The sequence below is a fragment of the Protopterus annectens genome, chromosome 16.part0, assembly GCF_019279795.1.
Source record: "Protopterus annectens isolate FY-2018-M chromosome 16.part0, PAN1.0, whole genome shotgun sequence".
NCBI lineage: Eukaryota > Metazoa > Chordata > Ceratodontiformes > Protopteridae > Protopterus > Protopterus annectens.
Window position 1 is genome coordinate 599353117 of NC_056750.1, and position 277214 is coordinate 599630330.

The 277214-nt window shown below is 39.0% G+C and overlaps 1 protein-coding gene across 1 annotated transcript; it reads left to right on the forward strand.

Moving 5' to 3' along the window:
* The first annotated feature begins 111836 nt into the window (after positions 1-111836).
* On the forward strand, positions 111837-237602 carry LOC122790626 (neuritin-A-like). The gene is made up of 3 exons (XM_044058152.1): positions 111837-111852; positions 113182-113338; positions 235890-237602. The coding sequence occupies exons 1-3, from the start codon at positions 111837-111839 to the stop codon at positions 236131-236133; spliced, it is 417 nt and encodes a 138-aa protein (XP_043914087.1). The 3' UTR covers positions 236134-237602.
* The last annotated feature ends 39612 nt before the right edge of the window (positions 237603-277214 follow it).

Consider the following 277214-nt stretch of genomic DNA (forward strand, 5'->3'; position numbering starts at 1 on the left):
TTGGCCAATGCCAGCTGCACCATCAGGAGGGAGGGAGATGGACTGATCACCGCCGCATCCAGTGAAGAGCAAGCACAAGCTTGCAGCACTGTTTGGGTTTTGAGCTTGGATCTGCTAAATCAGTAACTGCAGCCTCCACAGCATACGTATAGAATCACTCATATGTGGGAGGAGGTAGTAGAAGACCTCATGGCAATGTAGGTATACAGGTCAGCTGTCCGTGAAGGGATAGAGTTTAATTGAAACTATACAATGCAAGTTAATATTAAAAAGCATGTACACTGATTGGACAGAACAATCAGTATGCCCATTGCATACCTAGCATTACCCCTAGGAATAAATCTGGCTGCTACACTCTTATTATGCACAGAAATGTAGACAGCAGAAATGGTCCACGACCCACAGGAACGTCTTACAACTGAAAGCATTTTTAGATTGTTTGTGTGTGTCAGGGAGCATTTCTCTGTTGCTTTTGTTTCTTTTGCTATGTATATGACTGTGCAATTAGAATAATACAGTGGGCAATTGTTAGCACATACATGTCTGATATGCAGTGCATTAGGAAGCCACCCCTAGCTTTAGGTGTTAGTGAAACCTGCATTCACTGGGGGACCCATGGTCCTGAGGAAGCCCCCAACCATATCGAGTTATCTAAAGTTAAAATCATGGTTTCAATGAAGCCTGACAATATACCAAGTTGCCCCATAAACATCTTAAATAAGGACTTATCAGGCCCCTTAGGATCCCTATTTAACCACAGCTTCTGGACTGGCTTTGTACCAGTACAGTGGAGAACAACAGTCATCCCCTACATAAAGGGGGGCCATCTACTGACCCAGGAAATTACAGACCATAAGCTTAACTTGTCTTATATGTAAGGCCATGGAAAGAATAATCATGGACCTGATAAATAATGACATAGGAAACCTCCAAACACTGGACTTAACCCACTTTGGCTTTAAGGGCAGGTAATGCCTTCTGAATCTGGTGGATTTCTTTGAGACAGCCACTAAGGCCATGGATGACAGTAAAATAGTACATACTGCCTACTTCAATCTGGCCAACTCATTTTTACAAAATGTCACACTCGGGTATTTTAAATAAACTCACAGAACTGGGCATAAATCCCTACATCACCAGATGGATTAGCCATTTGGCTCAAGGATAGGACACATGGTTAAAGTGGGTTAATCCAAATCTATCAAGAGACTAGTTACTAGTGGTGTACCACAGGGCTCAGTGCTGAGACCACTCCTCTTCAGAATACTTCTCTGAAGTCAAGGATAATGTAGAAGGCTTCGGGATGACAAAGTTTGCTGACAAATGTAAGCTGGGGCAATAAACACAAAACAAGCTGTTGACTCCAATAAAGGCTGTCCCTCCAAATGTTCCTCTTTTCAGAAGAACAAAATGATCACAAAACACCTCCACAAGTAAGCACAGGTTGTAGTTCCCAAAGAATTAAATTTTATTGACAAAACATAAATAAAATACTAAAAATGAATGGATTAAGCGCTTTCATCTCCCCTCAGGAGACTTCATCAGAATCAACATCCAAGAGGCTTTGCTCATTTTATATCACCCAGAAATTCATTTAATTGGCCATTCAGTTAGGTACATTACATATTAACTATTAAAGTGCATAGTGCATGTAAGGAAACAAGAAAGAAAACCTCTGTTTGCTAGACAACAAAGCAACATTCCATTTCATAATGAATAAGAAATAATCATGTGTTTATATGTGTGTATATATATATATATATATATATAAGTGCAGTTTGTAGTTAATAAATACAATTTATAAAAAGCAGTTTGTGAAACAGTTTATAAAAACAATATATAGCAGTATGTAACAATGCTCAAATTACTAGGGGTGAAAAACTAACTATTGCAAGAGCACTAACATCTATTATAGCAGCAAGTATTGGAGCTTATCAAAAATATAAAAACTAGTCAAATAAAACTGTATTATAAAAAGTGCATATAACTATATTGTTGAGTTAATAAATAAGTAATAAATAATAAATAAGTACTGTGAAAACAGTATTAAAAACATTAATATAAATATATAAAAATATATAAAAAATATATGAATAAATATATATAGACTGACTGCCTTACAGATTATCTGCAATTATACAGAGCTGAGTATATATTTTTTGGTTATAGAGTTTGTTAATTGTTGCTTAGATCTGTGTTGAAACTGTTGTCTCACTGTTCTGAGAGACTGATCGGCAAATATACAAAGCTGAGAATATTTTTTTGGTTTTAAAATTTGTACTGTTAGTTGTTGCTTAGATCTCTGTTGTAGTTTAAATTTGGTGGCTTTTGCAGTTGCCCGCCTCAATGTAGATTTGATCTGGGACACTCCCCCAGTCCCATCTCTTTACCACATTCTACCTAATAAACTCTTTCTACACTTGCTTTTAGTCCTTTTTAATTTAATTGCATTTTTTAAACTGTGTTTGGTCTAATATTGCTGCATACTCAAGTGTGCTAGCTTGCACTGCATGTGAATTGTTTTCTACTACTGTTTTTGCTACTTTTCTGTAAAAAAAAAAAAAAACTGTAAGCCTGTTTTCTACCTTTCCTGTAACTAGTGTTCCAGATACAGATTTGCTGTATCCAGGACTGAATGTAAGCTTCTGAGCCCCCTAAGCCTTCCTGTGTTGGAGGGAAGCCTTCTAGCTTATCAACGGGAGTGGTAAGCACTAGGTAACCTGTCTACTACATAAAGAGTGGTTCTGGCCCAGAAATTGTAGTTATTGGCCATTTGGGCAATCTCTTCCATCTCTCTCAACTTTCTGATTTGAAAGCCTGCATTTGCACTTGTTTCTGTCCTTTAACTCGTCTAGTGCAGATACAGATTCTTAGTTTTAGCACTTAAATTTGCTTGTTCATGCTCAGCACTTGTTCAGAACTTGTAAGCACTAAATAAACTACTAATTACTATAGCACTCTATCTTCCTCATTACCTAGAGGAAAACAGTTTTTGTACTTACTTTTCTCACTTGCTTAGAGAAAAACTGCTCTTGTACTCACTTTCCTTACTTATCTAGAGGAAATAGTTTTTTATTCAGGCATGTCCAAGGGTCAGCTCCCAGTGTTTTCTCCTGTCTATCTGATGAATCTGGGCATCCTGAGGCAATGTAGAAATTGCCTCATGTACACTGACAACCCTCTCCCCTACCACCCAACACTACAACCTGAGAGAGATGCACTTATCTAGCCAAACTGAAGGTAAAGCGTTCTCTAACCAAGACTGAACTTGACAGTCATGAGGAGAAGGTAAACATTTGCACCACACCACACTCATCACATAGTCTCACTTAATCTACACCACCAAAATCCACACACAGTAACACAAAAACATCTGCGGAGGCTCTCAATAATAATCCGTCTAAGCAACAGAGACCTCCAAAGCAGAAACGCAAGCAACCTCTATCCCCCAACACAACCCAAATGACACATAGCCCACAGACTCAGTGTGCCACTCAACCACAGACAATAAGGCAAAACAACGTACCCAACACACTAGTCATAGGTGACTCTATAGTCAGGCACACTGATGTCCCACTCACCAGGCTAGACAAGGAGAAGGTTACTGTCAGCTGCCTGTCAGGTGCCAGGATCCGCCACATAACCCATGCACTCAGGTCACTCCACACCAAGTACAAATATGACTCTGTCATTGTCCATGTTGGTGTGAATGACCTGAGATGTACCTCCCTGGACTACATGAAAAGAGACATGGAAGAGCTCTCCGATCTTGTAGCCCAGGCAGGTATGACCCTAGCCCTGAGTAGCATTCTGCCATCGCCCAGAATGATACCACAGTACAAGGACAAAATGATTGACTTCAACAATTGGTTAAGCTTCTGGTGTCATTCTAAGGGGATACAGTATCTGTCTGCTTGGGATGACATGGTTGACAGACCACAATGCTTTGTCACAGATGGCCTGCACCTGTTGCCCCTGGGATTCCGGATACTGGCTAAGGCTCTTGCTGCCCCTGTAGTGCCTTTTTTAGGCAGGGTTCAAATAACAAATTCACCACCATAACAGGAACAGGCAAACAAAAACTGAAGGTAATGCTACTCAATGCTAGAAGTCTAAATCTCAAAATGCACTCACTCGAGGCACTCCTTAAAATGGAGAACATCGATATCTGTGCAGTGACTGAGACCTGGTTCAAGGCTCCAGAGAGCACCCCTGCACTACCAGGCTATAACTCACACCACACTTTTCGGCCATGTAACCTGGACCGAAACACCAAAGGCGGAGGTGTGTCCATATTCATTAAGGATATCCACACCTCCAGGCTAGCTGTGCAGCATAATGCATCCGAGGTTATCCAAGTGCAACTAACTCTGGGCAAAACTGCAATCCAAATTGTAGCTTGCTACAGATCCCCCACCATGCCCCAGGATTCCCACTCCTCTTTTCTTGATGTACTGGAAAATATTAGGGTTCAACCAAACACCCTAATAATGGGCGACTTCAACTACCCCACCATTAACTGGGAAAACTACTCGTGTACCAACTCCTTAGCTCAACACTTTCTGGAATTCATAAACTCCAGTGCCCTAGATCAACTTATCCACACCCCACCAGGGGCAACAATATCCTAGACCTAGTCATTACCAACATGAGTGACCAGTGTTCCACACCTGAAGTCAACTCCTCGTTGGTCCGATCCGACCATAAGCTTATCACCCTTGATATCCACATCCCGCCCCCCCCCATTAAGGAAACCACAGTAAAAAATTTCTCCAAAGCCAACTTCATGCTTCTTAAGACAGAAGTGGTGAATTTCATGACACCCATGCAGATGGACAATACAGTTACAACTGCTGAATCCTACACAAATGCACTCTATAAGCACTTACACAAGTGCATGGATCGTGCTATCCCAAACAGAACCAAGATGCTATCCTCCAAAAAAAGAAAGCCAATCTGGTGGTCCCCTGCCATAAACAAACTGTACAACAGAAGGAAGAAACTGTTGCAAAAGAGAGTAAAATCCCATGAGTGGAGGAGCTCCCTGGTCAGCCTCAGTAAGAAGCTGAGATCCCTTAAAAGATCCTCCAAAGCTAGCCACGAAAACAAAATCACCACTAAATCCAAGGACAACCACAAAGCATTCTATAGCTATGTCAAGAATCTAGATGGCAACACCCAGATCTGCTCTGAGTTACAGCACAAAGGCATGAAAATTACAGAACCAACTGATATTGCCAACATCCTGGCAGATCGGTTCAGTGCTAACTTTACCCCACTCTCACCCCCTAAAGGGCCCATATCTATACAGGAAGAATGCAGAGTCCCTGTAATCACAACTACACAGGTAAAAGCTGCACTCTCTAAAGCCAAAACCACAGCATCCATGGGACCGGACAACATCCCAGGCTGCGTTTTACACGAACTTCAGAACAAAGTGGCTCCCCACTTAAGCACCATGTTCAATAATAGCCTCGCATCAGGCTTTGTGCCCACTGAATGGCACACAGCAACAGTTATCCCACTCCACAAAGGGGGAGCCACCACTGATCCCGGGAACTATCAACCTATTAGCCTGACGAGCCTGGTCTGCAAGGCCATGGAACGTATCATCATGGAACTCATAAACAAAGACATTGGTAACCTCCAAACTCTGGATCCCACCCAGTTCAGGTTTGTGAAAGGCAGATCATGCCTCCTGAACCTGATCGACTTCTTTGAGGCAGTCACCAAAGCCTTGGATGAGGGTAAGGTGGTTCACACAGCCTATCTTGACCTCACCAAGGCTTTCAACACCATCCCCCATTCTGGAATTATAGCTAAACTCACTAAACTAGGTATAAATCCCTACATCACAAGATGGATTGCCAACTGGCTCACTGACAGAACCCACACTGTAAAAGTTGCAGACTCCAAATCTGACCTCAAGGCAGTGACAAGTGGAGTGCCACAGGGTTCCATCCTGGGACGTCTTCTGTTTGGTATCTTCTGTGAAGTACAGGCTAACACAGAAGGCCTCTGGCTGATGAAGTTCACAGATGACTGCAAACTAGGAGCCATAGTCAAGTCCCCAAATGATGTGGACATCCTACAGAAGGACCTCACTGAGACAGATGCCTGGTGTCAGAGCCATGGCCTCAAGCTCAATGCCAAAAAGTGCAGTGTCATCCCCTTTGGTAAAAACTCTGTACCCATGAACTACCACATAGGCAGCAATCTACTTAACACCGAATGCGTGATAAGAGACCTTGGGACCCAGGTGGACAATAGTCTCTCCTTTGATAGTCACATCGCCACAGTATTCAGGAAGTCCTTCTACGTGGCACACCTCATCATAAAAGGGTTCTCATCCAGGAAAAAAGAGGTCATTGTTCCCCTCTACTCGTCACTCTTTAGACCCATTATAGAGTACAACGCTCCTTTTGGAATGTACCTCACAAGACATCTGTAGTAGCTGGAAAGGCCACAGAATTACCTCACAAAGAGGATTACTGCCCTCAAACAAATGCCCTACACTGACCGCCTCAAAAAACTCCAGCTTTACTCCATAGCATATCGCCTACTCCGAGGTGATCTCTGCCTAACATATAAAGCTATGTCAAACCCAGAGCTGTTGGACATGCTACACCTAAAGTAATCCCAATCCCTCCAAGCTCTAGGGACCTAAACTTTGTGACCACAATAAACAGGACACACTGGAGGGATAGATTCCTGTCCCAGAGACTTCCTATACTCTGGAACAAGCTACCCATCTATGTCAAGCAATGTTCTTCATTAGCACTCTTCAAGAAAAATCTTGATGAGTGGATGGGAAATAGGAAATACACCCCGGGGATCACTTCTGTGTCTCTGCTGGACAGTGGCACAGAAAAATAACTTTCTTGGGTGGCGTAAGCTATGGTACCTTGCTGGCTAGGCTTACATAGGCCCTTGGGCCGATAGCCTAGTACCTACCTATGAACCTATAAAAAAATATGAAATGTGGATATAAACATATGGGTATAAAAAATGTGGATATAAAAACATATATATATTGTGTATATTGTTATAGGTCTGATCTTTTGGGGTTGGATGCTAGTATTTTTAGGGCTGGGGTGATAGATATGTGATCGTTGAACCCTTGGCTATTACATGCATCCAACCTCAACTGCCAAACCATTTCCCGAAATTCTAATTTAGTCTCCCAATCTCCCCCCCTCTCATTTTGCTTCACTTCTTCCAATACCTAGAATTTGTAATCAGCTTTTTTGCAGGTTAACAAATGTCTATATAGAGCATTGTTTTCATTTTTCCTGTTAATATCGTACATATGCTCGTATATACGTTGCCTCAAGTTGCGCTCTGTCTTCCCTATGTAGTATGCCCAGCATACAGTACAATAAGCAAAATACACCACTCTTTTTGTGTAGCAACTGGAGTATGTCCTACCCTTAAGCTTACAAAAAATACTGGGTATGTCTAGATCTTTCATTCCCACTATAAAGGGACATTGGGAGCACCTACCACATTTAAAGGTACCACGTTTAGGACATGCCCCTTCTCTATTGTCTCCCTTTTTCTTTTCTAATATATTCTTTCAATTGTGGTTCCTTTTAAAACTGTATCTAAGGGGTTTCTGAAAAAAATCCACCTTAGTGGGCATCCTTCTAAATATATCCCAGGTGTTGTTAATACATCTCTTCACCCACCCAATATTAGCATAGTGTGTTAGTATCAAGTATGGTAGTTGTGGTGCTATTTGTTCTGTCCCCACCAAACTCTTTTTGACACCAACTCTTTCTCCACTAGTCAGTAGTGGTAGGTAAATAGATCCCCACCCCTGTACAACACTACTTTTAATGGGATTAATTAAATTATCAGGTACCCTCATTCCCCAAACAGTGTGTGGACATAATTAATTTCATTCGCAAAATCTGTTTTGTCCGATTTCATCCTTGCTATTCTAACCATTTGTCCTTTTACAATATTACGTTTGAGAATATATGGGTGGTCACTATCATAGTGCAGGTACGAGTTGGAGAAACACTCTTTTCTACAGACACTGGGGCAATCACTGAATTCCCCAATGATGTAGATATCCTTCAGGAGGATCTAGATTAGACAAATGATTGGTGCCAGGACCATGGTCTAAAACTAAATGTGAAAAAGGCATTATCATCACCTTTGGGAAGTCAAATACCCTTGCAACTTGCAACAGCAATAGCACACCCCTAAGAGCAGGCTGAGAGGTGAGAGATCTAGGTACATGGCTAGATAGTAGCCTAAACCTTGACTGCAATGTGTCCACAGTGGTGAGGAAGACCTCCTATGTGGCATCACTTATAAGTAAAGGTTTAGTGTCCAGATCCAAGGAAGTTATAGTTCCACTGTACTCAGCCCTCATTAAACCTATAATTAAGTACAATCAATGCACCATTTGGCATGTACTTGACTAGGCACTTACATCAGCTGGAGTGACCTCAGAAGCTCCTCACAAAGAAAATATTCTCCTACCAACTATTAAGGGGTGACCTACAAGGCAATCATAAATCCAGCCTTGATGGAGCTGCAACATATCCACAAGTCAAACAGTATGAGGGTCATCTAATTTAGGGCTCTAAACTTAGTCAGCAGCTCAAACAAAACATGCTGGAGAGACAGATATGTGTCTCAGAGATTGCGCCTTCTTTGAAATAGGCTTCCTATTAACATTAAGCGGAGCTCTTCCCTGACTCTGCTCAAGAGAAATTTGGACCAATGGATAGAGAATCACAAATTCACACCTGGGGTAGCACTTATGTTCCCTATGGACAGGGGAAATCTGTAAGATACTCAAGACATAGGCACAAATCTATGCCATGCTCTTGCCCTTAGAAACAATATATTGAGTAAAATGGGTTATATTGACTATACTTGTATGGGCTCTTAAGGTGTTATCCCAGTAATGTCCCATGAATCTATAAACCTATGAGCAGGACTTATTTTGATATTTTGTTATGTTTATCAAACAAACAAAAAAAAAATACCATAGAATTTTTTTATAGCTAAAAAGTCAGGAGGATAACAGCAACTCTGATGGGATGAAAAACCCAAGTATTGGCATTACTACATCTCTTTTACCATTCTGATGTTTGGAAAGAAACTGTAACTGACCTGTCAAATGACCTCTTACACTGTGAAACTGTCAGCATGAAGCCCTTGCATAAATGAGTATTACACACATGTCGGCGGTAGTGTTGTTACCTCACAGCAAGAGGTTCTCCCGTTTGATTCTCGGCTGGGCTTGGGAGTGCCTTCTGTGTGGACTCTGCATGTCCTCCCCGTGGTTGGGTAGCATTCGAAAGACATGCATGCGTAAATGGGCATGCCTTCGTTGAAGGTTGAGCGTCGAGCTGGCACCTCGGCGTTTTGTAAAAATCTACTGCCAATCATTAGCAGACCGGAGTTCCGCTGTGGCGACAAAGACAAACAACAACAACAACACACATGTCTGATTTTGACAGGCGGCCTCTATTGAGGGTTCTGGTAGTAATAGCCCAGGTAACTGCTTGGTCCTTGTGAGCATATGTATCATATGTATGTCCTCATCTTCTCATGAGCTTCTGAGGTTCTCAGCTAATGCCCCATGGATACAGCAGGTAATGTAGCAGTCATGGGTGTTACACTTTGACAACTATCCCTTGTAAAGTGCCTCTATTTCACCTGTTAAGGAATCTGGATTGATTGCTGGTATTAGTTGTCCCTGGCAACAGAGTTTGGTAGTACTGAAATGTTTTAGGGTACCATCAGAAAGAGAAACACAGTGAGAGAGACACTACTGAACCACCTGATTTAAAGAGAAGAAGCACTCATTATTTAATGCCAGTTGATTTTGTTTCATTGTCATGAGCAGGAAGGTCTTTTGAGACTTGAGGGCCCTTTTTCAGGGGAAGCCTTGTGGTAAAATATATTAAGCAGCTTGTTAAGGTCAGTGAAAGTGCAGTTGGTGACGAATTAAGTTAGCAATGCCTCTCCATTTTTGCAGTGTATTTGCACTGATAATTACCATATGTTTCACTATAGTGTATTAGAAGTCTGAGTCAACAAATGTGCTGCAGAACAAAAGAAAGTTGTGAATAAATAAAAGTCCCGCTCAGCCAAGATGCTGCAAGTCTGAATATTGCAGATGTCTGAGAAGTCTATGTCAGGATCTTATGTCCATTCTTGATGTTTTCACAGGGGTTAGTTAAATGTATGGGTTCTCTAGTGTTTGCCAGAACCAGTGCAAATCTGTAAATGTGGCATGCCTTTCTGCACAGTCTGTGCAGCAGTAAAACAGCTTAAAGCCTCTGCCTAGTTCTTGCATTTTTGCATTTATAGGTTGTGCCGATACAACTTTGACCTAGCAAAATAGAATCTGTTTCCCTCTCAAGCCTGCCTAAATATAATCTTTATCACTTCCTAGAGTGGCTGTAAAAGCATTTTAATTTTCATTAAACCATTTGATACAGTTGTATCTATTTCAGTTCCAGTGCCATTCCATTTAACCAAGCCTTGAGATAACAGGAGTAGAACTCTGAGAAGAATTTAACGTTAGGTAAATATTCCATCTTCAGCTGATTATCCTGGGAAGTTTGTATTGACTGTAAAGTGTCAGGGCTTCCTTTTGTAAATAGGCAAATTTCTGCATACTGCTAGAGATTTTTTTTATTTGTTTGTTTTTGCATTCATAGACAATTGAACACTAACACCCGCTTTTGCATTTCTGCTGTGAAGAACATACCAGAGACTTAAACAGAGAAACACAACTACAATACAAATCTGGTGACAAATTGCCATCTGAAGGTGAATACTAAAGAAGTACAATTTATTTGAAAATACAGCAAGGAAAAACCTGATTTCTTGATATAAAAGGGGGAAATAATTCAGTTTCCTGTCTTGTTTAGTGCATTTTAAGAGGGCAAGTCTTCCAACCAAGTGAATTTCAAACTGCGCCTCAGAGCCAACATGGATCACATGATTAAGGCTAGTTCCACCGCAGTACTATGGAGAAGAGTGTTCAGAATGTCACATGACAGAGGAATGAAGGAATGAAAAGTTAACTGCATAAGAACAATGAGTTGGACAGGATGCTGCTAGTCTGGTGAGGTGTGGAAATGGAAGAAATTCGGACGTTTTAGGGGAGCATAGTGACCAAGGAAAGTCTTGTCTGCAAAGCAGTTATCAAAGAGAATCGAGCTGTGATTGGGGGGGGGGATCACATGATACAGTGCCCCATGGGGAGCTGCTGTAGTCCTGCAAGGTAGGAACTTTACATTAAGGAGGGAGTGAGTCAAAGGGAAATAAATGAAAGCCAGATGTATTATGGGTTCTGTATGCACAACTTTAAAGTTAGGCATGAGGGAGAGATGGAAAAGGGGTCGGGGACTGAAAGCCAGCTGTATGAAAGGCTGCAGTAAAAACAGGGTTGGTGTTGCACATGTGGGAGGGAGAGGAGAGGGAAGAACTGAAACTCAACTGTATGCAGGGTTGTAATAAGACCAGGGTTGTTGGTGTGCATGGGGGAGGGACAGTAGCTCCTGAGCGCTGGAGAAATAGGACAATTGATTCATTCATAGAAGGTTAAAAGAGGTCAGTAACCATGTGGCATGAACAGCTAAAAGCTGATGTACATTACAAGACTCAGTGGATTGCTGTGCGAAGGTTAGGTTCATAGTTGTTATGTAATGGGGTATAAGAGTGCCTGTTTTTAAATTGAGGGTATACTTCATCAAAGACTAATTTCTTGAAGATTGTTTGGTTGGATCCAGATAATGAAGTGGAACTTTTTTTTTTCTTTGTGGAACTCTGCCCCACCTATATACTCTTGTAGAGAGACCCTCTACACCACCCTCTCTATTATAAATAACTCCAGGTCCTCCAAACCTTAGGGCTACGTTGTATATGGCTGTCTGGTCACAATCAAAGTGACTAGTTACCATTTTTTAAGATGAAAGGAGTAAGAGACCAGTTATGTAACTTAAAAGGAGCCTGCTTTCTGATAGTGAAAATGTGCAACATTTGTATAGAATCTGAAACAGTGGAGTTTTGAGTATAATGCAAAGGGAAAAAAACAGTATAGCTCTATGTACAAAGGAAAGAGAAACACAGTAGCCACAACAAGGTCATAAGAAAGGGGCAGTAAGTCAGTATTGAGTAGGAATCATAAGGAAACAGATCTGTGGTGGAGCAGCATATGAAAGCGGCTCTGTAGTAATAATCAGGGACGCAGAGCTCTGTGGTTGGTGTTTGAACTGCAAAATGTAAGTGCAAGAACAGTCCTAACTAAAGTTTGTTCACAAGGCATGCTTAACAATGGTATGCAAGAGACATTAGGTCTTTCTTTTTATTTATTTATTTTGAACTCTAATCCTCTGGGAAACAATGTGTTAGAGCACACAAAGCATGGCAATTTATAAGAATATTCTTGCCCACTCTCCGCTTAGTAACATCCAGGGAAACCTGGAGCATATGAAAAGGTGAAATACTGAGAGGGGATGAGGCCATGTGTCCTGGTTCATTTAGACTTGTAAACTGCTGGTAGATTTGCTTTTTTTCTAAGCCCTGAGCAGTACGAATGTTCCTGCTGCTGTTATCATTACCCTACAACTTCAGCTGACATCTGCCGCTGTATCACCTTTTCGTGCCCATCTGTTCCTTCTTGTCTATTACATTTCAGGCATTCCTGGCATCCTGCCAAACCTCCTGTCCATATCGATTTCCCTGTCAGAATTGCCAGCACAGAGGAAAGATGACCCAATAAACTCATTAGGGATATTCATTGATTTCCTATCCTTTCTTTCCGAAGACTTCTAGCTGGTGTTTTTAACTCTTTAGTCTACAAGTTAATCCCAAATCAGATGTTTCATGCTGTGCTGCTGGAGTGGACAGATAGGTTCCATGGGGAAAACATTTAGAATCCAATGCTTCTTCAAAAAATTTGTGAACCCACCATCCACTGGAGAGAGTGCAGATTGTTCCATGAAAGGCTATTGTACTGAGAAAAAAAAAAGGTTTTGTTTGTGACATCATTTAGCATTCTACTTTTTACAAACGCATGGTATTGTATCTGTTCACACAGGAATCTACCTCATTGGGAAAACTCTGATTCTCTTCATCTTTATAGCTGGGTTTCCCTGACATTTGGATTGTGTTTCTATGAAAAAATATTTAAATAATACAATGCAGCACAACAGAGAGTATACTATGGCAAGTTAATTGCCTACAACATGTGAGTTGGGGTTTAAGATGTAGCCATGGGCTTCAATCAGTTGAAAATCACCACTGTCCCCATAATAATATGCGTCTAGGAGTGCAGTTAGGAAATTTACCCTGTATAATGCATTTCATCTAGTCTGTTGTACAGGTTTAATTGCCCTGTAGAAAACGTCATTTGACTACACAAACTGCAGAATTGTTTCATTGACTTTGTGTGGATATGGGCAGCCTGCTATTGTGGTAACTGGTTCTTCTGCAGTACTATTCATTAGAATCTAAGTTCTAACACACACAAGCATGAATGCATCTTTCTTGCTTAGCCCCGTAAACACATGTGTCATTGGCTTAGTGTGTGTGTACCCTTGTAGCAATTTAACTCCATTTCTGAATGTTCCTTTTCCTGTTATGTTTTATTTTTTTTGATACTATACAAGGCCACACATACTGTTGCTCATTTCATAACACAGATAACAATATATCGTAAGGCTGCACATATCCGCAGTGAATACTATGCTGACAGTACCTCTTCCTTACAGACAGGCTACCCCTGTCACTTATTAAATGTGTTACAAGTCAAAAGTTGTAGCATATTGCATTTGTACGATGTATATAGACCTAGAATTAAATGAATGCACTTGTGGTTATCCAATTTCTGCTTTATATAATGTTTTTGTACTATATACAGTGCTTTAGGTGTTGATTTTCAGTGACATCAGTTTTTATGATCATAGAATCAGCTCAATGTTATCTTAGGTTTTCTTATACGTCACTCTGTATAGCGCGTCTAGTGATACCAGAAAAGTGTATTATATATTGACTTTGAAGATTTGCTTATTATCTCTTTATTCATTATTTCTTCCTGTATCCTATATTGTTCATTTTTTGCCCCTGGCCTCCATTTTGGCTGAGAGAGGTCATTTTGGATTGTGTCAGTATTACAGTTAAAATGAATAAATAAATTAAGGTTCCTAGTACTACTCCATCTTTACACTTGTACTTAAATTGCTAACATCCAAGTTGGCTACTAGTAGATTCTGCGCTCTCTTAAAGATGCCAATAAGAAGCAGTCAAAAGCGCCTTCCGAATTCCAGTTGCAGACTTATTCAAAATAACATTTTGTGCTCCATACTTCTCAGCTGCTGCGATTGTTGCCCTCTGATTTATCCTTGTTCAGTGAAGATTTACTGGACTTTAGTTTTGTTTCTGGGTATAAAAACTATTGAGTCACTGTATCGAATCTGTACAAATATTTATTGTCATTATCTCTATGGTTTAGAATTTATAATCCGACTAAAAACTAAAAACACAAGCAAAGGTTGTGTGAGCAAACAATCTGAAATAATTAGCTTCTTTGCAAGCAGCAGGGTTCATGGTTTTTATTCATAAACATAATATAAAAAGAAATAAGGACATTTTCCTTTTTATGGCTGTTTTTTTTTTTTTTGCAATACAGTGACACAGTACTTAGTATTGCTGTTTCACAATTCTAAGTTCTCCAGTTCCACTTCTCAATTAGGGTGCATTTTCTGTAGTCTGTATGCCCTCCCTGTGTCTTTGTGGGCTTTAAGTGGGTCCTCCGAGTTCCTCCCACACACCAAAGGCTACCTTTAACTGTTGGTCCTTCAGTTATTCATAGGTATGTGTGTCATGTAACTGTGTGTGTGACTTCTGTGATGGGTTGGCACACTATTCAGAATGAGTCTCTTTACTTTACAGCCACTGATTGTTGAAATTAGGTCTATTTTCTCCAGGGTAACTCTAAACACACACGTTCAGCTCCAGAAAAAAACATGGAAGACACAAAACATCAGGATAAAAGATTTTACTGATGTATCTGGTACCTCAGCTTGTGCCTTCAGAGAATAAATTATTACATTAAGCAGCTTTCTGTATATACATTTTACTTGATACATTCAATTAACTGTCCTTCAGTAACTAATCAGCACAAAGTACAAAGGGAAGTTTTCCATGTAGGAACTGTATAGTTTGTGGGAAAATCAGAAATCTGGATGGGGCCAATATTAATGGTAAGGTTTACAAAGCCAGTGAAACATACACTTGTGAATCTAGGGGAATTGTTTACATTATAGATTGTGGGTGCTCGCAGGTAAAATGGTACATCGGACAGACAAAAAGAGCTGTCAAGAAAAGAATCATGGAACATCTGGGTGACATAAGAAGGAGTAGGATGGAGAACCCAGTAGCAACACATTTTATTCAGGTACATGGTGGTTCAGTAGATTTATTTCTTTTTTAGTGTGCTGGCCAAACCCAAATCCTGTAATAGGGAGATGGATAATAGCAAGTTATTAATATTGGAGTCAAAATGTATCATAAATTTCAGGACATTGTATCCCAAAGGTTTAAACATGGAATTAGATACCAATGTTCATGACCTGTAAACTGATATCTCTCGTTGCATGGCTGAAAATTTTCACATTTTATTAATGGGAATGGAATGATGTTTCATTTTTATGTTAGTGATTAGTTGGGATCCATCTTTGAAATTTTGTATAAAATATGCTGTGAATAGTCAAATATGGGCAATGTGTGATGGGCACTTTAATTACTGATTTGTTACTGAAGGATAGTTAATTGAATGTATTAAGTAAGATGTATATAAAGAAAGATGCTTGATGTAATAATTTATTCTCTGAAGGCGCAAGCCGAGGTACCAGATACATCAGTAAAGTTTTTTATCCTGATGTTTTGTGTGTTTCATGTTTTTTTCTGGAGCTGAATGTGTGTTTAGAGTTAATGTGGAGGATAATGGCAGCTGAAGGAGCCTGTTCCACGTGTGAGGATATTTGGAAGGAAAGGGAATCTAGAATGATGGAAATTGATCCCTTGATCGCAGATGAAGTAAGTCCATGTGAGTTGGATTTCATAAAACTGGAAAGACTTCTTACTAAAGAGGTAAGACTACATTATGACATAAGACTGTTAGAGAAATATTTGTCACTGGATATTACACCCAGAGGCCTCAGAATCAACAAATTGCCAGTCTATGAGTTCACGGAAGATGAAAATGATCTTCTGAGCGAATGGAATGAGGCGTCGTTGGCATGCACTAAGGTTTGGCTGAGAGTTCTGGTGAAGCGAACTCTATGGCAGCAAGAAAAATTAAGAGCGGAGTTTCTACGGGTGCAAACAGATTTAGCTGAAAAGGTGCCTGCTATGGTTTTCGATAACAAAGTGAAGGAGGTAAAAGAAAATATGGTGAAGGTGGAAGAAGCAGTTATGGCCCATAAGAAGGGCAAGCTACAAAAGGACTTAAAAGAATATAACAACAACGGCATCTTCTCATGGCAGTGTAAAGAACTCAGGGGTAGGCAAAACAACAGAAGGCTTAACAACAAATGTCAGGAATTTTGTGATTCCTTGGTATCTTCTGGGGAATTGGCATCCAACAGCAGTAAGAAAAGTGTGTCATTTGGGGAGCTCTACGAGGAACCGGGAGCCACTGGTTCAGTGAAGGAGAATCCAGATTTTAGCAGGGGTCGAGGTCAAAAATGGCAACAGAATACCAGCGATGAGGATGGCAAGCAGAAAGAAGGTTTCCAGCAGAAACAAAACAACAGGAGCCGAAGGAAGAGATATTGAAGAAAATAATGATGTCGACCATATCAATGACAACGCGAGGAATATATCAGTGAACTTTGGGACTAATACATGTATGGACAATTTATAGTGGTGAATTTATTTGATTTAATTTTAGACTCCAATGCTTTATCCATCTTGGACAAGGGCGGTAAGTATGTTCCTACATATTGCCCTAGTTTAGCTGATGTGATTTTTGAAATAAACAGATTCTGCTATAAGTTAAATTTAAAAATATTTTTTGAGAGTAAATGAAGGCAGGGAATTAGAGGTCAGAGTAATATATTTGATGTTAATGGAAACACATCGGAAGGGGAGCTACATGTAAATGATTTTTTTGACAGCCTTTTGTTAAACTTATCCATATATGAGTATGATGAATCAGATTCATATGATGAAACCAGGGAAGTGGAGGTCAACAAGATGGAGAAAATTCCTAGGTTTTTTTACTGGCTATGGCAAAATGACAATGCAGTCTGTACATTATAATAGTACTTTTATGCCACCCAAGATGTCTAACAACATTATAATGTTTGAGAATATGCTAAGTAAACATGTAGAAAAAGAATATGATGTATTTAACAGGAAATTCAAGGCCTTTAATTTAACCAAAGTCCAGTGGGAAACTCTTCAACAACTAAGGGGTTGTAGAGAGGAATATGTGTTCACACAAGCCGATAAGGGCGGCAATTGGGTAGTTATGAGTGAGGCTCAATACAAAGACATGACATATGCTTTATTGAATGAAAATGCTGTGTATAGGAAGCTATTGGGGAACCCAGTTTCAGAATATAATGAGGAATTATTGGAGATTCTGGAAAGAGCAGAAAGACTGGGTTTCTTAAACACTTCAGATGTTAATAAGCTTCACATAAAACATCCCAGGGACACCATGTTTAAAACTATTCCTAAGCTACACAAAAACATTCAAAATCTAGCTGGGAGACCAATAGTCTCAGGGAAAGGAGCCTTTCTTGAAAATGTAGGAATATTTTTGAATTTTCATCTAAAGAACAACTTAAATAAAGTGAATTCTTACATTAAAAAATGGAAAGATGTTGGCAGAGTTGTTGAAGGGTAGGGAGTGGTCCGAAGAGTTGTACTGGGCCACAGTAGACGTGAAGTCCCTATATATGAGCATAAAACATGAATGGGGTTTAAGAGCCATTAGCAACATGTTAGGAGAGGGTCCGAGAACAGATTTTTTGATCCGTCTCTTAGAGTTTTCATTAATGCACAGTTGTTTAACATTTGATGGAAATTATTATCTGCAGTTGGAAGGGACTGCAATGGGGGCTGCGTATGCCCCCCGTGTATGCAGTATTATTTATGGATTATTTTGAGAGAACAAAATTGTATAATATGACATTTTATAAGAACAAGGTGGTATTTTTTGAAAGATACATTGATGATCTCATGTTTATCTGCAGTGGAAATATGGAAGAGTTTGAAAACTTTATTAATATGTTGCAGGACAATCAATTTGGCTTAGAATTCACATATAAGACTAATAAAGAGTTTATACAATATTTGGACTTGGCGTTCTTTGTGGATGACAATTTTAGGGTGGCTTATAGACCTTACAATAAGGACACAACTGTGAATAATTTTTGACAACAGATAGTATGCATCCCCCCATTTACTGGCATCTTTGCCATATGGAGAGTTCTTAAGGATAGCCAACAATACTTCAGACAAAAATGAATAGTTGAGTGAGTTCAACACGGTAAGGAATAAGTTGTATACAAGAGGCTATCAGAAAGCTGTCTTAATGGATGCGGAAAGCAAGGCCAGGAGGAAGCTAGACCTATTGTTGAGCACCAGGGAGGGGGTGGAAGGTCCTAGATGGCACTATGTTAACTTGAGTAAGGAGGTTGATGGGCAGAATTCCCTCTTTTTTGTTACCAAATATTCCCCTTTTTGGAAATGTTAAAGTAGTTATTGTGTAGGTACTGGCCAATAGTACTGAATGATGAAAAATATGGGGATATTTTTCCAGAAAAAATATTTTTTTCCTATGGGAGATCAAGTAATCTAAAAGAGCTCTATCATATGGTAAACTGCATAAAGCACAAAGTACAGAGGGAAGTTTTGCATGTAGGAACTGTATAGTTTGTGGGAAAATCAGAAATCTGGATGGGGCCAATAATAATGGCAAGGTTTACAAAGCCAGTGAAACATACACTTGTGAATCTAGGGGAATAGTTTACATTATAGGTTGTGGGTGCTCACAGGTAAAATGGTACATCGGACAATCAAAAAGAGCTGTCAAGAAAAGAATCATGGAACATCTGGGTGACATAAGAAGGAGTAGGATGGAGAACCCAGTAGCAACACATTTTATTCAGGTACATGGTGGTTCAGTAGATTTATTTCTTTTTTAGTGTGCTGGCCAAACCCAAATCCTGTAATAGGGAGATGGATAATAGCAAGTTATTAATATTGGAGTCAAAATGTATCATAAATTTCAGGACATTGTATCCCAAAGGTTTAAACATGGAATTAGATACCAATGTTCATGACCTGTAAACTGATATCTCTCGTTGCATGGCTGAAAATTTTCACATTTTATTAATGGGAATGGAATGATGTTGTTTCATTTTTATGTTAGTGATTAGTTGGGATCCATCTTTGAAATGTTGTATAAAATATGCTGTGAATAGTCAAATATGGGCAATGTGTGGTGGGCACTTTAAATTACTGATTAGTTACTGAAGTATAGTTAATTGAATGTATTAAGTAAGATGTATATAAAGAAAGCTGCTTGATGTAATAATTTATTCTCTGAAGGTGCAAGCCGAGGTACCAGATACATTAGTAAAATCTTTTATCCTGATGTTTTATGTGTTTCATGCTATTTTCTCCAGGACCCTGCACTGGATTAAGGAGATAAGAGGAGACTTAATGAATTAGTTATTGTTATGTTTTTTTTTTTTAACTCCACTGCTATGCTATGGAGAAGCACATATATGAGAGCTTGCCATGAGGGAAAATAGAATTCATGACAGGGCAGTGATGTAGGCCATGGTTGATCAGTTAATCTGGTGGAGGCTGCACCCCCAAATGTGATACTTCAAAACTGTGGTTCCTGGACATGAATCCTTATGCATCTAAATGGAATGTAAATAAGGGTTGGGTTCCTATAACAGCTCACCAGAGCTATCAATGACAGATATACTGAACTGGGTAAACAGTTTGTTGATACATGTGGTAGGCCATAAGAGTATCCCACCAGCTGAGGCTGGATATTGATTATTGGCACGAACAGGCGAAGAAAACTTAATAAATGCTATTGTAACACGTTGACTGTTGTGTGCCGGGAAATACAAGTTGCCGATGGGCATGGAGAGGTAAGTGTTTACAGGCTGATTCCATGGTGCTAGTTGTGGTGTGGGCTGAGCAGCCCTCACATGTTTGTAAGAATTACCGTGAAACCTAAATAACTGCCATGATGGATAAAGAAACTAAGCAGGAAACTCCAGTCACTGTCGGCTTGTGTGAAGTTACTTCAGTCTCTGGCAATGGTAGTATGGGGGAGGGGTACATTTTAGGGTCTTCTACAGTGTCTTGTTTAAGCGAGGTGAGGAGCATTGCTGCAGGGACAAACTCCAATTTGAGTATTAGCATTACTACATGTAAATTTTGTGCTTGTCATGTCAGGATGTTTAATAAATTACACACAGTCAAGAAGTATGGTCTGACCTCCATATGGTCTATCTTGAAAATAGCTTCTGTAGAGCATCTGTGTACCATATGACATGAAAATCACTCAGCCTAACTTATTGGCTTTAATTTCATACATCCTATATCCAGTGTATGCACACACGCACCTCTCTCTCTCTCTCTCTCTGTTGCTCTGTCTATAAGGTAGGTTACATTCAGTTACACTGATCACTGCAAGTGAACCTTGACACACTACAATTTTATGTTTTTACTTATTTAAAAGCACATTTCAAAACTAGAACTATCTTTATCTCAGGAATACTCCACATATTTTCTGGGTTCTTCAACAGGTTACCATCTCTGGAGAATTTAATGGGACTGCTTACAGTGGACATCATATTCGTTTTGAAAAAGTTTTGTTGTACTGCAACTTCACTTGAAGACACAATTTCAGGAGTTTTTTGTCTGCTACTTTTTAATACTTACTTACTTTATTTATTTACTTACTTTGTTAACAGGGTAGGTGGACTAGTCCAAAGACTGTTTTCAACTATGACCCAAGCCACTTAGTTGAATACAAGCAATACAATACATCATAGTAGTTGCAGGAAATAATATAAGGCAATAAAATGGGAGAGTCAACATATCTGTCTGACAATATTTACAGAACAGTAAAGGCATGCTACATGCAGAACAGTCAAGGCAGTGCGCATAATGTAAGCTTTAACATACAATTAGAATATTTGCAGAACAATAATTTATTTTATTTTGCATTTGTTAACTGTGATAGGCTGACAGAGTAGAAGGCCGTTTTCAGTTGTGGCTCAGGAAGAAAATCTCCGAGATGAGATTACAAAATGTATTCCAGTCAAATACAAACAGTTTGACAATCAAAATACAGGTATATAATACAATTTCAAAAGTAACAGAGGTGACAGAGGGTAAGGAAGAAGGACTACAAAAATTGGTAACTTACGTAATATTAACCTTGGGTGGCTGAGTAGTACAGCAGTTAGCATTGTCACCTCACAGCAAGAGGCTCTCCGGTTCGATACTCTGCTGAGTTGCCTTCTGTGCTGAGGATGCATGTACTCCCTGCATTCATGTGGGTTTCCTCCCACATTCCAAAGACATATGTCTGGAGCATTTCACCCCGGGCCTCCACTGAAAATGGGCTCTGTCCTAGTTGGACTTTCCGGTAAACAAAAATGTTAATTAAATAAAATAAAAATAAAATGTGATAGACAAAGACATTGAAAAGATTTATAACAATTTGGATGCAGAATAGTTATAACAGTGTACATAATGTAATCTTACAGTGTGAAATATAACGTTTATTTTGACCTAGCTAATATTAGATCCAAAACCAGTGTAGATGGCAGTCATGAAAGATGTATTAAAATAAACAACAAAAGCAGAAAAAATCTCTCTCTCTCTCTCTCTCTATATATATATATATATATATATATATATGGGTTTATGTTAAATTGCCAACTGCACACATCATCAGCAGTCAGAAAACTGATTGCAAAACACTGAAATTGCAAAACTTGGCAGTAGCTGGTTGTCCAAGATCATGGAATAGCATGGAATGGGGTTTTGGCCTTTCCCACCTGTTATGTAATCTAGGAGTTGACATGAGTAGCATGGAGTGTGGGGGTACAGAGCCCCATATAAGGTTATGGGGGACTTACCCCATGCAAAAAATATGTTTCACAAGTTGCTTCCTTTCTATGTTTTTCAATTTTGGTATTCTGAATTTAGTGTTCTCAGTGTTGACAATGTGTGCAGTTGACAATGTAACCTAAACCTATAGATATATAGATGTAGATGTAGATGTCTGTGTATTTATTTATAAACACACACACACACACACATACACATACAATATGTATATATATATATATATATATATATATATATATATATATATATATATATATGTATATATATATATATATATATATATATATATATATATATATATATATATATATATATATAGATATATATGTGTGTGTGTGTGTGTATATATACATACACACACACATATATCTATATCTATATTCACTACACCCCATTCATCCCACATTAGTAAGCATCTGGAACCATGGATTTATATTTTCCAACCATCTCTGGTGCCATCTTGGTTGAAACAGGCATTCTGAGACAAAGTAGCAGTTGTTTCCTGTTTACTGACAACCACCTATTACATAAACAAAGTGACATAATGTGTGAGAGATGTAGTAATATAATGTTATTGGAGGCAAAGTTCTCCCACACAGCAACAACAAATAACATGCAGGTTGTCAGTATCTTACAACATCACACTAAACCAATCACATACAGCTCAAGCCAAACGCATACCCATCATGACACATACATTACACTGGCTCAGTTCAAAAGCCTGTAAAGCAAACCTCCACACAGTCCAGTATCCTAGTCATAAGTGACTCCATAGTGAGACACACCAATGCATCACTCACCAGGCTATGCAAGGAGAAGGTCAAAGTCCGTTACTTATCCGGTGCCATGATCCATCACATCGTACATCCTCTCAGGGCCTTGCACCACAAGTACACATATGATAAGCCATAGTACAAATGGGTGTAAATGACTTGAGACCTACCTCCCTGGACTATATGAGGACAAACATAAAGAGGACTTGGAAAATGTGTCTGAGGCAGCTATGAAATTTGCTTTGAGCACTGGAGACTAAATAGTGAGACACACTGATGTCCCACACACTAGGCTGGACAAGGAGAAAGTCACGGTCAGCTGCCTGTCTGGTGTCAGGATTCGTCAGATCATGCATGCACTCAGGTCTCTCAGAAACAAGTACTGTTATGATTCTGTCATAGTTCATGTTGGTGTGAATAACCTGAGATGTACCTCTCTGGACTATATGAAGAAAGACATGGTTGAGCTCTCTGAGTATGTGTCCCAGGCAGGTATGTCCCTAGCCTAAAGCAGTATACTACCCTCACCTAGAATGATGCCACAGTATAAAAGAAATGATTGATTTCAATAAATGGCTTAGCTTTTGTGTCATTCAATGGGGATCTAGTTCCTGTCAGCCTGGGAAGCCATGGTCAACAAACCTTGCTGCTTTGCCAGAGACTATTTGTGCCTGGCTCCTCTAGGCTTTCGGCTGTTGGTAACGGCTCTTGTCTCCCCCATAGTGCCTTTTTTAGGCAAGGTCTTGAAACATTACCAACATGAAATTAACCAATTAGAACAAAATAAGGGTCATGCTGCTAAATGCTAGGAGCTTAAACCAGAAATTGTACTCCCTGGAAGCATGTCTAGTGCTAGAAGATGTAGACGCCTGTGAAGTAACAGAAACCTGCTTCAAGGCCTCAGAAAATACCCCGGCATTGCAAGGCTACAATGTCTTCCATACCTTTAGACCATACCTCTCAACTGTACAGATTTTCACAGAGTGTCCAGATTTTTGCCCCATATTTTTGGTCTGTTTTTCATAAAATTGTGGTTTTCTGGCAAATTAGTGACAAATCATTAAAGACCAAAGTTATAAAATAATAACAGACATTCGAGATACAGGCTTCATACCCTTCAAAAAATTCATGCTAATGCAAAAGCTGCTATTCTATCAATATTCTAAGTTTGTAAAAACAATATTTAAAAATTGTCCTTATTTTGGGGCCTTTGTCCCACATTTATTTATGGCTTTGTCCAGATTTCTTGCTCTTTAAGGTTGAGAGGTATGCTTTAGACCACAGAAGGAACAAGTGAAAACCAAAGGAGGAGGTGTTTCAGTCTATAGTAGAAATAAATTCATCTCCCTGCCTAGTTAGACTGGACAACTCCATGGAGCTACTCCAGCTTCCAGGATATGGTGGGTAAGACCCCCATCCTAGTCATAGCCAGTTATAGATACCCTTCCATGGGTCACAATGCCCATGAAACTTGCTTGACCAAACTAGAGACAGTTCAAATTTTACCAAACACACTGGTTATGGGGGATTTCAGTTAGCCCACCATCAACTAGGAAACCTGCGGTAGCTCTAACTTGTTAGCCCAAACGTTCCTTGACTTTAATTCAAATGCCCTGGAACAAATTGTCTATACCCAACAAAGGGAACAAACATTCTGGATCAGGTCCTCACCTACATGTCGAACAGATGCGTTGCCACAACTGTCAAATCCTCATTAAGTAAAACTGACCACAAATCAGTCATCTTTGAGTTGGCACTAACACCAGAACCCACAAAGGGTGAAATCAGAGTAAAAAATTTCACCAAGGGAAACTATACCCTCCTAGGTGAGGATATAAATGTATTCCAAGCTCCACCCCAAGCTGGAAGTGGTAAATATGCCAGAGCTTACACTGAAGCCCTCCCTGTATAATCACTTGCATAAGTGTGTAAATGTGGCCATACCAGAAAGAATCAAAGCCAGAGCCCCAAGTAAAAACAAACTGCCATGGTGGACATCCAGCATCAACAAACTTTACAATAAACTCAAAAAAAATTGCTGCCCAAGAAAACAAAGGCAAGGCTCCAACAATGGAAAAGCTGCCTCCTCAGCCGGCAAAAAAGACAACTTATCAAATCCTCCAAGGGCTCCTTTGAGAGAAACTTAGCACATACAGCCAAGGATAGCCATAAGGCCTTTTACAGCTACATACATAACTTAAAGGGTAGAACCCAAGCATGTGCAGAACTAGTGGCCAATGGTATCACACACACTGACCCACAGAGATAGCAAACCTGCTTGTGGATAGGTTTGGTGAAAATTTCACTTCCTTTTCTCCCCCACCCTACATATCTGAAGAGCAGGTCCTCACAGACTTGTCCAAAGTAAAATACACAGCCTTGATGGGACCAGACAACATCCCAGGCTGTCTTCTAAACAGGCTAAAACATGAACTAACATTACCACTAAGTACCCTCTTCAATCACAGCCTAACCATAGGTTTTATTCCTGCAGAATGCAGAACAGAAACAGTTATTCCCCTCCACGAAGGTGACCTAGCAACAGACCCAGGGAATTACAGAACCATAAGCCTGACCAGCCTCATCTGTAAGGCCATGGAATGTATCATCATGGACCTCATAAATAAAAACATAGGTGACCTTCAAACCCTGGATCCTACCCAGTTTGGCTTTGTGAAGGGCAGAATCCTGCCTGTTAAATCTGGTGGATTTCTTTGAAAATGTGACCAAGGCAATTGACAAATGCAAATGTGTGCACACAGCATATCTCGACCTGACAAAGGCTTTTGACACAATCCTATTTTCAAGCATTGCTGATAAACTTAGCAAACTGAATGTAAACCCCTTCATTGTAAGATGGGTTGCCAAATGGCTCACAAACCGGACACATACACTATTAAAGTGGGTGACTCCACATCAACCAGCAGACCTGTTACCAGTGGGGTGCCACAGGGGTCAATGTTGGGCCTCCTACTGTTTGGTATATACTTCTCAGAAGTTCAAGTCAAAACTAAGGGGTTATGGCTGACCAAGTTTGCAGACGACTGCAAACTAGGTGCAATCATTGAATCCCCAAACTATGCCAATATACTCCAGGAGGGTCTCAAGCAGACCAATGACTGGTGTATTAGTCACAATCTCAAACTGAATGTAAAGAAATGCATCATCATTCTCTTCAGCACAAAGAATCTCCCCTCATACTATCAAATCAACAACAATACCCTAAGTACCCATAAAGTGGTAAGAGACCTAGGATCACAAGTTGACTATGACTTTAACTTTGACCACCATGTGTCTACTGTAGTAAGGAAAGCTTTCTATGTAGCAAGCTTGATTAGTAAAGGCATCACTTTGAGAGCAAAAGAAGTTATAACCCCCTATACTTGGCACTTATCCGGGCCTCAGTTGAGTATAACGTCCCATTTGGCATGTACCATACTAAGCACATGCAGCAATTAGAGAGACCTTAGAGGTTTCTAAAAAAGAAGATCAAGGTCCTCCAACATGTGCTTTATGCAGACCAACTGAAGTCCCTGTCACTATACTCTATATTGTATAGACGACTTAGGGGAGACTTGTGCCTGGCCTACAGAGCAATCCAAGACCCAAACCTAATGATCTTGCTGCATATCCGTAAATCAAACTGGACTAGGGCTACCCATTCCATGGACCTAAATATGGCCTGCAACTTAAATAGGACATGCTGGAGGGACAAATTTATCTCCTAGCAATTGCTTTGTCTTTGGAACAGGCTACCAATTCATGTAAAACAAAGCACCTCTATGACACTGTTCAAGAGAAACCTGTACGAGAGGATGAGGAACCATAAATTATTACCAGGGATAGAGTCCACAACCCTTCTGGACATGTGCAGTCATCACTAAATGCAATATTGGGTATTGACTAGCACTCTATGGTGTTACATTGGGATGAAAAGGTTAGGCTTAAAATTAACTCCGGGTTGATAGCCTAGTAGTTTTCTATGATCATTCTAACATCGCCAAGAATGATAACATAAAGCAAACAAAAGATTATTGATTTTGGCAACTGGTTTAGCTACTGGTGCCATTTTATGGGGGTAAAATACATATCAGCCTGGAAGGAGATGATAGACAGTGCTAGCTGCTTTGAGAGGTATAGCCTGCACCTATCCCACCAAGGTTTTTGTATTTTGGCTAAGAACTTGTTCACCTCTAAAATGCCTTTTTTTAAGGTAATGTCAGTCTTCCAAAGCTTACAACATAACAAAACAGATGCTGGATAATATAAAGGTATTCCTGCTGAATGTTAGGAGCTTTAACAAAAAACTCCACTGTCTACAACCACTCCTTATCATGGAAAACACTGATATGTGCTTTGCCACATTGACCTGGTCTAAGACCAATGACAGCACCTCATCAGTGCAGGATTTCAATGCCTATCATGTGTTCAGGCCCATTGCAATAAATGAAGGCACTAAAAGCAGCAGTTTGTCCATATTCTTGAAAAAAATCACTTCTGACTAGTTAGACAACATAATAACCTGGAACTCTTCGACACACTACTCACTATGAACAAAGCCCCTTATCATATCATAGCTAACTACAGTCCCCATCAGTCCATACCACCTACCTAACCATTAGGAAGTCCCTGTACTTTAAGCCAGTCACCATTCTCATAGGAGACTTCACCTATTACTCCATTAACTGGGAAACTTACACATCATCAAACATGTATGCCTTGAAATTTCTAGACTTCATCAGTACAAACATTCAGGGTCTGCACACTAGCCAGGGGCAATACAAAATCTTGGACTTGGTCTTACTAGTGTGAGGCAGGTTTGCTCCCCAACAATGGTAACTTCCTCTCTGGTCATATTGGACCACCAGTCTGTCACATTAACCTTAAGACTGAAGTGGAAGGCATATGCCAGTGGGATCCGTACTGATCCCCGATGGCACTTTCTGCCAAAGCAGAAATCAATGAGCCTACTTAACCGAAAGTGCTGTTCACCGAAGCAGCACTTTCGGATATGTATGCTCATTATGCCGGTCACACTATGGTGCAGATAGGGGAAAATTCCCTTTTCCCCACTGTAGCACGGCCTCGGAGTGAGAATATTAAAGTAGGGAAGTGTGGGGGGTGCAGGGGGGCTTGCCCCCCTGCATAAAAGTAGATTTATTGTTTTTTTTTTTTTTTTTGTTGTAACACACTTTAACGAAAGTGCTTTTTTGGTGAAAGCGCTTTCGTTAAAGTGTGTTTGGTTATTGTGGATTCGGGATGTTGAAGTTTCGTTCAACAGTCCTAGATCCATGCCAGTACCTCTGTATTCAGAAATTATGCCAGTCTACTAAGACTGAGTAGTTACTTGGTTAAATTCATAAGGACTGCCCAATTGGCGACCTTAATGCTTATGTGGAATCCTTTGCTGACACTTTCTATGCACATAAAAATAGCTGCATAGACACATTTGTTCCCCTGAGAAGTAAATGCAATGCCAAATTTAAAAGTGAACCTCTGTGATGGAATCTTAATATAAACAGGCTGTATAATAAAAGAAAAAAAATCACTGCATGCAAAAAATAAATTTTACTGTCAAGATGTCAATAACAGTCTTGCTGCTCTTAATAAGGAACTCCAGAACCTGATCAACTCAACTAAAGCCAGATGTCAGGTAAAAATAGCCACCCAGGTGAAGAATAACCACAAAGCCTTCTCAAACTATGTTAGAAATCTCAGAAACAATGCCTAGTACTGCGCAGAGCTAATAGTGAAGGATATTGCATACTTGAACCAAGAGGACATAGTCAATATACTGGCACACAAATTTAATTTAAATTTCATGCCCCCTCCTATATACCCAGCTCACATATCTGAATCTAACCCCCCCCTCAAGTCTCCTAACAAAAAGTCGCTAAGGCACTATCCAAGGCCAAGACACCACTTCTGTGAAGATGGATAACATACCTGTCTGCCTATTAGCTAGCCTGAAACATGACTGAAATAAACTCGGGGGGGGGGGGTCTGAAAATATCAGCCTGCAAAAGAAGGCTTTGGTCTGAAGGAATAGAGGACAGCATCAGTCATCAGTCTTCCTTGAACAAAGGTGGGGTTTCAGTGGACCCAGGTAATTGCAGACCTATAAGCTTGACTAATCTCATCACTAAGGTATGGAAAGGAATATTATGAAATTAATAAATGAGGATATTGGTAATCTACAAACTCTTGGTCTAAACCAGTCCAAATTTGTCAAGGGCAGATCCTGCCTACTTAACCTGGTAGACTTTTTTGAGAAGGTTACTGAAGCATTAGATGAGAGCAAATCCATACACACAGCATACCTAGACCTCGGAAAGGTATTCAACACCATGTCACACTCCAGTATTGTAGGTAAACTCTTACAGCTAATCTAAATACCTATGTAGCTCATTGGATGTCAAACTGTCTAACAAACAGAACCCAGGAAATTAGGGTGTTAGGCTGTACCGTCTCCAAAAGACCTGTCACTAATGGTGTGCCCCAAGGTTGGATCCTTGGGCCACTCCTTTTTACCATTTATTGCTTGGAAGTCAAAGTAAATATTAAGAGTTTAGAACTGATCAAGTTCACAGGTGACTGTAAATCTTGTGTCATCATAAACTTCCCAAAGAACACCAACATCCTCCAAGATGGCCTTTCCCAAAGCAATATCTGGTGTAAAAAACATGGACTAAAACTAAGTGCCAAGAAATGTACTATCATATCCTTCAGTAAGCATGACTTCCCTTGTAACTAGTACATTGACTACTTGCTCATGACAGCTGATCTCACAGTAAGAGATCTGGGAATTTGTTGACCATGAGCCATGAGCTGTCTTTTAATCACAATATAGTCATGATTGTAAGGAAGTCCTTTTTCATCACACAACGTATATCTAAAGGTATGGCTTCTAGGTCTAGGGATGTAATTGTTCCACTGTACTCAGCTCTCATCATGCTAATGATTGAATATAATGCCTCATTCTGTATGTACCTATGCAAACACTTGAAACAACTGACACAACCACAACTCTTTCTCGCTAAAAAAATCGAGAGCCTAAATTACAAAAGCTATGCAGACCATCTCAAAGCCTTGTTCCTCTGCTGGTTATCTTACAGGCTACCAAGTGGTAACCTCTTTGCCTCATGTATAGCACCTAAACAGATCCTATCCTTTCATACCTTTTAACATTTTTGTCCTGCTCAAGGGATCTCAATGTCTTTTGCAGAATAAATAGAACATGGATGGATAGGTATGTATCACAAAAAATATCATATTCCACTCCACATCAAGCAAAGTATTTCTCTTACTCTATTCAAACATAAGTTTGATGAATGGATGGGAAACTGCAAATTTACCCCTGGTTTAGCACCCATGTCACTCATGGATAGGGGCAGCAAATAAATGTCCCAACATTTCTTTCTTTTACCCTTCTTTGGGTTATTCATATGCAAAACAGAAGGGTTAGCTAAGGAAATGTAAGACCAGAACAGCACTTAACCAAAAGAACCAATGATGCACTGTGAAGTAAAAGCAATTTAATATGCACAACTCATACGAAGTACAAAATTAAAAAAACAAAGTGAAAAGCAGAGTTAAGCCCTTTTGTTCCTGTCATTAGGAACTTTATCTGAACTAAACACTTGTAAATCATTCATAGTTTTACAACCACATAAAACGTCTAGTTTCCTTTAAAATGCATAGTTGCACCAGTCTAATTAATCCATTTACTCACCAAAATGTTTCAACTTTAATATCAGGTTAATAGACATGGAATCGTTCAACCCAGAATGTGTAGCATTGAACCTTAACTGCCATCCACGTTCACATTTGTGTAGATGTTCTTCAGTATATTAGGATCGTTGAAGGCCTCTTCTGCTATTAAGAATTCAAACCTGTGGTTATGATCTGTCTGAATATGTCTGTAAACAGCATTTGTAGTCTTTTTACTTTTATATCTTGAAAATGTTCATATAATCTATTCTTTAGTTTCCTGCTGGTCTTGCCTATATAAAATGGGGGACACTCAACAAAGCCAGCTAAATACACAATTGTTTTACTATTACATCTATTTTTGAACTGTTGGTAATGGGTAATCTAATGTGATATAAATTTCATTCTCTATAATGCTTTGTGGCTTATGTTTCCAATGCTTCTCAGCTACTTCAACATTGTAATGTTTGCATAATCCTCAATGCAACAGTCTCGCCACATTATCATGCCTTTCAGTATACAGACTCTCTGCCACTAATGTATCACACCTAGCAAACAAGATGTGTGACTGTTTCCTTTTCTGTTTTACAGAGCCTGCATTTGTCTGTTTCTCCTACATGTTCAATGGAATTTGTAAACCAATATGTACTCAGTGCACTATCCTGGTCAACTAATATTAATTTTTCATGTTTTGGTATAAATTCACCTCTCCTTAACCATTCCCGCATCAGATCCTGATCAACAAGAGGTTTTTCCAGGAGTTTTCTGTACTTGCAAGTATATTTATGCCTTTTTCCATATTTCTTGGCTTCTCATCTGATCCGCTTCTTATATTCTTTCCTTTGTTTTTTTGGCAGATTCAGTTGCTGCCTGATTTTTATCTACTTCTGGTTTGGTTTCCATTCCCGCTTGACACCGATATGCTTCTGCTAAACTAAGCAGGGAAGTCAGCTTATATTTGTTCTGTTTTTATGTTGCAAAATTGTTGCTATGCTTGGATCTGATGAAGTCAGCAAATAGGTATGCAGTCCTACGACTGCAGATCTATACATGTAATCAATTTCAAGGAGGCCCATACCTCCTTCAGAAGGGAGGAATGTATAATACTGGTATAAACTGATTATTTATATTATCATTTGATAAGAGTGATGCATTTTTCTTCTTTTCCTGTTCAACTGATCCAGTACCTCTTAGGGCCAAGAACAAACTGGTTTATAGCCGGGACTGTGTTCTTGCGTGTCAGAGCTGTTTTCAGTATTACTTTTAGTCTTACAAAATATTCTTTACTGAGTTTGGTTCATATTTGTTCATGTTTTATTGTCGATCCTTCATCAATTCCCAAATATTTATACACTCACTCCTGCTCAAGTTGTTTTATATCATATTCCTGTCCCAGGCAGATATTTTCCTTGTGCTGCAGTTTTTCTGCTTTTAATGTTGCTTTTGCACATTTATCAAGACCAAATGACATTCTTTTATCATATCAGAAAGTTTTGACCACTTCAAGTTGTGTTTTTAGCTTCTCATTTAATGAACTATACAGTTCTAAATCATTTACAAAATAGTCTTTACACTCTGTTGGCGTTTGGGAGCCAAATTATAACCATGACTTAATCTGTTAAGTAGACAAGTTAAAGGGTTAACGGCAAGACAAAAGAGCAAGGGTGAGAAAAAGTCACTCTGGAATATCCCCTCTTTGAATTTTTATCCCTGGAATAATAATTTGTCAATTATCATAACTTGGCTATAAAGTAGTTTGCCACTGTTTCATGGTCACTGTAATGTAATTCATCAATGTAGGCTATATCTTATACATCTGTAAGCACTCCTTTATCTGTGAATGTGGGATGCTGTCCGATGCTTTTTTGTATTTATCGACCCCATACTTAGATTCTTGTGTGTGGTGACTATAAAGTGTACAATTATTCCAAAAAAGAATTTGGGGTTGAATATGCTGAATTACTGTCTAAGGGATTTACGTCTGTACCAGGTAGGAGGGGTATGTTGACTGAAATGTTGGTGAATTTAAAAATGTTAGTTCGGAAAATGAATATTAGGATGAGGTTTACTGATTATACTAACCAACCTGTTAATATTTTGAAAAAACCTAGTAAATTTAATCCACCTGCCAACTATATGGTAACTTTGTTTGAAAGGGCATGCGAAATTGACATAAGGGAACATATGAAAAAAAAGTAGGAACGATGATTATTGTAATAACGTGACCAAGAATGAGGAGAGTTTATTAATGGATCTGGAGAAAGATAAAGAGATATGTTTAATGAACCCAGACAAAGGTAATGGGGTTGTTGTCATGGATAAAAATGATTATATTGATCACATGCTGGATATGTTGGCAGAGGATACATATGAGGAAAGTAGTTTAAATTAAATCCATGTTGCTTATTCAAAAATAGATTTGTTGATTGATGATTTATTATTTCAGGGGCAAATTAATGAAATTGATTATAATTACATGAAAAATGATCATCCTATGGTTAGTAACATTTTTGGTATACCCAAACTGCATAAAGGTTTAAATAATATTAGGTTCAGGCCAATCGTGGATGGTAAACGTAGTAAGACATGTTTTATAAGTAAATATCTGGAACACCAGTTGCAGAGAGGGTTGACCAAATCTGACTATATTACAAAAGATTCTTGGCATTTTTTACACAAGTTAAATAAGATTAAAATTACAGAGGATACCATCCTGCTCACTATAGATGTTTGCAACCTGTTTTCAGTTATTCCAAATGTGGTGGGATTGGAATGGTTGGAAACTCAATTAGTCAAAACAGGTATGTTTGACCAGGACCACATTAATGTATACATGACGCTCATGGAGATTGTGTTATGCAATAACTTTTTGTATTTTGAAGGCCATTTTTATAAGCAGGTTACAGGAGTTGCAATGGGGGCAGCTTGTGCCCCCATTTATGCAAACTATGTAATGTCATTTTGGGAACAGGAATATGTTTTTCCCAGTGAATATAATATACATATAAAGCAATATACACGTTTTTTGGATGACATTTTTATAGTTTGGGAAGGTAGTTTAGAGAGATTAAAGGCATTTGTGGAATATATTAACAATACAGCAGTGTTCCTCAAATTCACTCATGATTATAGTAGCACAGAATTGTCTTATTTAGATGTAAATTTGAAAGTGGATGGAAATAGGAGGCGTTTAATATCTGGGATTCATAGGAAGGCCACTTTTTCTAATTCTTATCTTGATTATCAAAGCTGGCACCCTGACTATCAGAAAAAAATCTATCGTTAAAGGTCAAATGGTGAGGGCTGCCAGAATGGTCAATGAACATCAGGAATTCATTAATGAATTAGATTTCATAATGAATATGTTCATTAGAAGGGGTTATCCAATTGCATTATGTACGTCCATTAGGGATGAAATTATTTGTAAAAGAGAAAGTGGTATTTATGAAGCTATATTAAAGTGGAATTCATCGGAGATACAAGAAGGTAGTTTACAACTGGGTAACAGGAAAAATTCCAAGAAGGAAAGAAATGAGCAATTATATTTTATAACCACTTATAATTATGATATGGAAGTAATTACTTATATTATTCAGAAAAATTGGGGTTTATTAAAGTTAGATAATAATGTTGAGATGAAGATGGGGATGGCCCCAAAGTATGTATTTAGGAAAGATAAATCATTTAAGGATTTATTGGAAAGGGGAGCCTATGATAATACTCCCAGTAATACTCGACAATTGGGTAATTTTAAATGTGGTAGATGTAGCTTGTGCAAGTATATCATGACTACTGGGTGTAAAACTAGTGTTGTGGGAACCTATATAGGTATTAGAGGACATTTTAATTGGTATAGTAAGAACGTGGTATACTTGGCAAAATGCGGTCAATGTCCCGCATTTTATATTGGGAAAACGTGCAGATGCCTTAGAGAAAGGGTAAGTGAACACATATTGGGTATTAAACACATGAAAACCACCAGTGCATTGGTCAGACATATAGGGCAATATCCTGGACATAATTTTAAGTTCTGTGTAATACAACAGATTAACAAGGACAATCACGGAAATGTTCTCGATGTGCATTTGGATATTTGTGAAATGAAGTGGCAGTTAAGATTAGATGCCACGAATTTTCCTGGTATTAATGACAGTATTAGCATAGCTCCAATATTAAAGTTGAAGCACATTTTAGGATGAAGTCACAAAGAATGGCTTGCTAGTTGTTGTTTTTAAACAGTTGTTAATATTTAAAAAAAAAAACATTTAAAAGCATTTAAAAATAATCAAACATATAAAATGAAATATATTATATTATATTTTATATAGTATCCAGTATTTTTTAAAAAAATATATAATACATTTTTAAACCAGTTACATATTGTGTTTGTTATGTATTGTGTATATGTAATTATCCAATTAATGGATTAATTGGGAGAGGGTGGATATATAAGGGAGGGTTGTATTTGTGTAATTTGTTCTGAGGAAGTCTTTATATTGAGACAAAACCTAGGTTAACATCTGTTTTTTTTGGAATGAAATTAGTCATTCATGCATTGCTTGGATTTTTTCAAGGGTCAGCTCAACAATTTCAGTATTGCAAAATACAGAGTATTTCTCTGGCCCGTAAACAAAACAGCACTTACAAAATCCATTTGTTTTCCCTTCAATACCTTTTTTTACTCTAGAAGCAAGGGATGGTTTCAAGTTTAATTTTTAAAACAGCTCATGTTTCTTTTCCAGTTTTCATGGACACCTTCCAGTCCTTTAAATGTACTTTGGAGACTGCCGTTGAGAAAGTTCTTCAAATCCAGATGTAAGTAATCTGAACTCCTGCAGATGTAGTGGTCATCATATACCTCCAGGGGCAGCTGCTCCTTATTAGCTGCTTTAAAGACATGTCTCTCTCTTGGTTTGCTACCTGCTCTGTATTTCCCTTCCCAGACCCACCTTCTGGTAAAGGCAATCCTAACAGACATAAGCCACAATGAGCTCTGTGGTTTCCAAGCTCAGTCTTCACTATACAATGTGATTCCCCAGCACAGAACCACCAGTTCTAGCACTGTTGCATGGTAAACAAGTCAAACAAAACCCCATCCAGATTTAAGACACTGTGGCCTAGACAATGTTGGATCTTAAAGTTTCAGGGCTGACTGGTCAACCCCATCTTGACAGTTTTGGAGTGCAATCTTTCTAAAGGTAAAGTGACCTCAGAGCTGCTTGATAAGTAATTAACACAAGCTCTGTACCAATAAATCATATTTTAAGGTGGTAATGACCCATTTTATGGCAAGGTATTCTCTCTGTCTAGCTAGTTCATATCTCAAATCATTGCTGTATTTTCTACATACATAAAAAGCGAGATGCTCATCCCCTGAGACAAGACTGCATTTATAGTTTCATCAGAGGCACCTCTATGCACTAAAAGATGTTTTAAAATGTCTGGAGCAACATATACTGGTTCTAAATGCAACATACATTTTAGTTCCCTAGAATCATCTTCTGCCTCAACTGTCCAGTTAATCTTAAAAGGGGCCTTGTTCAGACTAGTCAGCAAATGGGCAGTGGTAGCAAAATTATTAATAATGTACCGTAATAGCTATCCAGGCCAAAGAAAAGCCTTGACCAATGTCTTAGCGAATGGAGTGGGCCAGTCTTGCAATTCAGTTTTCTCTACTTGTGGTTTCAACATTTCTTGGCCTGTTACATAACCCAAATACCAGGCATCTACAATGCCTAACTTGCACTTTAGTAGATTAGCAATTAACCCAGCTTGATGCAGGGATTCTAAAACAGCTGATTTTCCCAAACATTATCCAGGTACACTGCTGCATATGTGATATGAGGTCTAAGACTTTTGTTCATCGTTCTATGGACTGTTTCATGTGCTCTTTGGAGAGCAAAAGGCAGGATTCTGTAATGGAGCTCATGTTGAAAATGCTTTTTTTTCTTTAGCTGCTGAGGGCAGTGGAATTTGTCAGTTATTTCTTAGGTCCAAAGTGGACATAAACCTAACCTTGCCCATTTTTTACAGTTTGTCCACTCAGGACATGGGATAGTAATCAAAATTAGATATGCTATTTAATTTTCTGCAGTCATTGCAGAAGGTTTGAGAGCTAGTACAGTTAAGTTTGTTCCACTCACACTGGGATTATTCTATGAATTCAATTTTCTGTACCTCTTTCTTAAGTGAATGGCATTGTGATTATGTTGTTTGGTACAATTTCAAATTTGCTTTCTCACCAGGCATGACTTCTGTCTTGTGGTATATTAAAATGGGTCTATATTAGAAGACCGAACATTTAGGTGATCGAACACCTATACATCGATCTTCTAATATCAAAAGCAAAAAATGGCGAATGGCCGATTTAACGCAGGGAAAGATTTCCCTTGGCCGTTCGCTGGAGTTTGCTATTTCCCTACTGTTGAGTAATCTCAGAGTTGGTATATTTAGTTATGGGGGTGTGGGGGGCTTAATTTAGATGTAAAGTAATGTTTTTGTGTTGTGGCTGAGGGATGTGTTTCCCTGGGACGTTCGACATTTTGCGGTTTGATATTAGAAGATCAATGTTTAGATATTCGATCACCTAAACAGTTGGTCTTCGAATATAGAACCATTAAAATAGTTCTTCTAGACAGTCCTGAAACTGTGTTTATTCTGAGTACAAATTCTTTTACTTCATGTTTCTCAGATAGTGATAAGATATCGTCCATTTTGACATAGGAACATTCTGTGGGGCCTTTACTACTTCTGCAAGCAAAGTTACTACAGAAACTTCAGTTCCTTTCTAAGGTTTTAGAGACGTTATGCTGTACAACTGTTTCTGTTTTTCTTTATCGTGCTTTCCTCACCCTATAATTTACTTAATTAACTTTTTCTATAGTTGCAAAAAGGGGTATATGATAATTCATAGAAGTGACAGAATGTTGAAGTGCAAATGGTTAAACTCAAATGGTTGATCATCTATACTTTGAAAAAGAAAAAAAATGAAAATAAAATCTGTTTTGCAGGTGGAGCTAGCTCCCTATGTTATGGACCTATTGTCATGTAGCTGTTTTGTTGATTTTGGAAAAAACCTGTACAGATGATCTAAAGTCAGGTCATGGAACATTGCTGTCTTTTTCTGAGCGAGACTGCAGAACAGTGTTCATAGGGTCATAGGTAGGTACTAGGCTATCTGCCCGAAGGCATTTATAAGCCTAGCCGGAATGTGTTGGCTTTCGCTGCCCCCTTAGATTAGTTCCCTGTACCTCTGTCCAGCAGAGCCACTGAAGTGATTCCTGGGGTAGACTTTCTGTTTCCCATCCACTCGTCAAGGTTTCTCTTGAAGAGGGTTAGCAAGGAGCTCTGCGTAATGTAGATTGGAATCTTGTTCCAGAGCATGGGAAGTCTCTGGGACAGGAATCTATCATGTCCTATTTATTGTTGTGGTGAGGTTTAGATCCCTGTAGCATGTGGCTTGAGGGGATATGGTTTTCTTTAGGTGGAGCATGTCCATCAATTCTAGGTTGGACATGGCCTTGTACGTCAGGCAGAGATCACCTCAGAGTAGGCGATATGCAACTGAGTACAGCTGGAGTTTCTTCAGTCGAGCTGCATAGGACATCTGCTTGAGGCCAGTGATCCTCTTGGTGAGGTACTTCTGTGGTCTTTCCAGTTGTTGCAGGTGTCTTGTAAGGTACATCCCAAATGGGGCATTGTACTCTATGATGGGTCTGATGAGTGATGCGTACAGGGGCCCAATGACATCTTTCGATCTGGATGCAAACCCTTTTGTGATTAGGTGGACCACATACAAGGATTTTCTAACCACTTTGGCAATGTGATTATCAAAGGAGAGGTTACTGTCTACTTGGGTCCCCAGATCCCTTATTACGTCTTCTGTATTTAGGGGGCTACCACCTATGTGGTAGTTTGTGGGTAATTTGTTTTTTCCAAAGGGGATGACTATGCACTTCTTGGCATTTAGCTTGAGGCCATGCTTTTGACACCAGGTATCTGTCTCAGTGAGACCCTTTTGGAGGATGTTTGTGTCAGCCGGAGAGTCAATTATAGCCTCTAGTTTGCAGTCGTCTGTGAACTTGGTCAGCCATAGTCCTCCTGTGCTTGCCTGCACCTCTGAAAAGTATATGCCAAACAGGAGGGGTCCTAGGACTGAGCCCTGGGGAATGCCACTTGTAACCGGTTTAGAGTCAGACCTAGCTCCTGCAACTCTTACCATGTGGGTTCTGTCTGTGAGCCAGTTGGCACCCCATCTCATGATGTAGGGGTTTATGTTCAGGCTGGTGAGCTTGTCTATAATACCTGAGTGGGGAATGGTGTTGAAGGCCTTTGCAAGGTCTAGGTAGGCTGTGTGGACCACCTTTCTCTCATCTATAGCCTTGGTAACTGTCTCAAAGAAGTCCACCAGGTTTAGGAGGCATGATCTGCCCTTAACAAAGCCGAACTGGGTAGGGTCCAGTGTTTGGAGGTTTCCTATGTCTCTGTTAATGAGATCCCTGATGATGTGCTCCATAGCTTTGCAGACCAAGCTAGTCAGGCTTATAGGGCAATAGTTCCTGGGGTCCATTGTGGCTCCACGTTTGTGGAGCGGAAAAAACGTTGCTGTGTGCCACTCTGTGGGCACGTAGCCTGTGGAGAGGCTGAGTTTAAACAGTGTGTTTAGGTGAGGGGTTAGTTCATTTTGAGCTTGTGTAGCATGCAGTCTGGGACACCATCCGGTCCCATTGATGCTGTGTTTTTGGCTTTGAAGAGGGCTGCTTTAACCTGAGTGTTTGTGACTTCAGGGGCACTACATTCTTCTGGTATAGTTATGGGCCCTTTTGGGGGTGAGGGGGGGTGAAGTTTGCACTGAACCTGTCTGCCAGGATGTTGGCTAGATCAGTTGGTTCAGTGTATTTTGTGCCATTCTGCACTACCTCTGAGCAGATCTGAGAATTGCCCCTTAGATTCTTGACATAGCTAAATAATGCCTTGTGGTTATCTTTGGAGTCCATGGCAATTTTTCTTTTGAAGCTAGCCTTGGATGATTTTATGAGGGAACGTAGTTTCTTGCTGATACTGATCAGGAATGTCTTTCCTTCTTGGGATTTTACTCTTTTCTGTACTAGTTTCCTCCTTCTATTGTATAGCTTGTTTATGGCAGGGATCCACCAGACTGGTTTCCTTTTCTTGGAGGAGTGAGTCTTGGTTTTGTTTGAGACAGCATGATCCATGCATTCTTGTAGGTACCCGTAGAGTGCATCAGTAAAGGATTTTGCAGCTTGGACAGCGTTATCCTTTAGCATGGGGGCTTTGAAACTTCCCACCTCGGTCTTAAGTAATGTGAAGTTTGCTTTTGAAAAGTTTTTCACGGTGGTTTCTTTGACCGGGGGTGATGGTGGAATGTGGATATCCAGAGTGATTAGTTTATGGCCAGATCTAACCAGTGAGGGGTTGACCTCCGGTGTGGAACACCGGTCGCCCATGTTGGTGATGACCAGGTCCAATATGTTGTCACCTCTGGTGGGAGTGTTGACCAGTTGATCCAGGGCATCTGAGTTTATAAATTCTAGGAAATGTTGGGCAAGGGATCTTGTATTTGAGTAATTCTCCCAGTTAATGTTTGGGTAATTGAAATCACCCAATATCAGGGTGTTTGGTAGGACCTTTATGTTTCCCAGTGTTTCCAGGAATGGGAAGTGGGGGTCCTGGGACATGGTGGGTGATCTATAGCAAGCTATAATTTGAACAGCTGTTTTGCCTGTTGTTAGTTGCACGTGGATGATCTCTGAAGCATTGTGCTGTGCCACTAACATGGAGGTGTGGGTATCCTTGATGAATATGAATACTCCCCCGTCTTTTGTATTTCGGTCAAGGTTTTGTGGCTGAAATGTATGGTATGAGTTGTAGCCTGGTAGTGCTGGGGTGCTCTCTGGAGCCTTAAACCAGGTTTCTGTTACTGCACATATATTGATTTTCTCCATAATGAGGAGTGCCTTGAGTGCGTGCATTTTGAAGTTTAGACTTCTGGCATTGAGTAGCATTACCCTCAATTTTTTGTTAGTTGTGCTATTTACAGCAGTGGGTTTGTCTTTTGAGCCTTGCCTAAAAAAGGCACTATGGGGGTGGCAAGAGCCTTGGCCAGTATTTGAAAGCCTAAGGGTGACAGGTGCAAGCCATCTCTAGTGAAGCAACGTGGCTTGTCGAGCATGTCATCCCAGGCTGACAGACACTGGATCCCCTTTGAATGACACCAGAAGCTTAGCCAATTGTTGAAACTGATATTTTTTTCTCTATACCGTGGTATCATTCTTGATGAGGGCAGGATGCTACTCAGGGTCAGGGTCATACCGGCCTGGGCTACGTGATCGGAGAGCTCCTCCATGTCTCTTTTCATGTAGTCCAGGGAGGTACGGCTCAGGTCATTCACACTAACATGGACAATGACAGAATCATATTTGTACTTGTTCTGGAGTGACCTGAGTGCTTGTGTTATGTGGCAGATCCTAGCATCTGACAGGCAGCTAACAGTAACCTTCTCCTTGTTCAGCCTAGTGAGTGGGACATCAGTGTGCTTGATTATAGAGTCACCTATTACTAGTGTGTTGGGTATGTTATTTTTCCTTAAGGGTTGTGATTGTGTGGCACAATGGTTTTGTGAAGTATGTGTTTTATGGTTTGTGATGGGGGTGGAGGTTGCTTGGATGTCTGCTTTGGAGGTTTCTGTTGCTTTTGCAGATTTTTATTTAGAGCCTCCGAGTATGCTTTTGTGTATTTATGTGTGTTTTTTGCCGGTGCTGGTTTCATAGGTCTATGTGAGACTGGTGGTGTGATGCAAGTAATTACCTTCTCTTCTTGACTGCCTGCTCCAGTCTTGGGTTGAAAGATCTTAGCCTCCAGTTTGGCTGTATAATTGCACCACTCGCATGTATTAGTGTTTGGTGGAAGGAGGAGAGGGTTGTCTGTGTACATGAGGCAATTGTAACATTGCTTCAAAATGCCCAGATTCACCAGTTGGACTGGAGAGTACACCTGAAACTGCCCTTTGGACATGCCTGGATAGGTACAGTGAACTGTTTTACTGATTGGCTGGTAAGGTCGACTAGAGAGCCTTGCCCTTCTCTACAGTATAGGAGGGTATATTGCTAAGGTTTATTAGTGCTTGCTATGAGTTTTGAGCAAGTTCCGGGATGAGAAGTAAATGGTTTGAGTGTTTAAGTTGAAAGTTTGTCTAGTTCCAAGGGGAAAATTGAAGAGTAGACTTTGTGGAGCTGGGAATAGTTATACCCTAGCTAACTGGCATTGCCCTGCGCGCAAAACCTTGCAAATGCGGGTTTTATAGCAGGGAAATGAAAGAGATAGAAATTAGCCCAAAATGGCCAATAAACTACTAATTTCTGGGCTGAAACCACTCCTCCAGGGAAAGATAGGCTGCTCAAAGCTCCCTCTCTCACAGTGAACAGAGAAACTTCCTTCTATCCAAGTAAGGTATGGGCAAACACAGAAACTTGTAACAATGCCCTGAATTCAGCACTAACCTAAAAACTGGACTATAGTAGCTTAGAAAGACAGGAAAACAAGTATATTTTTTTGTTTTTTTCAGAAAATAAAGCAGATACAATAAAAAAAAAACTTTAAATGCACAGAAATGGCTATCACACTTGAGTGTATAGCCTACAACAGTTAAACAGGTAATTTAAACACAAAAAATTCTTTGTTAAAGTGCAGGCAGTAAAATAAGTACAATATGTAGCTGAAACAAGCTTTTTAAATCACAGAAACTCTAGAAAATCAGTGTTTTAGGCAGAATTAGCTAAAGGCAGCAGGAAAATGCAGAAAAATGATACTTAATCACTCCAAAGTCTCTATTTTGTCTCTCTGCTGCTGTAGAACTCTGCAGGGCACAAGGCAGGAGCTTGCTGAGCTGTATACTAGCACAAACAACTTCTATCTTAGGCCCTCTACTATTCTCTATTTTTATAAATGACCTTCACCTAGCCACTCCCCTATCAACTTGCATTCAATATGCAGATGATACAACCATCATTTCCTCAGCCCCAACACAGTCGGAACTTTATTCTCTCACACAAAACACCTTCACTACTATAGAGCAATGGTTCTCTAATCATTGTCTCCTCCTTAACCCAAAGAAAACCAAACTCCTGATTTTTACTCCCACTCACTTGTCTCCCTCCATTAATTTCACACTCACATCCAACAATGGCACCCTTATCTCTCCAGACCAAACCACCAAACTCCTGGGTATTACAATTGACAATCAACTAAAATTTGACACTCACATTAACTCTACAATAAAATTGACTAACAGAAAACTAGGTTCTCTCTATAGAATCAAATCTTTCCTTACTCCAGAAGCTAAAACTACAATAGCTAGAACCCACTTAATATCTACCCTATTATATGCCTCCCTATTTATACTAATCTTTCTAAACATAATCTTAACAAACTAGCTACATCATATAACAACATTGCCAGATTTGCTACAGCCTCTCCATACAGGACTCATCATTGCTTCAATCTAATAAAATTAGGGTGGCTAGAATTACTCCACCAAATACAATTTAGTCAACTTACAATTGCCCATAAAGCCCTTTACCACCCTGACAACACTCCAATGCTCTCCATCCTCATAAAAGCCTATAACAATCTAAAAAACCTACGCTCCTCTAACAAAATATTGATTCATACTTCTCTATCTAATAACACAGCAGGTGATTCCACATTTTCCAACTCGGTTGGTAAAATATGGAATCAACTACCTCAAGACCTCACAACTCAAACATCACTCCCAATATTTAAAACTAAACTAAAACTCTTCTTATCCAACCACTGGCTTTGCTCTTGCAATAACCCTGACTAAGCATTCTTACCTCCTTCTTTTTGATTCTTTACACCCATTCTTTTCTTCTTATATCTAACACTCTAAATTATCCTCTATATAACTGTTTCTGTTATTCCATATGTAATAAAGGCATACATAAATATTTTTTTTCAACTTCCAATGAAGTTGTAATAGGGTAATTAAGTTTTTTACTTTTATCTTTCTTTGCTAAATCTCTTACTGTACTCGAATACTATTACATCCTGCCATAGGCTTAAAGTACATTGTTTTTTTTCTATTATTAATTTGTATGTTATTTGGTACATTTTGTTTATTTTTACTTAAGTAGTATTGTAGCGGAGCTTTTCTCCCCGGGCCTCCACTGAAAATGGACATGTATCCAGTTGGACTAGCCCGGTAAACAAATGTAAAATAAATAAATAAATAAATAAAATAAAAACTTTGTAAATGCGGATTTTTTTAGCAGGGAAATGAAAGAGATAGAAATTAGCCCAAAATGGCCAATAAACTACTAATTTCTGGGCTGAAACCACTCCTCCAGGGACAGATAGGCTGCTCAAAGCTCCCTCTCTCACAGTGAACAGAGAAACTTCCTTCTGTCCAAGTAAGGTATGGGCAAACACAGAAACTTGTAACAATGCCCTGAATTCAGCAGTAACCTGTTCATAGGTTCATAGATGTGTACTAGGCTAATGGCCCTGGAGCCTTCACAAGCCTAGCCCATAGGATTGCCCTGGCATTGTGTCACCTGATCTTATTGTACTTGATGATTTTAAACATCTTCATAACAATAAAAAGGTGAAAAGGCTACATAACAGTTGCTGGCACTGTAGACAGTATCAAAAAGGAATGCTGTGTATGTTTTGAGAATAATACACTGATGTATACATGTTTAATGGCTCAAAAATGCCTGGTCTTACATTCAACAGTGTGTAGCTTAATAAAATATTGGATAAGTCTATGAGAGCAATTTGATTAGGAAATTTGCCCTTCCCTGCTGAAGTGTGATCTCAGAGTTGCTGTATATATGTATACATATCTGTATTTGAAAAGCAAACCAAACAAAGTGCTAAATCCAGCAACTCCTCTCGACCTTACCAAAATGCAGGCTCCAAGCTTTCACACAGAATGTGCTTCTTCGGGCAGTAAAAACAGAATAAAAATGGTATATTTATAGAAGATTCATTTAAACAATCATGTAATAAAATGAGAGAGTAAAATATTATTTAAAATTCCTACACTTTAATATAGGCTTAATTGAAATACTCCCATTAAGGCCAGAATACATATCTGCCTTAAAGTTGCAGATCCATTAATATTCTTCCTTCTCTGTGATTGTTACAGTTTCTGCCGTGTATAGTGCATCTAATATTTTGCAGAACTGCAAATCTAAAACTTTGTCAATCACCCTTATTTTTTATGTTTATATAACACATTTGTTTCATTGCATCTTTTGATATCAGACGTTTGTTGAGATATTCTGTCTTTAAGCTTCCTATTAGTTTTCCCAGCATATAAAGCAGAACAGATTGTACATAAAGCAATATATATAACATTTTTGACCAGCACAGTCAGCATAGTTAAAATAGGCCATGGTGGTGCAGCGGTTAGCATTGTCGCCTCACAGCAAGAAGTTCTCCCGTTCAATTCTTGGCTGGAGCGCCTTTTTTGCGGAGTCTGCATGTTCTCCCCATGGTTGAGTGATGTTGAAGTCATGCAGGTAGGTGCGTGCGTGAATGGGCATGCCTTCTTTGAAGGTTGGGCGTCAGGCTGGCAACTTGGCACCATAAAATCACTGCCAATCATTAGCGGACGGGAGTTCCGCTGTGGTGACCCCTAACTGGGAAAAGCCGAAAGACTTTTTTACAGTCAGCATAGTGAAATAGGTTAAAGTCCTTCCCTGTTAGAGGATGTAAAAGTTTATCAGATCGATAAATATATTTACACCTAATGCATTTATAGCAGGGCCAAGTGCCTTTCTTTTTGACTCTGCCTTACATTCTTTAATCTGTATTGTTCCTTGTATCAAAATGGTTTAAGCTTTCACTTGTCTTATAACCAAACAAAGTGCTGGTCAAAACAATATTTGACAATTTAGGTATACTAGTTAACATATGCCAGTGTTCCTTGTATCTGATAAGTCATTGTATTATATGTGAGAGTGCATCTCGTAACATTATTCATATTCAAACGTTTCTCTATTACCATTTTATTAGAGAACATGCGACCATCACCATCTTTTCTTTTACATATTACAGCTCCCTTTGCTTTCTGTATTTTATCTTAAAATATTGTCTCTGTATAAAATCATATTCTATTTCTTTCAATTGTTTTATAATCATCCCATCATCCATATTAAGTTTACCCTCACCATTTGTCCCTTCCATATGTTCTTGCATCGAAGTATGCATCCAATATTTATGTTCAAGTAAGTATTTCTTTTCACATTTTTTTAAATATAGATGTATCCAACTTCCCATTTTCAGTTTTATATATGGCCCTATCCAAGAACCCAATATTGGTCTTAGAGGCTGTCATCTTAAAGCCAAAAACTTAAAAGTATTAGTCAAATACTCAAAGGCATCTAACTCGTCCATAATACCACCCCATGGTATAAACACATAGTCAACAAATCTTTTATATAACAGAACATTGTGTGTGTACTCATAAGGATTCATAATAAATGCATTCTCCCACGCATACTTAACCAAACTGTCCTATATGTTAACCATCGGAGTACCCTTGTTTCTGCAGAAAAAAATTCTTTCTTGAAAAGCGAACACATTATTTGTTAAAAACAATGTCCCACAAAACACAAATATTATCAATAAAATTATTGTCTTTATCAGTTTTAACTGTTAAAAATTTCTGTCTGTTAAAAATTTTCTGATGGCTTCTATACCATAATCATTCGGATTAACTGTAAATAGTGAATTAACATCTAAGGTCATTGAAAAATAATCATGCAAGTTATGATTTGACATATACCACAAATGCAGTTGTCTCAAGAAATCATTACTATCTTTTATAAAACTGGGTATCATCGGAAGGAGTCCTTTCATTCTCCCTTCCAAATACACTAAATTTGATTCACTGAGCCAACCATGTGAAGACAAAATAGGCCTCAAAGATGAGTAAAGTAAGTACTTGTTTATTTTCATGATGCATAGGAATCATGGGATGTGACACACAAAAATAATTAATCTGATAATCTGCCATTTAAATGTAACTCGTATATATCCATGTTAACACCTTTAATTATCATATCTATCTGCACTTTAGAAATTTCTTCATATTTAGTATTGTCCCTTAATAACTGCTTAACTGTTCATGTAAAAATCAGTGTCCATTACAACAGCATTCCCCTTATCAGCATTCTTGATTACCACAGACCAATTCAAATAAAACTTGATGTTCATCATGGGTCATACTGTCACTATAGCGTCTATTTTTGCTTTAAAAGTAACTCCTATATATCCATAGTACAACCCTTTTCAAGAATTTCCACAATTGGGCTTGGTATAATAATAAAAGTACTGGGTTTCTTAAAAGGTCCAGTACCGTGAACATTAATACCTGCTTGTAGAAAAAACAATCCTAAATTTAGATGCCTAGTGAAGAGACATAAACCAGTCAAAGTTTCCATTAAAGAAGCAGTTGCTGTTGGTATAAAAGTTAAGTCTTTGCTTAATACACTCTGTTGATGAATGGAAAGGGGATGATTAGATATATTAACAGCTGTGTTCTTATTAAGAACTACTCAGTGTCACTGGTTCTCAAACACTCTTCCTTCTTCCACATCCCCTTCCTCCTTCACCTGTTTTTCTACGTTTATCAGTGGTATTGGCAGTAGTTTCTCCTGCAGGAGGAAGAGAAATTCTAAAGGGTCTTACACCGAGATGTCAGTGGTGTCAATGCAAGTAGGACCAGGAGGTTGTAAAACAGGATTTGACATAACAGGATCGCAGGTGGTCTTTTATGGATTATATATTTAGCAGGATAGGTCGTGATACCCTGCAAAAAATAATTTTTTTTCCTTTTTTTTCCCATGTTCAGTGGTTTTATTATTCACCATTTTCGTTCGATCATTTTTCTTTTGAGTTTCTGACATTTTAGTGAAATGTCATAAAAAAGTCTTTTGGCTTTTCCCGATTAAGGGTCGCCACAGTGGAACTCCACTCCGCTCATGATTGGCAGTGGATTTTACGGTGCCAAGTTGCCCGAGTAGCCCAATGCCCAATCGTCAACGAAGGCATGCACATTCACGCTCACACCTACCTGCATGTCTTTAATGTCACTCGACCGTGGGGGGGACATGCAGACTCCACACAGAAGGCGCTCCAGCCGAGAATTGAACGGCAGAACCTCTTGCTGTGAGACGACAACACTAACCGCTGCACCACCGCGGCATGTTTTAGTGAAATGTCATAAACCTGCAAAAAGTTCTTTGACACCTTGCAAAGAGCTTGTTTTCAACAGGGGCTACTAACAAAAGTATTTTATTCCCTGGTTTGAATTCCCAGACCTAAGCATTTTTGTTATACACTGTTTGTTGTGTCGACTCTACTCTTTTTATATGTTCATTTACTATAGGCGGTATAGATCTTAACCTGTCCTGCACATCTGCAAAATGGTATGTTACATTTTTAAAGGTGGTGTTTTCATCCTTATCTTGTTGCTATATCTAACAAGCCTTGGAAATGTCTGCCAATGGGTGTGAATTCCAGTGAGGCTTGAGATATTTCCCTTACAGTAAAGAGAAGATATGGAAGCAGCTGGTCCTAGTTTGCCCCATCTAGCTGTATAGCCTCAGGCAACATAAACTTTAAAGTTTTTTTAAAGTTCTCTACTAACACATCTGTTTGAGGCAGTATACAATTGAACAAAGCTGTTTTACTTCAAAATATTGACAAAGTTCATGTATTTCTCTAGACAAGGATGTGATATCTTGATCCATAAGAATGTCTTGGGGAAATACTACTATGTACAAAGAAAAGCAATACTGAATCTTTTGTTATAGACGTAGCATTAACTCTTCATAGAAGTACTGCTTTAGGAAATTCTGTTTTATAATCATTAATTGCCAGGATATACTGATGGCTGCTAATTTTACAATCAAGGTCTGTTGCTGTCCTTTCTAATGGAATTTCTGTGGTTGGTAAGGGTATCAAATGTCTATCCATCCTTGAGACAGGTGCTGTCTTTTGATTGCCTGGGCAAACTGCAGAAACATTTTATATTTCTTTTATAACATCAGGCCAGTAAAATCTTATCAAAATACTAGCTCATGTCTTAACCATTTCTGAATAAATTCCCAAAATGTGACTAATGTCTAACTTCATCACAAGTGCTCAAAAAGGGCCTTGGAACTAATAACTGGCTTGGTATCTGTCCTTTATCTTTGGCTACCCTGTATAGCAGATTGTTTCTTAGCTCAAAGTATGGATATGAAGTGAAGATGCTCTGTTTTCTGTCTTTGCACCTACTTTTGCTATATTTTGGATATCTGTACATATTCCCACTGGGCTTTCTTGAAAATATCATGATTTATCTGGAGGTCAGCCAAGTCATCAGCATCTTCATTAATATTCAGACATTAAGTGGTGTCTGTGGCTTCTTCTCCAATAAATACAGGTTTGTCCTTCATCAAGTTCATCCTCTGTGAAAGGTAACACATGAAATTAATTTTCTTCCACCCAGCATATTGGTAGTAGTTTCCCTTTCTCCTATTCAGTAATTAGTTTACTTTCATTACTCTTAGAGTCCAGCTTCTATTTCTGATTGGCCTTCCGGTTTGGAATTAGTGGAAGAAGCTTAAGATTCTGCTCAAGTTCTCCTTTCATTTTTCTTCAGAATGGCATTCTTTTATCTTAACACCTGTTTTCTTCAATATATTTTTTAACTAGTCCCTTCCTTGTCAATCTCCACACTAACCAATTTTACTGTTTTAACATCTGGAAACTTTTGGCAAGACTCATTTGTCACATTTGATTACCAAAAGTAGAAGAATGCCAGCCATAGTAGCACAGTACCACACTATCTAATAAAACACAGTTCACATCTTACAGAAGCACAATTCCAAAGCTCAGTAAACTCAGTTAAGCACTTTCATTCCACAATAGTAGGGATTTCTTCAGAGCCGATCATATTAAATCAACCCAGCCCTTATATACCAATTCACAGTTAACGTTACTAATTGTTGCAAATTGTTTTGTAGGCTACACACTAAAAGTCTTCTTCGATTTACAGCATTTATTTAGCATTTACTGTCTGTTTTTTTCTGTCTCTGTAAAAAAAAAAAAAAATCTCTTTTTTCCTGTATTAGGGAGGAGGGAAGTTTCTTTGCTTACCAGTGGAAGTGGAAGGCACTGAGCCCCTTTCTGTGTCATTTGGTGAAGTTTCAGCCAGAAACTAGTAGTCCATTGGTTGTTTGGGCCCAATTCCTAGCAGCTCCTGCTATAAAAAATAAAACAAACACGCTAAACACGTTCCAGCTTCAATAACTCACTGTTATTTAAGCTAGCGACTGCATTTTCGCTGTTTTTTATGCTAGTTACTAATTGTTGCAAATTGTTTCTGTAGGCTACACTACTAAAGTCGCTTTAGCCCATTTTACACAGCATTTACTGTCTTTTTTTTCTTCTTCTCTGTAAAAAAAAAAAAAATCTCTTGTTTTCTTCCTGTTATTTCCAAGTTCCAGGAGTTTCAGAGTTGCTGATCCCTTTGCTTTAGTTTTTTTTACTTTGATCCATTGCCTTATTAGAGGAAGGGAAGTTTCTTTTCTTTTGGAATGGGGTGGGTGGAAGCAGCCTACTGTCTGATTTGGTGTAGTCCATTGGTCGCTTTGGGGCCAATCTAGCTCCTTCAGCCCCCCTGCTATAAAAACACGCTAAACGGCATTTAGGAGTTACCACTGTTGTTGCACACAGAAGCAGCGGTTAAACAAGTTAAACTATTTGGGCCATCTAAATTCCACTCTTCCAATTTTCCCTTAAAACTACTTTCCTCGAGCTGTACTGCTGATCTAACCAGCATATCCTATAACCCACTTCCCGGGAGTCCTTTGAAAGTCTCTTACTACTTACTTCTAGTATGTCGAGGATCAGTTGCTAGTGTCCTCTCCAGCTCAACTGGACTACCTGGGAATATTGAGCAATGTTTATGTTACATGTACTCAGACATCCTCCTCCTTCTCCACAAAACACAACACAACACAAATACAGATGCAACTATGACCCAAACTGGAGGCTGAGCTGAGGCTCTCTCAACATAGGGACTGCAAAGACAGAGAAGGAGGAGAGGGTACACCACACACAACACATACCACACACATGGTACCAATCATACACATACTCACACAAAGACATACCGGGCTCTGATGTCAAAAAATTACCAAAACAGCCAAACAACTACCACCTCCACGACCCAACACACACAACACATAGACACCACAGTCAGGACACACTGGCGTCCGCTCCACCAGACTGAGTAAAGAAGAGGTCACAGTATGCTGCTGTCAGGTGGGGTGCACCACATAGCATACATACTCAGTCTCTCAAGAGCAAGTACACAAGCGTCTCTCAGTCATTGTTCATCTGGTGGTGTCGAGACCTGAGACAGACATCCTTGGACTATATGAAAGGAGGAGAGGGAGCCTCACCTCAAGGTTGGTGGCAACGATGATGCATCGGAAGACCATGCAAACTTCTCCCTCCCCCAAAAGGGAAACCACAAGGCGGGAGGCGTAAACCTTGAACGGTTATAATAAGAGAGCGTGCTGGAAGACTCCCTATGCTGTGGAACAAAATCCCGTACATGTGAGGCAGAGCACCTCTGGCCTTGTTCAAAGAGGATCTTGTGGGAGATGCAGATATACCCAAACTAAAGGGGTGGCGAAAGCCACATAACTAGCTAGGCTTATTAATGAATACACCAATGAAATATTAAAAATACATAACCCATATATTGCATATTAAAGTTAAAATATCTAACTATACATTTTAATAGTCACCCATACATTTATCCTAACAAATTTCTCATTTTTAGCACATAATTTATGCTGACTGTTTCATTAATACTGTGGTATTTTGTGGCATTTAACCTTAGCTGCCATTTGAGCTTGCAAATGTCTAAATGTTCAGCCACTACCTTTCCTTGTAGGTCATTGACTTTTTACTGCACTACCAAGAAACCAAAAACATGATCATTGTGAGTCTGTAGGTGCCTGTATGAAGCATTAGCCGTCCATTCATTTTTTATATCTTGTGAATGCTCGTATATTCTTTCTCTAAAACGTCTAGACGTCTTGCCAATATAGAATACAGGGCATTTTAAACACTTTGCCATGTATACCACATTTTTTACTATGACAATTATAAATATCTTTACCATTTAAACTAAATCTGTCTCCTGATATTTTATCAAAGGGGCATTGCAAACACATTCCACATTTAAAATTGCCCTTATTTCTATTATTAATGTCTACATCAAATTTACTACTAAATTCCAATATGTCTTTAAAGGACCTATCTCTTCTGAATACAAATGTAGGTGTTTTACCCAATTTGTTTACCACATTATTATCTATATGTAATATTTCCCAATTTTCCTTGATTACTTCACACACCCTATCAGATTCCTTATTAAATGTGGAAATGAAACTCAAAACTCTATCATCCTACTTTTACTTGGGATGTGGAATTAATTTCACTACAAAAGTTTTTTACCCCCCAATATTGGTTGGTACACCCCTTCATGTCATTTAATTAACACCTCTTCCCTTATTTTATTCAGTAATTCTATTGGGTCCCCCTTTTAATAAACATACACAATATATACTGTATTTCTTCAACAAATTCATTCTCAAAGGTCACCATTTTTGATGCCCTTACAAATTGGCCTTTGACTATTGACTTTTTTTGATGATGGGGTGCCAACTCCCATAATCCAAATACGATTTGGAGAAGGTGGGTTTATCTATATATCCCAGATACCAATCTTCTAATCTCCTAGAGAGCTGTAATACAGTTCAGGACAGTCTTATTAGGCTTCAATAAAGACTCAGTTATTTTTTTTCATTTTGAAGAAAACACAGCAGCTGCAGTTTAAGTTCACACAAGGTTTAGCTTCAGCAATGGAAACATTCTAGTCAAAGTAGTCCTCACAACCACAACAATTAATTTTGACAGAGCAAACGCCTGTATGGGCGCAAGGTTTTTTATGTTTCTCGTACAATTTCTCACACAAGTTGAGAGGAACCAAAACTTGATGTCACTTTATGACTAGTAGAAATGCTTGTTCTCATTTCTGGGGTGGTACAGAATAACTCATACAGATCGTTGGGTTTCAGATAGATGCTCTTTCACATCATATGACAATAATGTCCATCAGTGTAGCTTTTAACAGTAGTATGCACAATGTCTGGAACCATCTCTTCATTTATTGCATGTTTGTTTATAAGGATAGCACAACAATACAGTTATTCATGTACACTTTATGGTTTCTTAGATGTTGATTTCAACAATTTCAGTACTCAAAAATGTACAGTGGTTTCCTCATTGCTGGCCAGTAAACAAAATGCATTTACAAATTTGTAATTTTTCCATTCAAGACTCTTTCTATCCTATGTTCAAGGGTAGTTTTGTGGTTCTCTTTACAGAACAACTATTACTCTTGTTTCTCTCCCATTTTTCAGGGACACTTTCCAGTCCTTCACATGTATCTTCCTGGAAACTCCTCTTCAGAACATATTTAAGCTAAGAGGTCAGGAATCTAAACTCCTGTAGAGGTGGTAGCCCTCATATACCTCCAGGACAACTACTTCCTCTTATTTTCTATGGAGACTTTCTCTCTCTCTGGTTTGTCTGCCTGCCTGCCCCTTCCTTATTTCTCTTTCTGGACTCACCCTGTGGTTAAGGCAACCACAGCAGACCTAGCCCCACAATGAGCTGTGCATTCTCTCTACATACATATCTCATACAGACACACACACACACGCACATACACACACACGCACGTACACACACACACACACACACACACACACACACACACACACACACACACACACACACACACACACACACACACACACACACACACACACACACACACACACACACACACACACACACACACACACACACACACATATGCACACGCACACACACAAAATGACTTTGTTAGCACCTTGTCTCCCATGCACTCAATCCTTAAGGGAAGAACCCATTGTATATGCAAATCTTTGAAACACCTGGAATATCTTTCCTGTGTATACAGTCTCTTAGAATTAAACCTTAAATGCAATGCAGGACTTACTTTACCTCAGTAATGGGAACATGCAGTGTGCCAACACTTTTCTCACACAACTTTTATTGAACAACCTTTCAGTCATCAACATAAAGAAATAACACATCCTGTATAAAATGTCACAACACTCTGATCTGTTAAATAACAGTAACAAGTGCTGCTTTGGTTGACAATAGCTATTTTATAGTGGATTCACGGGGCGCTGGACCAGTGTGGCACATGCCAGGCTGGATAATAATTTGTTCCATTCTCTACATTCTGCAGTAAAGCAGGGCAACATCAGCTAAATCAAACAATCAGCGTGTTCAAGTGCAGGCAAGAGGCTTTTCAAAACCCAGGAACTGCCTCAGTGACCTGCTCCCACAACTCTTTACTTTCATATTCTCTGGCTGTGTCTGCATAGCAATCAGTCGCTCGGAATTTATACCATCTGCAGCAGTCCATTTCACTGATGCTCCTCTTTCTCAAAATGATTAGGGACAACTTCTACCTATGAACAACATTACAACAGGTAAATACAAGTAGCAGAACATGCATTTGTCTTACTGCCATGGCCTTCTCCCATTCCTGTTCACTAATATTATGTGCTAATGTCTGCCTCCCAATTTTATTTCGAGAACACAATAGGTTTTCCATGTTTATCCATTGTGGGAGTGAGTAAAACTTGATAAATGTCTGAATTCTGTATCTTATCCCAATTACATGAGGGTGTCATACACATAAATTCTTTGCATTACATGCTTTTTGATTTTGTCTGGATCTCAAACTCTGCCCCTTCTATGGTGAGAGTTAAAGGTGTGCTGAGCATATATGATGACCTTGATGATTAGCCATTTAGGCCATGGGAGAGATCCTGGTCATGCAACTAATAGGAATGCCACACTTTACTATGACAGTCTTGAAATACAAAGTCTTGAAAATCAAAATCCCAGACCATAATATTGAAAGGCCAAAATGCCGAAAAAACTACAGTATCTAAAAATCTTGAATACCAAATCTCCCTACTAATGCAGACACAGGGACGAGTGCTAATATGGGTTCCCCTTGAGGGGGACAAGTTCCAGAATTCAACATTGTGGTCTTCAGAGTTTTGGTCTTCAAATGTTATGGTCTACAGATTTTGATTTTCAAGAGTGGGTGTTTCAAGACTGTTATACAAAACCAAATGAACAAGAAGGAGGTGCCATTTCGAATGATCTCTTGCCTCCTGAATATGCATATGTTGTAGGCACAATGAGTTCTGTCATCCTTTTTTTAGATAAAATTGGAGTAAGTTTAAGTGAAAACAACTGTAATGTTAATGTACGTAGTTGTAGACCAGAGTTGTCTCCAAATGATCCAGTACTTACAGGATAATCTGTAGGTGTTCTGTGGGTTTCTTCAACCATATTATGCCATCATCCATGAACAAGAATAAGGTGCCATTATATGAAGATGTAGTCTGAATTCCAGCTAGTGAGGCATTCTGATAGAAATAGGCTAGTGATTCAATATCCTGCATGAAAGGATAGGTGACAAGGGGTAACTATGATGTATTCTTCTCTGTAAACTAGTGTAAAAGTAAATACCAGTTGTTACAATATAAGCTTGCAGCTGCTGGTAACGAGTCTTATAAAGTAAGATGAGTGTGGCCAAGGTACCCTATTCTGAGAGTGCACGCCATAAAAAATCATTATAGTGTGTCAGGGGCGAAGATACCGTATTTTGAGAGTAGACACCATAAAAAAATCATTACAGTGTGTCAGGGGCAAAGATACCCTATTGTGAGAGTGCACACTGAAAGAAAATACATTACAGCGTGTCAGACACTTTTTGTGTATTAAGGCAAAATGATGCTGTAGGAATAAGCTATATTTTTAGCCAAAACCTAACAAGGTTAGGGTGTCTTTGTTGCTTATTAACAAAAGCTTGTTGGTGGAAATGAATCATAGTTGGCATTAATGGGTTTTAGCCTTTCAGCTAAGATTTCAGCCAAATTTTGGGCTATTTTTGAGTGTGGGAAATAAGGTGATTACTGCCAGGTCTTAAGGGTATATTCCTGGTTTCTAGAACAACATAATATCTGCAAGGCTGATGGCTTTGGACAGAATATCAGTTTCCTATCCTGTCATGAGAAGCTGGGAATGAAGTACACAGATCTTCATACTAATACTGTAAAAACTAATAGGTAGCACAACAGGGCCAAGGAGCCTTTCCTGTCAGTAAGGCAAGCATTCCATCCAAATCTTCCCATCATTACATTAAGCCATTCAAAGTCTGCACACCACAGACAGAGGAATTTGTGAGAAAATTATATTTTGGAACTAAGTAGCAAGCTCCAAGACCAGATAGTTAATTTTCAGCTGATATTAATCTTGGTAAAATGTATGTATGTATATGCCCTTGCAACTCCCACTCTAATATCACCCACCCCATCCAACCACTACCTTTCTTTCCACCCCACTAACTATCTTGATTATAGCAAGCTCAGATGCTCATAAGCCTAGTACTTATTATACAGCAGGAACTTCTTATTGTAACATTTGTTAATGTCTGTTATGTACTCCGCAGATAAAGATTCTAGTTGTCTACTGATGTACTATGTTTTTCATCTGTAAATATATTTTGTAATTAATTGCTATGTTAATCAAATTGTTAATCGCTATGTAATCCAATGTAACTACTGTTTGTTTATTTTAACTGTGGAGCTTTTCTCCCCGGGCCTGTGCTGAAAATGGACCTACGTCCAGTCGGACACTCACGGTCAACAAATGTAAATAAATAAATAAATAAATAAATGTATGGCTTTACTAATAACAAAATCATTATGAGCAGTCTCATCTGTTTGACACCTAATATAGGATATGACAAGCTCTCCTTTTCATCATCCTGACAGCTTAGGAGAAGAGCTCTTTTGACCAAAGTACAGTATCTTGGCTCTGTCTGCTTGCTTCCTCTAATACGTGCATTGCACGGCTTTGGACTCTTCTTTTTCAGTCCCTAGACCTGCCATAACAAAAGTTAATTGTAACATTTGCCTTCTACATATTTTCTTTGAGTGTGACCAATTTGAAGCTCAGCCTCTGATAGTGAAGCCCCGATCACTGCTTTCCACAGTGTGGCAGTGTATTTAGTGGTCTGCTTAATGTTTATTTTAAAATGATCTCATTGAGCAGGAATGAATTTGTGAGTTTTACACCTGCTTCCAAAACCTTGTAATGGCCTTTCTCAGGACTATTGCCTACCCTTTCCCTCTGTGACATAAAAAGGTCAGTCGATCACTGCAAATATACTTGGAGGGTATCTAATCTCTGTCTATACAGTAATAATAAAGCTCCAGACAGTGTAGTTGGATGCAATACTAGCAAGTGGTTTCAAAAAGTAAAGAGCTGACAAACTAATTCTATTTGGTCAAACATTTGGAATACTGATCTGATATTTATGCTGTATGATGACAGTTGTGAGTATCGGGAACTTTCCCATTCCCCAATGTATTGAGATCTCAGAGTTGGTGTATATAAATTGAACGGGGTATAGGGGTTTAGGGGAACTTGCCACCTGTCATAAAAGCCTGCCTTTTGTTTGTTCATTTATTTTTTTCAACATTGTCAGATTTGATATTTTGAGTTTCAGATGTCTGTAATTTTGATATTTAACCATAAAAGTAATCTGTTTCTGAAAGATGAAGTGCCCTCCTAATATCACAGGCCATGTAGTGCCTCAAAAAGTTGTTTAAAGCTCTGATACAGTGTGGGAGTCTCATTCTATCCTATGGCAGTTTATCTAGAAAAGGATCAGTGGACATACTAAAATCTTCACCTACAACAGTCTGGATATATGGGCCTCCAAATAAAGTAAGACTTGTGAGACTAAGGGTAAATGGGATTAGTCACCCTCTGCTGGACCATAAAAGCATCCCAGAGTACCATTCCCTGCAAATGTACTCACCTACACACAGACCCATCCACTTACAGAGTTCTAATTTTGAAGATCAGTTGACCAATTAAGATAATGATGTACCAAAATAAGGACACGCTTTCTATCAGATTTATCAGAACTATTAAATGCCCAAAGGCAGGTAAAGGCTAGGAGTGTGGTAGTGAGGTTCAAAACTTTGAATGTTGGCAGTATGACTGGTATAGGAAGAGAGCTAGCTGATATGATGGACAGAAGGAAGGTTGGTATATTGTGTGCAAGAGACCAGATGGTAGGGGAGCAAGGCTAGGTGTATTGGAGGTTGATTCAAATTGTTTTATCATCATGTGGATGGGAGGAGAAATGGCGTAGGGGTTATCCTGACAGAACAGTATGCTAAGAGTGTTTTGGAGGTGAAAAGAGTGTCTGATAGAGTGATGTTTATGAAGCTGGAAATTGATGGTGTAATGATGAATGTTGTTAGTGCATATGCTCCACAAGTTGGGTGTGCGATGGATGAGAAAGAAAAATTTTGGAATGAGTTGGATGAAGTGGTGATGACTGTACCCAAGGGTGAGAAAGTGGTGATTGGAGCAGATTTCAATGAGCATGTTGGTGAAGGGAACAGAGGGGATGAGGAAGTGATGGGTAGGTATGGTGTTAAGCAAAGGAATGCAGAAGGTCAGATGGTAGTGGATTTTGCGAAAAGGATGGACATGGCTGTGGTGAATACATATTTTAACAAGAGGGAGGAGCATAGGGTGACATACAAGAGTGGAGGGAGATGCACACAGGTAGATTATATTTTATGTAGAAGGGCCAGTCTGAAGGAGATTGGAGACTGTAAAATGGTGGCAGGGGAAAGTGTAGTTAGGCAGCATAGGATGGTGGTTTGTAGGATGACATTGGTGATCAAGAAGAGGAGGAGGAGTGTGAGGGCAGCACCAAGGATCAAATGGTGGAAATTGAAAAAGGGTAATTGTGAGGTGGAGTTCAGGGAAGAGTTAGGACAGGCACTGGGTGGCAGTGAAGAGTTATGGAATAACTGGGTAACTACAGCAGAGCTAGTAAGGGAGATGGCTAAAAAGGTGCTTGGTGTGACTTCTGGAAAGAGGAAGGAGGACACGGAGACCTGGTGGTGGAATGAGGAAGTACAGGAGAGTATACAAAGAAAGAGGTTGGCAAAGAAGAAGTGGGATTGTCAGAGAGATGAAGAAAGTAGACAGCAGTATAATATAAGGAGATGATGTGCATGGCAAAAAGAGAGGTGGTAAAGGCTAAGGATAAGGTGTATGAAGAGTTGTATGATAGGTTGGACACTAAGGAGGGAGAAAAGGACCTGTACCGATTGGGTAGACAGAGGGACCGAGCTGGGAAAGATGTGCAGCAGGTAAAGGTGATAAAGGATAATGAGGGAAACGTACTCACAAGCGAAGAGAGTGTGTTGAGCAGATGGAAGAGTACTTTGAGGGGCTGATGAATAAAGAGAATGAGAGGGAGAGAAGGTTGGATGATGTGCAGATAGTGAATCATAAAGTGCAGTGGATTAGCAAAGAGGAAGTAAGGATAGCTATGAAGAGGATGAAGAATGGAAAGGCTTTTGGTCCAGATGACATACCTGTGGAAGCATGGAGGTATTTAGGTGAAATGGCAGTGGAGTTTTTAACTAGATTGCTTAATGAAATCTTGGAAAGTGAGAGGATGCCTGAGGAATGGAGAAAAAGTGTTTTTTTTAAGAATAAGGGTGATGTGCAGGGATTAAATTGATCAGTCAGTGATGATTAGAGATCAGCAGTAAAAGAGCACTGCAGATGCTATGTTTGCTCTGAGAGTGTTGATGGAGAAATACAGAGAAGGTCAGAAGGAGTTGCATTGTGTCATGTAAGAGTGGTACAGGATATGTATGTGACAGAGGTGAGGTCTGCAACAGGCAGTGTTATATGGGACATGCAGGTGATTGGGCCATCCATTCCAGCTGAGTTTATATGATATGTATGGCGGCCTAGAGATCAAATGTGTTTGTGTACCATGACAACCTGACATGCATTCCTACAACACATTAGAAAGTGATACCACTATTTTATCAGACTAAGTCCAAAGCTCTATTGCTAAAGATGGAGCTCTATTCTTCTACTGAGTGAAATTTAACAAAGCTGGTGCCTAAACATTTTGTAATACGTGGAATGGATGGCTGTTAATTCTTCTTTTTTCGGCTGCTCCCGTTAGGGGTCACCACAGCAGATCAACTGTTTCCATTTCTTCTGTCCTCTGCATCTTGCTCTGTCACACCAACCACCTGCATATCCTCTCTCACCACATCCATAAACCTTATCTTAGGCCTCCCTCTTTTCCTGTTACCTGGCAGCTTCATCCTTAGCATCTTTTTCCCAATATATACCCTGCATCCCTCCTCAGCACATGTCCAAACCAACGTAATCTTGCCTCTCTGGCTTTGTCTCCAAACCTTCCAACCTGGGCTGACCCTCTAATATACTTTTTCCTAATCCTGTCCATTCTCGTCACACCCAGTGCAAATCTTAACATCTTCAATTCTGCCACGTCAAGCTCTGACTCCTTCCTTTTTGTCAGTGCCACTGTCTCCAACCCATATAACATAGCTGGTCTCACTACCCTCTTGTAGACCTTCCCTTTCACTCTTACTGGTACTCATCTGTCACAAATCAATCCTGACACTCTTCTCCACCCACTCCATCCTGCCTGTACTCTCTTCTTCACCTCTCTTCCACACTCACCATTACTCTGAACTGTTGATCCCAAGTACTTAAACTCATCCACCTTCCCCACCTCTACTCCCTGCATCCTCACCATTCCTCTATCCTCCCTCTCATTCACACACATATATTCTATCTTAGCCCTGCCGACCTTCATTCCTCTTCTCTCTACAGCATATCTCATATGTCACACCCTAGTGGATAAAAGGAGAAAATCCCCCAGAAGGGCTCACCTGCTCGCACAGTACTAGAAATTCTGGTGAAACTCGCCATGATATCAAATTTTCAAATCAGACACATTAGTTCACCAAAGCTGCGACAACCTGCAAGACAGCTGGAATAATTATACTTCTAATGTCAGATATGTACAATGTTTCTTGGATTAGGTGAACCAAGAATTCCCTGGATCAAATTTTCCATATCCCATCAGGAGTGGGAGTATCCTGGACCTAGTTCTCATAAACTCTGTTTTGGCCTGCTCCCTGCTATCATGGCTGGTACCTCAGTTGTTTAGTCTGATAAACCAGCTGATTACCTTTACCCCTAGGACATCCTCTCCCATGGTTACCACCACCGCCACCCACTTTAGAGACATTTTGCAATGCTAACCCCAAAATGGAATTGGGAAATGCAGATACTTACTCCAAAGATCTTGCATATTTAAATGAATGATTTGATAGGAATCTCCACACCAGGACCAAATACAGTGGCAAGCTTGATAACAAACTCCTCTGATAGTCAGTAGATATAAATAAACATGAAAACAGAAGGAAGAAAGGTGTTATATAACCTTGTAATGTCAGAAACTCATCACAATGAGAATATAAAATGCCTCACCCAGAAACTGAAGGCAGCTATTAAGACCAAAAAAGCCTCCTATGAAAGTAATCTTGTTTCAGAGGCTAAAGATAATTGTAAGTCCTCCTTCAGCTGTGTAAGAAAACTAAGGAATAATTCACATCACTGCTCAGAACATATCTAGTAGCACATCCTATTCAAATCCTAAAGACATCATGAGCATATCACCTAATGCATTTACTGCAAATTTCTCTCCTGAATTTATCATCCCTGCCCCATCTCCAAGGTCATTATCCTTAAAGTGCTTTCTAAAACCAAAAGTACTTTTTCTGGGTTGTTTTGTAAACAGTGTCAAGTGGGTCCTTGCTGATCCTTTCCTTACGTTATTCAACCTAAGCATTGCCTACTGGCTATGGTACCTATTAATGGCATTCTATTGTGGTGATGCCCCTTCATAAGAGTGGCCCCACCACTGACCTGAGCAACTTTTAACCTATTAGCTTTAATAGTCTTGTCTGCAAAGCCAAGGAATGCATCATCACTGATCTCATTAACCAGGACACTAAATATTTAATTAGGCTTGAACCACAACAATTCAGATTTCTTAAGGTCATGTTATGTCTCTTCATTTTTGTGAATGTCTTTGACCATTTCCATGGCCTGCATGAGCTTTTCACATGGTTTATGCCACCTTCCTGGTCCAAGCAAAAGCATTGGATGCCACACTTCACAATGGGACTGTAAATGAGATAATAGCTTTAAATACAGATTACTATATGATAAGATGGCTTGCAAACTGGCTCAGGGACAAAATGAATGTTATCAGGGTCTTTAACGTCTCCTTAGTTAAGATAAAAGATGTGACCAGTGGCATTCCACAGGGGTTTGGATGGGACCCCTCATTTTTGCCATTTATGTCATCTGATCTCAACATTAATAACAAGGATCTCTGGCTAAGTTCACCAATGATTGCAAGCTGGGTGTGGCTGTCAAATCAGCAAATGATATAAATTCCCTTCAAGCAAAACCATCCTGGATTAACACATGGCGCTCTGAGAAAGGACTCAAATTAAATGCTAAGAAACGTAACATCACCTCCTTCAGAAAACAACAAATTGCCATTGCCTACTGCATCAATGGCACCCCAGTGCCCAATGAGTCTCTCATCAGAGACGTAGGCCCCTTGGAAAATTGTCCCCTCTCCTTTGATCAACCTGCAGCAACCATAGTCAATAATTTTTTTCATATAAGACATTTAAATACTGGGGCATCTCTTCCAAAGTTAAGGGAGTTATTGCTCTCCTGTACTCTGTTCTGCTTAGACCCATTTTAAAATATAATTCATCCTTTGGCATTTATCTTACTAGATATATCAAAAAGTTAAAAAAATGCAGAGGTTCCGAACAAAATATCTTGGACCACAAAAGTCCTAGCCATCAGAAAAGCTGGAGTTACTTTCATTGTTCTCAGTCTCATATAGATTCTTGAGGGGGGAGAGATGTGCCTTGCTTTCTGTGTCCTTAAGGATTCCTTATTTGAGACCTCCTTTTTACTGACATGTCAAACAGTCCCGTTAACACTAGAACAAGATATCTGAATTTACATAAGGGAATAAATAAAGCTAAATGGAGAATTAGGTTCATCACCTAACACCTCCCTTTTCTCTGGAATATGCCCCCTCAGTTCAATTCACTCTTTAAACATAGCTTGGAAAAGTGGTTGCATACCTTCAAATTCACTTCAGGACTTACATGCCTTGCCCTCTTTAGAAATAGTGGCTGTTGGTAAGGCACAAGTAGCATCTGGTTTAATAGCCTTATATTTTCAAGTACTAAAAGATTGGCTAGAAGCGAGAGTGAGAAAGGAAGAACAGCTTTGTAGGACAACACAGAACCATAAATGGTACAGATACAAGCACTGATAACAGGCTAAATGAACTTTATGCAAATCATCTTCACAGAGGGAAGACATCTGAGCAACCCATAATTAAAGGCAGATGCTGTAAGGAGCAGCACAGCCGTTGCTGTGGCAGCAGTCAAAAGTAAAACTTCATTACATGATAATCTCAAACAGTTTACTGAGACAAAATCATGGTCTGCAGACAGAGAAAACCATTATGTGGCTTGCAAAAGTCTTTACCCACGTCTATATCATATTATCGTACGATGTAAATAGCGAATGCTATTTCATCGTACCAATAATATCGAAACAACAAAATATCGAACAAACGGAACAGCAAATTTTTTCCCAGGGGAAAAAAAATTTGCTGCTCCGTAAAAAAAAAACTTAAACACAAATTTAAGCGGGGGGCTTCACACCCCCCATGTGGGGGGCTGTGCCCCCCAAACCCCCCTTACTTAAATATATCAACTCCAAGATTGCACCATAGTGGAGGAAATGGCAAAGTCCCAAAGACAGCCCACCAAATATTTCCCCTGGGAAAAAATTTGATGTTCCGTGACTTCGCTATTTTGCCATTTCGACAGTATTGGATTGACTAAATAGCATTCGCTATTTAGTCCATTCAGTAGCATCATATAGACCCCTTTACCCCACCCTCAAAGCAGACAGACATTGAGGTACATCTCTGGGCTAGCAAGGATACCAAACCTAAGTAGAAAGAGGAACAGTAGTATTGGTAGATAAGCAGAGCAAGCCAGGACTGTTATATGCATGCACATTAATAACTGTGAGCAATCAGATAATTTAAACTAAGAAAATTAATAATGAACCCTAAAATAATATGCTGGACATGGTGGCAGGTAGACTTCTCCATTGTAACCATATGCTGTACAATACCATCTCATTATCCCATTCAAGCTACCATCTTTGAAAATGGTGGTTATGGCAAGGCACACATGGTTGTTTGGTCTAATAGCCTTGTATTTCCTATGATTCCTATAAAAATAAATTCACCAAATGCTCAGAGTTTGGCAAGACAAGAGCAATAAAGGAAGAACAGGTTCTACTTACTGAAAGACTACTTAAATCCCTGCTAAGCAAAACAAAACAACATATTTCCAATGCTGAGGTAACATTAAATCCATATGTGATAGCTGTCGCTGCTTAACTACAGCCTTGTGATGATCTATCATGTTAGCTGCATGAGCAATGTCATTAGATGCTGGATCAGGAGTACTAAAGGCCTCCAGCTCATCATCGGGTTTGGGATCCTCTGTCAATGGAGCTTGCTGGTTAGATGTTTTGACTATATCCTGATACAACTTTTGTCCCACTTCTGTGACACAAGGTGCTAAGTGAGCCTTGGGGTGTGGCTGTGTAAAGCATTTCTGCATCTTACCTTGAGGGGCTTTGTCAGGTACTAAGGCAGCTGAATGTTGATGATGCTTGACATCCTTCCTATTTTGTGTGACCTATATGGGCTCAGCCATTTCGGTGTTTTATCCTAAAATAATGTTATAATAATCAAAATGAATGAAAAGTGTAGTGATACCCATTATTTTAAATTGATAGGTATTGTAATTTTAAAAATGGATTTCTCAGGTGGAGATGTGCAAAATTATTTTCTATATCTAGAAATTAAATAGCTAAACATTTAGTGGGCATATCTTCCACAAGGAATGAATGAGGTGTTTTCATTGGTTCTTGTGCTTAAAAAATAAAGACATTTAATCAGATTGTTTGAATATTTTCAATGGATATTTTTACATGCTTGATTTGAGCTTTGAGTTTATTTTAACCCTTTATTTTATTGTGAACTAATCCCATGAAAAAGGAATATTCATCTTTGCTGCAAAATGTACATGTGGAAGAAATGTCTTGATTGCAGTAGCATCATCAGTGTCAGTGTCAAACAGGTAACATACTCGGTTTTGGTGCAGAAGGCTCTGGGTTCTATTTCCACACCAGGTAGATCAATTGTTGACACTGCAGTGCAGCATAATGGGGGGTGCTGCATTTCTCAGTGTGCCTTCCTTTGGATGAGAAGTTAAACCAACACCCCTTCTGCTTGAGTAGCTGGTAGCTCAGGTGTCCCATGACACCTATCGAAAAGAGTAGGGAAGTTCTCTGATGCCTTGGCCAAACTTCACCTAGTAGCAGAAATATCACCCCGGTCTTCCCTGAAAAGAGACTATGAGCCTAGTGGGACTAACCTGGTCAACTAAAGATAAGTAAATAAATAAAGGTTGTTGCTTTCACTTAATTTGATGTTCAGCCTACTTCTGTGGTTACTCTGGCTATTGTAACTAACTTTTGGATTTGCTTGACTTCTAGTGCACTGGTGAAAAAGTTGTTAGAAATGTACATAATGGGGAAAGTACAGTTGCTATGTTGCGTATGAATGAATGAATGTGGCCTTCTTTGCACTTCAAATGTAGCTCCATTTGAGGGGAAATTGGTAAAGTGTCAGATTAGGAGTATATAATATGTGAATTACATCCCCTGTTGATTCTCACCTCCAACTTCAGTCAGATTCAAGTTTACATTTTATTTCTAATAATAGTCAGTATGAAAGTATGTATGTATGCATTTGGTAAGGTAGTAAAAGTGACTATTGCATTCAGTGGTGTAAATAGCTTAGAATACCCTTGGCATGGACGAATAGTCAATGGTTTTAATTGACTAAGTTGTTTAGCATGAGTCACTGTGCAAAAGTAAATGTACATTTTATAACAAATATGAATATCACTTTTTGCAAAGGGAGTACTAGACATATCAGGAGTGCAGGCATATTTTATAGCAGGAGCTTTTACATATCCCAGTCTCATATCTGATTATGCTGTTTTGGAATGTCCTCTTAATTCATAACAGCATTGGAAGTTTTATTGCTGCTGTTTAGTTATTTAACCTGCTTAGATATATTTGTATAAGTTATATATATTGTCTGTCAGATGGAACAGTGACATTATTAATTGACAACACTGCAAATATGAAAAGTTTTCCCTATATTCATTAAAGCCTGTATCTCACTGTTGTGATTAAAAGGAGGTAATGACCTGGGGAAGATGGCACATTGTGTCTGCTAGTTTTACAGGTAGTATCTGGACTATGTGGTTTCCTTGCACTTGGGCTCTAAAATCAGTATTTTCTCATTAAGAGTGTTTTCTGGCTGTACTCTTGGGGCAGAAGTGTGCTGTAGTAAACCTATCTAGGTTGGGGACTGCTGGATGAAAAGCTTGTGTGTTTTCCTGATTGGTCTGTTGGTCTCGTTGTTGTAAAACTTGTTTTCTAATTCTATGTATGCCCAGTGTTTGTGTGGGTTTGACTCAGAGCTGCTCTTGGTTTGGCTACTTCACCTGAGAGTTACAGAGAATCTGCTACATCTAAAGCCATCCACTGCTAAAAGATTGAAAATAAGTATAATTTTCACTTCTGCTGATTATTTTTACAGTAATTCTCAAGAATCCTGTGTTGTTTATTACATTTCTCTCACTATAGTAAAGTTTCAAAGCTGAACTGTTTCCACTGCTGCTGTAGTACTTAATTACATTGTGTCTTCTCATTTTGCAAGACAGTACTATCCCTGCATTTGAGCTCTAAAACCAGCATTTTTATTTTGAGGGTTTTCTGACTGTACTGTTGAGGCAGAAGTGTGCTGTAGCAAAATTATCTGAGTTGACAGCTGCTGGCTGAAAGCTTATTGTGTGTTTTCCTGATTGGTGTGTAGGCCTTGCTGTTGCAAAACTTGTTTGTTGATTCTGTATAAGCCCAGTGTTTGTACCAGGCTGCTCTCCATGCAGCAGCATTTAGCAGTGCCCTGTATAGACACAAACACTATCAAGTTAAAATTCCCCTTAGAACAACAGCCTTGTGATGATCTATCATGTTAGCTGCATGAGCAATGGGCATTAGATGCTGGATCAGGAGTACTAAAGGCCTCCAGCTCATCATCGGGTTTGGGATCCTCTGTCAATGGAGCTTGCTGGTTAGATGTCTTGACTGTATCCTGATACAACTTTTGTCCCACTTCTGAGACACAAGGTGCTAAGTGAGCCTTGGGGTGTGGCTGTGTAAAGCATTTCTGCATCTTACCTTGAGGGGCTTTGTCAGGTACTAAGGCAGCTGAATGTTGATGATGCTTGACATCCTTCCTATTTTGTGTGACCTATATGGGCTCAGCCATTTCAGTGTTTTATCCCAAAATAATGTTATAATAATCAAAATGAATGAAAAGTGTAGTGATACCCATTATTTTAAATTGATAGGTATTGTAATTTTAAAAATGGATTTCTCAGGTGGAGATGTGCAAAATTATTTTCTATATCTAGAAATTAAATAGCTAAACATTTAGTGGGCATATCTTCCACAAGGAATGAATGAGGTGTTTTCATTGGTTCTTGTGCTTAAAAAATAAAGACATTTAATCAGATTGTTTGAATATTTTCAATGGATATTTTTACATGCTTGATTTGAGCTTTGAGTTTATTTTAACCCTTTATTTTATTGTGAACTAATCCCATGAAAAAGGAATATTCATCTTTGCTGCAAAATGTACATGTGGAAGAAATGTCTTGATTGCAGTAGCATCATCAGTGTCAGTGTCAAACAGGTAACATACTCGGTTTTGGTGCAGAAGGCTCTGGGTTCTATTTCCACACCAGGTAGATCAATTGTTGACACTGCAGTGCAGCATAATGGGGGGTGCTGCATTTCTCAGTGTGCCTTCCTTTGGATGAGAAGTTAAACCAACACCCCTTCTGCTTGAGTAGCTGGTAGCTCAGGTGTCCCATGACACCTATCGAAAAGAGTAGGGAAGTTCTCTGATGCCTTGGCCAAACTTCACCTAGTAGCAGAAATATCACCCCGGGTCTTCCCCTGAAAAGAGACTATGAGCCTAGTGGGACTAACCTGGTCAACTAAAGATAAGTAAATAAATAAAGGTTGTTGCTTTCACTTAATTTGATGTTCAGCCTACTTCTGTGGTTACTCTGGCTATTGTAACTAACTTTTGGATTTGCTTGACTTCTAGTGCACTGGTGAAAAAGTTGTTAGAAATGTACATAATGGGGAAAGTACAGTTGCTATGTTGCGTATGAATGAATGAATGTGGCCTTCTTTGCACTTCAAATGTAGCTCCATTTGAGGGGAAATTGGTAAAGTGTCAGATTAGGAGTATATAATATGTGAATTACATCCCCTGTTGATTCTCACCTCCAACTTCAGTCAGATTCAAGTTTACATTTAATTTCTAATAATAGTCAGTATGAAAGTATGTATGTATGCATTTGGTAAGGTAGTAAAAGTGACTATTGCATTCAGTGGTGTAAATAGCTTAGAATACCCTTGGCATGGACGAATAGTCAATGGTTTTAATTGACTAAGTTGTTTAGCATGAGTCACTGTGCAAAAGTAAATGTACATTTTATAACAAATATGAATATCACTTTTTTGCAAAGGGAGTACTAGACATATCAGGAGTGCAGGCATATTTTATAGCAGGAGCTTTTACATATCCCAGTCTCATATCTGATTATGCTGTTTTGGAATGTCCTCTTAATTCATAACAGCATTGGAAGTTTTATTGCTGCTGTTTAGTTATTTAACCTGCTTAGATATATTTGTATAAGTTATATATATTGTCTGTCAGATGGAACAGTGACATTATTAATTGACAACACTGCAAATATGAAAAGTTTTCCCTATATTCATTAAAGCCTGTATCTCACTGTTGTGATTAAAAGGGAGGTAATGACCTGGGGGAAGATGGCACATTGTGTCTGCTAGTTTTACAGGTAGTATCTGGACTATGTGGTTTCCTTGCACTTGGGCTCTAAAATCAGTATTTTCTCATTAAGAGTGTTTTCTGGCTGTACTCTTGGGGCAGAAGTGTGCTGTAGTAAACCTATCTAGGTTGGGGACTGCTGGATGAAAAGCTTGTGTGTTTTCCTGATTGGTCTGTTGGTCTCGTTGTTGTAAAACTTGTTTTCTAATTCTATGTATGCCCAGTGTTTGTGTGGGTTTGACTCAGAGCTGCTCTTGGTTTGGCTACTTCACCTGAGAGTTACAGAGAATCTGCTACATCTAAAGCCATCCACTGCTAAAAGATTGAAAATAAGTATAATTTTCACTTCTGCTGATTATTTTACAGTAATTCTCAAGAATCCTGTGTTGTTTATTACATTTCTCTCACTATAGTAAAGTTTCAAAGCTGAACTGTTTCCACTGCTGCTGTAGTACTTAATTACATTGTGTCTTCTCATTTTGCAAGACAGTACTATCCCTGCATTTGAGCTCTAAAACCAGCATTTTTATTTTGAGGGTTTTCTGACTGTACTGTTGAGGCAGAAGTGTGCTGTAGCAAAATTATCTGAGTTGACAGCTGCTGGCTGAAAGCTTATTGTGTGTTTTCCTGATTGGTGTGTAGGCCTTGCTGTTGCAAAACTTGTTTTTTGATTCTGTATAAGCCCAGTGTTTGTACCAGGCTGCTCTCCATGCAGCAGCATTTAGCAGTGCCCTGTATAGACACAAACACTATCAAGTTAAAATTCCCCTTAGAACAACTATCTCTGTAACCTTCCCCAGACCTCCTGCTGCTTAGGAGCATCACCTTGTTGGATAGCTCCAGTTCACCCTGAGTTTAGCACCCATTCGTCATCCGTGTGCTATCATCCCATTCCAGTTAAATCTCCCCACTCTTCTCTCTAGGTAAAAAAAACTGAAGCCATGGATAGGCACTTTCCTGCTATCTCTGTGGCCAGCCTGGTGAACATGGACATCCTGAGGCAATGTAGCAATTGTCTCAATGTATACTGACAACCACTTAATCCTGAAACAAACAAATACAGTGTGTGAGAGATGTAGTTACACTATGAAATTGAGACATGGCTCTGACATACTGACAAATCAAATGGCAAACAGGTTGTGTACATGCACATCATTTCCCCTCAGTAAATAAGGTCTCAAAACATAAATCCACATATGTGGAGGTACTCACAAGTAACTTACCAAAACCTCAGAGGTCTCCTGTATGCTGCCCTCAGAAACCATGTGCAAACAAAACCAAGTCAACACCAACCACTACACATAAAATATACATCACAGTGTCTACACAAGTAAATTCCTAAGGCAAAACACCACACATTCAAACATCTTGGTCATAGGAGACTCCATCATGCAATACACAGATGCCCCCTCACCAGGCTGGATAAAGAGAGGGTTAGTCAGTTGCCTGTCAGGGACCAGGACTCACCAGATCATACAGGCACTCAGGTCACTCAACCACAAGTACCATTATGAATCCGTCATAGTCCATGCTGGTATGAATGACATGAGATGTACCTCCCAGGACTATATAAAAAGAGACATGCTGGACTTCTCTGAATACATTTTGCAGACTCACATAAGCCTTGCACTGAGCAGCATTCCACCCTCGCCAAGAATGATACCGCAATATAAACAGAAAATGATTGACTTCAGTAATTAGCTTAGCTACTGGTATCATTCCAAGGGAATGCAGTATTTGTTAGCCTGGGGCAACATGATTGACAGACCATGCTGCTTTGCCAGAGATGGTTTGTACCTGTTGCCACTAGGCTTTTCAGTACTGGCCAAGGCATTAACTGCCCCCCATAGTGTCTTTTTTAGACAGTGCCAAACCAACAGACCTACCAAAGTAACAAAGTATTCTAATGCCAAGCTGAAGGTACTATTGCTCAATGTTAGGAGTCTTTAACAAGCACTCTCTGGAAGCTTTTTCCTGGCGCTGATGACTGTGCAGTTACTCAGATGTGGGTTTAGGGCTGTGGGGACAAATTCAAGGACTACCCTCTGAAAAGGAAAAAATGAAAGGAGCAGGTGTTTCCATTTACATAAAACACACATCTAGATTGGTCAAGCAGGATGACTCACTTTAAGCAAACCTGCAAACCCCTTTAAAAGTTGTTAGAAATGTACATAATGGGGAAAGTACAGTTGCTATGTTGCGTATGAATGAATGAATGTGGCCTTCTTTGCACTTCAAATGTAGCTCCATTTGAGGGGAAATTGGTAAAGTGTCAGATTAGGAGTATATAATATGTGAATTACATCCCCTGTTGATTCTCACCTCCAACTTCAGTCAGATTCAAGTTTACATTTAATTTCTAATAATAGTCAGTATGAAAGTATGTATGTATGCATTTGGTAAGGTAGTAAAAGTGACTATTGCATTCAGTGGTGTAAATAGCTTAGAATACCCTTGGCATGGACGAATAGTCAATGGTTTTAATTGACTAAGTTGTTTAGCATGAGTCACTGTGCAAAAGTAAATGTACATTTTATAACAAATATGAATATCACTTTTTGCAAAGGGAGTACTAGACATATCAGGAGTGCAGGCATATTTTATAGCAGGAGCTTTTACATATCCCAGTCTCATATCTGATTATGCTGTTTTGGAATGTCCTCTTAATTCATAACAGCATTGGAAGTTTTATTGCTGCTGTTTAGTTATTTAACCTGCTTAGATATATTTGTATAAGTTATATATATTGTCTGTCAGATGGAACAGTGACATTATTAATTGACAACACTGCAAATATGAAAAGTTTTCCCTATATTCATTAAAGCCTGTATCTCACTGTTGTGATTAAAAGGGAGGTAATGACCTGGGGAAGATGGCACATTGTGTCTGCTAGTTTTACAGGTAGTATCTGGACTATGTGGTTTCCTTGCACTTGGGCTCTAAAATCAGTATTTTCTCATTAAGAGTGTTTTCTGGCTGTACTCTTGGGGCAGAAGTGTGCTGTAGTAAACCTATCTAGGTTGGGGACTGCTGGATGAAAAGCTTGTGTGTTTTCCTGATTGGTCTGTTGGTCTCGTTGTTGTAAAACTTGTTTTCTAATTCTATGTATGCCCAGTGTTTGTGTGGGTTTGACTCAGAGCTGCTCTTGGTTTGGCTACTTCACCTGAGAGTTACAGAGAATCTGCTACATCTAAAGCCATCCACTGCTAAAAGATTGAAAATAAGTATAATTTTCACTTCTGCTGATTATTTTTACAGTAATTCTCAAGAATCCTGTGTTGTTTATTACATTTCTCTCACTATAGTAAAGTTTCAAAGCTGAACTGTTTCCACTGCTGCTGTAGTACTTAATTACATTGTGTCTTCTCATTTTGCAAGACAGTACTATCCCTGCATTTGAGCTCTAAAACCAGCATTTTTATTTTGAGGGTTTTCTGACTGTACTGTTGAGGCAGAAGTGTGCTGTAGCAAAATTATCTGAGTTGACAGCTGCTGGCTGAAAGCTTATTGTGTGTTTTCTTGATTGGTGTGTAGGCCTTGCTGTTGCAAAACTTGTTTTTTGATTCTGTATAAGCCCAGTGTTTGTACCAGGCTGCTCTCCATGCAGCAGCATTTAGCAGTGCCCTGTATAGACACAAACACTATCAAGTTAAAATTCCCCTTAGAACAACTATCTCTGTAACCTTCCCCAGACCTCCTGCTGCTTAGGAGCATCACCTTGTTGGATAGCTCCAGTTCACCCTGAGTTTAGCACCCATTCGTCATCCGTGTGCTATCATCCCATTCCAGTTAAATCTCCCCACTCTTCTCTCTAGGTAAAAAAAAACTGAAGCCATGGATAGGCACTTTCCTGCTATCTCTGTGGCCAGCCTGGTGAACATGGACATCCTGAGGCAATGTAGCAATTGTCTCAATGTATACTGACAACCACTTAATCCTGAAACAAACAAATACAGTGTGTGAGAGATGTAGTTACACTATGAAATTGAGACATGGCTCTGACATACTGACAAATCAAATGGCAAACAGGTTGTCGGTACATGCACATCATTTCCCCTCAGTAAATAAGGTCTCAAAACATAAATCCACATATGTGGAGGTACTCACAAGTAACTTACCAAAACCTCAGAGGTCTCCTGTATGCTGCCCTCAGAAACCATGTGCAAACAAAACCAAGTCAACACCAACCACTACACATAAAATATACATCACAGTGTCTACACAAGTAAATTCCTAAGGCAAAACACCACACATTCAAACATCTTGGTCATAGGAGACTCCATCATGCAATACACAGATGCCCCCTCACCAGGCTGGATAAAGAGAGGGTTAGTCAGTTGCCTGTCAGGGACCAGGACTCACCAGATCATGCAGGCACTCAGGTCACTCAACCACAAGTACCATTATGAATCCGTCATAGTCCATGCTGGTATGAATGACATGAGATGTACCTCCCAGGACTATATAAAAAGAGACATGCTGGACTTCTCTGAATACATTTTGCAGACTCACATAAGCCTTGCACTGAGCAGCATTCCACCCTCGCCAAGAATGATACCGCAATATAAACAGAAAATGATTGACTTCAGTAATTAGCTTAGCTACTGGTATCATTCCAAGGGAATGCAGTATTTGTTAGCCTGGGGCAACATGATTGACAGACCATGCTGCTTTGCCAGAGATGGTTTGTACCTGTTGCCACTAGGCTTTTCAGTACTGGCCAAGGCATTAACTGCCCCCCATAGTGTCTTTTTTAGACAGTGCCAAACCAACAGACCTACCAAAGTAACAAAGTATTCTAATGCCAAGCTGAAGGTACTATTGCTCAATGTTAGGAGTCTTTAACAAGAAACTGCACTCTCTGGAAGCTTTTCTTGCCCTGGCGAATGCTGATGACTGTGCAGTTACTCAGATGTGGTTCAGGGCTGTGGAAAGCACCCCAGCAGTACAATTCTACAATGCCTACCACACATTTCAGACTACCCTCTGAAAAGGAAAAAATGAAAGGAGCAGGTGTTTCCATTTACATAAAAAACACACATCTAGATTGGTCAAGCAGGATGACTCACTTGAACTACTCCATGTCCAACTGACCATAGGCATAATCCCCTACCATATCATTGCTAGCTACAGGTCCCCAACCATGAAACATGAAAACCACTCCACTTGCTTACAAGTGACATTCCCCAGGGCTCAGTCCTAGGACCCCTCCTGTTCGGCATATAATTCTCAGAGGTACAGGCAAGCACAGGAGGACTATGGCTGACCAAGTTCGCAGACGACTGCAAACTAGGGACTATAATTGACACTCCGGCTGACACAGACATCCTCCAAAAGAGTCTCACTGAGACAGATACCTGGTGTCAAAATCATGGCCTCAAGCTAAATGCCAAAAAAGTGCATAGTCATCCCCTTTGGAAAAAACAAAGTATCCACAAACTACCACATAGGTGGTAGTCCCCTAAATACGGAAAACGTAATAAGGGATCTGGGGACCCAAGTAGATAGTAATCTCTCCTTTGATAATCACATTGCCAAAGTGGTTAGAAAATCCTTCTATGTGGCCCACCTAATCACAAAAGGGTTTGCATCCAGATCAAAAGAGGTCATTGTGCCCCTCTACTTATCACTCATGAGACCCATCATAGAGTACAACTACCCATCTGGGATGTACTTTACAAGACACCTGCAACAGCTGGAAAGACCACAGAAGTACCTCACCAAGAGGATCACTGGTCTCAAACAGATGCCCTATGCAGCTCGACTGAAGAAACTCCAGTTGTACTCGGTTGCATACCGCCTGCTCAGAGGTGATCTCTGCCTGACATACAAGGCCATGTCCAACCCAGAATTGATGGACATGCTCCACCTAAAGAAAACCTTATCCCCTCGAGCCACACGCTCTAGGGATCTAAACCTCACCACAACAATAAATAGGACGTGCTGGAGGGATAGATTCCTGTCCCAGAGACTTCCCATGCTTTGGAACAAGATTCCAGTCTACATTAGGCAGAGCTCCTCACTAACACTCTTCAAGAGAAACCTTGATGAGTGGATGGGAAACAGTAAGTTTTCCCCGGGGATCACTTCAGTGGTTCTGCTGGACAGAGGCACAGGGAACTAATCTAAGGGGGCGGTGAAAGCCAACACATTCTGGCTAGGCTTATAAATGCTTTCGGGCAGATAGCCTAGTACCTACCTATGAACTTATGAACCTACCTAAAGTTACTAGAATCACCTACCATTCAGCCCAGCACACTACTCATTGGTGATTATAACTCCTCCTCCATAAACTGGGAAACCTATATGACCACTAACATGGAGGCTCGGAGATTTATGGACTTTGTCATTGCAAATGCTCTGGAACAATTGGTCTTCACTCCAACTAGGGGTTTAAATATCTTTGACATAGCACTCACAAACATGGAGGAGTGTTGCACCCCCACCCTCCCCAGCATAATGTCCTCATTGGTAAGATCAGATCATAAATTGGTCTCCTTTGAAATAAATGTAACAGTAGAATCCCCATCAAACCCTTAAACTCTGAAGAATTTTTCCAAGGCAAATTATCTTTTATTAAGTGATGACATATGTAATTTTAAAGCTCTCCCTAACCTAGAAAACATGGAGGTCTATGCAGACGTATACAAGAATGCCTGTACAACCACTTAAACAACTGCATAGAAATGGAAGTACCTGACTGAACTAAACCCAAGTCTTGCTGGAAAAACAAACAACACTGCTGAAGCCTTGGGATAAATAGACTTTACAACAGAAGGAAGTAATTCCTGTCTAGAAGTAAGTGAAAGGGTGCACAACAGAGAAAAAATACCTCATTAGTCTCAACAGGTAAATTGGGGAACTAGTCAAGTCTTCAAAAGCTAAATACAAGACTAGAATAGCCTCCCAAGCAAAGGATAACTGCAAAGCATTTTTTAGTTATGTCTGAAACCTTAAAGGAAACACTCGACAATGTGCTAAGTTGGCTGCAGATGGCACTACCTAAATATAGCCTAAAGAAATAGAAAACCTGCTGGCTGATAAATTCAGCTCAAATTTCACCCCCTCATCACCTCCTTTCACTCCATAAGAAATGCCCCCTACCATTACTTTGCCTGTTATCACAAAAGAACAGGTTGTCACTGCACCCACTAAAGCTAGAAATACAGCATCAGTGGGCCCTGATGGAATCCCAGGGTGCCTATTAAATAGCTTGAAATATGATCTAACAGCCCACTTGGATCTCTGTTTAACTACAGTGTCCAGACAGGCTTTGTCCCAGTAGAGTGGAGGACAGCAACAGTCACTTCTCTGAACAAGGGGGACTATCAGCTGACTCAGGAAACTACTGACCCATAAGTCTGACTAGCCTCATATGCAAGGCTATGAAAAATGGATGTAATTAACAATGACATAGGAAATCTCCAGACTCTAGACCCAACCCAGTTTGGCTTCATCAAGGGCTTGCCCTGCCTGCTCAATCTGGTGGACTTCTTTGAGAAAGTCACCAAGGCCATGGATGAGGGTAAGACGGTACATACCACCTACCTTGACCTGGCCAAGGCATTTGACACAATACCTGACTTGAGTATTATAGATAAACTCACAAAACTAGGCATAAATCTCTACATCGCCAGATGGATAGCAAAATGACTCGCAGATAGGACACATGTTGCTAGAGTGGGGGAATTCACATCCAGCAAGGGGCCAGTCACCAGTGGAGTACCACAGGGCTCATTGCTGTGCCCCCTCCTGTTTAGGATATACTTCTCAGATGTCAAGGCAAATGCAGATGGGCTTTGGCTGACCAAGTTTGGTGATGACTGCAAGTTGGGGGCAATTATTGACTCCCCAAATGATGTTGATATCCTACAGAAAGGTCTGAGGCAGACTAATGATTGGTGTCAGAGCCATGACCTCAAACTAAATGCAAAGAAGTGCATAATAATACCATTTGGGAAATCAAATACCCCTGCAAATTACAACATTGATAGCACCCCACTAAGAGTGGACCCAGTGGTGAAAGATTATGGTACTCAGATAAATAGTTATCTGAAGATGGATCACCATGTGTAGACATTGGTCAGGAAATCCTATGTGGCTCAGCTTGTAAGTAAGAGCATGGCATCTGGATCTAAGAATGTCATAGTACTATTGTACTCGCCCCTCATCAAACCAATAATCAAGTACAATGCACCCTTTGGCATGTACCTCACCAGGCACCTGCAACAGTTGGAGCATCCTCAGAGGTTTCTCACCAAAAAACATACAGGGTATAACCAACATGTTGTATGTAGACTGATTAAAAGTCCTATCATTGTATTCAATTTCCTACCTATTACTGAGGGGTGATCTGTGCCTCAGTCTCTGACCCAACCCTGATGGAAATGTATATTCACAAAGCTAACTGCACGAGGGTTACCTGCTCCAAAGATTTAAACCTGATCTCTGACATGAATAGATCATGCTGGAGAGACAGATATGTGTCCCAGAGATTGCCCCTCCTCTGGGATAGGCTTCCTATTCATGTGAAGCACAGCCCTTCCCTGACCATCATCAAGCGCAATCTGGACCAATGTATGGGAAATCACAAAATGACTCTTGGGGTGGCAGCCATGTCACTTATGAACGAGGCATTCTGTAAAAGTAGTTAAAACCCTGCTTACTGACCCTTGTTTCCTTTCCCGTAAGGATAGAAATTTGGATAAAATCTAGGTAAAACTGGCTAGGCTTGTAAAGGCTCTTGAGTCCTTAACCTAGTAATCTCCTATGAACCTTTGAACCTATTTGACTTAGGAAATATTATCTACAATTGTCTGTTTGATGGGTAAAGGGGTCTAAACCTGGTGGTAGGTATAAGTCATGGTTTGGAGGGACAGAATGAAAGTGGACATAGAGCTGAATGTATGTTGATTTGATTTATGCATACTATATTATTTAACCTCTTTGCATAATACTTTCTGGCTTGTACTCTTACCTGATAATGTAAGAAAAATAATCAATTCCACAACCTGGACTAATATAATTGATTTAATCAACTAAAACAATAAATGTTGAGCACTTTCATCCAAAATTGACTTCACAAAATACAAAAAACATCAGAACATGTATCCCACCCACCCAGAAGTTTTTTAAATTACTTGTTGGTCACGTGATACAATAATTATTCGTAATGTGTACAAAGAGGCAGAACAGCAAAAAAATTTGTTAAAATCGTACATAGCTGACAAGCTTTTTGACAAAATATATACCTAAGTTATGTTTGTGCCATAACATAACATGCAAACACAGCTGATGTTTTTGATATTTTAAAGAAACAGCGGGAGCAGGTGTTTAAAAAATCTCCTTCAATGAGATGTATAGATTATACACGTTCCACAATTAGCATATTAAGTTAACTGAACCCTATCAAATTTATGTAGTGTAAAAATTAAGAAATCTTTTAAATGTAAGTAATATTGTGGATAGAGAATTATTCAGTTATAAAATGTGTAAAACAATTTCAAAAATTGATAAATTAATATTCAACTTAATCAATCAATTAGTCACTAAGACAGTAAAATCCCATTACAAATATAGAGTAGTACATATGAATCTGCATGATGTATGAAATTATTTGAGGGGGTTATAATATTGCCCTCCGTAGTTTCAAAACACTATTAGAGACCTGACCTATTCATTCAAACCAACTGGAACATTAGTATACAGCCTTGGTTGCTACATTATTTCTCTGTCTCCCATTGTTCCCTGTCTCCCCACAGGAATTTTATTAATGATTTCTAAGATGAGAAATTTAAAACCAAAAGAGGGGCACAATCACACCAGTGTTTGTATAAAGCATTGTTTACTTCTTGGTGAGTGAGATCCATGTTCTGATTCAGTCCATTTTTTTAAATCAGTTTTGGACTAAAGCGATCAGCATTTACTGTTTTAGTTAAATTGATTACATTAGTCCAGGTTGTGGAAATGACTTTTTTTTAATTATTATTAATGCTGGTTACAGTCAGTATGTTGACATAGATTTTGTACTTGTACCTGCCTTAAAATAAATGATGTGTATGGACAGAAGTTACTGTAATAAACTTACCACTCTTCGCTCAAGCTCCAAAATCATGTCTATTGTAATCATTCAGACACACTACTGATGGTGTCTTTTGTTATGAGTAGTTGTGTGTCCATATTCCTCTACAATTCCATCATATCTAGGCGTATGTGGCAGAACAGTGATCTCAAACTCCTCCACATTCTTGTAAATATCGATAAGATCCCTTTTTATATCCTAGTTGGCTACAGAACCCCATTATGACGTCCACAATTCAAAATGCATCTGTAAACAAACCGAGTCCTTCATCCCTGAGTCAAATTATATTTTTCATCATTGGGATCCAACTCTGAGTGGACACACACCCTACTATTTTTAGGGATTTCCCTAAGGCAAACATACTGCAGCTTGCTGATGACCAGAAGCAGTTTAGCACTCCCCAGTACCCAACACCTCTGTATTTGCAGAGGTTCTATTCTCATCTCAGTGTCTATATCAAGAGAATCAGTTTACAATGTTCATCATGTATAACGGTCGTGTAATTTTGATTATCTGTAGTTAAGATATTTAAAGAAATTGCTTTTTATTGGTAATTATTGTCTAATGAAGTCTGATTTGAAATTTGGTAGACATGAAGAAAGCACTCACAATAAATGTGTTTGTATTTTATCATAGTGGTCACTATTTGCTGCTAGCTTCTTTTGGCAGTATACATTTTGAGATCAAAAAATCAGTCCTAATCTGACATAAGTATAGCACCAAGTTTAGGAACAAATCCCTATGGGATGCAAACAAGCTACATAACAAAGAAAAACAACTCCTTGTCCTCTGAGATAAGCTGAAAACCATATACTCCAAGATAAACAAAGAAACAAAATAACAGCTACGTATGAACTAAAAATCACCACCTCTATAAAAGCAGCCATCTTAAAATTATGTCAACAACCTTGGAAACAATGTCTAGCATTACACAGAATTAATACATAACAATAACATCCACTCAGCCCTTGAGGACATAACCAACATAGTAGAAGGTAAATGTAGTTCATATTTCTGCACCCTATCCCCCAGCTTCCCCTTGCATAGTATCATGTCTGCACCCCCCTGACATACACACACCTGTGATAATCTCTAAACATGTCTTAAAGGTTCTCTCTAAGGTTAAAAAATAGCTTCATGGGGCCTGATAATGTGCCTAGGTACCTCCTTGTCAATATGAAGCACTGTCTCACTGACCTGGTCATCCTCCACCTCTCAAATGTTTTTGTGCCAGAGGTGTGGAGAACAGCTGTGGTCAAACCCCCCCAAGGGTGGCTTCACTTCTGATTCTGGCAATTATTTTCCGATAAGCTTTATCTATAAGATAATGGGATGCATCATTCTGGACCTCATAATCAAAGATACTGGCAGTTTAAATGTATGACCCTCCTTGCTTAACCTAGTGGACTTCATTGAAAAACATCACTGAAGCACTGGATGAATGAAAATCAGTACACACTGTGTAACTTGACATGGCAAACATTTAATACCTCCCAGTACAGCTCGTTTGAGTGTGTACCTTTAACTCCCAGTGGGTGTGGCTTGATCCTTTAAAAATTGAAGTTATAACCTTGCAGTTCAAACAAAAACTCATTGACAGAGGTCAAATATCATTACAATTGTGTTTGCCATCATGTATGCTTCAAGATAAAATATTCTGATTCCTTGTATGTATCATTGTTTTGGAATTATTAAAGCAAGTATGAACAAGCTATATTTGACACCTAGAGGCGCAGTAGGAGGTAACTGCAGAAATGCCTTGAGGAACACTCGGTGTTAAAGGAACAATACTTAAAATCTGTCCCTATTTTTGGGCCTTGGTTCCCCCATTATTTCTGACTTTGTCCAGATTTCTTGTGCTAAGGGGTTGAGATATATGTTGAAGGGTAACAATACATAGTTAAAAGATTAGAAAGTGAAGTATTTACAGCATTGAAAAATGTGAAAGAAACGATGGTTGATAGTATGAAACAAGTCTGAGCCACAACATTTAAAAAGAATTACATACCAAAAGATGCGGATAAATTTATAATGCACCAAGATATGTCAATACATAAAAAAGATTAGAGGGATTGCTTAGAAGTGATTGCACACACTTCTCAGTATAACCATTCTGGGAAAGATTTACATTCTGGTAGACCCAACATACTGTGTCTGATGCAGAGGGTCTGACGCAAGGGTTCATGGAACATCAGAACATATCTTCTAGTACTGATGTACGTTGAATACATATAAACTGAAGCAGAAGGGGTTATTGGAAATACTGCTTAGAAAGGCAATGACATTTATTAGCTCACTAATGCTTCTAGGCTATGGCAAAGTAATAAATATGAAAAGCTATTACTACATTTGATAATGACTGTTGCTAAAAAATGCTTTACTGTCAAAATGTCACCGTAAAAAAGAATTCCCATACAGAACATCAAAGGGAAGAGTGAAAGTTAAACTGTACAACCGGTCACAATGTCAAATCTGCTGAACAAATTCAGCAGATTCGACATGTCGCCGGACAGGGCGTGTGATGTCCCTATAGGAGCTCAGGTAAGTGAAACTCCTACACCTCACATCACATTTTTGCAGGGGGACAAGCCCCCCTGTGGGAGGCTGCACCCCCCACACCCACAGCTAACTATATATTTCAGTTCTAAGATCACACTACAGTGAGGGAAGGGATGAATGTCTTAAACTACACTGTGCTGCGATTTCTGTGCAGTACTTTGAATTCATATCAGCGAATGCACAGTAACATTCACTGATATGAACTTTCAAACATGGAGTGTTCAGCAACATGGGTAATCAAACATCTGCCTATCGACTGTCCGTCTTCAGAGCATTTCCATTCGGCTTTTTAATAGTAAACCCTAAAACCAATAATTAGAAAGTGGGTGTCCATAATTGAACCAACAATTTCTGAGGTAAAGGATATTGTGAATAAAATAAAAAGAGAAAGCAGACCTGTAAATAAATAGTCTTGGCATGAATTTGCATTTAAGTGGCTAACATGGTATACATACAAGGAATTACTGTAGTGGTATTTTGAATAAACTAAATCTCAGCACACATGCTAGTAGTCAGTGATTTAGTGTTTATGGTACTCTTAATATACCTGACAAAAAAACAGAAATTAAAAAGTAGATTTTTTTTCACCTTTTATAGGATCATAGGAATTTACTAGGCTAATGACCCTAGGGCCAAGTTCTACCCTTATTTCCACAATCAACACCAACTGCCCCTGTCCAAAAGGGACACAGGTGTAACCCCCAGTGTGAATTTATGGTTATACATCCAATTGTCCAGATTGTGTTTGAAGAAGGCCAATGAGGTGCTCTATTTGACATGAAGTGGGAGTCCATTCCAAAGGTGTGGTAACCTCTGGGAGACAAATCTGTCCCTCCCGCAGGTTCTATGCATACCAGGTTAAGGTCTTCAGAGTGAGTAACTCGTGTACCATTTGACTTGCAGAAATGAAACATTTCCAATAAAGCAGGGTCAAAGATTGCCTTGTAAGCAAGGAATAGATAGTCTCTGAGTAGTCTGTATGAAACAGAATAAAATGACAGTGATTTCAGACTATTCCACATAGGACAGATGCTGAAGACCTTGAATTTTCCTTGTGAGGAATCTTTGTCGTCTCTCCAGTTGCTGCAGGTGCTTGGAAGGTACATACCAAAAGAAGCGTTGTACTCAATGATTGGCCTGATAAGGGAAGAGTACAGAAAGGTTATAACTTCTTTTTTTCTGGATGCAATGCCCTTACATATGAGATGAGCAATATAGAATGTCCTTCTTACCACTGTGGCGACATGATGATCAAAGATAAGGTTGCTGTCAACCTGTGTGCCTAGGTCTCTCACTACTGAGTGCATACTTAGGGTGTTGCTATTGATGTGGTAGTCAGCAGGAACATCACACGTACTGAAAGGGATGATAATACCTTTTTTTACATTGAGTTTAAGGCCATGACTTTAGCACCAGTCATTTGTTTGTGTAAGATCCTCTTGAGGATATTGACATCTGTGATGCCCACCACTGCTACCAATATGTGATGGCCACCAGTATGTGATGTTCCCATGCTGGGCCAGTAATCAAGGTGCCTGAATCCTCACCACTGACACTGGAGAGGGACTTGCACTTTGAATACAAGTGGATACACTCAGTATTTCCAGATGCAGACCTCTCTGCATCAAGTACAAGTTACCTTCAGAGCACACAGGGAACACACTCAGCCCAAGGTCTGGATGTCTCTTTGTCTCCCTCAAGGTCCCCAATAAGACTCTCCACTGGTACAGCTATAGGGTTAGGTCCTCAGTTGAGTGTCTAAGCCAAGTCCTCCAGCACCCTCTTTGTAAATCCAGTGCTTCGTGTCCCTGCCCCAGGTAGCTGACACACGCTCCTGGGAAAGGCTGGTAGAGATTACCCGCTCTACCAACTTTGCTCAGATTATAAGTTAGCTATCACTGCCACCAGTCAGTTACTATAAGGCTGTTAAAAGGATATCCAATTATACTGTGTAATATTAATAGTAATACAAATCGTAGTAGTTTACCAAGATGGCTAGGCCTTCTAGAGTGGTCCACACAGTGTCACCAAATAAATATAAACACTGTGCAAGGTTAAATACTTTCTACAAGGGCCAGCTCCAATAAAAAAATTAAATATATTTAATAATAAATAATAAAAGTAAATGAAAATAATGAATATATTTTCACAGTAAACCACACAGTTCAGATCACAGGAAAAAAACAGAGTACCTGGCTGACCCTTTTCAAGCGCAACCTTGATAAGTAGATGGGAAACCACACATTTGTCCCAGGTTTCCACCTGTGTCCCTCACTGACAGGGACAACAGGTGTTGACTGAAGTTTGCTTTTGGGGATAGATTCTTGGCTAAGTTTGTAAGGGCCCCAGGGTCATTAGCCTAGTAACCTCCTATGATCCTATTGAAAAGAACATTGATGTACAGACTCAGACAAATAAAGACAAAGAAGCATCTGTACAAAATCAGTTTGATATACAAATGACATACAGTTCTAATACATTTGTAGCACAAGCATCTTGTATATATCATTTTTTTACTCAAATGACTTTTTTTTTGATGAAATAACAATAATTTAATACATTCATAACATTCAATAACCATTTACAGTATTTACATTCAGCCTGACAAAAAAGATTCAGATAAAAACATTTGTAGTTAAATAATAAGTTAATATATAAACTATGATAGTTAGGAAGAGTCCGGTTCCATCTGTAGGGTATTAGTCAAATTCAAAACTTTCCTCCACGGACTGTTAACCAATGGCTTAGGAAAAGTTCTTAACTCTTTAGTTCTTTTCTCCATTAGTATGCATTTCTTCAGTGATGATAGGAATTCCTCCATTGTGGGTGCTACATTAGAGTTCCATTTTCTAGTTATACATTTTCTGGCTATTGCTAACATTGTCCACAACAAATACAGGTCATCTTTCTTCATATTATTACTATTAACAACATTCAATAAAATTAAAGACTTTGTCAAAACAAATATATCATTATAGATAGCTTGAAGAAATTTGTTAATCTCATTCCAGTATGGTTTAATATTAGTACAGTCATAAAAATATGAGAGCAGTCAGCATTAGTGGACAGATGACATCTCAACATAACTTGCTATTTGAAGGGTTCATTTTTGAGAGTTTCTCAGGTGCCAAAAAGGATCTGTGTAGAAATTTCCAATGAAATATCCTCCAGAATTGTGAATAAGAAGTTAGTTTAACTGAAAATAAAATGTTTGTTTTATCTTCCATTGATAATGATACTTGAAAACCTTTAGTTAGATATTACCAGTAAGAATTTTTAGGAGCTGTCTTATAGACAATTAAAGTGTTATATAGCTATGATAATTCATTCTTAACATTGATATTATTATATACAATTTCAAAAATCCAGTTTATAATTTTTGGTACAGTTTTGAAGGATGAGTTATGTATTATTCTACACAGATCCTTAGTGTATGCTGTGACACTCTGAAGAACTAACCAGTCATTACGGGATAGGCCATAGGTTGACAATATACTTTGTGTGTTCAAAGCTTGTTTGTTTTCAATACATTGCAACCAACAAAATAGGTTATTATTTTCCCATAAACCAAAAATCTCTCTGTGTGTTTTATCAGGGAAATCCCTTACAATAGTAAATGGTATTAAAAATCTATGCCACAGTTTTATATCTAAATTTGTGTTAATTAATCTTCTAAACACATCAAAAATATTGTTTATTAGTGTGGGAAAAGCCGAAACATGCAAGTGTTAGTTTAGTTAATTTTGTTGTACTATACTGTAAATTTAAACTTAAATAGTGCCATATCTTATCTTTGTCAGTTACCAAAGCATTTTTTGATAAATAATTTTCATTCATTAGTATAATTAAGTGTAACTGCTTCTAATTGGAAGAGAATCTAGGATTTATCCAATTCATCACTATTTTAATTATAGATGCCTTTATATAAGTTTCAATCTCTGAGAATTTTACCCCCCAATTTCCATTTTCTGATATAATGAGAATATGCCACTCTATTTATTTTGGGGTACCATAGGAATTTCATCAGTGTTGAAGTGATTTCTTTATGGATTTTCTTTCCTGGTGGAAGTATAAGGGCTTGTGCTATATATAATATTTTAGGTAACAAAACCATTTTTATCAGTTGTAACCTATCATCAAATGTTATAAACAAATTGTTCAATTTGCTTATTAATGTCTTGATTAAGTCTATGGCTTTAGCATAGTTAAGCTGTAAGGTTTCCTCTAAATTCTTACATAGGACTATTCCTAAATAGTCTAGAGTTGAAACTTGGTTTCCAATAATATGATTAACTGGAACCTGTATGTTCTTTTTTTATTTAATAATAAATATTTTGATTTAGATTTGTTGAAGGAGAGTCCTGAGATTTTTTGGAAATGTGTTGTTACTATATCCACTTCACCTAACACTTCCTTAGAGTTGGGTAAGGTAAGTAAGACATCAGCAGCAAACATTATTATTTTAGATATATATTGATCACATATATTTATACCTCTTATCTTTAGTTTATTACGTATTAAAATGGCAAGTATTTCCATGGCCAGAGCAAATAGGATAGGGGACATGGGACATCCTTGTATAGTACATCTATTCATTTGGATTGCTTTGGAAGTAAGGGACCTAATTTGACATATGCTAGATTATTTTCATAGATTTTCTTTATCATTGTTATAAAAAGGGTGGGGAATCAAATAACTGTAAGACTTTAAATAAATAACCCCAATTTAAGGAGTCAATTGCCTTTTGAATATCTAGACCTATTATCAGTCCTTCATGGTTGCCTCTGTTGAGGTAATCTATCAGTGTTAATACTATTTTAATATTATCCTGTGTATGCTTGCTATGTATGAAACCAATTTGGTCTTAATTAATTATTTTAGATATGAGTATTTTCAATCTATTGACCATAATTGACATAAATAGTTTATAATCATTATTCAACAAAGAAATTGGTCTATATGAGTTGCAATGATTAGAGTCCTTATTCTCTTTTAATATAGGGGAAATTAGAGAATATCTCCAAGAAAGAGGAATATTTGCTAATGTTTGAACTTCAAGAAAGGTTTTATGTAGGAGAGAGATTATAGAGGAAGGGAACAATCTATAAATTTCAATAATTAAGCCATCTATTCCAGGTGCTTTATTAGACTTACTTCCTTTAATCCCATCTATAATTTCCTTTTGAGAAATAGGTTTTTGTAGATCTAACTTAAGTTCCTCAGGAATTTTTGTTATGTTGGGAACTATATTCTCTAACTTCTCACATTCATTTGTACTTATTTTATCTTTATGATGCTCTGCATAATGATAATTAAAAGCCTCCAGAATGTCCCTTATGTCTGAGACTTTTTTCCTTTTCCCTTCATGAAAGATACTATCAGTGTTATTAATTTTTGATTGTATTGTATCTTGTATAACTTTCATAGATAGGTTATGAAGATACTTAGGAGAGGTAGCATAAGAATTTAATTTCAGTTTTTCCATAGCTCAATTAGTTTTATGGGATAATATTTAATTGTATTTCTTATTTGCTTCTTCTATTTTCTTCTTATTATCTGTGGCAATTAAGTTCTTATTAGATATAACAGATAATATTTGATTTTGGAGTTGCTGTAACTCTGTGTCCCATTCTTTAATTTTATTTTTCTACCAGCTAATGGTTTTACCATTTAGATAGGCCTTAAGAGAATCCCAAACCAAAATTGTGTTTGCTTCAGGTTTATAATTAATCTCTAAGAAAAGCTGAAGTTCAGAAGTTATCCAAAATTTAAAGTCGTTAATTTTTGTGATATATGAAGGAATCCTTGAAGTAATAACTGATTGAATTCCAAGTGTATTGTTAATAACAGGGAACTGTGATCTGAAAATGGACAAGGTTGTATTGAAAAATTCAAGATTTTAGAATAAAGATCTTGTGGAATATAAATGTTATCTATTCTAGTTTGGGTACCATGTCTATAGTCCTGGTGTCAGAATATTAAAGAATTTGGTCCCAAAGCATTAAAGGTGTCTTTTAATTTAAACATTTCTGTCCATTTTTTAACTGTTTGACTGAGGGCGATAGTCTAGGAGATTTCCTATTGGTAGTTTCTGTAATATCTGTAATACAATTGAAATCACCTCCTAGTATAATATTACCTTTAGAAGTAGTTGTAATAAAGTCTGTTTCTTAGCTAGTCCAGCCCCCATACCAGGGAACCAGTATAAATTAACCAGGGCCCAAATTCTATTTTTAAACTTACGTATAACTAAGGCCATGAGTCCATCATTATCTACATGTTTGTAAATAATTTGGGGATTTAAGAAAGTCTTTTTCCATAGAATTGTTAATTCTCTGGTCTTATTTTTATAAGAAGATTGAGCAAGTATCGTGTATTCCTTAGGGTCCCACATAAATGTGTCATTTATTTCAAAGTGGGTCTCTTGGAGAAAAACTACTTGAGCCTTGTTTAGTTTAAGATACCTTAGTAGGTTAGCTCTCTTATATTGATTGTTTAAGCCATTAGTATTTAAGGATATCAAAGTTAAATCCATATCAGAATCCTTTAAAGATAACAAATAATAAAGGTACTTGTATTAATAGAATCCTGTATACATAATACTCTTCCTGAATAGACAACAGAATATCAGTTGTTGTACTTCTATTTATCTCAATCCAAATAACTTTCCCCATGAAAGATAAAAGTAAAACAATTGTGTCAGGCATTTCAAAACTAGAAAAACAGTTAAATAACAAAACATTAGCATATTTCACTCTGATACAAACTTTAATACACTCCATACATGGAATGAGATACATTCCTAGTCTAGCAAACAAAACTAAATCTGCTAGACTACCTATGCCAACCATCAACCTTTGTTGGTTCGAGCCCATGAAAACAAAGTAAAAAATGGAGAATATATTATAAATTAAGAGAAAAATAGTAGTGATAAACAACTAATCAGATATTGATTCCAGTTAGGTTTTAGAGATGCTACATATACTATTATTAGCAACATTAAACATTTATACAGTAATTATTCACTAAGAAAGCAAGATACATATTAGGGTATATATAATCTGAATTTAGTGCTTAATAGGTTCATAGGTTGGTACTAGGCTATCAGCCCTAGGGCCTATACAAGCCTAGCCATAACAATTCCCAGGCTATTTCTTCCCACGTTATTTACTTTCCTGGACCCCTGTCTAGCAGGGCGACTGACGTGATCCCTGGGGTGAATTTCCTTTCTCCCATCCAATCGTCAAGGTTCCTCTTGAAGAGGTCCAAAGAGGCACTCTGCTTGACATGTATGGGCAATCTATTCCAGAGTCTGGGGAGTCTCTGGGTCAGGAACCTATCCCTCCAGCATGTTTTGTTTATTGTGATGACAAGGTTTAGATCCCTGGAGCGTGCAGATCTGAGGGATTGGGATTTCTTTAAGTGTAGCATGTCCAACAGCTCTGGGTTTGACATGGCCTTGTATGTTAAGCAGAGATTGCCTCTGAGTAGACGATATGCGACAGAGTATAGCTGGAGTTTTTTAAGGCGGTCAGCGTAGGGCATCTGCTTTAGGCCTGTGATTCTTTTAGTGAGGTATTTCTGAGGCCTTTCCAGTTGTTGCAGATGTCTTGAGAGGTACATACCAAATGGGCGTTGTATTCTATAATGGGTCTAATGAGGGATGAGTACAGTGGGACAATGATCTCCTTTTTTCTGGATGAAAAGCCCTTTGTGATGAGGTGTGCCACATAGAAGGATTTCCTGACTGTTGTGGCGATGTGGTTATCGAAGGTGAGACCACTGTCCACCTGTGTCCCTAAGTCTCTTATCAAACTTTCTGTGTTTAGTGTACTGCCACCTATATGGTAATTCATGGATACATGTTTTTTCCCAAAGGGGATAACAATACATTCCTTGGCATTGAGCTTGAGCCCATGGCTCTGGCACCAAGCATCTGTTTCTGTAAGGCCCTTTTGTAGAGTATCCACATCATTTGGGGATTCAATAATGGCTCCCAGTTTGCAGTCATCTGCAAACTTTGTTAGCCAGAGTCCCTTAGTGTTGACCTGTACTTCAGAAAAGTGGATGCCAAACAAGAGCGGCCCCAGGACTGAACCCGGAGGTACTCCACTTGTCACTTGTCTGGAGCTGGATTTGGAGTCGGCTACTTTTACAGTGTGGGTTCTATCAGTAAGCCATTTAGCAACCCATTGTGTGACATAGGGATTAATGCCCAACTTAGTAAGTTTATCTATGATTCCAGAATGGGGGATGGTGTCAAAGGCCTTGGCAAGGTCTAGATAGGCTGTGTGGACCACCTTACCCTTGTCCATGGCTCTGGAGACTGATTCAAAGAAGTCAATCAGGTTCAGGAGACAAGATCGGCCCTTCACAAACCCAAACTGGGTGGGGTCCAGTGTTTGAAGGTTGCCAATGTCTTTGTTTATAAGTTCCATGATAATACGCTCCATGGCCTTGCAGATAAGGCTTGTCAGACTGATGGGACAGTAGTTTCCAGGATCCAAGGTGGATCCCCTTGTGGATTGGGATAACTGTAGCTCTGCCACTCAGTGGGCATGAAACCTGAGGTGAGGCTATGATTAAACATGACACTTAGGTGAGGTGCCAGTTCATATTGTAGTTCATGTAGTACACAGGCCGGGATGTCATCTGGTCCCATGGATGTTGTATTCTTGGCTTTAGAGAGTGCGTTTTGTACCTGTGTGGCCGTTATTACTGGAATTTGGCAATCTTCCGGTATTGAGATGGGCCATTTAGGGGGCGAGAGGGGGTGAAGTTGGCACTGAATCGATCTGCCAGGATATTGGCAATATCCTTCAGATCAGTATATTTAATGCCATTCTGTTTTAGCTCAGAGCAGATCTGAGCATTGCCATTTAGATTCTTGACATAGTTATAGAATGCTTTGTGGTTGTCTTTGGAATCTTTGGCAATTTTATTTTTGTAACTAGCTTTGGAGGATTTTATGAGGCATCTCAGTTTCTTACTGAGGCTAGTAAGAGAGTTTTTTGCATCCTGGGATTTTCCTCTTTTCTGCAAAAGTTTCTTCCTTTTGTTGTAAAGTTTGTTTATGGCAGGGGACCACCAGATTGGCTTCCTTTTTTTTTGGATGAGAGCATTTTGGTTCTATTTGGGATGGCACGATTCATGCATGAGTGGATGTGCTCGTACAGTGCCTTAGTGTAGGATTCAGCAGTTGAACTTTCAGTTCCCGTCTGCATGGGTGTCATGAAGTTTGTCACTTCTGACTTGAGTAGCATGAAGTTGGCTTTGGAGAAGTTTTTTATGGTGGTTTCTTTACTGGGGGTGGGGGTGGGATGTGGATGTTAAGGGTGATTAGCTTATGGTCAGACCTGACTAACGAGGGGGTGACCATAGGTATGGAGCATTGATTTCCCATGTTGGTAATGACCAGGTCTGGGATATTGGAGCCCCTGGTGGGACTATGGATTAGTTGATCCAGGGCATTGGAATTTATGAATTCCAAGAACTGTTGCGGAAAGGTGTTGGGACATCAGTAGTTTTCCCAGTTAATGGCAGGGTAGTTAAAATCACCCAGTATTAGGGTGTTTGGTTTTATCTTAATATTTTCCAGTATGTTTAGAAAGGTGTAGTGAGAATCTTGGGGTATGGTGGGGGATCTGTAGCAAGCTACAATTTGGATTGCAGTCTTACCTAGTGTTAGTTGCACTTGGAGAATTTCAGACACATTGTGTTGGCCAACTAGCCTGGTGGTGTGAATATCCTTGGTGAATATTGACACTCCTCCACCTTTAGTGTTTCAGTCCTGGTTTGGTGGCCGAAAAGTGTGGTAAGAGTTGTAGCCTGGTATTGCAGGGGTGCTCTCTGGAGCCTTGAACCAGGTCTCAGTTACTGCACAGATATCGATGTTCTCCATTTTTAGGAGTGCCTCGAGAGAGTGCATTTTGAGGTTTAGACTTCTAGCATTGAGTAGCATTACCTTCAGATTTTGCATGCTTGTACCTGTTACGGTGGTGGTTTTGTCCTTTGAAGTTTGCCTAAAAAAGGCACTCTAGGGGTGGCAAGAGCCTTAGCCAGTAACCTGAATCCCAGGGGTGACAGGTGCAGACTGTGGCAAAGCATCGTGGTCTGTCAGTCATGTCATCCCAGGCAGACAGATACTGGATCCCCTTTGAATGACACAATAAGCTTAGCCAATTGTTGAAGTCAATCATTTTATCCTTATATTGTGGTATCATTCTGGGTGAAAGCAGGATGCTACTCAGGGCTAGGGTCATACCTGCCTGGGCCACATGATCCGAGAGCTCTTCCATGTCTCTTTTCATGTAGTCCAGGGAGGTACGTCTCAAGTCATTCACTCCAACATGGACAATGACAGAGTCATATTTGTACTTGTTGTGGAGTGACTTGAGTGCATGCGTTATGTGGTGGATCCTGGCACCCGACAGGCAGCTGACTGTAACTTTCTCCTTATTCAACCTGGTGAGAGGGACATCAGTGTGCCGGACTATAGACTAAGGAAACATTAGCTTTATTAACAATCTAAATGATTACCCAAAATACCTAAGCATGTCATCTGTATAAGTTCTAATAAAAACTTCAAATGACAGAACAAATCAAAGAATCATTTAGCATTTGTTTTTACTTGCCCTCTGAATATATCTTATCATGACAAACTCCCACTAAATAAAAACTTCACAAGAATTGGGTGTTAACACATACTGAGTGTGTGTCATTTCCAAAAGATGTTAACATAGCTTTTTAGAAATATTCCATAAGACATATTTGTTCTTAATTAACTCCTAAACTTTTGGAATAGCAGATGTTTAAATGACTGACTAAAATCAATAATAATTAACTGGCATCAGTTAAAAATGACAAAAATTAGTAAAAACCATTATTTATATAAAACTTACTATGGATAACAGGTCTTAAAAGTGAATGACTCAAAGACAGAATTAAGACAGAGATAGCTGTAAATATCTACCATAGTAATAGGGTAATACTGAAATTCATAACTTGTTTGTTGTGTTATCACAAGTCATAGATATTACTGAGGTCTTGCCATGTCATAAAGTGCTAATATACAAAAAAAATGACTTTATAATAACTGAAAACATGACAACTGAAACATAAGTAATATCTAAGATACAATCAGGAAATCAACATATTAAATGCAAAGTAATTATAGTTCAATCAAAATTATTCATACATATATTTGCTAGGATTTAGTATGGTGTTTTGAGCATCCTTACAGTTATCACCATTAGTCATAAGCATTTCTTGTAAATGTGTAAGCCTATACTAAACACTTGCTAACTGCATAGGAAAGTTATTTATAAAGATCTATTTATAAAAAAACTCCAGTATATTCACTAGAAATAATGGCTATGATTAACTATTTACAAGAAAAAATAAAATTTCTGTATATATTTGATCACAAAATATAGTCACTATTATAAAAGGGAACCATGAATATGTTTGCAGACAGTGTAACTCATAATTCTTGTAAAAGAAGCCTACTATGCTATATTAACCAAAGAAAAAGGAACAAACAACCTCAGCTACGGAATAGGACCTGGAACACCACGTTTAAAATTGTTGTTAGTTGTTCTATTCAGCAATAGGAATACACCAGTGCTGTAAACAAGTACACGTTTAGCCCAACGAACAAAAAAGTGAAATGATGCTGGAATCCACAGCAATTTAAATGCACAATAACCTTTTTAATAAAGTTCCAAAGACAAATCCATGTAACTGTTAAGCGCTTTTCGTTCGGGTAATACCCGAATTTCTTCAGACAAATTACCCTAGTTTCTATTGCACTTAAATAGTCCCCTCCTTGTTCCTGTCCTATCAGGAAGAAGTAATGGACAACCCTCTAACAACGAAAAAACTTAGTTTCCGTATATAACAAAGTTTTTTATATTAACAATCAATGTAAAAGTTAATATACATAATATTAGTTAAAATAGTTAAAATATGTTTTTTTCTAGGCTATTATGTTTACACGGTCGATTGGACCAGTCTTTTTTTAAAAAGTAGCCATAAAGGTTAGCAAACTCCTCTTGTTTTGAGTATCCTTACAGTTATCACCATTAGTCATAAGCATTTCTTGTAAATGTGTAAGCCTATACTAAACACTTGCTAACTGCATAGGAAAGTTATTTATAAAGATCTATTTATAAAAAAACTCCAGTATATTCACTAGAAATAATGGCTATGATTAACTGTTTACAAGAAAAAATAAAATTTCTGTATATATTTGATCACAAAATATAGTCACTATTATAAAAGGAAACCATGAATATGTTTGCAGACAGTGTAACTCATAATTCTTGTAAAAGAAGCCTACTATGCTATATTAAGCAATCAGAGACTTGACATTAACAATTAGGCTTGCATATGCACATTAGATGTAATGTAATCTGATATGCATGCATAGAATGTATGATGTCACAAGCTAAGTAAAAAAGCTTCACTTAAATTTCAAACTGACATTTTCCCGCCCAGAACACTACACAGTACAGTTTCCTGACCTCACTTTAACTGTATCACAAAATCTGCTTATTTACAATAACAAATGCAAAGTTTAACTGTCAGATACTTCCAAACAGTAAAATAGCATTCAATACACAAGAAATTACCTCCAGATATCACAAACCATACAACACACATAAAAAAAGTTTCATACAACTTTTCCCATAACTAAACTCTATATAACCGGCAAATTTAGAACATCGAAACAGTCACTTAAAAGCATTCTAAAAAAAAAAAAAAAAAAAAAAAACACACACCTCTCCCATTACATAAAAACTTTCAGATCTCAGCTAAAGCTTCTAATTAATAGACAGAACAGTCCATAAATTCATGTCATCATTCTTATTTTAAATACAAAGTCATTTTCCGAAGCAAGCACTTACCAGGAACACCAGGCACGAATGATCCATATCACAGAGACCTTCAGACAGCTGCGGACATCTAGCAATAAACCACTGCTGCTAAGTAGATATTCAAGAGATACATACTGCTAAAAATACATTAACCATAGTGTCTCTGCCTAATTCAAGTTGAATATAGCAAGTCCATTGCCAATGAGAGAGAAAGCAGTACTTTAACATTAAACTCTACAGGAAACATAATGTGTAACCATTTAAAATCCTTGTGCCATAAAACATACAAGCATATAACTGTCAGAGAGACCCAATTTATGTCAAAAGCCAGAAAACAGCTTTTTGTTCACATACGTGCCAATATATATTCTGAAACAATCAGAAGTTATAAACACTAAAGCAACTAGTTAATATATACTAAATCATAGATATGCCCTGTTATCCCATGTATCCAAAACAGTTTTTATAAATAATCTAAGCAGTGACTATGCCTGTGTAATAACTCAGAAGAGCATTTAGCAGGGCAAAGGGCTATATATTATTTGAAATAAAGCATGTCATCTTAAGGTCATAAAAGAAAAGATAGATTACTGTTCACTTATATCACTCAATCAACCAGTAATATTATACTAATACTGGTACTAAAAAGCATAGGTTCATAGGTAGGTACTAGGCTATCTGGCTGAGGGCATTTATAAGCCTAGCCAGAGTGTGTCAGCTTTTGCCACCCCATTGATTAATTAACTGTGCTTCTGTCAAGCAGAGCCAATGAAGTGATCCCGGGGTGTATTTTCTGTTACCCATCCACTCGTCAAGCTTTCTCTTGAAGAGTGTTAGTGAGGGGCTCTGCCTAATGTAGTTAGGAATTTTGTTCCAAAGCATGGGGAGTCTCTGTGACAGGAATCTATCCCTCCAGCATGTTCTATTTATTGTTGTGGCGTGGTTTAGCTCACTAGAGTGAGTGGCTTGCAGTGACTTGGATTTCTTTAGGTGGAGCATGTCCATCAATTCTGAGTTGGACATGGCTTTGTAAGTCCGGCAGAGATCACCTCTGAGTAAGCGATATGGGACTGAGTACAGCTAGAGTTTTTCCAGTCGGGCTGCATAGGACATATGTTTGAGGGCAGTAATCCTCTTGGTGAGGTACTTTTGTGGTCTTTACAGCTGTTGGAAGTGTCTTGTGAGGTACATCCCAAATGGGGCATTGTACTCTATGATGGGTCTGATGAGTGATGAGTAGAGGGGCACTATAACCTCTTTATTTCTAGATGCGAATCCTTTAGTAATTAGATGGGCTACATAGAAGGATTTCCTAACTACTTTGGCAATATGATTGTCAAAGGAGAGATTACTATCTACCTGGGTCCCCAGATCTTTTATTACCTCTACTGTATTAAGGGGGCTGCAACCTATGTGGTAATTCATGGGTGGTTTGTTTTTCCCAAAAGGGATGACTATGCATTTTTTGGCATTTAGCTTGAGACCATGACTCTGACACCAGGTGTCCATCTCAGTAAGGCCCTTTTGGAGAATGTCCATGTCAGCCGACAAGTCAATTATCGCTCCCAGTTTGCAGTCATCGGCGAACTTGGTTAGCCATAGTCCTCCTGTGTTTGCCTGTACTTCTGAGAAGTATATGCTGAACAGTAGGGGTCCCAGGACCGAGCCTTGTGGGACACCACTTGTGACTGGTTTAGAGTCGAACCTGGAGCCCACTATTCTTACTGTGTGAGTTCTGTCTGTAAGCCAGTTGGCAACCCCTCTCGCGACATAGGGGTTTATGTTCAGGCTGGTGAGTTTTTCTATAATTCCTGAGTGGGGAATGGTGTCAGAAGCCTTGGCGAGGTCAAGGTAGGCTGTGTGAACTACCTTCCCCTCATCTATGGCCTTGGTGACTGTCTCAAAAAAGTCAACGAGGTTTAGTAGGCATGATCAGCCCTTAACAAAGCCGAACTGAGTCGGGTCAAGTGTTTGGAGGTTCCTAATGTCTTTGTTAATGAGTTCCATGATGATGCGCTCCATAGCCTTGCAGTCCAGGCTAGTCAGGCTTATGGGGTGATAGTTACCAGGGTCAGTTGTGGCCCCTTCTTTGTGGAGTGGAATAACAGTTGCTGTGCGCCATTCTGTGGGCATGTAGCCTGTGGAGAGGCTGAGTCTGAACAGTGTGTTTAGGTGGGGGGGGTTAGTTCGTTCTGTAGTTGGTGCAAGACGCTGCCTGGGACACCATCTGGCCCTATTGACGCTGTGCTTTTGGCTTTTGAAAGGGCTGTTTTCACCTGTAAACAGTTATTTAATCTGTATATGAACAAAAAAAAGTATAGAAATGAAAACAGCAAAAAGAGAAAGAAAAACAGTAAGAAAAATATTGTCATGACATACCTTACTTGAAAATTTAGCAAGTATAAAACAAATTAAAGTCCAGTTGCAGTAGATGCTTTGAGAGATTTAGTGGGAACAGCAATCTTTGACTCAGTTTTTTGTTTTTTTCTTTTTATCATCATTCCAAGAAGATTTATCAGTAACTCTCTTCAGAGATGCAGATGCCCATTCCATATCTTCAGGTAAGGAAATAATGTCATTGTTTTTAATAAAGGCAGTGGCTTCCTCTAGGGCATTAAATGATCTAATTTCATTCTGATATAGAATTTTTATTCTGGCAGGAAAGACAAGCTGAGTTTTGATGTTATTCTGCTTTAACAGTTTTATTAATGGCCAAGCTTTTTTTCTCTGTTCCAAAACCCTGGTGGAATAATCAGTATCAAACCTAATTGGGTTTTGATTACATTTTAATGGGCTTTTCCTCCAGGCAAATTTTAGGACCAACTCCTTGTCCAAATAAGATAGAAACTTTATGACTATTGATCTGGGAGGAGTAGAGGAGGATGTTGACACTGGCTTTCCTAAAGCTCTATGAGCCCTTTCAATACCAAAGGACAGATCCTCATTTAAATCTAAAATCTTTGGAATCCAGGTATTCAGGAATGAGAAGATATCTTCTCCTTCAGCTCTCTCAGGGATGCCAAAAATTATATTTGACCTTCTCTCCCTGTTTTCCAGGTCATCCACTTTATTGAGAAGCCAAATGTTTTGTTTGATGAGGAAATCTTTTTGGCTTTCTTCTTCCTTCAGTCTTCCATCAAGATCATCCAGGGATGCTTCTAAGTGTGTTATTCTGGATCGATGCTGCTGTATACGTTCCTTGAGAGAATCGGTTTGTTTCTGACAATTTTCCTTGAGGTTTTGTAACTTCTCCTTAAAATCATCTATTTTTAGTGAGAGTTCTTTTAGAGCAGATGTCACAAGCTGCATTTCTTTTTTTAAAGCCATATCAGAATGAGAAGTCTTCAAAGTTCTCATCTCCACAAATGATATATCCTCCTTTATAATTTGACAGGAAAAATCTTCCCTAAGTTCAACAAATTTACTAATAATATAGTTTATAATTTCATCTATCAATTCTAAATATTTTTGATAAAATAAAATACGTTATTTCGTGTTTTTTATACTAGTTTCATGGAGCTCTGAAAAACTGCTGCTATCAGTTGGCCATCTTGGCTCCGCCCCCTGTATAAATCATTTTGATAGTCAAAGGACATATCAATCTTTTTAGAACTTCAGCTGGCTATGCTGGCACTTGCCCATATCATTACAATATCATTTGGAGATTTTATGATCGCTCACAGTTTGCAATCATCAGCAAACTTTGTCAGCCACAGACCTTAAGTTTTAGCTTGTACTTCAGAGAAATAGATTCCAAACAGTAGAGCTCCCAGGACTAATCCCTGTGGAACATCATTGGTTACTGGTCTGCTGCTGGAGGTGAATTCCCCTATTTTGACTATATGGATTCTATGCATTAATTAGTAGATTGTAAAGATTTATTGGAGTAGGGTTGCCTGCCCAAACTGATTGCAAAGAATGAAGGTTATAAAGTAGTAGTTTCCACTAAAAGTATCCAAGTGGAAGTACATGATGCATACATAGCTAATGTTTATTTGACACACACCAGATATAGGGTGTCAGCAGTAACGGTCATGGAATGTAATCTGTGTGTTTCTGTTGTATTTAAAGTTTGTAAATATGTCTGTCCCATTTTATATATTTTGTATACCATTAACAGGTAATGAGATGAATCCTGTGAATTTCTCTTTGAATGAGGGTGCATTATTGAATGATGGATGAAATCACTGTTTACGATCCTAGCTGTGTAATAAGTATAATGCTTTACCAGCCTCCACCTTTCTTTCTCTAGCGCAGTTTTGGAGCGGTATAACAGAATTGCATGTATGTAGTTATACAAATGATATATAGATGCAGTAAATGAGAGATTAAATTATATATTATGTTCTACCTTTTTATGCCAAATCTTCTTTGCATTTACTCAGATTAGTGGAGCTCACAGTTACTGGGTATTTTAATAATATTCAGTCAGAGTGAATGATGCTTTTTTACAGTGACACACTTGTTTGTGTTCTTTCATGTTTCTAACACACTGCAATAAGTAGTTTCCTCTTCAGCTATATAGCTTTTTGAAAATAAATAGCAATATGTTAGCTCATTGGGTCAGTCTGTTTCTGTCATTTGTATCAGGTTTCTTCCCTCTGAGTATGCCATGGAAAGAGCAGTGAACTCTTAAAAGTTTCATTAAGTTTATGATCTCAAGGGAGGGAACAAAGACTGGTTTAAATGTGAATAACAGTAAAAGAGACATGAATTCCTAGAGACTCAATACATTTTTGACCTCAGTAGGTAGAAAAAGAGTGAAAAAATACTAATCAAATACCTTTTGTCTAGGATTTTCCTTGGCTAAAATCCTTAAAATGTAATGGGTAAGATGATGTAAGATCATGACAGACAAATTTCGAAAGAAAGCATTATTAGATTTCATTCAAACCTGAGATGGTATACACTGAGAAACCTGAACAGCATAAAAAATATTACTGAAGGGAAGACACAGCCAAACCATGCTTTTTATACATAATAGTGCACGGATCATTTTTGTAGAAAGAAAAATAGATACTGGTTAAATAAAATGTGTTTATGGTCCAGCTGTCCTTTAAAAAAAGAAAGTGCATCTGGGAGGTTAAGCAGAAGGAAGGTATGTACCGTATAACTAATAATGGGGGAGTGAATAGTCTTCAGTCTGGAAAGTATTTTAAAAAAAGTGGTCTAAGGATATTTCACAAATTGTTCTGGGACAGCATTAGCAACCAATCAGTATTGGTGAAGATGCTAGAAGTTTGTAACACATTCTTTTTATAGTTCCCAGGCAGGAGCACATGTCAATGTTTGTGGCTTTTTGAGAAAGTAGTGAGAACTGAATAATGAATGCTTAACAGAGACTAAATGTTGGGTTGGAAGACTTTAAGTGGCTTGCAGGTGATTATTTGGTTAGATATGGACTGTTTTTGGCATTAGGTCTAATTGAAGATGTAACTAACTGATGTACAGTACATTTTAGGAGGCAGCAGCCCTTGAATCTTTCTTTTTTGGGGAGGACTACTACATATTAAAGTCTGTGCAGAGTAGTACTGTGTGAATTCTGGAAAATAACTATTATAGCTGATATTTGTTCAATCATTTTTACAGAAAGTGTGGGGATGCATTGATGGCTCCTACATTGAGCTTTATTTGACTACCTATAAGGTACCCAAAGATACTCAACTGGTATCATTGCAAATTTTATTCTTGAAAGAGACCACTAAATAATTTGGTAGTTTTTATAGATGACCAATATAATCCCACCTCCTCATTTTTAGCAGGTCTGAAACTGTGCCAGAAATGGTTGATTTTTGTCCATATTAATGGGTACTGTGATACTAGATTTAAGTCAGGATTTGGTTACTATATGTAGTGTATTTTCATCCTTTGGATAAGGTGAGCTTGATAAGAATGTTGCATGTGTATATTACAGTGATACCCAAGTCCTTGCTGGGTGTCTGGGAATGGGAAGCAGCTGCATTTTGGGATCTCTGTTGAACAGATTTTATATCAGGTCTTCAGTCAGAGGTAGTAGAAGGGGTTTAAGGATGGGGTACAAAGATGAGAATGAGTGGGATGAGAAAATTCTAAGGGAACCAATGGAGGAAAGCAGCATGCTAGTGATGGAGAGCAAGACAGGGAAACGTCTGTAGGGGTGAAGTGGCATGTCAGTACTATATTCATGATCAGATATTGGCCAATGGAAAAAGAGAGGGTGCAGAATGGTGAGAGAAGTGACTTAACCTACTGACTGTGTAGTATCTAGAAATAGGTATCAGGAAATGGCCCTTCGGGGGCAGTCAGCAGCAGTAGTATGGTAGCAGAGTTTATTAGATAGTCACAGTTACTGTAGTAATGCCTCACAGGAAGAACATAACCACTGAGTAAACAGAAAAGTCCTGCACATGGTACTTCTGAAACTGAGGAGTAAACATATACCTTGTTGCCCAGAATAGTAACAAATAGATGATACCTAATACAAAGAATGCAAACTATGTAAGGAGGGGAAGAAGGAGAGTGTCATAGAGGTATGCAGTTAGAGGGTAGATGTGTATTAGAAAAGGATGTAGCTAGTCAACAGAAAGTGAATGAAGAGATCTGTATACAATGGGAGCAATGCAAAAATTTGAGGAACAAATGTACAAGCCACAGAGCTTTGTACAGAAAAGTGCAGCTGTGGTTTTATGTATACCAAGTCTGAAATTGCAGTATTTTGGAATGTTCCCCTTATTTTATGGTACAGTGATCTTTGAGTTAATATATAAGTAGCATGAGTCTGATGTCTGTTATACTGGGGGGGTGAATAAGGTGAAGCCCCCTTCCCCCTACAAAAATGTTTTCCATTTAATTATAGAGAGTTTTTACGATCTCTGTTTTTAAAGTTGTACTTTTATGTTCAAAGTTCTGACGATCACAGTTTTCTTTCTCAAACTTCTGTCATGCAGCCTTTCACAGTAAATGCATACATCACTAGAGGAGATGGGTTATGATGTAAGGAGATAGCAAAAAAAGCGCTTTGTATCAGTGAGGGCACCCTAAAGCTATAGCATTCATGTCACTTGCTAACAACAGTGTAACCATGTCGATAGGCCACAAAGGTTACAGGACTACCTAACTAGTAGAATGACCCAATAGTTAAGAAACTGCTTGTACTGTACATGACTAAACAATTCTGCTGAGCTGACACAGCACTGCTAAGTCAGGTTTGAAAAGCGATGCTAACTAGAATTATGCAAAGTCACTCAGTGTAGAACACATACGATAATAGGATGTCACATTACTATCCACACTAATACAAAGGCACAGTCACTAAGTGGGAGAAACAGGCTGAAAAGATAATCATAAAAGCAGAGGTAATTTTGCAATGTAGTTAATGATCCAGAAAATGTCAAAATTAATTACAGTTCTGTACGAATCGAAAAACACTCTTAGTCAGCAGACAGAAATCTTACAACAATCTTTAAGTAGAGACCACTTTAGTTCTGGTTACCAGAGCCAAGGGATCACACACACTAGTCAATAGCTGTGGCTATTGTGTTTTAATCTGGAGGGTAGTTAGGGTGGGATTCACAGACATAGTATGCTTCCTGTAAGGCTAGTGTGTAAGAGTAAGGTAGAGGAAAGCGGCCTTATGATTCAAGATGTGGTATTTAGAGCTGCCCTAGGTGGATAATGTCGCTACTCATCTCCTTCAGTGTCGGTACATGGTAACTTATAGTAACAGTCTGAATCACAGTAGTATGTATCTGTTTATGATAAAGAGCACAGCTTGCTTGTTCCTTGTACTTGTTAGTACTGTGATGATTGGTTGTACTTGTTAGTACTGTGATGATTGGTTGTACTTGTTAGTACTGTGATGATTGGTTGTACTTGTTAGTACTGTGATGATTGGTTGTACTTGTTAGTACTGTGATGATTGGTTGTACTATTTCACACTGAACTCCTAGCTAATGCTACATAACTGATCTCATGTCAAACTATCAACACAAACCTGACACACTGAATGAAGAAAGTTAAAGCTCTGCATATGGACTGCTGTGCCCATTATGAGGTACAAGGAATATGAATTAGAGTCTGGTGTTCCTCATACTACAAGGATTTGGAGAGACAATAAGAGTAGGGGAGCAAAAAGCACAGCAATTTCAGGCAGGCATTAGTATTGCAAATCTTCAGTCATGTAATAGTAAGTCAGGAGGGGTTTAGCTCAGGTTACAGATAGAACGATACAGAATCTGGATTTAGGAGTTGATGAGAATACCATTAGGAAAGTGCATGATTCACAGCCTGGGCTGGGCCAAACATGTAAAGCTTAATGGACATAAAGTAGCAAAGGTCCCTACCCTCCCTTACTCATGAGTAACCCTAACCCCAACCCTACACACTACACTATCAAAAACTGTCCCCATAATGGTATCACTATTCAGATGATTCTTGGTCTGAGTTTTGTAGCTGGGATTTACTGATGTAGGGCATTTTAGTGGGAGAGAAATATTCTTTGTTTTTTGATTTGCTGTTGGCAGTATTCAGTGTCTTATGCTTTATCACTTTTATGTAGTACCATTTCGGGTGGTTCTGCCTCTCTTTTGGGTTTTCGACCTTTCATGATATAATCATATATGGGCCGTTTTTTTTTTTTACCTGAATCCCAAATGCTCAAACCCATTTTCCCCAAAACTCATTTGACTGAAAACTGTCTCCACAACAAATATACCATAAAAAATATTTTGCAGGAGGGAAAGTTCCCCCATGCACACCCTATACCCCCTTTACTTATATGTACTAACTCCCTGATCACACAACAAGGAAAACAAGGCAGAAATACTAGTGTAAACTGTTAATCAGTGCTGGAGCACAACAGCAAACATCTACACATCAGGAGGTACAACATGACTCTGACCATTGCAAACTATGCATACTCTGCTAGGCTCACATCCCTAATAATTCCTATGATAAGAAATGGCATCATCACTTACTTTTTATAGACACTTTCATTCAAATGAGTTTTCAGAGAATTGGAATTGAGTATTTGGGATTCAGGCAAAAATAGATGTGTGTGTGTGTGTGTGTGTGTGTGTGTGTGTGTGTGTGTGTGTGTGTGTGTGTGTGTGTGTGTGTGTGTGTGTGTGTGTGTGTGTGTGTGTGTGTGTGTGTGTGTGTGTGTGTGTGTGTGTGTCTGTGTGTGTGTGTTAGTGTTAATAATAATACCCTTCATTTACCATTTGTTCCACTGAAAGCTGAAATGCTAGTACAGCTGATACGGAATCAGCTGTTTGGGAATTGTAGAAATTTATTGTTTTGTGACATCGCTGAACAGTGGGAATTGGGGGATTTGCCATTTCCCCATTGTAGTATGATCTCTGATTTCATATATATAATTATCAGGGAGTGCGTGGAACATTTTTTTTTTGTTGTTTTATGAAACAAACATTTAAGTACAATTATGTAAGGTTCAACATTATGCCAGTTCACAGAGAGGTCCTAATTTCATACATAAATAGTCTTTACTGGCCTGAATTTACCCATAAGACTTAAAAGTAAAAAGTCATTGGCATTCAGAAACCATGAAACACTGGTATTTCCTTAAGGTGTCATTTGCATATATTCTATGGGACTCCACTGCAGGAGGTTTAAGGTATTGCATAGTAAAGATTGTAGATTGGATAGGTCTTTATTGCAGTTATTAATTAAGGGTTTGTCTACGTGACCTTTTTACACTTTACTTACAAACATACACACAGACACACACACACACACACACACACACACACACACACACACACACACACACACACTATTCTCCATTTGATCTCCTTTACATGGAGAAATATTGCCCCCCACACTCTTCTTTAGATGCAGACAGTCAAGGAAGCACCTTGGAAGTAGCTTTCAGTCTTACTGGTTATTGGTTCATTTTCCAGGACTGCCTCAGTGGAGGAGTAGTTCTTTCTCCTTAAAAGGTCATTTAAGGGGGATTCAAGATTTTGTGAGAACTGAGGACACCCTCTGTTAATTCGCTGTTAGTTCAGTTTTTGGTAGGAGTTTAGAGGCCTACTGACTTCACTTACTCATGCTGGCTACTAACTGTTTTTGAGAGCCTTGTGTTACCTTCCAGCACTCTGCATCACTCTGGCAACCTGTGTTCTTGGCAACCAACCTTCCTCCCATTGCTTGACATCAAAGCTCCCATTCTCAACAGATTTCCACACACAGTTATCCTGGTGTTGTCCTTCCACATCTTCTCCCGTCTTAATAGTGACGGGTGCTTTGATGATGTTTTTTAATACACATCAACCCATTATGATGTGTGGAAGAGCAGATCTAAAAGTTAGCGTTCTCACATCAAGTGTGCTGTTTTATTTGTTGCAGTTCTGCTGTATGCACTTTTTATCAATATTTTGATAGGACATTGTCGCACTAACTACAGTGATGTAATGAGCAGGGTTGAGGTAGTATTAGTGTTAGAGTAAGGACATGTGATTCTTGCTGTGTCGCTGAAGGTAGTTTCAGAGAATGCAAACAAACTGAAAACCATTCACTGAAACTACCTTTGGTGAACATTAGAACATTTTTTTGCAGAGAACAAGCCCCTCTTCATCCCCATCGAATACAACCACCACACCTCCCAGACTTTTTACCAGCTCTGAGAGTGCATAATAGAGCAGAAAAGGGCAAACTCCACTACTGGCAAAATTAGTTTCTACAAGTAACCAATTACCGCCCAATAGCTATTCTGACTCCACTCTCCAAAATACTAGAGAGATGCATACACTCTCAGGTCTCACACTACCTCCTTACTAACAACCTCCTTTCCAGTACTCAGCATGGTTTCCGACCAAACCATAGCACCACCACTGCCTTACTCTCCTTTACAAACACTATCCTTCAGCATAAAAACAATGGCTATCTCTCCTCTGCTACTTTCCTAGACCTATCTAAAGCATTTGACATGGTCCCACACAAACAACTTATCTCTGTCCTTAATAACCTATCCTTCTCACAATCAGTCACCAACTGGTTTCAGAGTTACCTGTCTGACCGCCAACAATCCGTTGTATGGCAGAATGACATATCTCCCCAACTACCTGTCTCCATAGGGGTTCCCCAAGGATCCATCCTTGGACCCCTACTTTCTCTGTTTACACCAATAATCTAGCCTCTGCCACCAAACATGGCACACTCATCCAATACGCAGATGACTCTGCCATCATCTGCTCAGCCCAGTCCCTACCCAAACTGCAAAAAAGTCACACAGGAAGCCTTTTCCTCTGTTGAAACATGGTTATCCGATGCCCAATTAATACTCAACCCAAACAAAACTAAACTACTCATCTTCCAACCCACCAAACATACTCAAAACAACTCTCACTTTAACATCACAGCAAAAGACAACACCACTATATACCCAACTGAACACACCAAATTGCTAGGAGTGGAAATAGACAATAAACTAAAATTTGACATTCACATATCCATGACCATAAAAGTCCACAAAAACTAGGAGCATTATACAGAAATAAACAATTTCTCACCAAAGCAGCAAAGATTTCAATAGCAAATTCCCACCTTATCTCCACCCTACTTTATGCCTCTCCAGTATATACCAACCTAAGGCAATGTGATCTAAACAAGCTAGAGACCTGCTACAACAAAATCGCAAAATTCGCCACAGGGCATCCTACGTAGTCACCACTGTCTCTCACTTGCTGAACTGGGCTGGCTTGAACTCCTCACCTCCTTCAGTGGTATCAACTCACTCGCCCACAAACTAGTAAACCATCCACTAAATGTCCCATCCCTCCAGAATCTACTCCAACCCTATCGCACCACCAGACCACTAAGATCCAGCAACAAAAATAACTTGCAGATCACTAAAGCCAATAACTCTGCTGGTGAAGCACTATTCTCTTGCACCATAGCCAAATTATGGAACTCACTCCCACCCACAATTACCTCCGTACCATCATGCACCAACTTCAAAATTTTATTAAAAGCGCACCTAAAAACATGCTGGCTATGCCCTTGCAACTCCCACTCTAATATCATCCACCCCATCCAACTACTACCTTTCTTTCACCTCCACTAACTACCTTGATGATAGCAAGCTCAGATGCTCATAAGCCTAGTACTTATTATACAGCAGGAACTTCTCATTGTTACATTTGTTAATGCCTGTTTGTACTTCACAGATAAAGATTCTAGTTGTCTACTGATGTACTATGTTCTTCATCTGTAAATATGTTGTAAGTAATTTCTATGTTAAATTGTTAATCACTATGTAATCCAATGTAACTACTGTCTGTTTATTTTACTGTGGAGCTTTTCTCCCCGGGCCTCCGCTGAAAATGGACCCACGTCCAGTCGGACACTCCCGGTCAACAAATTTAAATAAATAAATAAATAAAATTGCATAGTAAAGATTGTAGATTGGATAGGTCTTTATTGCAGTTATTAATTAAGGGTTTGTCTACGTGACCTTTTTACGCTTTACTTACAAACACACACACACACACACACACACACACACACACACACACTATTCTCCATTTGATCTCCTTTACATGGAGAAATATTGCCCCCCACACTCTTCTTTAGATGCAGACAGTCAAGGAAGCACCTTGAAAGTAGCTTTCAGTCTTACTGGTTATTGGTTCATTTTCCAGGACTGCCTCAGTGGAGGAGTAGTTCTTTCTCCTTAAAAGGTCATTTAAGGGGGATTCAAGATTTTGTGAGAACTGAGGACACCCTCTGTTAATTCGCTGTTAGTTCAGTTTTTGGTAGGAGTTTAGAGGCCTACTGACTTCACTTACTCATGCTGGCTACTAACTGTTTTTGAGAGCCTTGTGTTACCTTCCAGCACTCTGCATCACTCTGGCAACCTGTGTTCTTGGCAACCAACCTTCCTCCCATTGCTTGACATCAAAGCTCCCATTCTCAACAGATTTCCACACACAGTTATCCTGGTGTTGTCCTTCCACATCTTCTCCCGTCTTAATAGTGACGGGTGCTTTGATGATGTTTTTTAATACAAATCAACCCATTATGATGTGTGGAAGAGCAGATCTAAAAGTTAGCGTTCTCACATCGTGTGCTGTTTTATTTGTTGCAGTTCTGCTGTATGCACTTTTTATCAATATTTTGATAGGACATTGTCGCACTAACTACAGTGATGTAATGAGCAGGGTTGAGGTAATATTAGTGTTAGAGTAAGCACGTGTGATTCTTGCTGTGTCACTGAAGGTAGTTTCAGAGAATGCAAACAAACTGAAAACCATTCACTGAAACTACCTTTGGTGAACATTAGAACATTTTTTTGCAGAGAACAAGCCCCTCTTCATCCCCATCGAATACAACCACCACACCTCCCAGACTTTTTTACCAGCTCTGAGAGTGCACAATAGTGCAGAAAAGGGCAAACTCCACTACTGGCAAAATTAGTTTCTACAAGTAGTATTCAATATTTTTCTGGTCACCAAACTAGCTTCGTCAACATGACATGCTCCTGTCAGGTGATACAGGGAGGAGCAAGACTGTCCCATATGGTTCAGTAAACCTTAACTTTTACCAGCCAGGACTTTGTTTTGTTTTGCTTAGAAGGTGCTCTTATCATGGTTTTAATTGTCTCATTGAGCAGTCTGACTGAGGCACTTGTCCCAGGATGGTGCGAGTGAAGCACAGAGCTATTCCACTCTACAGCCCTTTTGCAAAGGGCAACATGAAATTCATTCTGTTATCTGACAGACTCACATGGGGATATCCCAGAAAATTTTCAGGAATTTAACAACCTTCCTTTCCAGGCTTATTTTCTTGTTCAGTAGAAATGTGTATCAGCTGGTTTATCATGCTTGGATGGTTATCTATGACACCCAACTGATGTATACAGCACCCTCTTTGTGATGTAGCTCACAAACTGTATAAAATGATCAGAAAGACCCCCAAAGGTTCCTAACTAAAAAGATCACAGGTCTAAAGTCCCTAGGCTTCCAAGAGAAGGCTGGAAACTTTATCCCTCAATTCATGGTCTTAAAGACTTTTGAGAGGAGATTGCTGTCTCATTTAACATGACGTTAGAGACACAATTGTCTTGGACCTCCTGTTTCTCGGCAATACTTCCAGCACTGGAACCAGGAACCTAAATCTTCACCAAAGATACGTATTGGAGGGACAGGTTTACAACTTGGTACCTCCCAAAACTCTGGAATAAACTTCCTTTGCATGCTAAGCAGTGCAACTCACTACTACCCCGGGGATCACTCCAGTGGCTGTACTCGACAGAGGCACTGGGAACTAAGGACAGGTGGCACGATGCCAGGGTAATCCTATGGGCTAGGCTTGTAAAGGCTCCAAGGCCATTAACCTAGTACACACCTATGAACCTTCCTTTAAATTAAACTAGATGACCAGATTGATATTCACTGATTTACTCAGGGTTTGACCGGAATGACCTTCCTGATAAAGCAGGTAAAGCCTGACTGGAGTACTGGGAATGTGTGAATGGTCATAAGACTTAGTAGCCTTGGAATATCTACGAATCTGTGATATAGCTATCATCCATGTTATAAGAAGTACCCAGAGGTTCTCCTGTGTTGAAGGCTGCTCTCTTAAATGGTTTCTTTATAATGTACAAACAGTATCTGTAATGAATACCTAGATTTAAATATATGCTGCGCATATGTTTCAAGGTAGAAGTACAATTATTCATTTAACTACACCGCATATTTTACTACAGAAAATAATTTCTAGTATCTTCTGTCTTACACATATAAAAACTTCACTCTTTTTTTACATGCTGTAAGAATCTTACTATTGGCCTTGTGCCAGAAAGTGCAGCATAAAACAGTTTTGTTTTGTTTTGGTCATTAGATATTGGTATCTAGTGTGTTTGTTATAGTTGATTACATTTTTTTTTATTATTTTTAACACATCAGCTGTAAAATTGAATCCTTTTATATGTAAGTGGCTACTGCATGCTATATAGTTTGTTTTGATAATGGGCCCAGGACAATAATTTCTTATGATTTATTCTGTCTAAATTTGTTTCATTCGAGAAGTTAAATGCAGTGTGTTCTGCCAAAGCAAGGGTTTATAACATGAAAGCATGTATATTACTCCCACGAAAACAGTACATACCACCTGTGTGCCAGGATATATTCCTTTGTCCAGAATGGCAGACACCTTGACTAGTTAGTTCTGTTTACACTGCATAGGTTTATCCAGGTAAACACGGTTACAGTTTGAAGGACATCATCACGTAAAAGATGCAGATTAGTTACAAATGTAGTGATAAATCTGTTCCCAAAATATCAGCAGCAATTAAAACACTATGAAAACTTTTGGGAATATTTTTTTCTACAGAACCTGTCATAAAATTCCTACTGACTTAATATACTTTGAGTATTAATGCTAACTGATTTTTTGTTTCAGAAGAATTTAATTTGATGGCTTCATTTTCATGTAATCTGAGTGTAATGACATTAGTCAATAAAAGGTTTATATTTTTCTTATGTTAATCATCCCCTAGGGAGGGGTAATTATGGTATGAGACATGCAAAATAATACATGTCCTTAAAGAGTGAGGGAAGGAACAGTAACTTGACCAAGGGAGTATTGTATTCACAGAAAATGTGGCAATTTAATGTTTAGGATGTGCTTTATTTAGGATTTGTTTAATCTGAAATGTTGAACACATGGGTAACAGAACAGTGTTAGCAGTGCAAATGTCTTGTTTCACTAGGACTTTTAATAATACTTCCTTTAGAGTTCGCCAATATTTTTGCCCCAACATTGTGGAATGCTTCCTCTTTCACTTGAAAGATAAGTGCCAACACAAATGACATCAGCTGTAGATTTGTGCTGCTGAAAAATATGACAACCATGTGGTTTCACAGATGTACCGTATTTTTCGGACCATAAGACGCACCCAGTTTTTAGAGCAGTAAAACAAGAAAAAAATATTCTGAACCAAATTAGTACTAGTATAATAAAATATTTATTAAAATATAACAAAATACGGTAATATTAAACAGTGTTAACTCAACAGGAGGAAAGACTTAGAGACTCAAGCACTTTTCTAGTTTTCTGGAAACCCCAAAAACTCATCATCGCTAGTGTAAGAATTTAGGAAGCTCAGTTGCTGACAATCACTTGTATCACTTTCTTCACTATCTTCATATATGATATTATCTTCAGTTCCATCTAAGGCATTGCTAATGCCACATTCTTTGAATGATCGTACAACGATTTCCTCCTTCACTGACTGCCATGATGTTTTAACCCATTCACAAACTTGAGTGATAGTGGGCCTCTTCATTCATCCTGTTGGAGTCAGATCATGATTCCCAGCAGCCATGCATTTGTTCCACTCTTCTCTCATAAAGACTTTAAATGGTTTGTTGATTGAAACATCGAGAGGTTGCAACTGGCTGGTAAGACTGCCAGGAATTACAGCTAGATGAGTCTTCACCTCTTTAAATCTGTTTTTTGTTGTTTCGCTAATATGTGCTCTGAACTGGTCAAGCACTAATAAAGCAGATTTTTTCAGAAGCCCTCCAGGACGTTTGGACCACACTTTTTCAATCCATACTTTCATTCCATTTTCGTCCATCCATCCTTTTTCATGAACATGCACAACAACTCCACGTGGAATAACATCTTTTGGAAAGGTTTTCCTTTTGAAAATTAGCATCGGTGGCAATTTGGTGCCGTCAGCACAGCAGGACAACACAGCAGTGTAATGTGTTTTCTCATGTCCTGTGGTTTTCATGGTTATTGTTTTGGCACCTTTGAGGTCAACCATCTTATTAGATGGCACATCGAAGGTTAGCGGGACTTCATGCATATTCCCAATCTGGTCCATTGGAAAATCATTTCTTTTCCTAGCATCAATTACAAATTTATAAAAAGACAGAATCTTTGATTCATATTCTTGTGGCATTTTTTGTGCAATTCTAGTTTTGGTGCACATAGCAAGGCCGCTTCTTCTCATAAATCTGTAGCACCATGCTGGTGAGCCAGTAAAATCCTTAAGGCCTTTCTCTACAGCAATGCGTTTGGCTTCATAGATGATCATTTTTGTAGAAACTGAGAAGCCATTATTCCGGTGACATGTGATCCATTCTTTCATGTCCATTTCTAACTGTGGCCATTGTGCAGCATGCCCACGAAAAGTGTGCTTAGTTTTATCAAGTTTTTGCAGCTGATCCTCCTGTTTCCTCCACTCTCTTATCATTTTTTCAGTTGGAGGTGGCCCAAAATGTCTCGCCGCTGCTCTGTTTCCATGTTCTTTTGCGTATTGCACTACCTCCAATTTAAACGGAATTTTATAGGCTAATCTTTTCGTCTTTGACATTTTGTACCATTAGAGAATCTTTGTTTTTCAGAGGAAAATACAGTAATGAAAGAACTGTCAGTTGTTATACCATTTGGCGATACACATGTGTCTGTATATGTGTATGATTCATATGTGTGTGTGTGTGTGTGCATGAGTATGATGCATGTGTCTATATGATTTGTGTGTATATGATGTGTGTGTATGCGTATACGATTCATGTGTGTGTGATTCAGGTTAAATTGCCATGTTGGCACTTTACAATCAATAGGTGGGTAGTTTGGGCACTCGGTCTCGGAAAGGTTTGCCATCACTGTTTTAGGGCTTGGCTCCACTGCTCTAAAATCGATGTGTTGACGCAGGGATTTTAGTGCAGTGCACAAGCACCCCGCGGACCTGAAGGGGCTATGACACGGCTGTCTCCACAGCCCGTCATAGCCTCCGATCCGTCACTTCAAGCCTCCGTCGAGTAAATGTCGACGTGAGGCTCTGCGTCAACATAAACGCGATGAAGGCTTGACGTCAGCCTATTGATTTAAAGGGGCAGCCTAAAGTTTCTGGGTCTGAACACCTACTGAGCCCTTCATGAGGGTCTCCCAACCATCCTTGTGTTGAGTTCTTGGGTTTGATCCCCTCCTGCACCCTTTATGATGGTCTCCAATTAGCTGTGTGTTCCCACATCTGTATTGAGAGGCAAGAAGACAGGGACATGTGCTGATGGAAGCAACAACTTCAAAAGTGGGGAAGGGAGAGAAATATAAGTCTTGCTAAACTTTAGACATGGTGGAATGCATTTAAACTTTAGAGGGATCAAAGAAAATCAAATAAAACTGCCTTCTATTGAAATTAATCAATCATGATATAACTGCTGTTGCAGTTTCATGGGGTGCCTTGTATTTATACTGTGGCACATCATAAAGAGATCTGCTGCCATCTGTCTTCTTCCATATGCCCAGTAACGATTTCTGCATAGCAATGTGGCCCCACTGGAGTCAAGGAGGGACAAATGGTAGCTAGAGCTTCCTTATTGCTACACATTTTACTGCACTCCCCCTGCCTCGCTCTCTGCAGCAAGCTGACACGCACCTGCTTACCCGGCAGGCTAAGATCGGCATTCAGCTCAGATCAGCGCGATAGCGGGGGGCGGAGACCAAGCTCTGTGTGAGAAGGGATTTCGGCGATACCGCCCACACCTCTTCCTGTTCCCGCGGACACACTGAACCCTGCGCGCGTTCCTCGGCTGGCACACTGAAGACATCGGTAAGTGACCTCTTTGTTGATGCCCGATGGACAGCAATTGGACCATAAGGCGCACCCTAATTCCCCCCCCCCCCACTTTTGGGGGGAAAAAAGTGCGTCTTATGGTCCGAAAAATACGGTAGTTATATTTTTATACAGTAAGCCTTTCATAAGTAGTGTCCTCCTGACTGATCTGTCCTTTATCCTTTCAGCAGTTCGGCAGTATGGATCAGTAGATGCAGGTGGGAGTCCGCATTGTGGCAGCATTTACAAAGGTTTCTCCGAATGTCTTCTCCGCCTGGGTGACAGCATCAGTCAGTATGCAGAGCAGGAGATTACAGACCCTCAGCAACTAGACAACATCTGCTCGTAAGTGACATCTGTGTTAATTATATCTGAAACTATGCAACCTGTCACATCCTCCCATGAGAGGGATAATAGAACTCCAGAATCCTCTGATGTTAAATGCAACATCTGTTTTATAACACATTCTTCTGTAATTTCCTAAATATGTTACCTTCATAAGGTTGGTTTATAGTGTTACCTTATATTACAGATCTAAGGTATAGTCTGGAATACAAAAGGTCAGCTTGTGTGCAACTGAATTTCTATGTAATATGCTGGTGTGAACTTAAGACGCACCTGCATGACAGGCTCTCAGAGGTTCACAGTGAAACCAAGACTTATAAATGTCTGATAAGGATTTGCTTTTGGGATTCCCACTGAAAACAACTACCCCTCCACAAAAAGGAAACTGCATTCGTAAATTTACAGTTCTCTCTAGAGTATATCATGCAGATATTGGAAGACAAGTTGTTTTGCTTTACTTTAGTCAGCAATAAAGCTCCACTTTGTTGCAGGTTTTATCATAGGCTAGCTGGAGCAACTAAATTAAATTCTCATGCTATATAATTCATGCCATCTTTAAGAAATTTCCATAGTCTTGTCTAACTCACCATATGTAAGTGGTATTCTGCAATGATGTAAATAAAATGGACCTTGACAATGTTCTGTTATAGTTACAGAAATAGATTTATCTGCCAGCTCTGTGGTATTTTAGGGATAAAGCCCTAACTATGACCCAGGCTGGAATAGTGACCCAAGGACACAAGGGATCAGTCAGGGGTGAAGGGATTGCACAGCCAGTTCCAGCTCATCCTTCCCATTGAGAGCATAGTGGCCTGGTCCATAGCACTGGTGACACCTAGCAGATGCCAGAGAGAAACACCAGCCCCACACAGAGTCAAGATATGCACTGGATTCTGCCAATCAGCACTTTAGATTGTACCTGGGGTTAGCACTTGTGTGGAAGCACCCAAAAATCACTGAGCCGTCATTACATTCCCCACTCCTGTAGCATTCATATCAGGTCACTGAGGTAAGGGAGTCAGGGACACAAAACAAGAACCTAAGTGAAATGTTGATGATGAAATTGTGCCGGGGGCTAGCAGTTCTCCAGTACTGCTAAGCATTGGTGGAGAAGTCTCCACTGCTGATCCTTCCCATAAATGAGCTTAGTCAAGAAGGGCAAACCTGACTCTCTGGTCAGGGCAGAAGGGATTTATGTAAAGAAATGAATAGTTTATGTTAACAGCACCACTGCTGAACAAAAACAGTGTAAAATGTAATAAGTTATGAAGAACATTGGACATCTTCTGCAAACATATTTTTTCGAAATTAATGAGCATTTCAGATATGCTTTTCCTTTATGCTCTAATTACAAGTTTCACTAGATTTCTTTGCCATTGTTTTAGGATAACAATATATGTGGTTACCTATTTTTCCTTTGGCTGTATACCATTTATTTGTATCACCATATCCATGTATTTCATTAATATGTTTTGTTTTACTTGTGGTGTGAGCACCAAGTACTAGCATGCCCAGCCTCATAACTGCTGTGTTTTAGTTGACTGATATCTTGCAGCTGAATTAAAATATTTTGCAGAGAAATATAATCTTTCCACATTTCTTATTGTTTAAATTGTTTGTTAATAACCTCCTAGTACCTTGTCAGTGGTCCAGTGTATAATAACTTACAGATGCCCCTCCCCAATAACTCAATGAGTTTCTATATAACTGCTAGCTGCTAATGTAGTTTGAAATGAGACTTGTACTTCTTTTCTTGTTACAGGGAAATGGGTAGGATGTGTTGCGAACAGCTTAACAATGTGTCCATGAGTTGCTTAGTAAGAACAAGTAATGCATTTATTTAAGCATTGACAATAAGAGAAAATGTCTTCCCAAATTCTAAAATAATTACAGCAAATACAGTCAGTACTTTGCATTCCTGAGAAATGCTTTATTCAGATCTTGTGGTGCATCTTTAACTGAGTACAAGAGTCGGCTTACCCTTGACTACTAAATATCACGGACTACTTTTTATGCATTCCCAGACACACAGAGACACCCATCTTAGTATACAAAGGAGAGTTTGATCTCACACTAACTACACATGGTGATGCTTTTTCATTTGCCATTCTAAAGGTTTAAGACTCAAACTCATGTTTTTGAAATTTCCTTTATAGTTTAGGACCTCTTCACAAACACCTCATTATTTCATTGATAAGCTTAGCATAGGGCTCATAGCCTAAACATAAAACAAGGTTATATATGCTTCTTTTGGCTAGCACCTTCTTTACATAAAAAAATAATAATTTGGGGTTTTATCCTCATTATAAAAAGCTGGATACATATAATAAATAATCAATATAACTTGTTTACATCCCTAAAAAATGGCATAACCAACACTGTTTTTTTAGGTGTCATAATAATGAGAAGCATATAATCTTTACCACTGCAGTATAAAGGACTGGATGCAGACTTGGGGAGTAAACATGCTATAGGACTAGATTAGGCGTGAAAGGGCTTGAGGAAGAGGCAGGAAGGCAAAAAGAGGAGAAGGCCATTGCAGTTACCTATGAATGTGAGGTTATGGATTAGGACAACAGACAAGACATGCCTGAGGTCGAAGTGTCATCTGGAAGTAAAGGAAGAATAGCTGGCAGAAGGGGTTAAGAGAAGAAACAACTTCTTTAGATTTGTGTGTGAGTGTGATGTTCCTGTGTGTGTGTTTAATATATAATCTGTATGTGTGTGTGTGTGTGTGCGTGTATCTGTGTGTGTGTGTGTGTGTGTGTGTATGTGTGTGTATGTATATATATATATATATATATATATATATATATATATATCTATATATATTTATATATATATATATATATATATATATATATATATATATATATATGGGTCTACTTCAAAACATCTAAAACCCATAACATCTAATTTCATAACATTGAGACCAGAACATCTAAAACCCATAAATATACATATATATAACATCTAACACTACAAATCACAATAAAATAACATCCCCTCAACATATAACGACACCAAACTACCAAACACACGTTTTACTACATTTCTGCAGGGGGGCAAGCCTCCCACATTCCCCGTAAATTAAATATACCAATTCCAAGATCGCACTACAGTGGGAAAAAGTTAATTTCCTAACCCCATTGTATCAAGCCCCCATGCAGAAATGTAGTAAAAAGTGTGTTTGGTAGTTTGGTGTTGTTATATGTGGAGGGGATTTTATTTTCATGTGATCTGTAGTGTTAGATGTTATGAAATTCGATGTTATGGGTTTTAGATGTTTTGAAGGGGACCCATATATATATATATATATATATATATATATATATATATATATATATATATATGGGTCTACTGTATATAATTGAAAACTCACTTTTTCTAAAATAAACAGTAGACCACAGTTACGCGAAAGTGCACTTCACCGAAAGTGCACTTTCACGAACACCACTTGAGCGAATGGTTACGGACCTTAGGGTTAGGGCTTGGGTTAAGGATAGTGGATACCTAGTAGGGCTATCTACTATCCTTAATCCAAGCCCTAACCCTAAGTTCCATGAATACCGCACCACAGTGGAGGATATTGCCCATTCATTCTAGTGGCGTTCGCAAAAGTGCACTTTCGGTGAAGTGCACTTTCCCGTTAGTGGGCATCTACTACCGGATTTCGAAATAGTGTAATTTTGATCTCCGGTAGTAGACCCATATATATATATATATATATATATATATATACATATATATATATATATATATATATATATATATATATATATAGTATGGCTGTGGTTGTATCATTGAACTAGGTTTTGCTGATCTATTTTCCATTACATTGATCACTGAGTTTAATGTAGTTGGAGAACATCTCAGGTTTCTCCATTGTTGTATGATCTTGCAGCTGGTATTTTTAATATAGCAGGGATGTTGGGAACATGGTCCTCACATGAGGGGGGTGCAGGGGATAGTCTTTTTCATACTTTGTTTTGGTTCTGGATTTTTATGATGAATAATTTTTCTAGTCAATGTGTGGTGGCCTGATGAAATGTATTGTCCACAAAAGCTAATATCATATAGTGTATGTGTGTGTGTGTGTGTGTGTATATGTATATATATATATATATATATATATATATATATATATATGTGTGTGTGTGTGTGTGTGTGCATGTGTGTGCGTGTGTGTGTGTGTGTGCACGTGTGTGAGTGTGCACGTGTGCGTGAGCGTGTATGTGTGCGTGTGTGTGCGTGCGTGTGTGTGTGTGTGTGTGTGTGTGTGTGTGTGTGTGTGTGTGTGTTTAGGGAGAAGGAAGTGAAAAACATATCTGCCCAGAGTAACCAAACATATGGAGAAGATCACAAGAGTCTAGAGAAAAAATACAGACACTGAATTAATATTTTGTTTCAGTTTTTACAAAGGAAATGAAGGGTAGGGTTCCATGCTGGACATGACTTGAGGAACAATGTGGTGAACTATGAACAAACATCAGGACAGAGGGAGAAGAATAGGACGTTAAGACTGCACTAAGGGAGGATTAAGCACAGGGACCAAATTGCTTGCCTCCCAGGGTCCTCAGAATCTAGCCATTATCTTTACAGATCCCCTCAACTTCAGTTACCGAATTACAGGGTGTGAGTAGATGGGCTCTACCTTCACTTCACAAAAAAACATTAACTTAGTTCCACACAGGCAACGATGGGGAAAATGTTTGTGTGTGCTGCTGGTAGGACTCGAACCGAAGATCTGGATTGTTTATCTAAACATATTTTATAAAATTAGGATGCATGAGGGAAGTTGTCAAGGAGGACAATACTGTAGTGATTGTGTTTACACGTTTATATGTTTAGGCATTGATGTATGGTATTTATTGCACTGGATTATTTTGCATTTATGTGCTTATCTGCCAATAGGCTGCTGATTTATTAAGTTGTTGAAACTAATTAATCAATTAGTAAACAGTGTGAGGAATGGGTATTTAAGTAAAATTTGTTTTAGACACTTCATCTGAAGAAGTCTAGTCATAGACTAGACGAAAAGCGCTTTATCGTACTGTGTATCATATTTTATTTTATCTTTATTAATGTTCTGTGGTGTTACCTGGTTCCTGGCTCTGTTTTATTTTTGTTTTTCCATATCCACTTTAACTAAAGCTTCTTATATCTTCTGATTCAATACCAATGCTCTGCTTTCTGTCATAATATATACAACCTTAATGTCGTCTAGTATGAATCCAATTTGTAAATAAGTATGTGCTATTTTTGTTATATATGTCAGTATTATTATCTTAACATTGTCAGATATAATATAGTATTTATATTAATACAAATGTAATCAATATGTAATCATATAATATTTTGCTACTATAAACTGAATGGAATAATTGTTTTTCTTATGTTGCTTTCCTCTTTAAGCATCCTCCAAAAAGGGTCTTTTCTAGATAAAATCATACTATCCTAGTTAACAAATGAAAATAAATGAAACAGTATAAAAAGGTAAAAAGTATCACACAGGATGTTCCTCGGGTCAGTATTCTATTCCATATCTGAGAACAGAAAACAAGATCCCTTTCATTGATGATGACACAAAGTTCAGTGCAGAAATTAAGGCTGGGAGAAGGAGTTTAATGAAGGTTAGGAGAGGCTGACCAGGCTGGTAGAACACTGGCAACTGAGGTTCAGTACAGACAGATGCTAAGGGCTGTAGCTGGGCCACAGTGACCATGGTGTGAAGCATCAGTTGAGAGAGTAAAACTGATGACAACAGAGGAAGAAAGCGATACACATCGCACTTGATTTGGGCTTTCATGAGCAGACCGAGAGGGCAAAAGCAGTAGCAGACAGGATTCTGGCATATATCCTCAGGTAATAGACTCCAGAAGCAAAGTAGTAATATTGCTGCCCTACCAAGCTCTGGTCAGGTTCACATCATGAATACTATGCGGGGAAACAAGGAAATGGGCTTGAGTTTGCTGGAAGAAAGCCAGAGAAAAGTCACCAAAAGAGTGAGTGGTATAAATAGAAAAGGGTGAACAGAGAAGTTAGAGGAGCTTGGTATTATCTTTATAAAACATAAGAGATAGCATGGACTTAATATGGTTGTACAAGATCATATCAGGGTGGTCTGAATAAATTAACCTGAAGAAGAGTAGCAGATGAGGCAGGAGATGTGAGTAAGTACTTCTTCAAAGAGAGGGTTTTAAAACCATGGATTTTTTTAAACACGTTTGTTAATTTCTTACATTTTACACCATGACATAGATACACATACAATAATGGAAAAGAAAGCAAACCTAAGCAAACATTTTTTCCATGCATTATAAATGTATTTTTTTTCAACAATTATCATTCACTCCAGCATTACATAAATTTCTCAAATCTTGCCTGCCTTTAAACCTCACCTCCTCTGAATATTATTCTGCCTGTACAGCTCCCATAAATTCCATTTATTTCTCTGTAGTTTGCACTTTCCTTTTTCTAAAAGGTCTCATCTCCCGTTCTTCTCTCTCCTTTACAATATTGAACTAATTACTGGAAATGGAGCTGAAGACATTATTCATGGAAACTGTGAAGAGGGTATGGAGTAGGTGAACAAGAGATGAGAGAGAAGAAAGTGTTGTGGAAACAACTAATCCATTCAGGATATAATAGTAAAATGGCGAATTACATAACAATGTTAAGATAATATTGACACGTATAACATAAAGGTATAATGGTCTAAAGGGCAGACCAGACAAGCTGATTAGTTACTTCTGCCATCAAGCAAATGTAATGTACCCAGTACATGATAACTTATGGTTACTATGACAACTATTAACTTCATGGGACAATCCAGAGCATCAGATGAATGTTTAGTAACATGGGAACACATGAGGGGGTGGGAGATTGGCATAATGGTTAAGGTGTTTACCTTATGGACACAGTGCAATGTTTGATTCTCACATAAGGTAATTAACTAGGCTTAAAAATTCCCCTAAAAAGGGTAGCTAGCCTAGTACTAATCTATGAACCTATGATTTGATGTCTTTTTTTTTCACCTGCTTTCAACCTGTGGATTATCTGATCCAAATCGGATTCAATGTCAGACAATTTTCAAGATTTCAGCTCAGCAAGCTCTGCCTCCGTTACCCATAAACCCCCACATCATTAGAATTGCTGCAGATGTAGTCTGCTGCTGTTCTGAACAGCAGCTTGGTCATTTGCTCCTTCCTTTATCCTTTTCTGGAAGGATTTTTTGCTGTTCTACCTGTTTACTAGTCCTTGTTAACAAAGTGTGTGTGTGTGTGTGTGTGTGTGTGTGTGTGTGTGTGTGTGTGTGTGTGTTTGTGTGTTTAGTCTTGGTGATAGGATTGTATTTTGGTATTGTAGAGTTATTAGCTGGTTGGTGTAGATTGTGTTTTACCACCTTTCAGAACCTGTTCAGTGTAATTTGTTGTGTGTAAAATTGCTAGGATGGAGAAAGGTTTTAAACATTTGTATCTTGTGGTCATAAGCTTCCCTCCCAGGATGCTCATGACTGCTGTGTGTGCTGCCTTGGGGACGCTCACTTTGAATCCCTTTGCGCTATTGTGAGGGCTTTGGCTCTCATGCAGTCAGTGGTAGTGAGCCAAGCTCACCCATAAGGATCTTCATCCCTTGGGGTATTCTTCCTCAGCCTCCTCCAGTAAAGGACCCTGAATCATCTAAGGGAGACCATAAGTGCTCACCTTTGTCTGCTGCTCCTGTTTCAGACCAGCTGGATCCGAAATTCCCAAGACCTTCAGAGTCCCCAGTGGCCTTGGCTCCATCATTGGCACTGACAACTTGGAGCTAATCACCTTTGTTGCTGGTGTCTCAGAGCTGATTCTCCTTGACTCTGCTGCCTTGGAGCCATTCCCCTTTGGCTTTGGTCTCAAGTAAAGCATCTTCTATGACCATTAGTGTTCCAAGCCCTTTCTTGGCGGGGGGGTGGGGGTTCCTTCAGGATAGGTGTTTTTTCCCCTTTTCTCCCTTAATATTACAAGAGGATTCTCCCAAATCTTCCCCTTCTTATTCTCAGATAAGAACTTCCCTGACTCAGACGAGTGGGCCATTTCCATTGCCTATCAGCTACCCTCATAGGCCCCATCAGTAACCTCTTCATTTCATTCATCCTGGTCCACTGAAAGTCTTAAAAACTCAGATTTGTAACAGTGGATGCAGTCATTCTTGCATACTCTGGAGTTAGGCCTTGTCCCTTCGGCTTCAGGCCCTCGCCCTGGTGCCTTGGCTCCATCCCTTGGTTTCCTCCCCAGGGCCCTTCAAATCCAAGGTCAGTGGACCTGGTTGTTTTCTCTTCTTTTAGGACCAGAGCTGATGGTGTGGCCAGTCGTGACTCCAATTTCAGCCTTGGTTTCTTTGGCCCCAGGGTTGACAGGTCGAGGCAGGGGTCTGTGACTCTGGGTCAGTGATAACCAAATCAGGGTTATCCTTCCCACTCAGGGCTTCTGCCTTTGATAGTTTGGCCCTGCTGTCAGTGTTGGGATGGGGCAGCAGGACTACTCCAGATTCTGGTGTGTCCTTAGGGTCTTTGGACCATAGGTCTTCCAGTGTCACGGTGGCCTGCCTCTGCTTTCAATGTCATAGAAAGTATGTTCTCCTCTCAGAAGAGGGAATGGTCTAGGGTGCCCAGTGTCCCTCATCTTCATCATATGTGCCTGTGACCATTCTTCAGCTGGGACTGTTAGTTTCTCAGTGGGGCCCCCAGCCTCTTGTTTCCCCTCCTGGTTCTTCAGGTTGGGAAGTATCTGGGAAGAGGTGGTGTAAGAGGAAACACCTGGACTCACTTGAGGAGTCGCTCACTGAGGACACTGACCTTAAGTAAGAAGGGCCCCCCAAATCCACCTGTGAAGATGCCTCCACTGGCAATCTTTTGGTGCTACTTTGCCATCATGGTGGCTGGACTGCTTAAACCCCTTCTCTGGAGGAGTTTTTGGAGGTCTTCTTTGTGGGCCCTTCCAAGTCCTGGGTGGTCACCTTTCCAGACACAGTTATTGATTTGCTGTCCCGAAGGGGGAGGAAGGAGCCAGATACTGTGGAAATGATCACCAAAAATTCTAACAGGATTCTTGCCCACTAAATGTCAGCCTTGTTGGAGTAAGTGTCCCGCTGTGGATAATACTGTGTTGGCAGCTGCCACCAAAAAAGACATTTCAGAGGAGAGCTCTTCAGTCCATCCCCTGAATAGGCTGTCCCATGCACTGCCTAGGAAAGCTCACTTATGCCTCAGCCACTTTTGCAGTAAGGATGTTAAATTATTTGGCTCACTTGACTAGGCTTCAGCAAGACATTATGCCAGAAGTGTCAAGAGCAGTGAAGACATAGCAGTCCCCAAAAGTTCAGAAAATTTTAGAAACTCAGCTGTGCACACTTTAATCAATTTCCAAATGTGTCCATGCATCTGCTTTCTAGTGCAGCTGATGGTATTTCCAAAGCAGCTGGCACCGGCATTGCTATGCAATGCCATGCTTGGATGAGGTTGTGTGACTCTGTGGACTGCTTTAAGGTGTTCTTTATTAATACTCCGTTTGATGGCTTGTCTCTTTTTGGGCCAAAAGTTAGACAATTTGACTGGGAGTGAGCAAGACGGAAAGACGCTGTCTGCTGTTGGAGTTCATTTTCATATCCCTCAACAGTCCTTTTCTTGGAACTAGATGGGGGAAATTGTCCCTTCTTCAGGAAATCACAGCAGTTCTTTCAAGAGGCTCATTCTGAAGGTTCTCCCAGTGGTAGGGGGAGTAACCACAATGGATGCAGCCTTCATTGTAGGGGTGGTCTGCAGAACAAGGGCTTCCATGGAGGTTGAGAGGCCCTCTCATCTACCCTGAAAGGTTGCCCAGCTGTCCCGCTCTGGAGGCAGCTGGGAGTTAGTTGGGTCTACACCCAAAAGCTTGGGGGGCCATTACCTCAGACACATGGATGTTAAGAGTTGTATCCAGAGGCTACTCAATTCTATTTTTAGATGTTTCAAGTCCATCTCCCAGATGACTTCCAGACATTCATCCCCAATAGAGAACAGCAGTAACCATCAAAATTCAGAAGCTCCTAGCAAGTCAAGTCATCCAAGAGGTCCCACCAGTCCAATGAGGATCCTGGGTCTAATCAAGGTTATTTTTGGTTCCAAAATACAACAAGGACCTCAGGCAGAGTTTGAATTTCAGCAAGTTGAATCAGTTTGTAAAGCAGACCAAGTTCTGGATGGTCACCATACAGTCCATCTTACCTCTGATGAAGAAGGACAACTGGATGTGCTCTATAGATCTCAAGGACACCTGCCATCATATAAAGATTGTGAGGCAGTCCAGGAGATTCCTGCTCTTTCTGCTGGGAGCCAATTATTACCAATTCATAGTGCTGCCATTCAGTCTTACCACCACCACCTGTGTGTTCACCAAGTGTATGGCAATGGTAGCAGTCTGGCTCAGGTTGCAGGGCATCCAGGTCTTTCCTTACCTGGATGATTGGTTCCTAACCACCCCATGAGAGAGTCCCTGATTAGGGCCAGGGAAACCTTATTCCAGCTTTAAAGTTCCTTAAGGATCATGGTCAATTACCAGAAGTCCAGTTTCCATCCATTTTAGGCCTTGTAATTTATAGGGTACCATTTGGACATAGTCTTCTAGACAACCAAGCTTCCACAGTCCAGAAAATTGAACCTTCAGGATCTGACAAGATCTCTGATCATGTGCAGAAAGCTTCCAGTATATCTTATCCTCAGACTTTTGGGCCACATGGCAGCTATCATTTGTTTAGTTTCCTTGGGCAGGTATCACATGAGGGCACTACAGTGGATTCTGGTGGCCCAGTGGTTGTATTTAACGCATCCAATGGGTTTTCCAGGTTTCCTAACTTAAATTTCAGGATCAAATAAGTTGATGGTTGGAGTCTTCCTTGGTGTTCACCTGGAGACCATTTTTCTACCCCCCCCCCAGGCTGTGGTCACTGTGCATGCCTTTCTGCTGGTGTGAGGGGGACATTTCAGAGAGAGAACTGGAGGGACCTGCTCTGTGGCCAAGGCCAATCTTCATATCAGTGTCTTGGAGATGAGGGTGGTCCACCTCAAGTTTTCTGCCCAAGGGGGTGATGTCCATCCACATGAACAATATGTCTGTAGTCTGGTATCTGGACAAATGGGGGGACCCAGTCTTTCCATCTTTGTCAGGAGGCCATGAGGGTCTGGCAGTGGCTGATCTCAGCTCAGCTGTTTATCATTGCAATGCACATCCCAGGGAAATCCAACATCTTAGCACACACTTTGGGTAGGAGCATTTTCCTTCCTCATGAGTGGTCTCTGCATCTGAGGGTTGCTACTTGGATTTTTTTGGTGCTGGGGCACTCTGTGTTTCAACCCCATCCAGCACCACGTACAGCAGCTGTTATGCCTTAATTCCTCTTCAGGGGCAGTCAGCCAGGGACAATCTCCTTCATGCTTGGCCCCCAAGATCTTCTGTATGCTTACCCTCTGACCCTGTTGATAATCATATTTCTTCAGAAAGTAGCCTGTTGCAGAGTGTCTGTAATTGTCTTTGCTCCCTTTTTTCCTCGCCAGGCATGGTTTACCTTCCTTTGGTCCCTTGGGTCCTGGATCTCATTCTAGATATCATTACTCACCCGGCAGGCTTGGATCAGTCCAACCGTTGGACCTTCAAGTTAACCACTTGGTTTCTCCAGTTCTTTTGAAGGCCAGGAATCTCAAGCCTTCAGACCATGTTGTCCACATCCTAATATCTTTCAAAAAGTCATTTAGTCATAAGGTGCATGCAAGTAAGTGGAAACGCTTTGCCTTATGGGCTATCTCTCTGTGTTTGGATTCCTTTTCTGCACCCCTGGAGGCTATCCTGGATTTTCTTGCAGGCTCATTTAACTCTGCGTCTAGCTACTCCATGATTCAAATGAAGTTGGCAACTATTTCTACTTTTCACATTGGTAAAGATAATGTGAGATTGGCTGCCCTTAAGATCACTAAGGCTTTTCTTAAAGGGACTGTACTAGTGCGTCCTCCTGTGTGAGACTCTGTTCCACCTTGGGACTTGCCTTTTATGCTTCAGGTGCTGGCTATGCCTCCTTTTGAGCCTTCTACTACTGTTGATCTGAAGTTGTTGTCATGGAACACTTTGTTTTTGGTGGCCATTACTTCTGCCAAGCATGTGTCAGAGTTACAGGCCCTCTCTGCTGCTCTACCTTATCTGTTTTTTCATCAAAATAGTATGTCCCTCAGACTGGACCCTTCCTTTTTGCCCAAGATTTGATCTGAAATTAATCTGAATCAGTCCATTTCATTTGCCATTTTGTTCCCAGAATTTTCTAACGGGTGAATATCTCCTACATTTCCCTGTTGTTCATGGGCAGTTGACGTTCTATTTGGACAGAACAAGTCCTTTAGAAAATCTAAACAACTGTTTGCCTCATTCTCTAGGTCTCATTTGGGTGCTTCTTTGTCCAAAGTTACTTTGTCCAAGTGGCTTTCTGATTGTATTTCCTTTGGGTATGTTTTGAGGGGAAAGTCACTGTATTCCAAATCCAAAGGTTGTTCTTCCAGAGCTATAGCTACCTCTACAGTCTTTTTCTCCAGAGATGCTTTGGATGACATTTGTGCAGCTGCAACTTGGGTGGCCTTTTACACCTTTGTGTCACCCTACAAACAGAATATCCAATCTAAGTCTAGGGATTCATTTAGCTCCACCATATAGCACAATATTCTTCCATGAGTCCTCCCTGGGGACTCTGTTCCACAGGTTGAACCAGACAGAAATGACAACATTAGATTTGAAAATGATGTACCACCATAACAATAGATCTGTGTTGTCTGTTTCCATCTGGTTCAACCTTCCCCTTACCAGTCCCTTCCTATTGTGTATTCTGTTATCACAGGGATGATCGATTGTGAAGTCTGTCTTTTTATCTTGGCCTTTCTCCCATCGGGTCTAGATCTGAATGTGTGGTAGGTGAAGATGGAGCAAGCTAGATCTGAGACAGTTCTAGTGATGTTGGGTGGGGTATGGGTATTGGAGGCAGGACTTGCTGAGCTGAAGTCTCTGAAATTGTCTGACGTTGAATCCAAGTCAGATCCAATAATCCACAGGTTGAATCATTATGGTGTGTACACAAGTTTCATTTATCTGTAATAGAGAGCAGCTTAATACTTTCTGGTCAGTCCTAAGGCAGAGTGCAAATGTCTATGTACCTATTTACAAACAGATGCCTCGTACTGCAGCATGTTCATAGGTTCATAGGTGTTTGCAAGGCTAATGACCACAAGGGCCTTTTTAAGCCTAGCTATGCATCCCAAATCTCTGATGAGTGCTGATACCCTTGATAGGTGTAAGCATGGGCCTGGGAGATGAACCATTTACAGGCTACCCGTTTGCATCAGAGACATAGGTGCTAAACCAGGGATGAATTTCCAGTTTCCCATCCAATTGTCCAAGTTGCACTTGAATTGGGTTAGGGAGGAACTCTACTTCACATGGATGGGGAGCCTGTTCCATAGACGGGGTAGTCTCTGGGATACATACCTATCTCTCCAGCGGGTCCTATTTATATCACAGGCAAGGTTTAAGTCTTTAGAATGGGTAATTCTGGTACTGTTTGTTTTGTGGATATGCAGGAGGTCCATCAGAGTGGGGTCTGACAATACCCTGTATGCCAGATGTAGATCTCCCCTCAAAAGCCTGTAGGAGACAGAATACAGAGATAGGGCCTTGAGGCAGTCTGCATAGGATATATTACTTATGCCCTATATTCTTTTAGTGAGGAACCTCTGTGGACATTCCAGTTGTTGGATATGCCTGGTTAGGTACATAACAAAGGGGGCATTGTACTCAATTATAGGTCTGATGACTACTGAATATAGTGGAACAATGACTTCCTTGGACTTAGATGTCATACCTTTGTTAACAATTTGCGCAACATAGAATGATTACTATCTATGTGTGTCCCTAAGTCCCTGACTACTGGGTTAGCTCTAAGGGGTGTGTTGTCAATATGATAGTTACCAGGGATGGATGACTTCCCAAAGGATAATATTATGCATTTCTTGGCATTTAGTTTTAGTCCATGACTCCGACACCAGTTATTTGTCTATGTCAGCCCCTCCTGGAGAACATTTGTGTCAGTGTGAGATTTAATGACAGCTCCTAATTTGCAATCATCTGCACATTTAGTTAGCCAGAGACCACTGACATTGGCCTTGACTTCTGAGAAGTAAATGCCATAAATGAGCGGTCCAAGGATTGATCCCTGAGGGACTCCACTTGTGACTGGCCTCTTTATAGAGGTGGACTCCCCAATTCTAACTTCCCGTGTCCCATCTGTGAGCCAGATGACTGTTGCCCAGCTGTACCTCAGACACATGGATGTTAAGAGTTGTATCCAGAGGCTACTCCCAGATGACTTCCAGACATTCATCCCCAATAGAGAACAGCAGTAACCATCAAAATTCAGAAGCTCCTAGCAAGTCAAGTCATCCAAGAGGTCCCACCAGTCCAATGAGGATCCTGGGTAAAATCAAGGTTTTTTTGGTTCCAAAATACAACAAGGACCTCAGGCAGAGTTTGAATTTCAGCAAGTTGAATCAGTTTGTAAAGCAGACCAAGTTCTGGATGGTCACCATACAGTCCATCTTACCTCTCTGATGAAGAAGGACAATGATGTGCTATAGATCTCAAGGACACCTGCCATCATATAAAGATTGTGAGGCAGTCCAGGAGATTCCTGCTCTTTCTGCTGGGAGCCAATTATTACCAATTCATAGTGCTGCCATTCAGTCTTACCACCACCACCTGTGTGTTCACCAAGTGTATGGCAATGGTAGCAGTCTGGCTCAGGTTGCAGGGCATCCAGGTCTTTCCTTACCTGGATGATTGGTTCCTAACCACCCCATGAGAGAGTATTCCAGCTTTAAAGTTCCTTAAGGATCATGGTCAATTACCAGAGTCCAGTTTCCATCCATTTTAGGCCTTGTAATTTATAGGGTACCATTTGGACATAGTCTTCTAGACAACCAAGCTTCCACAGTCCAGAAAATTGAACCTTCAGGATCTGACAAGATCTCTGATCATGTGCAGAAAGCTCTAGTATATCTTATCCTCAGACTTTGGGCCACATGGCAGCTATCATTTGTTTAGGGTATCACATGAGGGCACTACAGTGGATTCTGGTGGCCCAGTGGTTGTATTTAACACATCCAATGGGTTTTCCAGGTTTCCTAACTTAAATTTCAGGATCAAATAAGTAGATGGTTGGAGTCTTCCTTGGTGTTCACCTGGAGACCATTTCCAGGCTGTGGTCATTCTGCTGGTGTGAGGGGGACATTTCAGAGAGAGAACTGGAGGGACCTGGTCTGTGGCCAAGGCCAATCTTCATATCAGTGTCTTGGAGATGAGGGTGGTTCACCTCAAGTTTTCTGCCCAAGGGGGTGATGTCCATCCACATGAACAATATGTCTGTAGTCTGGTATCTGGACAAATGGGGGGACCCAGTCTTTCCATCTTTGTCAGGAGGCCATGAGGGTCTGGCAGTGGCTGATCTCAGCTCAGCTGTTTATCATTGCAATGCACATCCCAGGGAAATCCAACATCTTAGCACACACTTTGGGTAGGAGCATTTTCCTTCCTCACGAGTGGTCTCTGCATCTGAGGGTTGCTACTTGGATTTTTTTGGTGCTGGGGCACTCTGTGTTTCAACCCCATCCAGCACCAGCAGCTGTTATGCCTTAATTCCTCTTCAGGGGCAGTCAGCCAGGGACAATCTCCTTCATGCTTGGCCCCCAAGATCTTCTGTATGCTTACCCTCTGACCCTGTTGATAATCATATTTCTTCAGAAAGTAGCCTGTTGCAGAGTGTCTGTAATTGTCTTTGCTCCTCTTTGCTCCCTTTTTTCCTCGCCAGGCATGGTTTACCTTCCTTTGGTCCCTTGGGTCCTGGATCTCATTCTAGATATCATTACTCACCCGGCAGGCTTGGATCAGTCCAACCGTTGGACCTTCAAGTTAACCACTTGGTTTCTCCAGTTCTTTTGAAGGCCAGGAATCTCAAGCCTTCAGACCATGTTGTCCACATCCTAATATCTTTCAAAAGTCATTTAGTCATAAGGTGCATGCAAGTAAGTGGAAGCGGCTTTGCCTTATGGGCTATCTCTCTGTGTTTGGATTCCTTTTCTGCACCCCTGGTGGCTATCCTGGATTTTCTTGCAGGCTCATTTAACTCTGTGTCTAGCTACTCCATGATTCAAATGAAGTTGGCAACTATTTCTACTTTTCACATTGGTAAAGATAATGTGAGATTGGCTGCCCTTAAGATCACTAAGGCTTTTCTTAAAGGGACTGTACTAGTCCTCCTGTGTGAGACTCTGTTCCACCTTGGGACTTGCCTTTTATGCTTCAGGTGCTGGCTATGCCTCCTTTTGAGCCTTCTACTACTGTTGATCTGACGTTGTTGTCATGGAACACTTTGTTTTTGGTGGCCATTACTTCTGCCAAGCATGTGTCAGAGTTACAGGCCCTCTCTGCTGCTCTACCTTATCTGTTTTTCATCAAAATAGTATGTCCCTCAGACTGGACCCTTCCTTTTTGCCCAAGATTTGATCTGAAATTAATCTGAATCAGTCCATTTCATTTGCCATTTTGTTCCCAGAATTTTCTAACGGGTGAATATCTCCTACATTTCCCTGTTGTTCATGGGCAGTTGACGTTCTATTTGGACAGAACAAGTCCTTTAGAAAATCTAAACAACTGTTTGCCTCATTCTCTAGGTCTCATTTGGGTGCTTCTTTGTCCAAAGTTACTTTGTCCAAGTGGCTTTCTGATTGTATTTCCTTTGGGTATGTTTTGAGGGGAAAGTCATTGTATTCCAAATCCAAAGGTTGTTCTTCCAGAGCTATAGCTACCTCTACAGTCTTTTTCTCCAGAGATGCTTTGGATGACATTTGTACAGCTGCAACTTGGGTGGCCTTTTACACCTTTGTGTCACCCTACAAACAGAATATCCAATCTAAGTCTAGGGATTCATTTAGCTCCACCATATAGCACAATATTCTTCCATGAGTCCTCCCTGGGGACTCTGTTCCGTTGAACCAGACAGAAATGACAACATTAGATTTGAAAATTATGTACCACCATAACAATAGATCTGTGTTGTCTGTTTCCATCTGGTTCAACCTTCCCCTTACCAGTCCCTTCCTATTGTGTATTCTGTTATCACAGGGATGATCGATTGTGAAGTCTGTCTTTTTATCTTGGCCTTTCTCCCATCAGGTCTAGATCTGAATGTGTGGTAGGTGAAGATGGAGCAAGCTAGATCTGAGACAGTTCTAGTGATGTTGGGTGGGGTATGGGTATTGGAGGCAGGACTTGCTGAGCTGAAGTCTCTGAAATTGTCTGACGTTGAATCCAAGTCAGATCCAATAATCCACAGGTTGAATCATTATGGTGTGTACACAAGTTTCATTTATCTGTAATAGAGAGCAGCTTAATACTTTCTGGTCAGTCCTAAGGCAGAGTGCAAATGTCTATGTACCTATTTACAAACAGATGCCTCGTACTGCAGCATGTTCATAGGTTCATAGGTGTTTACAAGGCTAATGACCACAAGGGCCTTTTTAAGCCTAGCTATGCATCCCAAATCTCTGATGAGTGCTGATACCCTTGATAGGTGTAAGCATGGGCCTGGGAGATGAACCATTTACAGGCTACCCGTTTGCATTAGAGACATAGGAGAAAAACCAAGGATGAATTTCCTGTTTCCCATCCAGTTGTCCAAGTTGCTCTTGAATTGGGTTAGGAGGAACTCCACTTCACATGGATGGGGAGCCTGTTCCATAGACAGGTAGTCTCTGGGATACATACCTACCTCTCCAGCAGGTCCTATTTATATCACAGTCAAGGTTTAAGTCTTTAGAATGGGTAATTCTGGTACTGTTTGTTTTGTGGATATGCAGGAGGTCCATCAGAGTGGGGTCTGACAATACCCTGTATGCCAGATGTAGATCTCCCCTCAAAAGCCTGTAGGAGACAGAATACAGAGATAGGGCCTTGAGGCAGTCTGCATAGGATATATTACTTATGCCCTATATTCTTTTAGTGAGGAACCTCTGTGGACATTCCAGTTGTTGGATATGCCTGGTTAGGTACATAACAAAGGGGGCATTGTACTCAATTATAGGTCTGATGACTACTGAATATAGTGGAACAATGACTTCCTTGGACTTAGATGTCATACCTTTGTTTACAATTTGCGCAACATAGAATGATTACTATCTATGTGTGTCCCTAAGTCCCTGACTACTGGGTTAGCTCTAAGGGGTGTGTTGTCAATATGATAGTTACCAGGGATGGATGACTTCCCAAAGGATAATATTATGCATTTCTTGGCATTTAGTTTTAGTCCATGACTCCGACACCAGTTATTTGTCTATGTCAGCCCCTCCTGGAGAACATTTGTGTCAGTGTGAGATTTAATGACAGCTCCTAATTTGCAATCATCTGCACATTTAGTTAGCCAGAGACCACTGACATTGGCCTTGACTTCTGAGAAGTAAATGCCATAAATGAGCGGTCCAAGGACTGATCCCTGAGGGACTCCACTTGTGACTGGCCTCTTTATAGAGGTGGACTCCCCAATTCTAACTTCCCGTGTCCCATCTGTGAGCCAGTTCGCTATCCACTGGGTGACATACAGGTTTGTACCTAACCTCTTGATGTCAGTATCTGAACCTTAAATGACTCCCTCTGTTTCATGCAAAATTCATCTTCAGGTGAGGAAGAAGCAGATGTGTTTCCTTCTCTTAGCAGTTGCAGTTGTAGAGTGGATCAGCTAATGTGCTGCCATGAACCTCTGTCAGATGGTTTCAATGTTCAACATGTAACGGACTTTAGCAGGTGCCAGCTCCTTGGCATGATCCTTGCCTTGCACACCTCCTCTGTAAAGTAGTAGTAATTCAAGAACGGATCCTAGACCTGGGCCTCACTCTGTATCCCCACTAGCTTGTGCACTGCTAAAGAACTACATGAGGATGATAACTAGGAATTATCTCTAACATTTTTATTCCCTTTAGATATTTTATGAAAAAATAAAACATCATGATGCCTTTCTGTCTAACAAAATTTTAGTTGCCTGTGATGCAGTAGCTACTCTGGAAGCAATCACTTCTCTGAACTTTCTGTGTGAAAAGAACTTTAGTATTTTTCTCCTTTCTCACCAATGTAGATGATGATTCCTTTTCACATTTTCTGACCAGTTACATTTTCTCCTTGGTTTGGTTTCAGTGGTGTTTCACTACTAAAAACAGGTACAAAAGAAACATTTTTACTTTGTTTTTCTTTTCTACACATTTTCAGGCTTCCACTTTATTTCCTTAGGTTTATCTATTAGTTTTGAAGAAAATGGACCTGACTTATTTTAGGTTCCTTTTCTCTGTGTGGAATCTTTTTGTTTTTGCTCTCCCTCCCAACAGCTAACCATCAGCTGCCACCAGCTCCTCTCCTTGTTAACCTGGTCTACTGGGCCCACCTTAGCCTCTCTCAGGCTCACTCTGTCCCATGTCTGAGGACTTTGAGGAGATTGCATCATTATACCATTGCCAGTGAGTGTTCCCTAACCCTCTCCCATCCCACAGCAATTTTTGAGCTCCGCATTTGCTGCCTACAAGGGGTGGATTTGTGTTCCACATATGTGCGACATATGTATGGAGCTTGTCTTGTTCTTAATGCTGCAATTAGAGACACACTAGGCAGTCTCCCTCCCTGGTTTCAGCCACTCACTCACATCTTCTCCCCATCCACTACCTCCCTGTGTGGTTAGTCAAACCTGAGTTGTCTAAGAACCAGTTAGGGCATTGTACCTCTATGCCATGGGCCTCTAACTGGAATCTTTCTTCTCAGCATTCACTTATTTCATTTACAGTTTGTGTACATTTTTCTATGAAAAAGAAATTTTCAAAGCTATAAGTCTTCTTATTTGCGGCTTCTTGTTAAATCGTATACAGTGATCATAGTTGTCATTATCATGAATTACCCCATGACAAAAACAGACTATTTATCTATAAAAACACCTAGGATAAAAACACGGACTATTTATTTATACAAACACATGTCAAATGAAACCCAATACCCGAAATGATAAACTGCTGGGTAATGACAACAAGTAGTCAACCAAAAAGAAATACGTACTGAGCAGAAACACAGCAAGGGCCAAACAAAATAATGTGATAAACAAATCACATACTTCATAAACAGCACATAATAAACTACATTATCAAAGGAAAATACTTCATTACCTCCTAAATTTTCATGCTTTGAGGACAGGTTGAATAGATACATGATCGTTCAAACCCAGTCCTTGATGCTCTCTCATTCTCAAAATCCATTTCCATTCGGCTCTTTCTGTAATGTTAACAATGTCACCCTTCCTAATGTTTTCATATATAACTTCCAAAATTAAAAATCTAAACTCATGCCCATTCCCTCTTTCTGTTCCTAGGATTTTATGTCTATTGCACATTTGAACAGCTTATATTTATCATTATTCTTATAAATAATTCTATTTTAGTTTAGGGCAGAAAAGGGAGATAGTTTAATTTGTGCTGTTTTATTGGTTGTTACTTAGTAACTAGAAATGGTTTGGTTGCTGATTTGTTGTCTTTGACAATTCATTTAATGGAACGAGATATTTAAATCACAATGCTTTTTAACTGATTATGATCTGATGAAGCAAATGTTATTTGTGAAAGTGCTTATCTTATAATAAAATTGCTGGTTTTAATTTACTTTAGAGTTGGAGCTGTTTCTTACGAGTTAGTTTTTGACTTGATAGTTTTATTATTGGGCCCTTGCTGTGTTTCTGTGCAATACGTTTTTCTTTTTGGTTTATACAAAAACATTTATTCCCTGGCTTCAGTGACAAACCATTATTCAACAGCTGTAAAGCAAACTATATCTCTCAAAGATCAGATTTAATGGATTCATGTCATTTCACCAAAGCCATTTTTATTGATTGTACAATCACAGACTAAATAACACTGTAATGCATTTCTACTGCGAAAGCCACAAAAATTGAAAGCACTGTTTCTATATTAAGGCAGCCTCTCCTGCATGTTGAGGGGTCTCACCTCCTAGACATCCCTTAATTATATGTAATTTTGTGTTTAGTGTTTGCACTATCATGGAGAAAGGTTAAATACAGTGTGTGAGAGATGTACATATATAATGTCCTTGGAGACAAAAATGTCAGACACAGTAAATGCAAGATACTAAAATCGTCATCAGTACACCATGTATCACACCTCTCCAAGGCCATCATGATACACAAAATCCATCATATGTTGAGGTTCTAAAGATTAACTTGCCTAAACTTCAAAAGACCTCCAAAACACAACACAGGCACAAAGCACATGCAACAAGTTAAGCCTACTTCCTCACATAACAAAAGGAATCCCAAAGTCACAGATGCTGATCGCGTAAGGCAGGCCTCAGCCCAATCAAATATTCTAGTTATAGGTGACTCCTTTGCAAGACATACAGATGTGCCTCTTACCAAAATGCGCAAGGAAAGAGTGACAGTTAGTTGTTTTTCTGGTGCCACGATTCATCAAATCACGCATGCTGATGAGCAACAAGTACCAATATGACTCTATCATAGTCCATGTAAGTGTGAATGACCTGAGACGTATCTCCCTGGACTATATGAAGAGACACGTGATGGAGCTCTCAGACTTGTGTCCAAGGCAGATATGAGCATAGCACTGAACAGCATTCTACCTTCTCAAAGGATGCTGCTGCTATTTGAGCAAAAAATTATTGACTTCAATAATTGGCTTAGTTGTTGGTGTCATTCAAAGGGGGTCCAATATTTATCAGCCTGGGAGGATATGAATGACCGATCATCCTACTTTATGGGAATGGCCTGCATTTAAACCCCACTCGGGTTTTCAATTATTGGCAAAGACTATGTCCACGCCATACTGCCTTTTCTTTTGTTTTTGTTTTTTTTTTGGCAATGCCAGCCTACCAACATAATGAAAGGTTTACTGTTATTTGAATGAGCTGTGCTTGACTGAAAATCAAATGTCTGAAAGAATTTTTCTGAAAATTGACTGAAAGCCCATCTGCCTGAAAAGCAAATGACTGAAAACCCAGTTGAAAGAAACCCATTTCACTGAATCACAAATCATTGAAAATATTCAGCATAAGAAAATACAATATAAAATAGCTTTTTTTTTTTTTTTTTTTGCTGGGGATGAGCCCCCCCCTTGCACCCCCATGTAGGAAGGCTTTGCCCATATATACTAACTGCATGGTTACACAACCACCTGAGAAAAGAAACCTAATTGACTGAAAACCTATCTGACTGAAAAGCATTTGAGTAAAAACCCATTTGAGTGAAAACTGAGTTGACTCAAACCCATTTCACAGTATCACAAATCGATGAAAATATTCTGCATAAGAAAATACAACATAAATTAGTGTTTTTGTATGGGGCAAGCCGTGCTGCCCCCCCCCCCACTTCCCTTAATTATATATACTAACGCCACAGTCGCACAACCACTTGAGAAATGAAGAAACTCCATGCACAGTGAATCATTGCTTGTGCTTGTACACCAACACTGATTCACTGTGTATGGTGTTTCTTCTTTTCTCAATTGGCTGTGTGACCATGGAGTTAGTATATGTAATTAAGGGGGAGGGATGCAGGAGGGCTTGACCCCCATGCAAAAAAAACACTATTTTATGTTATATTTTCTTATGCTGAATATTTTCAGTGATTTGTGATTCAGTGAAATGGGTTTTAGTCATTTGGGTTTTCAGTGAAATGTGTTTCAGTCAAGTAGGTTTTCAGTCAAATTGTTTATCAGTCAATTGCTTTTCAGTCAAATTCTTTCAACCATTTTATTTTCAGTCAAGTACAGTTCAGTGAAATGACAGTAAATCTAATAAAACAAGGAAAGGAAAATATAAAGGTGTTACTGATCAATGCTATGAGTCTAAACAAGAAACTCCACTCCCTACAAGCTCTCCTCACACTGGAGGATGTTAACATCTGTATAGTGACTAAAGATGGTTTAAAACAGAGGAGAGCACTCTGGCTGTGTGGAGCTATAATGCCTTCCACACATTTAGACCAGCTACTGCACAAGAGAGTTAAAAAGGTGGAGGGATCTCAATCTACACCCAGAAGAGAGTCACATCAAGGCTGGTAAAGCAAAGCAGCATGACGCGTTAGAGCTTCTTCATGTCCAAATAACCATCAGATCAGTCCCGTACCATATATTAGTGAGCTATTGAACTCCATCTGACACAGAAAGCTGCAACATCTGTCTACAGGAACTAGAATCATTCAGTGTTAAACCCAATACCATTTTCCTTGATGATCTAAACCAGCCAACTATGGACATGGAAACATACACCACCACAAGTGCATAAGCACAGAGATTCCTGGACTTTGTCAATAGAAGCACCCTGGAACAATTAGAGTACTCCCCTATGGGGAATAACCTCTTGGATCTTGTCCTTACTAATATGAGGGCATCCCATACCATTCCATGCATACCTTCATTACTTATTAGATCTGACCATAAAGCCATCTCCTTTGAAATAAAACTGAAACCAGAGACCCCTCCCCAATGTACCTTTACAGTTTTTCTAAGACAATGTATCTATGCCTAAGTGAAAAAAGGGTAAGTTGCAAATCCCCACCAAACCCATTTAACTCAACTGAATATGTGGAACTGTACACATCAACACTATACCAGCATGTAAACAGCTGCATAGTTGCAGCTGTACCCTGTTGGAGCAAGAGCAAGGCAAACTCCAGAAACAACCCCCATGGTAGAACTGTAATATTAACAAGTTTTTTATTAAAAGGAAGAAGAGGAATCCCCAGAATGATATAGCCCTCATCACTGAAATAAGCATCTCAGGAGTTTAATAAAATCCACCAGTGCCACATTTGAGACTAAAATAGACACCCAAGCCAAAGACGATCACAAGGCTTTTTCAGTTATATTCATAATCTCAGAAGCACAATGCAGCGATGCACTGAGATAATTAACAACATCATCTGCAGTGAGGCTGAAAATATGTTTTTACTGTCAAAATGTGGAAAATCAAAGTACTGTTCCACCTTTTGATCGAACCAATTTGCCAAAATTGGTAATAATGAATTACCAAAATTTCAGAAATGGTAACACAGAATCGACATTTGAACACTGGAAGTTCCACTGTCAGAAGTCCTTGTTACCAGTAACATTTTTGCAGGGGGGCAAGCCCCCTGTACCCCACACCCCCTGCATATTATATATTCCAACTACAAAATTGCACTACAGTGAGAAAAGGGTACATTTCCTGATCCATACTGTAGGGGAATCTGTTATCAGAATGTCGATTCCACATTAGAGAATGCACACTACCATTTGCTAATGTGGATTCAAACATTTTCTGGATTGGCATTACGAAAACTTGAAAACAGCCTTTCAACCTTCCCAGCTTTGTGTAAGTGCCAGTCTAAATTTTGATAGCAAACCTGAAGATATAGCAAACCTACTGGCTGATAAATTCAACTCAAACTGTACCAAGCTATCCTGTTCATCTATCCCACAGGATATACCTGAAACCAGCTTGCCTCCAGTTGTTATACCAGGACAAGTTCTAAAAGGTCTATCTGAAGTTAATACTGCATTGGTGGGTCCTAACAATATGCCTGGATACACCTGGATACATCTTAAGTAGCATGAAGCATGATTTAACCACCCCCAACAGCACCGTTCAATCTCTGCCTCCATACAGAATTTGTACCAAATGAATGGAGAACAGCTACAGTCATTTCTCTGCATAAGGAAGGACCTTCCATAGACCCAGGCAATAACAGACCAATAAGTCTGACCAGCCTCCTATGCAAAGCCTAGAAACACTTACCCCTGTGTTATTAAGGACATAGAGAACATCCAAACACTGAACCCATATCAGTTTGAATTCATCATGGACAGTTCATGCCTACTCAACCTGGTGTACATTTTTGAGAAGGTCATCAAAGCAGTGGATGAAGGTTAAATGGTACACACAGCATACCTCGATCTGGCCAAAACTTTTGACACAATCCGCCACTCTGGCAACAGTACAAAAGCTAAGTAAACTGATAATAAACCCCTATGTCACCCACTGGAATGAAAACTGGTTCAATCTAGGATACAGGGCATCAAAATAGGGGAAGCTACCACCACAAAGAGACCAGTCACCAGTGGAGTCCCCAAGGGTTCAGTACTGGAACCTCTCCTATTTGGCATCTTCTTCTCTGATGTAAAGCTAATACCAAAGGATGCTGGCTCACTGTGTTTGTAGATAACTGCAAGCTAAGAGCAGTGATTGAATCCTCAAATGATTTAGCCATGCTGCAGGAAGGTTCGCCCCAAACAGATAACTGGTCCCACAATCATGGACTGAAGCTAATTGCCAAAAATGCATTATTGTATTATTTGAAAAGTCATCTACCCCAGAGAGCTACCGTATTGAAAATGTGCACCTAAGAGTTAATCCATTTGTGTGGGATTTCAGAATTTACATCCACAGTGACCTAACTTTCGACCAGCATGTGTCCACTGTCTTAAGAAAATTCATCTATATTGCAAGGCTTATAAACAAAGGGATTAGGTCTAGATTTAGATTTGTCATTGTCCCCCTTGACTCATCTTTTGTTAGGCCAATCATTGAGTATAATATCTCCTTTGGTATGTATCTGTCTAGACACATGAAACAACTGGAATGCCTACAGAGATACCTTACTAAAAGGATTCAAGACCTGGACAATATGTCCTACATGGACGGACGCAAAGCCCTGTCACTATTCTACAGACTGCTAAAAGGTGACCTGTGTCTGACAAGCAAGGCATCCTCCAACCTATTACTGATGGACCTACTGCACATCAGCAAGTCAAATGGCATCAGAAATGCTCAGCCCAGGGTTCTAAACCTCTTCTGTAACATCAATAAAATGGTTTGAAGGAACAGGTATATCTTGCAGAGGAAACCACTGCTCTAGAATAGACTCCCTATCTAAGTAAAACTAAGGTTATCCCTGTCTTTATTCAAATGCAACAATGGATCTATGGATGGGTAATAGAATATTTACCCCAGGACTTCCCTTTACTACAAAAGTACACTCCAGTGCTTTATCCCATGCATGAATCACCTCAAATTATCTATGGTGTGATCCCAGTTATTCTCACTAGGGGTAAGGTATAATTATCCACCGTGGGATGGATAATGCCAATCTAACACTAAATGGCAAAAGTTAATTCAAAGAACAACAGAGAAATTGGCTAGACTTAAAATGGCCGGCAAAGGCAGCTAGCCTAATACTTAACTAAAAATCTATGAATGCTTGTAGTTCTCTGCTCCAACCAAACACAATTATATAAGTAAACTAAGAAGTAAACATTCACACAAACTACTGTAAAAAATTTCAACATGAAAATTTAAAAATTAACTAGAAAACAAAAGGAGATGCAGAGGGGTCAGTCAAATTGGCTTTTGCTGTTATTTTATTCAACAGTAATGGTATCACTGAAACCTGCTTTAATACAACACATCCCAATTTAAAAACTACTTTTTCACAGCATGAAACATGATTAAAATCAAAGTTTTAATTGACTAGCATATAAATCAAAACAACAAACAAAACTACAAAGAAACTGAAAATACTATCAAATAATAAGAGATACTGAAATAATAATAAGACCTGAAGGTGGTGTTGGACACTGCTTTTTTAATATGGGACATGAACGGACTGTCACATAGGAGTCTGTCAGAATCCTTCCCAAAGAAAGATCAGGCCTTATTTACTTGGCCAGTCCAATAGTTTGCTTTATTTATTTGCAGGGAAGGTGAAAGGTCACCAATCGCTAAAACATTTTTCCCGGAAAAGCAGTATGATAAATATTCTGAAGGAACAGAACAATGGAACAGGTATAAAATTATTGATTCTTATAACAGTTAAGAAAATAAGCTTAACATTAAGATAGTTCTGCAGTTATGCACAGGCTTGGGACTGACTAGACTACAGAAGTCAAGTGGTCCTTATGTGTGCCATGTTTTAATATAACAGTCGTCAAGCTGTCTTCATCACCCATCTCACATTTTGTACTTGCCTATATGCATCTAGCAAAGCTTTCTCTTTGACCATCCACCCAAACAATTCATTTATATAAAATATAAGACTGCTAAGTTTTTCTTGTTTATATAAACCAGCAACAGTCATGTTTGCAGTTGTAATACATCATTTTCTTGACAACACTTGAAAATTCTCTTTACATTATCTTTTATCCTCTTTCCTAAATGCATTCCTCCTCTCTCTATAGACTGTAAGAAAATGGGGTTCTGTATGGAGAGCAGGCTTTTTCTGAATGTTCGCAGTACTTATAAAGAAAGGATTTTTACCCATGAAATCAACAGAAGCATATAATCCAGCACATACTAGGCGCTAGTTGAAAACATTGTTTATCCCGGAGAATGTAACAATCATGTTTATAACATGTAATGGCCATAAAGAAGGGAACAGTCTTTTGACACTTCTCTTTGTGGGGTATCTGCTGAAAAGAAATGAACTAGTGCTAATCTATGCCAGCCAAAATGATGCCTGTAAAAGCAAACCAGACTTTGAAATATCAGTTAAAATACTTCTTTATTAAGTAGATATGGAAAACTCTGCATTCCAGTTGGCATTTAGCAGTGCTTTAAACAGCTCTAAATATGTTCTAAAGCACATAGCAGTAGTTAATATGGAAATGTAATTTATTTTTTTTTAAATACCACTTCAGTAGTTGCAAAGGTGATTTACCCAGCTCAGAATAATTGTAACAGTTTTATTACAAGCATGACAGATAAGCAGGCTCATATGAAACATATGTAAGTTTTAATATCTGAAGAGATTAATTTTTTTTGTTTTGTATGCATAAATAAAATATGATTGACCACTTCTTGCTCAACTTGCACCATATTGAGTTATACTTTCTAGATCATTTTACAGCAAGCACATTGTGTATGTTATTTCCTTCTTTCTACCTCTAGACAGTGCAATTCCTTGTTTATTCTAGCTGGCTGTGCTTCCAGGTTCAGAAAGGTTTTCAAAAACAAACAGCATGTAACTCACTTCTTCCCAGTACTTCATGTCTCTATTCCCCACATCTACTGATAATCGTTCAGTTGTTCTTTGACTAAAGTAAATAAAATGGGCTAAAAATGCCAGGAAATAGGAAAGATACAGTGTTTGTATTTGTATAGCTTTCTGTTTTACTAACTCTTTTGACTAACTAGAGATACCATGTTATGCAGACTTGTTTATTACACTGCCCGCGCACTGGCAGTCTGGTGAGCCCACCTTGCTCTTTTGTCCCTGGGACCATAGAGATAGCTTTTGGCTGTAGCCCCATCATTATCTGCTTCATCCGTAAAAGTTCAGCTGCCTCACTTCTATTAAGATGTCTAGACTCACTCTTGCCAATGTTTCTGCTGCTTACTTTGAATACTATCAACCTAAGATATGGCATAATGCTAAAAGATTCATTTTGTGAATTTTATGCCTATATTTTTCTAAAAAATAGATAAATAAAATATCCCATTTTCAGAGAAGTGCAAACTGCAAGCACCTGCTGGCTTGAGAATATGCTCTCATGTACCCACCTTAATATGTCAACTTTCATATTGCTGCAGCACATGGTAAATGGTGCATTTGATGTAGAGATTCTAGTGACATGGTGGGGTGGGGGGGGGCTTTTCTCTTAGTCACAACTACTTGTAACCAGTAGTTCTCTGAAACTATGATAGTCACTTAACCACTCTTCTATAAAAACTGATTTGACAAAAGGTAGGTTTACAAAGAACAGCCTGATAGGTTATTCAACTGTGATAAGTAGTATGTCAGTATCAATAGCTCTTTATTTTTATTCCAAAAGCCCATCCTTAATGAAGGTGGTGAAAATAATTTTGATATATTTTATTCCTGATTCCTGAATATGTGTGTGTAGCACAACTGAGTTGTGACCGACTAATGATAACCCTATGGACAGCTACTTGTACCACCTGCAGACTTTTTGTGGCTGAGATACAGGAGTAGATTGTCAGGTCTTTATGTTGGCTGTTCCTCACCAGCAACCCCTGTCCATTTGCAAATCCAAATCCCTAGCTTCACAGATGAATATCTTGTTTCTGTACCAGGATGCTGCCATTTAGAACATAGCTTGAATTATCATAGGATCATAGGCGATTACTAGGCTATCGACACAGAGCTCATTTCAAGCCTAACCATTTCATCTGAATGTATTACCATAGAAATGCTAGTCATTACCCAAGATTGTATTTAGTAATGACTGCCCATGTCCAGGAAGATTGTGGGTGCTATCCCTGGTAAGAATGTATGGTGCACCATCCTTTGCTCTTGAGGCAATGCTTTTACTAATCATGTGCTACATAGAAAGCCTTCTTTACTACAGTAACACATGGTGGTTAAATGCTTCACCACAAAATGGAATCCAATTCAGTGAGGAACAAGAATTTATTCTAAAATGAACTCGAATAGCATTTACCTGTTGTGTACTTTATGTGGATTTATACTACGATTTTTTGCTATTCGAGTTCATTTTAGAATAAATTCTTGTTCCTCACTGAATTGGATTCCATTTTGTGGTGAAGCATTGCACGTTCGTTCTTTTGTGGTTGTATATATAAACATGGTGGTTAAAGTTAAGGTTGCAGTCGACTTATGATTCCAGATCCCTTACCACTACATGGGTACTTGGGGTATTGTTGCGGGTCTACTTTACATTGTCAACATTTCATAAAGATGAAAACCATATGGCCGAGACCATATGATCGACTTTCAAAATGTCGACCATGTAAAAAAAAAAAGAAAAAAAAACACAACCCCTGCACCCCCAATGGGGGGCTCTGCCCCCCCCCCAAGAACTTAAATATACCAACTCTAAGATCGCACTACAGTGCGGAAGATGGAAATCTTTCCATTCTGAACTGTACAGAGATACCCGTTCCACATGTTCGACATTTCGAAAGTCGATCATATGGTCTCGGCCATATGGTCTTCGATTTTATGAAATGTCGATCATGTGAAGGGGACCCATTGTTGTTGATTTGATAGTGTGAAGGGACATTGTTTGTGCTGAAGGGAATGATGGTGCATTTCTTTGCCTTCAGTTTGAGACCGTGGCTAAGACACCAGTCACTGGGCTGCAAAAGACCCTCCTAGAGTATACTGACATCATTTGGGGATTCAATAATTGCACCCAGTTTGCAGTCATCCGCAAACTTGGTCAGCCACAATCCATTAGTTTTGACCTGAACTTCTGAGAAGTATATACCAAACAGTAGGGGGTCCAGCACTGACCCCTGTGGCACCCCGCTGGTGACAGGTCTGCTGGTTGATGTGTAGTCTCCCACTTTGATAGTATGTGTCTGGTTTGTGAGCCAGCTGGAAACCTGTCTTACAACAAAGTAGTTTACATTCAGTTTGCTAACTTTTATCAGTAATGCCTGAGTGTGGAATTGTGTTGAAAGTCTTTGCCAAGTCGAGGTATGCCGTGAGCACAGATTTGCCCTCGTCAGTAGCCCTGGACACAATTTTGAAGAAATCTATTAGATTTAGCAGGCAGGATCTGCCCTTGGTGAAGCTGAATTGAGTTGGATCCAGGGTTTGGAGATTGCCTATGTCTTTACAGATGAGGCTGTTTAGGCTTATGGGTCTGTAATTCCCCAGGTCTGTTGATAGGCCACCTTTGTGGAGGGAAAGAACTGTTGCTGTTCTCCATTCACAGGAACAAAGCCTGTGGTTAGGCTATGATTGAAAAGGGTATTTAAGGGTGATGCTAGTTCATGTTTTAGCCTGTTTAGAAGACCGTGTGGGATGCCATCTGGTCCCATAGAGGCTGTGTTTTTTTTCCTTGGATAAGGCATTGATGACCTGCTCTTCAGATATGTAGGTGGGGGGAAGTTTGGGGGAAGCTTTGTGATAAGTTTGGAGGGGATAAGGGAGTGAAATGTTCACCAAACCTGTCCGCTAGCAGGTTTGCTATCTCTGTGGGGACAGTGTGTGTGAGACCGTAGGTCACTAGTTCTGCACATGCTTGAGTCCTACCTTTTAGGCTATGTATTTAGCTGTAAAAGGCCTTATGGTTATCCTTGGCTGTGCTTGCTAAGTATTTCTCAAAGGAGCCCTTAGGATTTGACAAGTTGTCTTATTTTGCCTGTTGAGGCCGAGGCTGAGGAGGGTGCTTTTCCATTGCTGGGGCCTCGTCTTTTTGCATTTATCGTAAAGTTTGTTGATGCTGGATGTCCACCATGGTGGCCTGTTTTTACTTGGGGCTCTGGCTTTGATACTTTCTGGTACAGCCTAGTCTATACACTTATGCAAGAGATTTGTACAGGGCCTTTACTGAAAGCTACGGTGCAGTTACCACTTCCTGCAGGGAGTGGGGCTTGGAATATTTTTATACCTTCATGTAGGAGGGTATAGTCTGCCTTGGTGAAGTTTTTTTTTCTGATTTCACCTTTTGTGAGTTCTGTTGTTAGTGCCAGCTCTAAGGTGACTGATTTGTGGTCAGATTTAACTAACGAGGGTCTGACAGCTGCAGTAGTGCATCTGTTTGACATGTTAGTGAGAACCAGATATTGTATGTTTGTTCCTCTTGTCAGGGTATGAACAATTTGTTCCAGGGTATTTGAGCTAACAAAGTCAAGGAAATTTTGCAGTAGCAAGTTATTGCTAGGGTATGTTTCCCAGTTGATGGTGAGATAATTGAAATCTCCCATAACCAGAGTGTTCAGTAATTTTTGGATTGTCTCCAGTTTGGTCAAATAGGCTTTGTGCATGTCATGACCCATGAAGGGGTATCTATAACTGGCTATGACTTGAATGGGGGTCTTACCCACTGTAACCTGAACATGGAGTAACTCCATGGAGTTGTCCAGTCTAACTAGATGTGAGGTGAATTTATCGCTAATATAGATAAAAACACTGCCTCCTTTGGTTCTCGTACATTTGTTTTGCAGTCTGAAGGTGTGGAAGGCATTATAACCTTGCAAGGCTGGGGTACTTTCTCAGGCCTTGAACTAGGTTTCTGTGACTGCACAGATATCTACAGCTTCCACTGATAAAAGTGCTTCCAGAGAGTGCAGTTTTTGGTTTAAGCTCCTAGCGTTTAACAGCACAACCCTTATTTTATTATGATTGGCAAATTTCACATTGGTAAGGTTGTTATTGAGACCTTGCCTAAAAAAGGCACTATGGGGGAGGCAAGAGCCTTTGCCAGCAGCTGAAAGCATAGTGGTGCCAGGTGCAAACAGTCTCTGGCAAAGCAGCAAGGTTTGTCGACCATGGCTTCCTTGCTGACGGAAACTGAATCCCCTTTGAATGATACCAAATACTAAGCCAGTTATTGAAATCAGTCATTTTTTGTGTATACTGTGGCATCATTCTAGGTGAGAGTAGTATGCTGCTGAAGGCTAGGGACATACCCACCTGGGACACATACTCAGAGAGCTCAATCATTTCTCTATTCATATAGTCCAGTGAGGTATGTCTTAGGTCGTCCACTCCAACATGAACTATGACAGTCATAATGGTACTTGTTGCTGAGAGATCTGAGTGGATGCTTGATCTGACGAATCCTGGCACCAGACAGGCATCTGACCGTGACTTTCTCCTTGTCCCACCTGGTGAGTGGGACATCTCTGTGTCTCACTATGGCGTCTCCAATGAGAAGAAAATTAGTTTTTTGAGTGTTATGCCTTAAGGGCTTGGTAGGTGAGAAACTGGTGTTACTGTGTGTCATTGGTGCTGTGGAAACTGTGTTATTTGTAGCAGTCTTGTGTTTTGGAGGTCTCTGGTGTTCTGTAAGTTTTTTTGAGACAACCTCCACATATGTTGATTTCTGTGTTTGATGCATACTATGTGTACGAGAAATGGTACTATGAGCATGAGTAGTGGTGGGTGGGTTGACAACCTCTTCAGTGTTACTGTTTTTAGTGCGAGCAAACATGGAGTCAAGATTCTTAGAGTAGCTACATCTCTCACAGTCTGTAGTAGAGTGAGTTATTAGTAGAAGGGTGTCAGTGTGCATGAGCCAATTGCTACATTACCTCAACAGTTCCAAGTCAACAGGTTTGGCAAGGGAAACAAGGGTAGTCCAACTGTCCATAATGCTAGGTTAAAGACTGTTATCACAAGGGGGGGGGCTTTTCAGGATCAATCAAGGAGCTCAGTGGATGGATATTTCTGCAGAGGTTTTCTTGCTGGTGGTTTAATTGGTTATAGCTCACTAGCAGTATTTCTTTGACTGGAAAAGTACTAAGGATGAGGGCTACACTGATGTGCTACAGCTGTATATAAGAGAAAATTTGTTGAATTTACCTGTCCTGCTATGATGCACAATTGCACAGCAGTATGTGATGCTGTGAACGTGCAAACATGCAGAAACTTGCTCAAAAACAGGGAGTAAATAGCAGAAGCTAAAAACCTGAAAAAAAACTTTAAAAAGGTTCAAAAGGACCAACAAGGCTGTTTATTCCAAGCCCTAGACCAACCACCCTTCACCAGACAGGTTCCAATCAGCACACTCCTCTTACTAGAGTGCAGAAGGGCTCTTTCCAGTCAAAGATGGCCTGGAAAATGTGCTCAGAACAAGCAGCCACTACAAACAGACCCAGATGCAACAAATCTGTATCTGGACTATGCTACAGCGACTAGCTACCCTAGTTTCGTCGGGAAACACTAGAGAATGTTTAACACAGCAGAAAAATAGTAGTCAGACACTTAAAAAAAATTTAAACAGTAGGAAATCAGCAAGGAGTCTCTAAAGAATATTGTAAACAGCTAACAAGTCAGTTATTTTAACAATGCTTGGTGGGAAACCCAGAACAAGCAGAACAGATTGCTTGGCAACAGTGAAAAGTACCAGCAAATACTTAACAAACAGTGAAAATAGCAAAAAGTGTTTTGCAGACAGCGAAAACAGTAATAATATACGATTTAACAGGCACAGTAAGGCAGACAGCTGCAGTACAACAGTATAATTTATTACACAGTAATTCAATACAGTATTAAAGTAGGATTACTGCAACATCATACGTTTTCCTGAATTAATTTCTGTGGATCAGGACAGAATAAAAAATTGCTATACTAGACCACTTATAAAAGATTAAGAACACTAGAAAAGTAGTGGTGATGTAATGCTCTTTATAGGACCAACATAAATTTTATTCTCTACATCTTACTGGAGTTTTGAAATGACACGACTCTTAATTCAGAGGCTAATTATAAGGGTTTATGCAATCTGAAAACTTGAATTCATTGACTTGTAAACTATGCTGTTCCCGTAAAACATATGTTATCACCCTTTTGTTCTTGTGAAAGGTGAAGGAACCATACCGGTCATCTACAAAGTGCAAGTGTTTCCCTTGTGCTCTTTAAACATGCTTTGTAGCAGCATTGCTGTAATGTGCTGGTATTGTCCAGGCATCTCTACTTTCACCTCTACCATCAGAAGTGACCACAGTCTTCTACTGCAAACTTCAAAATGCACTCAGGTATTTTGTATTTATAGCTATAGGGTTATACATTTTGATGCTGTGCAGTTGTTTAATGCTACTTTTTTTAGAATTAGTAAACAGTTACTGCTAGGAAAAGTAGGAAATAAGTTGTGTGAATGGGTAGAATGCTGGCTGTGTGGCTGAAAGAAAATAAAAGTAGTTATAGCAACATCATCAAAGGAAAGAGAAGATGTTAGTGGAGTCCCTCTCAGCCCAGTACCACTGGTCTTTAGCATGTTTGTTCTGGATGTTATGAGGACCATTGGTAACATCTATAAATAACACGATGATCAAAGGGATAATGGATGGTGTAAGAGCAAGATATCAAGTGGGACTGAAGAGATCAGAAGAGTGAGCTGAGAAGTAGCATCTAAGATTTATTTCAGGGAAGTGTAAACTACTCCACCTGGGCTCTTATAATCCCAAAAGTGGAATACTAACTAGAATGAGTGACCCTAAAAAGCACAGATTAGGAAAAGACCTTTGTGTGGTCCTAACAATATAAATGGATCATCAGGTACAAGCTGAATTCTGACAAAACCACAGCAGAGGTCAGTAAGGTGTTGGGTTGCAGCCTTAAGAGAACAGACTCCAGGAAAATAGAGGTTATATTATCCCATTCCACCTCCCTGGTTGGGCCGCAGCTTGAATGCTGTATTCATCTATGGTACCCATGTAAGACTAAACATATTAAGCTACTCCAAAGGATACAGAAGAAAGACTGCCAAGGCAATAAAGGAAACATTGGGCAAAGAGTACAAAGAAAGGCCGCAGGACCTAAATCTCTTCTCACTTCAGAATAAGGGAAGACATGATATGAGTGAACAAGAAATTTAAGACATTTAAGGGACAGTGTGAAGGAAAGACAGAGAAGGGATGCGAGATTATGTATGCCAGATTAAGGATACAAAGTTTATCCTAGAAAGTAGAAAGTACTTTTTTCATAGAAAGAGTAGTAGATAAATGGAATTTAAGATCAGAGTCCTTCACAAATTGCTGTAATGGATGGTGGGCTAAGAGAAGGGGGTGGAGGATGGATAAATGAAAAGTACTAGCTAAAAACAGGGTGCACTAGATGGGTAGCTTCAAATAAATAATAGTCTGTCAAATGAGACAGATTTGAATAGGTTTGTGCATTATAGTAGTATGACAAGCACTTGGCACTTGTACTAAGGTGTAGTATGATTCTTACTTGGAGCAGATTCTTGTAGTAGCTTTCAAAGTAATTTCTAACAGGTCAGGGTTATGACTTGGCTAAAACAAGAATAAGGACCCATATTAATGCTTATATAATGCAACATATTTGTGTTTAAAAGCCTCATTGGATAACTGCTTCATATACAGTGTATTTGTATTCTACCATAAAATTAAATAATATCAGAAATGTCTTGTGTTTAAAATCCTGACTAGAAGAAAAAAAAACATTTTTGCAAAAGACAGAGGACTGTTTTGATGGAAAACCTGAACATTCCAGAAATTCTAGCACAGTTATTATTATTATATATGAATTGAATCAAATCAAAATTTAACTTGGCTGTATGGCATTTTTTTCCTCTAACTGTAACCATAGAAGTAGCTTTTTACAACATTGAACGGACTCTGTCTGACCTTAGTATAGCACATCTTGGACAAATTCTGAGTCATGGCTTGCCCCTTCCTCGACTGCACACTTGATTAATTCCCTCCCTTTCAGTAAAACAAAACACTTTCTCAGAGTCTGTCCCAATGGACTTGAGTGGGAAGTGTTCTTGTGATTTATTCATAAAATTCAGACCATGGCAATCCATTTATTGTCATCCTCTTGGGAGAGAGGTATTCCGCTTTGAAGAAGAGACAGAAATAAGTACCTGATTAATATTAATGGCAAGCATAATACTGCAAGAGGGGAGCCGGAGTTGCACGGCATTTAACTCTTTCTGGCTCACATTTTATTATGCATGTATTGCTCTTCTAGCTTAGTGCAGAGACTGAGTGCCTTGAAATTTACTGTTTATTTTTTGGTTAAGGGGTTCTGCTCCAGGCATTTTGAAATGTAGTCATTTGCAGTGAATTTGTGGTAGGATGCCCATACCAAAACAAGCACGTAAATGATGTGTACATATATTTAATACTTACATATATGCAAACATTGTGTGTATGTGTGTGTGTGTGTGTGTGTGTGTGTGTGTGTGTGTGTGTGTGTGTGTGTGTGTATATATATATATATATATATATATATATATATATATACACATGAATATATATATATATATATATATATATATCGAGTAGATACATGCACGCATGCACACACATAAATGTATATAATTATCTACACACATACATTTATATGTATGTGTCTGTGTGTGTATATAAATAGCAATCATCCATATGATTTGATCATATGTTACTGTAATTGAGACAGCATGTACTTACTAGAGCCTTTTAAGTACTGCATAAAAAATGACAGCCTAATATCAAAGTGACATCTCCTGAAATTCAAAGATATTCTCTTCAACAACTCTAATTGGCCAATGCAAGTTGGTCAGTTAGCATGGCAGAGAGAATCTGTGATTCGGAAACATAAAGCCACACAGCGAAACACCTCATTTGTGCCTAATTACCATTTCTCTGACTTGACTGCACTGTTCTCCATACCAGTCCAATTATTATAGTAGCATAGGCACTCCCCAACAAACACACACACACACACATATATGCTACCACAAACAAACCAGATAATACTGGCATACACATAGAAACAGTCACACACCTGAATGCATGCTTCAACCCACACCCACACACAATCTGTTCAGTTGCATTCATGCTCGAGATGAGCACTCAAATCCTCACACATATACGCACACAAGCACACGCGTCTGTTCTATACGTACCAGTAGTTGCTGTACAACCCCCAGCTACTCCCATAGGAGTGCTTGGGTAAATGCTGTCAAAAGAATGCAGTCATTTTTTTCTTCCTAGAGAAGAAAAAAAATAACTCAGCAGAATGAGTCTTTGAATCACTCTGCCTAGTTAATCCAGAGCCAGGAGCACTTTCAAGGCAGAGCACATGGCTAATTATCATTAGCCCTCACCCCCTTGACTATTACGTTAGCACATGGCTTTTCCAGTGAGACCACTCTCTCCATCACAGTTTTACCTGGGGGAAGACTAACTGGAGAGTGATCTGTGAATCAGAAGGGCTTACCACAGTGCAGAAGCCATCGGAGTTCAGGCTTATGCATCACGGTAAGGTTTTCTGAATCCTTCCCATCTTGTGCTGGTCTTCTAGATGGGAAGGCAGCAACTCATTCTGTACCTTTTGCCCCTCCCTCTTTCATGTTGTCCAGTAGATACTCAGGGTAGAAGTAACCACAATGTGTGATTCCAAGTTAGGTACATGATACATCCCATAGCACTGGGCCTGTATAGTTTCTCAGGTAACTGAAGTGCTCTGCATTGCAGTATATTTGATTACTTCTTGCAGCAGTGTTGTTACTTTCTAAGTAACAGTTGTTAATGACATTCTTGCTAAGTAGTATACTATTGATAATCTGAATATTTTGCTTATTTTCCGTATCTCATTAAGTACGTCTTTCCTGAAGAAGATGAAATTCACTTTCTGGTCATCTTCATAAGACTGACTCCACCTTGTACCCAAAACTTATTTACTGCCTTTATTTCTCTGCTTTTTATTTTTTTTTTCTGCAATTCCTTTGTTAAAGTTTTCCTGAACTGATCAGTGACTTAAACTATGTTATATTTTTGAATAAGTGCCCCTAGGGCCTGCTTTCATCTGGGAAATCTTGTACTAGCAGATTTTCTTTTCTATCTTAAGGTTACTATATTGCAGTCCGCATCAGTGTCGCATTTAATTCATGTTTACTCACTCTCTGATATAGGATTCTTTCATTTTTGCTCTATAACTTGAATGCTTTGCTGGTTTTACTCAGTTTTTGTTGTCTTTATTTTCTCTGCACACATTTATTTCTTTTACATATGTTTAATAACTTCTGTGGTTTTGCATTTGGAGCAGAGAATTAGGGCTGTGAGCTGCAGTTCCTGTGGTACAAGGTTTGATTCCCTCAGCTCTCATTTGCCTACTGTGTGACCTTGAAAAAACTACTCATCCAGACATTGCTTAGGGGCAACTGGGAATTTGAAGTAAGGTCTTCATTGGTTCCCTGGAGGTCAAGCCTATTAACTACTTTTGAACATGTAGCATAAAATCTGCAGTTTTATCTCTGCATGAATGAACTTGTGTAGATCTATCCCACTTTAATAAATTTTGCTGATTTCCCCTTTATCACTTTATATCATGCATTTTCAACTTTTTTCTGTTTATGAATATCACAGTCTGTTTCTACATATTGTCAAAAGTCTCAGCTTCTGACAGAAAATGAGACATACATGTAGCTCAAGTTGTTCATCTATACATCAAAAATGCCTTTGCATCACTCAAGTAATTATTTTGTAATGTACTCTTTTCTACCAGTAATTTGTCTTATAGAGGCTGCCGTACTAATACCATTTTGTTTTCCATCTTTGCTTCATCTTTTTCTCCACAGTGTTCTCTGTATCCTTATATGATATCATAAGGACTCAAAGGTTTCAGTTCTTTTGCCTGTCATTTGTTTTAGCAATGGTAACACAATGAAGTACTAATATTCTGAGAGAATCTGGAGTCCCGCTCTCTGATTTTTACTTATTTATTTCTTTGTTTAGCACCAGACTTTCAAACAGTTTTTTTTAACTTTTAAAGCAAATTAGAATTATCTACTGCAAAAAATGTTAAATTACTAATTTTTTAAGCAATGCAGAGTAGTTTCTTGTCTTAGGTCAGAGTGCCAAGTGACATTTCATTTTCAATACTTCTGCAACTTCTGCATGACTGACAGTTCACAATTGTAGACTAACTTGGCAGTCTTCCCAGGATGTCTTTCAAGCCCCTAAGCAGACTTTATTGACCCTTTGCTGCAGCTGGAATCAATATCCTAATTATTTTACTTTGTTGAGACTGCAAATTCCTTAGATGTATGTGCCCATCTACTCACTAACTAACTCAAAGATTGTCTCTGTAATTCAACAGCTACTCCAACAATACAGAAAGAAGTAATGCAAGACATCCCAGAATGCAAACATGCTCTGCAGAGAGACTGTAGAATAAGATACTGACAGGAAATGGGCTAAAATGTCAGTTTGTTATATGTGACATTTTTTAGCAGGATTAAAGAGGGGGGAAAAGTTAGCAGTGAGAACAAAATACATACATAAAAAAATCCTTTAACATACCTATATATGAGCTGTTATTCTTTTAGTTTCACTTACCTACCTTTTTGTCTGTTGCTTCAGAATTTTTCTTCACTTCTTATTTCCTCTTAGTTTTGATCTTTGCTGCTGCAGTGTTTGTGACTTGACTCAGTGTTTTATTTCTCTTTGTACTACCTGTCTAGTAGCTTTCACACCGAGTGAGGTGTTGGCCTCATCTATCACTCTCTTTCATCTTTCTGTGTCTCTTTTTCTATTGCCATTACTCCTATGTACCTCAACCATACCTCTCAACTGTTCATATTTTCAAAGAGTGTCAAGATTTTTGCCAAATATTTTTGTTGTGTTCATCATAAAATTTGTGGTTTTCTGGTAGGTCACTGAGGATTGAAGTCAATAATGACATACATTTGAAATTCAGACTTCATATCCTACAGAAAATGTATGCTAACACAAATCCTATTATTTTAGCAACTTTCTAAGTTTATAAAAGCGATATTTAAAATTTGTCCCTATTTTGGGGCTTTTGCCCCGCCCCCCATTCTTTTAGGCTTTGTCCAGATTTCTTGCTTTAAGTGGTTTAAAGGTATGACATCAAAATCACCTGATTCTGCTGATTTCATTGTTTCTAGCCTTTTATTATTCCCCAAGCTACCCCTCTGATGGCTGTTTCCTTGGCAGCTACACATACATATATAAAATTGATTTCTGCTGATGACACTTTCCCTGTTTACATATACTGTTCACATTGCATTATTACCACCACTCCAGTGATTTAATTCCTTTTTTTTCCACTATTGTCTGTGGATAGAAAAAACTCTTTGCGGTCTAATCTTTGCAACTAGTATCCTTAATTTCTAGTCTAAGAATAGTCCATCTGCTGTGTTAAAAACATATAATCTTCCCTTTACTTCTACAGAACCTGAATTGTGAGTTACCTGTGAAAAATTTGAATATATACACCAGTATAAAACTTCATATAAGACAGAATCTATACCTCTGCATCATGTTACCTCACAAACTGCATCTTACTTGGATATGATACCCTCCCATGAAGTATGGGGCATACAAACTGACTGACTTTAAATCCTAAATCCCCATCCCAAAACCCTGCAAAAAAAAATTACAAAAGGGCTGTCTGTCATCTTATACTGTTGTTAAGCAAAACAAGCATATCCATTTTAATTACACCTGTTTTGTGTCTCTCACTATATCATCTATTTCAGGCCCATTTTACAGCGCTGAAGAGTAAACATTATTCTCTAGCTTACATGGCAATTACCTCCTGTTTGTTAAATCATAGACATTCCATGCAAGGAGAGCATAAATGCTGCTACTGGGTAAACTGCAAGGTAATATTTTTCCAACGAGGTGCATGGAAATGAGCCTTCATTTGTGTTTTGCAATTCAGCTAAACAATTTCCCTCAGCCATTTCCACACAATCTTAAATCCTCTCAATGTGAAGGCCTTAGTATGCAAGAAAAGAATCTGGAGGACATTAGGAGATAATGTGACAATATATTAAAAGTAGAGTGGTATAGTACTTGGTGAATAGTTTAGCTGTATGTTTTTGCTTATGTAGGTAGAGTACTTGTCAAAAGTTATAGAAGTTCTGATTGAGGGTATGAAGGACTTCCAAGAGGGCTGCACACTGAGCAACAGCTTGATTTCAGCTCTCATAGTATGTGAAAAAGAGACTTAAGAGATAACGGCCAGAAACTCTGCAAGTTTTAGTAAATTCAGTTACTGGCTAGTAAGTCCACTGCCTGCATGCCAACAAAGAAGACACTTTGAGAGATTGAAAGAAACTCATCTAGAATAGGTAAAGAGAAGACACTGACTAGAAGAATTCTACAGCTCTTAAGCAAAAAGCAGTTCAAGTTCCAGCTTTGGTACAAGGCATGTCTTCCAGTAATCTGGAGGGAAAGATAAATCAAAGGAGCTTAGAGCTAATTAAAATAAATGCAACATTGATGGAGTATATCATCTCAAATAAAAGGCTGGAAAATGGAAGAAGTTTTAAATGGTGATTCAGATGAACTGATAAAACTACAAAAAACTAAAGGTTGAAATGAAGAAAGCGCTGGCTGAGTATGAGACTGCTAAAGAAGAACTGTTTCAAAAATTGGTAGAGTTGGGGAACAGAGCACATAGGGAAAAACTTGAGATTTTCTGCTGTACCAGAAAAACTGGAAGAAACAGACTGCATTAACTTTATGAAAGCACAAATAAGCAACTGGACTGGTATTCCACAACAGGATTTGTTAACTGAAAGGGTACACTGTGTGTATGCTCCAAACTTGGCCATGAGAAACCCAAGATCTGTTTTAGTAAAGGTGCAATCTTACCAGCAGAAAGACTGATCCTGACAACACTGTGGCAAAAGGGCAAAGAATTTTAAAATTTGGTTTGTGGAAAATTATTCTTGCAAACAAGAAGCATCAAATTGATCCCAGCAATCAGGGAATGTCAAGAGGCAGGTGTAAGATTCAAGCTGCTGTACTCAGCTGTCTTTAAAATATTTTTTCCTGGAGTATCAAAGTAATTTTTCATGTAGAACAAGCTAAGGAAGAAATACAAAAGTCTGTCCAACAAAAAAAGTGAGCTATCAAACAGAAGGGGATTCTGTTTCTCATTCTTCAGATAATAAAGTGTATATAGAGAGAGACTTTGTCAGTGAGACCATTTCTAATGTACCAAAGGAAAATTCTTGAGAGACAAAAAAAAAGCACAGGAGCTGAGTAGAAAAAACAGGAGTACATTGGACTTGAACCAGAGTTTGGGGTTGGGAGATGGAGATGGAGATGAAGAGAAAGAAGACCAGCAACATTAACATTAGTGAATAAATTGAAACTATAAAGCATCTGTCACATTTGTAAAATACAGCTTCAAGAAAAAGTGGAAAGAATTGGACCTCTGTTTACTTTGTTAAATATGCGGGACTGAAATACATATGTCCCACATCATGTCATAATTGGAGTGTCACTGAAGGGAGGGAGGGACAAAACTATAAGTAAAACAAATGTTGTTCTTACCAGTATTTATATGGAACATTTCATGATATAAATTGAATGTTATAGAGTAAAGCATTTTTAGTTATTACTGTACGTGATAAAGACACTAAAGAAGTGCCTTTTTTCTTATGCTTTAGTTTAAAAAATGTAGACATTGCAATGTAAGAAGAGAAAAGCTGGACAAAAGCATATTTAAGTTAATATGCTGTAATCTTCAGTTGTTGTGGTAGGGGATGGGGTGTAAAAGTGCACAGATTAATATATGTAGAGTTGATATGTTCTCTCTTATTTTTGCATGGGTGAATGTCTGGATTAAAGTTTTGGCTTAATATAATTATTTTTGTTTTGTGTAAGCAAGTAAACAAGAGGACACTGAATGGAATAAAAAGTTTTCCTTTGGCAAATAAGTATTAAATGCAAGTTGACAGGTTTGCAGAACTGTACATTTGGTACTTGTGCTTTCATGGAGACAAGATGACTATAGGGGGAAGCAATAAAAGCCACAACACTTTTTAAGGCCAAAGATTAATGTTTTCTTGAAGCATATAAGCTTTTTTAACATCTGGGAGGGGAATGAAGATGAGACAAGAACAGACAGCAATTAGTGTTTAGTAAAAGCACAGGCTGCAACATGCATTGTAGCATGGATAACCTTAATGTTAGGTTAAGTTATGGCTGTGTGTGAAGCTGTTGATTTGGTCCAGTTGTTCCTATCCAGTGGGTACCTCATTATTTAAAGATGTATATAGTTATGTGAAGCTGTTTTAAGTTAACAGGTTATGGGTGCGTGTGTATTTTTTTTGTTGTTGTTCAAGGTTTTTCATTGAAGTGGAGAGTCTTGTAAAATGTGACACTGGTTCAGATGGAGATGACAATAAATCACTGTAAAAGAGATCAACCTGCCAAACATTAGTGGGTACATGTAACACAAAATCTGGAAATAAACATTTAAAAAAAGCTGTCAAATAAAATAGTTTGAATAATCTTATCATAATGGCTAAGTGAAACATATTATTTTTGGAGTGTGAATGGGCTTGCAGGAATAGACAAAAAGGTAAGAGAATTGAATTATGTTGGGAGGTGCAGAGTACAAGTGGCAATGTGGTGGGAGAGACATTTGGAAAGATTGAGCATGTGCGTTTGCTAGGGTAGGCATTTTGGGATGGATATTCAGCAGAATGTTGGGGACAAAGCAAAAGGGGAGTATATATACTAATTGCTAGATAGGGTCCAGTGGTGATGAAAGAGGGAAAACATTTAATAATAGTGGATTTGTGGTAGCAGGGGGCTACTGGCAGAGGAGGAGGATTACACGGGCATGTATTTATATTTTACCTAAAACCAGTGTTAATGAGCTTAAGAAAAATTTTTGGAGAAATACTCCACTTTTGGCATGTTCCTAATCTTTTCTAAAGATCCCCAATTCCAGTTGTTTTATCTCTGTTACTATATTCACTACTTCTAGTACATTTGGTTTAGACTTTGATTTTCATTTTCTAGTAATTGCTTTTTTTGGCAGCCACCATAATTAGACTCATCAAGGCCTTACTATGTCTAGGCAATTCCGATTCTATATCATAGCTCAAAAACTCATTTCCTTAGGTATACCAATCTGATCACCCAGTATCTACGACAGGGCAGTCTGCAGGGAATATGCAAAGTCTGCCACCTCACTACACTCCCAGAAAATATGTTCCCAATTACCTCTTTCTTCTCCATCACACCTCCAATATTTACTGTCTACCTGAGGAAAAATTCTTTGGAGTCTACTTTGTGTATAAAAATACCTATGTAAACACTACCAAGCAAAGATCCTAAATTTTCTAGACATTCTTGCATATTTTGGAGATGTACATGTATCCCCACATTGTTTCTTTGTGAATTGCTTATCCAGTCTCTCTTCCCAATGCTTTCTAGCCAGGTCTATATCACATTATCGAACTTCCAAAATATCAAACACAATAAGCTCGAACTTGGAAGTTCGAAATGTGATATCATCAAAAGCTCAGAACAGCAAATTTTTTTCCAGGGAAAAAATTTGCTGTTCCGAGAAACACACATACAACACAAGCACACCAAAAACCTATGTCTAATGTGGGGGGCTTAACCCCCTGCACATACCCCCCTACTTAAATATACCAACTCCAAGATCACACCACAGTGGAAGAAATAGCGAAACCACGGAATGGCCCATCGAATTCTTGCCCTGGGTAAGAATTTGATGTTCTGCAGCTTCGATATTATCAGTTTTCGCAGTTTCATGTTCGATGTAATGCTGTTTGACATTATGCACTTTCGCGGTTATGATATACACCCTTTCAACCCTCCTATAATTGATTTTTATAGTTAACATGCAATATGTTGTAATGCTCTACTAATTATTAATTATAACTTTTTTAACAGCAGCTTCTGTTCTAGATTATAATAAAAAACTCATCCAGTGCTCGTCTTTCACTTACAATGCCCCATTTCTTTCTCTTTGCCTATATTTTGATATCAATCATTGATAGAAAATGCGATCTCTAGTCTGCAGTCCAAATAAATTCTTGGCTTCTTCCCATTCTGTTACCTTTCCCTCTCTAATTATTTGCCTCCAATACCTTGGTTCTTTTGCCAGTTTTCTCCAATAAATTCCAGCCCCCTCTTGCTTATTGTCTGTATCTCTAATTGCAGTAAATCCTATCAACAAAATCTCCTTTCTCCATTCCCGTGTTGGCTTAGCTCTTAGAATACTTTCTGCTACTTTATGAAAATAATATTCTGTGTGGTTATTGTTATTTTCCATAAGGATCTGCATCCAAATTCCAGTCTCTCCTTGTTTCTTGAGCTTCCCCCTTTTTTATCATCACTTACCACTTTGAATTGTAGGTTTCTGCATGTGCTATATATAGGAGCCTTAACTGTTTAGCTCAGAAATACCCCTTCAAATCAGGTAATCCCAAACTGTCTTGTTCAATTGGAAGAATTAGCTTATCCCACTTGACTCTTGACATCTTCCCCTCCCAGATAAAATCCTTCAGCTCTTTATTAATTGTTATCCACAATTTCTCCTCTGGTTGATAAAAATATGCCTGACCTATGTATAAAACTAAAGGGACTAAAAACATTTTAACTGCTTGGATCTTGCTACCCATATTTATACAACCAAACTTCCAATTTCTCAGTTGTTGTGTTATATTTTTAGTCTCTTGCCACATATCCTTAGCTATCACACCAGAATCCTTTTTGATCCATACTTCTAAGTACTTAATTTTATTGTGTCCCCATAAATATGGATATTGCTGAACCAATTCATGTGTGGGCGCATAATTTATAGCTATTGCCTTTGTTTTAGCTTCATTAATTTTGTAACCTGGAAAGATGAAATATCCTTTTCTGATTTTATCAGGTATAAAATAATGTCATCTGCAAATAGAGCTAGCTTTTGTTGACTGCCATACCTATAATAGCCTTGAATTTCTGCATCTCTTATTTTCTTTGCCAGTGGTTCTAAATATAGTGCAGATAACAAAGAGGAAAGAGGACTGGCCTGGTTCATCTGCTCAAATAGAAATTATCAGAGAGGAACCCTCCCACTTTCATTTTCATCTCCAATCCCTCATATATCCTCCTAATCGACATTATAATTTTATCAGGGAGTGCAAATGCTTCCATTGACCTGCTCATAAACTCCCAGCTTACTCTTTCAGATGGTTTCTCTGAATCAAGACCCATTAACAACAGTGACATTTTCTTACATTCGGCTTCCCTCTGGATCATCAGTGTTCTGTTACTGTTGTCAAATGTTTGCCTCCCTCCCACAAAATTCCATTGATCCATATCTATGAATTTTGGCATCACCTTTGCCATTATTTTAGCCATTATAGACATAAACACTTTATAATCATTGTTTAGGATTGAAGTGGGCCTGTATGAAGCTGGATCTGATGGGTCTACACCTTTTTTAGCTATTACAGCCACCACTGCTTTTTTCAAGGATATTGGTGCTTCTCATCCTCTTAAAATGCTGTTAAACAAAACCTTCCAGATCTTTATAATTTTTCCCTCCTCACTTCCAAACTTCCAAAGTAATACCATATGTTCATGGGGGCTTACCTGTGGACTGGTTATACTTCACAATTTTTCCTCATCTCCTCCTATCCTAACTGTTAGTAATTGAGCCTGCTCTACCTCCACTCTTGGCATATTTAATTCTTCTATATGCATTTCCATTTGTACCTTTTCTTGATCTCAGTATTGCTGTGCTTTATACAGACTTTCATAAAATTTCAGAAATATTTCTAGTAACTCTACAGGATCTCTTGTTATCTTCCTTGTTATAGGCTTCCTAAGCTTGGTGACAACCCTTTCTACTTTCTGTTGCCTGAGTCATTGTGCTAAAAGTTTTTGTGCTCTGGCATTTTTATCAAAAAACAGTTGCATAACAGTATTGTTTCTAAACTCATGTATATTATTAAGATAATCCTTTATTTTCTGCTTAGCATTCTACAGTTGCTCCTCCTCTTGTTCTATAAGATTCCCCCATTCTGAAATAATTTAACATTTGTTAGTCCCTCTAAATAATTCTTGTTACATCTTAACCATATTTCTCTTTCTTTTATTTCCACCTTATTTTTAAACTCCACTTTAATTTTACCTCACTCCAAAACTATATTTTCAGAAGGAATTTCTGCCTTCTCTAATAACTCCTGAATAATTTCTATTACCCATTCCTTAAATTCCTCTCTTTTCAACAGATAGGTGGGAAAGCACCATTGTCTCATTTTTGTTTCATTACCCTGCATTTTTATTTTAGTTATTAGTGGTGTCTGATCTGAAATAGTTATTGTATGCCTATCAAAACTTTCCATTAAATTCACATGCTCCTGTGAAATGTTAGTTCTGTCTAGCCTAGCCCAGTTTTTGTATCTTAGGAAACAATACGTAAATTCGCTCCAAACTCCTACTACTGAATTCACATCTTCCATGCCAAATATTTTCATAACTTTCTTCAAAAATCTACCCTCCTTTGTTATATTTTCCGTTTTGGGCCCCACCAAACACATCTTCACTGCTGCAAATCAAATTTCAGTCCCTACCTACAAGTAATATTCCCTGCTGAAAACTAATTATTTCTCCCAGAATTTTTTTAAGTGCTCCATTATAGCAGTTTAAGGTGGATAAATTCATGCCAGTGTAATTCTCCTCCCTTGACAGTAGCCTCCTAGTACTACAAATCTACCAGTACTATCTGTTTTATCCTCTTATATCACTATTGGAGCTCTGTTTGCAGTTAATATATGTACTCCTCTTTTCCTTTATCCCAGGTAATTTGCTAAATAATCATCTTGAAAACCTTTCTTTATCAAATTTACATGTTCATTTCTTTCCAAATGTGTCTCCTATAGCATAAATATTTGTAATCTACATTTTTTACTATAGTTCACTACTCTTTCTTTTTTATATACATATGTGGGACCATTAACATTTAAAGATAATATAGAAAGTGTCATTATGTTAAAAAGTTATTTTCCCATCTTTTATTTATAACAGCTTTTTTGTTAAGTATCTAATTCCAACTTTTTGTTTTATTAAAAGCCCTCAAACAAAAAACAAATACACCACTAAAACCTATTAATTCTATTAATACTAACACACAAAACTATGTACATCATCAAATATTGAAGTTTTACTCTCCTAATAGGAAACATTGTACCAAACTTACAGTCAAAGACTTAGGTTAACCTAACAGGAAGGTTATCCATGCTAAGACGTTTGGTACATCCTGTGCACTACTAAGTTCTGTCTGGTTTTGTATTATCTTTATTGCTCTCCCATAATGGAAAAACACTTGAATGTTTTCAGAAACTCTCTTAAACATTGAAAGAAAGAAGTATTCTGTTTTTATTGCTCTTTATCAGATTGTCTCCATGGAGACAAGAACCAGATACAGAGTTACTTCTACAAGCATGTATTTATTAATTTGCTAGAGTAAAGCTTTATTATATCCAATGTTCTTTTTTATTTGTTTGCTTTCTCTTAAAACTTGTTACTGGATCAAGCCAAGGGCCATAATCCAGTCATTCCCCTATGCAAGAATGAGAAAGAGCACATACATTTGTCTTGTATCATACTCTCTTGACCAGACTTTTCTTCTTTTTAACACTGCAGTGTCTACATTTCTTAAACTGAACAAGTAGAAAGAGAAAAGAAGGAAAAAACAGGGGTACCTGTTTATGTTAGTATCCCCATTACACTTAACTGAGAAAATTTTACTTTATAGTATGCAGATACAATTAACTGAGAACATTTTACTTTATAGTATGCAGATTATATAATGCACTATAAAAATATTACTGTTTAAAAACAAAATGTTATTTTACTTACAGTTAACTCTCTCCTTCCTCTTTCCCACTAAGTGTTCCTTCAAGGGACTGTCTTTAATGAATGTTCAACTTCAGGGACATCTGGGACATCATCAGGAATGGGAATAGGTAGTGAGACGTCCTTCAACAGGAACATCGTCTGGATTGCTCTGAGATCTAGAGTCTGTATCACTGGTACGATGCTGCGATATCGATTCAGACACTGGAAGAAGATGTCTGAGATTTCTTCTATATTCTCCTCAGATTCCACTAAGTAGGATCTTGGCTCAGTACATATACCTCTCACTTGACCAATTAGATCAAAACATTTCACGAATTGCATCCTCACTATCTCTCTTTCTTTCAATGGACGAAGAAAGATGCTCATTTTATCTTAGCTGGACTTGTGAAAGGAATGCTTTTTAAATATTTGGGCTTTGATTGCTCTGTTGTTTTTAGCATTAGGCACTAACAAACCGGAACTGATAGGCAAGGTTGTTCTGGTTTTCCTAGATAGAAGTCTTTGAACAAGCGAGCCAAGTAAGTTGTCATGGGGTATATTTCTGAGATTAACCAAATTCAAGAAGATATTGGTATTGTTACACTTTAATCTCTCTAATAATTGCTTTGCACTTCATACTGAACACTCAGCCTGGCTGTTTGACTGGGGGTATTCTGGACTTCTAGTAATATGGATAAAGTCCCACTCTTTTGCAAATTTCTGGAATAACTGACAAGTAAACTGGGCACCATTGTCAGAAATAACTTTGGACTACCATGGACTGAGACGTGACATTTCAACTTAATAATAACAGTCCTGAACATTAGGTTAGGTAGCAGATCGGTCTCAAACCAGTTCAAATAATAATCTACCAACATTAAATAATTCTGATTGTTCCACTCAAATATGTCAGTGGCTACTGTTGACCAAGGTAGTTCAGGAATCTGGCTTAGCTGAAGCAGCTCTTTTTTCATATGTGGTTTAATACTACAGCATGCTGAACAAGATGAAAGCACTTTATCAATGTCTTTTGACAGAGAAGGCCAAAATACTAATCCTCTCATACTTCTTTTAGTAGCTTCAGAACCTGAGAGGCCACAATGCAAAATCTGAATGTACTTACGTTGTAAGGAAGTAGGAATGATAACTTTAGGACCTTTGAAAATGATACCATCTTCCATCAACATCTCATCTCTATAAGGAAATTAAGGCCGCACTTCTCTTGGTAAACAAGATTGCTTTGACAGCCATCTAACACTGATGAACTTCATGACACCCATGTAGACAGACAATAGAGGTATGACTGCTGAATCCTACACAAATGCAATTTATAAGCACTTACACAAGTGCATGGATTGTGCTATCCCTAACAGAACCAAGATGCTAGTCTCCAAAAAAAGGAAGCCAATCTGGTGGTCCCCTGCCATAAACAAACTCTACAACAGAAGAACGAAACTGTTGCAAAAATGAGTAAAATCCCATGATTGGAGGAACTCCCTGGTCAGCCTCAGTAAGAAGCTGAGATCCCCTCATAAAATCCTCCAAAGCTAAGTAAGAAAACAAAATTGCCACTAATTCTAAAGATAACCACAAAGCATTCTATAGCTATGTCAAGAATCTCACTGGCAGCACTCAGATCTGCTCTGAGTTACAGCACAATGGCACTAAATATACAGGACCAACTGATATTGCCAACATCCTGGCAGATAGGTTCAGTGCTAACTTTACCCCCCTCTCACCCCCTAAAGGGCCCATCTCTATACAGGAAGAATGCAAAGTTCCTGTAATCATGGCTGCAGAGGGAAAAATCACACTCTCCAAAGCCAAAAACACAGCATCCATGGGACCTGACAACATCCCAGGCTGCGTTCTACACAAACTGCAGAATGAACTGGCACCCCACCTAAGCACCATGTTCAATCATAGCCTCACCTCAGGCTTTGTGCCCACTGAATGATGCACAGCGATGGTTATCCCACTCCACAAAGGGGGAGTCTTATCCCACTCCACAAAGGCGGAGTCACCACAGACCTCAGGAACTACTGCCCCATTAGCCCTGGTCTGCAAGGCCATGGAATGTATCATCATGAAACTTATAAACAAAGACATTAGCAATCTCTAAACTCTGGACCTCACCCAATTCGAGTTTTTAAAAGGCAGATCATGTCTCTTAAACCTGATAGACTTCTTTGAAGCAGTCACCAAAGCCGTAGATGAGGGTAAGGTGGTTCACACAGCCTAGCTAGATCTCGCCAAGGCTTTTGACACCATCCCCCACTCTGGAATTATAGATAAACTCACTAAACTAGGTATAAATCCCTATGTCACAAGATGGGTTGCCAACTGGCTCACTGACAGAACCCACACTGTGAAAGTAGCAGGCTCTAAATCCGACTTCAGACCAGTGACAAGTGGAGTATCACAGGGTTCAGTCCTGGGTCCTCTCCTGTTTGGTATCTACTTTTCTGAAGTACAGGCTAACACAGAATGTCTTTGGCTAATGAAGTTCGCAGATGACTGCAAACTAGGAGCCATAATTGAAACTCCTAATGATGTGGACATCCTACAAAAGGGCCTCATGGAGACAGATGCCTGGTGTCAAAGCCATGGCTTCAAGCTCAGTGCCAAAAAGTGCATTATCATCCCCTTTGGTAAAGACACTGTAACCATGAGCTACCACATAGGTGGTAGTCTACATAACACCGAAAGTGTGATAAGAGACCTTGGGACACAGGTGGACAGTAGTCTCTCCTTTGATAATCACATCACCACAGTAGTCAGGAAATCCTTCTACTTGGCACACCTCATCACAAAAGGTTTTTCATCCAGGAAAAAGAGGTCATTGTTCCCCTCTACTCATCACTCATTAGACCCATTATAGAGTACAATGCCCCTTTTGGTATGTACCTTGCAAGACATCTACAACAACTGGAAAGGTCACAGAAATACCTCACAAAGAGGATTCCTGGCCACAAACAGATGTCCTATGCAGACCATCTCAAAAAACTCCAGCTTTACTCTGTCGCATATTGCCTACTCAGAGGCGATCTTTGCCTAACATACAAAGCTATATCAGACCCAGAGCTGTTGGACATGCTCCACTTAAAGAAATCCCAATCCCTCTGAGCTACACTCTCTAGGGTACCTAAACCTTGTCACCACAATAAACAGAACATGCTGGAGGGATAGATTCCTGTCCCATAGACTTCCCATACTCTGGAACAAACTACCTATCTATATCAAATAAAGCTCCTCATTAGCACTCTTCAAGAAAGATTGGATGGGAAATAGGAAAGTCACCCTGGGGATCACCTCTGTGGCTCGCTCTGCTCAGCAGGGGCACAGGAAAATAATTTTCTTAGGTGGCAAAAGCCAGGGTACCTTTTTGGCTAGGCTTATATAGGCCCTAGGGCCAATAGCCTAATACCTACCTATGAACCTATGAACCCTTGAAGTGGTTGAGCTTTTGCAAAACTGAATCAGTTTTATATGATCTCTTAGCTCATCAAATCTTGTGTAGAAAAATGATGCACCTCCATGACATCAAAGTAAAAATTTTCTGCATCAAGCTTTTCTGTGGAATTTCTGGGTGATCTGGGTAAGGTATCACTCATATAAAGAAGTTTGCCTTTTGTATAGACCATTTTGAAATTGTACTTTTGGAATCTGAGCATCATTCTTTGTAGTCTTGTTGGAGCTGTATGTATAGACTTTTTTAAAATAGTGACTAGAGCCTGATGATCAGTCTCAATCTAGATAGCTTGGCCATAAATATAATCCTGGAACTTCGAACATGTAAACACAATTGCCAAAAGTTCCTTCTCAGTTTGAGCATACTGTATCTCAGTTTGGGTAAGAGTTCTAGAGGCATAGGCTACTGATCTGCCCTCTTGAAAAATAACTGCACCAAGACTGAACGTGGAGGCATCACAGGAAATAATTACTGGTTTGTGGATATCATATTATCTTAACAGAGGTGGACTGGCAATTTTCTGTTTAAGGTCATCAAATGCTCTCTGGTGTTGTTACAGCCATGACTAGTCAACATTTTTGCATGTCATCTCTATTAAAGGCACTGATAATTCAGTGAAGTCTGGTATAAACTTGCCCAAATAGTTAATCATACCAAGGAAATGTTGTAAGGCTTGGACATTGGAGCTGGCATCTCAAGAATGGCTGTTTGTTTGGAAGGATCTGGTCATAAGCCTGTACTGGTAAATAAATGATCTACATAAGTAAATTCTGGTAGCCTGAATTTGCATCTCAGATGACTGAGCTTTAAATTCAATTCATGTACTCTCTCCAGAACTTTCATCAAGTTTCTGTTATGCTCTACTTCACAATTATCTCCAACTAGTAAATCATCTACTATTATAGCACACAGATAACCTGAAAAAAATTTGTTCCATTGCACGTTGAAAGACTTCACTGGCAGAATTTATTCCAAAGCATTCTGAGAAATCTGTATCTACCAAATGGGATACTGAATATAGTCAGTAGTGAAAATTTGTTATCAGGCATTACTTGCCAAAATGAACTCTCTGCATCTAAGACAGAAAAAAACAGTGGCAGTTGGCAAGAGGGTAGCAGCCTCCTCAACTGTACTCATAGGATGGTGGGGCTTTTTTAATGCTTTGAGTCTCTTGGATCAATATATATTCTAATTTCATCTGAACTTTTCTTATGAGCAACTACCATGGAAGATATCAATTCATTTGGTTCTGTGACTGGATAAATCACATCTTGTTGCACCATTTTATCTAACTGGACCTTGACTTTGTCCTGCATAGCTATCAGAACTTTTCTCACTGGTCTTACCACCAGACTGACCTCTGGGTCTAATTTCATGAAGTACAGAACTGGAAGTTTGCCTTGCTTGTCTTTGAAAATATCAGCATACTCTGAGAAAATAGCATCAGTGAAACTGGAGCTAGGACATGTGCTTCTATGATGGACTTCTTGAGTAAAAGGAAGCAGTTTCATTTTTAAACTGTCTCTAAGACCTAATAATGACTGCACGGGTCTTCTAACTACATAAAATTGCAAGCTGTAATTGTTCCCAGCTAAATAGCATGAAAGCAATACTGAGCCTTTGGTTTGAATCTTTTCACCTCCATAAGCAACAAGCTTCGCACAACTGGCCAAATTAAGTTGTTCACCAGCTCTTACTCTAGCAAATGTTTCTGCTGACATAACATTGCACTTTGAACCAGTGTCTACTTTGAGCTCTGTGGGTTTACCATTGATCAGGACAGTATAAAACACTTTGTTCTTTACCAACAAATCTACTGCATTAACCTTTTCACCAACCACTAATACATCATCTACACAGAAAGTAGAGTTGCAGCTTTCTATATGATCAAGTTGCTTTTTTGAGTGACCTTTCTTAACAAATGAATGAGCCTTGCTTGATTTACAAAACCTTTGAAAGTGGTTCCATTTTTTACACTTCTAGCATTGCTGGCAAAATGCTAAATACCTTTTTCTTTTAGACTCATGATTGGGACCACATTTATGACAGTTAACAGTAAGACTTGACTTGGGTTTTGCTGACTCACCCTTATGCTGCACTGAGCATGTCCATTTTACTGAGCTAGTCTTAGCTGGAAAGTTACGGGTTCTCCCTGGAAATCCTGCAGGGGCTGCAGCTGCCATGTGCTTAGGCCTCTTTCTATTAGCCACGTGCTGCATGCTGTCTATGTTTGCTCTAGATGTTATTGAAACCATGCTCTTATCACTTGCAAGCATATTTTCATCTGCCTTTCTGTAAGCTCATGTATCTGACAAATCTCTATAGCTTTACTCAATGTTAAATCACTGTCACAAAGCAAAATCTTCCTCAGTGCAGCATTATTAACATCACATACAAGCCTGTCTTTTATCAACTCATCTTTCAAATCACCACACCTGCACATTTTAGCCTTGTTTCTCAAGTCAGCAATATAAGCTGCAAAAGTTTCTTCTGGCTTTTGGTCTGTTGTATAAAATAAGTGCCTCTCCAATGTAACATTTGTCTGGGGGTTACACATTTCTCTAAATTTACATTTCAAGAACTCGGGGTCCTCCCTTGATTTAGCTTGTACAACAATATGATGGTTTTCCACTTCTCCTGCATATACTGTTGGTGCGCACACAAGTGAACGCTCTCTTTCAATGGTTTCTGACCCCACTAGGTTAAGCAAAATAAATGCTCTCGTATGTGCATCTTTATCAGAAATAGCTGCATGTATGAAAATATTGTATTCCTGCACAAATACTCTCCAATTCACTGCAATATTATGATCAAGCACAAGTGGACTATCTCTTCGAAATGCCTCTACCATGCCAACACACAGTAATAAAGACCCTTGGAATTATATATGAACATAGACACATATATGTCAGAAATTTATGCCAGAACTTGTAATTATGCCCAATAGCACAATAGACACTTTGAAATAACTGTACTTTGTGAAATAAGTCTCTGTAGCACAAGAACACTTTGAAACCAGTATACTTTGCAAAACCACTCCTTAGTGTAAGAAACACTTTGAAATGACTGCACTTTGTGAATGAACTGTACACAGCACAAGAAACTTATTGAAATGGATGTGCTTTGAGAAATAACTCTGTACAGTGAAAGAAACACTTTGAAATGACTGCACTTTGCAAATAAAATGTACACAGCACAAGAAACTTTTCAAAATGACTGCACTTTGCAAAATAATTATACTTTGCACAGAGTAAATTGTTCAAAATAATTGTACTGCAATAAAGCACACATTGCAAACACTTTGCACACACTGAAATACTTTGAATAACTCTAGTTGTACTTTGAATAGTTTTGGTCAATGCAAAATAGAAGCTCATGTCAAAACATGGTCATTTATTAAAAAAAAGATGCAGTTGCCTTTCTTTTTTATGTTTATTTTGCCCTTTTATTGTACTTGTTATGCTTATTTGACTTTTTATCATACTCATTATACATTTCTTGTGCCCGTTTTACATTTAACATGCTGGTTATGCAAATCGGAAGTAACTCTGAAAACCCTCATAAATATTTCTGATGATTCTATCAAATATCGTGGTTTCAAATATTTTGTTAAATCAATAATGTGTGTTGTGCCTTTCATTTGATTAATAATGCATTTTGTATTACTCGTTTGATTAATAATGCCTTTTTTGCTTTGCGAATGCTTTGTATCGTTTTCTTTATAAAATAAATCATTTATGCAAGTTCTAGTTATCTAAATTTCATTTCTGGCCTTTTTTAAATCATTTGAACACTATATCACCCAACCTGCTCAATGTACTTTCACTGTTAACTCTGCACCTCATGGCTCGAAGAAGTTACACACTCTATCTCAGTTCTGACACCATGTCAGTCATTCGGTCAGGAGGAAACCAACAAACGGTTGTGGGCTCAGTTCAAGCAGCTTTATTATATACAAACACATCAGGATTGAGGCTTAATAACTTAAACTTAAATAAAATTAAAAACAGACTGACTACTGCACTCATACATGTTAACAATCTGGCTGTTTTCTCAAGATGGTACTGCTGCCTGCACATGTTCTCTATTTATATGCATGTGCCCTCACTTTGAAATGCTTCTTAAAATTACAACACATGCTCTGTTTTACAACAAGCACCAGCCACAATAAAAGTTTAAATATATTTAATAATAACTAATAAAAGAACATGAAGCTATTGAATATATATTTACAGGAAACCACAGAGTTCAAATCACAGAAAATATTGAAATTAACGTTGATGGACAGACTCATACAAATAAAGAAAAACACTCTCTAAACTAAGCTTCACTATATTCCTGACTGAATTTTAGAGAATTTATTGTTCCCTAATAATTTACTTGGGCAAGGCAAGATAAAATACAGTCTTTCTATTCAGGCCCCCAAAGAGAATACTCTATACTCTGAGATTTCTCTTGGTAATATCTAAAATATAATTTCCAAGAAGGCTGTCAGAATGACCTCATCTGGTCACCTGACAATAAGTTTTTGCAGTATTCCCCTTTGAAGTTGAGACAGGAATTTAGCATAGACAGTTACAATACACATCTAAATTTTATAGCAGTGCTTGGGGCTACTCCTCTTTTTACTGAGCTAATGAACAAAGGCTTTTCCCAGACCTAGTGTCTCTGGTACTATTCAGCACTGTGGGGTGCCATTTTAATGATTTAACAGTTCATTTACATTTCCTTATTTTTCTTAAAGTAAGCTAGCTGGGACATTTAATTCAGCTGCAATAATGCATGTACATTTCTTTTCGTTCCAGCAGGGTGCACTGTTAATACATTTTAATACAAAAACGACACAAGCAAAGCTCACAAATACATTTTAGCACAAGCATCTGTACAAACCAGTTTGATGTACAAATGACATACAGTTCTAAAACATTTGTAACACAAGCATCTTGTATAAATCAGTTTAATCTTCAAAGGACATATCATTCTTTACAAAACTCCAGCTGGCTGTGCTGGCACTTGCTCATATCATCGCACCACTCCCTCCCTTGAAGACTCAAGCTAGTTTTTCAGGTAACCCTTGAGACACATGGCTTGAGATAATTAAGCCTATTTGGGCATATGTTACCGCATTCCCCATCTTTAGAACTCATCTGCCCTTGCATTGCTGAAACCACTACAGTGTTGTACTGCCATGTCATATTCCTGTAATCCTAAGCTCCACCTTAATTACTTGGCATTTTGCTGGCTGGCTCTGTGTAGCCATGTTAAGGGATTGTGGTCTGTAACTACAGTGAATTTCCTAACATACAGATAAGGCTGACATTTCTGCAGTGCTCATACTATAGCTAGATATTCCTTTTTTATGGCTGCATAGCATTCCTCCCTGAGTTGGCGTCTACAGGTGAGATATACCACTGGGTGCTCTTCTCCCTCTGAAGAAACCTGGCTAAGTACAGCCCCACCCCATTGTGTGAAGCATTCACCTGCACAACAAATTCTTTGCTCCAAAGCTCCTTTAAGCTTCTTGAATGCCTGCTCACATGCTGGAGTCCACACTATCTTATCTGACCTGTTTTTCCTTGTCAGGTATGTGAGGGAAGCAGCTATGGTACTATAATGGGACAAACTTTCTGTAGTACCTTGCTGTCCCTAAGAATGCCCTCACCTGCTTTTTTGTAGCAGGGGTAGCCCATGCCTGAATGGCTTCAACTTTGGCAGGTTCTGACCTGATCTTACCACTCCCCACTCTATTCCAAGTAGGAGACCTCTGCCATACTCACCTGACACTTACTGGGCTTAATGGTCAACCCTGCCCTCTGCAGTCTGTCCAGCATCTCCCTGACATGCTGAAGGTACTCTTGCCAAGAAAGGGTGTAGATGGCATTGTCATCCCGGTAAGCAAGGGCATAATCTCCTGCTCCTGCTAGAATACAGTCTAACAGCCTCTGGAATGTTGCTGGGGTATTTGTTTTATCCCAAAGGGCATCTTCATGAACTCATAAAAGCTGAAAGGAGTCACAAAGACTGACCTCTCTCTAGCTTTGTGAGTCAAGGGCACCTGCCAGTAGCCCTTGGTCAGATCAGTAGTGGTCAAATACTTAGCCCCATCAAGCTGCTCTAAGGCTTCACCTATCCTAGGCATGTAAAGTATCCAACTCTGTGCGACTATTTAGTTTCCTGTAGTCCACAAAGAACCTGGTGCTGCCATCCTTCTTTGGTACCATTCCACTGGGGAGGCCCAGGGACTGCTGGGCTCCTGGATTACTCTCATTTCCAACATCTCCTGTATCTCCTCCCTCAGAGTCTGTCTAACTCACTCAGTCACCCTGTAAGGGGCCTGCTTTATAGGTCTTTGGGGCCATGTATCCACATAGTGGTGAACCAGTTGGGTGCACCCTGGTTTCTCAGTGAACATGTCCTCAAACGTCTGTAATACTGCTTGGATTTTTCAAACCTGGGTAAGGGATAGCCACTGGACTTTGTTACCCCTTCCACTGAGGTCAGTCTGAGCCTCACTGAGGAGATCAGTCACCAGATTCCCCTCAGACTCCTCCTGCCATCCACTGCAAATATTCAGCACAAGAGCCTCTCTCTCATGGTAAGGCTTCATCATGTTAACATGGTACAGTTTGTCCCCCTGCCTCCTGGTTGGTGGTTCTACCATGTAGTTAACGTCATTGACCTTCCTTATCACCTTGAGGAATCCCTCCCAAACTGCCTGCAGCTTATTGTGTCTGACAGAAATAAGCACCATCACCTGCTATCCCACAGTAAACTCTCTAGCTTGAGCATTCCTGTCAGCTGCTATTGGGCTTCTCTCAGGTTCTCAGGTCCAAGCCCATGAGCTCCCTAAGCCTTGTCCTGAGGTTTAGAACATATGCCACAACAGACTGCTTGTGGGACTCCCACTCGCCCTCCCACTCATCACAAATCAAATATAATGGCCCCCTCACCCTATGTCCCTACAGCAACTCAAAAGGTGAAAAACCTGTGGATTCCTGAGGCAACTCCCTGTATGCAAACAATAGATGGGGCAAATATTTGTCCCACTCTCTCTTAAAATGTCTGCAAATGCCCGTAGCATGGTCTTTCATGTAGAGTTTAACCTTTCCACAAGACAGTTAGTCTGGGGTTGGTATGGAGTTGTCTTTAGATGCTTCACCCCACAGCACTCCCACAGACTAGCCAGCAGGTCTGAGATGAAATTGGTACCTCTGTCAGTCAGTATTTCTCTTGGGAAACCTACCCTGCTAAAAATCTCTGTCAAAGCATTTGCCACCTTCTCTGACTGGATGGAGGAGAGAGCCACTGCCTCAGAGTATTTAATAGCATAATCTACTACCACTAAGATATGCTTCTTCCCTGTAGAACTTGGGGTACTCAGAGGCCCCACTGTATCCATAGCTACCCTCTGAAATGGCTCCTCAATCACAGGCAAAGGCATCAAAGAAGCTTTGGCCTTGTTTCCTGCCTTCCCTACTTTTTGACACTGTTCACAGGTCTTGCAGTACATCCCTGTCAATCCCAGATCAGTAAAAGTTCTGTATAATACATCTCTTGGTACTCTTTATGCCCATATGACCTGCAAAAGGAATGTCATGGGCTATGGCTAGAAGTGCCAGATGGTACGCTCTGAGCATCTGGGCATTACCAACTGATGTATTACCTCAACTTTTAGCCCTCCCTCATGGTCCACTCTCTATACAGTAACCTTTTGTTCCAGTATACAGCATCCCCTTTTCCTTGAGAATCAGTTGCCTCCCTAGCTACCTGCCTCTCAAGCCTTGTAATGTAGGGTCTGAGGACTGAACCTGTCTCAACTCTCTCTTTCTAACTGTTCCCAGCTCCCCTTTCACAAGAAGCCTGGTATCTTCTGATAGATGTGCCTCACTGTCAGCCTGGTTACTACTATTCACCTCTGCCCTTGCAGTTACCATGTCCAAGGGAACATCAGTACCCACCAGTAGCTGTGGCTCACCTTCAGTCTTACTGCTACAGGATAGCTCCTTCCCTGAAGTAGCCACATCAGCAGTTCTAGATTCAGGTGGGTGGTCTATCTGGGTCTTCCCCAGGCTACCAGACCCACAGGCCTGTCTCCAAGCCTGACTCTGTGTCACTGCATGCACACAAGGTACTGCATTATCTAAATTATTCCCTATCAAGACATCTGCAGGGATATCCTCAAACACACCTACTTGCTTGCTTCTTTTCGACCCTCCCAGTCAAGGTAAACCCTGGCCAAAGGCATTTGGAATGGGATCCCTCCTAAAGCTCTGACTGGAGTGGACTGCCCAAGCAAGTACTGTTCTTCTTTAACCACTGGATGCTTCACAATAGTTATATTAGAGGATATCTCTCTCTTGGTAATGCCTTGTTTTCCATCCACCAAGACTGCATATAACCTCTGCTGGTAATATGGTACCCCTTTTGTCTCCAGACAACTTACCACTGGCATTCTGTTATTCCCACTTGCTGGCTCCCCTACCTTTTGTTTCCCACCTTGTCTCCATGGACATCTATATGCTACATGGCCCTATCGGTTACATTTAAAACATTTAACCCTTGATCCTGGCAATGTACCTGAACCAGTGGCTTCCCCTGTTACTTGCAGACTCTGTTGGGAAGGTTTAGGCTGCCTACAATGGTTATATCCATGTGCAGCCCTGGGTATCCCTTTCCTGTATAATGATGCCCTGCTTGCTAGGTATAAGTCTCCTTTTTCCCCAGCTCATCTGCAGAGTTGCATTCTTTGTCTGCCAACCAGATTCTCATGTCCTCAGGCAAAGTACAAAGGACTTGTTCCCTCACCAAATGTCTGTCAGACCATCAGAAGTGGTGAGCTGACACCCACTCACTCACCTATGAAAATAAGTGCTTAGCTTAGCAATATAATCACATACACTTTCATCTGTTTTAGAAACAGCAGTTACAGCTTTACCATGGGATCAGGAACTGTACCTAGAGAACATGGTCAACATTACACTGTTTACATACCCTTTCAAATATATGAATACAACTATCAGAATTATCACCCTCTGTAAATTGTGGAAGGGATTTACTGACCTTTATTGCTTTGGGGGTTTGGTTATTGCTTTCCTCATTACCTCCATTACCCTATCGAAGTGTCAGCATATCCCTCTCATGTTGGCGCTGATTCTCCTTTTTCTTCAGCATCCAAATGCAGCAGATTCTCATTTTCTTTAGCCATGAAATGCTGAAGCTTCTCGTTTTTTTTCAGATTCCAAATGCTGCAGTCTCTCTTTGATGATTCCAGTTCCAAATATTTGGCCTCAAGTTCAAGTCTCTTTAACTCCAGATGGATTTTTAAGTCCTCTGAACAGTCCTGTTTCTGAGACCTCTACATTCCCAGTGCCAGTCTGGTTGTCTTCCTGGTTGCTAGTCTGTACTGCAGCTGTGATTATGGCAGCAATCATTTCCACTTTAGTTAGGCTGGCATGCCCCAGTCCTTTGGCTTGGCACATCTCAGCCAACTGGTTCCTTGTCAGCTTGCCATAATCCTCTGCTGACATCCTTGTCTGCTCTCCCTGACTAACTAAGCTAACAAAAAGTAAATAAATAAAATTATTGTGATATGAAACTCTGAGTGTCTACTTTGTGGCTGCTTAAGAATACAAACACCTTTGTGACAACTATGTACAGATTACAGAAATTCAATATCCACACCACTGCTTACCAATATGTGAGAATGTGATGGTCCCACCATTGCCAACCAATATGTGATGCCCACCGCTGCCACCAATATGTGACATCCCAACACTGGGATAGTAATCAAGGAGCCTGAATCTTCACCACTGACATTGGAGAGGGACATGCACTTGGAATACAAATGGATACACTCAGTATTTCCAGATGTAGACTTCTCTGCATCAAGCACAATTTCCCCTTAAGAACACACAAGGAACACACTCTGCTGCTACATTTAATTCAGTTGCAATAATACATGTACATATCTTTTCATTCCAGCAGGGTACACTTTTGATACATTTTAACGCAATTAACACAAGCAAAGCTCACAAATATATTTTCAGCACAAGCATCTGTACAAATTAGTTTGATATACAAATGACATACAATTCTAATACATTTGTAACACAAGCATATTCAAAAGGTATATCATTCTTCACAAAACTCCAGGTGACTATGCTGGCACTTGCCCATATCATCACAATCCATGTTAAGACATTTGGTACAGCCTGTGCTACTACTACTAAGTTCTGTCTGGTTGTGTCTTATCTTTATTACTCCTCCACAATGGGAAAACACTTGAATGTTTTCAGAAAACATTATCTCCTAACCATTGAAAGAAAGAAGTATTCTGTTTTTATTGCTCTTTTTCTGGTTGTCTCCATGGAGAACCAGATACAGAGTTGCTTCTACAAGTATTTATTTATTTATTTGCTAGAGGAACGATTTATTATATTCAATGTTCCTTTTTATTTGCTTGCTTTCTCTTAAAACGTGTTACTAGATCAAGCCAAAGACCTTAATCCAGTCATTCTCCTATGCAATAATGAGAAAAAACACATCAGTTTGTCTTGTATCATATTCTTTTGATCAAACGTTTCTTCTTTTTTTACACTGCAGTGTCTACATTTCTTAACACTGAACAAGTAGAGAAAAAAAGGAAAAAAAAATAGGGGGATCTGTTTACTTTAGTATCCCCATTACACTTAACTGAAACAATTTACTTTATAGCATGCATATTATATAATGCAGTATAAAATATTACTGTTAAGAACAAAATTTTGTTTTACTTACAGTTAAAACTCTCCCTCCTCTTCCCCACTAAGTGTTCCCTCAAGCATTAATAACATGAAGCAGGGCATATGATTTAGAGTCCCATACAAGTTTAACAAGGTAAACAAAAGTCCAACATTTCCAGGATTTCTTGTTCTGTCATGTTTCACGAGTAATTAATGCTTTGAAATTCAACATTTATTTGTCATTATCTTTGTTGCTGGTTGTATTCCTGTTTATCTCCATCTCCCAGCTCCAGTCTCTGCTTCATTTCCAACATACTGTCAGTTCTTCTAGTCAACTCTTGTGCTTTTTTCTCTCTCTCTCTCTCTCTCTAAAGCATTTTCAGTTGAATCATTGGAAAATGTTTCACTGGCACAGTCTCTCTCTGTGGTCTTCATTACCAGAAGAACAAGAAGCAGAATCTCCTGTTTCACAGCTCACTTTTTATTGGACGCGTTTTTGTATTTCCTCATTAGCATGCACTGCAGTAAAAATGATTTTGTTCCTCCAGGAAAGAATATTCTGCAGATATCTGGGTACAGCAGTTTGAATCTGGTATACAGTGAGTAATCTTTTTCCACTTTTAGTACTTTGTCCTTCTGCAACAGTTTTGTCAGAATCACCTCCTTCTGTTGGTAGGACTGCATCTTTACTATTAATGGTCTAGGTTGTTTTCTCATGGTCAAGTTTGGAGCATACACACAATGTACCCTTTCAGTTAACAACTCCTGCTGTGGAATACCAGTCCAGTTGCTTATTTGTGCTTTAATAACATTAATACAGTCTGTTCCTTCCAGATTCTCTGGTACATCAGAATATCTCAAGTTCCCCTACATGCTCTGTCCTCTAATTCTATTATTTTGAAACATCTCTTCTTAAGCAGTCTCATTCAGCCAGCCTTTTCCTAATTTTGACCTCTGATTTTTGCAGTTTTATCGCCTTATCTGAAAAAATGTTTAAAGCTTCTTCCATTTTTTCCAGCATTTTGTTTGTGTTGATGTACTTCATCCGTGTTTTGTCTGTTTTAATCACCTCTGAGTACATTTGACTTATTTTTTCCTCTAGGCTACTGGAAGTCATGTCAAGCACCAAAGCTGGAGCTTGCACTGGTTTTTGCTGAACAACTGCAGAATTCTTCCCAGTCAGTGTTTTTTCCTCACCTTTTGTGATTGATTTTCTTTCAGGTTCTCTGAATTTCTTTTGAGATGGCATCTAGGCAGTGCACTTTCTAGTCACTTACTGAACTTTATCCAAAATATAAGTTTACTGGCTTTTCTGAGTTTATGTTTTCATACTGGAAGAGTTGAAATTAAGCTGTTAATCAATGTGCAGCCATCTTAAAAGTCCTCTCTGAGATACATGTTCGAGGACATACAAGTCTTCTAGTTTATGGTATAATAGTTGAAGTTTCCTAGGAGAATGGTATTTGAGTTAATACAGAAGGACTCTATACTGGTTTGGTATGAGATATGGGCTGATTGGTACATAGAAGAGGTACAATAGTTAGCTATGATATAAAAAGGGGTTTTGTTTGTAGTACAATGTACATGGAGGAGTTCCAGGTCATTCATTATCCTGTCTGCGTTTGTTGGAAAGATTTTATTTAAGAATATAAAAATACTTCTGACAGACCAGTTTGCATAATGATTGAGGTCTTTGCCTCCCAAACACAAAATTTCTGTTTGGAGTTTGCAAATCCTCCCACCTCTGAAAAAGATGCTGAGTGTTTCCATCTCAAGCTTGCCAAAGAATGGAGCTTTGGGAAACAAGACAGACTCCATATGGTGCTCTGTAGGGAGATGATTTGTATAAACCATCTGCTTTGGGCATAGACTGTGGTGCTCAGTATCTTCATGATAGGAGAACATGGATCTCAGACCGTGTACTGTGGCAGGCTAACCACTGAATGGTGATTCAGCTGTGTTGACTAATGTCTCCAAATGGACATGGGTATTTGTCAGTGATAAGTGGGTTGAGGACCCAGCATGTTTCATCCTATGCCAGAGAACTGTGCTAGCAATAGCAGGGGTATGTAACCCTATTGGCCAGTATATGCCTGCCATAAAGCCAGCAGCCCTTGATCAATGAGCTACTGGCTGACCAGTGTCCAGTTACCCAGTTTGGGTTACCTGGGATAGCTCTGTTGAGCAAAAGCTAGATGTAAAACCAATCAACCTGCCAAACATGAACTAAGAACTGTTGGACCCAGTGTAGGTTCACTGACAGGACACAATTTGGAAGTGGATGACATGATAGTAAGGAGGAGGTTGGACATCCTATCTATCCAGGAGACTAGATGGAAGGGCAGTGCAGCAAAGCAACTTGTCTTGGAATCCAGACGCTACTACTCAGGAGGAGAGCAGGCTAAAATGGTGTGGGAATTGGGGTGAGGGAGAGGCTTCAGAAAACAGTGACAGATGTCATCAGAATAAGTGACAAACTCATGGCAATTGGACTTCAGCCTAATAATAGGACAGTATTCATAATTTCAGCTTATAGCTTTGATAGTGAGGAAAAGAGTGCATTCAGACAGAAGTTGCAGGACCTACTAGATAAAGCAGGACAACAGGAATTGGTGTTGGTACTGGGTGACCTGAATGCACATACTGTAACAGACAGAACAGGATATGAGGACTGCCTGGGTCCACTTGGGTGGGGCAACAGAAATAAAGAAAGAAAGTCCATTCTAAACTTCTGTCTGGCAAATGGCTTGAAGCCAACACATGGTTCAAAAAGAGAGACAGTCATAAGATCACATACAATGGTGGCCAACATGCAGCTCAGGTAGACTTCCTCCTAGTAAGTAAAAGGGAACTGAGGTAGGATCAGTGATTGCAAAGTCATTCCTAGTGAAACTCATCCCAGAGCATAAACCACTGGTTGCAAGCAGTGGTCAGAGAAGGCTCTAAGGTCAACAGATACCAGGCTGAAGATCTGGAAGTTAACTGGAGAAAAAGCACAACAGTTCACAGAATCTCTCAGGGCTCTAGCACCTCAAGAAAAAAGAGGAAATAGGTGGAGTTGAAGAAGAATGTCAGTGCCACAAACAGCATATGTGAGGACTACAGAACAGATGTGTAGCCAAGCCAGGTATGGAAATAAGGTACATAAGGAAAGCTAGTGGTGGAATGCAGAAGTCCAGGAAGTCTTCAAAAGAAAGAAGGCATGCAGGAAAAAGTGAGAGATTGCAAAGATGGACCGGGCTAGGAAGGAATACTGGTTGGCTAACAAAGAAGCTAAAAAGTTGCAGTACCAAAGAACAAGTCATGAGAGGCACTTTATCAACTTCTGGAAAGTAAGTCAGTAGATGCCACAAAAAAACTATATCAAGTTGCAAGGCAAAGATAGAAAGATAAAGAAGATATTCAGGCACACTTCATAAGGAATGTCAGCAACAACCTGCTAAACAGTCCACAGGACATTGGAAGGAGTGCTTCCAGCAGCTTCTAAATAAAGAAAGCCCCACAGAAGCTGTACTGCCCCAGACACAGCCTATGTTGAGTGAAGGAGCCTACCATACAAGAAGTAAGAACAGCACTAAGGAAAATAAAGTCAAGGAAAGCAGGCTCAGATGAGGTCACAGCAGATATGATTAAGATGCTGTGTTACACAGAGGAGAAATGGCTCTTGAGGGTAATCATAGCATTGTGGAGAGAAACGAATATCTCAGATGACTGGTAAAAAAAGCATACTAGTGCCAGTGCTCAAGAACTAAGAGGACATTCACAACTTGTAAGCAGTTTAGCTCTATCAAACCCCTGTTATATTGCATGAAAGTTCTGGAGAGGGTGATTGATAAATGAATACGTAGAGTACTGGAAAGTAAGATGGGAGATGAGAAGTTTGGATTCAGATGAGGATGCAGCACAACTGATCTGATGTTTGCAGTAAGATGGATAGTTGAGAAGAAGATAGAGATGAGGGAAGAGTCCAAATCTGGCATTCCTAGACTTGGAGAAAGCATATGACAAGGTCCCAAGAAAGATGGTTTTGGCAGTCCTGTGATGGTTCAAAGCCCCAGAAACATTGGTAGAGTTAGTGCAAGCTATATACAAAGACCCAATGACTCGAGTATGAACATTGTTCAGTCTCAGAGAGGTGGTTTTCAGTGGGACTGGGTGTGCACCAGGGTTCAGGTCTGAGCCAACTGCTCTTCATACTGGTGATGGACTACATTAGCAAACAGGTCAGATGGGAGAGATCAACAAAGTTGCTGTATGCAGATGATGTGGCATTACAGGCAGACTCTGATCAATAATTTCAGCAAAGGGTAGGGGAATGGAATGCAAAACTGAAAGCACATGGGATGAAACCGAGTACAGATAAAACAGTTGTAATGGCAGCAAATGGAGTTCAGAAGAAGCTGAGAATTGTGATAGAAGGGAAATAATGGAAATGTTTCACAGCTTTAAGTGTCTGGGAGAGGTGGTTGAGGAGAAGCTAGAATCAGAGGGGCTGCAGCCAACTAGCACAGTGTGTCAGGTCAGTATATGACAGAAGAATGCCAAAGAAGCTGAAAAATAAGGTGTACAAAACAGTGGTGCAACCAGTAGTACTCTGTGGTACAGAAACCTGGGCAGTAAAGGTAGGGTAGTTGAGGAAGATAGAGGTGAGGGAGATGAAGTGCCTGAGATGGGTGGTAGTGTGGACACTGTGGGACAGACAAATAAATGAGGACACAAGTGTAGAAGCCAAAGTAGCTCCAATTGCAGAAAAGATGAAATAGAACATATTACATTGGTTCAGTCACATGTGTAGAAAAGCAGAAGACATTCTGGTGAAAAAGAACAAAACAAAAGTCTTGCCACAAATTCAGACTGAATATAATAAGTGCCGAAAACCAAACACATATGATGTCATTCACAGGAATGGTAAATATATGATTTAGTCAGTGATTTTACCTTCTCTGTGAAACAGACCTCATCAGAATAACAAATAAAGCTAATGACCAAGCCTTTTAAAATCAGCTACAAGTGATTATGTGATAAAATAATCAAATCATTTTAATTTAATAATGTTAAAGCAAATTTTCAGCTCACTCCCAATAGAAACCATGCTATTAAAACCTGGTTCTCTATCCACTTCATAAAATAATTGCTAATATATTTCACATTTAAATCTGTAAGATCAATCTCCTTCTCCTCACTGGCATAATTTCTTTCACCCTTTTCACACAAAACAGAAAACCTACTGAAATTATAACATTCTATACTATGTGTTGCTAAGGCATTATTAACATTTTTTATCTTTATAGCATAAACATGTCAGTAAATACTCTTAACTTCTCAGTCTTGCTTATATAAAATGCCTTGCGAGACATTCAGTTAACTAAATGTACTAATCCACTATATAGTATGTGTAAAATGTTTGCAACCAAACTTAATAAATTTACCCACTATTTACAATGTCTGTGGTTTGATTATGAACCATATTTCTCCCTATCCTTTCAAATCTGTTTAAGATTGTATCCTTTTTATAAACAAAACTGGTTCTATCACTAATATTTCTATCAACCCATCAAAGCAAGAAAAGATATTCCAGTTATACTACTTGCATTCTGAATCTCAGCCCTGTCCAACGAAAAATGTAAAACCATTGCTTTGTTGTATTTTACCTTTTTTATATTGGGTGTCCAAGGTGTAATCAACATCAAAGACAAAGAATCCTTTCTTTTTACCCTAACTTCCTGAATAATTTCAAAAACTAAATGTGAGGGGTAAGCTCGATCTAAAGACAGTTTTCTCAATACATCCATCCATCTCATCCTCAAATCGTAAACCTTCTGATACCATTCTAGATAACTGACAAATTGCCCTTTGATTATATTTTTCTTCATTCACTTGCAAAAATAACGTCTGTAATGAAATAAGAATTACTAAAAGTATCTTTCCTATAAATACTCCACTAACCTCTCATTTCCTATATCCTTATATAAGAAAGCATTAAAAAATTAAGTAAATCTTGAAAATCAGTTCTTTCATGTAAAAAGTCAAACTATTTTGCAAATTATTCTTCTAAGTGAAGAACATATCATCCAGGTACCTAAAATGGCAACCAATATGTTTGAAATAATATGAATTACAAACAAAATCACTCCCATTGCTACCCCAGTATACTGCCTAATAATAATCCTCATCAAAAACAAAATAATTATTAGACAACGTAATATCCATAGATTCATATATTCATTCAACTTCATTGTCACACAAACTTCAAAATAATCAAAATCTCCCTAAACCAAGACATACCTAAAGACTGAATAATTTCTGTGTATAGATCACAAACATCTGCTATGACTAAATATATCTGGTCATTCACCTCACTATTTCTAATAGTAATCAAAAAATTGCCAAGAATCTTTCAAAATAAAATGGATACTTGGAATACAATCCAATATTCCTTTTAGCTTATAATCAACTTAAAAGCAAAACTGTTTCTGTTTTTTTTATTTCTGGCCAAAATAACAGATCTAAAAGATGATGGCACTTTGATATTATGTGTTTTGGGAATACCAAGTAAAGGTGGAGTAACTGGTGTTTTAACCATTAAAAATAAAAACATTTATATATCAATATGCTGGTTCATCAGCAGTTCATTAAGAAATAGATCTATTTTGTGTATAACCAATGAATAGCCCATTTCTAGATACAGACTGATAGAATAATTAATTGTTCAATAAATTAAATATCATGCATGAATAATCCATCAAATACATTAAAAGTATGCATGAATAATCCATCAAATACATTAAAAGTACCCCTCCACCTTTATTGGATTTCATAACATGAATTGATTTATCATTACTCATCTGTGTTATCACTGTGAATTCATCCATTATCATATAAAAAAAACTCATGCTTACTGTTAGTGGGAAAAATCACCCAAATATCTCACTCTTACAGTTTTTCATATAAATGTATTGGGCAGTGATGGGTGAATTAATTGCTCCTTCTGTGTCCCAACTCAGATATGTTATCATAATATATCAAGTTAAAATGTAATTTTCTAATGAACAGTTTGAATTCAATCAAAACATCCACCATATTGGCCCTACTCTCTGGCAAAAATGTAAAATCTTTTTGAAAAATAGTTTTATGAACATTATTAATTGTTAAGTCTGTAAAATTAAAAACCTAGCAGTTACTTGCATAGTCATAAGTCCCTAAGGAAAAGTGTCACATCTTTACATATCTCTTTCCCTTCCCTTTTGACATAGCCTACTGTGACTTAAATTCAGGATTTCTGCTTCTGTTGGAACCTGTTCTGAGAATAAATCTTTTGTTTATTGTTCTTGTCCCCCACCCTCTAATGAATGTACTTGCCAATTTGCTCTGTCCTCCTTAGTTTGGAATACTCTAAAACATTGTTATATTATTCATTTAATCTCCCCCTTTTGTTGAATTAACATTCTTGAACTTGTCCAGTTTATCCAAACTGCCACAAGTATTCTTGAATGAGGTCCCAGAAGCAGTTAGTCTTTTATTTGAAAAACGTGAATTCAGGACAAAATGATTTCTCATCCTGGGAGAAAGGAATACACTTCCTTATCAAAAATGTGCTATTTCATTCCCTGGACAGTTTTTTGACCTTTTGCTCTGAAGCCTAAATAGCATGTTTCTTGATGTCCTCAAAAATATTGCTGAACTCAGTTTTATAAGACAAAAACAAATGGTGTTGTTTAACAGACTTGCCAAGAGCCATTACCCAAATCTTACATCAATGAAATATTATGTTGCATAATCAGTTCCAAAAACTCCTTCCCAACATAATCAAAAATGAAGCAATTCTTCTTAAAATGGAGAATTAATGTCAACACCTTTAGGAACTTTAAATAATCTAAGTCCTTTAGGAGCTTTAAATAATCTAAGGCCTTTAGGAATAATGCCATGGGAAATATCACTCACCAAAATAAATATTCTCTAGTTGAAGGGATTTGAATTTTGTTAATTCTTTCTTAAAGTCCTCCAATCATCTAGGTGCTGACCTCGGCTTCTCAACACAAAAATTCAGTAACATATGTTCAATAGTGTTAACATCTCAGTATCTCCTTCATTGAATGAACACAAAGAAACTTAAACAAGTATGGCTTTCAAAAAAATGTAATAGCCACTGCATAGGTAGAGCCACCACCACCACCAGATGTGTTTTACTGGATCTATTACCCATAGGCTGTGAGCTGTTTGACATAACAACATAAATGGGCAATTTAAGTAAGTTGGCAAACTCAAGTCAAAAAACACTTTAGTTCCACTGACTGAGGAGCAAGCATCTTGCAAATACAGTTCTAGTAATGACATCTGGATAGCAGATTGACTAAATTTACTCAAGAACAAAACAAAAGTCTCTCATTACAAATCCAGTCTGAGTAATAATAATAAAAAAAAAATTCCAAAAAACAACCACTGTTGAAGTCAGACAAAAACGGTAAATATGTATAATTTATTAAGTACATTGGTCTTATCTATTAATCATATTTCATCAGAATAACATATTTGATGAGCAACCCTTTTAACATCAACTAAAATTGATCACATGATAAAATAATCCAATCATTTTCATTTAATTGTGTTAAAATGCCTCTTCAGCTCACTTCCAGTTGAAACCATGTCATTTAATTCTGGTGTTCTATCCACTTCACAAAATAATTATAAGTACAATTCATACTGAAATAATCTGCTACATCAGTCTCCTCCTCTGGCATCTTTTTTCACTCCTTACGACACAAAAGAAAACTAAGGCAATTGACTGTGACCCTCTGTTTACATAGCCTGTTGAATGGTGCATTGGTGCCTCACTATGTCATCACCTATGTCAAGGATATTGGATGGTGCGGAGGCCTGCGTTATGGGCTTTTGCAATGAGTCAGCGTAACTCCTAGATGTGTTTTCATGGTGGGTGCTGCCTGTAATGTGTTCTTTTTGGAGTTACTGAGGGTAGTTGCTTCTTGAGTTACATTTAGAAGGCCTCTGTGATTTAGGTAGGTTACAGTGAAGAGCCTCAGAATAATGTAGATCTATGTGCTTTGTCTAAGCTGTATGTGATTTGTTAAGTGTGGTGTTGTGTGGTACTGAAAACTTGCTTATTCTTTGTAGTGGCTTTGTATGAGAGTTTTGCCTCCATTAACATTAACACTGTGTCAGTTTAAGTAGTAGATTGTTGTCGGTAAACATGAGACAATTACTGCTTTATCTCAGGATGCCCATTTCAACAAAACTGGCTGGAGTAGCACTAAGAGGTTAGGATTTGATTAACTAGAGTGATGTCTGTCTTAAACTGACAATCTAAACCTACATGAGGAGTAACACAAGCACCTGTTTGCAGAAACCAGGGGCTCATCATACAACTACTGATTATTAAGTGTGGTAGGAATTTATGGACTAGGTTATATAAAGATAGTTAAGATTCCAAGTGGCTGTGTCTATACAATGCATGGTTAAATGTGGTTGCACAATGAGCAACACTGTGCAAATGCAGGAAATTAATTGCAACATAAAAAATGAAAATATTATAATGAACACACTGGTCAGTAGGAAAATGGCACTGTTCAAGGTTCTACAACATTTGCAAAACAACACCCTTCAAGGTTCTACAGCATTCTGCTTCAGCAATGCAGTAACAACCATGTCACTGTATAAACATAGTATTTTAACCAAACAGTAATAAAATGCAGTAAAACTGAAAAAGCACTTAAGCTGTATAATTCGCTGCCCAATTACTAAGTGCAACAGAAAAAAATATATTTTCATGCTCTTTAGAGGAAGAATCTGCTCAAAATGCCAGCTTTAGTAATTTCACACCATGTGCTTGAAGAGGAGAGAACCATGTATTGAGTGTAGAGGGACACCAATGTTATGGGGTCAGTAACATGAGTAGCATGTTTGCCATTTGACACATTGTGTCCTAAAAAAATAGATTTTAAACCATATTAGGGTAAAGTTGGAGAGACCGAGACAGAGTGTAATATTTGTAGTAGTTTAGTAAAGGAGATGCCATTAAATGCTTTGAACAGATCCAGGAATATGTAAGAGACTTAGGGAAGAAGGTAAACTAAAATGATTTACTGCATTATGTGGAAGTAGAGAAGAGCTGTAGTGGGAGTAGGTTGTTATCTAGGAGATGTTTTAGCAGTTAGGAATGCATACACCTTTCAACGGTTTCACAAGGAAGAACGTATGGTTATTGGTCAATAGCTGGATAATTCCAATGATTTTCTTCCTGTATATAGAGGAATAATATATGTTCTTTTCCATAGTTTGGGTTCATATGATTCTAATATGGACATGTTGATTAGTATTCATATGAGATAGGCATTGGCATCTGGGTCAGAGTTTAAGCATTCAGCAGAAAGCTGGTCAGCTGCTAATGTTCTAGGTTTCAGTTACAACAGCAGTTTTTGAATTATTTTAGTTGGGTCAATTCTGAATGAACTGAAGGTCATCTGTTAAATTCTGTAGAGCTGCAGTTCTTACTTGGATGGAGTAGGAGTTGAATTGTTGATAAATGATTTGGTTCATTTCATTTGGTAGGGGATTTGGCTGTATAGTTTTTCCAAGAATCATGAATTTGCTTATGATCGCCAAATAACCTTTTGGGTTAGAAAAGTTATTATTTTAGACTTCTGTGAAAGCTTTTTTTTTTTGTCATTTGGATGAGTTTCTTAAAATTTCTCAGCGGTGTAAGAGGTTTATACCATTGTTTCCATGTCTTTATCTCTTTCTTGCATTAAGGGGTTGGATTAAATCGGACTCTTTTTTTGTTAGTGGAGCTTGAATGTTAAGAATTGATAGAAAGTATACTTGTAGCACATACATAGATTAAGGCATAAGATTACACTTGGAGTTTGTATTAGTGTGCGCACGATTGTGAGCACACTAATGTGTGAGTGAGTGTGTGCACATGCATATGTTTGTGTGTGTGTGTGTGTGTGTGTGTGTGTGTGTGTGTGTGTGTGTGTGTGTGTGTGTGTGTGTGTGTGTGTGTGTGTGTGTGTGTGTGTGTGTGTGTGTGTAAAACAGTGGGGGACAAAGCTTTGGTGAATTACATAGTAGAGGGTTGTCTAAGTTATGTAGCAACATTTTTGCAGAAGTGCCAGCGATTTTTACCTAAATTTGATTTTTTATTTTGCACTTTCTAAATGCTGTTAGGGAGTTGCATTTCTTGTTATCTCCCATCACCACCGGGAACTCCTTGCTCACTACAGTCCTCTCCTTGCCCTTTACTAAACTACTATTTACTGTGTTTACTGTCATCTTTTACCACCATCATTTTCATAAGAAGCCTGCAGTAAGGGGCTGAGTAAAAGGTTTTGCTAAAGTTCAGATAAAGAAGACTCACAAGACTATCTTTGTCCAACTCAGTGGTTACACAGTTAGAGAAATGGATCTGGATATTCTGACAGTATCTTCCTGCTATAAATCCATGCTGGATTTCTTTGATCAGGTCAAGTCAGGAATCTCATGAGCTTTGTATTTAGGACATTGTCTTTCATTTTGCCTAATACTGAAGTCAGGCTAAATGGTATGCAATTTCCGGGGCTATATCTTTCTCTCCATTTGTAGATGAGTAGTGCCAGTCCTTGCTTCCAGTCTTCCAGGAATACCCCTTTTGTCAGGTACCTTTTGAAAATCTCCAAGGAGTTCTGTAACTATCACAGGAAGTCAGCAGACCTGTTAAGATCCACATACAAAGCAAAACATAAGTGCATAGCTTTCCACCAAGAAATGAGTATTCTACAATATGGGATCAAAGCTGCAAACTAAAAGTTAAGAGAGAACGAAGAGGTTTTCATTCATAAAATGGGTGCTGGAGATTTAAATATCCTAAGAGAAGAAGCCTCAAGACAAAAATCACTGCAGGTGTTTACATCTGCATGGTATATTAACAAAGTGTAAAGGAAGAAAGAAGTAAATAAACATACATCTAAAATAACCTAAACTGATGACCAAATGTATAAATAAACATGGTGGATGGGTGCTCTTACATTCAAATATTTCAAGTACGGGTATTAATGCCCTTCTAGCTTGCCAATATACCAAAACAGTTGTTACCATAGTAAGTGGCCAGGCTGTTCTTAGAAATATTTGTAAACTAATGCTTACTTTAATGTAATTTGATAGTCTATTTTATGCATCAGCTGCTGTCTCAGAGAACCAATTAGTATAGCTCTCATTCATATAGAACCTTCTACATAAATTGTCTGATTCTTAAATATATGAGACACTGTACAAATTCAGATAGTTTAGTCTTTAATAATAAGTTAAATTTTCACATCCATGGATGCCCTTGATATATTTATGCACTATTTACAGATTACTCATACATGTTTTCTTATAAGGTTTCCATATTATTATTCCATACTCAGGTTTGGGTCTAATATAACTAACAAATAATGGCTTCATCATTTCTGATTTCCTGGACTTTATAAATCTTTTTATACAACCTATAGTTCTATAACTATCATTAACCAACTGGTTAATATGATTAGAAAAACTCAAAGCTGGATCTACCCATTTACCCAAGTCCTTAACTGAATCTACAGTTTCAATGACTGTATGCTGTATTAAATATTCACCATTCAGTTTGTCTCCCAAATCTCATATGTTTACTTTTTGATGTATTTATTAGCATATTATTCTCTTCTACCCAAATGGTCAGTTTAGTCAAGTTCTTTTGCAGACGCACCTTGTTTGTAACATACATAATCAGTTTACCCAATTTCAAGTCATCTGGATGCAGGCATTTCCTGCTTTACTATAGAACTAACAATTTAGTTAATTGTCTGTGTCTTAGTTTTGCTGCTTTCAGTGATTTATTATGCACCACATTGATCTGTATTATGAGTTTATTTGGATTTATAAATTATGATTTGCAATGTTTTATCTGTAGTATGCCATATGATAAAGATGGTTTTGTTCTCAAAAAAATACTGCCATAAAATACTTGAAAATTACCAAAGTTTTGGATTAAATAAGGGAACTATAACAGATAAGCTATGATACAACTTGGAAATAATGTAGATTCCAGAATTAAATGCGAATGAAAGGTTTCAAATTTTATTTTGAAAACTAGGACCTTTTCTTTAGTAGAACATGTACTATTATTCCTTTTCGTCTGCTCTTTAAGCACTGGCTCTGCTTGCACTGAATATTGCAATTCTGTTTATGACATCGACATCTGTTCCTGTGGAGATAGTTATAATATCATAAATCAGGCATTGTAATGTCCTTTATAATATAAAAGCAACCAGAAAACATATATAATCCAAGTGACAGGGATCTCATTTTCATGCAAGTATATTTTGTAATAAAGCACACATGTAATTCTTCAGTAAGAACATGTGAAGTAATAAAGACAAAGAGACTGGAAATGAATATTAATCTTAACTTTATTCTGAGGTTTCCTAATGGTGCTTGGGACTCTTTATGGCCCTAAGTTATATAATTAAATGGAATGAATCATACCCAGAAATATGCTTAAGTGAGGAGCTATGAAAGGCATTTAATGCAAAAGCACATGTTGCAATGAAAAAATATTAAGCTCACGTTCTACTGGCAATAAACTATATCCTCACTTTAGTCTAACTGTGCTTTATACATATAAATCTCTTCCTTGGCATCCAATATTATACAAAAACAGGAGAAGTTAAAGTCATAACAGCAGCAACGTTTCAGTCACCTCACTATTGGAACTCAGCCTAAAGACTTGACAAAGTCTGGTAAGCATGTATTTATAACCTAAATGAGTAGCAGCTTGACTGCCATTAGGTAAACAAGATGCAGTTTATTGATCAATTAGTCTTGAAGAACAGGAAGAAGATATATGCAGGGAGTGTGTAAGGCAGGTGTAAGAAATAAGAATGATTATAGTGCATTGTAGTCAACAAATCAGACCAGTCTTTGTAATTTCATTAAAACTTCCCATAAAAATGCACTCCTGTCACTTTCCCCCGGTTCACTACAATGTAAAGTGATGTTGTTTATTATTACTGTACCAGAATATAATTAGTTCAAAGTGAGCAGAAACCCTTTTTATGTGTGACAGAGGAGGTCTGCAATGGCAGTAGAGGGAGAGGATGTTAGATGCCGGGAGGTGAAGGGAAAAGAAACTTTTGTGTACAAAAAGCAGAAGAAGGGCAGTCATCACTCATATAAGTGTGGTATGCAACCATTTACAAAAAAGGAAGTTAACTAGGAAAAGCTTTAAAGAAAACATCACAGGATGCTAAACGCGGGGGAGCTGCTGCTAATTGTAGAACTTAATAGCCTCATCAAAATGCTTTGAAGTACATTCTGTATGCATTGAGGCATGGTTGGTAAAGTGTTAGAATGTAGTTTCCATCCTGCTACTCCTAATGTAATTTGTTATTTTTTATTTTTCATTTTTTAATAAAAAAATTCATAAAACCTTTTAGTAAACCACAGCCCCCCGGCAAAAAAAAAAATACAAAATCATCAGTGACATTTGGGTAGAGCTTACAGTGGGATGCAGCCATAAACGTTAATGGAGGCACCCTGCTCTAGAGCAGCAATGTATCTATTAAAGTCTATGGATGCATGTCTGCACTAACCCTATGTCACAAGTCACAAAGGTCAGGGGGCAGCAAGGATGGCAAATGGTATAGTTGTGAAGGTTTCAACAAACAAAAGGGACAGAAATAAGAGAGGAAGGAAACTCCATCATGTACCTCTAGGCACTATATACCATGGTGCAAAATATAAGTATTAAATCTAATTCAAAACCAATTAAGGTGGACTGAATATTAACAGTGGCTCTTTCATCAAGAATAACAGCATTATCAGATCCTCCCAGTCAGAATGAAATTGAATTCTCAGAAAATAAGCAACAATGGAACACTGTAAAAGAAACAGCAACAGTTGTCACAATGGTTAATACCTCAGGTGGCAGGACATTCTGAATGATATTTTGTATCAGGACAGTTATTGGTGCACTTCAGGGATACAAGCTGTCCTCTCTTGATGTGCACCTGTTCTAAATAATAATATATGTGCATGTACGGAGAACTGGCCATAAGAGCATATAGAAGATATTACTGCTACTTTGGACTATGTCCAATGCCAGTAACTCAAAAATAGGTACTATACTATACAGCTGAACAGATGGTTGTAACTACTAGGCCCTCAGAAATTCACTTACTTTACTCTCAGTCCCATGTCTTACAGTGTTTCTCACTAAGAGCAAATTTAGCTTGGCAAAAACTACTGCATGCACATGTATCTACACACACACACACACACACACACACACACACACACACACACACACACACACACACACGCCAATAGTATCACATACCCTTCTTGCTATTAAGGTAACTCACTGCCATGTGTCAGACAAGTGTGGCATGCCAAGATTACATATTACAGTACACTGTTACAAATAAGCCAGCTATCATGCAAATAAGCAGACTATGATATAATGCTTATTGGCAGTTATAACTATCTTTCTGTCTTCAAAAGGTGGGTGCCAATAGTTATAGCTCCCCAGCTTTGTGCAATTACCCTTATAAACTCTACCAGACAAGCAACCACAAGCATTCAAAATTGAATAATAAAATTCTTAAAGAAGTTAGCAAAAATATTTGAAAAGTAAATAAATAAGCAGATACATTATTACACAAAAAAAATTAAGAAGGATTTGAGGAAGAAGAAGACTTTAAAGTTATTGTCTGCACGCTGGTTCTGACATTAATACTATAATAACTACATCAATAACTTTTGTATCCATTTAGTATTTAACAAAAGACACTCAGGCAAAGTCTATAAATATGAGCTCACTCTCTCTTGAAGCAGACTCTCCTTTTCTTCTCATCTACAGTCCACGTGAAGATTTTCTCTCCTCCCACGCTTGCAAGAAATACACAGTACACTCTAAGAGGAAAGCACAACTAACTGAAAATGGCTGCTGATCAAATTTCCAAAGAGAGATGATCATAGTACTTTAAGAACTCTGGATGGATGTCTTTAAGTGAGACATAACTAAGAAATGCACAGTTAGTGCAGTCTGTTTTGACAACTTACCTTCCCTGTTTCTCCATTAAGTAAAGACATCCTCCCTACTTCCTAAAGGATAAAAATTCAAATTCTAAATAGCCCTTGCCTCATCAGACCTGTTTATCTTTCTAGAAAGTTTGAGACTGAATGAAGTATTGCATTAATGTGCAGGAAGCATCTGACTGAGCCTTACTAGTGTGTGTGTGTGTGTGTGTGTGTGTGTGTGTGTGTGTGTGTGTGTGTGTGTGTGTGTGTGTGTAAGGGATGTTGCAGTGTCTTTGTGCAGGTTTGTCTTTGTTGTCTGTGTCATGGATGGTGTTATACATAGGTGAACTAGTTGGCTGCCAAGGGTGCCATTCAGCCAGGGCTAGGCTTTACTGGTTTGTGTATTTATTTATTTCTTCCCATGAGAAAGAGAAAAACTCTGTTGAAACACTGCCCCTCTTCATAACAGCCACATTTGCCATAACTTTCAGGCTTTCAACCTGGTCTCACCCATGATCTATACAATAAATCAGGATTAATTGTAGAAACTGTGGGGAAGACTGAGCTGAATGCCAGGAATTTTTTTATGCCGGACTGAATGTAATGGTGAAAACCAAAAGCAGCAGAAAAAGATGGTCTGGAGAGTAACAGGTAAGCTTTTTTCTTATAGGTTCATAGGTTTATACTAGGCTATCTGCCCTAAGGCATTTATAAGCCTAGCCCAAAGTTTTGTGGCTTACGCCACCCCTTATATGAAAAAATACTGTGCCCATTAGTTTGTTGTGCCTCTGTCCAGCAGTGACACAGAGATGATTCCCGGGGTAAACCTATGATCTCCCATCCACATGTCAAGATTTCTCTTGAACAGAGCCAGCGAGGTGCTCTGCCTCACATGGACTGGGATTTTATTCCACAGCATAGGGAGTCTCTGAGTGATAAATCTATCCCTCCAGCATGTCCTATTTATATCCGTGCTAAGGTTTAAGTTGCTTGCTCTAGTGGTTTTGGTGGATTTGGATTTTTTGAGGTGGAGAATGTCCATTAATTCCGGGTTGGACATGGCCTTGTATGTCAGGCACATGTCACCTCTGAGCAGACGGTATGCGACTGACTAGAGCTGGAGTTTCTTCAATCTGGCAGCATATGACAGATTTTGGAGTCCCTTTATCCTTTTGGTGAGGAACTTTTGGGGTCTCTCCAATTGCTGCAGATGTCAGGTGAGATACATCCCGAATGGGGCATTGTACTCGATCATTGGTCTGATAAGTGAAGAGTACAGGGGAACAATGACCTCACTAGATCTGGATGTGAATCCCTTCATGATCAGGTGGGCAATGTAGAAGGTCTTTCTAACCACTTTAGCAACATGAGTGTCAAAAGAAAGGCCACTGTCAACCTGGGTCCCCAGGTCCCTGATAACCTATTCTGTGCTTAGTGGATTGCCACCTATATGGTAGCTTGGGGTTACCTTGTTTTTCCCGAAGGGTATGACTATACATTTTTGGCGTTTAACTTCAGGCCGTGGCTCTGGCACCAGCTATCTGTTTCCGTGAGTCCCTTCTGAAGGATATCCGTGTCCGATGCACTTTCCACTATGGCGCCCAGTTTGCAGTCGTCTGCAAACTTTGTCAGCCAAAGTCCTCCCATGTTGGCCTGTACTTCTGAGAAGTAGATGCCGAACAATAGGGGGCCAAGGACCGAGCCCTGTGGGACACCACTTGTGACTGGCTTGGAGTCTGACATAGCGCCAGCAACTCTAACCCTGTGGGTTCTGTCCTTAAGCCAGTTTGCAACCCATCTTGTGACATATGGGTTTACATTTAAGCTGGTAAGTTTTTCTACAATACCTGAGTGGGGTATTGTGTCGAAAGCCTTTGCAAGGTCAAGGTAGGCTGTATGGACTGCCTTTCCATCATCAATGGCCTTGGTGACTGTTTCAAAGAAGTCGACCAAGTTCAAAAGGCATGATCTGCCCTTGACGAAGCCAAACTGGGTCGGGTCCAATGTCTGCAAGTCCCCTATATCTTTGTTTATGAGCTCCATTATGATCCTCTCCATAGCTTTGCAGACTAGACTTGTTAAGCTTATGGGGCGGTAATTACCAGGGTCCGTAGAGGCACCGCCTTTGTGGAGTGGGACCATAGTTGCCGTACGCCACTCCTTGGGCACGTACCCTGTGGTAAGGCTGAGATTAAACAGCTGCCTTATGTGCGGGTTTAATTCCTCATTTAGCTCGTGTAGCACACAGCCGGGGACACCATCCAGTCCCATTGATGCTGTGTTTTTAGCTTTAGAGAGAGCAGCTTTCACCTGCGCATTTGAGATGTCTGGGAGGCTACACTCCACTGGGATAGTTATCTCTCCTTTAGGGGGGTGAAGTTTGCACTGAACCTGTCTGCCAGTATGTTGGCAATGTCTGTGGGTTCAGTGATTTTTGTATCATTTTGGACTAATTCTGAGCATATCTGGGAGTTTCCACCCAGGTTCCTAACATAACTGAAAAAGGCCTTATGATTGTCCTTTGAATCCATGGCAATTTTTCTCTCAAAATTGGCCTTAGTTGATTTTATGAGTGCTCGTATTTTTTACTAATAATGGTCAGGGTGACTTCCCTTTTATGGATTTTGTTCTATCATGTAATAGCTTTCTCCTCTTATTGTAAAGTTTGTTAATGGCTGGGGTCCACCAGACTGGATGTTTGCCCTTTGTGGAAAGAGTCTTGGTTTTATTTGGGATTGCCTGATCCATGCAGTCCTGGAGGTGTTCATAGAAGGCATTTGTAAGGGCTTCCGCAGCTTGGGTTGTGGTTTCCACTGGCTCAGGGGCCTTGAAGGATACCACACCAGTCTTGAGTAGTGTGAAGTTTGCTTTAGAGAAGTTCTTCACTGTGGTCTTTTTTGTTTGGGGTGGGGGCGGGATGTGGATTTCCAGTGAGATTAGTTTATGATCAGATCTCACCAATGAGGGATATACTTCCGGTGTGGAGCATTTTGTCCCCATGTTTGTGATAATGAGATCTAGTATATTTTCTCCTCTCATGGGAACAGTGACTAGCTGTTCCATGGCATATGAATTTATGAACTCCAGGAACCGTTGGGCTAGAAATTTAGGGCTTGAGTAATGTTCCCAGTCTATATTCGGGTAGTTGAAGTCACCCAATATGATGGTGTTTGGAGATACATTTATACCCTCCAGTGTCTTCAAGAAGGCTGTGTGGGGTTCCTGAGTTTGAGAGGGTGGCCTGTAGCATGCTACAATTTGTAGAGCAGTTTTGCCTATGGTTAGTTGCACCTGGATGGTTTCCAAAGCTTCGAGCATTGCCACCAACCTGGAGGTAGGGGTATCCTTTACGAATATGGATACACCCCCTCCTTTTGTGGTGTGATCCGGGTTTTGGGGCTGGAACGCATGATATGAGGTAAAACCTAATAGTGCCGGGGTGCTCTCAGGAGCCTTGAACCAGGTTTCAGTTACAGCACAGACATCGATGTTCTCCATACTAAGAAGGGCCTCAAGTGCGTGCATTTTGAGATTTAGACTTCTGGCATTGAGCAGCATTACCCTCAGTTTCTTCCCATTTTTGTTTTCTAGGGTGGTAGGTTTAGAATTTGAGCCTTGCCTAAAAAAAGGCAGTATGGGGGTGGCAAGAGCCTTAGCCAATATCCGGAATCCCAGGGGTGACAGGTGCAAGCCGTCCCTTGCAAAGCAGCGTGGCTTGTCAAGCATGTCATCCCAGGCAGACAGACACTGGATCCCCTTTGAATGACACCAGACATTAAGCCAATTGTTAAAGCTGATCATCTTGTCTCTATATTGTGGCATCATTCTTGGTAAAGGAAGGATACTGCTCAGGGTCAGGGTCATACCTGCCTGGGCTACATAATCAGAGAGCTCCTTTATGTCTCTTTTCATGTAGTCCAGGGAGGTACGTCTCAGGTCGTTCACACCAGCATGGACAATGACTGTGTCATATTTGTACTTGCCGTGGAGTGACCCAAGTGCTTGTGTTATGTGGCGGATTCTAGCTCCCGATAGGCAGCTTACTGTGACCCTCTCCTTGTTCAGCCTGGTGAGTGGGACGTCAGTGTGTCTGACTATGGAGTCACCTATGACAAGTATGTTTGGTGTTGTATTTGGCCTTAAGGGCTGTGACTGCTTTGCACACTGATTTTGTGGTTTATGTGTTGCTTGTGGGGTGTCTTGAGGTAGCAGTTTGGGTGTCTGCTTTGGAGGCCTCTGCTGTTTAGGTAAATTTTTACTCAGAGCCTCTGGGTATGTCTTTGTGTGTTTATGTGTTTGATTCAGTGGTGTGGTAGCATTATGTGAGGCTGGTTTTGTGGTGTGTGTAGTTTCCTTCTCCTCCTGTCTGGTCTTGCCAGTCCTGAGTTGAGAGAGCTCAGCCTCCAGTTTGGCTAAATAGCTGCATCTCTCGCAAGTATTTGTGTTATGTGGGAGGAGGAGAGGGTTGTCTGTGTACATGAGGCAATTGTAACATTGCCTCAATATTCACATTTTCACCAACTGGGCAGGAGAGGACGCCAGCATCTGGCCCTTCGACATGCTAGAAAAATTAAGAAGTTAGGTATGAGACTGAATAAGAGAGGACTTAGTAAGGAAGTGGGTACTCCTGGGGGGGGTTCGCAAGTGAGGGACTTTGTATAATATAGAAGTGACAAGTGCTGAGCTTTTTTTTTTTTTTTTTTGAGAAAAAAAGCAACTTTTAGGAACAAGTGCTGCGCTTTTTAGTCAAGGGATATACTGTTTAGGTTACTAGTAGAGCAGTTCTAAGGGAAAAAATGAAGAACAGACTTTATGGAGCCAGGAAAAAGTTTAACCTTGTTAAACCGGCGCTGCCCGATGCTGCTCTAGTGGCAACTCCGAGCTAAAGCGTGCTTTATAGCAGGGGGCTGGAAAAGGCAGGAAATGACCCAAAATGGCCACTGAACTACAAGTTACTGTCTTAAACCACTCCTCTGAGGACAAACAGGCAGCTCAGTACTCCCCACTCCCACTGGTGAGTAAAGAAACTTCCCCCTGACCAAACAAAGAAAATGGAGAAGTACAGGAACCAAGACAAAGCCCAGGGATCAGCAAAATCTAATCACTGGAACAAACTAGCCAGGAAAGTTAGGAGAACAAGAACATTTTTGTTTTTTTTCAAGTTTTTTTTCACAGACAGAACAGAAAACACAATAAATGCTTTGCTTTTCGATTAAATGCTATCAAAAGCTAGTACACTTGAGTGTATTAGCCTGTAGTTTAACTTTTAAGCAAACTTAAACTAAGAAGTGCAACCAACAATTAAAGCTTATAAAAACAGGAAAAACAGGTAATACCACTATAAAATAGACAGAAACAGTCGTCGAATAACACAAATGGTCGAAAAATGCAAGAAAAATACTTAAAATCTGGAAAGTTGCTTTTTCCTTTCTCTGCTGCTCTAGGAACTCTGCTGGATACCACGAGGAGCTGTGCTGAGTTCTCTACAGCCAGAAAAGCATGCCAAAGCATGCTTTATAGCAGGGGGCTGGAAAAGACAGGAAATGACCCAAAATGGCCACTGAACTATAGTTACTGTCTTAAACCACTCCTCTGAGGACAAACAGGCAGCTCAGTACTCCCCACTCCCACTGGTGAGTAAAGAAACTTCCCCCTGACCAAACAAAGAAAATGGAGAAGTACAGGAACCAAGACAAAGCCCAGGGATCAGCAAAATCTGATCACTGGAACAAACTTGACCCTGTATTATAAACAATGGGTTGCTTGGATTAACCTGGATTTTGCGTGAGGTGCGCTGGAAGCTGTACCTGATTTTTCTTCATTTTTTGATCTATTCCTTGTAAAATGTGTTTTTCAATCAAATTGTTGAGAATTGCAGACACTAAACAACTAGATGTGTGGTTTTCAGACTTCATATTTATGAAGAATACACAGTGATATAAAACATGTTATTCTTGCAACTTTCTAGGTATATAAGAGCAATATTTTTTTCCTGATATTGAACCTTTATCTCCCCATTTTTGTAGCTGAAATTGTATGCTGTGGCTTGACAAAGTGTGATTATGTGAAACAATATAAAATTACTGTGGTCATTATTTTTTATTATAATCAGACATATGAGTTGTATATAGTCAACAAAATCATTATAATTGATGTGTGCTAGGGGGCTGTCTCTCCTGTCCTTTGTTTAAGCAAATTTGTCATCATTCTGCTTTGTAGGACTCATATTTATTTGTGTGAAGCAAATTATTACTTTACTGCTGCTATTAATGTGTAGCAATGGGAGCAAGTTTTGCCCGCACCTACGCTAATCTGCTTATATAGAGTTGGGAAAGCGAACACGTTTTCAAATCTGATTACCACCATCACTGCCGTAGGATCATAGGAGGTTACTAGGCTAATGACTCTAGGGCCCTTAGAAGTCTAGCCAAGTTTTACCTTATTTCCATGATCAGCACATGTCACCCCTGTCCAAGAGGACATAGATGGACCCCCTGGGGTGAATTTACAGTTAACCATCCAATCGTCCAGATTAAGTTTGAAGAGAGCCAATGAGGTGCTCTGCTTGACATGAAATTAGAGTCTGTTCCAAAGGTGTGGCAACTTCTGAGAGACAAATCTATCCCCTCAGCAAGTTCTATTAATGTCACATACCAGGTTAAGGCCATTAGAGTGAGTAACCCATGTACCATTTGACTTGGATATGCAACATTTCCAATAACGCAGGGTCAAAGATTGCCTTATATGCAAGGCCTCTGAGTAGTCTGCATGAAACAGAATAAAGTGACAGTGATTTCAGATGATCTTCATAGGCCAGATGCTGAATACCTTGAATTTTCCTTGTGAGGAACCTTTGTGGTCTCTCCAATTGCTGCAGGTGTTTGGAAAGGTACATACAAAAAGTGGTATTGTACTCGATTATTGGCCTGATGAGGGAAGAGTACAGGGAGGTTATAACTTCTTTTTTTCTAGAGGTAATACCCTTACTTATAAGATGAGCAATATAGAATGCCCTTCTTACCACTGTGGAGACATGGTGATCAAAGGTAAGGTCAGCCTGTGTCCCAGGTCTCTCACCACTGAGTGCGTACTTAGGGTGATGTGGTAGTTAGCAGGAACATCACTCTTACCAAAAGGGATGATAATACATTTGTTTCATTGAGTTTAAGGCCATGACATTGGAACTAGATGTTTGTTTGTTTAAGACTCTCTTGTAGGATGTTGACATCATTTGAAGATTCTATGACCACTCCCAGTTTGCAGTCATCAGCAAACTTTGTCAGCCACAGACCTTTAGTTTTAGCTTGCACTTCAGAGAAACAGATTCCAAACAGCAGAGGTCCCAGGACAGATCCCTGTGGAACACCAGTGGTTACAGGTCTGCTGTTTTGCGGTGGTTTCCCCTATTTTCACTATATGGGTTATATCAGTGAGCCAATTAGCGACCCATCAAATGATATATGGGTTGATACCTAACTGGGTGAGTGTGTCAATTATGTCTGAGTGGGGGATAGTGTCAAAAGCCTTGGCTACGTCTAGGTAGACTGTATGCACAGATTTCCCCTCATCAAGGGCCTTGGTGACTGTCTCGAAGAAGTCCATCATGTCTGACAGGCATGATCTCCCTTTGCCAAACCCAAATTGAATAGGATCAAGGGTTTGGAGGTTACCAATGTCTTTGTTAATAGGTCCATGATGATTCTCTCTATGGTCTTGCAGATAAGGCTAGTCGGGCTAAGAGGTCTATAGTTCTCAGGGTTATTGGAAGCACCACCTTTGTACAAGGGGATAACATTTTCCATTCAGCTGGGATGAAGCCAGTGCTTAGACTATAGAACCTCATGGCTTCTGGGGAACTAGCACTCCATAGACCACATGTGTGATTCAATCATTTCCTTCCCATTTATTACAACATAGTCTTACCTAGTTAAGGGTATGTTGAAAGGATGCACAAAAAAGCTTAAAGAATAAGACGAAATGTGTGAAAAGAAACAAAAATAATCTGGATGGCGTGGGGACATCATATTGTGGTGATATTAATAAAATAAAATGTAGAAATAACCAATTGGGATTGGAGTAAAACAAGAGGCAGCATTGGAGAATGTGTACAGGGAAGCAGTGGGCAGCAACAGCCCTTTGCATAAGTCCAGCCTATGTCTGCGTTCAAAAGTAATGTTAGTTTTAGAAGCCTTTCCGTCTGCATTTCCACAAAAGAAAAAAATCCTTGTTTTTACATCTTCTCTCATTTTATGTTTTTGCTCTGACTACCAAAAAATATTGCAGATTTTATACAGCTTTTCAAATTTTACATCTTTGCTACAACTTTATTGAAAAAATACAGGTTTTATACAACTTTTCATATTTCACATTTTACTGCAACTTTACTAAAAAATACAGCGCCAAGTTTTTTTTTGCTTTTCATACTACAAATCAAAAAATTACAAATTAATATGGATTCTAGAAGGGCATGACTAAAAGTGCATTACAAATGGTCAGTTGTAAATAGTCATGGGTGAACAAGAAAGGGCAAGAGGTATAGTAAAGAAGATTTGCTGACATTTTAGTATTTTCCCAATACTCATACAAACTAAGCAGACCAGTAGTCTGGAAGCAGCCTAAAGGTAGGTCACTCTCAGGGACCAACTTGTTGCCCATTCCTTATCAACTATTTCTCATCACTGGAGGAAAGGACAGTTCAATAGGGCTTTTCAGGCAAGAACAAATGAGATATTAAGCTCTTGCCTAGCTATGAGGCACCTAACTCCTGCCCATGAGGAATAAATGGACCCATTGTGTGCAAATAGTGGAGCCATCAGGCAGGGTACCTTTGAAGTGGAGAGGAGGAGTAAAAAACTGGGATAGGTCATCCAAGTGAAAACCTGCTCTCTGAATCTTGTTTTATAAATAGTACTTTTTAAAGTTAAATTCATAAATGAATTTCAAAATATGCTTTTATGTGTGTTTGTTAAGGCAAGGGGTCCCTACACCCCCAATTCTGAAATCACTGCAGTTCGGGGTAAGAATTATTCCTCCTAAAGGAACCACATTGTTCACACATTTGGCACTGCCACCAAGTGTATTTTTGCACAAATGCATGTTACACAAAGCATCAACTCTCATTTAAGATGAGCAGTGACACACTGAATTTGTACATAAAAGTGGTGCATACAGGGCATACAGGTAAAGTGAGGTAAAGGTACAGAGGAAAACACCACCTTTAGAGCAACAGAAGGGGGTCTACGTGTCTCAAATAAAAGCTTTATCTGGGAATTTTCTCATGAAAGAAAACAGTTACCGTATGTGTCATCATCAAAATAGCAACAACAATAGCACTTAATAACAAAATATCTTTAATGAACAGCATTTGCCATTCAGCTTTTTAAGGAAAAATAAAAAAATGAATTAATGATGGATAGTTGATGTAGTCACAAGCCTGAATGAGGCCAGTAATGGAACTACATTTTACACAACAAACTGATTAACAGGTCAGACTACAGGTAAGCAACACTTGTCTTCCAAAGATGTTCATGTGGCCAAGTCTTCTAGGGACCAGTGCTGGTTCTTGTCTTTTATAACTTCTTCATAAGTAACACTGCAGAAAATCCTAAAGGGAAAATGATTCTGCAGAACATTGCACATCAGTGAAGCACAGGCATTATACAATTCCAGTTCAATAAACCTGCATCATAAAAAAAATGGTTTTAAATATATGTAATTATCTGAAACAGAAATGTCAAAACTGATGTGGCAGTCAGGGCATGGTGACCTTTAATTTGCTAGGATTCCAGCTCTGTGACTAAGCATTACACAACTTGCTCTAAATCTGATGTATGTCACAATAATATTAATAACATAAGAGCTTCAACTCTACAGCCCCTTTTATTGTATATATTTTCTCTAAGACAGACATGCAATGAAAGAAGATGCTACTTATCTGTGCTGTTAGAAATCTGAGTCTCAGAGATGCACCAACATTCATAGGTTCATAGGTAAGTACTAGACTAGGTGCCCTTGCAGGTCATTTTAAGCCTAGCCAATTTCCAGTTTTGTGCTTGAAATAACCTATCCTGATTGGTTACAGATCGACCTTACCCATACTATGATAAATAATTATATATTATCTCTAATGAGAATAACTGGGCTCATGGCCTAGATCCCATGTATGAGATAAAGCATGTAGGAGCTACCTCTTTCCATTAATAGTACAGGGACAGTCCTGGGGTAGGTTTTATGTTTCCCATTCATAGATCTAAGTTGCATTTGAAAATGGACAGGTATGAAATTTGTTTTATGTGAATGGGTAATATGTTCCATAATAGCGGTATCCCCTGAGAGATATACCTATCCATCCAGACCATTCTGTTGCTGTTGCAGAAGAGGTTTAGGTTCCTGATATCATTTGACTTGCTTATGTGCAGCAAATCCATCAGTAATGGGTCAGAGGATGCCTTGTATGCTAGACACAGGTCACCTCTTAGCAGTCTGTAGAATACCAAGTATAGTGACAGGAATTTGAGTCAGTCCATGTAGGACATGTTGTTTATTTATTTATTAACATTTGTTAACCGGGAAAGTCCACTGGGTCAGTAACCCATTATCAGTGGAGACCCAGGGAGTAAAGCTCCACAAATACATAGACAATGCTGACAAAAGTTTTAACATAAGTTTAACAAATATTGCTAATATAAAAGGCAAACATAGTACAATTTGACACTTCTTAGGGTTTATATTAATATACATTAGGAGTCATTAAATACAGATACAGGAAAAAATGTTACACCTGTAGAACAGTATGGACATTAAAAACTGTGCCATCTGTGGTGTGAGTGACGAAAGAGAAAAAATGTATAGTAGGTATGAAGAAATTGGAAGACTGGTTTTTATATCTTGCACCATCCTAATATTTAGTTAATGAGCTATCTTTAGGGTGGTTTGTTTGTGTGGCAGGTGCGGGATGATTTATTTAGGTAATGAGATTTTAAAGCTGTCTTAAAGTTTTTTGTGTGGTCAATTTGGGTTATATGGGATGATACGTTGTTCCATAATTTGGCAATGCTGTGGCAGTGCAGATATTATCCTGCTCTTTTGTTGGGTTTTGTTAAAGTTAGCAGGTACTTGCAGGAGGATTTTAGTGTTCTAGTAGGAACATATGTATGTAGAAATGAGTTGAGTGCTGGGCAGTCATGGGGTTTGTAGATTAGCTTGTGGGCTGTGGCTAGTTGGGTATATTGGAGGTGGTGAGAAAACTCTAGCCAGTTCAGATCAGTGATAGCTTGGGAGTGATGACAAAGGTAAGGTGTTTTGGAGGCAAATTTGGCAAGAGTTGATTGAAGGTTGGTAAAAATGGCACTACCATATAGGAGGGAGGGGATGCGTAATGTACTGGCAAGTTTTGTTTTGGTGTGGTTATCCAGGTAAAGTTTGTGGTGATATAGTTTGCCTAATTTAAAGTATATTTTCTTTATAGCATTGAGGATATGTGGGTCATAACTGAGCTTGTTGTCTATTGTTATGCCTAGCAGTTTGGCTGTTTTCACTATTTCGATTTCTGTGCCACCCTTAGCAAGGATTTTAAAGTCAATGTCAGGTGATTTTGTAGAGAAAAGTAAAAAGTTTAGATTTTTGGGGGTTTGACATTAGTTGTGCATTAATAAGCCATGATTCGATAGAAGTAAAGGCTTTTGTGTAACTGTGAGGAGATCTGAGAAATTGTTGGAGGTGGATATTAGCGTAGAATCATCAGCATACTGAATAAGGTTTTGGATGGGGTGGGTTTATGAAGATCGTTGACAAACAGTAGTGGTCATAGAATGGATCCTTGTGGGACCCCTGTGTTGTTGTTTTGATAATCAGATTTTACATTATGCCACCTTACTGATTGTTCCCTATTGTGTAGGTAAGAGGTGAACCATTTAAGGGAATTAGGAGAGCATCCTAATTTTGATAGTCTTGAATATTGAGTGTGGTTTCCTTTTAGAACAAATGAAATAATTTTATGTAAGGGATGATGTAACTAATTAATTATTAATGAGGGGAATACATAAAGGTGAATTTAATGGTTGACATTTGATTCTGATGAAATCCCTGTGTAAGGGAAGAAAGCACTCAATCTGTGTGTTTTTTATTTCTGCTACAATAAAGTTGTGTTTGACACCATGATGCAAGCAGTGTTTGGCTTTTTCGGTTATGGTGGTTTTGACACTGTTTTCTGCTCAGGTTTATGTTTTTTAATTTTGATAGTTGATATAGCAGCTTAGTATGTGATACTGTGTTGAAAGCCTTGGATAGGTCCAGTAAGGTTACTGAGGTAGGATGACCAGCATCTATGTCTTTGTTAATAGTGTCCAAAAAGAGAGTAGGGTAGTGATAGTGCTATGCCCTGGATGGAAACCATGTTGGGTAGGGGATAGAAGACCATTATCAGAGAGATGTTTCAGTAGTTGTGTGCGAACACATTTTTCTAGGATTTTTGATAGAGGAGAGAGCATAGAGATAGGGCGATAGTTGGAGAGGTCATGGGAGTTTCCACCTTTGTGTAGTGGAGTAATGATGTATTTTTTCCATAAATGGGGAACATAGGATTCTGAGATAGAGTGATTTATAAGAATGCTAACTGGATATGCAATTGCACTAGCTGCTAGTTGCAGATATTATGAGGGAAGGTTATCTGCAGAAAGTGAGCAGGGTTTGAATTTCTTTAAGAGCTTCAAGATCAGAGAGGTGGGTACAGGTAAAGTTGTAGGCTGGTGGAGTAATAGTATCACTGTCTGCAGGGGGGGGGTTGTTTTTGGGAAGTAGTGGATAAGTAGTATTTAGGTGGTTGTAGTTTGTGTCAGGTGGGGAGTCTTTGAATAGGTTATGAATGGTGGAAATGAAGTGGGTGTGTCATGGGAAATTTCTAGTGGAGTCTTTTCTGGTGCAGGGAATGGATTTTGCAAGGTGCCTGGGTTGAGTAGAGTAGAGACAGACTTCCAGAACTTTTTAGGATTTTTTATATGAGGTGGATAGTTTAGAGGAAAACTATTCTTTTTTATCCTGTAACACTAACCTTTTTGCTTTGTTACGAAGTTGTTTGTAGTTGAGTTCATTGTGTTTTGTTCCGTCTTTCATCCATATTTTCCAGACTTTATCTCTAAGAAAGAGAGTTTGTTTTGTTAACCAGGGGGCATGATTGATTTTAGTCTGCTTAGTAGGCAAGCTGTTGGGGTTACCTAAGAAGAGTTTGTTGAAATGATCAACAGCCTCGTCTAAGGGTAGTGTTTTTAGTGGGTTCCAATTTTGAGCTTTAAATGCTTATAAATTTATTTTGGCTGAAGTGGGCAAGATTTCTAGAGGTTCTATATGACTGTGTTTTGACAGTTTGGGGGTGAGTCCTATAGGTATAAGCTGGGAGGTAATCACTTGGAGTGTTGGGTAGGGTGTCTGAGTTTGGATAATTCTGAGGGTGAAATACTAGTATCCAATCTAAGGTTGATTCAGATTCTGTTTTTAGACCATGGGTAGGAGTAGTGATATGTTGTGTGAAATGAAACTATGTTGGTTTATACAATTAATGTTGTTGTCTCCTAGGATTATAGTTTCATGTGATATATTCAGATTTATCCAAGATAAAGTCTTTCAGTATGTGGGTATTTTGGCATGGAGGAATGTAAACTACTGTGATGCATATATGTTTGTTGTTATTTATGTGAAGGGATGTAAGTAAGAGTTCTAGGTTTCCAAAAGTGGGAATGGGTTTTGGGTGTGTTATTTATAGAGAGTTTTGATAGATTAATGCTACACCACCAGCCTTTTTATGAAGTCTGTCAGAATGAATAATATTATATCTTGGAGGAAGAATTTTGGTGTCAGCAATATGCATCTTTAGCCATGTCTCAGTTACTGCAACAATGTTTGGGGCATTGGTAGTTAACCAGGCATGAAATTCAGTAATTTTGTTGCAAATACTGTGTGTGTTTGTTCTTATTCGGTGAAGTGCTTAGACTTTTGGGTTAGTGGTGGATGAAGGAGGGTAGATTGGACCTGGATTTGGATGGATATCTCCACATAGTATTAGTGAGTGAAAGAGATGAATAAATAGTGTGAGTTTGCTGTCTATGTAGGATGGATTTATGGGGTCGTAACAAACATATTTTAAATTTGGGGGTAGGAGGTAATAGTTTTAATCTGGCTGAACTAATGGTACAAGATACAAATAGAGAGGGAGAGATATCTGAGTAACTAAGCTTGTTTAGATTTAAAGGAAGGGTTTGTGTGCAGGAGGTAGGTGATGAGGGGAATATGGTAGCATATTTGGAGGTGGTTTGTGTTAATAGGGAATGAAGTGTAATAAGGGCCATAATAGAAATAATGCATGATATGTGATGTGTTGATTGGAGAAGCCATATGAAAGTGAATGCGTGTGTGTGTGTGTGTGTGTGTGTGTGTGTGTGTGTGTGTGTGTGTGTGTGTGTGTGTGTGTGTGTGTAAGATTGGGTGGGTCATTCTATTTGCCATAGGTGTAGAGATTTTATTGGATGAAGAAAGAGTGGGCAGGGCTGAGGAGAGAATAAATGTAATTGATGTGGGGGTGGGTGGGAATGGGGGTAGGTAAGGGAGCATAATGAGCCTGGAACATAGTGGAGGGCAAATGGAGCAGGGATGAGCTGGACCTTGAATGCTGAAAAACAAGTAAGTGAGCTACAAAAACTTATTTCCAATGTCTAGTAGCAATGCAAGTCAGAAATGCAAAAAGCCTTGCATACACTTTATGTTTGTGTTGCATTTGGGCTGTTAGACCATACCAAAGGTCTATGCCTCGAAGCCTATAAAACTATTGTAGTTAAACAGATGGACACATTAATTAGAGAAATATATATGACTATATACAAGGGAGAGATATTTGGCAACTCGGTATGGGTAAGGATAGATGTTAACAGGCCAGGCAGTAGGGGAAAGCATGGCAATAAAGCAGTGCAGGTACTGGCTTAACACTACAAGGACCAGCCATTATTTCAGAGTATAAAGGGAAGCACAGTGTTTAAAATAGGGGAGACATACATCTTTTAAGAAAGAGAGGTGTACGGAGGTTGCTCTGCAGTGAGCTTCCTGGAGTAAAAAGGGCTATCTAAGTTATAAAAGGTTTAAAAAGGCTGGACATACATTGTTAACTTAGCAAATTTAGTTTAGGCCTTGTATCATTTTATTAAGGTACCTCTGTGGGTATTCGAGCTGTTGCATGTATCTGGACAGATGCATATCAAAGAGGCATTATATTCAATGATTGGCCTTATGAAGGATGAGTCAAAGGGGAAAATGACATCATAAACTGTGCAACATATAAGGACTTTCTTACAATAGACACATGCTGGTCAAAGGTTATGTCACTGTCCACATAAATTCCCAAATCTCAAACAACTGGGTTGACTCTTAGGGGCATATTGTCGATGTCATCTAACTCACAGTCAAGCACAACTCTGGAAATCAGTTAACAGAAAAAGTCTTGACAAAAAAGTGCAGGTTGTTAAAATGAATTGTTCATTATTTGTTACAGCTTTTCCACAGAGAAGAAACCCAGCCATGATGAAACTTGAGTACAAATAGTGTGAAATCCATAAAAGTGAAAATACTTCAGCTAGCTGGGTTCCAAAACAGTCCTATCAGTTTCAATCTCTCTGCAACGTCCGTGATAACAATAAACACAAATAATTGCAATGAACACACAACTGTGTAAATATGTGCACCTGCACACTCATATCTTAATTAGATATTTAAATACCCTTATGGTTATGGTTATGCAATCCTCATCAACAATATAAAAATATCACAAAATAGCACATGAAATAAAACTCATGGATGCAAGCTGGCACACAATAGCACATGAAATAAAACTCATGGATGCAAGCTGGCATATCCTAAATCATTTTGTTTTATCATAGTTAGATGATATTAATACAATAAAATGTAGAGATAACCAGTCACAATTCCTTGTTTATATAACCTGCAAAGTGAGACTATCAAGAACATATTTTCCATCAAACCTTTTAGAATTTAATCCAGAAGAGAGAGTGTCATCCTTGTACATCCACATAAAGTGAAACTGACACACTGGAATACTGAATACATGGTGTCTGACTACAGAGTTCATTTTATATAGAGCCTACAAGCCAAGACTTAAGCTGGTCTGCCTAATCTTTTACAGGTAAGAACTTAAGACTGATATGATTGGTGGGTTTCCTCTTATATTTGATCAGAAGATCACATTTAAGATGGTAGTTTATTCTTCAAAGTTGTCATTATCTGTGTCATCAGTCATTTTTAATACTATATACCCTTAATTACTAAATCCATACTTTTGACCAGTAAAGCTTTTTGGCATTTCTTTGAACTGTTGTCCACATGCTGACATTCTCTATCATGTTGTGATTTCATATATATATATATATATATATATATATATATATATATATATATATATATATGGGTCCTTGTTGTTTTGTCGACAGTACGGTTCATCAAACCGTACTTTGTCAAAATTACTTTAGCAAAAGTGCATTTTGTCGAAAATGCACTTTTGCTAAAGAAAACAAAACAAAAATAACATGCTGTTAGCATGTACCTTTAGTTGTACATCAGCGTATACTGTTGATGTACAACTAAGGAAACTCTTGTTGAGATTGTAGTACAGTGGGGATAAGGGAATATTCCCTTTTCCCCACTGTAGTGCGATCTCAGAGTGAGAATATTAAAGTATGGGGTGTGGGGGGTGCAGGGGGGCTTGTCCCCCTGCATATTAGTGTTCACTGTGTTTTTTATGTTTAGTTTTTTTTATTTGTCCGTGCATTTTCGACAAACCGTACTTCCGATTAAAGAACATAGACCCATATATGTATATATATATATATATATATATATATATATATATATATATATATATATACTGGTATTTTTTCAGGCCCTCATTTCAAGATTTTTTCACATAAATCAGCTATTCCTGTCTACATTTAAGATCTTCCTCATTTATTCCAATAAATTGTTTTCCCTGAAATTTCTTGGACATTTAGTGATGTTTTTTTCTGCTACTGTTATATGTACTTTTTTCTATTTTTGTTTTAAAAAGCTCTAACAGTACAAGATAAAGATAGATACTTTAGTAACACACATTAGGTTATGTTGTGCACCATTAATACACATAAATATAGTTGTTTACCAGTACCGTATTTAACTATGTAACGGACATTATTATGGAACTTTTTTGTTAGAACTCATACTCTCAACTCTCCAGATTTTCACAGACTGTCCACATTTTTCACTCATATTTTTGTTCTGTTCTTCATAAAACTTGTGATTTTCTGGCAAATCCCTCAAGATTGAAGTCACGCAATAATGCCATATAACTGAGTTTCAGATTTCATATCCTTTAGAAAATGCATGCTAGCACAAATCCTGTTATTCTATCATCTTTCTAAGTGTATGAGCAATATTTAAAACATGTCATTATTTTGGGGGCTTTGTCCCCCATTATTTCAGGCTTCATCTAGATTTCTTGATCTAAGAATTTGACAAGTATGTCAGGAATACAATGAGTTTTTTGTTGAGCTGGACTACCCCAGTTAACAGCAAAAGTCTTGACAAAAAAGTGGAGGTTGTTAAAATGAATTGCTCATTATTTGTTACAGCTTCTCCACAGGGAAGAAACCCAGCCATGATGAAGCTTTGTAGCAAATGATGATTTTTTTCTCTCCAGCCCTCCACTGATAATAGTCTACAACCCAGATAGACAACCCACTAATCAAAACTGTGACAACCCACCACTGCCAACCAATATGTGATGTGGATATCCTACCTGTGGGCCAGTAATCAAGAAGCCTCAATCCTCACCACTGGCACCTGCGGTGGGGGTGTTCAGTGGGAGAATAACATGTACACACAAGTATTTCCAGATGCAGCTCTCTGTATCAAGTGCAATTTCCATTAACAGCACACAGAGACCACAGTCAGTCCGGGGCTGGTTTCTCACTCTTTCACCAGATCCCCAATAAGACTCCCCAGTGGCATAGCTGTAGAGTTGAGATCTCAACTGAGTGACCAAGCCAAGATCTCCAGCACCCTCTCTGTCCAGCCAGTGCTTCATGTCCCTGCCCAAGTAACTAACACACACACTTTGAGGTTTGATTTACACAGTAACCTGGGAAAGGCTGGCACACTGCCACCAGTCACTCCTCAACAGCTACTTTAAAGCCCTTAACAAAAGGTGACCAATTTTACTCTGTAATATTAGTATTAATACAAATGGTAGTTTCACAAAGAGCAAGGCTATTAGGAGTGGCCCACACAGTGTCATCAAATAAATATGCAAGTACTCTCAGAACTTAAATATCTCTACAAAGATCAGCCACAATGAAAGGCCTAAATATATTTAATAATAAATAATAAAAGGACAGGAAAATACTAAGTACATATTCACAATGACATCAGAGTTCAAAACACAGGAAATATTTAAAATAACACTGCAGGATGCAGAGCAGGCTCAAATAAATAAAGAAAAATTATATCTAAATTAAGCTTTACTATATTCCTGGCTGTATCTAAGAGAATTAGTATACCTTAAAAACCTGCCAATGGAGCAAGGCAGGTGATATGATGAATGGTTCTTCTGTTGTTGTCAGATCCAAGACAGAATACAGAATGCTCTGTCTCACTAAGAGACTTCTCAAATTAATATCCAAAATATTACTGCTGAGATAGCTTGCAGAACAATATGATTTATTGCAATGTGACTTCTAGTTCCCAGGTAAAACCCCCATTGCTGAAGCTGGCAAGACTTAGCACCTATCTGTAAAAATACACATACAAGGGCTTTTGCTCAGATCTTTGCCAGGTGCAGGAAGTCATAAAATGATTGCATTCCTTCATGCTTTCAGAGTAGAAATTAGTTCACCCCAAAGATGATACAGAAAGACTCCTAGTACAGATTGTGTCTTTTGCTACATTGAAACCTCTGAAATAGCATCTTTATGGCCTAGCCTGTAAAGTAATTTCATTTGAGATATTTTTCTAAAGTTTGCTGGACTGAGATTAACCCTCCAGTTTCCTCTGTTAAAACAGATACATTTAAACAGTTTTAATAGTGCATGTACATTTCTGTTCCATGCAGTAGGCACACTGTGGTTACATTTCAAGCACAGCACTTTACAAATACCTTTTCAACACACATCTGTTCAAAGCAGTTTGATATACACATGACAAACAGTTCTAATACATTTATAACACCAGCATCTTCTTTAAGTTTAATATTCACAAATGACATATAATTATTTACAAAATTCCAGCTAGCTGTGCTGGCAGTACCTCCTTTTGTCACAAAAACATATATACATAAAATGTCGTTAGACTATTTTTGCGAAAAGGTCATATCATTTATAGATGAAAACACAAATGGAAGGCCCAAGGAAATGAACTGCTCCAGGTAAAATCCAGAAGAATTTTAATCTAGAAACTTTTTGAAATAACTTGTTTAAAACTATGAGAGAGAAATACTTTCGTTTGCAAAAATACATGAACTACATCAGATAAACATTGCTGGAAGTACACAGACAATTTGTAACTTTTGTGTTCAATCACATGACCACCAAGCCCCCAGAAAATGAAGCATCATCTTAAAGGAGCCACCACAAAGAAATTCACAGTGTGCAGCACTGAGTCAATTCAATTGACAAAATTTGCAAACAAGGAAAAATATATAAAAATTTTTATATAAAAATAGTATAAAATGCATTTCCTATAAAATCAGGAAAATTAAGATAAAAGTATGTAAAAATATGTAAAATATAAACCCTGTATTTAGGGCTCATTCTTCCAGTTCTTTTAAATTAAGCAAATATGCTATTGTTACATGTTCATTGAGTCCAGGCCAATTATTGGCATTCAAATGCAGCTGCTAATATAATTCCCATTTTTTCCAGTAATAAGGTCCATGGATTTTCATTACTGTTGGAAGGCATTTGTTCCAAAATACAAAATTGAATGTGTGGTGTGGGTAACATTTTGTGTTTGTAGAGGGCGTTAGCCTCTGTTCTCATTCAGATTTCATATAAATGTTCATATATTCTGTCCCTCAGTCTTTTCTTCATTTTCCTATCTAAAAACAGGGGCAAAATATACACAGTGCAGAATGTACCACCTTTGTTGAACGACAATTGAATCTCTTTTTTATAGCAACCACATGGTTGTTCAAAACAATTTCATGGCACACCAGCATATTGGGGCAGTAGGAGCAACAACCACACTTTTTCATCCTCATAAATTCAGAATTTTGCTTATGTTGGTATTTGGATCAGCTGTGTTCTAATATTATTTTCAAATTCCTGCCCCTTTTGAACACCACTCATGGACCCGGCCCCAGATATTCACAAATGGTAATTCTCTTGTAGGAGAAGACACAGATTATTTTCCAGAATTGATTTTATGGAGAAACCTTCAGTAGAACAGGTTGTAATAAAAGAATTCCTGAAGGCCTCTATGTTTGTGTTTGTGGTCCCTGCCATGGGTGGCACTGATGTATCCCCACCATCTAGGACTTCCTGACATCTATTGTTGGTCACACAAGGGCCTCCCAGAATTGGCACAAAATGATGAGACTCACGTTTATTGATCACCTCTATCATCAAGTTGTCTACAAATTTTGTAGGATAGCCACTTTTTAAAAACATGTTTTTCAGCAATATGCACTCATCCCAAAAGGCAGTATCTTCTGTGGTCATTTGGGCTATCCTCACAAACTGTCCCTTGACCACTGCCCTTTTCTGTATTATAGGGTGCAAACTGTCAAAATGGAGAAAACTGTTCAAATGTGTGGGTTTCCTATAAATTTTGGCATGAATCTTCTGTTTGTATTGTTCTTGGCCAACCATATAACCAGGTAAGCTATGTTCACATTATTACTCTCATAGGTGAATGCAAGAAACTTTGTTGTTTGATTAATATATGCCAAAAAAATGAAGGATGTCGTGAGATTCACCATCCCACAGGATGAAAACATCATCCAAAAAGCGTGTGTAGAATCTACATAATGCAAAAAAGAGGAGTTAAATAAGAACTTTTTTGCACATTGTATCATAATAATGTTGGCAAAAAGACCTCCACACGCTGCACCCATGTCTGCCCCTGCTTCCTGTAAGAACAAATCAGCACCAAACTTAACAAAATTATTTTTTAATTCACTCTCCAATAAATTGACATAAACATTAATTTGGTCTTGTGGGATATTTTCCTCTATCAAAAACATTCAGAAAACCATTCCAGTCCTAAGTCGTGGGGAATGACTGAATACAAGTCCTTGATATCCACAGTGATGAAAGTGTATGTCTTTGAAGGGAAGGTCATTCATTTTTTGTAAAATATCCCACAAATCACTGCAAATATATGGCTCTTGGGTAACCAAACTTTTTAATCTAGTGACCAAAAATCTGGCCAAGGGATGGGTGATAGAGCCATGGCCATCAACAATTGGTCACATAGGTGGTTGATCTTTGTTTTTGTGCATCTTAGGCAAACCAAACATGTAGGGGATCTTAGGATACGTCACATTAGGTAGTTATAATCATCAATCGAGATTTGTTGGTCAATAAATAAGTCATTTAGATTTGCCTTTATTCCATTGTATGCAACATTGCACTCATTCACAGACACCTCCTTATTAGGTGTCAGATGCAAAAATGGACCGAATTTTCATTTTATAGTCACACATATTCATCACGGTCAATCCATCCCCTTTGTCAGGTTGCATGGTCCTGATTTCTTTGTTGCTTCATAAATCATTTAATCTCACTGTTTATTCTCTAGAATTATTGTTTTTGAAAGTATGTTTTCTTACCTTGCCATCCAAACATGCCAAGTTATGAATATCTAACTCACAGATTTTTTCAAAACAGTTAATCACAGGGTGAATCGGGGGATTATAAGTTCTGGATATCTTTAATGGTTGCCTGGCTGATCCCACATTTTGAAACATCACCATGAAATTTAATGTAATTTTCTCAAGTATTCCTTAAGATCCATGAGTGTGTTTGCAACATCCATGTGCCTGTTAGATACAAAAGTTACACCTCAAGCAAATAAATCCCCATGACAGGCATCAATGTTAACAGATGAAAAACTGTAGACAGTGGAATCACCAGTAGAATTCATCATGGTGGTGCATGGGAGTAGCATACATGTAACATCAGGGACTGGATTTAATTCCACTTCTTGTAATTCCAGCTCCCATTCTGTCTCCTGGTTCCTTCTCTCCAGTTTTGTTGGGTTGTATTCCAGTTCTGCCTGGGAAGATTCCTGTTGTTCCATTGATCTGAGTGGAGTATCAGTTCCTAATCCTTTCTGACTGCCGCAGAACTGGAGTGTTCCCATATTCTAAATAATGGTCCTCATTTTCCTCTTCCAACAAATCATCCATCACATCCTGTCTCAAGTCAGTTTGCTCATCACTGATGCATGAATATTAGCATTGACCTTAAATCTGGTACCCCAAGCTTGAGATGGAGGGGGCTGGAGTACATCTTTTTTTCTTTATATTCACATCTATCCCTCTCAAGCTTCTTAACTTTGTGGGAATGAATATTTCAGATCTGTTCATCAATACTCCTGAAAATGCAGATATGTTCATACTTAAATGATTCATATTGCAAATCACGAATGATTGAATTGTTCAAGATTTCTAGATCTGCCATATTTTCATCAGTTAATATCCATATACTCCATTCCATGCCTGTCAACCAAATTCAAGAGTTCATGATGTAACTCAGAGTTAGGAATGAGACCAGATGGGAAACGCCACATATGTAGGCCTTTTGGTACTACATGCACCTTAATACATTCTTTGAAATATGCATTATCCAACTGTAATTTCTTTATTTCAATAATTTATAGTCCAATTCAGCCAGTTTTTCTTCAAAATTGACATCCCCCAACATGGACTTTATGAACAACACTTCAGAATGTAACCATTCACCCAGTAAAGGGGGCTGAGACAAAACCTGTCCTCTGTGGTTTGAAGAACTGGAAGATTCATTAATAATGTTTAAAGGTTGTTGTTGTTGTATTTCGGCTTTTCCCGGTTAGGGGTCACCACAGCAGAACTCCGGTCCACTAATGACTAGCAGTAGATTTTGACAAACGCCCAGGTGCCAGCTCGACGTTCAACCTTTAACAAAGGCGTGCCCATTTATGCATATCTTTTGAATGCCCACCCAACTGCGGGGAGGACATGCAGACTCCACACAGAAGGCACTCCCCGCACTCCAGCCGAGAATCGAACGGGAGAACCTCTTGCTGTGAGGCAACAATGCTACCGCTGCACCACCGCGGATGAATAATAATGTTTAAAGGTAATGTATTTAAATTGTTACCTCCATTTTGTAATCCAGTACTATTAGAAGCAGAAGACAAATGACCAAAATTCAAGTCCAAGTTCCTGGAGGCACCAGAAACTTAATTCTGTACATTTGCCATCTTAATGAGGAAAAATTAATTGGAGTCTGCTAGGGGTATAAAACTACCTATGCAAATACTTCCAAGCAAAACTCCTAAATCACCTAGCTGTATTGCATTTTTGGGAGACATACATATGTCCTCCCATTGTTTCCCTTTGAATTGCATATCCAGTCTCTCTTCCCAATCTTTTCTAACCTTCTCTGATTGACTCCTATAGTTATAGTGCAATATTTTATGTGCCTTACTAATTATTCATTTAACAGCAGCTTCTGTTCTAAATTCAATTAAAAACTGTACTAGAGCAGGTCTTTCACTTATGATTGTCCTATGCCTTATTCTTGACCTATGCTCAGATATCAGTCCCTCCTAGGGAAGGCAGTCTCTAGCCTGCAGTCCAAATGTCCTCTTGGCCTTCTCCCTTCCCCTCTCTAGTTATTTGATATCAGTACCTTGGTTCCATTGCAAGTTTTTGACTATTCTCTGTGCCCCTAATTACAGTCATCCGTATTGGCAGAATTTCTTTTCTCCATTCTCACTTTGGCTTAGTTTTTAGAATACTTTATACTACTTTATGACTACAGTATGGATGTTATTTTCCTTAAGGATCTGCATCCAAAATCCCATTCTCCTCTTATTTCTTGAATTTCACTCCTGCTTCATCATTATCCCTTTCCACTTTGAATTTTAGCTTTCTGCTTGTATTATGTATGCGAGCTCAAATATGAAGCTCTAAAATATCCATTCAAATCAGGTAATCCTAAACCACCTTGTTCTATTGGAAGAATCAACTAATCCCATTTGACCCTCGCCCTCTTCCCATCCCAGATAAAATCCTCTTTATTAACTACTTTTTCCACAACTTCTCCACTGATTGATAAAAAAACATGCCTGATGTGTATATAAAACTAAAGGGACTAAAAACATTTTCATTCTTGTTACTCTTGTATCTTGCTATCCATATCCATAAACAATAGATTCCAGTTTCTTAGTTTTTGTATTGTATTATCTTTTGTTTAGTCTCTTCCCACATACCCTTAGCTGCCATAGCAGAATCCATTTAGTCCATACTCCTAAACACTTCATTTTATTGGTCCCCATAAGTATAGGTATTGCTGAACCAGTTCATGTGTGGGTACATTGTTTATAGCTATAAGCATTACTTTGTCTGCATTAATTTATGTCATGAAAAAAGGTCATATCATTTAGGACAAGTATGTCAATAACTGTGGTATGGCTATGTGCCCTACCTCTGTCAACTGGTAAGGTAAAAAAAATATCTTACAGATGAGGCTGCTGTCACTGGAATATGAAAACTAATTCTAAGAATGACATTTCTGAGACACTGTTCAGACATGGGTCCAAAAATGTAATTTTTAGCAAATGATGCTGCTTGCCAAATAACAGCTTCCATGGTCTTTATAAACAGAATTTTACTGCATATCCATAATTCTTTAGAGTACCCACACTCATTTTGCCCCCTGTATGCAATACTGTGACTGAATCACATGCTACCTGAACCAGAGCTACACAAGAATTATTCATTCACAAAGAACAGTGGCTCTGGGTGGTTTTATACTTCTGTAATATCATGGGAGCTGGGGACTTATTACCCCCAAGCCTTTACACTTAGGCCCATACATTTCCAATGTGCACTTGCATATTTTGGAAGTTTGTTGCAGGGCTGCTACTTGTGGTCATGTTCCAGGAAATTCACACAGTACCTGGGGAATAGGGTGTGATGTTTTTTCTAGTGGTTTAGGACAAGAAGCATATTATGTGTCACTGTGGCAACACCTTCTGTGGCAAAACTATCCTGTTTTCTCTGAGGCCCAGAATTTTTGTTCTGAGGTTAGTGCCTCAAAGTAGTGTAAGATATAATACCATCAACCATGTAAAGTTTATAAACTATGTTGGCAATCTTCTGTGATCTCCATCATAACACATAGATGAGGTCAGGTATCACTGTATCTGTGAGAGTAAACAGCTTTGTCCCCCAAGACTTGCTGTAAGTTCTTCTGTATGGAATAGTTTCATAGTTTCATAGTATAGTAGTAGGCTATCTGCCCTGGGGCATTTGTAAGCCTAGCCATAGTGATGTGGCTTTTGCCACCCCATGAAATGGTACAAAAAATGTACAGAATAAATTTAGAATACTGTGCCTCTGTCTAGTAGTGACACAATGAAGGTCCCCTTATATAATAGAATTAGTTTACTGTGCCCCTGTCTAGCAGTGACACAGATGTGACCCCTTTGGTAAACTTACGATCTCCCATCCACTCATCAAGATTTCTCTTGAAGAGAGTCAGTGAGGGGCTCTGCCTAATATGAACTAGGATCTTGTTCCAAAGCATGGGAAGCCTCTGGGTTATGAATCTATCCCTCCAGCATGTCCTATTCATACTTGTGCCGAGGTTTAAGTCTTTAGCTCTCATGGTCCTGATGGATTTGGATTTTTTGAGGTGGAGCATGTCCATCAGATCCTGATTGGACATGGCCTTGTACATCAGGCAGAGATTACCTCTGAGCAGGCGGTATGCTACTGAATAGAGCTGAAGTTTCTTTAGTCTGGCAGAATAAGACATATGTTGGAGACCCTTGATCCTCTTGGTGAGGTACTTTAGTGGTCTCTCCAGCTGTTGCAAATGCCGGGTGAGGTACATACCAAATGGGGCATTGTACTCAATCATGGGTCTGATGAGGGAGGAATATAGGGGTACAATGACCTCCTTGGATCTGGATGTGAATCCCTTCATGATGAGGTGTGCAAGGTAGAATGTTTTTCTAACCACTTTGGCAACGTGGGTGTCAAATGAGAGGTCACTGTTGACTTGGGTCCCTAGGTCTCTGATTACTTTTTCCGTACTCAGTGGGTTGCTGTCTATGTGATAATTTGTGGGTACTTTGTTTTTCCCAAAGGGGATGACTATACATTTTTTGGCATTTAGTTTAAGGCCGTGACTCCGGAACCAGTTGTCCGTTTCTGTGAGGCCTTTTTGTAGGATGTGTGTGTCTGCTGGTGTATCGACTATGGCACCTAGTTTTCAGTCATCTGCGAACTTTGTCAGCCACAGCCCTCCCATGTTTGCTTTAACATCTGAGAAATAAATGCCGAACAAGAGGGGTCCCAGGACAGATCCCTGTGGGACACCACTTGTGACTGGCTTTGAGTCTGACATTGCTCCAGCGATTTTAACTTTATGGGTTCTGTCATTTAGCCAGTTTGCAACCCATCTAGTGACATAAGGGTTTACTTTTAAGCTGTTGAGCTTATCTATGATGCCTGAGTGGGGTATTGTGTCGAAGGCCTTAGCCAAGTCCAGGTATGCTGTATGGACTGCTTTGCCCTCATCAATGGCTCTAGTGACTGTTTCAAAAAGTCAACCAGGTTTAAAAGGCAGGATCTGCCCTTTACAAAGCTGAACTGGGTGGGGTCAAGTGTCTGTAGGTCCCCTATGTCTCTGTTTATGAGTTCCATAATGATTCTTTCCATAGCTTTGCAGACCAGGCTAGTTAAGCTTATGGGGCGGTAGTTTCCAGGGTCTGTAGAGGCACCCCCCTTGTGCAGTGGGACCACTGTTGCTGTACACCAGTGTTCAGGTACATATCCCGAAGTAAGGCTAAGGTTAAATAGCATTTTTATGTGTGGGTTTAGCTCCTCTTGGAGTTCACGTAACACGCACCCCGGGATACCGTCAGGTCCCATTGATGCTGAGTTTTTTGCTTTGTTTAGGGCGGTTCTCACTTGGACATCTGAGATAACAGGGAGATTACATTCAGCTGGGATAATTATTTCTTCTTTTGGGGGTGAAGGAGGGGAGAAATTTGCACTGAATCTGTCAGCCAGAATGTTGGCAATATCTGTGGGTTCAGTGTATTTTTTGTTGTTGTGAACCAACACTGAGCATATCTGAGGGTTTCCGCCCAGGTTTCTAAAATAGCTGAAGAAGGCTTTGTGGTTATCTTTAGTGTCCTTAGCGATTTTTCTCTCAAAGTTGGCCTTGGATGTTTGTATGAGAGAACGTAGTTTTCTGCTAATGTTGATCAGATATCTTCCCTTCATGGGATTTTGCTCTGACGTGCAGTAGCTTCCTTCTTTTGTTATACAATTTGTTTATGGCGGAGGTCCACCAGACAGGACGCTTACCTTTGGTGGAGAGGGACTTGGATTTGTTTGGGAATGCATGATCCATGCATTCTTGGAGATGTCCATAGAAAGCATTTGTGAAGAATTCGGCATTGTGGGATGTGGTATCCACTGGCACAGTGGGCTTAAAGGATACCATCTCAGTCTTAAGAATAGTGAAGTCTGCTTTTGAGAAGTTTTTCACTGTGGTCTTTTGTGCTGGGGGTGGAGGTGGGATATGTATATCCAGGGTGATTAGTTTATGGTCAGATCTCACTAGTGAGGGGTATACTTCCGGTGTGGAGCATTTTGTCCCCATGTTTGTGATGATCAGGTCTAGCATATTATCTCCCCTAGTGGGAGAGGTGACTAGTTGTTCCAGTGCATTTGAATTTATGAATTCCAGGAACCTTTGGGCTAGGGTATTAGGGCTAGAATAATGTACCCAATCTATGTTTGGGTAGTTGAAGTCTCCCAGTATGATGGTATTTTGTGATACATTCATATCCTCCAATGTTTTCAGGAAGGCTGAGTGGGGTTCTTGAGATTGGGAGGGTGGTCTGTAACATCCTACCAGTTGTATAGCAGTTTTGCGTATGGTTAGTTGCACCTGTATGGTCTGTGATGCTTCATGTGTTGCTACTAACCTGGAGGTGTGGGTGTCCTTGATGAATATGGACACTCCCCCTCCCTTTGTGGTTCGGCCCGGGTTTTGGGGCCGAAAAGCATGATATGAGGTATAGCCTGGTAGCACTGGGGTGCTCTCAGGAGCCTTGAACCAGGTTTCAGTTACTGCACAGACGTCGATGTTCTCCATGCTGAGGAATGCATCAAGTGCCTGCATGTTGAGATTTAGACTTCTGGCATTGAGCAGCATTACCCTTAGTTTTTTCCATTTTTGTTTTCTAAGGAGGTGGGTTTGTCTTTTGAGCCTTGCCTAAAAAAGGCACTATGGAGGTGACAAGAGCCTTAGCCAATATCCGGAAGCCCAGTGGTGACAGGTGTAAGCCATCCCTTGTGAAGCAACATGTCATCCCAGGCAGACAGACATTGGATCCCCTTAGAATGACACCAGTACTTGAGCCAATTGTTAAAGCTGATCATCTTATCTTTGTATTGTGGTATCATTCTTGGTGAGGGCAAGATGCTGCTCAGGGTCAGGGTCATACCAGCCTGGGTACATAATCGGAGAGCTCCTCTATGTCTCTTTTCATGTAGTCCAGGGAGATACGTCTCAGGTCATTCACACCAGCATGGACAATGACGGAGTCATATTTGTACTTGCTTTGGAGTGACTTGAGTGCGTGTGTTATGTGGCGGATCCTAGCTCCCGATAGACAGCTCACAGTCACCTTCTCCTTGTTCAGCCTGGTCAGCGGGACATCAGTGTGTCTGACTATAGAGTCACCTATTACTAGTGTATCAGGCAAGGTGTTTGGCCTTAAGGGCTGTGATTGGTTGACACACTGATTTATTGAAGTATGTGTTGCATCTGTTTTGTTTTGAGGTGGTGGATTTTTGTATGTCTGCTTTGGGAGCCTCTGTTGTTTTGGTAAGTTTTTTATTAGAGCCTCCGAGTATGTCTTTGTGTTTTTATGTGTTTGGTTTGTAGTTGTGGTAGGTCTATGTGGGACAGGGATTGTTGTGTGTAGTTGCCATCTCCTCCTGTCTGATCATGCCAGCCCTGAGTTGAGAGAGTTCAGCCTCCAGTTTGGCTATATAGTTGCATCTCTCACATGTATTTGTGTTTGTTGGGAGGAGGAGAGGGTTGTCTTTGTACATGAAACAATTGTAGCATTGTCTCAAGATACCCAGATTGACCAGCTGAATTGGAGACGACGCCAGTAATCTACCACTCGACATGCTAGAACAGTAGGGAGTGCTGTACCTTTAAGGGAAGTGGATATTCACAGGGGTGGTAAGTAGATGTAGTGCTTTACTTGGTACGAGAGTGCTTACTTAGTAGAGAAGTATTGAGAACAAGTGCTAGGCTTATAATATAGTGAGTAGTCTGGTTATACTAAGAGTAGAGCTTCCTTAAGGGAAAATTTGAAGAGCAGACTTGGCAGAGCCAGAAAAAGTTTAACCTTGTTTAACCGGCACTGCGTTATGCGCACAACCGTGCAACACCGTGCAAATGCGGATTTTAAACAGTGAACTACAAAAGAGCTAGAAATGGTCCAAAACAACCAATTACTACAGCTTCTTGTGCTGAGGTCACTTCCTACAGGGACAGGTAGGCTGCTCATTTTTACTGGCATCAAGGTAGGAAAGGAACCTTTGATCACTGGATATGCAGATGATTACAGATTTAGTAATATAGTCCCACCATCTGTAAATGATGCACTGTTACAAAAAGGATAGCTGTAATATATACCTAGTATAATAAGTGGCTTTTCTTGAGCATTTCTTGATACTGCCAGTCAGATCTGAAAAAAATATATATGTACGTAAATTATGGCAGGCAGACACTAAGAACAGATTGTTAGAGGTTGCAGTTTAGGATTAGACTACAGGCTAGGTAATGGGATAGATTTAATGCTGTGTGTGTAGTGGATATCTGGGTAATATTGTGTGGCTTGTGTAGTGGCCATGTTACAGAAATATTTTGTAAGGCAAGTGTAGGGTTAGAGGCAGGATTAGGGTTCCTGTAACCCTACACCTTACCTTAGACAAATTCTAGGTTCATTGGTATGTACTAAGCTATTGATCTGTGAGGATCTAAGCTGACATGGTCCACATCATTTTTATGATTTTCTTAGTGAGAAAGCACTGTGGTCATTCCACTTGTGACAAGCATTTAGAAAACTACATACCAAAAAGGACATTGTACTCAGTAATTGGCCTGAGTGCAGTGAAATGATTTCATCCCTGGACCTGGAATGCCATACCTTAAGATAAAAGATGTGCAAAGAGAAAGGACATACCTCAACCCATTCCCCTAAGATATAGAGAGATAAGCAGGCATTGCCTTAGTATTTACACACCAATAAACTGAAACACGACCAAACTAGGAAGAAAACCAGGCTGTAATCCCTTAACCAGAACGTCGCTTTGACGAACAGACCAAAAAGGCACCAAATTAAATAAATAATTACAACTGTGAAACGAAGGTCTTACTAAGCGCTTTCACCTTTAATACACCAAAGGCTTCATCAGAGTAATACAAAGTATTAGTATTTCCCTCTCACCCAAGATCCTCCAGTGCCCAGGCCAATAAATGAGCTCAAGCCGTTTGGATGGTAGTCATGCACAGCTGCTTTATTCTGAATATAATTCCATAAAAGGAGAACATATAACTTATTTAATTTGAGGTAATCTGTTTTACCTAATATGAAATGTTAGTCCCTATTATTATGGATGCCAGCACATCCTGGTGATGTGCATCCTGAGCTGGATTACACATATCCTCTGAAAATACATCTAGGCTGTAAGCTCCCATCCTTGCTAGTGGAAAGCAACCATACCCCTGCATTCTGAAACTCCACATTCAGGTCTCTTTGATTAATGCCTGCAAAAAACAGTAAATGCATGTGTCAGCCTCCTAGCCATATTGCATGTAATATGTTAATGCGAATCTCTACCCCCAACCTCTAGTAGCACATCACCAGAATGTCTCCGGCCTCCCCCTCTTTCTTCCCATTTTTCTGTACATGGTACTAATCTTTTGTATACTCTGCTGGATATAATAAAGCCCTGTTCTATTTGCCCACCCAAGCTCCAGCACTCCAACTGCTGTATCAGGCTGCAGAGTGTACTAAGCACGCTGTACAACTTCTGAGTAACATCTTGTCTTGGCAGCTGATAGTTTCTTGCTGGGTTTATTACAGTTCCAGGCTCAACCCCACTGCATTCGCCCTCACTCCCTTGGGCTCTCTCCACTCCCCTACCCTACCCCCATTCCTACCCACCCCCACTCTCCTTGAATTTATACTTGCCCAAACCACACCCCCTCCTCCCCTCAGCTTACCCACACCCATCCTCTCAATTACCAACCCAGTCATATCAACCCCGCCCACTCCACTATACATTCCATCAGCGACACTCATCCAGTCTCACTCTACCCCTCCTCATTCAGTTCTTTTCTGCTATCCCCTCCTAACTACCCAACATGCACCACTGCTACTCCTTATTAACCAGTACTTTCCTACTGAATTTTCTCTACCTCATGTACAACTCCACCTTTCTCCACTCTTGCAAAATCAGACACCTCCCCTACACTTCCACTGTCCATCCAACAGCCACACTCCCACACCTATACTAACATCAGTCCACAACTGTATAACAGCTCAACCTCTCTTTTCCTACCCTTCAGACAGATACACACCCACTGTTCTAATTCTTCAGCTCTCAGACATCAGAAACTAATTAACAAACTTAGATATTGTCTACTACACTGTATAACACAAATTAAACTCCAAGCTGACATCCATCCTAACCAACGACCCAATACAACCTCCTCACCCTGCCAACCATCCTTTCCCACTAACTCCCCTATAAATTCTAGTCAATATACCACGCACCCCCACCCTTACCCTGCTTTTCCAAAAAAACTGTAATACTGACCTGCTCTTTACTAATTTCAATCTCAGTAGCATCATAAGTAAAACTGCTGAATTCCATGCTGCACTAAGCACCTACTCACCTGACATAGCTGTAATAACTTAAACCTGGTTAAAGCTACACATTAAAGACAAAGAAGTCATCACGAGCAGCTATAACATCATTAGACTACACAGGGTAAACAAAGGAGAGGGTGGAGTTGCCATTATGTTTAAAGACACCCTCAAAATTGAACAACTAAACTGTTCCCATCCAGACCTACCCACCTTGAAATCAACCCAAAGAAAACTATAATTATCATAGCCATTTATCTCCCCCCTGGCACACCACTGAAGGTCTACTCTCTTTGGCATCTATCAGTTTCAGCCAAGAGACTATAATTCTTGGTGATTTCAACCTTGACTGACACTCAAGCTCATCCAATAACCCCTCTAACTTCCTAAGCCTTTTCAACTTCACCCAAACCATATACTATCCAACTTGCACAAGCAATCCAAAAAGCAGTCAACATTAGATTGGATATTAACTAACAAACCCAACCTAAGTCACCTAGCTGGCTGCCTTCCAGACTCCTTAAGTGACCACTCTCCAACCCTTCTACACAGAAAAGCATGTGCATGCCCATAGCAACATCATTTACAAATATGTACATTGTAAAAAAAATGTCTCCCCTCAACCTTTAACCTACTACTTCAACAATGCAACTGGACACTACTTCAAAACCTCCCACTAGACCAGGCCGTTCAGTATTTCAGTAACACCTTTCTCAAAACTCTTAACAATCTCGCTCCCAAAAGGAAAATACACTCAGAAGCTAAACACATCCCCTGGGTAAACAGAGACACCAAATTAAAACTCAAATGCAGGGATAGGGCCTGGACAGCTTACCATATAACCAAAGATAAATAGACCTCATCACATATCAACAGTTACGTAACCTAGCTAAGAAACAAATAAAAACAGATAAGCAAACATACTTCCAAACATGTCAACAAAAGCACCTAAACAACCCCCAAAAATTCTGGCAAAGCATTGAATATCTCCTCAGCCCAGGTCTTAACCCACCCCCTGCACCAGCCACCTCAAACAATACTAACCCTGTGGCAACTCAGTTCAACTCTCACTTTATAAATGCCATCACTTCCCTGCTGCACAGCCAGGCAAATCAACCACTTACTCTTCTCATTCCTGTCTCAGATCACCTTAACCCATTCACTTTTACTACCATTCAAACTAGCTACATAAAACACTCCTATCTAAACTATAACCATGCTGTCTTGCAGCAGACCAAGTACCCAATGAATTTCTAAAAATTGCCACCTATTCAATTGCCTACCCCATATTTATCCTGATTAACCATTCCATCACAGAACAAGTTCTCTGGAAAATATCACATATCATTCTCCTCCACAAAGGTGGACCCTCTAAAGAACTAACTAACTACCGCCCCTTAGCCATTCTCTCACCTCTTGCCAAACTCTTAGAAAAATGCATCCACAACCAACTCCTCAACCACTTCCTTAATCACAGCATACTATCCACCTCTCAACACAGCTTTAGACCTAAACATAGCACTAGCACTGCCCTAATGTATTTTATTAACACCATTCAACAACTCATAAATGAAGGCCAGCTAGTCTCATCTATTTTCCTGGATATGTCTAAAGCTTTTTACACCATTTCCTACCAACTACTTCTGAATACACTCTCAACTTATATCCTCAGTTCATCATTCCTATCCTGGTTCCATAGCTATCTTTCTAATCATCAGCAAGCCACCAAATGGGAGAACAGTTTTTCTCCCCTACTCCCCTTCTCATTTGGTGTACCCCAAGGCTCCATACTAGGCCCTCACCTCTTTAGCATATTTACAAACAACCTCAGCTCTGCAACTCAACTAGTCACCATCATCCAGTACGCAGATGATTCTATACTTATCTGCTCAGCCCCCTCACCCCAGGAACTTCAAATTAAAATGCAAACTTCTTTCCAGGACATAGAAAAATACCTCACCGAACATCAACTCACACTAAACCCTAACAAAACTAAAATAATAGTCTTCAGAAATAATAAATCCAAGCCTATACAGTCCTCCCTTTACTATCCACTCCTCAAACGGCATCATGATAGAACCCACAAGCCAGAACAAATATCTAGGTGTCACAATAGATGAGCATCTAAAATTTGATAAGCGTATTTCCCTGACAATCAAAGAAGTACACTGCAAACTTGGCACCCTCTATAGGGCCAAACAATACCTCACTGAAAGTGCTAGGCTAGCCATTTCTCAATCTCATCTGCTTTCCACCCTCCTCTACTAAGCCCATATATTTACAAACCTATGAAAAACTGACCTTAATAACCTAGACTCCTGTTACAACAAAATTGCCAAATTTGCCACTGATCATCCATACAGAACTCACCACTGCACAGTCCTCTCCCAGATCAAGTGGCTAGAACTTCCTAACCTTTTATTATTCAATTAACTCACCATAACCCACAAATTAGTCCACCAACCCAGTAACTGACCTGCTGTAGCTAACATAGTCTAACCTAGTGTAAATCTCAGGACTCTCAGATCCTCCGTCGACAAACGCATGCTAAAAGTTACCCACTCTCGCAATGACCAATGGGACTCCCTCTACTCTCACAAAATCTCCAATCTTTGGAATACTCTTCCTCAGCCCATAACAAAAAATTATAACTATGAAAAACTGAGGGTCTGGCAGCCCAGCCAGATAGAATTTTGTAGATAATTCTATGCCTTTGTAAATATTAATATAATCCACAGGCTTGTTTTACAAATGTAAAGAGAACTATATGGTATGATTAAACTGTATGTTGTACTGAGCTTCAAAAATGTAACCACAGTGCAGCCTGCTGGGAGAAAACTATTAAGTAAAGAAGTTTACAACTGTGTTTAATCTCAAGCTCAGAGACAGGATGTCTGGGCTAAGAAATTCTTTCTATTGTTTTAAGACAAGAGATAATTACTAGGTTTTACATGTAAAATGTCTTTTTTAAACATTTCAACTGTGGCTGTTTTGTGTAGAGATAATTTACTTTTTTAGCATATTTTGCATGTATTTGGTGATACTGTTCTAAGCCACTCCAGAACAGCCTTAGCCATGGGTTGCACTTACTATTTGGATAAGAGTAATAGCACACAGTGGAATTGGTCACCCTTTGGGAAGGGCCTTATAGTAGCTGATACGTAGTGGTTGGTGGCAGTGATTTCTACCTTATAGGCTGGGAAGGAGTGGCATAGCTGGAGAACCTGTGCCATCTTCCCCAGGAGTGGCTGTGTGTTTGTATATAATTCATATCTCAAAGTCTGTGTGTGTCAGCTACTTGGGCAGGGACATGAAGCACTGGTTGGACAGAGAGGGTGCTGGAGGTTTTGGCTTGACCATTCAGCTGAGATCTGTACCCTATAGCTATGCCAGTGGGGAGTCTTACTGTGGATCTGGCGAGAAAGGGAGAAACCAGCCCCAGACTGACTGTGATCTCTGTGTGCTCTTAAGGGAAATTGTACTTTACTGTCTGTGTACTTGTTGTCTTTCCAATGTGGATAATGCTCACTGGTGCTAGCGGTGAGGATTGAGGTTCCTTGATTACTGGGCCAGTGCATGGGCATCACATATTAATTGTTTGGCAGTGGTGGGATATCCACATCAAATATTAATTGTTTGATAGGGGTCTATATGATATTATCGAATGGACTAAATAGCGAATGCTATTTAGTCGATCCGATACTGTCGAAATGGCAAAATAGCAAAGTCACGGAACATCTAATTTTTTCCCAGGGAAAAAATTTGGTGGGCCGTCTTCGGGATTTTGTCATTTCCTCCACTATGGTGCAATCTCGGATTTGATATATTTAAGTAGGGGGGGTTGTGGGAGCGAAGCCCCTCCCTTAAATTTGTGTTTATGTTTTTGTTTTTGTTTTTTTTACGGAGCAGCGAATTTTTTCCTTGGGAAAAAATTCACTGTTCCGTTTGTTCGATATTTTGTTGTTTTGATATTATCATTACGATGAAATAGCGTTCACTATTTACATCGTATGATAATATGATATAGACACGTTTGATAGTGGTGAGTTAGCTACATCACATATTAACTGGCGTGTAGTGGTGTGGATAGTGAATTCCTGTAGCTTGTGTACAGTGATCACTGAAGGTGTTTTTGTACTCTAAATCAGCTATGCAGTGAACATTCAGAGTTCAGATCACAATTGTTTTATTTCTTTTGTTAGTTTAGGTAGTCAGGGAGAGCAGGCAAGCATGTCAGCAGAGGAGTATGGCAAGTTGGCAAAGGAGCCAGTTGGCTGAGATGTGCCAGGCTAAAGGACTGGTGCATGGAAACCTGACTAAAGCAGACATGATTGCATCTTTGGTCACAGCTGCATCAGAAAATAGCAACCAGGAGGATAATCAGACTGGCCATGTACAACATTCAGAGAATGGACAGCTGAACCTTTCTACAGAGGACTTAAAAATCCATCTGGAGGTAAAGAGATTTAAGTTGGAGGCCAGGCATTTGGAAATGGAAGCTGAGGAGAAGGAGAGGCAGAGGCAACTTGAAAAGGAGATGCTGACTATTCACCAGAGTCATGGAGTAATGGGGAAGGGAGTAACTGGACCCCAGAAGCACATAAGGTAAGTAAATTTTTTCCACAGTTTACAGAGGGGGATCATTTTGATAGTTTTATTCATATGTTTGAGAGGGTATGTAAACAGTATGATGTTGACCAAAGGCTCTAGGTATGGTCCCTGACCCCATTACTCCATGGTAAATCTCTAACTGTGCTGTATAAACTAGCTGATCATGAATTTAACTATACTGCTAAGACTTGTTTGTTAGAATTTTTTTAAGCTAATACCTGAAGCTTATAGGAAAATATTTCGTGAGCATAGACACAAGGCAGATGAAAGTGTGTGTGAATATGTTGCTGAACTAAGCACTTATTTCCCTAGGTGGTAAGTGGATGTCTGGTCACCACTTTTGAAGGTCTGGCAGACCTTTTGGTGAGGGAACAAGCCCTTAGCACTTTGCCTGAGGACATGAGAATCTGGTTAGCTGATAGACAATGTGCTACTTCAGATGAGTTGGGGAAGAAGGGAGACCTATACCTAGCAAAAAGGGCATCACTGCACAGGAAAGGGACACCTAGTGCTGCTCATGGGTCTAAGGGAACCCAGGGTGGATAGCCCAGACTGCCCCAACAGAATCTGCCAGTAACAGGATAATCCTCTAGTCCAGGTATATGTCCAGGACCTAGGGTTAAATGGTTTGAATGCAACCAGTGGGGCCACATTGCATATAGATGTCCACAGAGGCAAGGTGGGGAATAAAAGGCGAGGGAGCCAGTAAGTGGGAAAGACAAAATGCCAGTAGTAGGTTGCCTTGAGACAACAGGGGTACCAAACTACCATCCTGCAGATGTCCTGATAGGGAAGGATTTTGATAATGCAGTACCATGTGCTGATGCAGTTACAAGCAGTCAGGCTTGGAGACAAGCATGTGAGTCTGGTAGCCTGGGGAGACCCAGACATAGTGTACATTTGCAGCCAGGACTGGTGAGGTGGTAACTACAGGGAGGGAGCTACTCTGTAGCAGTGAGACTGAAGGTGAGCCACAGCTGCTTGTGGGTACTGATGCTCTCTTGGACAGAGTGGCTGCAAGGGCAGAGGTGAGTAGTAGTACCCAGGGTGACAGTGAGGCACTGCTGTCAGAGGATGCCAGACTTTCTGTGGAAGGGGAGCTGGGAAGGGTTACATAGAAAGAGTTGAGACAGGCTCAGCTCTCAGACCCTACATTAAGAGGCCTGAGGCAGGTAGCTAGTGAGGCACCTGATTCACAAGGGAAGGGGGATTCTGTATGCTGGGACAAAGGGTTACTATATAGAGAGTCGACCCCTGAGGGAGGGCTAGAAGGTGAGAGAATACAGCAGTTGGTAGTGCCTAGAGCCTACTATCTGGCACTTCTAGCCATAGCCCATGATATTACATATGCAGGTCATATGGGCATAAAATGTACAAAGAGATGTATTATGCAGAACTTCTTTTGGCCTGGGATTTCCAGAGATGTAACAGGGTACTGCAGGACCTATGAGCAGTGCCAAAAGGTAGGCAAAGCAGGAGACAAGGTGAGAGCTCCTTTGATGCCTTTGATTGAGAAGCCATTTCAGAGGGTAGCTGTGGTTATTGTGGGGCCTCTGAGTACCCCAAGTTCCACAGGGAAAACGTATATCCTAGTGGTAGTAGATTATGCTACAAGATACCCTGAGGCAGTGGTTTTGTCCTCCATTGAGACGGAAAAGGTGGCAAATGCTTTCTTAGAGATTTTCAGCAAGGTAGGTTTCCCCGAAAGAAATACTGACTGACAGAGGTGCCAATGTCATGTCAGACCTGCTGGCTTGTCTGTGGAAGTACTGTGAGGTGAAGCACCTAAAGACCACCATGCTACGAGCATTTGCAGACCAGTTTAAGGGGGATTGGGACAAATATTTGTCCCATCTGTTTGCTTACAGAGAGGCTTCCTAGGAATCCACAGGTTTTTCACCCTTTGAGTTGTTGTATGGGCATAGGGTGAGGGGGCCTCTAGATTTAATTCATGATGAGTGATAAGGTGAGTGTGAATCTCACAAGGAGTCTGTTGTGCCATATGTCCTAAACCTCAGGACAAGGCTTAGGGAACTCAAGGGCTTGGACCAGAAGAACTTGGCAGAAACCCAATAGCAGAAAAAGGTCTGGTATGACAGGAATGCTCAAGCTAGAGTGTATGCTGTAGGGCAGCAGGTAATAGTTCTCATTCCTGACAGACATAAGCTACAATCAGCTTGGGAGGGACCCTACAATGTGGTAAAGAAGGCCAGTAATGTTAAGTACATGGTAGAACTGCTAGGCAGGAGGCAGGGACACAGATTGTACCATGTTAACATGATGAAACCTTACCATGATAGGAGGCCCTTGTGCTGAGTATTTGCAGTGGATTGCAGGAGGAGTCTTTGGGAGATCTGGTGACTAATTTCCTCAGTGAGGCTCGGACTGACACCTCAGTGGAGGGGGTAGCAATGTCCCTGCAGCTATCTCCTACCCAGGTTTGAGAAATCCATGCAGTGTTACATGAGTTTGGGGACATGTTCACTGGGAAACTAGGGTTCACCCACCTGGTGCAGCACCAGGTGGATACAGGACCCCAACGGCCTATTAGGCAGGCCCCTTATAGGGTGCCTGAGAGAGTCAAACAGACACTGAGAGAGGCGATACAGGAAATGTTGGAATTAGGGGTAATTCAAGAGTCCAACAGTCCCTGGGCCTCCCCACTGGTGCTGGTGCCCAAAGAAGGATGGCAGCACCAGGTTATGTGTGGATTACAGGAAATTAAATAGTCACACAGAGTCAGTTGCTTACCCCATGCCTAGGACAGATAAAGCCCTAGAGCAGCCAGATGGGGCTAAGTATCTTACCACCATTGATCTTACCAAGGGTTACTGGCAGGTGCCCTTGACTTCCAGTGTTATAGAGAGATAAGCCTTTGTGACTCCTTTTGGCTTGTATGAGTTCACAAAGATGCCCTTTGGATGAAAAATGCCCCAGCAACTTTCCAGAGGGTGGTAGATCATATACTAGCAGGAGCAGGAGGGTTTGCCCTTGCTTACCTAGATGATATTGCCGTCTATAGCCACTTCTGGCAAGAGCACCTACAGCATGTTAGTGAGGTGCTGGGCAGACTACAGAGGCAAGGCTGACCATTAAGCCCAGCAAATATCAGGTGGGTATGGCAGAGGTCTCCTACCTGGGACATAGAGTGGGGAGTGGTAAGATCAGGCCAGAACCTGCCAAAGTGGAAGCCATTCAGGCATGGCCTGCACCTGTTACGAAAAAGTAGGTGAGGGCATTCTTAGGGACAGCAGGGTACTGCAGAAAGCTCATCCTCAGTTATAGTACCATAACTGCTCCCTTCACAGACATGACAAGGAAAAATAGGCCAGATAAGTTAGTGTAGACCCTGGCATGTGAGCAGGCATTCCAGAAGCTTAAAGAAGCTTTGGGAGGACCATTGTGTTAGCCAGTCCAGTTTACAGCAAAACATTTGTTGTACAGGTGGATGCTTCAAACCATGGGGTGGGGGCTGTACTTAGCCAGATTTCTTCAGAGGGAGAAGAGCACCCAGTGGTTTATCTCAATCATAGGCTTCAACACAGGAAGGAATGCTATGCAGCTGTAGAAAAGGAATGCCTAGCCATAGTGTGGGCACTGCAAAAACTTCAGCCTTATCTGCATGGAAGAAAATTCACTGTAGTTACAGATCACAATCCCCTAACATGGTTACATCAAGCCAGCCACCAAAATGCCAAGTTACTCAGGTGGAGCCTAGGGTTGCAAGCATATGATATGTCAGTGCAGCACCGCAGTGGGATTAGCAATGCCAGTGCAGATGGGCTCTCAAGACAGGGAATGGGTTAAGGTATACCCAGATAGACTCAACCTTCTCAAGCAACATTTCTCAAGGGACACTTGAAAAACTAGCTTGAGTTCTTGGGGGTTATGAAAAACTGAGGGGCTGCCAGCCCAGCCAGAGAGAATTTTGCAGATAATTCAGTGTCATTGTAAATATTAATAAAATCCACAGGCTTGTTTTACAAATATAAAAAGAACTATATGTTTTGATTAAGTTATATGTTGTACTGAGCTTCAAAAATGTAACCACACTGTACCCAGCTGGAAGAAAGCTGTTAAGTAAAGGATTTTACAACTATGTTTGATCTCCAGCTCAGAGACAGGATGTCTGGGCTAAGAAATTATTTCTGTTGTTTTAAGACAAGAGATAATTACTAGGTTTTACATGTAAAATGTCTTTTTATTGTTGTGGCTTCATGCAGGTGCAGATTAAAAAAAGAAATGTTAAAATTCTGTGGGCCTGGGAAACTAAACCAGAGAAGTGTCAAGAAAGATGTAATCTGAAATGACTCCGCAGTACTGGGTATTATCAATTTAAGAACAGAAAGAAAGAATAGCATTTTGTATCTTGTCTTGGATGTAGTAAGAACATCCACTCACTAGCACTTGCTTTGCTCCGTAAGTAAAGTTATTTAGAACATAGTATTTCTCTTAGAGATAGAATAGCCAGATTAGTCTAGCTGTTTTTTTATATTTATATCAGACTGTCCTACAATATTGTTTTAAAGCATTTTCCTGTGATTTCTGAATTCTCTATTAGCACTGTGTTGAATTAATGAGTATTGTCCTGTGTTTTTATTATTTATTATTAAATATTTTAAACCTTTCAGCTGTGGCTGTTTTGTGTAGAGATAATTTAAGTTCTTAGAGTACTTTGCATGTATTTGGTGATACTGTACTAAGCCACTGCACAATAGCCTTAGCCCGGGGTTGCACTTATTTTATTATTTGGATAACAGTAATAGCACACAGTGGAATTGGTCACCCTTTGAGAATGGCCTTATAGTAGCTGATAAGTAGTGGTTGGTGGCAGTGATTTCTACCTTATAGTATGGGCAAGAGGGACATAGCTGGAGAACCTGTGCCAGCCTTTCCCAGGAGTGTCTGTGTATTTGTACCTAATTCATATCTCAAAGTGTGTGTGTTTCAGCTACTTGGGCAAGGACACAAAGCACTTTTTGGACATAGAAGATGCTGGAGGTTTTGGCTTGACCACTTGGCTGAGATCTGTACTCTATAGCTATGCCAGTGGGGAGTCTTATTGGGGATCTAGAGATAAAGGGAGAAATCAGCCTCAGACTGACTGTGATCTCTGTGTGCTCTTAAGAGAAACTGTACTTTACTGTGTGTGAACTTATTATCCTCCCAATGTGGACTCCCCTCAAAGGTGCTAGTGGTGAGGATTGAGGTTCCTTGATTACTGGGCCAGTACACGGCCATCACAATAACTATCATGAGTTCAAACAACTCCAAAAGGTCTACCTAACTAATCACTGGCTTGGCTCCTGCCATACTCCAGGCTAAATCTGCCTATCCCTAACTACACCTTTAATTCCTCTCCTTCTAACTCTAGCCCTTGCCTGTGTCTACTATCCCTCCCATTTGTATCTCACAGTATTGCCAATATCCTACATTTTTCTTCAGCATCTTGGACATAGTTTAATATACAATATAGCTGTTCCTGTATTACAACTGTTATGTCACTGTCATTGCCCATTGTATTTTGTATCTCCCTAATTGCTTCACTGTATATGCTGTGTTACTTAAACTTTAATTGTTTTGTATAGAATTAATATTGTCAATTTTGTTAGTAATGATAGTTTCTTTAGTATTTTACTTAATGGAGCTTTTCTCCCCGAGCCTCTGCTGAAAACAGGATCCTGGACCAGTCGGACATTACCTGGTAAACAAATGTACTAAATAAATAAATAATAATAAAATAAATAAATAAAAATGTAATGAAAATATTTTATATGTACTCTGTATATAATGCTGTCTTGTCTTCTCTTATAGTATTAAGTATATACTGTCATTCCCTTTTTTATTTTTCATAATAATTCTATTGTATTGCCCTGAATCTGTTTTATGCTGTATATTTTTGTTTTCTGAATTCTAGCATGGCCTAGATCATAGCTGAGAGCAGTCCATGGACCCACCCTTACCTGAATAACAAATAAAATGAAAAAAAAAAAATATATATATATATATATATATATATATATATATATATATATATATATATATTAGTTGTCTTGTGCTGGTTGACCTAAACTGAACTGTATTTTTTATTTTCTCTACAAACCATGTTATTTCTTGACCCAAATTAAGATCTGAGATTAGAGGGCTACAGTTAGAACTTGACAAGCATGCCTACTTTAATAACAAGTGTTTAATTATATTTCCATTTTAATAAACTACATTAAAAATGACAAAATTGCTTGATTACTTTTACTTTTGTTCTTGTTCCCTTTTCTTCTCTTTCTCTCCCTATAATTCTCCAGACATTGGGATGACTTCCACTTGTGTGCCATGGCAGCTATGCTGGAATGTAGGCTGGAAGCGCAAGTTATGTGGGACTCATTGCGTGAGGAGTCAAAGAAGCTGAGGTTTGAGGGTAACCTGTATGAGCTCTGCAGCAAGAGGAAACAACAAAGCAAGCAAGACCGCCTCACAGGTGCAGCACTACAACAACATCCGCCGGTTTTACTTCCACTATTGACAGTTTTCCTGTTCTGTCTTATCTGACACAGAATTGCAATTTTTTTGGGAGGAGGGGTGAGGGAATAACTCCAGCTACAAAATTTAAAATGCATAAACAAGATATAATGAATAGTTTTGCTGTTTTTAAAACTGTATGTATTTTCAAGCATAATTTATGCCCAAACAGACAATATGATATGCATTTCGATATATGATACACTGAAAGAGAAAATGCAATTTAAAATGTTGACAACATTCAAAGCCTAGAGAGAAAAGCAAATATCAACAGCATTCTTAATGAGTTATGTTTCGCTTAGAATCATCCAAATATGCAGAAGATATAAGCACTGCGCTTTGCCCTATAAACAAAGTGGCTTCAGTTTTAAGTCTTTTGAAATACCATCCTCCCTACACACACACACACACACACACACACACACACACACTACGATGACAGCAGTAGACAACAGGTGACCTCAGTCTGTTTAATATGCATTTTCCCTGTTTATTTGGTGAAGTCAAATCATTTTTAGCCACACTGACCCTTGTAATGCATGTGCAGAGGAGAGTCTCCCACTTATGCCTCCTTCAATCCCTTCTGCACAGATTTCAGAATAATAATTTCTATTTAAAAGGAATCCTTACAAAGAATCTTATGTAGTCACTTCTCAGCATTAAACCTTTAATGCTGCTTTTCAGTCTGGTCAGCCAGTTAATTAGGCTGGTTTGAAGATTTGCTGTCCATTTTCCACTGTCTCTTCATTTTAGTTTCCTCTGCAAACAAGCTGATCCCATTCTCAGTGTACTTCATGGTGTTTGACGCAAAGGTGCTAAATGGTGATGGTTCTAGAATTGACTTCTATGGACCCTCATTAACCACTTTTTGTTCCTTTGATAGTGTTCCCCAACCACTTCTTGTAGCACTATACCACCCAGCATCCCTCTTACCCATTATTCAACTTGTCTTCTACTCCGCATCTATTCAGTTGATCCATTGACCTCTTGTGAGGGGCAGAATCAAAGATTTCACTGAATGCAGGGTACCTGGCATTGAATATGTTTCTTTTATCAAGTCCCAGTGTAACCCTGTCATAAAACTGAATCAGGTTGGACTGACATGACTTGTTTTCAACAAAGGCATGCTGATATTTATCCCACTTACCTCATGTCAAAGCATTATTCTGGACCCAGTCTGACAGAAGAATATCATGGCTATGATGGACTAGCATGCACTACCCTATATATTTCACCACAACACATTCTTTGTTACAATAGTTTCCTTAATTAATGCATCCACTATTATAGGTTCATAGGTGGTTATTGGGCTATTCACCTTATGATCTTTATACACCTATCTGTGTGTACCCAATATAATACTAGAGAAACCCAATACAAAGGATCTTGCCAAAACTAGAAATCTTACTTAGTAATGACTGCTCATCTCTAAGATGGTCATAGGTGAAATCCCTGGCAGGAATTTGCAGTTTCCAATACAGTCATCCAGGCTATGCTTAAACAGGGTCATACAGGGGCTCTGTTTGATGTGAAATGGTAGACTATTCCAGAGAAGTGGCATCCTCTGAGAGAAATATCTGTCTCTCCAGCAGGTCCTATTTATGTCGCAGGCCAGGTTAAGGTCCCTGGAGCGGGTGACCCCTGTCCCATTTGACTTGCTGATGTGCAGCATTTCCATTAGGTTTGGATCCGAAATTGCTCTTTAGGCCAGGCACAAGTTTCATGTAAGTAATCTGTATGCTACTGAGTACAGTGACAGTGACTTCAGTCTGTCAGTGTATGACATGTGCTGGAGACCCTGAAATTTTTTGGTTAGAAATCTCTGAGGTCTCTCAAATTGTTGCAGGTGCCTGGAAAGATACATACCAAAGGAAGCACTGTACTCAATTATTGGCCTACTGAGGATCTAGTACAGGGGTGTTATGACCTCTTTTGCTCTTGAGGCAATGCCTTTGTTAATGAGGTGTGCGATGTAGAACTCCTTCCTTACAACATTAGGCATATGGTGGTCAATGTTTAGGTTACTGTCAACTTCCGTTCCCAAGTCTCTCACTACTGAGTTGTTACTTATGGTATTATTATTTATATTATAGTCTGCATAGATATAATTTTTACTGAAGGGGATTATAATGCATTTTTTAGCACTGAGTACAAGTCTATGGCTTTAGCACCAATCATTGGTTTGTGTACGTCCCTCTTGAAATATATTGACATCATTTGGGGATTCAATGATTGCAACAGATTTGCAGTCATTAGCAAACTTAGTCAGCCATGGCTCCTCTGTATTAGCAAACAGCATCCCTGCCAGTATTTATTGTCAAAGCTATTGACATGGGGATGGGGTGAGTGATGAAATTATGAGGACTGTAACTGTAATTCTCAGACTAGGGGGACTGCAAGTGCAAATGCAATATTCCCCCCATGGAGGAAACAATTTTGGAGTTACTGTGCATGTGTGTATAAAATAACTAATGTGTGTTTATTTCTGTAATAGGGGTGTGGAGAGTGCAAGGAGGCAGAGCCTCCCTCCAAAAACATGGTATAACAAGTTGTAAAATTTACTGATTTGTTAGTGTAATCGCACATTACTTTTTGCAGTTTTGGAACCCAGAATTTTTAAGTGTTGCACATGTGATAGAGGGCCCTGGCATGTCTATCTTCTTAGAGAGCAGGTGCTGCCACATTACCATTCCACACATCTTCAGAACCCTCTGCTACTGTAATGAGTAAATTAAGGATTATAAAATAGATATAATTATAACTGGTGTTAACTACTGTTTTCCAAAGCAGATAATTAGACATTTACTATCCTTGTGTTTATTTTTTATTTTATTTATTTTTTTATTATTATTATTATTGCATGTATTCAGCACTACCATTCTTTCCTGGCATTCTGGTTTGATGTGGAATAGCCAAGCTGTACTACCTTCTGTTCAAATCTGAGACTACAGCTTGTGAATAGACATGCTTCCCAGTGTGATGCTGTACAGAATCCCACTGAAAAGCACATGCTTGCCACTGTCCATTAGCATACAGGTGCACATAGCCGGCTTTAGGCACCAGCGAACCCTGCAGTCGCTGGGGGCCCCCTGTTCCCAGGGGGGCCCCAACAACAGCAAATTGTCTTAACCTCATATTTTGTAATGTCTGTCAAACCAACAAAAGCTACTACAGCATTCTTGTATATTTACTAAACCACATGACATGGATAATAACTCTTATTTATATCTCCTTTAAAATTCAAAGATATTTCTGGTTGTAGTAACAGTGTTTTGTCAAGTAACAGGCAGCACTGACATAGTGCCCCTGGCTTAGTTAAATCCTGCTGTTGGACATGTTCTCCACTAAAAGTAACTTCATATCCAGTTTTAGTTCCTGCAATACCCGTGGCTGCAGGGGGTCCCCCTTAATCATCCTTGACTGTGCGGGGGCCCCACAAAAGCTGATGCTGGCTGGGGAAAAGGAGGAAGAGGAAATGTATTAATTTCCTGATTATGGTCTTTAACCTGAACAGGGCTGAGTTATGACCCTGTTAGGATGAAGTTGATAATGAACATGAGCAGGGTAAGCACTAGAGAGATCAGCAGCCCAGTGTGACCAATCTCAGTGCAAATTTTGGTTTTAAGAAGAGCTGATACTTCCGATCATCAGGGATGGTTTTCTCTTTCAGGGAGTTTTATGAATAAAAGCAGAACACCAGATACTATAACTCTCAATTCCTTCGCTTAAGAGTTCAGTGCAATCTCAAAAAATAATAAAATAATGGCTCAGAATCAGGACTATATTTTAAATAGTACTATAATTTGCTCAAAAAGTTAATCGAATAACACCTTTTGCATCAACATGTATTTTTGGACAATAAGTGTAAAACTCAGATGTCTAGATTGATTGACTGTTTGTAATCTTGAATGATTTACCAGCAAATCAAACTTTTTATGAAGGAGAAAGCAAATGTATGAACAAAATCAGGGAAGGTCTGTGAAATCAGGAACAGTGACAGGTATGCATTACTGCCCATTGAGGTAAATAAGCGACTTACCCCTGCTGCTGTTTGACAATTGCTAGACAGGAGTTATTGATCTGGTGTGGCAGTACTAGTGTTGCACAATGTATTGCTGTTTGCTGAAATAAGTACAAAACAAGTACTGCTATGGCTTATGTGTGTGTGTTGTGTGTTGTGTGTGTGTCTCTGTGTGTGACACATATCACTGATTTGTAGTTGTGTGCACACCTAATAATGCCAGGACACAGACATTATTCTTCTAAGTATCAGTAAAACATGTACCTAACAAGTAAATTATATTTCATAAGTAAGACAAAAACTATATCACAGAACATTCAGGCACTTAGATCTTCTTAGAGTCTGGTGGTTCTTACTCACCAGACTGTATAAATGGGTACTGGGTGCTCCCTTAATCATCCTTGACTCCATGGGGACACCCACAAAAGCTATTGCTGGTTGAAGAAAAATGAGGACAAAAATGTATAAATTGATTGAACTGTTTAACCTGAAGAGTGCTGAGATATGAACCTTTTAGGATACAGCTGACAATAGCCTCTGGTTTCAACCACACCATTCTAAAACCAGCGCTGCTGAAATGTGTGTGTACAGAAAGCTGCTGTAGGTTATGGGGGGCTGGGGATTGTTTGGTTATTACAACTTTAATTTTCATCACATTCAAACCTTAGAGGTGTGCACATGAAGTCATTATAGCTTATGTTAGAGCTGAGGACAGTGAGGTCATTGTTTATTTACTTTTCTCACAGACCTCAGCAGTGGAATACGAAGGTTACTATAGCTTGTGTAAGGGTGGTGTACTGTCTAAGAGCAACAAATTAGAATATATAACTGAAATTATTCTCACAATCACACATCAGGCACATATACATGGGGCTGACTTTGAGGGTTAGGAGTGAGGAAGCACACTATGTAAACGTATATCAGCAGTCACTTGAAAAATATGGCTAAGGCAATTTAAATCTCTGCTTTCATCCCCGTCTAACATCAGAGCGATGCATAGGCAGTGAGTGTCTTTTGTGGGGGGTTAGGGAGGCAGGCAGTATTCTCAGATAAGACCTATGTATTCCCACAACTGGCTTGTTAGTTTATTGTGAGGTACTATTTTGTCAACTTTGAACATTAAGCCTTGGGCGCAGCTTATGTCTTCCTTGAAAGAAAAAAATAAGACTGAAATTTTCTTTTTCATGATTTTTGTTTAGGCCACCATTGGAATAAAATGCCGAGATAATGCTCTAAAATGCATCCCGGGGCACATATTAACCACTACAGCTTTGGGGGCACCAGCCTAACTGACTTATTTCCTAAATGGTTATTACTGAGCTGTCTTAGTCAGCAAATGTGTGCTGAAAGAATACAAGGAAAACTAAAGCTAAACAGCAGCAGTGAATTTCTTTCCTTAATCATAATTTCTGTTCAAGCCATTATTGGATGAAAAGGTTGTGTAAAAAGAAAAAAATTAAAATGCACTTCAAAGCACGTAGAACGTTATGGCTTCCTGAAAAAGCTGAGAGCAAGGCAAAATGTGAGAAAAGGAAGAAAAAAGTAATGCGCATGGTTTGGGGACCCCAAAACAGGAGGGGGGTGTCAGAGGAGAGGACTGAAGGGTGTGCAGGGGTGTTGAAACAGTAGGCCTAGTCATCACTTCATTTAAGTCCAGACCTTTCCATACAGTTGTAATGCATCATTGTTGCAACTAAATGCCAGTAACTGTAAGTGTCCCTTTGTTAGACAGGTCAACAAAGTGTGGTATATAGGCCTGGTGTAATGTAAGAGGTTGTAGCTACAGGTCTGTCTGTGTGTACTACTCCTAAAAGTTTGCAGCACAAACTAAAAGGTTTCTTAGGAGGTGTGGATTTGACAGGATGATACATGTACTGGAAGTGCCTAGGGGCCCCCAACTTGACATTTTCTGGGAGCCCCCAAAATGCTAACACCAGCCCCGCAGGTGTATATCACTATATATTGACTTCACAGGTCTTGTACAGTGCAGTGTAGATACGGACTGCTAATGTGTCAGATTGGCTGTTTCAGCTGTTGTGCTCACCAATGTATTATATATTTTGCAACATCTGATTGATAAGTCATGGCGCGTCCAGGACCATTTTCATTTTCTATCAATAGCACTGAAATCATATTTCCGCAATGAAAATCCAGTTAATGTTAATAAATGTTATGAACAGGTGTGAAATCATAGCATTCAGAAAATGAATACAAGTTTAAGTCAAGTATTCACTGACAAACTACTATACATAATGAATACTTCCATGCCCCTGAGGCTGGAAACTCTGATAAAGGGTATGACTTGGTATCAACAGTCAGATAGTTTTTGAAATAGTTCAAAGAGCAGATATTTCATTTTTGCTCCTGTTTGCCTCATAAATCTAGAATGGAAATGACTTTCTTGCACTTGAGAACAAATAACGTAAATTATTACCAATCTGTGGAAGAAGAGCACGCCCCTTGTTTTCTGCCCATCCGGCAAGTGGCAGTCTGGACCATGCCATGCTTGTTTAAATACCCATCACTGTGATTTTACAAAAATATTAATTCTGGCAGAACAAAATGTACAGTTGTGTATTTCATGTTTTGTAAGCTGTCAAACTTTGTAAAGAAAATTATAAAGTTATTAAAAAAATAAAACACAAAACAGAAGTGTTTGACATTTTCTTAATCACCTTTGGGTAGTACAATACAGAATGTGTCTAATAATATGTTTTATATAAGCCTAGAATTCTGTTAATTACTTGTTCACTCTGTAGCTGTCCACACAATGGGCAAGTTCCTACCAGATGTAGCAAAACTGAATGCATCCCTGGCTCTCATTATATTTTTCTTGCAGGCACTGCGAAGTGGCATTATTAAATCACAGATTTTATCATGCATTCCTGTCAGACTCTCATCAGTGAAACAAGAGGCATGGTCATAGCTGAGAACTCTAAACTGATAACAATGATGTGACCACCAGAAAGAGAGGCATGCCCTTTAACATGCAAGTTTAGAATACAGTGCAAATAGCAAGAACATATGCAGCTTTATTCTTAATTTCCATTTTTATATTATAAATTTCTTCTTTGAATCTGGATGCTATCAGATTTTGTCTTGTGGAAAATAATTATTTCTGCTAAGGATGGCATCAGTACAGAAGCACTATAATGAATAAAATGAGACATAAGGCTCACAATTGTCATGTCCACGCACCTGGGAGACATAAGCCTCACAACTGTCATGTCCACGCACCTGGGAGATATAAGGCTCACAACTGTCATGTCCATGCACCTGGGAGGCATAAGGCTCCCAACTGTCATGTCAAGAGACCTTGGAGACACAAGACTCACAAATGTCATATCCACAGATCTGGGAGACACAAGGCTCATAATTATCATGTCCACGGACCTCTTTAGTCCACTTTAAGTTAGCAGGACAGATCCTTATATAGAGACTGTGAATATAATGAGAGTATATGATGCATACACTGAGGGGTATCACACAGATGGCTTGTGCTGTTTCTAGACATAGATATAAAAACACAAGTTAGGACAAATTCAGGGGCGGCTCGTGCTATTGGACTGCCAGACTGCAGCCCTCCCACCTACAAAAAAACAAAAGAAAAAAAAAATCTGTGAAACAAAAAATCACGAGTCCCGACTCCTCTGCGCATGCGCGGACACTCAGACTGCCTTTACCAGCAGTCCAGATGCAGAGAAAGAGGTACCCAGCAACCTGTGCTGTGAGATACCCAGGAATTTGTGCAGTCGACGACCGCACAGAACAGAGAAGCTCCGGGCTGCTTCCCTTGCAGGCAGGGCAATGTGGGCTGAGCTAAGAGCTCTCACAGGGATTTCGCTGTGTGGGCTTTGTGAATGCTGGACAAATGGTCGCTGGCTGGATGGGATGTTCGTGAAACGAGTAGGACAAATGGTCGCTGGCTGGATGGGATGTTCGTGAAACGAGTAGGTGAGGCTTCGGACATGTTCTGTTCATGAAACAGGTAGGTGAAGACTGTGTGTGTGTGTGTGTGTGTGTGTGTGTGTGTGTGTGTGTGTGTGTGTGTGTGCGTGTGTGCGTGCGTGTGTGTGTGTGTGTGTGTGTGTGTGTGTGTGTGTGTTCACTTGTGCCTGTGTTTTTTTTTTTTTGCATACAACACCAATCTTTTTGACTATTGGTGAAATTTTTTGGATTACATACTTATGTATGGTGGCAGTGTAAAATCCTTTGTCTTATAGCTACAGAGTATAAGATTCATTTCTGCCCTGTAGTCACACTTTCAGTGCAAGGATTTCATGTTCACCTCTGTTTGCAGGACACAGTCTTTTCCCAGGTACTACAGTTTCCATCTAGAAGTGCTTTGTGTGTGTGTGTGTGTGTGTGTGATACATACCTGTTCAATAGATTGCCACTTCAATAACTGATAAACTATAGTTGAACACATCGCCCCAGTTATAAGTTATGTCAAACAGAGAGAAAACATTACAGTGTGGTAGCAAGTATCCTTTTCTCCAATATTACATAGTCTAGGCATTTGGTAGGTAGGTTTTCAGTAAATGTTAACTGACATAAAGGGATTTGATTGACATATGCTCACAACCATTTATATCAGTGGCTTTATAGGTAGCATACTTGCCTTTGATGCTTGGAAGAGCAAAAGGTCCTGGGTTCTTATCTCATACTGAATGCTTGGATTTTCATTACTGAGATTGCAATGCAGCATAAGGTGAGTATTGCACTCCTGAATGTGTTATCTTTCAGAGGACATGTTAAAACAAGCCCCCATCAGCCCGAGTTGCTGTCAATTTAGATGGTTTTAAAAGTTCCTATGGCAGTTATCAACAAGTGTTGGGGGGGCTACATACACATCGTTGATATTATTACACTTTTATGTACTTAGTAAAATGTGGTACAGTAATTCAGATGAGAGAATGGGCAACCTGTGCATTGCCACCCTGATTAGAGAATGCAGCTTCTCCAGCAGGGTGTTAATGTACAGGTAATGCCTGCTGAAAAACAAGCCTGCTGCTTCATGGCACCTTATGAAGGTGTTGAGAAAATTGAAAAGAAAAATAAACAAGCAGCCTCCATTTTTACACTCACTAAATGTGGTTATAAAATTTTTAAAAAAGTAAATTAAAGAAGTGTGTTTTTGTGTGTGTGTGTGTGTGTGTGTGTGTGTGTGTGTGTGTGTGTGTGTGTGTGAGAGAGAGAGAGAGGTGCATCTGATCTGTGCATCAGTGCATCTGTGAGTTTGAGAGAGAAAAAAAAACAGAGAGAGTAAGAGAAGACCAACGTCTTTGGACAATTTGCCTTAAAAAATAAGAAATGCAAAACCCAAATTGTCTGGCATTATTGACTGACCATAAAACTCCAGACAAACAAGAATTTAGATGCAAAATCAGGGACAGATAAGAAGAGGCATGTGACGGTGGGGTATCAACCAGGAAGCTGTAACTGGTGGTGGTGTGTGTGTAATGCCCCAGTTGCTATATACTGGTGGCTAGAGAGAACAAATGGTGGTGGGTAGAGATACTCAGGTTTGAACCCTGTATGCAGGTGGCAAGGACCTGAATTCCATATCCACCACCATTTCTAAAAACATTTGCAGATTTTTGCCTCATATTTGTTCTGTTCCTCATAAAATCTGTGGTTTCTGTATCTATCTACATTTTTCCTTGGCTTGCGAAGTCTGTAGTGCAGTGGTGCACTGGTAGCATTGCTGCCTGACAGCTACAGGTTCTCTGGTTTGATTCTTGGCTGGGGTGCCTTCTGTGTGGAGTCTGCATGTCCTTCCATCTTACAAAGATGTATCTGGAATTTCACTCTGCTGAAAATTGTCTTTTGTTCCAAGTCAGACTAGTTTCCTGGTTAAATGTTTAAAAATAACAGGCATTTGAATTTCAGACTTCATATTCTTCAGAAAGTACATGGTAAACAAAACTGTTTATTCTAGCAGATGTCTAAGTCTATAACATGGATATTTGAAATTTGACTGTATTCCCCCATTATTGGCTTTGTACAGGTATTTTGTGCTAAGATTGAGAGCTATCTATGGTGAGAACTGAATTCATTGAATGTTTGGGGGCTGTATTCCCCCCATTACTGGCTTTGTCCACATGTTTTTTGCTAAGAGGTTGAGAGCTATGGTGAGAACTGAATTCACTGAATATGTTTGGTGGTTGTATTCCCCCATTATTGGCTTTGTTCAGGTGTTTTGTTCCAAGAGGTTGACAGCTATGGTGAGAACTGAATTCACTAAATGGTAGCCATTTAAGTTTGTCTTCCTCTTTTTCACAAAACAGCTGATTTGGCATAGTGGTATGTTTCTCCCCTGGGTTAAAGACGTGGCAGTGAAATGTATGGTGGTAACACAGCATTTTATTCTAGCAACTTTCCAACATTGTACAAGCAATGTTTAAAATGTGTCCCTGGTTTTTGGGCTTTTGCCCCCCCCCCAATAAATTTCGTCTTTTTCCAGATTTCTTGTGCTGCAAAGTTCAGAGATACAACTGTGTGCCGAGTAGATTTTACAAGGAGCTGAGAGCTGCAGGGGAACAAAACTTTAGTGCTGCTTATTATGAGTCTGCTTGCATTGTTAATAGCACAACAGGTAGTGTACTTGCTTTTGATGCAGAAGGTTGTGGGTTCTACTCCCACAGTAGATAAATGCATCGCAGATACTGTACTGTGTTATAAAGTGGGTGGATGCTGCAGTTCTTTTTGGCAAAGATACCTAGAGTAGTAACTATGAACCTGTTATCAGTTTGCCATACAGTCTCTATTGTGATATTGCTAGCTTATCATTTTTTTTATGTATGCAACATAGGCAATTTATTCCTCAAGGGCAACAGGCACTTTATTTGTAGATGAATAAACAATGACATATAAAGTTGTTTGCTAGCAGCAACCTCTTCATTGTTACAGATTTCTTTAATGTGGAATTATTTAGATGACTTTTACACTTCAGAGATGGTGCATATTTACTAATACTGGTGGAGTGTAGAAGGTTGAGTAGACTTTTATAATGGAAATGTTCTGGATTGGGTAGTTTTGTCATTGGTGCATGCATTTTGTTTCATTGTTTACTAATGTTCAAAACAATAAATTTAAAATGCCCTCTAACAACTGTACTGTATTGTACAAGGAATACAATTTAATACAATCGGGAAGGTGTATCAAAGAGCATGTGTATGTTTCGTGTTCAAGGGGCCTATGATTTGAAAACAGCCCAAAGTTAATCTTTATCTGCCACTGGCAAAATGTATTTTCTTTGAATGTGGGTTTCAATGCTGTTTCAATGCATGTGAGTTTCAAGGGCAGAGAAGTTTTAATGCTAAGTCTGTTTTCATTGTGAGACTGAATTGCTTTGTTTTAGTAGAGATCTATTGGGGTTTGTGCTGTAAAAATACAAAATAAAACTTTCAAATGAAATCCAAAAAATCGCAGAAGTAAAGCAGTATGCACATTACAGTGTTTATGGTAAATGGGGCAAAATAACCAAGAAACGGGACACTGGAATGGTTGCAGGGAGGAGGCTCCAATCGACCATGATTTTGAGAGGGGAAGGGCAGCAAATTCAGACAGCCCTGGTTGAACTATACCTCTCAACTGTCCATATTTTTGCAGAATGAATAGATATTTGCTTCTTATTTTTGGTTTGTTCCTCATAAAATGTATGGTTTTCTGGCAAATCATTTAGGAATGAAGTCACTAAATGACAGACATTGAGTTTTACGTCATAACCTTCAGAAAAATGCATGCTAAAGCAAGACCTGTTATTCTATCAACTGTCTTAAGTTTATACAAGAGGAATTTTTAGTAGTGTTTGTATGTCCCCCCAATATATTTGGCCCTGTCCAGATTTCCTGCATTAACAGGTTGAGAGGTACGTGCAAATAAAATTGCTTTATAGAATTAGGCATGTTCAAACTTCTCAACTGTCCCCGATTTTGGCTCAAAATGTTACTCTTCCCCTAATAATCCCTCTGCAAAATGGCAATTTTGGAAGAAAACATGGAGGGTTTACAATTAATAAATAACTGTAATAATCAGTTATAGATTACTTTTATTTCAGAAATGCATGTAGATTCTTTTATTTTGTCAGCTGCTCAAGTTAGCAGTACTAATATTAAAAGTGTCCCTTCTTTGACAAGTTCCCAGCTGTATTGTGTGGCTATTTTATATTTTTGCATCACATTTTTGGTCCATTTTTCATAAAATTGTGTTTTTTTTGGCAAATTAGTGGCAAATCATTAAAGACTGAAGTTAGAAAATAATGAAAGACTTTTGAGTTTCAGATTTCGTACCTTTCAGAAAATTCATACTAATGCAAGACCTACTATTCTATTATCTTTCTAAGTTCTATTATCTTTCTAAGTTTATAAGAGCAATATTTAAAAATTGTCCTTATTTTTGGGCCTTTGTCCCACTTCTATGTATGGCTTTGTCCAGATTTCTTGCTCTGAGGTTGAGAGGGATGACAAATGTGTCAGGGTCATCGCAGTCAGCCAGAGATATTTCAAATTGTGACAAACTTGTTGCACCCCACTCCCCCATGTAGTGACTCTGGATGTGTCCAAGCAAGGCAAGGAGCAGTTATGCAGTGTAAATGTGCAGACTATCCCCCCCCCCATACAAGGTAAACACAAGTACTACAGTGGCTTTTCATCTGTCATTGATTTTGCAGAATGTTCTGGTTTCTGTCATATTTTTATACTGTTGATATATGCTTATTATTATTCAGAAAGTGCCTTTTGCTCTGTGTTTAACTAGCAGTGCTTTAATGACCATCAGGTAAGCTTGTCTGATATTGTAAGATGCAAATACGTTTTAATAAGCAGTATTGCCAACATTGAAAGCCTTTCTGTTGTTACCATGCAGAGAATACTTACATAACTAGATAATGTATAAGCCTTGGGTATTGAAATGCATATGACAGTATTTGTAATAAAGGCCATGATTAGATTATGTTAAGCTCATTACAGGCTTTACCTGTAAACTAAACAGAATGCCAATCTATCATGCATTGTCCATATCCTGTGCAGTAATCCTTTAAGCAATATATGTTGAGGTTGTTTCTTGTTTGCTTTTCATTTTTTACTTTGATCATGTTTTCTGCATGAAACAAGCAGATAGTTGTCAGACAGCAGGTCTTTTTTGGATAAGAAACATTTTTACAAGTGAGGGTATCACAGAGATTCTACTTTCAGCATGTTACTTGATACTTTAATAAAGCTGAATATAAATTATAATTAGAACTGGAGTGCAAGGAGAAGTGATTTGAGTTAAGTGCTGTTTGTTTTTCTTATATTTGATTTTGACTGGCATTCCAGTAATGTATTTAAAATGTAATTTATTTTTTCATGCCTCACATCCTTTTTGTTTCCATCTAGATATTAAGTAAGCTGTCATGCAGCCAATGGATTGATTTTTTTTTCTTCTACACAGTGGCGGCTGGTGACTTCAAATCAAAGGGGGGCTGCAGGAGACAGCTGAATGGGTGGGGTCAATGGGAAGGGTGTGGCCAACTAGAAAGGGAAGGAGCTATGCTCAAAACCACAAAAACTAACTTTAATTAAATACGCTGCCCTGGGTGGCAAACCATCATTATGAGAGTCCAATCAAGACAAAAATAAGTGTAGAAGAATAAAAATATTTCAATGCATTGGCTGCATGACAGCTTACTTAATATCTAGATGGAAACAAAAGGTTGTGAGGCATGAAAAAATAAATTACTTTTTAAATACATTACTGGAATGCCAGTCAAAATCAAGTACAAGAAAAACCAGAAGCACTCAACTCAAACCACTTCTCCTTGCACTGCAGTTCTAACTATAATTTATATTCAGCTTTATTAAAGTACCAAGTAACATGCTGAAAGTAGAAATCTCTGTGATGCCCCCACTTGTAAAAATGTTTCTTATCCAAAAAAGACCTGCTGCCTGACAACTATCTACTTGTTTCATGGGGAAAACATGTAAGTAAAAAATGAAAAGCAAGCAAGAAACAAGCTCAAGATACATTGCTTGAAGGATTACTGTACAGGTTATGGACAACACATGATTGGCATTCTGTTTAGTTTACGGGTAAAGTCTGTAGAGATGACTGGAAGTCTCCAACAAGTGTAATGAGCTTTTTAAAATAATGGAATCCTGTCCTTTAATACCCAAGGCTTATACATTATCTAGTCAAGTATTCTCTGCATGGCAACAACAGAAAGGCTTTCAATGTTGGCAGTTCTTTAACAGTATGCTTATTAAAGCTTACTTGCATCTTACGATCTCAGACAAGCTTACCTTATGGTCATCAAAGCATTGCTACTTAAACACAGAGCAACAGGCACTTTGAGTAATAAGCATAAATCAACAGTACAAAAATATGACAGAAACCAGATCTTTCTGCAAAATCAAAGACAGATGAAAAGCCACTGTAGTACTTGTGTCTACCTTGGATGGGGGGGGACACACTGCACATTTACACTGCATAACTACTCGTTGCCTTGCTTGGACACATCCAGAGTCACTACATGGTGGAGTGGGGTGCAACAAGTATGTCACAATTTGAAATGTCTCTGGCTGACTGTGATGGCCCTGACACATTTGTCATGCCTCTCAACTTCAGAGCAAGAAATCTGGACAAAGCCATACACAGAAGTGGGACAAATGCCCAAAAATAAGGACAATTTTTAAATATTGCTCTAATAAACTTAGAAAGATAATAGAATAGGTCTTGCATTAGTATGACTTTTCTGAAGGGTATAAAATCTGAAACTCAAATGTCTGTCATTATTTTCTAACTTCAGACTTTAGTGAATTGTCACTAATTTGCCAAAAAAACACAATTTTATGAAAATGGACCAAATGTGATGCAAAAATATAAAATAGCCACACAATACAGCTGGGAACCTGTCAAAGAAGGGACACTTTAATATTAGTACTGCTAACTTGAGCAGCTGACAAAATAAAAGAATCTACATGCATTTCAAGTAATCTATAACTTTGATTATTACAGTTGTTTCTTAATTGTAAACCCTCCACGTTTTCTTCCAAAATTGCTATTTTACAGAGGGATTATTAGGGGGAAGAGCAACATTTTGAGCCAAAATCGGGGACAGTTGAGAGGTTGGCTATGCCTAATTCTATAAAGCAATTTATTTGCATGTACCTCTCAACCTGTTAATGCAGTAAATCTGAACAAGGTCAAATATATTGGGGGAACATATAAACAGTACTAAAAATTGCTCTTGTATAAATTGAGACAGTTGATAGAATAACAGTTCTTACTTTAGCATGCATTTTTCTGAAGGTTATGAAGTGTGAAACTCAGTGTATCATTATTTAGTGACTTAATTTCTAAATGATTTGCCAGAAAACTACAAATTTTATGAAGAACAAACCAAAAATAAGAAGCAAAAATCTATTCATTCTTTGAAAATCTGGACAGTTGGGAGGTATAGTTCAGCTGGGCCTGTCTGAGTTTGCTGCCCTTCCCCCCTGACAAAATCATGGTTGAATGGAGCCTCTGCAGCCATTCCAATGAACCATTACTTGGCTATTTCACTCCATTTACCATAAACACTAATGTGCATACTGCTTTACTTCTATGATGAGTTGGACTTCATTTGAAAGTTTTATTTTGTATTTTACAGCACAAACACTAAGTCATCTACTAAACAAAGCAATGCAGTCTCACAATGAAAACTTAGCATTAAAACTTCTCTGCCCTTGAAACTCACATTCATTGAAACAGCATTGAAACCCACATTCAAAGAAAATACATTTTGCCAGTGGCAGATAAAGATTAATTTTGGGCTGTTTTCAAGTCATAGGCCCCTTGCATATGAAACATACATGTGATCTTTGATACACCTTCCTCATTGTACTAAATTATATTCCTTGTACAATATATTACAGTTGTTAGAGGGCGTTTTAAATTTGTTTTGAACATTTTTCCAGTAAGCAATGAAACAAAATGCATGCACCCATAATGACAAAACTGCCCATTTCAGAACATTTATCATAAAAGTCTACTCAGACTTCCACAGTCCACCATTATCAGTAAATATGCACAATTCTACAGTCTTCCATTCTACAGTCCACCATTATCAGTAAATATGCACAATTCTACAGTCCACCATTATCAGTAAATATGCACAATTCTACAGTCCACCATTATCAATAAATTTGCACAATTCTACAGTCCACCATTATCAGTAAATATGCACAATTCTACAGTCCATTATCAGTAATTATGCACTATCTCTGAAGAAGTAAAAGTCATTTAAATAATTCCACATTAAAGAAATCTGTAACTAATGAAGAGGTTGCTGCTAGCAAACACCTTTATATTTCATGGTTTCATCGAAAAATAAAGTGTCTGTTGCCCCTCAGGAATAAATTGCCTATATTACATTAAAAAAATGATAAGCTAGTAATATTGCAAGAGGAAATGGATGGCAAACTGATAACGGACTCATAGTTAGTATCTTCACCAACAAGAACATTCTCAGTACGGCAGCATCCACCCCTTGTGGGAGTAGAACCTACAGCCTTCTGCATCAAAAGCAAGTACACAACCTGTTGTGCTATTAACAAGGGAAACCACCTTCACTTAAGCAACACTAAACTTCTGTTCCCCTGCAGCTCTCAGCTCCTTGAAAAATCTACTCAGTACTCAACTTCACAGCACAAGAAAACTGGAAAAAGCCAAAATGTATTTGGGGGGGGGGGTCAAAAGCCCAAAACCCAGGGACACAAACATTGCTTGTATAATCTTAGAAAGTTGCTAGAACCATACATTTTACTGCCAAGCTCCCTGTGCAAAACAGTCAGAGCAACATACCACTACGCCAAATCAGCTGCTTTGTAAAAGAGGAAGACTGAAACTTAAATGGCTATCATTTAGTGAATTCAGTTCTCACCATAGCTGTCAACCTCTTAGTACAAAACACCTTGACAAACCCAGTAATGAGGGAATACAGCCCTCAAACATTCAGTGAATTCAGTTCTTGCCATAGCTGTCAACCTTAGCACAAAAAACCTGGACGAAGCCAATAATAGGGGAATAGAGTCCCAAAAATAGGGACAAATTTCAAATATTCATCTTATAAACTTAGAAAATTGCTGGAATAAAAGGTTGTTTTACGGTTGTGTTACTATGTATTTTCTGAAGAACATGAAGTCTGAAATTCAAATGCCTGTCAATTTTACTGCTGACAGAATAAAAACAATAGCAGAGACTCAGGGAGAAATACTGCAGACATGTCTTTGTAAAATGACAGGGCACCAGAGCAAATCCACACAAACACAGGGAGGAGATGCAGACTCCACACAGAAGGCACCCCAGCCAAGAATCAAACCAGAAAACCTATAGCTGTGAGGCAACAATACTACCACTGCACCATCAAATATGCAAGGGCTTAAACATTCAGAAACCTGAAGTCTGAAATTCAAATGCCTGTCTATTTTATTTAACATTTGTTAATCAGGACAGTCTGACTTGGAACAAAAAAAAAATTTCAGCAGAGGCCCAGGAAGAAATAATACAGACATGTCTTTGTAACATGGGAGGACACAAAAGCAAACCCACACAAACACAGGGAGAAGATAAAGACCCAACAAAGAAGGCACCCCAGCCAAGAAGCAAACCTGAGAACCTGCAGCTGTGAGACAACAATGCTACCACTGCACCATCAAATATCAAGCATTGCAACATTTACAAACCACAGATATTATGAGGAACAGATCAGATCAAATATGAGGCAAAAATCTGCAGTTTTTTTTACAAATGGTGGTGGGTAGAGAATTCAGGTATTTAACACCTGCATACAAGTTACAGGTTTCAAGCCTGAGGTATTCCCTACCACACACACACACACACACACACACACACACACACACACACACACACACACACACACACACACACACACCTGTAGTAGCAAACCACAAAAACTAAATATACTATACTGGGTACCAAACCGTCATTATGAGAGTCCAATCAAGACAAAATGAAGTGTAGAAGAATAAAAATATTTCAATGCATTGGCTGCATGACAGCTTAATATCTAGATGGAAACAAAAAAGGTTGTGAGGCATGAAAAAATCAATTACTTTTTTTTAAATACATTAATGGAATGCCAGTCAAAATCAAGTATAAGAAAACAAGCAGCACTCAACTCAAACCACTTCTTGCACTGCAGTTCTAATTATAATTTATATTCAGCTTTATTAAAGTAACAAGTAACATGCTGAAAGTAAAAATCTATGATGCCCCCAATTGTAAAAATAGTCCTTATCCAAAAAAAAAGACCTGCTGCCTGACATCTACTTGTTTCATGGGGAAAACATGATCAAAGTAAAAAATGAAAAGCAAACAAGAAATAAGCTCAAGATACATTGCTTAAAAGGATTACTGTACAGGTTATGGACCACGCGATTGGCATTCGGTTTACGGGTAAAGCCTGCAGAGATGACTGGAAGTCTCCAAGTGTAATGAGACTCTTAAAATAATGTAATTCTGTCCTTTATTACAAATACTGGCATATGCATTTCAATACCCAAGGCTTATACATTATTTAGTTAAGTATTCTCTACATGGCAACAGAAAGGCTTTCAATGTTGGCAACTCTTTTACAGTATGCTTATTAAAGCTTACTTGCATCTTGCAATCTCATCCAAGCTTACCTGATGGTCATTAAAGTATTGCTACTTAAACACAGAGCAACAGGCACTTTGAGTAATAAGCATAAATCAACAGTACAAAAAATATGACAGAAACCAGACCATTCTGTAAAAATCAAGGACAGATGAAAAGCCACTCTAGTACTTGTGTCTACCTTGGATGGGTGGGATTCTCTGCACATTTACACTGCATAACTACTCCTTGCCTTGCTTCGACACATCCAGAGTCACTACATGGGTGTAACAAGTATGTCACAGTTTGAAATGTCTCTGGCTGACTTGTGATGGCCCTGACACATTTGTCATACCTCTCAACCTCAGAGCAAGAAATCTGGACAAAGCCATACAAAGAAATGGGACAAAGGCCCAAAAATAAGGACACTTTTTAAAATATAGCTCTTATAAACTTAGAAAGCTAATAGAGGTCTTGCATTAGTATGACTTTTCTGAATGGTATGAAATCTGAAACTCAAATGTCTGTCATTATTTTCTAACTTCAGTCTTTAATTATTTGTCACTAATTTGCCAAAAAAACACAATTTTATGAAAAATGGACCAAAAATGTGATGTAAAAATATAAAATAGCAACACAATACAGCTGGGAACCTGTCAAAGAAGGGATACTTTAATATTAGTACTGCTAACTTGAGCAGCTGACAAAATAAAATAATCTACATGCATTTCTGAAATAAAAGTAATCTGATTATTACAGTTATTTCTTAATTATAAACCCTCCATATTTTCTTCCAAAATTGCTATTTTGCGGAGGGATCATTAGGGGAAGAGCAACATTTTGAGTCAAAATCAGGGACAGTTCGGAGGTTTGGCTATGCCTAATTCTATAAAGCAATTTATTTGCATGTACCTCTCAACCTGTTAATGCAATAAATCTGGACAAGGCCAAATATATTGGGGGAACATATAAACAGTACTAAAAATTGCTCTTCTATAAACTGGGACAGTTGATAGAACAGGTCTTACTTTAGCATGCATTTTTCTGAAGGTTATGAAGTCTGAAACGTGTGTCATTATTTAGTGACTTAATTCCTAAATGATTTGCCAGAAAACCACAAAATTTATGAGGAACAAACCAAAAATAAGAAGCAAAAAATCTATTCATTCTTTGAAAATCTGGACAGTTGGGAGGTATAGTTCAGCTGGGGCTGTCTAAGTTTGCCGCCCTTCCCCCTCACAAAACCATGGTCGAATGGAGCCTCCCTGCAGCCATTCCAATGATCCATTACTTTGCTATTTCACTCCATTTACCATAAACACTAATGTGCATACTGATTTACTTCTATGATGATTTGAACTTCATTTGAGAGTTTTATTTTGCATTTTACAGCACAAACACTAAGACATCTGCTAAACAAACTTGGCATTAAAACTTCTCTGCCCTTGAAACTCACATTCATTGAAACAACATTAAAACCCACATTCAAAGAAAATACATTTTACCCGTGGCAGATAAAAATTAATTCTGGGCTGTTTTCAAATCATAGGCCCCTTGCATATGAAACATACATGTGCTCTTTGATACACCTTCCTATCGCTTTGAACATTTTCCCAGTAAACAATAAAACAAAACTGTCCAATTCAGAACATTTCCATCATAAAAGTCTACTCAAACTTCTACAGTCCACTATTATCAGTAAATATGCACAATTCTACAGTCTACCATTATCAGTAAATATGCACAATCTCTGAAGTAGTAAAAAAGTCATCTAAATAATTCCACGTTAAATAAATCTGTAATGAAGAGGTTGGTGCTAGCAATCACCTTTATATTTCATGGTTTCATCGAAAAATAAAGTGTCTGATGCCCCTGAGGAATAAATTGCCTAAATTACATTAAAAATAAGCTAGTAATGTTGCAATAGGAAATGGATGGCAAACTGATAACAGGCTCATAGTTAGTATCTTAATTTTCAGTACGGCAGCATTCACCCTTTATGGGAGTAGAACCAACAACCTTCTGCATCAAAAGCAAGTACACAACCTTTTGTGCTATTAGCAATGTGAGCTGACTTAGCATAATCAGCAGTAAACTTCTCTTCCCCTGCAGCTCTCAGCTCCTTGTAAAATCTACTCAATACTCAACTGCATCTCAACTTCGCAGCACAAGAAGTCTGGAAAAAGCCAAATTTATTGGGGTGGGTCAAAAGGGCAGAAACCAGGGACACATTAAACATTGCTTGTATAATCTTGGAAAGCTGCTAGAATAAAATGCTGTGTTACCACCATACATTTTACTGCCAAGGTCCCTGTGCTAAAGTGTCAGAACAACATACCACTATGCCAAATCACCTACTTTGTGAAAGAAAAATGCTGTGTTACCACCGTACATTTTACTGCCAAGGTCCCTGTGCAAAACAGTCAAGAGCAACATACCACTACGCCAAATCAGCTGCTTTGTGAAAGAGAGGAAGACTGAAACTTAAATGGCTATCATTTAATGAATTCAGTTCTCACCATAGCTGTCAACCTCTTAGCACAAAACACCTGGACAAACCCAGTAATGAGGGAATACAGCCCTCAAACATATTCAGTGAATTCAGTTCTTGCCATAGCTGTCAACCTTAGCACAAAAAACCTGGACAATGCCACTAACAGGGTATTACAGTCCCAAAAATAAGGACAAATTTCAAATAGCTATCTTATAAACTTAAAAAATTGCTATAATAAAAGGTTGTGTTACTATATATGTATTGCTAGAATAAAAAGTTGTTTTACTTTGTATTTTCTGAAGAATATGAAGTCTGAAATTCAAATGCCTGTCAATTTTACTTCAGACGGAACAAAAACAATTTTCAGCAGAGGCCCAGGGAGAAATACTGTAGACACATGTCTTTGTAAAATGGCAGGACACCAGAGCAAATCCACACAAACACAGGAATAAGATAGAGACTCCACACAGAAGGCACCCCAGCCAAGAATCAAACCAGAAAACATATAGCTGTGAGGCAACAATACTGCCACTGCACCATCAAATATGTAACAAACTAAACATTCAGAAACCTGAAGTCTGAAATTCAAATGCCTGTCAATTTTATTTAACACTTGTTAATCAGGACAGTCTGACTTGGAACAAAAAAAACAATTCTCAGCAGAGGCCCAGGAAGAAATAATGCAGACATGTCTTTGTAACATGGGAGGACACAAAAGCAAACCCACACAAACACAGGGAGAAGATACAGACCCCCCCCCCACAAAGAAGGCACCCCAGCCAAGAAGCAAACCTGAGAACCTGCAGCTGTGAGGCAACAATGTTACCACTGCACCATCAAATATCAAGCATTGCAACATTTACAAACCACAGATATTATGAGGAACAGATCAGATCAAATATGAGGCAAAAATCTGCAATTTTTTTACAAATGGTGGTGGGTAGGGAATTCAGGTCTTTAACACCTGCATACAAGGTACAGGGTTCAAGCCTGAGGTATTCCCTACCACACCACCATGAGCCTAACCACCAGTATATTGCACCTGGGACATTTTCACACACTCACACACACACACACACACACACACACACACACACACACACACACACACACACACACACACTGTCCTGTAGTAAATCCCTGTCCACACACTTACCTGGTCCTGTAGTAAATTCCTGTCCGCAAAACCACCATTAAATCCAGGTCCCTGTCCACAAAACCCCCAACGAGAGTGCAGCTGAAAACCTGCGCAAATCCGACCCTGCCCGTCGCGAGATCTTCCCCTGCAGCAAACTCCAATCCAGACCCAAGATCCTTCTCCTGACTGCTGACCTTGCAGTCCGACCCGACGCGTTTCCCCAGGCAGTCTATGCAGTTTAAAACTGCATAGACTTGTGGGAGCGCTCCTGTTCACGTGTCTCAATCAGGACTGCTGCTGAGACAATCTGCTCATGCTCCAGACTGTCTCAGCAGCAGTCTGGACTAGTGCGCATGCGCGAAGTCCGCAAAATTTTAAAATATTTTTTTCTTTTTATTTTTTTTATTTTGTTAGTTTGAAGTTGAGGGGGCTGCAGTCCGGCAGTCCAATAGCATGGGCCGCCCCTGCTTCTACACTTCATTTTGTCTTGATTGGACTCCCATAATGATGGTTTGGCACCCAGGGCAGCGTATTTAATAAACATTTTTGTGGTTTTCAGCATAGCTCCTCCCCTTTTTAGTTGGGCACACCCATTCCCATTGACCCCACCCATTCAGCTGTCTTCTGCAGTCCCCCTTTGATTTGAAATCACCAGCCACCACTGGACAAATTATACAGTGCAGAGCCCATGTTACTGGATAAACAACACTCTAATAAAAAGAAGTATGTCTTCTCAGTAAACTATCCTGAGATAAGCTAATATATCTTCTACAAATCTTTTCTTTCAAACAGGAATTTTGATAATCGTAGAAAACTACTACATACAGACCAGTAGGTAACAGCTATATGATTCATTTCATGTATAATTCAAGGACCTTCACCTCCTGGATTTTCTTACAGATTTGTTCTTGACAAGTGGTCATCTTACACTCATGATGTGAACCAGTCAGTAACTGCCAACACACTTTGTATGGTGCAAAGAGACTACCAAAAGCATTGTTTATATTCCCTGATCCTGCAGGTCCAGGTGGGTTCTTGCCATTGGATCGTATCTTAAGATAATCTTGGTCATGATGTAAGCTTGCCGTATAACTTTTCAAGTGATTTATTTAACTTTTAACAAATTGTTGGTTCATGGTCTTTTAGGATACTGAAGGTCTGACAATGAGGCACCTGGGGCATATGTTATTACTCTTCAGGATCCATTTATTTTATAGAGGAACCAGATTCAGTTTAGTAATACTGACTTATATTGAAATGTATTCACCTTAACATTAGATCACCTACAAAGTGTGTACCTTTTTACTTTTGCGCCCCCAGCATTTTTCGTTGGGGTAAGATTACTGAGATTAAAGTACAGTGGCATTATTTTTCTGCCACCCAAATTACTGTCAGTATTTTACTTAATTCTCAGACATTAATATAGCCACACATAAATGTAGGCAGACAGACAAATACATGCAATTAGGTGACCAAGGTTTCACTGGAAAAGGAATGTTCTGTCTTAATTACTTGATGCCTGATTTCACTGAAACCTGTCCATTGTTAAGACTGAGGTTGCATACCAGTGGGGCTAAGGAAGCTTCTTACCACCATTAATGTATAATCTAATATTTAGCATATTTAGAGAGACAGGGCTATGAGAGGTGCAGGCCCACTTGTTTGATGGGGGGGGGTGCACTAAGGTCAAATACTGCTTTGTGTATTATTCAGTGTTTTTGATGGTGTAGGTTTTTAATTTTTTTGTCTCACTTAGTTCCAGTGATCTTTCAACAATTAACTATACACCCTTGTATCTATACACATACATACATACACAAATATATATATATATATATATATATATATATATATATATATATATATATGTTTGTGTGTGTGTGTGTGTGTGTGTGTGTGTGTGTGTGTGTGTGTGTGTGTGTGTGTGTGTGTGTGTGTGTGTATTAAATGGAAATGTGTTCATGGCAAGGGGTAGACCTTGTTGACGTGGAGCATGATGCACTTTCATGGAACTCCTTAGTAATTTATGTTTTTTTAATGATAACATGCCCATATTCGGATTTTGTTCCAAAACAGCTCCCTTTTATACCCGTCATGATTATCCCAGTGTCGTGAACTGCTCAGGTTAGTACCATTTAATGGAACAAAGTTCTGACTATGACAGAATTAAGAAGTGAGTGTGGGTTTGGCAATCTCACCATGCTGATATTTTAAGTATTGGAAGTGATCGTATCTCTGTGAAATGAATGCAGATTACATCAACAGGCACTGGAGAATTGTTCTTCCAATATAGTCTTGGTGGAACCCTTAATGACCACCCAGGAGTAAAACTGCATGGTTATGTATATATGGTGTCTCAATACAATTAGGAAAATAATAGCTCTATGTGAAAAGCCAGGGAATGTAGAAAGCAATCTGTGAAGAAAGAATTAATTCTCAATGGAACATATGGAGGAGGAAGATATACATCTAGTCAGCATTTGTCAGTGTTTAGAAAGTCATTTAAGCAGAGCACACAGGGTTGCTCAAATGCAGTCCTTTGGTATAGTGAGGGCTCACATGTTTGTTAGGATGTTTAATTCAATGAAGAATCCCCCCAAAAGCCATTAATTTTAAATTCTTTAATTTTATAGATGGAGCCTGAGTGTGCTAAATGTAGCAAAACAGAGAAGGTACATCTTGTTGTCTGGTAACACAGTGTGACTTTACCAGAAGCAGTACAGGACTGTAAGAGATTTACACACGAGACTTTCCATTTTAGAAATTTAATATGCTCAATGGTTTATATACCCAGTCAGCATGGCCATAAGAGTCAAAGAAAATGCCATTTGTTCGATACCAAAGAGGATATCCTGTGTTTCCTTAATGAAAAATTGTTGATAACCACTGTGGGTAGAGTCAGCCCAGGCAAATTTCTACTAACTAGACACGTAAAACCCATGATTCTGAGAGTGTGAGGTGCAATGCCAGACCAGATAAATTTGCAGTTGTGACACTGATGACCTCAGAGTATTAACTACACCATCAGAAATGGACAGTCAAAGCAGGAGCAATCTCTATCTATAGCCTGAAGACTGTGGAGGGAAATCTACTGCCCAACAATTTTTTTTCTGATGTGTTACCCACTATGAGCATGTTTACATTTCTCAGAGAAGACGGGGAGGGCTTGGATGAGAGGGACTCCACAGAATAGTCTAAATAGCGAGTCCTGCAAAAACTATTTTTTAGTGTTTGCTAACATAATTTATTCTTTATGAAAAGACTGGCCTTTGGTTCTTTCCACATTAGCATAGCTCATGTGTTTTCCCTTTCTCTCTAATCTCTTTGTATAGTTATAGTTTCTGTCCCTGGGACTGGTTAATGCCATCCACCTTGTTTCAGATGTGTGTGTTTAAACAACAGGATGGCTGGTGTAGGTCCAACCCATAGGGTGAAAGTATGTCTTGTAGGTTTTTAACATGCTGTTGTTTTTTCTTCCAGTGCAGCTGTTTGACATTTTTTATAGCTTTGTTACTACTTTGATAAAGTGTGACAGTGGTAGTCCACTGACCTGTGACCAAAGTGAAATGACTTTTCTGTGTGCACTTCTTTGCCAATCATGAAATTCTTTAAATTGATGGATCCTGAAGATGAACTATTGTATATCATTGCTGGAGCCTTCCTGTGTCCTGACGGAGTGCTCTTCAAACTATCTGGAGATATACAGAGCTGAGTATATTTTTCTGGTACTTCAGAGTTGTGTACTGGTAATTGTTGCTTGACTAATTTTATATCATTGCTGACTGACTTCAGAGTTGTGTTATTTTTGCATCACTGTATAGTTTTTCTTTTTCAAAACAGGTTTATTGTTTTAACATATAAGAGAAATATCATAACAATTTTATACAAGTAATTAAAAATAGGTATTATTATAATATTCAACAAAACAACTAAAGTATTTACAAAGACATCCACTACAATCAGATCAATTAATTAAACTAAAATACCATGCTATTGAAATTAAAATTTTTTTAACAAATTTTGTAAATTATCCCATACAATATAATAAGATGTTTTTCTATTTGTTCTTGTCCTAATTGTGTTTATTTCCATATGGCACACTATATTCATAACATTTTTAAATTCATTGAATGAAGGAGGTGTATCTGAAATCCAATTTCTAGTTATTATTTTCCTAGCCACTGCTAGAATAGACCATAACAAGGGAAGCTTAACCTTTTAACACTTTGAGGTACAGGTGTGTTGAATAATATAAGAGATTTAGAAATAATGAAATTATCTGTAAAAAGAGCCTGCAAAAATTCATTAATTGACTTCCAATATTCTTTCAATTTTATACAGTCATAAAACATATGAGCCCAGTCAGCATTAATTTCTACATTACATCTCTTACATAAATTATCTTTATTATTTATTTTATTCATCATCAAAGGTGTATAAAAAGATCTATGTAAAAATTTCCATGTATAAAGTCTCCAGACAATGGAAGACGTAGTTCTATAAGCAGATTCCAATATATATTGTTTATCTTGTTGATTTGGTGGGTCCCCATTAATAGAAGTGAAATAATTCCAGTATGAATCTACACTGTAAAAGTTTCTTGTCTGATAATTTTATGTATGTATGAAAGTTTACCTTTATCAGAAACTTTATGTTGTAAATTTAATATCAAGTAATCAATCAGTGTTGGAATAGATTCTTTAACTATTATAGACATTAGATCTATTTTATTAATGAGATGTTGTCTAAAGGTCTGAACCTCTAACCAGCAAGTTTCTCTTAGATCAAATTCTTGTTTTAAGAAATCTAGATTTTTAACTTTATTATCAGATATCAACTGATACCAGTACTTTAGATTATTATCTATAGCTAAATGAGTTCCTTCAGAAGTAGATGGCAAAAGCATACCCTGAGTATACATTATAGGGAATACAATAAAATTCCATTCCCTATACTTAGGGTGCATGAATATAAAGTTACGATAACTAATAATAATATTTAATGAGTAACAAACCATATGTTTAGGTGTAATAGGTGAAGTACAAAATTCCTTTAGTAACCATAACATGGAGTTATTTACAGTCATATTTTTATGTGTTAAGGAGATTTTCATGAAGTGCATACTAATTAGCTCCCAATAATCTTTCCATTTTGTGACATATGACTGATCTATTAATAAAGTAATAACTTTTACAATAGAAGAGATAGTATATAAATTAAAGTCTGGAAAAGAAATACCCCTTGAGACCAGCTATTAGTATGTTTCTTTAATGCAATCCTAGGTCTATTAGGTGCCCATAGGAAATTTAACATTAGTGTATTCAGTTTCTTGATAATTATTTTTGTAGGTGGAAGTATTATTGATTGTATTAAGTATAAAATCTTGGGGAATATTATCATTTTAATAATTGTAAGTCTCTCCTCCATAGTAAAAACATATTATTCCAGGTATTAAAAAGATTTTGTATATTAAGAAAACAGGTATTATAATTATTATATATAATAGATTTAATATCTTTAGATAGTATTATACCTAAATAAGTTATCTGACCTGAATTGGGTACATATTTAGTAAAATCACTAATGAGAATATTTTCGTGTATATATAGGTAGTATTTTAGTTTGTTCTTCATTGAATATTAAACCAGAAATACTTTTAAAATTCATCATGTTATCAAATAGAGACTGCATAGAAGAATTAGATCCTGTTGATGTAATTAGAACATCATATGCAAAAGTTGAATTTTGGATGTTGTATTTTCATCTATTTCAAAACCCTCTATGTCAGTACTGTTTCTGATCAAATTAGCCCAAGGCTCCATTACTAAAGTGAATAATAGTGGAGAAAGTGGACATCCTTGTTTTGTACCTTTAAGAATGGGTATTTTTTGTGAAACATATGTTCCTACCTTAATATAAGCCAACGTTCCTTTGTATAAATGCTCAATTAGATTTACAAATGCATCTGAGAAGTTTGTGCACTTCATTAAGGTAAACAGATAGTCCCAACTTACTGAATCAAATGCTGAACTTCTATCAAGACGAATAAGTGTTAAATCTTTCTTTTTCCTATTTTCAAAATCTATTAATGTTAAAGTTCTTCTTATATTATCAAAAGTATTTCTATTTACAATGAAGCCTGTCTGATCTATATCTATAATGCCGGGAATGATTGTCTTCAATCTATCAGCAAAGATACTCATAAACATTTTATAATCAACATTAAGTAATGAGATGGGCCAATATGAAGAACATCTAGTTGGATCTTTATTAGGTTTTAAAATTGGCAAAATAAATGTATATTGCCAAGATGGGGGGGTTATTAACTCAGTTTGGGCCAAAATAAAAACCTTATGTATTAATGAATATGTACTTTTAGAAAGGATTTTATATATCTCTGATATAATACCATCATTACCCGGTGCTTTGTTTGATTTAAGCTTATTTATTTGTGTAATAACTTCTGTATATGAAATACTCTTGTCCAATAGTTTAATCTGTTGTTTATTAAGCTTTTTATTCATGTTTGTGGTTATAAACTCCTTTATTTTATCTTTAGGTTCCATGTTAATGTTATTATGGTTAATTTTGTGAAAGTGATTTCTAAATTCATCTAGTATTTCTGGTATACTAGAAACATTCTTCTTTTCCTTAGAGAAAAGATTTCTTTGATATGGTTTTGTTTATTCAACCTTTTTGTTTTATTTTTAAGTCTATGTAAGTATTTGGGGCTTATTGAATAAGACAAAACTTGTATTCTCTAAAGTTATTTTAACTTTATGAGTTAAAATTTCTTTGTATTTCTCATTTAGTTTGTTTATTTCTTCAATAACTTTCTTGTCCATAATATTTTCTTTATTATTATGTTTATAAGAGTCTAATTTACTTTGAATATCTAACAATTCCTTATCCCAAGATTTCCTTTTATTATTATACCATCTGATACTTTGTCCATATAGATATGATTTTAAGGCATCCCAAACATAAAGAATGGAGACTTCAGGAGTATTATTTATGTCTAAAAAATGTTTTACTTCTGAAAGTATATATTCTTTATAGTCTTTTAGTTGAGTTAAGTATGCTGGTATCCTTTTGATCTGAACATTATGAGTATTTTTATCATGAATTCAAAAACAATTGAATTATGATCAGATATAGGACATGAAATGATTTTGGAATTAATTAAATCTGTTACCATCTGGTTAGAAATAAAGACCCTATCTATTTTTGAATAAGTTTTGTATCTATTAGAAAAAAGGGTGTATGGTAATGATTTTGAATCTATCTGATTATTAATATCATTCAAATGATAAGAATTAGCAAAATCATTTAAATGTTTTGCATTAGATGTAATTCTTCTTTTCCCTATAGTGGTAGTATCACTTTCATGTAGTATACAATTAAAGTCACCAGCTAAAATAATATCTCCTATAGAGAATGATATGATCTTATCAAGATGATGTTTCACTGTATTAATACCAATTCCAGGTATCCAATATACATTAATTAAAGTGTAAGTCTTCCCATTAATTTGTATTGTAACCATACAAAACATTCCTTTGTCATCCTGATAAGACTTAATGGTTTTAGGAATGGGCATACTTTTATTCCATCAAATAGCCACTCCTCTTTTTCTGAGTGTGCTCTGAACTAACCAATACTGTATATTTGTTTGTGGCTAGTTTATCAATATCTTTTTTTTCAAGAGATGGGTTTCTTGCAGGAAGACTAAGTTGGCCTTATGTAAATTAATGTATCTTATTAGGCTTGCCCTTTTACATGGATTATTCAATCCATTAATGTTTAAAGAAATTCCTTTTAAAGATGTCATTTGGCATTTTTAAAACTTAAGAATCTTATGATCAAAATAACAAATAACAAGATAAGTAATGTTACATCTCCTCCTTTAGGTGTACCTTTAAATATAGCTGTATTTATTGAATCTCTTATGGGATTTGTATAGGATTCAATTTTGTTTGTAGTGACAATGAATGTACAAAATATATTGTGGATGTCAAAACTATATACAAATAACAATGAACAAGTGAAAATAATGTAAGGATTAAGCCTTGCATCCAGCCTGGAGTTATAAACTCCAACTTAGAGTAGTATTTACCACTCAAGTTAACCCCTACCCTAAGCAGCAGTACCTCAGCTACCACCTTATCAATTTAATACTAGTTATATTTAACTGAGGTTAACAGTTTTCAATTCAATTATCTAGCAAGACAAGACTACACATTTGGTAAAACAGCATCATATAAACTAAAATAAACCTTTTTTTTTTTTTTTAAACTGTTCATACTACTATATACATCCATGTAATATAAAACACTTGTATTCAAATAGCATTCAAATAATCTTGATGTTAGAAATCAAGAGGAGAGAAAAATAAGTTCTAACATTCATTTAAATCAAAAACTTTGGCTAATATGATTCAGACATTACATATATTAAGATGCATCAATTTTCTGTCATGTAAATGCAATTAACAGCTTCCAAAAAAAACCTTGAATTGCTTGTATATGAGCATTTACTCAAACTCATTATTGTCAATAGAATAAAATATTGTATTCATAGAAATTTTTATAAATCATACTGCATAGTTGTGCAGATTCTCAGAAACACTTATATACATATACACACACACACACACACACACACACACACACACACACACACATATATATACACACACACACACACACACACACACACACACACACACATATATATATATATATATATATATATATACACATACACACACACACACATACACACACACACACACACACACATATATATATATATATATATATATATATATATATATATATATATACACACACACACATACACATATACATATATACATATACATATGCATACACACATACACACACACACACACACACACACACACACACACACACACACACACACACAAACACACACACACACACACACACACACACACACACACACACACACACACACACACACACACACACACACACACACACACACACACACACACACACACACACACACACACACACACACACACACACACACATATATATATATATATATATCTGATCTCACTGAGTTGTGTCCTAACTGAGCACTATCTTACTTGCTGTCCCTACAATAAATCTGTCTGCTTTATACAAAATAATGCACAGCAAACACATTTTAGTAACCAGATTTTACAACCATGCTATACTACTGCTTTAAAATATATCACATGACAATTTCTTCCAGTATAGAGTTATAAAATTATTTATGCTTGTCAATCAGATGAATTAAATGAGTTATAGTAATGTATATGTTTGGAACATGCGTTTTTAACACAGATTATTAAGCTGCTGTTAAGTAGATTTTCAAAAACACTTGAATAAATGTTTCATTTTCTATGCCTTCTAAAATAAGACATTTACTTACTACAAGAAACTGTATCATTTAAACTCATTATAACTGACATATTTTATGAATTATGGCATAGATATTTAAGTAATTATATAAAATAACTCACATTTAGATGTTAAAGAGTTCATTTTCCTTCACATAGTTGCATTTGTATCATTTCTATTTCCTGGTAGAGTGTCATTGCTGAATCTGTGATGTGTCAGTGTGATATCTAGGTCAAAGGTGAGACTAGCTGCTTTCAGCTTCTCTGTGAGAATTCTGAGAGTTGAAGCTTTTGAAGTAGCTCATGGACACTGTGCATGAGACAGCCCACATCCCAGATTGTCTCTCTTAACATTTTGGCGGGAAACTTATTAAAAACTAGTGACATTCATTTAGCAGTGTAAATGCATCTAAACATGACAAAACCTTCACAATGTATTTTACAGGTTATTACAGCCTCTATGTAAGTGAAATTAAGCCCAAAATTATTAATAAGTAATAAAACTCAATATTTTTGTCCCAACTCAATTTTTATGCAAATCTTATTATTTACTGTGTCTATATGATCAAAAGCATTTCTATATATTAATAAAGAAAAGAAAAAGTGAGTAGAAAGTAAAAGGGTGTAAGGCAGAAATAAAAAATGTAAGAGAAAGCTATAAGAAGTATATACAATGGAATATTACTTACTGTTTATATTAATAGAGTTAAAAATAAAACATATTATTTACTATTATTTAGTTCTAATTATTATTAGTTAAAGCATGACAGATTATTTACAAACAAGCATAAGCATTGTAATCAAGAAAGTATAATTAGGAATAGCATTTGAAGAACATATAAACTTTTTACAAGGAATAAATATGTTATTATTCTATTAATCATATTTTCATTACTCTTCTCTCCCTGCCTTCCCCCACCCTTCACCCACTACATAATCTAAATAGAATGTCATTGTTTAAACAAAGAAAAGAAGAAAAGGAGAAGAAAAAAGAAAACGATAAAGAAAAAAATGTATCAAATTACTGACCTTACTTCTCCTTTTCAGAAAGAGAAACAAGTTGAATCACAACTTGCCATTAAATCTCCAGATATTTTGACTAGTTATGAAACAAAACATTTCTTTGCACACAGAGAATAACTTTGATTAAATCTTTTTCAAAATATTTGTTGCTTCTTGGAAATGCAGGAACTATATTTAAAAAGATTAATAATGAAATAAAATGATGAGAGAAAAAAAAACCTAGAACAAATCATTTGTTTTTTAGTCTCTTCTTCTTCTCTGAAGTCTTCCACGAAGTTTCAGTTGCCAGTCTCTTTAATGAAGGACTAGCCCATTCCATTTCTTCTATTTTATCCAGAATCTTATTTTTTTGATAAACAGTAAAGCAGAGTCTAAGTCATCGAAAATTTTAGGACCATCAGGAAGGAAGATTTTAAGCTTGGCAGGAAACAGAAGGTATGTTTTAAACTGTGCTTTTTTAAGCTCCCTTATTAGTGGCAGAAAAACTTTTCTTTTAGCTATTACCATGGAAGAATAGTCATTGTCAAAACGCACAGTTGTCTCATTAATCTTAACAGGAGCTTTAGCCCAAGCAGATTTAAGAACCATCTCTTTATCAAAAGATGATAGAAATCTAACTATAACTGATCTAGGATAGTTTTTGTTAGAGTTAGTATTAGCTATAGATCTATGTGCACTTTCGATACCAAAAGAGAATGCTTCTGGTAAGTCTAAAGTTTTAGGGAGCCATGTTGTTAAAAAAGAAGTAATATTGTTACCTTCAATATTTTCTGGCAGTCCAAAAATCCTAATGTTATTGCGCCTAGATCTGTTTTCCAGGTCATCCAGCTTTGTTTGTAAATGTGTATTTTGTTTCAGCAGAAACTCAATGTTGATTTCCTCCTCTTGTATTCTATTTTCCATGTCATTCACAGCTTCTTCTATGCCTGTCATCTGGATCCTCTGTTGTTGCAGGTCTATATGTAACAAGTCTATTTGTTTTGTAGTTTTTTCTATGAAGGCGTCTATTTTAGTATCCATTTTATCCATCTTAGCAGTAAGTTGCTGGATTATAATTATCAGAGACTGAAGTTCTTTCTTGATGCTGGAGTCTTGAGAATTTGTCTTACTGGAACTCATTTCAGACTGATAAACTGACAGGAAAATTTCCAAAGTGATTTCTGACAGGAATATTGTTAAGATTTCCTTTCTTTTTTAGATATAGTTCAAGAACTATATAAAACAAACATATTTAGAAAGAAAATTACTTCAAAAATTAATTTTTTAAGTAATTAATTCCTGTCAGTGTAATGAAATTGGTGGAGCTGAAGAAATCTGCTGCTATCCTGTGTTCATCCTTGGCCACGCCCCACTGTATAGTTTTTCTGATCTCTGCTGGAGGTGTTGGTTTTCCCCTACCCAACTCTCCCTATTCCTGTCTTGTTGTTTACATTTGGAGGCTTTTGCAGTTGCCCGCCCCCACTGTAGATTTGATGTGGGACACTCCCCCCAGTCCCATCTCTTTACCTCACTCCTTCTGCACTTGTTTTTAGTCATTTTTAATTTAATTGCATTTTTTAAACTGTTTGGTCTAACATTGCTACATACTCAAGAGTGCTAGCTTGCACTGCATTTGAATTGTTTTGACTGCTGTTTTAGCTAATTTTCTGTATATATATATATATATATATATATATATATATATATATATATATAAGTACCTTTCCTGTAACTAGTGTATCCAGATTCAGATTTGCTGTATCCAGGACTGTATGTAAGCTTCTGAGCCTCCCCCCCCCCCCCCGCCAAGCTTTCTGTGTTGGAGGGAAGCCTTCTAGCTTATCAGTGGGAGTGGTAAGCACTAGGTAACCTATCTACCACATAAGGAGTGGTTCTGGCCTAGAAATTGTAGGTACTGGCTGTTTGGGTAGTTTTACCATCTCTCTCAACTTTCTGATTTAAAAGCCTGTATTTGCACTTGTTTCCCCCCTTTCCTATAACTAATTTAGTCCAGATACAGATTCTTAGTTTTAGCACTTGAATTTGCTTATTCGTGATCAGCAATTGTTCAGAACTTGTAAACACTAAATAACCTATTAATTACTACAGCACTCAACCTTCCTCGTTACCTAGAGGAAAACAATTTTGGTACTTACTTTCCTCACTTGCTTAGAGAAAAACAGCTCTTGTACTCACTTTCCTCACTTATCTAGTGGAAAATATTTTTTATTCAGGCATGTCCAAGGGTCAGCTCCCAGTGTTCTCTCCTGTCTATCTGATGAATCTGGGCATCTTGGGGCAATGTAGAAATTGCCTCATGTACACAAATAACCCTCTCCTCCTACCACCCAACACTACAACCTGTGAGAGATGCACTTATCTAGCCAAACTGGAGGTAAAGCTCTCTCCAATCAAGACTGAACTTGACAGTCAAGAGGAGAAGGTAAACACTTGCACCACACCACACTCATCATATAGTCTCACTAAATCTACACCACCAAAATCCACACATAGAAAGACAAAAACATTCGCTGAGACTTTCAGTAATAATCTGCTCAAGCAACAGAGACCTCCAAAGCAGAAATGCAAGGAACCTCCACCCTCCAACACAACACAAATGACACATAGCCCACAGACTCAATGTGCCACTCAACCACAGCCAATAAGGCAAAACAACGTACCCAACGCACTAGTCATAGGTGACTCTATAGTCAGGCACACTGATGTCCCACTCACCAGGCTAAACAAGGAGAAGGTTACTGTCAGCTGCCTGTCAGGTGCCAGGATACGCCACATAACCCATGCACTCAGGTCACTCCACAACAAGTACAAATATGACTCTGTCATTGTCCATGTTGGTGTGAGCAACCTGAGACGTACTTCCCTGGGCTACATGAAAAGAGACATGAAAGAGCTCTCCGATCTTGTAGCCCAGGCAGGTATGCCCTAGCCCTGAGTAGCATTCTGCCATCACTCAGAATGATGCCGCAGTACAAGGACAAAATGATTGACTTCAACAATTGGCTAAGCTTCTGGTGCCATTCTAAAGGGATCCAGTATCTGTCTGCCTGGGATGACATGGTTGACAGACCACGATGCTTTGCCAGAGATGGCCTGCACCTGTCACCCCTGGGATTCCGGATACTGGCTAAGGTTCTTGCCGTCTCTATAGTGCCTTTTTTAGGCAAGGTTCACATGACAAATTCACCATCGTAACAGGGACAGGCAAGCAAAAACTGGGGGTGATGCTACTCAGTGCTAGAAGTCTAAATCTCAAAATGCACTCACTCGAGGCACTCCTTAAAATGGAGAACATTGATATCTGTGCAGTGACTGAGACCTGGTGCAAGGCTCCAGAGAGCACCCCTGCACTACCAGGCTATAACTCATAACACACTTTTCGGCCATGTAACCTGGACCAGAACACCAAAGGCGGAAGTGTGTCCATATTCAGTAAGGATATCCACACCTCCAGGCTAGTTGCTCAGCATAATACAGCCGAGGTTATCCAAGTGCAACTAACTCTGGGCAAAATTGCAGTCCAAATTGTTGCTTGCTACAGATCACCCACCATGCCCCAGGTTTCCCACTCCTCTTTTCTTGATGTACTGGAAAATATTAGGGTTCAACCAAACACCCTAATAATGGGTGATTTCAACTACCCCACCATTAACTGGGAAAACTATTCATGTACCAACTCCTTTGTGCAACGCTTTCTGGAATTCATAAACTCCAATGCCCTGGATCAAGTTATCCACACCCCCACCAGGGGCAACAATATCCTAGATCTAGTCATTACCAACATGAGTGACCTGTGTTCCACAACTGAAGTCAACACCTCATTGGTCCGATCCGACCATAAGCTAATTACCCTAGATATCCACATCCTGCCCCCACCCCCCATTAAGGAAACCATGGTAAAAAATTTCTCCAAAGCCAACTTCATGCTTCTTAAGACAGAAGTGGTGACCTTCATGACACCCATGCAGATGGACAATACAGTTATGACTACGGAATCCTACACTATTGCACATTATAAGCACTTACATGAGTGCATGGATCATGCTATCCCAAACAGAACCAAGACGCTATCCTCCAAAAAAAAGGAAGCCAATCTGGTGGACCCCTGCCATAAAAAAACTGTACAACAGAAGGAAGAAATTGTTGCAGAAGAGAGTAAAATCCCACAAGTGGAGGAGCTCCCTGGTCAGCCTTAGTAAGAAGCTGCGATCCATCATAAAATCCTCCAAAGCTAGTTATGAAAACAAAATTGCCACTGATTCTAAAGACAACCACAAAGCATTCTATAGCTATGTCAAGAATCTCAATGGCAACACTCAGATCTGCTCTGAGTTACAGCAAAATGGCACTAAATATACAGAACCAACTGATATTGATAACATCCTGGCAGATAGGTTCAGTGCTAACTTTACCCCCCTCTCACCACCTAAAGAACCCATCTCTATACTGGAAGAATGCAAAGTTCCTGTAATCATGGCTGCACAGGTAAAAACCACACTCTCCAAATCAAGAACACAGCATCTATGGGACCAGACAACATCCCAGGCTGCGTTCTACATGAACTACAGAATGAACTGGCACCCCACCTAAGTACCATGTTCAATCATAGCCTCACCTCAGGTTTTGTGCCTGCTGAATGGCGCACAGTGACGGTTATCCCACTCCACAAGGGGGGGAGCCACCATGGACCCTGGGAACTACCGCCCCATTAGCCTGATGAGCCTGTTCTGCAAGGCCATGGAACATATTGTCATGGAACTTATAAACAAAGACATTGGTAATCTGAAAATTCTGGACCCCACCCAGTTCGGGTTTGTAAAAGGCAGATCATGTCTCCTAAACCTGATAGACTTCTTTGAAGCAGTCACCAAAGCCATAGATAAGGGTAAGGTGGTTCACACAGCCTATCTAGATCTTGCCAAGACTTTTAACACCATCCTCCACTCTGGAATTATAGATAAACTCACTAAACTAGGTATAAATCCCTATGTCACAAGATGGGTTGCCAACTGGCTCACTGACAGAACCCACACTGTGAAAGTAGCAGACTCTAAATCTGACTTCAGACCAGTGACAAGTGGAGTACCACAGGGTTCAGTCCTGGGTCCTCTCCTGTTTGGTATCTACTTCTCTGAAGTACAGGCTAACACAGAAGGTCTTTGGCTAACGAAGTTCGCAGATGATTGCAAACTAGGAGCCATAATCGAAACTCCTAACGATGTGGACATCCTACAAAAGGGCCTCACTGAGACAGATGCCTGATGTCAATGCCATGGCCTCAAGTTCAGTGCCAAAAAGTGCATTGTCATCCCTTTTGGTAAAAACTCTGTACCCATGAAATAAAACATAGGCGGTAGTATACTTAACACCGAAAGTGTGATAAGAGACCTTGGGACGCAGGTGGACAGTAGTCTCTCCTTTGATAATCACATTGCCACAGTAGTCAGGTAATCCTTCTACGTGGCACACCTCATCACAAAAGGTTTCTCATCCAGAAAAAAAGAGGTCATTGTTCCCCCCTACTCATCACTCATTAGACCCAATATAGAGTACAATGCCCCTTTTGGTATGTACCTCACAAGACATCTACAACAACTGGAAAGGCTGCAAAAATACCTCACAAAGAGGATTACCGGCCTCAAACAGATGCCCTACACAGACCATCTCAAAAAACTCCAGCTTTACTCCGCTGCATATCACCTACTCAGAGGTGATCTCTGCCTAACATACAAAGCTATGTCGCTCCACTTAAAGAAATTCCAATCCCTCCGAGCTACACGTTCTAGGGACCTAAACCTTGTCACCACAATAAACAGAACATGCCGGTGGGATAGATTCCTGTCCCAGAAACTTCCCATACTCTGGAATAAACTACCTATCTATATCAAACAAAGCTCCTCATTAGCACTCTTCAAGAAAAATCTTGATGAATGGATGGGAAATAGGAAATTCACCCCGGGGATCACCTTTGTGGCTCTACTCGACAGTGGCACAGGAAAATAATTTTCTTGGGTGGCAAAAGCCAGGGTACCTTTTTGGCTGGGCTTGTATAGGCCCCAGGGCCGATATCGTAGTACCTACCTATGAACCTGTCATCAGTCCTCAACATTGCTTGTATTGTAAAAGCAGCATAGATTTTGTCAAGAGATGGCATTACCATATTTGAGGATAGTAAAAATATTGGTTCTAGCACAGTGAATTTTGAATACTTATTGAGAACTACTAACATTTACTTTTTGCTGTATAGAGACCCAAATAAATCTGTGTACATTTCTCTTTGATGTTTAGGTGTTTATATTTGAACAGTCTTATTTTGTTTCATGTTGGCTCAAGATGGTAAAACACAGAGGAATACATGCATACACTGCTACTTATGTGGAAGAGTCCATGTATAAACAAGGTATGTAGATGTGTGTGTATGTGTGTGTGTGTGTGTGTGTGTGTGTGTGTGTGTGTGTATATATATATATATATATATATATATATATATATATATATATATTTATTTATATACAGAGAGAGAGAGAGAGAGAGAGAGAGAGAGAGAGAGAGCAGTGTACTCCATGTGTTTGAAAACCCCTGTTGTTGAAGGAGAAAAATAACAGTCCAGTTCTTTGAAACTAAACTGATTGCAAATCGCCATCTTTTCTGTGTGCAAGATTGGAGTATAGTAAGAATTGAGAATGTGCCCTTCCCCTACTGACTGTGATCTCAGAGTTAGCATGTATATCTCATTCACTCCGATGGAGCTTGGGAAGTTTGCATTGTTAACTTCCAATGGGCAGAGCCCAAGACTTTTATCACTATCAAATTTTGTCCTCACATTTCAAACAAATGTTTATATCTCTGGAACCATAGGGGTTATGAAAGAAGTATAAATGACAAACTATTTTATGGTGGTACTATTCTTTAGGTTTTAGGTCTTAAACTGAATCTTACAAGTCACAGTAAACACAGTAACTTTTACATTTGTAATATTTTGTTAACAACTTACAATATCTGAGCAACCCCTCAGTTTACACACATACTGTCAGCAGCATTATATTCAGCTAGCTGAGAGCATTCGCATGAGGCTAAGGAGTTCTGCCTGTCTTACTTGGTTAATGAGATATTCAGAAAAATGTGAAAATTGTATCTATATAAATTATCATAAAAAAAACAACAGTCAATATCTATTTACCACTCTAGACAGAGGTCAAATGTTAATGCAGCTGAGTTTTCCATTGTGTAAGCTTTAAGATTAAATATTTTAACACCTCGTACATAGCATGGTTTTGGAATTATTGATGCAAATATGAAAAAGCAATATTTGACACCTAGAGGGGTCAATAGGAGTTAACTGCAGATACACCTGGAGGTGTCACTTGGATGTAATTGATAAGTAGAAGGTGTAACAGCACAGCATTCACCCATGTGGGGGTGCAGTTGGGTTCACCCACTTGCAAAAATGAGTGCTTATTGTCTTTTGTTCTTGTTTTAGATTACTTGCATTTCGATCACTTCAGATCAGTGTTTTTTACATTTGATCCTTTGTAGTCTTTACTGCATGAGATATACTCAGAGAGAGGTTTCCAGCTGCAGACTCCCAGCACTAGTAACAGAAATGGCATCAGCAATAGCTGTCAGGTAGAACACTGAGCAACATCAGCATACAAACAATAAAAACTTAATTTAAAATTGAATATTGTGTGTGTGTGTGTGTGTGTGTGTGTGTGTGTGTGTGTGTGTGTGTGTGTGTGTGTGTGTGTGTGCATAAAATATATGTATAAGCTGGAAAGGGTGCAACAGTGATACCACAGAGATCGCATGTATGGAAACTACAAAGGAACAGATCCCTCAATTTATTTAATATGTAGATGACTACTACTCTTCTGTTTTGTCACAGCAAAAAATAGCTAAAACATTTATAAATTATCTCTTGCTGTGACAGTGAAATAGGATGGTGTACTACCATCCTACTGTGCCATACTTGTGAGTTGTGGCCCAGCACCATAAAGCTACAGGTTGCTATGTATGCTATAGGTATACCAGTACCTACACCTACAAGTGCTACAGGTATATGTTATAGCTACATGTTTATCTATTGCACTATATGGGATGCTGCATGTCCCATTAAAGTCTCACAGGGTGCTGCTTGCCAGAATGGTCATTCAATACTACTGCAGATGGACCTTCACCTGTATGATCAGGCTTCTTTGTCTGTGTAACATACATCATCAAAATTCATCAGTGTGTTACCCAACTATCCTTACTGCCAGTATGAGACTGAACATGATGCCATTAGGATGGTACAAGAGAAGCACCTGCTGCAGCAAAGCCAAGAATCGAAGGAACAGTGGGATGATGCCACTGCATGCCATCTGATGTCCCTGAATGATTCCTTGTAATGTGACTGTAA

Coding starts and splice junctions, on each gene's coding strand:
- LOC122790626 (XM_044058152.1), top strand. Junction 113,339..235,889: donor CAACTAGACAACATCTGCTC/GTAAGTGACATC, acceptor ATAATTCTCCAG/ACATTGGGATGACTTCCACT.